At 46.8% G+C, this 234,123-nt stretch overlaps 10 protein-coding genes and 1 long non-coding RNA gene across 21 annotated transcripts; 4 read left to right on the forward strand and 7 right to left on the reverse strand.

The window, feature by feature from the left end:
- Window positions 1–23,776: 23,776 nt before the first annotated feature.
- Window positions 23,777–26,426, reverse strand: LOC148685685 (uncharacterized). Its single transcript, XR_015950250.1, has 2 exons — window positions 26,281–26,426; window positions 23,777–25,392 (listed from the first exon to the last, which is right to left on the reverse strand). It is a non-coding gene; the product is annotated as an uncharacterized LOC148685685 (long non-coding RNA).
- Window positions 26,427–26,572: 146 nt separating this feature from the next.
- Window positions 26,573–29,982, forward strand: NKX2-3 (NK2 homeobox 3). The gene is made up of 2 exons (XM_035132975.3): window positions 26,573–27,071; window positions 28,798–29,982. Exons 1-2 carry the CDS (start codon window positions 26,741–26,743, stop codon window positions 29,412–29,414), a joined length of 948 nt encoding a protein of 315 aa, XP_034988866.1. The 5' UTR covers window positions 26,573–26,740; the 3' UTR covers window positions 29,415–29,982.
- Window positions 29,983–35,035: 5,053 nt separating this feature from the next.
- Window positions 35,036–39,097, reverse strand: SLC25A28 (solute carrier family 25 member 28). The gene is made up of 4 exons (XM_035132976.3): window positions 38,690–39,097; window positions 37,729–37,957; window positions 36,557–36,613; window positions 35,036–35,989 (listed from the first exon to the last, which is right to left on the reverse strand). Exons 1-4 carry the CDS (start codon window positions 39,095–39,097, stop codon window positions 35,472–35,474), a joined length of 1,212 nt encoding a protein of 403 aa, XP_034988867.3. The 3' UTR covers window positions 35,036–35,471.
- Window positions 39,098–39,371: 274 nt separating this feature from the next.
- Window positions 39,372–51,730, forward strand: ENTPD7 (ectonucleoside triphosphate diphosphohydrolase 7). Of its 2 annotated transcripts, none has more exons than XM_035132979.3 (13): window positions 39,372–39,872; window positions 40,151–40,252; window positions 41,493–41,672; window positions 45,893–46,098; window positions 46,226–46,376; window positions 47,750–47,853; window positions 48,116–48,172; window positions 48,543–48,691; window positions 48,778–48,944; window positions 49,234–49,558; window positions 49,640–49,725; window positions 49,880–50,041; window positions 50,738–51,730. In XM_035132979.3, the coding sequence occupies exons 2-13, from the start codon at window positions 40,245–40,247 to the stop codon at window positions 50,949–50,951; spliced, it is 1,809 nt and encodes a 602-aa protein (XP_034988870.1). In that variant the 5' UTR covers window positions 39,372–39,872; window positions 40,151–40,244; the 3' UTR covers window positions 50,952–51,730. The 2 variants fall into 2 exon arrangements, with proteins under 2 accessions (XP_034988870.1, XP_034988871.1); XM_035132980.3 differs by having other exon boundaries at window positions 39,808–39,986.
- A 537-nt stretch (window positions 51,731–52,267) lies between these two features.
- On the reverse strand, window positions 52,268–55,122 carry LOC118093581 (V-type proton ATPase subunit e 2). Its single transcript, XM_035132982.3, has 4 exons — window positions 54,942–55,122; window positions 54,078–54,125; window positions 53,265–53,386; window positions 52,268–52,796 (listed from the first exon to the last, which is right to left on the reverse strand). The coding sequence occupies exons 1-3, from the start codon at window positions 55,043–55,045 to the stop codon at window positions 53,293–53,295; spliced, it is 246 nt and encodes an 81-aa protein (XP_034988873.3). The 5' UTR covers window positions 55,046–55,122; the 3' UTR covers window positions 52,268–52,796; window positions 53,265–53,292.
- Window positions 55,123–57,328: 2,206 nt separating this feature from the next.
- COX15 (cytochrome c oxidase assembly factor COX15) lies at window positions 57,329–63,695 on the reverse strand. 2 transcript variants are annotated; one of them, XM_035133844.3, is made up of 9 exons: window positions 63,610–63,695; window positions 62,239–62,426; window positions 61,324–61,446; window positions 60,919–61,105; window positions 60,655–60,822; window positions 59,562–59,643; window positions 59,119–59,273; window positions 58,564–58,677; window positions 57,329–58,015 (listed from the first exon to the last, which is right to left on the reverse strand). In XM_035133844.3, the coding sequence occupies exons 1-9, from the start codon at window positions 63,679–63,681 to the stop codon at window positions 57,884–57,886; spliced, it is 1,221 nt and encodes a 406-aa protein (XP_034989735.1). In that variant the 5' UTR covers window positions 63,682–63,695; the 3' UTR covers window positions 57,329–57,883. The 2 variants fall into 2 exon arrangements, with proteins under 2 accessions (XP_034989735.1, XP_034989737.1); XM_035133846.3 differs by lacking the exon at window positions 58,564–58,677.
- Window positions 63,696–63,730: 35 nt separating this feature from the next.
- CUTC (cutC copper transporter) lies at window positions 63,731–74,282 on the forward strand. 5 transcript variants are annotated; one of them, XM_035133849.3, is made up of 9 exons: window positions 63,731–63,787; window positions 65,906–65,977; window positions 66,850–66,909; window positions 69,637–69,846; window positions 71,232–71,267; window positions 71,594–71,727; window positions 72,493–72,520; window positions 73,429–73,534; window positions 73,871–74,282. In XM_035133849.3, exons 2-9 carry the CDS (start codon window positions 65,908–65,910, stop codon window positions 73,980–73,982), a joined length of 756 nt encoding a protein of 251 aa, XP_034989740.1. In that variant the 5' UTR covers window positions 63,731–63,787; window positions 65,906–65,907; the 3' UTR covers window positions 73,983–74,282. The 5 variants fall into 5 exon arrangements, with proteins under 5 accessions (XP_034989740.1, XP_060130656.1, XP_034989739.1 ...); XM_060274673.2 differs by lacking the exon at window positions 63,731–63,787 and adding an exon at window positions 63,857–64,292; XM_035133848.3 differs by lacking the exon at window positions 63,731–63,787 and adding an exon at window positions 63,857–63,975.
- Window positions 74,283–76,627: 2,345 nt separating this feature from the next.
- ABCC2 (ATP binding cassette subfamily C member 2) lies at window positions 76,628–113,097 on the forward strand. 2 transcript variants are annotated; one of them, XM_035133842.3, is made up of 32 exons: window positions 76,628–76,815; window positions 81,612–81,785; window positions 82,434–82,580; window positions 84,125–84,259; window positions 84,562–84,684; window positions 85,007–85,062; window positions 86,511–86,745; window positions 88,763–88,938; window positions 89,758–89,935; window positions 90,460–90,714; window positions 91,264–91,329; window positions 91,755–91,892; window positions 91,978–92,124; window positions 92,677–92,761; window positions 92,916–92,982; window positions 93,260–93,386; window positions 93,512–93,688; window positions 94,662–94,829; window positions 95,969–96,155; window positions 96,728–96,854; window positions 97,717–97,840; window positions 98,527–98,746; window positions 99,784–99,938; window positions 102,573–102,728; window positions 106,054–106,253; window positions 106,958–107,084; window positions 107,912–108,013; window positions 108,131–108,274; window positions 108,629–108,787; window positions 109,996–110,162; window positions 110,309–110,503; window positions 112,170–113,097. In XM_035133842.3, the coding sequence occupies exons 1-32, from the start codon at window positions 76,774–76,776 to the stop codon at window positions 112,297–112,299; spliced, it is 4,689 nt and encodes a 1,562-aa protein (XP_034989733.3). In that variant the 5' UTR covers window positions 76,628–76,773; the 3' UTR covers window positions 112,300–113,097. The 2 variants fall into 2 exon arrangements, with proteins under 2 accessions (XP_034989733.3, XP_034989734.3); XM_035133843.3 differs by lacking the exons at window positions 76,628–76,815; window positions 81,612–81,785; window positions 82,434–82,580; ... (1 more) ...; window positions 84,562–84,684; window positions 85,007–85,062 and adding an exon at window positions 85,407–85,549.
- A 373-nt stretch (window positions 113,098–113,470) lies between these two features.
- DNMBP (dynamin binding protein) lies at window positions 113,471–167,284 on the reverse strand. 4 transcript variants are annotated; one of them, XM_088670705.1, is made up of 18 exons: window positions 167,157–167,252; window positions 151,290–151,443; window positions 148,028–148,150; window positions 145,757–147,625; window positions 140,689–140,955; window positions 125,075–125,268; window positions 123,512–123,611; window positions 121,445–121,592; window positions 120,978–120,995; window positions 119,721–119,920; window positions 118,806–118,936; window positions 118,618–118,722; window positions 118,262–118,390; window positions 117,214–117,546; window positions 116,221–116,403; window positions 115,889–116,087; window positions 114,961–115,391; window positions 113,471–114,611 (listed from the first exon to the last, which is right to left on the reverse strand). In XM_088670705.1, the coding sequence occupies exons 2-18, from the start codon at window positions 151,432–151,434 to the stop codon at window positions 114,426–114,428; spliced, it is 4,761 nt and encodes a 1,586-aa protein (XP_088526831.1). In that variant the 5' UTR covers window positions 151,435–151,443; window positions 167,157–167,252; the 3' UTR covers window positions 113,471–114,425. The 4 variants fall into 4 exon arrangements, with proteins under 4 accessions (XP_088526831.1, XP_034989728.3, XP_034989730.3 ...); XM_035133837.3 differs by lacking the exon at window positions 140,689–140,955 and having other exon boundaries at window positions 167,157–167,284; XM_035133839.3 differs by lacking the exons at window positions 140,689–140,955; window positions 151,290–151,443; window positions 167,157–167,252 and adding an exon at window positions 149,381–149,500.
- A 5,301-nt stretch (window positions 167,285–172,585) lies between these two features.
- On the reverse strand, window positions 172,586–186,797 carry CPN1 (carboxypeptidase N subunit 1). Its single transcript, XM_035133932.3, has 9 exons — window positions 186,316–186,797; window positions 183,271–183,467; window positions 180,110–180,265; window positions 178,953–179,135; window positions 178,588–178,699; window positions 177,396–177,535; window positions 176,396–176,498; window positions 175,242–175,360; window positions 172,586–172,839 (listed from the first exon to the last, which is right to left on the reverse strand). The coding sequence occupies exons 1-9, from the start codon at window positions 186,557–186,559 to the stop codon at window positions 172,708–172,710; spliced, it is 1,386 nt and encodes a 461-aa protein (XP_034989823.1). The 5' UTR covers window positions 186,560–186,797; the 3' UTR covers window positions 172,586–172,707.
- Window positions 186,798–189,392: 2,595 nt separating this feature from the next.
- ENTPD1 (ectonucleoside triphosphate diphosphohydrolase 1) lies at window positions 189,393–227,458 on the reverse strand. The gene is made up of 10 exons (XM_035133513.3): window positions 227,381–227,458; window positions 199,213–199,337; window positions 197,565–197,682; window positions 197,272–197,422; window positions 195,594–195,753; window positions 194,546–194,782; window positions 193,290–193,550; window positions 191,732–191,839; window positions 190,948–191,085; window positions 189,393–190,584 (listed from the first exon to the last, which is right to left on the reverse strand). The coding sequence occupies exons 1-10, from the start codon at window positions 227,394–227,396 to the stop codon at window positions 190,378–190,380; spliced, it is 1,521 nt and encodes a 506-aa protein (XP_034989404.3). The 5' UTR covers window positions 227,397–227,458; the 3' UTR covers window positions 189,393–190,377.
- Between the last annotated feature and the right edge of the window lie 6,665 nt (window positions 227,459–234,123).

Here is a 234,123-nt window from a genome sequence, read left to right on the forward strand (position 1 = left end):
CTGAAGAGCACATTCTGGAAGATGCTTGACTGGTTAGCTACAAACTGAGCCGCTGCTTCCAAGAACACCTTCCCTTCAGGGACCATGCATACCGTAGGTGCTTCTGAAGCTCTTCCCCTGCCAACCATTATACCCTACGCAGGCTGTTTTTATGAGATTGCAAAGAGGAAACATGATCGTTCCACCATGCAGAGCTGTTAGAGCTGCAATCCATGTGCAACCCTTGTAGGGAGAAGTATATGGGAACATAACGAACATAGTAATTGGAGATAATTCAAAGCATGCTTTAAGATCTATTGTTATTTTCCATAATAATAGGCTTGCTGAGAGTAGAAGGGGCTATCTCATTGCATGTAAAGCACAGCATATTTCTGTTAATTCTTGGATTGCCACCATTTGTCACAACTGTGTTTGGAAGAACCACTTTGAAACTAGCCCTCTCCAGATGTCCTTTTCTAAACATGTAAAGGAGTCAGTGGGAACGTTTGGAGTTAGTCCCACCTCTTTGATGATGGTGGTGATGATGATGATGATGACGCACATGCGAGCAAAGCTCCACAGTCAATGCAATATAGGCTTGATCAGAACAGGGCCACTTCATTATGTGTAGGGTTTTCTCCATTGAGACAGAAACCCTGACCAGTTACACATTCTCATGTTAGAAACCCTACATGTGTAGACAATATCCAGCTTCAGGCTAAGTCAACCGCACACCTTTCATTCTTATGTTTTTATAATTTTATTAATTGTTTTTTGAGTTATTGTAAGTATTCCTGGGTGATTCCAATGCATTAGGAAATAAAGAGGTATCCTAAGTAAGTAGCTAGAAAATTGAGAAGCTTGCTTCAAAACACATCCTCAGTTCTCTGATGGAGAAGCATCAGAAAAGCAAAATATTATTACCTTTTTTTCTGAATGTGAATCTTTCAGAGAACTGGAGGTAGGACCAGGGAGTCATCTTTTCCCATAGCTGCCAAGTTATCCCTTTTTTAAAGGGATTTTCCCTTATGCTGAATAGGCTTCCTCGCGAGAAAAGGGAAAACTTGGCAGCTATGTCTTTTCCTGAAACATGGATGATTTATCTAGCAAAAGTCCTGCCTTAGGAAGAAACTGATCTAGCCCAAGTGAATTAGTTCTGTGTCTATCCTGCCCTTCACCTAAGGAGTTTGAGGCAGCAAAGTCACCAATGAGCGCTTAATCGGTGAGTAGGGAATTAAACCTGGACCTTCCCAATCATTTATTTGACATCCTGATCACTACACTAGTTTAGATGTCCTCTGTTTCCTTCTCAGTCTGTGATTTGATTTTTTTTTATGGACTAAATCAAGGATTCATGATAAATAAGGATCTTCTACAGACTCTAACACAATGTTGGTCGTTACCCACATTCTGTGTAACAAATCGACCACCTTGTAGCTATAAATCCTCAGGCAAGCGTGACAATATAATCTTCATTAACAACAGAGAGATGGGCAATGAAATTGCCTCTTAGATGTACAAGCATGAAATTCCAGAGGAGAACAAGATAAAGAAACAAGTGTCAATGTAATTATGAAGACCACCTCCAACTAATGGCTGTGAAGGGCACATTAGCAGTACACAATGAGGAAGTAATACGGTGCCAAGGGGTTTTCTCTAGCTCTAGTCATTTGGTACATTAAATGTATGTCTCTATAGTGGCCAGAGTAACAGAAAGATGCCAAGAAGCAGAAAATCCCAAACACAATGAGAATTTGAACTGAATACACTATCAGGGCTGGCGTTTGTTTGGTTTGCTTGTTTACTCTTCACAGTGAAGCAGTATACCTGGTGAAAAGTTCTACAATTCATTAGAAGCAGCAGAAGAAAAACACCCTCTGATGTGAGTTTCATATTTTCCAAAGTCAAAGTATTCGAAGCAAGTTGTTTTTGTTTAAAACAGCATGACTGAATTTGTTTAAAACCAGCCAAATGGGAATGTTAAAGGCTGCCCACACAATATACCTTTAAAGTACATTCAAAACACATTCTTTCCCCCCAAAGAACCCTGATCACTACAGTTTACCTCTCATGGAGTTACAATTCCTAGCAGCCCTTTAAATAACTACAGTGACCAGAGTTTTTTGAGGAATGTGCTTAAATGTGCTTTAAAAGTATAGTATGTACCCATCCAGAGTATGGCCTGACTTTGCACATTGTTAAGACCCTCACTGCTGCTGATGTCATGAATAAGTGGTAATTCCTTCAAGCCGGGTGTAAATGATATATTTTCACTAATCCTAAAATATCGGACAAACTGAGACAAACGTTGCCTTCAGCACACCTTTCTCCAAAAGATGGTGCCAGCAAGGAGGGAGAGAGCATCTGAACATCTCTGCCAGGATTCCTGCAAAACAAAATTAAAAAATCCTTCCAGTAGCACCTTAGAGACCAACTAAGTTTGTCATAGGTATGAGTTTTCGTGTGCATGCACACTTCTTCAGATTGCTGCAGCTATTGATGGCAGGAAAAAGCCGCTGAACGAAGCAGGGCTACCAAGAGGCAATGCTCTGGCCCAGAAATGAAACACTGGATTCCCTCCTGGAGAATTGGCCAGAGGCCAGAGGTGTGCAGCTAGAGGCAAAAAATGAGCATAGTAAACACCTCTCACTGTTACAGTAGGCTATGCAAAAGTCAGAGGTGTGTGTGTATGTATGTGTGTACACACACACACACACACACACACACACACACACCTCCATCCATTGTTCAGGCAAGGATTGCCACTCTGTCCAAGGACATTCCAGTCAGGCAAAAGCACTCAAGGAGGCTGCAGAGCAGGAGTGCAGCCTGGGGAGAGAGTGTGGCTTTGAGAGAGTCCTGAGGGCCAGACATCAGATCTAAGGTTCCACAGCCCCCTGTTCACAGCAGCTTATTTTACAGCTTCCTATTCACCTTGGCTCAAGCCTCTTTTGACTTTGGCAGAGCAAGCCCAGGCTCTTAATGCAGGGCCTGCATCTCCATCGGCTGAGTGACTCAGTCTCATTCCTAGAGCTTCACTCAGCACTCCTCAGCCTCCTTGAAGGAAACACCCAAGTCTTCCCTTTGTCTGATGAGACCGAGATGCTGCATTTGGCCAATTGCTAGCGGAGATTGACAAGAGAATGTCAGCAAGCCCAACTTCTCATTCAGCCACAGGAGAGAGGCCCCCAGGCTATCATCCCAGACAAGCAGAGTCATGCCCGGCTCCTACCACAAAGTGGGAACGCTCTGCTCACTGGCATATATATATACCATGCTTCAGAGGAATATCCCTGCCTACCATTCAGGGGAGAAGACAAACCCTTTCCATTGGCAACCTAGATCATTCAGAGGGGGGAAGCTCTGCAAGGGGGAAGCAGTTGAAAATAGCAGCTCTCCCGGTCAGAACGTCACTATTCAAACTCTCCCATGTTAACTGCATGAAGGGACAGAGGAGAAAGCAGAGCGAACCCCCCAAACTGCTATGAATCTGAACTCTGAGACAACTGATTTCAACTTGGGGAATGGAATAACAGAGGCTGCACACCTCAGAAGTTAAAATTTCATCCTCGATAGCAAAGCTATGGAACAATTTGTGAAGAAGAAGTGGTTGTTGAGAGGTGATCTAGTGGGCATTGGAAAGGACAAACATGAGGTATGTTTCATTCAGATCAGACCTATAAACCCCTGGGGAACATGGAAACAAACAGAAAACAAGGCCTACAGTATTTTAAAAACAAACTGTATTTTTAAAACCAGAATGAATGTGAAAACAGCTTTGTACAAACTGTGAATTCTTGCACTGATTCAAGGGAGGAAAGTTGGTAGATAGCCATTGACTGAACAAGATGCAGATGACTAGCTTGTTTAGGAAGCGTCTGCAAAGCAAGAACATTGTAGCATGGGATTAAATTAAATGCTCAGGTGCCTGACAGATGGGTCCTACGCTAGTGGCAGGGATCATACACACAGGTAGGGATATAAGAAGCCGCTGTTTTCTGTTCTGTCTCAATTCATCACATGAAGCACTGTTTCTATTCCACTGCAGTTCATCTTCCATCACAAATGACATTATTCATTTCCCTGTCCACAGCGGTGAAATTTCATAACCTATGTAAATTACATAACTTATTTAATTTACATTCTTCCACCCCATTCATTTCAATGCAAAGAAAACACAATGCAAATAGAGGGGCATAATAAACCGTATACCGGTATATAATTTGCAGACTGAAAGCAATAGCAGCAGCTAGTCATGATCATATTTCCTGGATTGATTTCCATTCCACACATGGGACAAAGAAGTGAACACCAGCAATTTCCACTATTGTTTTCATCAGCATTCTCTGACATCCCTAATCACAGATGCATGCAAGTGTCGGAGATGCAACTAAAACAAAATAAAAAAATCCTTCCATTAGCACCTTAGAGACCAACTAAGTTTGTCATAGGTATGAGCTTTCGTGTGCATGCACATTTCTTCAGATACACTGAAACAGAAGTCACCAGACCCTTATGTATAGTCAGAGGGTGGGGAGGGGTATTACTCAGCCAATATCAGCCAATATCAGCCAATCACCCATTCCCACCACCCTTCTGAGTAACTGGCAGGTGCAAGGAAATTCAAAATGAGCCAGAAGGCAGGTTAGGGAATAGCAGAGGTAAGGAGCCTCTCCATATGCTGTTGGAATACAATCCCCATCACCCCTAATCACTGGCCATGTCAGCTGGAGCTGGTGGGAGCTGGAGTTCAACCTCAACAGGTGGACCACAAATTTCCCATCCCTGACTGAACTCAGTTGGATTGTGACATAAACATGCACATAACTGGGCTATTAGGCAGATAAATATTTAGTAGAATGAAACTGAATTCAGTGAGTGAATCACAGAAGGTTGGCCTCTAAAGAAAAGGTCTGTAAATCTGAGATTGCCAAATCAGACTCTAGGTCCAGGAACTGACAGTTCTGTTAGTCTCTGTGAAGATATATAGTGAAGTAAAACAAAGGGCATGCCCATAAAATATTCATTCTTAAACTGACAGGGCTGTATGGAGGGAGGAAATCATTCTGACTGCCATTCACCAGAGTCTTGAGTATTAAAGTTATATGTTTAATCTACATAAAATGTTGTGTTTGAATGCATTGTATTTAAAATGTTGTAATGGAAGTTTACCTTAGGCCAGGCATGGCCAAACTTGGCCCTCCAGATGTTTTGGGACTTTAATTCCCATCATCCCTGACCACTGGAGGGCCAAGTTTGGCCATGCCTGCCTTTGGCAAAAAGGTTCCACTCTGGCAAACGCGTCAGAGAAAGCATTTTCCCATTAGAGTGAGATAAGCTACCTGGTCACTCATCTCCAGAAACAGGAGCTGCAGTGCGCTCACAGCAGGAAGCTGAAGCTTGAGAAACTGTGCATGTGGTTGCTTGGAGATGGCAGGTAGAAGCAGCGGGTTGCAGAGATGTTCTGCAATGATGAACAGGCTTAGGATTTCCCTCTGGGACCATAAAGAGGGAAATTTACTGAACCTCATAAAGGACAACCTCATTGCTTGCTTGCAGTGGATTGCTTTGTTATTTTGTAACATTTATCTTATTGTAAATAGTATTTAAGACTGTTTTGCAGTAAAGCTTGGAAGCACATTCTTGCAGTGGAGAGAATTCCAGATCAGGGATACCACTGAACTCTAACATTGAGCAGCTACCGTGAGTGCTCATCATTCCAGACACCCAGCAGAATTTCATTCTACTCACCTGCCAGATCCCAGTGGCTGGAGAAAGAAAAGAACCGAGCTGGTTCTGCTCATTGTACCTGAACAGGGGTGAGGAACTTCAATCCTGGGGCCCAGATGTGACCCTCCACACCTTTCTATATGGCTCTTGAGACTCAAACTCCACCTAAGACACATCACCTCTATCCAGGCAATATCCCTCACCAGCCCTACTTTTTGCCTGACTAAAATGTCCCCTTGAACTCTGATGATGCCTCTTGGTTGCCTTGAGCCAGGGTAGAGAGGGGTGTGTGAAGAAACTGCCCTACTTTACAAAGGTAAAATTTGCATTAGTTACTTTGCTCATTTTTGCCACACATGGGCCCTGGAATGCTGCCCCAATGAGCATGTGGCCCTCAGTTTGAAAAAGGGTCCTCACCCCAGTGCTGGAGCTACAACTTGTCTTTTCTCTTAGACACCCTAAGAGAACTTTCCATCTTAACTGGCAGACACCTCAACTTTCTCAAAGGTTCTCAAACAGCAACAAATGCAGCTTGCAGTAGAATTGCAGAGGAAAAAAAGAAACACACGAAGAAGAAACATCAGAGCAGAAAAGCAAAGGGTGGGCAGTATTAATTTGCAACAGAAGGAATTTTTGCATTATATGAATTGTTGTGAGCTGTTCATGGAAGCCACCTGGAGGCTTTGTTAGAAAAGCAGGGCGATATTTGGTTTTACTTAATCATCTTGAAGCAAGAATGGGAAATACAGCTCATGGCCCATCTCCTGGGACAGCTGCATCTCCACCACCATGTGTCATGCCCACCATGCAGTCTATTATTCTGTGAAAAGGGATGGAGTAGCGCTGCAATCTGTCCTGGGATTGTACAATGGTATTTAGCTGTTGTAGCTGAGACTGGCCCTCAATTCTACCAGCACCAACTCCTGGAGTGCTTTTGCAGGGGAAAAGATCAAATTTAAGGGGAAATGGCTTTGTGGTCTCAGATAAAGTCTGTATGAATGCATGGCCATTTCATAATTACAGCATGTTGTGGGAAACCCATTTAATGTACAGCTGCGCTATAAGGTGCACAGGGTGATAAAGGAAATGAGGACCCTGTTTCCTCTGTTTGGGCTGATGGATTGGACTCCCTGCCTGCAGGGCTGACTCAGCCAAAGTAAAGGCAGGGGAGGATAAGGGTATGGCAGCGCACTGTTCCATTGGGAGCAAAATTCATCTTGCAGTTTCCTTGACAGATGAACTCTGTCCACGATACCAGGACTCAAAGACCGGCGCTCCCTGTTCCAATGGGATTCAACAGAAGACCACTGCACCAGGGAGGGACTGTCATTGACAGCCATTAAACAATAGAGAGCATTGGTTATTTATTTTCTAAATAAATCAGCACACCCTGGAAAGAGGCAATTTAGAGCAAGCCCTTCCCGAATCCTGGCTGCCCCTTCAGCTGCCATCAGGCTCCAGAGAAACAGCAGCAAACTCTCACGCAAACAGCCTATTAAAAGGGCCTGCCAGAGGCACCTTGACCTGCAGACTCGCTCTGGTCCTCAGCTCCCCAGCAGCCCTCCCCTCACTTGATGTATTTCCCTTGCCATTTTTAGAGCTGCATTATGTTCGCTGCAGGAAACAGCCTCTTCCTTCTTATAAACACAGGCCTGGGTAACTGACCAGCAGCCCTGCCACTCCGCAGCCACTCTCCGCCCATCCATCACATCTTGCTGTCACCCTGGCAACATTTCTCTCGGATCGGTCCAGCTCCAGAGATGGGGGGGGAGGGGGGAAGCAGCCCGATTCCAGCCTGCTGACTAATTCCTTGGAAACTCCTAGATAATACAATGAGAAATTCTTTCCAATGGCTTCTAGAATGTCCCTGGAAGGTCACCCAAAGGTTGGTGCAAGGACACGGTGGCTGATTTCCATTCTGTCAGCAGGATTTGGGCAAAGTGCATTCGTGGGTGAAACCATGTTTGTTTCCTTTGGTACAGGGGTGCAATGCTATGTTCCCAATTAGCTAATTTTTGAGGACCCCCTGTTTTTCAAAAGCCAAGCCACAGACCTCCTGGACTTTTGAAAATGTTGATAACTTTATGGGAGTTACCTCTGCAAAGCAATGTTTTGAACAAAATGTGGGGTGGCCCCTAATAAGCAACGGATTTTAGGTATACAGTACTAATACGCCGGCTCCCTCGGCCAATAATGCGAGATGAGCGCGCAACCCCAGAGTCGGTCACGACTGGACCTAATGGTCAGGGGTCCCTTTACCTTTTTACTAAAAAAACAGACTAGGGCTGAGCAATACCAGGTTTTCAACACTGTGGTGTATCAGCAGCTAAACATGGTATTCTGGTATATCACGATGCCTGGTGCCTGAAATTGGAGATCAGGTGTGGGGATGAGGGAAGGAGCAGCCGCAGAGATCGGGTGGGTGCAGGGAGAAGAGGAAGTGGAATGACCTCCATCGCATGGATTGAGTGGGAGGGGAGGGGAGGGGAGGGGCAGCCAGTGAAGGTGTAGATCCACAGTGGCTGCTGCTGCTTTCCTGTGGACTGAGAAAAGCTGCTCCACCTCCATGCCAGGGGAAGGTAGTGCCATGGTGCCTTAAAGTGAGGGTGATCAGCTGCCCTGTTCTCCATCATCATGAGGGGAAGGCAGCGCCTCGCAATCGGCTGCCCCGTTTTCCCTCAGTGTGGGGGGAGGCAGCTCAGATCAGCAGCGTTATCAGTTGAGATAATACCGCGATATCAGCGGTGCCTTGAAATTGGCTGCCCTGCTCTCTCTCGAACGAGGAGCAAATATATTGCTGCATATTGCCTGGTCAAAATCGTTATCATTGTGTGATTTCAAAACCGATTTTGGCCAATATATTGAAAAATTGCACAGCGCTAAAACAGACCATACAATTTGTGATATTACCATGCAGAAATGACAAAAACTAGTTGGGGGGAGGCAAGGGATGGGGCCTCAGACTCCCTGGGTGCATTCTGCAGACCCCCAGAGGTCTCCGGACCCCTAATTGGGAACCACTGGTGTACACAACCAAATAGCCAGTGACTTTCACACAAGGATTTGTCCTTGTAGTGCAGGTTTCTGACTTGTGAAAAATACAAGATTTTAAATTGCCATGGCATAAACTGGGGGCGGGGGGCGGGGAGACTACTGACTAGTTACAGAAGCACCTTGAGCTCATGGAGAGGTGAGACGTACCAATGTTAGGAATTTGAGCTCAAGGAGAAACAAAGTGGGGATGCAGAGGAAAAATTGAGAGAAATAAAGCAGAATGGGATGAGAAGTTAATGGCATAAATAAGAGCAAAGCCACTTTAAAAAGAGAAAGCCCATAACTCTGTACCATGTTTTGTTCCAAGAAGTTGGTTGTGAGCAAAGATGCTTTTTGCTGATATTCTAGGGCAGTGATAGACAATGTGGGGTCCCACAGATGTTCCTAGATTACAACTCTTGTCAGCCCCATCCAGCATGGCCAATGGGCAGGGTAACGGGAGTTCTAGTTCACAGAAGCAGGAGGGTACCATGTTGACTACATCTGTCCAAGGGCCACTGGTCAAAGTGTCTACTACAGGCATCCCCAAACTTCGGCCCTCCAGATGTTTTGGACTACAATTCCCATCATCCCTGACCACTGGTCCTCTTAGCTAGGGATCATGGGAGTTGTAGGCCAAAACATCTGGAGGGCCGCAGTTTGGGGATGCCTGGTCTACTATATGGGAGTTTGCTCTTGTAACCAACACATTTAAAGTGACATGGAAAGCTACTGATGTCTTCTACACACCACTGAAAACTACTTTGTACGGCAGGAAAGCATAAATATTATATGCAGTTATTCAGAAGATGATGAAAACAGAGAACAGTGAGCTGCAAGTTTCTCAGAAACACGTATTTCCTCTTACCTTTGTCCTTTATATTGTCTGCAGGGATCCTTCACATCCACAATGTATCCGAAAACGATTCCCAGGAAGTGGCACGTAATGTTGGTCTGTTTATACTGCAAATTAAATTTAGCTACCTTCTCGTTCTGCATGACAAACAATTCATCGGGCTTTCGAGCTTCACAGCCTGAGAGCCAAACCATGACTAGGATCTCCCACTCTTAAAAAAAAGATATTAATAGTAGCTTCTCTCTGCACTGTTTTCTCAGTGTTCAAAACACAGCCGTTACTCCAAATCATGCTCGTACATGACTTGAGCGGGTGGATGTACAAGGGTTGCCTCCTTGTTTCTGGTAGGGCTCCTGTGCATTTTACAGCTGCATGGCATTCTACAGGTGAAACCTTCCCCATCATGCTCCCTAGTGAGGATGGCTGGACATGTTGACCTTTCTCGTGCTGGCTGGGGCTGATGGGAGTTGTAGTCCAATGCCATCTGGAGGGCACCAGGTTGGTGAAGGCTGCTGTAGAGCCCTTCAGTTGTATAAACTTAAATTTCCAGTATGCAACGGAATCCCTTTCAGAAAATAGTGATGATCGAGGGGTGGCCTCCTTGTTGTTTTTGCTGCAAGATACTAGCCCAGATATCCCCCTGGAAATAAATAAATATGTCACTGAGCTACAGCCGTTTCCCAATCATAGGGACCACCTTCTTTCACTATTCTGAATGTGGCAACACTCTTGGTAGTCACCTGAGGTCCTTCTCTGGATCTCCTGCACCTTGACAATTTAGGCAAGTGGGTACACAGGACAGGGACTTTTCCAGCCATTGCCTCTGGCCTTTTAACTTACTCAGGTCTGGCCTTCCAGCATTATGTCAAAACATTTTTGTTGTTGTTTAAGAGATTTATTTTTTTGTCTGCTGCATTATTTATTGCTTAGCATTCTTTTTTTCCTCTTTCCTGCTGTTGATTTTGTTTTTATGTTGATTTTTGTGTTCCATTGTCTCATTGTTTTTACATCTGGTTTTGTGTATGTGATTGTGTGAGGCTGTTTAGATAAATCAATAATGGGCCAAAACAGCCACTTACAAGCCTGTTTTGCCTGTAGACTTTTCATATGCCCCTCTTAAGCGTCTGGAGTCAATCATAGACTGTGTAGCATCTCTTCATCATCTCTGTGTTGCTGCTGCTTCAACGGCCCTTCCCTTCACACTTACCTGTGCTATTTTCAGCTGGGATTCAACCACATACCATCAAATCCAGGTTGCACAATTAAAGCCGATTGGGGGTCTTGCACAACAAACATGCTTCACCAAAAGATAGGATGTCTTGTAATAAGGAAAGTGATGGGAAAATGCACTGGGAAACGCTTTGAAGCAACATCATTTTAACTCCTTGCAAACAAATCAGAGTGAATCCTCTTTAAATAGCCAACATCATCTACCCTTCCTGCAAACAAATCAAGATGGATGCTCAATAGACAGGACGTCTGGAAGCGCCAGCTAGAGAAATCAGGACTATAGTTGCCTCGTGAGAAAGAATGATGGACAGAAGGACCATGGAGGCAGAAAAAAAACTCTCCAGCTGACTCCAACTTCTTCAAGAGAAGAGAAAGGCGGAGTCTCTGAAGCAGAACCTGGCAGAAAGTGAGAACCCACCAACTACTGTACACGCAGCAAACTAAGCTGTGCATGTTATTGAACAATAAAACACTCACCAGGTCATTTACATTTTTATTGGTTGAAATTCCCGTCCTTTCCCTACCACTCTGACACATGCAAACCATGTTCTTCCAGTGGTTTCAGCAAACTGGTGCCAAAATCAGCCTCGTTCAGTTTACCCCTTCCATGCAAATTGCAGGGTTCCCCTTACTCCCCATAGGGCTGCTGCTGTGTACCTATTAGCCCACCCACCACCACCACCACTGGGTTCCTGTACAACTGAATGAACAGCATAAATTCTGTGAATGCTGCTTTGCCAGGCAAGAGAGATGCAGCAATGGGAAAAGCTGACTCAGCTTGCCTGCTATGCAGCCGTTGAAAGCACAGAGCCCTTACATTGGCTGCTGTCACTCAACTCACATCAACCATTTCTCATAGGCCTCCTAACTTCAACCACTCGATCGAGGCTGGTGAATGTTGAGTGAGCAACAGGCAGCTGGGTCCTCGTGTATTGTAGTGTGCTTTATGGGAACTGAGCCTCAGACACTGGAGAGCTGTGATCTAACAAGCTGCTCAGATGTGATTTACGAGCAGCCCTATTTCAGAAGAGGAATAGTCTTAACGGGCTTTTAACAGTCTGTAACTGGGAGGCTGCATGGAGCTTGCATATACAACTGGCATGAAATATTCCATATAAAATCAGCCAGCAGCGGCTCCCTGGTGAAGGCATTTCCTACCCTGCTTTGGCTCAATGACAACGTGACCTTTTCGCACTCCTATAATTGGATTTTGAGGACAGCTTTTACACATCAGCTCTGCCCACCGTCACTAATGTTATTGCAACCACCCTTAAAAGCTCCCTGCCCTAAGCCCTATTCAAAATTTTCTAAAAAACAAACCCTTAAAAATAAGGACATTCCCAGCCACCACAAATAAATCGGATTCAATCTGACATGCATTTTCCCCTACAAGCTTCTTATTGCATTTTGCACAGTCCAATGTGAGCAAAGAATCAGTCAAACGAGGAACTGAGAGGGTTGATGAAACATATCTACCACTTCATCCTTTGGGAGACTCTTCCTTAAACAAATTCTCTCACCACCCCCCTCACCCCAACTTTGCTTTCTTTCTCCTTTCTTTTTCTGTTTCTCTGGGATGTGGTTTGAGGGTGGGTGGGATGCAGTTTTATCCTCTTCTGGAAATGATATTAGATGCATGCTTATTTTTTATTTATTTATTGCATTTATATTTCACCTTTTCCTCCAAGGATCTCAAGGGGGCCTTCATTGTTGTTCTTCTCCCTCCCCATTTAATCACCACAACCACCCTGTGAGATCGGTTAGGGCTGAAAGGCTAAAAGGGGATTCTATATTTATACTTGTTTTCACTCAGGCCTTGAGTTTGCCTGTCTTAGTCCACACCTTGCACCCTGCCAATCAAAGTCTTGAACTTTTTGTGAATCTGGGCTTATGTTCTCTCCAAGCTCAGCATGGAAGATGCATCAGGGGCCACAGCAAAGATAACTCAGCAGAAGCTGCAGTTGTGCCATGTGGATTTTAAAAGATAGCACGGCAGTGCCAATTGGTTCTGGTACCGAGGAATTTGCTAGCCAGTTGCCTGCTCTGTAGAAAGTGATATTTCCTTCTCCATCAATGAACTGATATGCTTGGAGACACCCAGGTTTGCCTTTCCTGGCCTTGTTGTTCCTGGGCTTTTTCACTAATGACCAAAGTAGGTGAGCCAGAACTACCAGAAGGAAGAATTAGAAGTGACGTAAAGCTGAGCCAAATGTTGAACTGAAGGGAGAATATTAACCCCATTTTCCAACCTGTAAACCTCATAAGCCATTTCTGTGGTGGCTCCCAGCTTGTGAAATGCTCTCCTCGGGGAGTCTTGCCTGGTTAATAATAATAATAATAATAATAATAATAATAATAATAATAAATATATTCTTTATACCCCACCCATCTGGCTGGGTTTTCCCAGCCACTCTTGGTGGCTTCCAACAGAAAAATGAAATAAAATAATCTATTAAACATTAACAGTCTCCCTAAACAGGGCTGCCTTCATGTGTCTTCTAAAAATCTTGTAGCTGTTTTTCTCTTTGACATCTGATGGGAGGGCGTTCCACAGGGTGGGCGCCACCACCGAGAAGGCCCTCTGCCTGGTTCCCTGCAACTTGGCTTCTTGCAATGAGGAAACCGCCAGAAGGCCCTCGGTACTGGACCTCAGTGTCCAGGCAGAACGATGGGGGTGGAGACACTCCTTCAGGTATACTGAACCTTCATTACATATCTTTGTACGCCAGACAGAAACATTCCTCTTCTCCCAGGTCTTTGGCTAGTCAAACCATATATGACTTATTAAAGTGTGGTGTGGGGTATTGTTTTGGTTTGTTACTATGCTATGTATGTGTTTTTATATTGCAAACTGCCCTGTGATCCTTGGTTGAAGGGTGGTATAGGAATTTAATAAATAATGATAATAATTCGCATGACCAGTAGCATTAGTTTAGGAACAAAATGGATAAGGATTACTAGCATGTAAATTTGGTCTGATTTTTTTTAATTACCAGGAGCCAACATAAATCAAATAAAGCTACTAGTAGCCATCTTAATTTCTGCTGGCTGAGCACCAACTGAGCCAGAGTGAGGGATTTACACTGCTGTATCTACAACTCAGTCGGGGTGAGAGACTTCTACCAGCATAGCCCCAGCTGAGCCCTGGCTCAGCGGGGGTGGGGTGGGGTGGGGAAACAAGACGACCAAATCCAAACTGCCACCCCGAAAGATCTTGGGTTTGGACTGTGCTGTTATTATCCTCAATACTGAACAGATACACCTTTGTATGCAAATGAAATCAGTTATTTATTTATTTTCCAATTGCTGAATGAGCTAAAGAAAGAGTCACAGTAATGAATCAGAGAATGGGCTTCTTCTCCCAACACAGAAGCAGCTTCTTGGACTGTAACTCCAGAGAAAGCAAGATCCTCCAAAATGCAAGGAGAGATCATCTCGGGGGTGGGGGTGGGGGCTAGACAGGCTTGGGCATGTGCAACTGCTGCTTATCCGTTAAAAGGCTGGGCCTTACGAAAGAGCTCATCTCACTTAACTCAGACTGCAGCGGCCTTAAATGTTTGGTGGTTACCCTGAATAATTCTGCAGTTTGTGATCTCCATCCAGATCCAGGCAAGAGAAGGACCACTTGGCGTCATCTCTCAGGAAGGGATTTCCCATGTCATTGACTGTCCTTCCCCAATGATGTGTTAGGAAATGTCCAAATTTGAATGCTGTCAATGAATTTCAGAAGACTTGAGAGTGATTTTTCCAGAAATGATATCCTTCCAATTAGAATAAAGAACTGGTGAAGCATTTGGGCCTCAGTGTTCATTGTGTGACCTTTCATGAGAAACTTGTGGGCTGCTTTAGGAGATCAAGGTACCATGTTACAAACAGACACATAAACACAATGTAGGGGCTGAAGAGCAGCAGAAAACCTCAGGCTTATACAGGTTTTTCTTTCTTTAGCGCTAAAATTCAATTGTCCTGGGTCCAGCAGTCATAACCCCAAAGCAATGGGACAGTGGGAATAGCCTTGCCACGTTGCCACGCACATGTAAGTTGTTTTAAATGTTTTTAACACTGTGTTTTAATAGTTGTAATCTGCCATGGGACCTAAGGATGAAGGGCAAGCAGATCATGATGATGATGATGAGTTAATGAGTTTACATATTTTCCCTATCTTGTTAGTATTCCTTAGAATTGCTAAAGAAAATAGTTTGATCCACTGACTTTTGTTGCTGCTGTTGCTGTTTAGATGAGTGTATCAGCAGAAATGATACAACAAGTAATGTTTGGCTCCTTTAAAAAGGTCAGTTCTTTTCATTAAAACAAAATTAATGCAGAAAGTTATGACATAAGAGTATGTGTGTGCATGTGTGTGCGTGTGTGTGTGTGTGTGTGTGTGTGTGTGTGTGTTGCTCCTTATCTGTAATAACACAAAAATGAATAAATAGATTATTGTGACATGTGACTATAGTTCAAACTGCATAAACTATTGCAATAAGTGGACTCATTTAGGAAATCAATTTTCTAATTTGGCATTGGGGAAATGAGATTTCTCTGCAAAAGAAAGCAGTTGAACAAAACTGAGTTGACTTGGAAATGGTTCTTAATCTTCTTACTGGTGCCAGGATCTGGATAGCATGAAACTGAGGGAGTGGGCTTAGTAGAATATGGAACATAGTAATATTGCCTAAATTAATATAGTACAGAAGAATGAGTGATGACAAGCAACTGAATAAGTTTGTGGGAAGGCAGATTTTATCTGTGATGTTTTGGAATAAAAAGTTTCCGGACCATCTTCAATCTTGTCACTCCTTTATTTTAATCACAAACATAGATAACTTCTGCATTACAGACACGTATGATTCCTTTTTTAAATAACAATGCAGAATGTTATGGTGCAGACTGTGTGTGAATTCTTCATTATCTGAAATAACGCAAAAACTAGATAACGCAGATGATCATGACATGCGACTACTCTTCAAACTAAACTACCGGTACTGCAATAAGTGGGCTGGTTTCTAGCTCTGTGTTGGGAGAAATCAGATTTCACTGCAAAAGGTACCAGTTGGGGAAACTATGTTTTCATTCATCTTCTGCAATAACTAGGACAGAGTGAGGCAGCAGGTGATGTGAAGTAGGACTTAGTGGCAGGAAGGTGTTGGGGGAATCAGCTGGTGTGTGCCCTGCATCTGCTCTGTCTCAAAGAATTCTGGGCATTGTAGTTTGTTAAAGGCTGCTGGGATTGTAACTCTGTGACGGATAAACTACAGTGCCCAGAATTCTTTGAAGGTGGGGAATGTGTTTTAAAGGCATATGTTTTTATTTATTACAGTTGCATCCCACCTTTCTGTTCCAAAGATCTCAAGGTGGTTCTCCTCCTCCCCATTTCATCCTCACAAACACCCTGTGAGGTAGATTAGCCAAAGGATGGTGATTGGTCCAAAGTCACCCAGTGAGCTTCATGGCTGAACCCTGCTCTCTCAGGTCCTAATCCAGCGCTCTAACCATTATGCCACACTGGCTGACCCCCTCGAGATCCTGCGGTCGGACCACATGACCAGTGTTCTTTGCGGAGGGGGTTTCCAGAGCGGCTGGACTGCCTGGCAGCGAAGATGCCCACCCGAGGGCCTCCCTGGGCTTCGCAGCTGCTGCTGTTGCCCCCCGTGGGCGCGTCCGCCCGGACACTCCGTCCACATTCCCTCGTGAGGTTCCCACATAAATCAGCGCGGGCGGAGCGCCGGGAAGGGCACTTTCTCATCGGGCGCTGCTGACAGGCAACGACAAACAGACCGGCCTGAGAATAACCACGGCCCGGGCCGAGTTTACACAAGGGCAGGCGCTGTGTAAATATGGAGCCGGGATGGGCGGGAGGGAGCGAGAGCCAGCGCCGCCGCCCGCTCCAGGCGAGGTCCTAGGCTTAGACCCACTGGATGGGAGGGGCACGAGAAGGGAGGGGACGCTCCAATTTATCTCCTAGGGGGCCAGGGAGAGACAATTCCCCGACGGCTGTGGCCACGGAAGTGCAATGTATTAAAATCCAATGGGGCTCACTTGCTTCACGCCGTGGGGACACGATCCAACCCAAAGCAAAGGGCTTCAATCCGGCCTGGTCCATGGTCAGGGGTGGTGAGAGTTGTGACTCTCCAGACGTTGCTGGACTCCAAGGCTGCCAAGCCACTCCTGCGCTTTAAGGGTGCGACTGCGATCCTGTGCACGTTTACCTTCGTAGGAGTAAGCCCCTCTGAACTGAAGGAGGGCATTCCACAGCTCACAGAATCATAGCATCATAGAACTGCAGAGTTGGAAGGGACCCCCAGGGTCATCTAGTCCAACCCTCTGCAATGCAGGAATCTTAACTAAAAGCATCTAAGTCTACTACAGGCATAGACAAACTCGGCCCTCCAGATGTTTTGGGACTACAATTCCCATCATCCCTGACCACTGCTCCTGTTAGATAGGGATCATGAGGGTTGTAGTTCCAAACATCTGGAGGGCTGAGTTTGCCTATGCCTGTCGTAGACTCCTTCTTTGGAGGTTTTTGAGCACAGGTTGGATGGTCATCTGCCATGGATACTTTTAGTTAAGATTCCTGCATTGCAGAGGGTTGGGCTAGATGACCCTGGGGGTCCCTTCCAACTCTGCAGTTCTATGATGCTATGATTCTATGAGCTGTGGAATGCCCTCAGGCGGCAACAGGTGGAAGAGTGTCTTGTTGGTGGTGGCCCCTGCCCTCTGGAGCGCGACGTTCATCAAACACTCCTCTCTGATTCTACAGCCCTCTGCTACTGTTGATATACGTTGTTGTTGTTGATTAGTCTGATTATTCTCCCTTGGTATAACAGGGTCCTTGTTTTGAAACCTTGTCTCATCTAACGATTATGTTTATGGTATATACAGTTTTAGTCGCTACTTTCCACGCAGCCACATACCTGTGGTTTATTTAATATTGGTTTTGTTTCATGTCTGCTGTTGCTGTTATCGTTAGCTTTATTATTATGATTATTATTATGAAAAATGTAATGGTTTAAATGTTTCAATGGGCTTTTATTTCTGCCTTCGTAAACTGCCTCTAGATTTATTTGTAATGGTAAGCGGTATATAAAATATAAATAAATAAATTGACTGTCTACAATCTACTTTTGAGTAAACGCTCGTCGGTTCCCGCTTTCAGGGGAAAAGGCTTTTACCGGTAAGTATCTGCTTAATTTCCCCACTGAAATCAATGGAAATTCAAAACTCTTCCCTTTGGCCAATGTCTTGCCAACCCGCTGAGTGAATTTTATTGGGGAACAGTTAAGCCAATATCAAACCGGGACCTGTGTTTCAATCTGCGTCGCCTGCCTTAACTGCTCCAGGGATGCCCGCCAACGGGCCTCACGTGGATGTCTTTTAAATGCGAGGAGAGAGCAGACTAAGCCAAACGAAATTCGCCAAGGGAAGTGCTGCCCTATTCGCTTTTTAAAAACTAACCAAATGAACCAGCTCTGCTCTGGGTTCCAAGGTGAACAATGCCAGCTGGGAAATCGAGAAGCTAAAGCCCATTAGGCAACCGCTGTCCCGAAAATACAGATACCTGTAATTTAAAAATGGTTCTCTTTTGCCTTCTAGCTTGCGTGAACAACATTCACACGTGTACGCACACAGTCCAAGAGCGAAGGAGGAGAAAGAGATTGGTGTCCCTTTCCCATACAAATCTAGTTGCTTCCAAACCACCAAATCTTCCTGTACCTATTTGCTTGCATGGGAAATCACATTTTGTTGTGGGATACAATCACTGCAACGTTTTAGCATTCCTGCTTAGATATCTGAAACAAACACCTAGTGAGGAATTGTTCCTCCCCAGATAACGAGTTTAGGGTCGGGTTATAAAAAGTCAAAGGGTCCTGATAAAGCAGCGACCCGATCTAATCGGTGTTAAGCATGGTGAAGTCTCATTGTTTTCAATGGGCAATCCTTAAACTGTCGCTTTTGAATCAGTAGGACAAGAAAGCGCTTAATTTTCTCTCTTCTGGATCGCGCGGGTTGTATGCCTTAGTTTATAAATTACTTCCGCCTTTCCAAACAATGTGCTGAAGGAGTAAAATAAAAAAATTCCTTCAGTAGCACCTTAAAGACCAACTAAGTTTTTATTTTGGTATGAGCTTTCGTGTGCATGCACACTTCTTCAGATACCTTTCGTGTGCATGCACACTTCTTCAGATGCTGAAGGAGGTTTGCAATGAATGGCAGTGGCGCAAATACTAACCAATAAAATATTAAAAATAAAGCAATACCTAATAAGATTCGTGGACCGGATTTGGAATGGAGAAACAGGTGAAAGATGGTGCAATCTCTGAGGGTGCGCGTGGCTGCATTAGATATGTGGGGCTGCGGGCGCAGAGGTCCCGGGATTGTTGGTGGGCGGGGGGCGCTCAGTCTTCCAAAGGGCGCACATTTCAGAATTCAGATGACTACACAGGGCTAACCATAGCTGCCAACTTATCCCTTTTTTAACGGATTTTCCCTTATGCTGAATAGGCTTCCTCGCGAGAAAAGGGAAAACTTGGCAGCTATGGCTAAGTCACCTGAACAACTTTTCCCGACCCTGCGTTACTCAGAGTTTGCGCGCCTTAGACAGCAATCCCATGCATACTGACCCAGGGCGAGACTCGAGTCAACACCTAACACCGTGGGACTTTCTTTCGAGAAAGCATAACATAGGATTGCAGGCACAGAATTAATTTCCCCGCCCTTCCAATTAGGAGGGAAGTTCGAATTCTCGCTGAATATTTTTGTGAACGGGTAGCAGTTATTGTTAATTAAGTGCAACGGTAGTCCGGCAAATTAACCCACTGAGAAGATTTTGATGAACTAAAAAGATGCCTCAGATTAATCGGTCAATGTCGTGTTTGTTTTAATATATTATTACCCTAAAACTGCAGGAGGCAAGCGCTGTTTTAAAAGAGGCGCTGCCTCCTGCGTGTCTATGAATAAAGGGGTGCCTCTTCTTAGGAGAGGTCTGCTCAACACACGTTGGCACATCAAACAGAAATATAACATATATGTATATATTTATATACAGTAATGGAAACTTAAGAGCAGTCGAAAAAACGCCGTCCGTTTCAAGGGAGCTTTCAGAACTTGCTGTCTGCTGGAGAGAAATCGGGGCGACCCTCTGTGCAGCCCTCCAAGATCGGCTGTTCTCCCCAGATTGTTAGACGGGGAGGGTCAAAAGAATTCTGGCTTTTCTAAGGCCACCTAGTGAGATGCCTTGTCTCGCGTTCCTGGCTTCCAGGTTTACGGACCAGCGGAAGCTTCCCAAAGCTGATCAAAGGCGCCGAGCTCGCTAAAATGGGGGGACTTCAGATGTTGTTTGTTTATTTGTTTGTTTGTTTCGGGGCCATTAGCAGCCGGACGTGTCGGCTTTGCCGGGTCTTCTCCACGGCCTGCGGGGCTGATGGAGCCATTAGAGGCCACGAGGGTGGGGGATCCCTTCTGCGGCGACAGGGCTTCCTGCTCCGTCCGCGGCTCCAGCCAACATCCCCCTCGCTTGGGCGGACTCCGGCTCCATCCATTACCTTAATCCCTTGTCTAAACAGTGCGCAGCGCGGCTGGGACAACGAGGCAGCGCTCAAACCAGGAGCGGGCAGCGAAAAAAAGCTAATGGGCTCGAGACAATAACCATTAAGAGCAGCGCCCTCCGTGTCTACCCCCCCCCAAAAAAAACCAACCCACACCCAGCGCAAGGAGGCCAGCAAAGAGGGAGGCTTTGAGACAAGAAAAGGGGAGCGTGGCTTCTCTCACACCCCTCTCCGTCCAGCCTCAAGAGTTTGGCAAAATGATAGGGTTTTTGTTTTGTTTTTAAGAAAAGAAATTTAAAAAGAAGTGCGGTTTAAAGGTTGAGATCCGAGGTGGGAGAAAGTCGGCGAAGCGCATAGATGAGATCCAACAACAAACTCTCCAAGTCCTGGCGAAGAAAACAGAGAGGAGCCTCGTGGCGCAGTTTGGTGCCACTCAAACCAGTGAGAGTCAAGCAGCTGTACTGTATTTGAAAAGATGCAACCGATGTGCGCAAGAAGGTCAGAGATATCCGGTGGGATTCGGTTTCTTTTTATTTAAAAATAAAATATAATTACAGTATTAGAATCTCATATATATGTTTTCCTGCAACTCAAAATGCGAACGTTAATGTCATCTGACTCTGCAAAGATGTTCAAAATTTCGAAACAGCATTAAATTTCTAATGCTAGCGTCCTAAGCGGGCCTACAAGGGAGTCGATGTTATGAGTCCAAAATGCAAACCTAGGTTTCCATCGGGACTTCCTTCAAGTATGATCTGGGTCAGGGCGCAAAACAGTTCAAGTCAGTGCAAATAATAACAGCAACGTTTACACAGCACTTTTAAAGCGCGACCCTACGCATGTTTGCTACATGTAAGTGATTGCGCTTTATCATTGAAGTACGCTTCCGTGGCTCTTACTCCCTAGCTCTTTAACATGCAAACATGTATCTGTGTCTCCAGCTTCTATCCCGCTTCCAGCTCACTCATGCACAACTGCCTCTAATAATAATAATAATAATAATAATAATAATAATAATAATAATAATAATAATACCCCACCCATCTGGTTGGGTTTCCCCAGCCACTCTTGTACTTACTGACAGCTCGATATTATTGTCCCCATTTTGCAGATGCGAGACTGATGCTGGGAGAGGACAGCTTGCAAAAAAACCACCTAGTTAGTTACTAACATATCGTAGGTGAGAGATGTGCACCAGGGACTTCAGGCGCGCGTGATCAGAGCTCTGCATTCTTTCAATATCTGGTTTGTGTGAGAGAGTTTTTGCACAAAGCCCGAGGTGCTCGCCTTGTTTCCCGCTCATTTATCCCTTCAAAACATTTATCCAGGCCTGCACAAAACAGCAGGAGGAGCCCAGCGCAGGGGCTAGCGCGCAAAGAACACCGTCTGAAGGGCCAGGATAGCTCCCCGGGCCTGTGGAAAGAGAAACTTTGCCGGGAAGAAGAAGAAGCTCTTCTCAAAGTTGAAGGGAGTGGTTACAGCCGAGCCTTGGTTTGGAAAGAGCCTGGAGGTGCCGAGTAGAAGGCTAAGCGGAGGAGAAGGAAAGGGGGCGCCGGGGGCGCAACGAGCCTTGGAGAGAAAGGGCTGGACGCAGCCGAGCAAACTGCAGCCCAAACCACCAAAGCAGGGTGCTGTCCTTTCTGCGGCCTGGGCTTACTCTCTGCAGTCCTCGACTGAAACCATCCAAGTTTCCACGAATCCCCCGCCCCCCTCTCCAGATTCTCCTAGGCGAGGAAGACGCATTATTAATTTTACGAGTACTTTCAAAATATCTCCTCTGCACGTCTCCTCGCTGCGGTCGAAGGCGCAGTTACAAAGGACGTTTGCCGGACCAGATAGATGTTTTGTTGTTGCCGTCATTGCTCTTCAAAGGCAATGAAGGATTTCTGCTTCAGGCTGCCCGTAGGCAAGCCCCAAGGGGCCCGGCAGGAGAACGCGGCCTGCCCCGCGCGAGTCTCTGCCTAGTCGCCTTGGAGCGCGCAAATCCTCCTGCCCAGACGCCGGCCTTTCCCACTGCGTTATGCTGGCCTGGCCCGGCGGAGCTGAACAATCCAGCTGTTCCAGCAACAGTTCAAGAAACCTTTTCCCCAACTGTGGGGTGGCAGTCAGAGACAACAAGCCCACCATAACGGGGTCCTGCGTTCGGTTGGGAAAGACCCACTGCCCAGACCTTGTTTCCCCATCCCATGGCGGGCTGCTTGGCTTCTACGCCTTACTCCACCCTGTCCCCAGACCCCGGCAAATGAGGACCAGGCAGCTCTGAGCAAGAGGGCCTCCCTCATCAAGCAGGAGAAAGGCTGCCGGGAATAGAACCAGTGGGATTTGGGCTGGAGTAGGTTAGTCTTGGCCAAGGACGGAATCAGGAGGGGCCAAACCGCGAGGCTTTGAGCGGGGATAAAGTGCACATTTTAGGTCTCCCCAGGAGATGCTATCTGGATGGATGTACTCCAGTGAAAGAGAAACAACAAAGAAACTCGCGGCACCGGATTAAAGGCTAACACATTTATTGAAGTCTAAATCTCCTTGGGCCAGAACCCACTTCCTTAGATGCACAAAGTGGTTTCCTAAGTAGATAAGTATATATAGGCTGAACGCAGAGAAAGGCGCGAGGGGGTGTGTGTGTGGTTGTCGCGGGGAGTTGAGCTTAGATTTTTGGAAAGGGAGACCAGAAGATCAAGCACGAGGCAGTGGTAAGTGGGTCACGGTCCTATCCAGAATACAGATGACTGCCGCGTGCCAACCCTTATTAACTCGGGCAACGCTCTTCGAGGGCCAAACAACATTAGCCGTGCCCGCCGGGGGTCCTTGCTCTGCGCTGCCTTCTAACGCGCTGCCTTCTGTCGTCTGCCAACAATGCCCCGCTGCTATTGGCTTGAGCCAGATGGGTCAGTCCCCGCGCAAGAGAACGAACGGACACAATCCAAATACTAAAGGGTAACATCCTCAAACCGGGGAGAGCGTTTAAATCCCCACGAAAATGTTGTGGAAAACCTCAAGGATCTCCACATACTGACGACAACGCTTCAAATGTTGATCCCGGCATAAAGATGGAATAATCGAATTTAATTAGCTAATTTGACGCTGTGGACCATCTCGTAAGTGGTCACTTGGCTTCAGAAATTAATTAGATGCTCTGAATGAGGTGTCAATTGATAGAGTAAAATCATTTTACACCATCATCACCAGGCACAATCAAGCTGGTTGGATAGTGTATTAATTTCACCAAGGCCTGATGCCCAGAGACAGCTAACATTCTCCGGCCCGCGGGCCCATTGACGGCCAGGCCCCCCTCCTAAGGCCACATGCCAACGATGTATTCGCTGTGCTTGCTTTGACACATCTGCTGTTTTGCATTGTCAAGTCTTTTGTTGTGTGCCTGTAGGTTAATAATAATAAAAACCACAAGCATTTATTTATTTTTGTATCCACAGTACACACACACACCGCTATCGGCTTAGGCGACCTGCTTCATGGGCGTCTCTGTGATGAAGACCCAAGTCCCATAAAGTTTTTGGCCACAATGAAAGTATTCCCGTATTTAAGGTCCACGGGGTACTTTTGCTTTTGCTGCAACCAGTTGAAAGGGCTTTGTAACTTGTCACGTGAAATAGGCTGTTTTCTCACTCAATGTGCTGCTGTAGATTTACAGCCGATCCTAGGCCTGTTTACTGAAAAGGAAATCGCGCTGTTGTTCAGCTGAACTTGGTATTCCTCGAGCTGCCGCCCAAGCAGCGAATCTAAATTGTCAGGAAATATCTGGCTCGAGAGTTGATCCCGTTGGCTTTCACAATAATGCGTTGCGGATAAAAGGTAGGTGCAGATTGCTGTGCCGGTGTCTCCTGGTTAGTTCGTCTACTCAGAAGTAAACGCCATTGAGTTCAGTTAGGAGACACTCCCCCGTCGAGTATGTACAAAATTGCAGTCCGAGGACACGTAAATGCTAAAGTTTTTCCTTTTCCGATAGTAATATCTACAAGTTTTGCAATAAACGTTTATAATGAAGAAATAACAGAAATATGCAACCTTGCAGTAAACTAATTTAACCTTAAACTAATCGCACTGCAAGCTTTTCCTTATTTATTTGCATCAGTTCTATTTAGAGGAATTGTTTAGTCAACGTTCCATTTTTATTTTTTTGCCTTGAAAAATCTGTTCCACACATTCATCTCTAATTCTTTCAGTCCCTAAACGAACGAGGATCTTCGGCGTTTCTTGGGCTCCAGCAGAACACACAAATGGAAGCCTCCTTGCCTCATAACAAAATTTCTGACAGGCTGGCAAAAACCGAGGCAGTCGCAAACCTCGTACAATAGAAAGAGTGTCTTCTTTTTATATTGTACAGACACCAAATACCGGTATAAATGCTACATCGATGGTTGCATTGACTAAGCGACCACCGCCTGAAAACAAGAGGGCACATTAAAATCCGTTGGTTTCAACGGGAACATTAACTCTCTCGGATTGAAACCTCTTAGCTTATCCGAGCAGAGGCCACCCTCGAGGGGAAACCCCTTGCCCAAGAGCCCCCTAATAAAAGATAAAAGCCTTCTTTAATCTGTTCTTGCGTGGTAGGGGAATTTCCACCGGATTACCGCACTACTTACAGTGCTCTGCAGTCCCCCCCCCCCAAAAAAAAATCAGGAGCAGGGACTTGCTGGCTTCTTATGTTTGTTTGTGGGGGGAGAACAGAGCTTGGGAACAATTAACACACACCCCTTACCGGGCTCTCCGGCAGAGCCTCCCTACGCTGCCTTTGCCACCCCTGTTACTATTCCCCAGAGAGGACGGAGGGGCCGGCGCTTAGGGACAGTGAAGGAGCTTCGCACGAATTTCAGAAACGGTCGTTGACACTAATCACGAAACCCTTTCGATCGCTTTTATTTTATTTTAAGAGTGCTCCCCGGAAGAGCCAAAGTGGTCTACCTTCTTTTGGGTTCCGTGAAAGACAGACAGAAGCGCTCGCCGGAGCCCAAGAAAAACGCACCCATTTTCCTCGCGAGTGTCCCCGGGGAGTCACTATAAGAAGAAATAAAGAAAATTAAGATGTAGGAGGAAAAAACGAAACTCAAGAGCCCTTTTATCTAACCACAGGCACATAATAGGAGCAAGAAATAATAATAATAATAATAATAATAATAATAATAATAATAATAATAATAATATCCCAGTACGTAAGATCACGAGCTTAGCTTTGAGGTGCCGCTTTCGCAGGCTGTTTTATATCTATGAGTTATATAAGCCACCTAAGCTGGTGGCCATAACAACACATTGCAATAATACTCGCCTCTGGATATTACTGCTTCCTATTACTAGCCTACTATTATTTCTACCTATTACTACTATTACTGCTACCTATTACTACTACCGTACTACTACTACTACCGGTACAATCATGCATATCTTGTCCTACGACCACATTGGTACTGGCAAGCAGCTGCGTCCTAGGGTTTGTCTTGTCAAAGGTATGCGAAATACCTGCATCTCATCGCAGGCAGGTGACCGCCGGAAGAGATTGGCGCTCACTCCACAGGCCAATTGCCAAGCGGATGTTGAATGTTAAATTGGACAGACTGCCTTGGCCCTGTCCCTATATTTATTGCGCCCCGCGACAGGACAGCTCACTCCAAGCACCCTGCGCGCGCACACACAAGCACCTTCCCGCGTTTCCTTGGTCCCATTTGTCCCAAGAAAGGCGAGTTTCCTCTTGGGCCCTTTCCCCAGGGAGTTCCTTTTCTTTCAGTTCCTCCGAAGTTTATAAAAGAAAAACCCGCGAGTGGTAAGTCCCTAAGGGACGAGATGGAGTTAGATCCGGAACCACAGGAAGGGAAGACAGTGTCAGCGCTGTTGTCCAGGGAAAGGCGGGAGGGGGGTTGCCTAGCCATGGGGGGGGGGGTTGTGGGCTACCTCGGTTCGGACTCCTCCGTGGCGCGGATTTTTCTCCGCCTCCTCGCGCCCCGGCGGCTGTGCGCCAACCTGTGTGACCCGACGGCGTGGGCGCCTCACGTAGCCTCCCTGTCCAGGCCAGCCTGCAGATTTCTCTTTCCGGCAGGGTCTCTCTCTCTCTGACTGTGTGTGTGTGTCACTCAGGGGGCCGGCTCAAGGCTCCCCCGCCTTCCAATGGGGGCGCAGCCCGCGCCCCAGCCCGGCCCCTCCTTGCCGTGACGCCGCGCCCGCCCTGGCCGCAGAGGCGGCTCCGAGTCCAGAGGCTGCAGCTGGTCGGCGCTGAGGCTGCGACTGCAAAGGCAGAGCGGCAGCCTTCCCTTCGCATGGACGCCCCTTAGCCGGGCTTGGCTGGCAGGGCGCGGCGCTCCTGCACCCAAGCCGGCTCGCTTCCCTCTTTCCCACGCACCCGTCCCCCCTCCCAATGATGCTCCCCAGCCCCGCCACCTCCACCCCCTTCTCGGTCAAGGATATTCTGAAACTGGAGCAGCAGAATCTCGGGGGCTCCCTCGAGCCGCCCTTCCCCGTCGCCGCCGCTGCCTCCTGCCTGCTGGGGTGCCGCAGCTTCTCCGACGGGGAGGACGACGAGGACGACGACGAGAAGCTGCGCTTCCTCAGCTCCATGGCGGCGACGGGGAAGAGCGCCGCGGATGGGGGGCTTTCCCCAGGGAGCTACGTGCAGGCGGTGCTGCGGGGCACCTGCGAGTCCAAGGCGCTGGCGCGAGAGGGAGAAACGGCGCTGGATTCCGGAGCCGGTGAGTACCAGCGAGAGCGGGACCAGGACCCCAAGAGGGAGGTTTTATTGGGGAATCGTAGGGCCAGGCCAGCGCCGAAGTCCTTTCACATTGCCAGGATAACTAATTCCGAAAGTTTTCCCTTCTGGATAGCAGCGTGGTTGCGCGTCTGTGGCTTGGAATCACCGTTTCTCCAGCCAAATGGTGGGAAGTGGGTGAAATGCTGAAAGTGCTGAAAGTGGGACACGCGACATCCGCGTCTCCAGGAGCACGTCGGCACGGTTCAGCGCTGCTCAGAAGTGCTTGGGCACCTCCAAATCCAAGTCGCTTAGCGAAGTGGAACTTTGAAGGCTTACTTCCGAGTAAACGTGCTTAGGCTGCTGTCCGCTCTACGCGTCTCTGAGCGTAAGCCTCCCTGAACACAACGGGACGCCGTTGGGTAAAATGCACCGGATTGGGTGGTCACACTGCAGCCCTGTTCGACTCGGATGTAAAAGTTCAGTTAGTCCCGCTTCCCCAATGGAGGTTTGCCTCGGAGTGCATCCTAATGACCCTTACTTGTGGACCTGGCTTACAAGGAAGCATCTTCGGTTCAGCTGGAGACTTAGGCAGAAAGGGGGCGACTCGTTTGGCCACGCCGAGCCATCCACATCCCAAAACAGAGGCAAGGAAACGCTCTGAGGCCCAGCCTCGCAGCCTTGGTGGTCTGGCAACAAGGAGAGCCGCCTTGGTGGAATGATGGTGCCGCTGGCTCCAAGCCCCCTCGAGGAAAGCACCCGGGGTGAGATGGAGTGGAGTGGGTCGAGGGATGGTCAAAGCGCGAGAGGATCTAGTTTGGGGATCCTTCGGGCCAAGGTTTTGTTCGAGGCGCTGCAAGCAAAGCTCTTGCTTGCGCGGTGTCAGTCAGTAACGGGCCTGGCCTGGCCTCCCTCCCTCCCTGGAAGGGAGGAGATCGTGTTCGCACTGCGGGATCTTGGGGAGCATAAAGACTGCCGTCTGCTTCCTAAATGGGCATAAATCCATTTCCCAAGTCCTTGCTTCTTCGGGCTGCCTTAAGCAGTCCTGGTGGCACAGAGGGGGAAAATACACACTTCGCTCCCTCAAGTTTTTCTCGAGTTGGCTGATCTGCAGAATGCCAGGCGGCGCTTGCTCCTTCATTTTCAAGGCCGGGAAGCAGCGGCCATATTCCGTTGCGGAAGGCTCAACTTTCTATGTAATAATATTAATACTATTACTAATAATAATACTTTGCAAACCGTGTTTCTAATGTGCTCCGCCTATAGAATTACAGGCGCGCTTTTCTGCTGCAGGCTTATTTTGCAGGAGAAGAGTTTTGGGGTTGTTGTTGCAGCTGTGTCTTTATGCCCTTTAAGGCTGCGGTGATATGCACCCTTAACCTGGGCGTAAGGCCCATTGAACAGAGCGGGACTTACTTCTGGGTTAACCTGCCTAGGAGTGCCCTGTAAGAAACCGACGGAATTATGTTGTGACCTGGCATTCGGTGCATTAAAAAAGAAAACGAAAACAGATGTCGGCCCTTCCTGGTGCCTGCGCAACGTGTTCTCTCCTCTCCCTTTAAATAATCTATTCATCTGGCTTGAGAAACGAGTTACGAGTAAATGAGGTTTCTGCAAGGTGATAATGGGGGCTGTCAATGTGTTGTACTGGTTCCTTGTATCGCGAGCGAGCGCAGCCCGCAGTCCCCCGGTTCTTGACTCGAGTATCTCTCTGTTGTTTCCTTCTGCAGGGAAGGAGCCCACGGAGGAGTCGTCGGAGCGACCCAAGGCGCGCGGCCGGAGGAAGCCTCGGGTGCTCTTCTCGCAAGCGCAGGTTTTCGAGCTGGAGCGGCGCTTCCAGCAGCAGCGCTACCTGTCGGCCCCCGAGCGCGAGTTGCTGGCCAGCAGCCTCAAGCTCACGTCCACGCAGGTGAAGATCTGGTTCCAGAACCGACGCTACAAGTGCAAGCGGCAGCGGCAGGACAAGGCCCTGGACTTGGGAGGCCCGACGGCGGGGATGCCTCCGCCGTCGCAGCAGCCTCCGCCTCCACCGCGTAGGGTGGCCGTGCCCGTGCTGGTGAGGGACGGCAAGCCCTGCCTGGGCGGCTCGCAGGCCTACAGCGCGCCCTACAACGCCGCCGCCGCCTATCCTTATAATGGCTTCCCCAACTACGCCTACGGCGGTTCCCCCGCGGCTACTTACGGGGCCGGCTACGGCTGCAGCTACCCGGCGGCCAACAGCGGGGGCCCGTCGGTGCAGCCGCCTGCGGGGCCCTACATGAACATGGGCGGCTTCGCGGGCGGCGCGCAGGCCCTGCACCAGGGTCCCGCGGGGCCTTCCTGTAGTCAGGGCATCCGAGCTTGGTAGCCCCGGCAGACGAAGAGATCGAGCAGCGAGCGCGGTTCAGAGCCACGAGCCCAGTCCCCGGTCGCTGGCTGGGGCCCGGCGAGGCAGGCGGGCAGCCGGAGAAGCGGCGCTTCCTCCCGAAGAGGAGACCCGACCACGCAAGAAGGTGCTCCGCGCGCCGCTAGCACAGGTCGCGGCTCCATCCTCCATCCTCAGCACCTTGCCAGCCGACAGCCAGCCGGTGCTAAACGGCCTCGATCGCCACGCCTGCACGCGGCGGCACTGGCTCTGCTGGACACTCTTCCCCCTTGGACTCTCTTCCCTCACTCCCGGCGGAGCTGCCCGCAGCCAAAGCTCTCCTAGGGAACGGGCTGGAGACTCCGCGCCAAGGCCGAGCAGGAACGGGAACGGGTGGAAGCCATGCTCTGCCAGAATGCAGCTTCGCTTGTACAAAGCCAAAGCCGGGGTGGAAGCCGCCGCGAGCCACCCTCCTTTTGTTGTTGTTGTTGTTATTGTATCTTAAAAGTGTATCGATGTAGCCACCGCTGCAAGGAAGTTAAAGGATCCAATAAACCAGGTGCAATATCCATCGCAGGCTTCGCGCTGGCGGGGCGGGAGAGACCGTCGAGCGAGCGAGCGCGAGTGCGAGGTCTGGGTTCCTCCTCTGGCATAAGTGTCCCTTTCAGGTAGAGTTCCTCTCCTGTTGCGCAGGTTTTAAACTAACCACGCTGCGCACCTAAAATGCGCAAGTGTTGCAGGAAAAGTCGAAGCCACAGAACCGCTTTGCCATCATAAACGGCTGTCTCTGAAGCTTCTCCTTCCTTCCTCCTCTCTTCCTGAGACGGCACCCGTTTTCCCCTGAGTCCACCTTAAATCCATGCATCTTCTAACTGTGGGACAGTTATTCATCCTAACCCACCAGCCGAGGTAGATTCATGCCGCCTCCAGCAACCTGGAGGCACGAAAAGTGTGTGTGTGTGGGGGGGGTTTGTAATCCGGAGTAACTTAATCGGGAGTCAGTTCCTCCGGAGGGTCGGCAAGCCCAAAGGAAACCCGCCCTGTCAGGACCCTGAGCTGCTTCAAGAAGCTCGAAGGCCACGAGGGCTGCGGAGCGTGCGGCTCTCCAGACGCGGCTGGACTACAACTCCCATCAACTTCGAGCACGATGGGAGTTGGAGTCCTACAACCTCTGTAGGCCGCAGGCTCCCGGTTCTTGAAGGGAGAAGGTAGGCCCGTTAGCCCGTCGATGGGCGTTGGAAGGGCCGCCCAATGTCGTGCTGAGGCGGGGGCGACTCCCCTCCTCCGCCTCCCTGTGGCGCCAGGCCTCATGCGCCTCCGTGGCCTCGGCTCCCCTATCATTTGGATGCCGCTATGGAGGTGCCGCGAGACGGCGAGCTGCGCGGCCGGGTACCTGCCCGCGGCCGGAGGTTCCTCCTTCCCTCCGGCCTTTAATAGGTGGCCAGCCGGCCGCTGTAATCCCCTTGTCCCGGGCGAGAAGAGGGTGCCAAGGGGCTGAATGGGGCAGCGCGCGGCGCGGAGAGGCCTATTGTGGCGGCCGGGCCGGCTCTGAAAGGAAGCGCCTGGAAGGGGCCGAGAAGCGGCGCTTATTGGATTGGGGGACAAAAGGCGGGCCGAGGGGGGCCACGGACAAAGGGCGAGATTGACGGCCCGCGCTGCCTCCCCCGCTGCGCCCGGGAGGGCGGGGGAACTGCGGTTTTGTTCCCCTTTTTTATACCGGGGGGCGAGCGGGGGATTAGGAGGCGCAGTTCAATGTCGGATCCGCCCCCGCCCTGAGTCTGCGGCGGGAAGGGGTGCCGTAGGGTCGAGGAAGGTGGGGAAGTGGGGCTCTTGGGAAGTGGCAGAAGCAGAGAGTGTACAGTATATCCCCCCCCCCGCCCCCGTAAAGGAAAAGAGCTGCTGTGTGACTCAGGCTGCCTGACGCGAAGAAATGTGCCTGGGTTACTTAGTAGTTGGGGGGGGGAAGTACTCTGCACATGCTTGAAAGATGCCTCGCCATAAATTGTGCTTTGGCCCCGCCCCACCGGGATGCCCTCGAGTTATCTTTACCTCACTTGCTGCGAGAATAGATGGGGTAGCCTTCGCCAAAGGCACCGCCGAGGAAATCCCCTCTCTGTCTGCCTGTGCTGGGAAACCAGCGATAACACGGCACGTCGGAAGTGTGTGTCCGCCCATTCCTTGCTTCAAAGCAGGGTTGTCTTTTCCCACGTGAACAGGGGTGCCACATTGAATAAAGTATTTGGGGAGGGGGGAGTAAGCCCCACCCGCATAAGCGATCACATGATGTGGTGCACGCACACATTTGAATAGTAATACCCATCCATTGGGGGAGAGAGCCTCTTCAAATATTTTATGGGGGGCGAAGACCCCCCTCGGCCCCTAGGAGTTGGCTTCTATGCACATGAATGGCCGCGAAGAGATTTATACTGCTTAGAAAGGCTGGACGCAACTGCTGAGCAAAGGGGAGCTGATTCGAACCTGCGCGAGCTGTGGCGGCTTGCCCCTCAAGAGACCCTGCGGATTGTAGCCCGGGGACTGTGAGAGGAGCCCCGTCCCCGAATAAACGGCAGCCGCCGGAGGTGAGCCCTTGGCGTGTTAAAATAGTCTGGAACAAGAGCCTAGCGCCGAAGGTGTCAGGTTAGACAGGGGAGGCGGCTCCATTAAGGGTCAATGGGGCGCTGCCTCCACACTTGTAACCGGTCCAGAGCGTAGCACTGCCTGATGAGAACAAAACTACAGTACAGGGTTTTTTGGGGGGGCTTCGGTTCTGTCTACTGTCGGCTTCCTGCTTTCTTCCTTGCCTGTTGCAGATGGGCACCACCAGCCGCCCGCCACTGAATTAGACAGAATGAAAAAAGTAGTAAGTTTGGTGAACAAGGAATAAACCACCAGGGGGCGCATCCAAATAGACCTCCCGGATACTGTACCAGCAGTTTGCTTAATGCTGCCCACAATATTAACTGAAGGAATGAAGGGGCTGGGGTGTGTGTGTGTGTCATATAATCACAGAGTTGGAAGGGATCCTGAGGTAAAAAGTCCAATGGGTAAAAAGAGATTGCATTTGCTGCCCACCAGGGGAAAAACTTTTAGGGATCTATTTATCACTCAGTTGGTGGTGAGTTACTGTAGGAGTCGCTTTGCTTCCTTTCTTTAGGTCTTGGCGATCCTGAGGAAGTTGGGGTGATGGGAAAAGAGGCAGTTGCCACTCCCATAAGCCTGAATCACAGTCTGAGTGTGCTGTGAGGCAGTTGGCAAATGACACACATCCCTATGCCCAGACTTTAAACCTCTGTGATACAATTGATCAGTGCATCTGGCTATTAACCAGAAGTTGGTGGTTCCAGCCAACCCAGGAACAGCTGTGGGTGAGATTCTTGCATTGCAGGGGGTTCGACTAGATGACACTCGGGATCCCTTCCAACTCTACTCTATGATTCTATGCTTCTACCCCCTAAAACGTTGTTGGACAGGACTCTTCTGTCTTTTGCAGCAGCCTGTCAGTAATTAAGCAGGTAAAGTCCTTCCCACCATTTACCTTAGTCCCTGGAAAAGGGGGAGGGGGAGACTCCCATTGCCAGCCAAATTTCTGCCCAGGGGTGCCAACCTGAATAAAATACTATCGATCACATGACACAATGCGCACACACACCATTTGAATGGCAATGCCCATTAACTGGGGGCGGGGGAGAGTTGGCTCCTGTTTCTGCCTGTTAAGTCACTGCTGCAGGAAGAGGGATTGATAACTTTTAGAAATTATGTACAAATTCCAAGCCACATCCATAGTTTTCCTGAAAGAATTAGCAAAAGCCACACACCAGGAATTCCACTAGTGTGCAGGTACTCTGTGTTTTTCCTGTTGCCCCGCTACCCAGATCTAAGCCATGGCTTGACTTAGCATTATGTCCATACTGAGGTTCATGGTTTGTCTTGCTCCTGACAATGCACAAGCTGCAACTAGGGGTTGATCTTGGCTTACCAATTGTGGTTTGCTTGCAGAAGACAAGCCAGAAGACCAGGCTTGGATAGAACAGTAAGTCAAACCATGGTTTAGTTTCAGGGGTGTGGCAGCAGGATTTCCCACCTGTACCTGCATGTTATGCATTCTTGTTTATTCATGGTTCGGATTACATGTGAACTGGGCCACAGAGAAAATTTTCTCAAAATTAATGTTTACACCACCTCAAAGATTGAGGGGAAATGCCAGTCAGGGAGCACCAGGCTCTCCTCTGCATTGCTGCAACAGGTGAGCCGCCTTGTCAACTTTTCTTTCCCAGGAAGAATTTCCTGTCGAAGTCTACCCTTCCAAGACAGGTCAAGTCAGCAAGAAGCACAGCTAGCAAAACCATGTATGAACAGGCATTTTGAACATAAGATCTATTTGCCCTTTTGGTTCAAATTCAAAGCTCTAAAACATCAGTTCTCTCTCCATCCCTCACATAATCCTAATGCAACAGAAAGTATGCATTTGGAAATCTAAAATTTGGCTACATCCATCATAAGCCAGTGAGGACAGATGTATTGTTTTGAGGTTTCACTTTCCTTGCTGCAAAAGGCACACATAGGAAGCAGACAGGCTGTTCAGTAAGACACTGGCTCAGTCAGAGGTTTATATTCGCCTCATTTGTGTATTCTTCCTCTTCCTAAATTACACATTCCAAATCTTGGGATCAAGAGTAGGAGGAAAGATGGCCACACTCTCCCCCCCCCCCAAGAAGCAAGATGAAGCCCATTGACAGTCACCTTGTTGGCCATTCCAAGTAAAAAGTTACCTGGAACATAAGTGCCATACTTTTGGAGTTTCTGCAACATGGACCTTTCCGTGGACAAGACTCAAAGGAGGGGCCAACATCATAGGACAAGGCAAGCAGAGAATGAATGCAGATGGATAAATGGTGTTCCCCAATATCACCCGTCTGCCTGTTCTCAAACTACAGCCTGGCTCTACTCTTTCATATTACTACTCTATCTGGTGTGACAGAGGATAATAGGAACAAGAACTATTTTTTTTACATATGTGCACACATGCACCTGTGTATTTTCCATCATAGTATATATATTACTGGAGCACACTGCAAGCCAGTTGAACAAACACCTGACTGAGGCAGACACTGCATCTTTTCCCCTGCTACTAATAAGAATGTGTGTTTGAGCTATGCTGGTAGGTAAGAATACCGCTGAAATATATATGGGAGGAACAAGAATCACCTAAAGCTGTCAGTTGCCTGGTGCTGGTATCCTGTAAGAACATAAATGCTCTCCAAATACTGTTTAATGTCAATTGAAAGCTGGTTCTTCATGGATCAATATTAGTCATACAAGATGCGGCATTATATGATACTAATCTCACTTCTACTCTCCCACCTACCACAACAAGAGGAAACAATTTAGACCAGGCATCCCCAAACTTCGCCCCTCCAGATGTTTTGGACTACAATTCCCATCATCCCTGACCACTGGTCCTCTTAGCTAGGGATCATGGGAGATGTAGGCCAAAACATCTGGAGGGCCGCAGTTTGGGGATACCTGATTTAGACCGTCCTGCTATAAGTTGATCCAACTTACCTGTAACAAAGCCCTATAGAGCTGCTAAAAAGAGAGCAAGAGATAAGAGCAAACAAGGGCTGTGACGATAAAGCAGACTTTATTGGAGGTGCCAAGGGCCACAACAATCAAAGCCTTCCCAGAGAGCATGAGGTTTATGTGTGTGCTACTAGACAACAGCTCAGCTAACACTTCCCCTGCCTCCATCACCACGCAGTCGTAACAGCAACCCAGTCAGGGTATGCAGGTCACCACCCCAAGTTCCAATGTGCTCACGGTAGCTCATGGTAGTCTCCACCTCTTTTAAGGGAATACAACTTTTGGGGCAAGGGAGATGCATGTTAGGTGACAGGCTAGAAAAGGGCAGGCCAAGCTGCTGCTCATTGTGTACTATCCATTTGGGAGAAGGATGATGGGCTGTGCAAAATGCAGCAGCAGGCAAGAGGCGGCATTGTTATTCCAAAGGCTTGCTTGTCATCTGAGTCCGGCACCAGCCAATCCAGCGGGTGGAGTCACATTTCACTTCCCGGCCAATCGCTCCTCCTTTCGCTTGGTAAGGAAGTATTTGAAGAACTCATACACAGACCAGGCAATGGCTGTGGAGGGCATCTGGTAAATGACACGTGCCTGTACCCCTCGAAAATAGGCAGTCAGCCCACCCACGCGGTACACCGTCCTGAATGCATGAGCCATGCCTGTAATGTGCCCACTGATGTTGGTATTCAGTGCCAGGGCCTCCTGGGTATTCAGCAGTGTCTTGCAAACGTCCAACGGGGTGGTGGCAGCAGCAGCAATGGCCCCTGCACAAGCCCCTGCCACCATATGGGAACTAGGGTTGTACTGTCTGTGAGGATTGAGGTGTTCCTGCAAAGATTCATATGCCATGAAGTGGATGGCCTGGAAGGGGATGTTCATAGTCAGCTGAGTGGTGTAGCTTCGGTAGAAAGCTCCTGCCCCTTCATTGCACCATACAGCACGTACACAGTCTGTTGCTCGCTGGTATGGAGAGTTGTACATCTGCATTCTCTGTTTTACCACTGATCACAAGATGACAGTAGCAGCCCAGCCATGGAGACGAGAGAAGGGCAGGGAAGAGCAAAGAAAAAATAAGTTAAGTGCAGTGATCTGAACAGTGTGCATACTATGTAAACACTTTTAATAGATTCAGGAGCCGCTGCGTCCCTCAAACTTGCCTCAGTGTGATCTATCTACCCACCCAGCAAATCCTGCAGAACTCCACAACTCATGAAAAAACAGTAATGCCCCAATTCTGGAATTGTGAGACATCAAGTAAAAAACGGGGTTTACTGAAATGAGATCTGATTTTGCCTACACAATGTAGGGAACACAAATATGAAAGACAAGTTGCAATATTGTTTTTATGTCATTTATCAACACCAAGAGCAAGGGCAGACACACAAATACCTTCTTTGCTTCAGCCAAAGTCTTGTCCACCACCCACCCACTACATCCAAAGACCCTTGTCGCAGGTAAGGCTCCATGTCTGAACTGTATCACAAGCAACATGAAAGCACCCCCTGGTGACAAGAATGGAGCAGCACAAGCCGCATGAAAGTTGCAGGACTGCTGGGAAGCAACATTACCTTCTGCTGGGTTCATGGCTGCATCATGAAGCAATGTTGCCACACAGCCTGCTGCGCCTGCAAAACAAGGACTATTACATGTGAAAAGTGGGAAGAAGACCTGCCATTGTCCTATGGAGCTCTCAGAATGTGCACCGGAGGAGTGTATGTGAGCAAATAGGAACGCCCCCCCCTCCCCAAGAGAGAATGAAAGTTCACTGAGAAGTTAGCATTAGTTTTCAGAAAGGGAACATCAGAAATATTCAAGGCTCCAGTGCAGGCAATATTTATCATATTAATCTCAACCCACATTGGAAGGAATGGGGTGGGGGATGGGGAATCAGAAGACTTAAGACTGCAATCCTAACTCCACTTACCTGGGAGTAAGTCCCACTGAACTAAATAGGACTTACTTCTGAGTAAACATGGTTAGGATTGCACTGTAAGTTATCTATCATCTTTAATTCCTAGAGCAATGAAGAGCCAAGATCGTCTTGCAGCTATTTAGGATCCTGCCACCGTCCTGCTAACACATCCAACAAGCTTCAGAGTCAGACGAGTTAGTTCCAAAATTCTAGGATCTCCAGCTAATTAGGTCTTCCTATTATCTGTCCAGACTATCAAAGATGAAGGAGCCTCAGAAGCATGCTAGTGTGAAAAAGTATATGTAAGCAGACCAGACTCTACAACACGTTACGACAAGCTTGGGGTTCTCCCCACTCAAAAATGAGGATGCTAAAAGGACAAATGTAAGAGCAGATACAAACATGGACATATCTGGGACAGCTGCTTCAAAGAAAGAGCATTATATAAAGTCAAAATGAAATACAAACAGCAACACACCCATTTCTCTATAATATTTCAAACTATCTTCACAATAAAAAAAGTTTCTGTCTGCTCAGATGGAAACTGCAGCTGTCAGTCCCATCTTGTTCCCACAATCCCTTCTCATTCACAAATTCCTTTCAAAAGTCAATGGCAAATCCTACATTCCTAATTATCAGAGTTAGATAATGCTTGGAGTGAAGCAGAACACAACATTAGGGAAGAATGTCAATAGTAAACAGGATTCAAAAGTTAAATATAAGAGCAGTAAGAAAGAACCAGGCATCCAGTTCTTCATTTCACTAACAGTCCTAGCTGGGAACATAGGAACCCTCAGGGTGGGGCAAGGAGGCAAGAAGGGACAATACCGTTGGCCACGTGACTATTGCCCCCAGCATGGATAATGTCGGTAAGTGTCTTTTTCAACTTTTCATAGCAGGCGAAATACAAGGCATGAGCAGGGCCTGCCCCTGTGGCTGTGATGTTCAATCCACGCATGGGTCGCCAGATCCCTTCAGTCCGCACGATCCGCCACAGGGCCTCCAGCACATTCCGGTAGCGAGCAGCAGGTTCCGGTTGCAGGCTCTGCATCCTTGTCTGCCAGCGCAGGGAGGGGAGCAGGTTAGATATGCCAAGAGACTTAGCCTAGTAAGTGCTCCACTCCACACCCAGCTCTCCCAACCCAAGACACTCCTTCCTTTCAGAGACATTCAGCTGCATTTGGTGGCTGCATACAAATGGGTGCTCACAGGCGACCTTTGCAGGTGTCTGCAGATCACCAGGGGGCCTTCCTGCCTGCCAGGCTCTACCATGTGTAACCCCCCCCCACACACACCTTATCCCTTCCTCCCAGACCCATGACTGAGACCAAATATTTCCGGAACCAGGTCGGTCGCTTTGGCAGCAAAAGTGAAGGCCTGAAACGTGATCAAGGAAACCGACCTTGCTTCTTGTCAACTACTGGTGGCAACACATAACTCTCCTGTCAAGTGATCGTTCGTTGGCACTTCTGCCATTAGCCAGCAAAAGAGCCAAGAACGTGTTTGATCCATCCCTCCCCAAAGTCGTTAGCTCCATCACATTCATCGGGGGTACACCTCCTTCGCCTTTCTGTCAACTGTTCCCCCCCTTTTTGCTAAATTCGGATCGAGTCGGACCGTCCGGTGATGCGGATTAAAGTGCAACACTAATGAAGATCGTGTACCGGTTAACCGCTCTCAGGTCCTGCCCAGTGACTCCCGCGTCTCGTCTCAGATCCCCGCCCCTCGATTCCCGCCAGCACCCGCCCTGCTCCCGGAGGCGCGAGAGCAGCTCGGCGCCCGTTCTCACCTTGACACAGTCCACTGGGTACATGAGGCTGTGCTCCAGCACCCCCGCCACAGCCCCTGCGAGCATGTGGGTGGAGGCGGCGGAGCCCCGCGGGAGGGCCTCGTACTCCGGCTCCGGGCCGGCCTCCGTGTCCGTTCCAGTCCCACCCTCCCCGCCACCCCCCGAGGGCCACGCCCAACCCGACCCTCCACCGTCGCCCCCGCCCAGCAGCAGGAGGAGCTGGCGGCCCGGCTCTGCCCCACCGCGCTGCCCGGGCCCAGCCGCGCGGCCCGCCCCGAGCTCCATGGCACCGCCGAGTCCGTTGCGGGCTGCACACTCGGTCCTGCGGCTCCCGCTCTGTCCGCCCCGCCCATGGACGTCACTCATTGGCCGCTGACGGTTTTCGCGCCGCCCCGAGCCAATGTCCATTGGTAGCCTGCGATTCACGCTCGCTTCCATTGGCTAAAGTCGGTCCTATCTCCCGCCTATCCAGGGAGGATATTGGGCAATACCTCTTTGACCTTTCGTTCGTTCCTCACCCGATTGGCTACTTTTTCGCTTTATTCGCTATACGTGGGGAAAAGGAGAAAAGCATTGGCTATGATGCCTGCCGCTCAAAGTGACAGGCTTGTAATAAGGCTGCGCAGTTTTCTATGGTGCGTGGGGTTTGTTTGTGGATGTTGGTTGGCTTGCTTTCAGTGATGACGTTGCCGTGGGAAGAATATGCCTATACAGTACACTGATGGACCAAACATGCAGTGTTAGGGTTGACAGGCAGCTGCGAATGGGCAACAGGGCGCTTGCGCGTCCCGGCGAAGACGAGGCCCACGGAGGAAAAAAAAGAAGTGTACGTTGAAAACCCACCCTTGGGCCTACGAATTGGGCAATATACGCATGACGTAACAAAAACCCGCCCGAATGACCCTCGCCGGGTTGGCCCAGAACTTGTGACGTGTTGGAAATTACAGAAAGACACTTGAGGAGAGTATCGGGTCCCGTCCTGGAAACCACGGCGTGCCCTTCGATAAGCGCAGTTGGTTGGCTGCCCGCCGCGAGAGGCGGAGCCCAGGCTGACTCGGTTCCGTTGCGTCAACCTTACACGGGCTCTGCCATTGGCTGCTGCTGCTGCCGCCGAGCCTGGTCGCCCTGGGGACGTGGCTGGAGCAAAGGGCCGACGAAGTCGTGGTGCCGGACGACGAGCGCGGTAAGAAGGAAGCGGCAAGTCGGCTCCCCGGGAAAGCGGGGGAAAGGAGCGCTGCCTGTGTGGAAAGGGAACCGCGGCGCTGCCGGGGCGGAGGAGCCTCCTCTGCGGCGAGAGGCGCGTTTCTCTTTCTTTTCTCTCTGAAACTGCTCTCAGCATGGGATGAAATGCGGACCATTAATTAACGGACCGATTTTGTGGCCCTTTCAGAGGGTGGAGGCGGGGAGGTCGTCGGCGCTGGTCGCTGGTTTAACCACTCCGTCTCTTCCTTTCTTTTTCAGGGTCCAGTGCCATCCGGCAGCTTGGAGCGGCCGAAAGAAATGCTACTTCTTCCCGGGACCCGCACTGGAAGCTGACGGACTGCGGGGCGAGCACATGGCCAGGTGAGGCGATGGGATCGCGGGCCCCCCTCCGGATTACCCGCGCCGTCTCCTTTTCGTCGTTGCCAGCTTCCTCCTTGTCGTACCCCGTGGGCGTGGGTCGCTTCCCGGCTGCTAGGCAGGGCGGCGGCGACCTTGATGCCGCTGGGAGAGCAGGTGCGCTGTGGGAGCCTTGGGGACTGGAGTTTGAGACCCCAGACCCACAAGCGCAGGGGAAGACCAAAAAAGAAACGGAAGGATCACACAAAGATCTCTTGATTTGAAAACCAGATATAGCCCAGAACTGATCTAGGTTCGAGATTGTTTGTTGATCGGCATGGCTTTGGGACGGGGCTTTTGCATTTAGAACTGCTTTGCTGCAGGGATTCTTCCTGAGAGCTTTGGCGTTGCCTTTTGTTTTGTGCTCATGGCGCGATCTTTTCTTGCCGCTCAGAGATTGGGATATGCACAGCGTTATCTACCCTTCTTTTCTGCTACCCTGCCCCTGGTGACCCTAGTTACAATGACGCTGTTAGCCTCTTCCCTTGCTCCCTCTGTGAGGCTCGTATGTCTTAAAAACCTCTGCTGTTACAGCCAACCTGGCTAGCAGCCACTTAAGTTCAAAGATCACAGCTTGGTGCTAATCGGTGCAGGGTAGAAGGGCAGCCTGAGTGTTTCCACGTGGTCTCCGCAGAGTACCTGTGATTGTTTCCCAGCACTTTAACCCCATTATTATTCAAGTCCCAAATGAATGGTTGGGAAAGGGGAAGTGGGAACGGCCCACGTGCAAGTTAGGAAAGATTGAAAATGTACAATGCAGGTCATGTGTGTCCTTCCACAAAGCTGTGTTAATGATTATGGCTGCAATTCTGGGGAGTAAGCCCAATGAATATAGTAGGATGTACTTCTGAATGAACATGCATAGGCTTGCATTGTTGGTGATTAATTGCAAGCTATTGCTAGCTGACTCAACTGGCTTGTTTAGATGCAAGGTTGCCAATGCCGTTAAAATGTCTTTTTAAGACTGCAGTACTCGGTACTCACATGGGTCTCGTCTGCACCTTGTTACATTCCCAGCTGCTTTGGAAGAAGGACCCTCCTGTTCCAAACTTCCAGCTGTAGGCTGTGCTGGTTTAGCTGTGTACGTTGGAAGCTTCAGCACTTGGATTTCTAAGATCATTTTGTTGGCTAGTACCTGTGGCTGACTGATGAGGCTTTGCTAGACGTTTAACAACTGTTTAATCTGATTTTCCCCCTCTTCCAGGATCAGTTTTTCCTGCCTGTGTCCAGCATCTTGGCACTTCACAGTGCCTTCAGTGAGCCTTTGTCTCCGTCAGCGGCTGGGCCTGCTGGGCCTCTTACTTGCAGCCAGTATTTTGCTACTTGTGGGAATCACAAATCTATGGCGCTGGAAAACTAGTTCTCGGGACTGGCAGTCTGAAAGGTGGGTGAATGGGATGGCACTGGCATGAAGCATGCTGAGATAAGGCAAAAAGGTGCTTTCAAAGCAGACAGTTGATTTCCATGGCTTGCATTTCCAAGTTAACTAAACTTTAGCAAAGTATTCTAAATTAATTGCTTCTGAAATGGCTTGTTCATATGGGGGGAAAGGCCACTTTGTACCCTACAAAACGCATGGAGAGATTAGTTAAGAATACGGCACAGTACTGCTCTGAGACAGCTAGGGCAGCCAACAGACTTCTGAAAAACACTATGTTCTAAAGTAAGGTACAGCAGCACAAAATACCTTTTTTGCACATCTTTGTGAGATAAAGCCAGATATAATTATTTTTTCCTGCTCTAAAATAGAGGAGAGCTGCAGGAAATGAAATGGGTTTAAGGAAGCAATTGTCCAGCAAGACAAATTAGTTTATGCATGAAATGAAACCAACCCTAAAGGAAAGTGCTACGCTATTTGGCATATATTAGGTGTCTTCAGGGTCAGAAAGTACTGTGTGCCCTTTAATCAAAGCTAAGATTATTCTGGACTTTGGGGTGTCCTCTAGATGTTGTTGGACTCTCAAATCCCATCATGCCTAGCCAACATGACCAATAGCTGGGGATGAGGGGAACTGAAGTTCATCAACATATGGAGAGCCAAGGGTAGCTACCCCTGCTCTAGATGTTGTTGGACTACAAGGCTCATTGTTCCTGACCTGATGGTCACTGTTACTAACAGGAGCTGGGAGTCCCAACACCCCCCCGGGGGGGGGACACAGGTTCCTCACCCCTGCTATACATGCTACACATAATGTAGAATCTGGTTTCCTGGGGAAACTATGGGGAAGGGGAGAGTTAGTGGCACCAAACAAAGTGGCAGTTTCTATGGCACACAAAGTCCTTCTATCCCCCTCCTTTCCCCTGTGTTCTTCTACAAACCTGGTCTTGGATTACAAAATTGGGCATATAGTTATGCATTTTTTGTGTAACACAAATATAGCAGTAGAAAAGGAGATGCTTGATGGAAAAAACCTGCAGAGGAAATGGCAGAACATATTTCACAGTTCCCATCCAACAGCAAAATGGGAGTGATGGGAAGAAGCCACGTGGACTGAGTTCAGCTGGCATTTTCTCACCAACAAAAGCTGAAGCTCTTTTAAGCTGGAGGGGGAGGAGGAAGACGCTGCGCTAGTCCTGCTGGGCAGTGCTTTCACAGGGCTGCTGTTGGCTCTCTTCATTTAGTGAAATGTTGGGAATGAAGGACTGTCAGCATGTCAACATAAGAACCCAAGGTTTAACTGCTGGGAAGTCCCAAATTTTGAAGGGGTTTTGCCCTTAAATGTTTCCCAACTCACGCATATATAATGCTCTTCAGTACATTTGCGCAGGGACTGGCAATTCTGCTGCCAGTTGGTGTTCTGCAGTTGGAAAGTGTGAGGTATTGCTTGAACTGGTTTGCCCACCCTCTTTTACACAGTCCCTGTTTGGGTATTTAGGCTTCACATGTAAGCAAACGTGTGAGGAGAAGCTGGAGATGTGCTTCAAGTCCCACCCCTCTTCACAGCATCATCTATACAAAGTTCAGAGCTCTCTCTCTCTCTCTCTCTCTCTCTCTCTCTCTCTCTCTCTCTCTGTATGAAGTCCTGATTTAGCAGACTTCTAAATCGCACAAGGAAGTGCCATGAGGAGAAGAGGCTTCCCACTTCAGACACCTCACTTTTCCCCTATACCCACTCCTCTTAAGAGGAGTAAAATTTCAGAATGACTAGATGTGTGACTTGAAGTATTAATGCCAGTCTACTGTTCCTAAAGAAATGAAGTTGTCAATAAATATAACACCAGAGAGATAGGAAAGCATAAAAAGACAACAAGCAACTCATAAAGAAAACAAAAGGTAAAAAAACAAAAACAAAACTTCTTAACATTACTAACTGGTTCTTCATTGGTGTTAACTATGCTGGGCAGATTACTCAGAATTAAAAATTACTAAACTAGGAAGTAATTATTTACATTTATGTCCATAAGATGAAAAAGAACAGTTCTTTAAGTCAAGGATGAAAGCTGATGATTTTCCATAGGCAATACTGCCTGTCCCCCAAATGCATCTTAAGAAATAAGGGGGTAGTTTTAAGATTCTAAGTTAGGATCCCCCAATCTGAACCAGATTTCTCATGGTCTGCTGGAAAATGACAGTACTTCCTCTGAAGCCAGAATTTTATTTGATATGCTAAAGAGGGTCTCTCCAGCTGCGGTTCTTTATAAGATTAACAAGTCTAGACTTGTTGATGTTATCACTTTTAAAATGGGCCATTAAGATAAAGGTAGGGTAAATGTTTTGGCAAAAGCCAGCTATTTGCATTTGATAACCACCTTAAACAAGTCATTTTCAGACCAAAGGAGAGAGTTGTAATTACCGTACTTTTAAATTCACATTTCCTCTAAACTATACATTCACATTGTATACATTTTAATTTCTGCTGCAGCTTTTGTTTGCATAATATCCAGTAACATCCAGCATTTATTTGCATAACATCCTGCAGTAATTTTATTTATTAATTATGGAATGTATATCCTGCTTTTCTTTCATCATGGAACTCAAGGTGGCATATATAGGATTCCCAGGTAAGCCTATCCTGGCAATAATAATAATAATAATAATACCCTGCCCATCTGGCTGGGTTGCCCCAGCCATTTATCAGATGCACACCAGCTTACCTTCAACAGGTTCATTGCTGGACCTGGGACCAAAGCTTGTGCCTCTTCCATCAAGAGCGGAGCTGATCCTACAAGATGCATTTAGCTGCATGGCTTTTATTTTTTCAATATGATGTGGACTGGGCAGAATTTTCTTGTTGGGACAGACTACCAATTATTGTTCCTGCCAACCTAGCAGTTTGGAAGCACGTCAAAGTGCAAGTAGATAAATAGGTACCACTCCGGTGGGAAGGTAAATGGCGTTTCCGTGCGCTGCTCTGGTTTTGCCAGAAGCGGCTTAGTCATGCTGGCCACATGACCTGGAAAAACTGTCTGCGGACAAACGTCGGCTCTCTTGGCCAGTAAAGCGAGATGAGCGCCGCAACCCCAGAGTTGTCCACGACTGGACTTAACGGTCAGGGGTCCCTTTACCTTTACTTTACCAATTACTGTACTCAAATAATGTGACATTCAATGGCTCCTTTAGAACTCAGACTCCGATAAACGTCTTCTCCCACCTGACACAATTTAGAGGGCCTGGCACTGCCTCATCCATGGTAGTCCTACCTCATGGCAGACCTTGGGCCTTTTTGCTTCTCCTCTTCCTTCACCCTTCCTTCCTTCCTTGAATGCTGATTAACAGATGCAAACAAAGACTGATATAGTGGCTTATGCCTCAACTTTTGTGACCTGACCTTCTGTCTCTGATAGGTCTGGCTTCTCCTCCCTCTTGGATAAGATGCAATTGTATTTGTGCATCCCTTGGCTCCTGTGTCCATGGGGAAATCCAACTGGAATACTTGGGGTGGTGCATGGCATTTGTGGGAGCTGCTGCTGTAGCTGAGTGCCCGGGGAATCTATGCCCTCTTCTGCAAAAGTCAGGATGTTGGAACATGTGGCCTTATGGGAGTTGGCTGTGGGATGGCCTTCAAACCCTTGTTTTGTTCCACCACTGCTGCTGGGTGGGGGAAGCAGCAGAGGCTGTGCTGACTGAGGCAGAATTTCCTTCAGCGCAAGAAAGGGGAGCAGGATCAATAAGAACTGTGGTGGCATGAATTCTCTGCCTAATGGATCTGCAAAACCCACTAATTTGGTTAGCTTTCTTCTTAATGGCTGGACATGCTGTGGTCTCTCAATCCTGTTCTCTGATTGCACGGACGAAATGGCATAAAGCGGGTAGGTTGGGATGTCTGCTTCAGCTCTCTAGTTCCTGAGGAGCTGAAGCCAGTGCCTAGGGGAATTCCAATAACTTTCATCTGGTTTCTAGAAGGGTGAACGAGAGCCTCCGCAGAGACTAGATGCACGTGCTGGGTCAGCATCGCTTGAAGCATTTATGGAGAAGTGATATAGGCATTTTGTGTTCCTGTAATTCCTATTATTGCTGTTGTGCAATAATAGACAGCCTCTGAAAGAGCAGAGCGGGCGTTCTATGGAATGCTGGATCTGCCTTTTTATTTTCTTTTGGGTGGTGTGAAGACTGTTTGGTCTGTTCTGTCTCTTAACTCCAAATCCTCTTCATTCCCCTTGCAGGTACTTGGAACGGTTTCATGCCTTGGAGGCAACGGACACAAATAACCCATCTCTGAATTACGGGTTGGTTATTGATTGCGGGAGCAGCGGTTCCCGGGTCTTTGTATACTTTTGGCCACCACACAATGGGAATCCGCACGACCTGCTGGACATCCGGCAGATGCGAGACCGTAACGGCCAGCCTGTTGTCAAGAAGATCAAGCCAGGTTTGGATATTTCCAAATCCTTTTTTTGTGTGGTGGCTGTGGACCCACAAGCTCCAAGCACCTGGAGGTGGGCAGAGTTGTTCTCTAGAGATGGCAGCTGAGGGAATATTGCCTTTTCATTGTACAGGGATCTCTACTCTGGCAGCCACTCCAGACAAAGCTAGTGACTACATCAGGCCGCTGCTCAGCTTTGCTGCTGCCTATGTGCCCAGTACCAAGCACAAGGAGACTCCCCTTTACATTTTGTGTACTGCAGGAATGAGGATGCTGCCTGACTGGTGAGTGAGCTATATTTTTCCAAGACCTGAGCAGAGTAGGTTTGGGACTGGGGAGCAGGAAGTGCCGGGCCTCTTGGAGCTACAGGTGGACTTGCATCCTGAAGTGAAAAGGGACAGGGTGTGGGGTGTATCGTCACTGTAGCAGTCAAATACAACATTTCCTGTTTCCTAGAGTGGACACGCAGGGGAATATTGCTCCAGACAGGGAGGACTTCCTGTCATACCTGCTCTGGAGCATCCTCCCCCTGTGTGCGACCAGGTAGATGGGTGTGACCCTAGCAGACCCTATAAAAGGGCCAGTCACACAGCCATCTTCCTCTTTTGCTGCTCTTTTGGCTCTTTTGTGACTCCTCTGCTGGCTCTTAGCCAGCAGCACATGGCTCATCCTTACAGAGGATGGAAGCCACAAGGTAGAAAGTCTGAGGCCTAGCTCAGACTTCTTTTCTCTGTAACTGTAACTACAAGATAAAGCCTGTCTTCAGGACAATACTGTGAGCTGAATGTAAGCAAACTTTATCATTACTTTTAAAAGAAGACTGTGATGTCATTATTGTTTCCCATTAGAGACAACTAATGGGAAAATTTACCAGGAACAATCCAATCTGGACAAGCCAGACTGGATTGCTCAATTCAAATGATTCTAACAAATCCATGAACCAGCTTCCAGCAATGTGCAAGGGAATGTGCTCTACTACTACTACTACTACTAAATTTATTATTTCTACCTGGTTTCCCCAGCCACTCTGGGTGGCTTTCAACAGAACATTAAAAACAGAATCAAACTTCAAACATTAAAAACTTCCCTAAACAGGGCTGCCTTCAGATGTCTTCTAAAAGTCGGATATATTTCATTGACATCTGATGGGAGGGCGTTCCACAGGGCGGGCGCCACTACCGAGAAGGCCCTCTGCCTGGTTCCCTGTAACCTCACTTCTCGCAGTGAGGGAACCACCAGAAGGCCCTCAGCACTGGACCTCAGTGTCCGGGCAGAACGATGGGGGTGGAGACTAGCTCACTAATGTGAGTGAGGAAAGAATATTTAATCAATATATCCTGTCCTACTATCCACAACATTCCCACACAAGGTTCCCTAACTTGATAGTGAGCAATGGGTCACCTCCACCCCAAGTGGAGCTAAAAATTAAGTCCTGCTTATGAAGTTATGAGTGTTTGCAAATTCGTGGCTGGAAAGAGACCAAGAGAGAAGGGTGACTTGCACAGGGGGACAAAAGGACGGGTTTTTGAAATGAGGTGGAGTCTGCTGTTTAGACACCTTGGCCATTCAGTAAAGGAGCAGTGGAGAGGGGGGCTAGTTATATGTCAGTACAAAGAAATGGGAGCTGCTCAGTTTGTCTGCTTGGGAACCTTCGCAGGCAGCAGACGGCCATCCTGGAGGACCTGGTGAGGGATGTGCCCTTGGAATTTGATTTCCTCTTCTCTGAATCACAGGCAGAAGTGATTTCTGGGAAGCAAGAAGGTAGGTGTTGGGCCAGAAAGGCTCGCTCACTCCATCTTAGGGAGTTTGGCAAAGGGTGAAGGGAGAGAGGGGGGAAAGTAGGTAGTGAGGCTTCGCTAGCTGTTACACCAGCTTAACTTGCTGCTGGCGGTGCCTGTCCCTTGGGGGTTCCCTCCCCTCAAACTTCATAGGGTGCTACACATGCACCACACAAAGCCCTGCACCTTCAAGGAACCCAACACTGCTCTTGATTCTCTTTCTTCCCCCACCTCTAATTTCCCAGGAGTCTATGCTTGGATAGGCATCAACTTTGTATTGGGAAGATTTGACCACGAAGAAGGTGAGACTGAGGGAAAGGGACAGTGGAGTTGAATGGGTAGGTAGAAGTTTTCTCTTTTGGCTCAGTTTCCTCTTGAGGGAGGGAATCTCCAGCACACTTTGCTCGATTCCCAGCAGGAATGGAGATTTGGCTTTCCCACATGACCTGAACTAAGGCCCCTTCCCATTCTGCAGTTTAGCAGGAGTGAAGGTGAGCAAGAGAAACTAGAGCTTATCTCCACTTCTTCCCTAACCTCTGCTCCTCCTCACCTCCCCCAAACCCTAGACATTTCTAGTGTTCAGCCTAAGAGGTATGGGGATGTGCTATCTTCCATCTCCATTTTCCATTGCTTTGGCAACTCTTTCTTTTTCTCTCCCTCGTGGGATTGTAGAGGAAGACGCAGTGATTTCTGTGACCCTGGCTGGCCAGGAAGAAACCCTGGTGCGAAAGAGGACCGTTGGGATCCTCGACATGGGAGGTGCCTCTCTGCAAATCGCCTATGAGGTGCCGACTTCCACGTCCTTCTCTTCCCCGCAGGAGGTGTGTAGCTTGAGAAGGAAAAATGTGCCGTGGTCCAGGTTGGGCACTGTTTCTTACTCACCCCCCCTCCCCTCTGCTACCGACAGGAGGAAGCTGCCAAGAGCCTGCTTGCTGATTTCAACCTTGGCTGTGACATGCAACACACGAAGCACGTGTACCGAGTCTACGTCAGCACCTTCCTGGGCTTTGGGGGCAACTATGCCCGGCAGCGCTATGAAGAGCTGGTGCTGAATCAGACCACCACCCGCAACAGGTGATGTCCTCATGCTGCCAGGTTTCAAAAGGTCTGGCTAAAGGCAGCTCTGGATTCCACTGCCCCCAGAAGTTCAAGGAGTGGCAGCCTGGGAGAGGGCATTCTCTGTGTGTGTTGATTTGTAGGAGGCAGGCTCCCTGAGTGATGAGATCAATGGGAGAAGTTTTTGATGGTCCGCATGCAGACCTCTAGCCTGTTAAGGGGTGGGCACAGAAGAACTCACTGATCATAACTTGCCGCTGGGGATGCCTGTGTTTTCCCAACCCTGAAACTTAGGCTCTCGTTGCAGGTTGCAGGGTGAGCAGCTCGGCGCAAATGCTGGGGTACCTGTCTTGGACCCCTGCCTGCCTGTGGGACTGGAGGATGTTGTGGAGCATGGCGGCCAGACCCTGCACATCAGGGGCCAGGGGGACTGGCAGTCGTGTGCGAAGCAAGTGCGCCTCCTGCTGGCGGGAGACAACAGAACCACGGTCTCTCTGCGCAACACCTATCAGGCACCGATTGACTTTGTTAACAGTGAATTCTATGGGTTCTCTGAATTCTACTACTGCACCGAAGATGTGCTGCGCCTGGGAGGACTGTACCACATGCCCACGTTCGCACGCGCTGCCCAGGTGACTCCAAAATATGTGATCACTTTGCCAGGATAGGGGGTGTTGATTCTGTGCCCACTCATGCCTTTTGCCTCCTTCCAGGATTACTGCAGCCTGAGCTGGTCCTTATTGACCCAGAGGTTCCGAGACCACCTGTACTCAGCACATGCAGACCTGCACCGTGTCAAGTAAGAATCCAGTCTTCCCTTTCACAGAGAATGTGCTTGGTCCTTAACATGGACGGTGAAGGGATGGGGGGTAAGATTGCCCCCCAGCAGTCTTCTCAACTGATGAGCCTCAGCCCAGCATATTTGTGATGGAGTCTCTATGCTCTGCTTGCAGGTACCAGTGCTTCAAATCAGCATGGATGCACCAAGTCCTGCACGAAGGCTTTCATTTTCCCAAGGATTATTCTGGTCTGCGCACAGCCCAGTTGGTGTATGATCGTGAGGTACAATGGACACTGGGAGCTATTCTCTATAAAACTCGCTTCCTGCCACTCAGGTAATCTAAATCGCTGCTCACTGCATGTTTTCTCATCTTAAGAGTGGTAGAGTTCTTTTGGTTACTTCGGAATCATTCTTTCAAACAAGGTCTTCAGTAAAGAACTGGACCATGGCGCTTGACTAGGAGTAAAATGGCAGTTTTCTAGCCCTAATTAGAGTGTTCAGTCATCTTAACTTGTGAACTTGGGAGTAAGCCTCACAGAGTTCAAGATGAGGAGGGATTACTCAATAAGCATGCATGGGATTGAGCTTGAAACATGGAGGAGTTCAGTACTCTGTGTTTAAAGTCTGAAGTTGCATTTTTTAAACTTGAGAAACCGAGTGATCTGCCAGCAGTGCTTTTCTGAAAAAAACAGAAAAGGAGAAAGCAGAGACCTGGTATGTTTTTAAGAGGTACCTAAAGGAGAGACATCAAATGCACCCTCGATGAAGCACAGAGCCTGCATGAAAAGGAAGTTGATCCTTTATCAGTAGGCAACATGGTGTCTTAAGCAGTTAAAAAGCTAAACCTATGTTTTTGACACCTCTCATTCATTTACAAATGGTCTGTAGGGCATAGGCCTGAGAAAAGCCAGGTATTTGGGAATCATACTTACTGCAGTATCTGGAATGCTTGTCTGCTAGTTGCAAGAGAGACTCAAGCTTAGCGCAGCTCCACATTTCAACTTCAGACTGATTTTTCTTTGTTTTTCAGGGATCTCCGCCAGGAGAGCGTCCATCAACCTCGCAGCCCTTGGCTCCGTCTCTCCTTTGTTTATAACCACTATCTTTTCTTTGTGTGCATCCTTGTGGTGATGCTTGCAATTGGACTCTACCTCTTCCGTCTGCGCCGCATCCACCAGAAACAGCTGGACCTGCTGTGGCTAGCAGAAGTGGTGCCGCTGCCAGCACAGGAGGCAGCCTCCTGACAAAAGAACTACCTCTCAGTGAACTCTCTCCATGTCTGCCCTATTGGCAGTGGCTTTTAATGGGCCAGAAGCTGTGATTCTCTTGCGGCCTAGTCCGGAATTCTGCAGGACTCCAGCCCAACCCCAGGGCCTAAACAATGTCTGCTCAGACTTGCCCCCTAACCCAAGCCGCTCAACCCTAATGGACTCTAGATTTTCCTCCGTGGCTGGAATCGCCAGCCACTGTGGGAGAATCACGCTGCGGGTGCCGTGAGGCAAGGGAAGCTGATCTCTGCTACCTTTGACAGTGGGCAAAAGGCAGCATAGCTGAAAGTGACCAAAGAAACTCGATTTACTCAGGAAGGGAGGGAGAAGGACCTTGTGTGGCCAAGAACTGGACAGCTCTCCTGCAAAAGGAAAGAAAGTGGTTCTTTCTGGTGCTTTACTATGAGCACAGCCCCCCCTTCTGTTGATGTCTGTGATAGGACCAAAAAAGGAGTCGTGCAAACAGGATTCCTTGAGGGTAAGAAATAACCTTTAAAAAATCCCAAGGCAGATAATTTGCTGCCTTCCTTCACACTCCTCCCCACAAATACATTTTGCACACACTCCTTTCAAATCCCACATTTACCCATCATTCAGTGTGTCTCAGTGCTGTTGTCCCAGCACTGGGGCTTCCAGCAGTTCCAAGTTCCAACTAGCCTATAAACTCAATCAACTATGGGCTAAGTTACATTATGAATTTGTTTTCATACTTGAACTCCAGTTACTGTAGCAATAAATTATGCTGAACTGTTTAAGCAGAGTTTCTTGATGCTAGTTGTGCTGGAAGTTGGTTGGTTGGTGTAGATCAGGCATCCCCAAACTTCGGCCCCCCCAGATGTTTTGGACTACAATCCCCATCATCCCTGACCACTGGTCCTGTCAGCTAGGGATCATGGGAGTTGTAGGCCAAAACATCTGGAGGGCTGCAGTTTGGGGATGCCTGGTGTAGATCACTAATAGCTGTAAAAAGCATAATTACTCACCTGTGCTCAAGAATGAGAACCAATCTACAACTGTAGGCCTAAGGAAAAGAACTTGCTTTATTGCTGTATGGTCCTGAACACGATAGGGTTACTATCATAAATCCTAGCCTGGAAATTTGCAGTGGCTTGGTTGCTTACACCACCTGGATAGTTTACTAAAGTGCTCCTTGTCAGGAAACACAGACCCAATTTTGATTTCAGCCCAGTACCAATTAGATGCTATGGATGGAGGCTGGAGTATTACCCTGGCTGACTTTCAAGCACTTCTGGGCCCCATATCAGATCTCTTTAACAGAAGACAAAGAAAGATCACATACTAAAAAAATTTATTTTCACGATACCAGTTTACACTCAATAAATACAAATACAAATACACAACATTATAAATAATAGTGGAAGGGGGAATTCTAGGCAAATGCATCCTAGTGCAGCAGCCTCACTGCTAATCAACAAAGATAGGGAGAGAACCGATCTATTGGGCGAGCGTCAGCAGGTTAAAGTAAGGAAGGTGTCTTGTCACTTGCCCAAGAAGGTGTTCCAGAGCTCCATCAGCAATTATTCAATCTTAGCGTTCATTACAGGACTTTCAAAATGCAAATATTTTCCCTAACTGCCAAGAGAGGGATATTTAGTTACAACATCAAACCCAAGAGCAGATGCCACCAAGATGCATCAATTAAAACAGGTGGGAGATGGTTAAACAAGTGAAATGGTCCCTTCATATGTTTGGGTCTTGGCTCTACTGTTGTGGGGAAATTTAGAGTGCAAACAAAAGATCCGTTGAGCTAGTACTGGAAAGGACAAGGGGTGGAGCTGTTAGCTAGCATCAGAAGGAAGCCTAGGAAAAAGAGAAAAAGATTTCTTAGCATTGCCCTTACCCCAGCAGGAAAGAAAATATCTGGGAACAATCAACCTGTTGCCCTTTCAGTGAGATTTACAGGCAATGAGAAAGCGACCTGTCCTATAGAACCACACAGTGGCAACACTACTAGAGACAGATTACAGGTACCTTTCTGGTTCTATTGGTTAAGCCAGGGATGGGACCTATGATTCTCATGTTGTGGCTGGACTATGATCCCTGATTGGCTATATTGGCTTGAGCTAATAGGAGTCAGAATCCAATAACATAAGTCCCCCATCCCTGGGCTATGCCATTGACAGGTGAGTCGGGCAAGGAACCAAGGATGGGAATACTTGTAAACTGGAAGCAAGTAGATTCCTTTTTCTTACAAGCTATTAATGAGTTGCATCTAATGTATTTGTGTGTTATTAAGGTAGGTTAGGTAGTGCTGGATAGAGCAAGTACCTGTTGAATTGGTTGATAGTGGTCCAATTCACTCCCACAGGAAGCGCACATACCAGATGGTCTCATTCTTTAGCTGGGGTCCAAACAGCGGGTTGGCCTGGGCCAGGAGTGCTATAAGCCAGCTGCAAGGGAAAGATAGGAAGAAGACACATAAACTGGATCACAACTCCTTTTGCACTAGTGCTGAAATACAAAAAGACATATTTTGCAAGTAACTGCTAGGTCATTTTTGCAAGTAACAGTAATTCTTATAAAGAGGAAAGTATCACTGTAGAAGGGATATACAATCTATGGAGCAAAGTCTTCTAGTTCTTTAAATGTACTACAAGGAGATAAGATCTGCCCTGGTGCATTATGCCTGAGAGTGCCTAGCATAGCATAACAGCTGAGCCAGACAGGATGTTAGGGCAGCTAGAACAGTCTAGTGCTTTGGTGTATGATCAGAGATGGTCTAAGGCTTGTTATGGGATGCAAAATCCACTCCTTGTTCATATATGGGGTCCTGGGAGCATCCTGTATGAATGATGCTAGAACATATTGGAAGAGACAGTATACCATGAGCCAAGATTACCCAAAAGCTTATTTTATGAAAGAGAGGCAGGCTGTTTATGCACCTATGTGTAGAATAAGGAACTGGCAACCGTGAAGCAACTTGAGTATCTCCGAGGTGGTGCAGCTTCTATTTGGGATTCCTTCCTAGATTTCCAATATTCAGGAAGCAGCCACTTAGATAAAGTTATGAGGGTGGTTGGTTCCCTGCTGGGTACAACCCAGCCCTACACCCACAACCCATCTCCCCTACGCAATACTCACAAGAGATAGCAGGAAATGGCTGTGGTCACCAACATGGTAATAATCACTCTGTGAAGTGAAAAAAAAGGAAAAAAAAGATTGAGCAAAGCTGCAATCCTAACCCTTCTTACCTGGGAGTAAATCCCACTGAATATATTAGGAATTACTTCCGAGTAGACATGGATAGGATTGTGCTGTTACTGAAACAGTCAAGGGGGTCACACACAAGAAAGGATTCCCAGATGAGGCAATACACATGCAGGTGAAAGTTGAGGTGGTACAGTGGGCTGTGCCACTCCTCAATGCTCTTCCTCCCTGCTCCCACACCCCGACTCCTATATACCATAAAAAAATCCTATATACCATGTTCATCAGAGAAAAATATCCTAGCCCAACCCTTTGGCTGCTATACTAGTTTGCTATTTGCAGGGTCGTTGGTGTTCCCCCAACGCGAGGGAGCATTCATAAATGTGATTCCCCCCACTTGGCAGTCTGAAGCGATGCGGAGTCCCATTCTACAGCATCCGTGGGATCAGGCCTCCTTCAAGGCCAAAGGCGGCTGCGGAGAAGGAAAGCCTGCGAGTGTCGCACTTGCGGGGGAAGCGGGTGCTGGTCCCTGCTAAAGGCTTTGTGTGTGTGAGTGTCATGTCATCTCCCAATATATCAATATATCTATATAGTGATCTTTTTGGACATATATGTCATTCTCACGTATCTATCTATCTAGATTAGATATATTCTCAAAGCCTTTAGCAGGGACCACCACCACCCTCCCCTCGCCATTATAGATCATTATGTATATAATAATATATTTGGCGATGGCGATGACAGAGAGACCTGGCGATGGATCGGACGGGCGGAGGCTGCGCGGGCGGGGAGCCTCACCCGCGGTTGGGCCCCTTGGGCACGAGCCACGGCCCGGCGATTCCCACGAGCCCCCAGAAGACGGAGAAGAGGATGATCGGCAGCGCGAAGCTATGCGCCGTCATAGCGAGGCAGGTTGGGAGCGACCGACGAGATGAAGGACAAGAGGCCGCCGCTGCCGCCCCGAGACCGCAAGAAGAGTGAGGCTCCGCCTCCCCCGCCTGTCGCTTCCTTTGCTTCTGGCCCCGTCCGCAACCAATCAGAACTCCGTGCGCCTTCCCGGTGATTTTCCCCCTTCGCCACCCAGTCTTTTGGAGCCTCGGTTCCCGAATGGAGTTGCCTGTGTCGTACCGCCCCCTGCTGCCTCGGAGGGTGTATTGCGAGGAGCGGAGAAGGCAGGTCGAATCCTGCTAAAGCCGGCGGGGTTGAGGTAGTTGCTCTTTCTAATGAGCCATGATCACCAGATTTACAAGCTTCTACTTCCTCGCACCCGCCCCGTTCTACAGAAAGGTTATAGAATTTGTAGAACCAGATAAGAATAAAAATGTGCAGACACCAATCTCCACCTTTATTTTGTGAGAAAACTTACCCCTCCAACCTTTCAGGGTTTCCACCCATTTTAGACCATTTCTATACCAGTTAAAATATACAAAAATACCTCTAAGTGCTGTACAGAAAACAAGCCGATCAGAAAATTTTACGAATATGATGTTATGTATAAAAATGTTGCATTACTGCAACGTTACTGTTGTAAACAAAGCCTGCCCTTATTCCTTTATGGGGTACACAAGAGCCCATATAGAGAGTCCTTTGTAGCTTCTCCATCGGTAGGAGAAAATAACAGGCCAACCAGAAAATATTGAGAAGCAAAGCAGCTACCGGTAGTAAGCCTGATCTTTATTGAACTGTTGCAACAGGGTGCTGCCCTCACAGGCAGGAGAAAGGAGGACCCAGAAAGGTGTGCCTGCCCTTATATAGACATTTTAAATAGCCCACACTGGAGTCCAAGACCACCCCCAGAAACCTCAAACTGTACCTAGATCACAGAAGGGGTGTAGCTCAAGACCACCCCCCAGATACATCATACCTACCGTACACCACAGAAATTTGCATGTTGTTGTTTTTCCTGTCTGCCAGGTTATCTGATAATGCCTAATCTGATTGCCTTTTCTTGTAGTCTGGCCATTCCTTTGAGATGGTAATCACTTAATTCCTGAGACAAAGGGAAGGTTCCCTCACCCCCTCCCTCCTTGCAGAGAAACATTTGGTCAGTTTGGGAGTCAAAATGGTTTAAGGACTGTGCTGCTCCAGACACACGGCCCATACCTTTATGTACATGTTTGCTTGGAACATTCATTATATATATATATATATTATATATTACATTACTAATACATAGAAACCAGTATCAGTTCCTTCTCCTTCTGACACCCAACCCCTCTCAGTATCCTGGCTCTCACTAAGCACATTCATTGGTTTCTAGCTAATGGATGAAGCAGTGGGTGACATTAAGGAAAATAGATCTAGCCAATTTAATACTTGGGTGAAATACCTGTGTCTCCGCTCTTGGTTTGGTTTAAAGCCGTTTATGCTGGTCTTCACTGCTGGTGAAGTGAATGCTACCCCACTGAAAACAAGTCAGGTACCCAATATTGGCAAGTATTGTATAAAAGAAAAAGGTAGCAGCAAAGACAGTAAGTAGTTCATAATCTTTCAAAGTCACATTTCAGAGCAAAAAATGTCCCTCCCTGCATCTGCAAACACTTTAAAGGATACTCTGCTGCCAATCTGTCATAATTATACCAATACTGAAGCAGGCTGGGCTGGGGCTGATTCCATGTTAGGCTTCTTTTGCTGAGAGGCAGTGGTAGGGAACTGCAGTACAACTCTGAATTGTAGGGTACATGATAGGGCTTTTTAGGGAAATGAAGCAAAGTGAGAGAGAATGTGAAGTTGAGTGTAGCAGCAGTCCCCAGGAAAGAATTAAGGGCTTCTGCAATGAGTGAAAAGCCATCTACCCATTGTAGCAGGTCAACCCACTGAGAATGAAAGTGATAAATGTGGAATACAAGTTTCTCAGGGGGGTGGTCTACCCAGGTCTTGGAAATCATCCGATCCACCAGAATTGTTAGATATGTTCTCTGCTACTAGTTATGTTTATTTACCCATTTGCAGCATTTACTCTCCCCCTACCATCCCCAGAAAAAAAACACCTTTGTGGATATTGATGTTAATGAAATGTATTCCAAATCAACCCACATATGTGCCTGCTTGAAAGCTGCCACAGGCATCTGATTAGCCACTGAGAACAAGATGAGGGACTCAATGGGGCCTTTGGTTTGCCGCAGCAGTTTCTTATGAAGGTACATTGCATAGGGACATTGTAAGAACAGTCAATTTAAAAAGACTTATTGAGATACTTTTTTTATTAAATAAGGAAAGAACTGTGGGTCTTCTGCATGGTTAAATTACAGGGCACATTTCAATACTGTAATGCAAAAAAATTGCACTCAAAATTTACACTCAAACCCCATTTTGCTAAAGAAAATCCAGAAACTATGCCACCCATCACCCTTATGATAAAGTTTTGAAATGCCTTCATTTGCTGTTCATCCAAATTTCTAGGTCCACTCACCCCATAATCCATTGTCTATATCCAGCCTACACAGAATGTAGCTCATGGCTGTAGCCTCATACAGACAGCTCAGCAGGAAGCGAGACACACCTCAAACGACCATAATTCTTGCCAGAGCTTGCCTTGTCAACATCACACCTTATGTAAAGGATGGTGATTCATGTTCACCAAGTTTTGCAACAAAGCACTTCAACTCATGACGTCAAGGTGCTACTCAGCCTTGCCTTCTGTTCGAATTAAGGCTTTCAGGAAGAGGAGCATACAACACGTGGGGCAAAGGCAGCAACCGTAAACCTTCAGCACTAGCAAAGAGGCTGGATAAGTAGGGTTATTTTGGGATCCGCTTCAGTTCATGCATCAGCCACAACGCCACACTGAGCAATACCAGGGAACCTGATTGATGAGTGGCTGCTAAAGGAGTTGGGACATACAGGAGAAGTGTGCTGATGCCCAGGGTAACCTGCAGAGGAGCAAGAATAAAATGAAGTTTCAGATGCGAGCAAAGTTTGCTTATCAATGAAATGTAGAGGTATGTGCAAATACATCTGCATTGTATTCTTACTGCACAGAATTATACACAAGGAGCTTCATAAGCAATTGGTACGGGGATTTTTATATGTTCTGTCTCTCTTCCGCTGTAAATAACCTGCTACAGGATGAGGTAGTTGTCATAGTGCTTCATGATACAACGCTAATGAAACTGCACTGAAGTTCCCTCTTTGTCTTCTCAGTTTAAACCCAGAAGGCAGAGAAGGAGCAGAGGTGGGCAGTGACCATAGCACTGTGCAATAATTCCACAGAAGAGCAGCTCTATTTCCCCCTTTCGTTCTTCAAAGCCCAAAAATAAATAAAAATTGGTCCACACCCATTTCAGTTTTAAATGCCTGAGACCAGCAACCAATATAGCATTATCAGTGCTATATTTTCAGAAGGCAGGTACCTACTATTCCATCAGAGGACACTACTAAGTGGCAATTAAAAGGGTGTTTTAAAGGGCATAGTTAATACCTGGAGGTATGCCACAGCCAGTAAGGAGGCAACTGCCATCCTTGTCCTCCGTGGGAGAGGAAGCTTCCTGGAAAACAGGTACAGACCTGTAATGGCTGCGACAGAGGAAACTCCCTAAAGGGAAAAGAGTAAATATTCAGTGAGGGAACCAGAGAAGCTTCGTAATGACAACAAAGGGCTTAGAAGCGGAGTTGGAAGGGATCTTAAAAGGTCATCTAGTCCAAAGACAATGCCGGAACCTCACTACTACAGCATCCCTGACCATCCAGCCTCTGAAAAAGAGTCCATCACTTCTGGGGCAGTCTGCTCCTCTTTCAAACAACCCATGTCATCATGATGTTCTCCCTAATGTTGTAACTTGCACCCTTTAATTAGAGACAGTGAAGATGGAAACCAGTACTTTAGGCATGCAAACAAGTGCTCTACTCTGAGTTAAGGGGCCTGCCTTCCCACACTCCCAGTTTACACTGCCACCTGGAATGAAAACAAACCCAAGAACAGCAAACCAATTAAAAAAGAGGTGTTATCTAAGAGCATAAAGAGGAAGAAACATACCAGAATCCTGTGATCAAACTGCACGGTTGTGGGATTCTCAAATATGTTCTTCAACTTTGGGGAAAAGGCAAGGAGATCATCAGGGATCCAGCGTTCCCCCATCTTGGGAAATGAATTGTATACAAGACCAGCATCCAGGCCTGCCACAAATGCCCCTAGAGTTCCAGAGAAGAGAGTCTGTCACACCTGGAAGTATGAATGTAATAGAACAAGCCACCTAAAAACCATCATGGTGAGAGTTTTAGCTCCTTCCCGCAAGGCCACAAAACAGTTCCCAGTGATGTTGTCTGACCAGCATGAAGAGGAAGCATTTCAGTAACTTGGAATTGAAAAAGTCTGGACCCTCCCAATGGGAAATGAAGCAAGACACACACGTCCCTGACCATGCTGCCTATTGCTTCTCAAAAGAAAGAGATTGGTGCAAAAGTGACAGGGACTTTTACCTGAGAGGGCAGTGAGAAATATCAGGCCTGATGTTCCATGAGCAAACCTTCTTAGGCGCAGGAGTTGACGGGTTTCTGGTAACTGTCAAAACAGGAGGTGGATCACAAGAATATGCAATGGCCTTTTTATATATTCTAAAGGGAGTATGTGCAAAGGAAACTAGTGTTCCACAGGCACAGCATATACACACATTTCCAATAAGACTCCTGACCGAAGAGGAACTTATTTATTTCACTCTCAATGGCTAAGGCAGCAAGGACTTCTGCTCTTCTCACTCAACTGTTATGCCGCACGGCCCTTAATGGACACGGCTTACATCCAATTATATCTATGACTCCAAATCTACCAAATTTTATAGGAATCACCAGGTGTTCTTGGAAGCAGCCAGATAGCGTCTGCATGCTTGATTTAATCCTACTGTCAAGTCACCATACCCAAGACCAGATCCACAGGCCCCAGAAACATCTACTGCCTGGATGTGTAGGGCAAAAGTGCATGGCAATACCTTCTGTGGCAGGGATGCAGCATCGCTAGAACTGGGGAAGTTGTGGCAGACTGGACTGTAAGAAACGGAATAGCTCATCCCAGGCTGAATTATTCTCAGTCTGCATTTCTCCTGCTATGCTTTCTTAAATAACTACGGTACCCTCTTAAGAGGAAGGGTGCAGTGTTGTGTGGGGTCTCCTTTCTTCCCTTTTCGTGTGATGCTCCAAAGCAGTGGCTGTGATCAGCCTAAAGGGATTTGAAACCCTGCCTGAAGGGTTGCCTGAGAATCAGCAACAGGCGCTAGTTTTGCATGTGCTGCAAGAATGTGTGCCTCACACTGCGAGTTCATTGGCTCCCTCTATGCATGGGAGTAGAGTTCTTGATTGGTAAGCTTAGGTGGTGTTTCCAGGAACATAATCTCTTTGACATTTCCCAAGATTTGTAATTTTCCTCTTCCCTCCCATGCTGAGCACATATAGGATACAGTGGCAGTTTGGTCTGCACAGTGGCAGTGTGCCTCCCTCCACAGGAGCAATTGGTGTACAGGCTTTCTTGGCCCAACTGGGACTCAATACATGCCCCTGGTCTGCCCCACTTTTCGCTCACCTTGTGCTGTGGCAGCAGTAGTGAGAGTCCAGTCCACAGGCTGTAGCAGTAAAGAACAAGTGCAGAGCCCAGATGTGCGGCTAGACGGTACTGACTGACCCGTGGGATATCATGAGAGTCTGGCTTTTCCTCTAATCCACTTTTTACCATATACCAGCCCAATAGGCCCTGCCAAAACAAAGAAAATGTTCTATCTCAGTTATCTTGGGCAGAGTAATTTAATGATTCATTTAACAATACCAAGGTCCCAGTGGTCTTTCCCACCTGGAAGCAGACAAGTCCACAGAGGGCAACGACACGACCCTTCAGGGACCGGCTGAGGTAACCCTTCCTCCAGAAGTAAGCTGCTGGAAGGATGTAAGCCAGTCCAACAAGCCGTCCCCACATTCGGTGTGAATACTCCATGTACCAGATGAATTTGAACTCTGTCAGCGTCATGTTGTGGTTCAGGCTGTTAGATTCAGAGAGAAAGTTTATAAAACAACAACAAACCCTGCAGTAAGGTGTAGTTGCCCATTCCCCTCTTTCCATGACAAGTTCCATCAAGAAGTAGCGTTCAAGATGCTCTTTTTTCTCACTTCCCCTTTTGCTGGGATAGTAGAATAGGCTTCCCCCGCCACCACCAATTTAAATTTAGTCTCTAGGAACTTTAGCTCAACCCATGCCTACATTTTAAATTCTGGGAATTGCTGGTAGTTTTGGAATTCTGCTTCCCACTCCTGCTGTGTCCGAGGAGGCTTCATCTCTCGCACAAGATGCCAGTCAACCATTGAAAGACCAGACTCTGTCAGCCTGAGAAGGAAATAACAACAAGGACATACCACTCAGGGAAAATGATATCAATGTGGGCTATAATGGTGTGTGCATGTGTATCCATCTATCTAGAAAAGCAGAATGAAGCCACAATGGGAAAATTCAGACACTGGGGGCAATGCAGATGCAAAGTCTGACTACATATAAACATACCGGTGATCAATTAGATGCAAATATATATGTAATCACACCTTTTAAATTCTGAAATAGTTTAAATTAACTACCATACTTCAAAAGGTTGTTATGACAGTAAGTACAAAACGTATTTACAGTAGTATCTTGGGTTACAGATGCTTCAGGTTACAGATTCCCCTAACCCAGAAATAGTACCTCAGGTTAGGAACTTTGCTTTAAGAGGAGAACAGAAATCACACGCTGGTGGTGCAGTGGCAGTGGGAGGCCCCATTAGCTAAAGTGGTGTCTCAGGTTAAGAACAGTTTCAGGTTAGGAATGGACCTCCAGAACGAATTAAGTTCTTAACCCGAGGTACCACTGTATTTGTTACCCTTTAATCCCACCTTTCTTTTAAGGTCCGCATTGTTTATCCACCATGCATTTATAAAATAAGGGTAGACACAGGCATTCAAAGGGCAGAGAGATACCAGAAGTTAGTTTAGGCCCACACACTGGCATGACCAAGAGGAAGCAATGCCCCTAAGAAGAAGATCTCTGCTGGTTGCAGAAAGATACAATCTATGACAGTTGGAGAACCATAGTGTCAAGGGTAAATAAAATATAGTGAAAGGTTGAAGAGGTGGTAATTTTCCTTACCTAGTGACACCACCCAACACCACAGCTCCGGCCACAGTACCACTGCATATTAGAAGCCAGCGCCCTACAGCCCGGTTGGTCACAGCACTGGGGACAGGTGGTACCACCACTCTGGGATGGGAAGCAACTTCTGACACTACGCTGTGTTGTGACCATCTCTGTGGGAGCTGCCACCACCGTTGACATTGCTGAGGACAGAGAAGGTAGTGAGGCTATTTAGTTAGTGTCACCCCACTAAACATACATTTGCAATTCATGACATGGAAGGGGAGCATTACACAAGATGAATGAACTCTTTACTGTAAAGAGTTCACACCTGTGTAAACTACATCAGAAAGGCTGTATTCAGTGCCAGACATTATTCTAAAATACAAGGACAAGGATAAAGGACCAGATCATCAATGGTGCAAGCACAAAAAAACTGAACAACAGGAATGTCAACAGCTATTCACTGAGAAAACTCAGGAAAACTTATTTTTATTTTCAGTATGTTCTTAAGTGTCCTGCTTGTGGAATTTGCAGTAGCATTTGGCTGGCCACCATTAGCAAAAAGAGGTTGAACGCGATGGACTCTAAGTGTGATCCAGTAGGGTTTTCATATGTTATTTAAACGCTGAAAGCATATGGAGGGGAAAGTGTTCATGTTTTTACAGGGCCTGTTACCATATAATAAAATGTGATGTTATATTCATAATTGTTATTTTATTTGTTTAAAACATGTATACACTACTACTCTTCATCTAGGTGGGACCAGAGAAGTTCATGGTATAGAACCTTTTTTTAAAAAATCCTATACTAAAATACTTTAAACTATGAAAAAGTACACCTATTGTTAAAATTATATATAAAGGGAGAGAGAGAAAGCCTGCAACTTACACATTTAACTGGTGCACATTTAGCTATATGCACTTGGCAATTAAAAAAATATTTAAAAAGAGAACAAACGTCCAGGGTAAAAGACTTTGGCAATCCCACCTGCCATTGAACCTAAAGTGTTTTGACTATACAGTATGTACATTCTGATTTAGGCATGATAGGTTGAGGGCTTACTGTAGAGATATACAAGCGAAATATTTTGGCAGTCCTAGAGAAACAAGTCTTCAATCTGCCCCCTTTCACGTGTCTGGTTGTGACAGGTGCAGACAAGAGTCTGTAGTTTTCTTGAAATGAGGTTGCATTGATTAGCACCTCCCAGAGAGCAAAGGCTACATAAGGGCGGAAACTCTTGGCATTTCCCCCAGCAGCGTGTCTCAGCGAGCGTGATAGCAGGTACTCAGCCTGCTCGCAAGGCTAAGAAACTCTCGGCCGATAAAGAGGCATCTTTGACCCGGTCCCCGTTGCTATGGTAACCAAGCGCCGCCCCTGGAGTACCTGGCCGGGGGATCCCGCTCCTCGAGGGGCCAGCAGCAGCCGAGCCCCTCCTAGTGCCGCCCGCAAGAGCATCGCTCCTCAAGCTCAAGCAACCCGGAAGCAGCTCACTCTTGACACGGAAAGGAACCCGAGCTATTTCCGCGACCGCGCACTCGGTGACCGCGACGCCACGTGACAGGTAGGACGGCGCCTCCTCTTGCGTGCGCGCCGCCGCCGAGGCCCCAGGGGTGGGCGGGGCTTCCTCCTCAGCTCAGGGGTGGTTTGGCGCAGAACTGCCGACATCCGCCGCGCCTCCGGAGCGGCCCCGAGGCGGACGCGGAATGAGGAGATGGGACCGGAAGCAGGGCCTGGCAGAAGGGTGTGAGGGTGAGTGGGCGGAGGGACGGCCGGAAGGAAGGAAACGCGAGGGATCCCGAGGAATCCCGAGGGCGGGGGCGGGGCCGGAAATCCGGGCAGTTTCAAGGCCTCCCTTTCCCTCTCCACAGATGCAAGAGGAGCCAGAAATTTTAATGCGGTTGTTCTGTGCACACGTCAAGGCCGCTATGTGCATTCAGCAAAATCAAGTGGGAATTTTTTTACTAGGTTTTAGACTGCGGAGGAAGGAATTGGCATTTTTACAGATCAGGCCTTTATGTGTTTAAGACGTAAAACCCCATTGAGCCCAAACGGGTCCTTATTCTCAGGTGAGCGTCTGCAAGGTTGTAGCTGTAGGCCTGAGGACTGCAATTTTGCCTGCACTCAGTGGGGCTTTTTTATTTATTTAATTTCTATATTTTTTGGGGGGGGGAGTTGAAGCGCTTTACAAGCTATATTGAAGCATCAAATAAAGCAATCCTGAATAAAACCACGGCATAAAGTCAAATACAATGTGTACATTCAAAGCGACATAGTTAATAGGAAATGAAAACATTACCTTAAAATATTTCAAAACAAAACATTACAAAGGAGGCCAACTACAGAATGCACATTTAACACACTATGTTACTGGCCAAAGTTCCATCTGTTGGATTTTCTAGAGTAAGTTCTGCATTTGCCTAAGGGAAAGACTGCAGGTTACAGACTGGCCTTGCTGTCAGCTGTTCCCATGCATCTCAACTTCATCTTCCTGCTGGAGAACCTGAATCCTCTGAAATATCTAGAGAAAGGTGGAAGGGAAGTCATCCCTACTCAATTTAGTATTCTGAAAGGAGGAAAAATCTGGATCACCAGCATAGACTTTTTATAAGGAATGTAGAATGCTGCTTTAAAGTGAGTCAGACCATAGAGCCATCTAGTTCAGTATTGTTTGCACTGACTTGACAGCACTTTTCAAGGGTTTCAAACGGAATAACCTAACCCTACTTGGACTTACTGGGAATTGAACCTGCGGCCTTCTGAATACAAGGCTGATGCACTACCATTGAGCTGTGACCCATCCTCGAATTCTCCAAATTGGAGCCTCCCCTTCAAACCCTTATTCCACTTTAGATTTGTGCTATCTGCAGAAATTAGGTTCAAGAGTCTCTTTTGATGATGCAGTTACATTACAGACCACCACCTGAATAAACTTGCCAGTGTATTAATTTCTCCTATGCCCCTTTATATCTCCCCCTGTAAGTAGTGAAACTGATGAAGAGATGGGATAGTGGAGGTTTATAATTCTCTCCATTCACTCCTAGAACTGATGTCTTTTTGGTGCCAGATAAATATTTTTAATTGCACAGGCCTTTTAAAATATTTTATAATTTTCAGGTTTTTAGTCTGCTGATTTTTTGTTAATTATTTGTTATTCTATGTTTGTTTATTTAATTTTGTATACTACTCTGGGAAAAGTAACTTATTTGGTAATAAATAAACATAAACACATAGACAGACAGATCTGTTCAGACAATGCAACACAGAGAACAAGATCCAGGGAGAGCAAGAATGCAAGGGGATCAGGAGTTACAGCAAAAGTAGCCGTCAACTTCCCATGTGTCTTTTTTTGTACCTGTTTTGAGCTGATACAGATCACGCTTGATTTCTTCTTTAAATTCACATGGTGATACAAGTTTTCTGTTCTTACTGTGTGTACCCTTTAAAGCAGCTGCTGACAGGTTAAGGCTATGTAAAGTGACAGGTGATGGGGAATCTATGAAGCTTCCATTTCTGAGAGCTGGATGTGCTTGGGTGAGCAAGATGGAAGATGCCAGTTGAAAAACAGAACAAGTGCTGGAGCTTGAGGTGGAAGGAATCGCCTCTCTCAATCACTGTCTGTCCCTTTTCTCTGAGACAGAGCCTGATTGCCCCATAACCTCTGGTTGTGTTTCTCTTCTAGGAATGGCCAATGGCTTTCTCATGGAAGTATGTGTTGATTCTGTGGAGTCTGCTGTGAATGCAGAGAGAGGAGGTAATCCCATAAAAAAGATGGAAGATAAAAATACTTAAGGATCATTGAGGGGTCTTTCTAGACCAGGACACCTTTGGATACACATGCTATATGTATTGAAAAGAGAGGCACACTTATTCCCCAAACAGTGTGAAACCATTTTATGAACCCTTTTAGGCTTGAAAGGCAGGACATTAAATGTTATAAACTGGTCAATAAGTAAAGACTTCCAAAGTTCTGATCTAGGTTAGTGACACAAAGATTCAGAATATGCATTTATATATCATTTTAATTGCCTGCAGCCCAATTACTCCAGCCTTTGAGAGTAGGACATACTGCAAATTTAAATGAATAAATGTCAACTTGCCTTGTCTTTAGCTGCTTTAACTAGTTAAGTTGTACTGCTCTGTTTTGCTGCAGTGCATTATAAAACATGGGCTGAGATACTCAAATCACCTATTAATTGATTTTCTTAGTTACTGCCTGAGTAGGGGTTGAAGTCTATGTGGATAAGCTAAATATAGGTAACCGATCTCACTCTTCATAAACAGTGGCTTGAAAATTTCCAGCACTCCTACCCAGGTACCTACAAACAAACAGCCCCCCCCAATACATTAACACACCCAACATAGATACATTAAAACCAAGGGGAGGAGGCAGGGAATAAATTAAAAAACATCCCACCCACTTCTAAATGGCCGCAGATAGTTAAAGGCCAAAGGCCTGCTTATAGAGGAAGGTTTTTGCCTAGCAGCTAAAGACATATAATGATGGATCTGGGCAAACATCCCTCGTTGGATTATAGCAAGGACCACGTGATTCCTTCATAATGCAGATCTGTTAAAATCTTGCAAACCACATATTCAGAGATTTAATGTGTGGCCCTGTTGCAGGTGCTGGCCGCCTTGAACTGTGTGCCAACCTCATGGAAGGAGGAACAACACCTACTATAGGTGAGTTGGGACATACAAGCCAAGATCCAATCCACCATTTCTCTGCAAAAGAAAAATGCAGAGAAAAATTCCAAAGCATCCCGATTATAATTGGGAATAAATATTTAAAAGAATGGCAAAAAGACCTGACGAATTTCATCTGGCAGGGGAGAAAGGCGAGGATGAAATCGGAGATATTAACAAACCCAAGAGAAATTGGAGGATTCGCACTACCGGACTTGACAAAATATTACGAGGCAGCGTGCTGGTCCTGGATAAAAGATTGGTTGTTGTTAGAAAAATCTGATATTTTGGAGCTAGAGGGCATAAACAAAATCTTTGGGTGGCATGGGTATTTGTTATATGATAAAGGAAAGAAAAACAAAGAATTTCAAAACCACATTATAAGAAGGGCCCTGTGGGAGGTGTGGAATAGAACAAGAGAAAAAATTATAGACAGAACCCCCTGGTGGGCCTCACCAGTGGAAGCCAATGCCACACTAAGATGTTATAAGAGAGAGGTCTGGCCCACTTACAGAGAGATCACTGAGAAAGTAAATGGAGAAATTAAGCTCAAAGGATACGAAGAGCTTAAGGCAAAAGGAATATCATGGCTCGAATACTTCCAGTTGAAAGCAACGTTTGATAAAGATATTAGAACTAGGGGATTCAGAGAAACAAAGACGAGATTTGAGAAAGAAATCCTTAAGAGCAAAGAAAAAACCCTCTCGAAAATGTATAGACTGTTAAACGAACAGGAAGGGGAGCAGGGAGTAAAAAACAAATATATTGTAAAATGGGAACAAGACCTAGGATACCCTATAGAATATGAAAGGTGGAAAGAATTTTGGGAAAAGCAAATTAACTTCACAGCTTGTTATACATTGAAAGAGAATTTTATGAAAATACACTATAGGTGGTACATGACCCCTGCAAAAATAGGAAAAATAAATAAAAACAACAACAACAAATGTTGGAAATGCCAGCAGGCCATTGGAACGATGTTCCACATGTGGTGGTCATGCCCAAAAATTAAATCATTTTGGGAGATGATTCACCGGGAAACCCAAAAATTAATTAAAATCGCATATGGGAAAAAAGCGGAAGCATATCTATTAGGTATCCTAAATAGTGATATACCCCGAGATAAGGTAGACATATATCTTTATGCAACAACAGCGGCAAGGACGCTTATTGCAAAAACCTGGAAGGAACCAAGAACACCAACAAGAAGTGAATGGGTCGACAAACTCTGCGAATATCTAGAACTAGCAAAGCTAACAGATTTGATACGTAATAAGTCTAGAGACAAGATCAGAAAACAGTGGGAGTGCCTCAATGATTATCTAAGGAATATGGGAGTGGGGAACGGGACATGGTTGTGCTTAGAATAACTATACAGGATTGCTCAAAAGAATTGTAGAGTGTTCACTTTCTTTTATTCTTTACAGTACTTGTGATAAGACGATAATGATTTTGGTTATGGGATCGGGATCAAGTACGAAGGTTAATGAGACCAGGAGTGGTAATTAGAGGACAGGATAAGAAATATTGAAGGGTAAACTCCTGTGTATAGCGCGGTGGAAGTGTTAGAGGACGAAATGTATTCAGTTGAGAGATGACTGTTGAATCAGTCCGAATCGTCTTTCTTTTGTCTTTTTTTCTTTTACTCCTGGTTCTTTTTTTTTCTCTCTCTCTCTCTCTCTCTCTCTTACGATTTTAGATTTTTTTCCTTTTTCCCCCCCTTCGTCTCTTTTCTTTTCTTAATTTGTTTTCCCCTTTCTTTCTTTTTTCCTCTCTCTCTTTTTGTCTTTTTGTTTTTTCTTGTATTCTCCCTTCCTGAGATATTTCTTTAAATTTCCTTTTTTAAAACCAAAAAATATTTCAGGTTAGGTCTTTGGTGCTGTCTAGCTTGCCCATTATTATTTTTCTCTTCCTATCGAGCTCTTCTCACAATTGTCCTATCGGACTTTTAAACTTTGACAAGAAATTTGAATATAATATTAGCAATATAGCTCTATAGGTAGGAATGTAATGTGTGTAGGTATGGTATGTTAGTGTAAGTAATTGATTTTTCGTTTTTGTCTTGTATGATGAATGGTATGAATGTATGTGTATGTATTATTTTTTGTTTTATTCATGTGCAATAAAAAATTAAAAATTAAAAAAAAAAAGATGTAGCAGTACTGAGCAGCCAAGCAATGTGGAGAAATGTTTGGACCTCTGCCCTCTAGGCCTGGAACAGAAAGAAAATACCTGTTGTTCTGCTTGCTCTTTTTGTGTTCTTCTGTGTCATCGGCACCTCCTGGTCTTGTTGCAAGACAGGCTGTTATTGAATCACCCTATTTCACCTTCCCTTCTTCAGCAGCCCCTTCTCCAAAATTCTGCAAAAAGGTTTGACATCTGCCCCGTTCTCTTCTCCCATGCTTCTCTTAGACCCAGTGCTGATGGTCTAGCTCTGGGATGGGGAACCTGTGGCTCTCCAGATGTTGGACTCCAACTCGCCTCAGCCTGAACGGTCAGTGGTCAGTTGATTGGAGTTGTAGTTCACCAACATCTGGAGGGCATCTTGTTGGCTACTCCAGACATAGGCAGAACTGACCTAGATGGCTCAGTGGTCTCCCTTTGTATAAGGCATCTTGCTATGTTTCTAAGTTGCTCCATACCATGTTCTAGGTTTCACTTCTCCATCTCATAAAAAAATCCAGTACATAACTGACACCATGTCCTAAACCTGTTTGTCTGCAGGCCTTTTGCAAGTGGTGAAGCAGTGTATAAGGGTGCCTGTATTTGTGATGATCCGTCCCCGTGGGGGGGATTTCCTCTATTCTGACCGAGAAGTGGAGGTGATGAAGGCAGACATCCGACTTGCCAAGCAACATGGGGCTGATGGGTTGGTGTTTGGAGCCTTGACTGAGGACGGACGTGTGGATACAGAGCTCTGCACAGCACTGCTGGGTGAGCAGGTTTTACTTTCCATAGGGCTTATTTGGTGCTTGAGTAGTGATTGTCATACAGTGCAACCAGCTGATAATTCCATGGTTCAAATTAAGAAATATTTCCTACAGGCAAGAGGCAAGATCCATGAGATACTAGAGCCTGCCTCACTATATTGAGCTATTCATTCATTTACAGTATAAGAGAACATCTAATCCACCCTTCATCATGTGATCCCAGGCTGGGTTACAGTAGAATAAAAACAATGCAGCACAATTTATAAAGAAATATATAAATGGAGCTTATTGGGGGGGAAATGGCCATGGTGCTACAGTCTCTGCAGTTGCAGAAGTGATGGAACTTCTGACTCCCCACTCCCAAAAAAGAGGCTGGGGGAATATTGAAGTTTCACCTGATGCCAAAATGACAACAGAGCTTTAACACCAGTTGTGCTCCTAGGGTAGTCTACACCAAGCTGGTATCCTCCAGATGTTTGGGGCTATAACTCCCATTAGCCCCAGCTAATTTGACAAAGGCTGCTCTAGAGGGAGGACATTCCATAGGTCATTCCATAAATGAATGAATTATTCCGATAAAGCAGGAGCCAAATGCTGTAATGGTTGGGATGAGTAACCTTTGTTTGTAAGAAGGGGCACTGTGCAGCTCTGATGGAGAGTGTGTTAGCTAGCCATAAATTCTGCACAGAAGGAAGAATTATCCAGAAGAATAGGAAACTTTATTGAAAGAATGATAACTATGGTTTTTCTGGACCCTCAAAAATGCAAAGAAAATGATTACCAGCTATTTTCTCCATTTAACTGAAACTGACAGTATATATTCTGAAGAAGAATTAGTCTTGCTAGGGGAAGCCTGCCCTCTCCCTACATGTCCCCCAAAATTGGCTCTCGCTAGGGGAAGCCTTTCCTCTTCCTGCATGTCTCTCCCCCCCCCCAAAAAAAACCAGCACACAGGAGGAGGAAAGGTGGAGAAGGTTCTGTCAGGCAAGCTGAAATACAGCAGCTAAACTATTTTAACCAGAAGCCAATATCAATTCACTCCATGGTTGATTATTCCACAGGCTACCTAGGGAGACGAGTGGATACATCTTTAGTCTACTCCAGGATTACTTTTAAAAATAAGTGCATAAGCCCAACATGTGTGAGGGGTTTGATACACAAAATGTGAAATGCCATACAAAGAGCTAGCTAGTGGGCAGTCTCAGTGGAAATGAGAAAGGATGATGAATCCATATTGCAGAAATGGTGTCAGATGACTACAGCCACCTTGATTGAACCATCTGGAGAAGTTTCCTTTCCTTTCCAGGGCCAGTAGAAGAAGCATTGCCTTCACAAAGACAACCCCTAAGCAAAGGTATACTAACCATCTGGGATCTGTTCTTTTTGCAGCTGCTTCCCGCCCTCTGCCAGTCACCTTCCACAGAGGTGAGTTTCTGCTTGCTGGTTTCCCACAGGCATCTGGTTGGCCACTGTGAGAGCATGATGCTGAACTGGATAGGCCATTGGACAGATCTAGCAGACTCTTCTTACAGATCTTGGAGTGGGGAATGAAAGCCGGACTGCCTACTTGCAGGATGTAGGTTCAGGCACAATGGCCTTACCTTGGTGGGGTGGGGGGACTATGAGAATGTACTCTGGGAATTGCACACATTAGGACTGCCTACCAGGGATTTGGGACTAGGCTAAAGCCTGGAACATGCCTTCTAGAAGATTTGACAGTAAGGACTGACATGCTCCATTTTTCTCAACAGCTTTTGACATGGTCTATGACCCTGCGGCAGCCTTGGAAACGCTAATATCAATGGGCTTTGAACGGGTCCTGACTAGTGGCTGTGACAGCTCTGTTCTAGAGGGGCTGCCCTTGATAAAACGACTGACAGAACAGGTGAGGTGTCATCTCTACCAAATTTGTAACTCTACTGATACACTTTTCTTGCCTACTTAGAGTGGGCTATCCAAGGAACTGGACAGTGTGTGGTGGGGGCAGAGAAGTGCCAGCTAGCAGTCTTTCATGGTCTTCAGATGGGTGAGGGTTTTTCAACGATTAAGGGTGAAAACTGGCCTCCCCATTGAATATATAGAAACTGTGCCTTGCACCTTCTGATACAATAGCTTCTTTCATTGCATTAATCCCCATAGGCTACTGCAACAAATTAGCTCCCTTCTTCTCTGTTAAGTACACAATATGTGCATGGCACACCCATATCTCACACCTGTCCAGCAGAATGCACAACAGACAAAAAATTCAACGAAGGAGTCACTCAGTTATTTTAAAGTTGCTTCCAGTCTCTAACAGTGGGGTGAAGTTGAAGCAGTCCTGCTGATACTGATATGACAGCATATAGTTTCTGAAGTTCAGCCATCCCAGGATGGAGGTGAAACTTGGTAGATCCTCAGTTGTTTGACTTTGCAGAGGTGAAATATACACAATGATGAAGTGTGGAGGCATACTTCCCTAGAGGAGCATGTAAGAAACTCAACATGACAGTATTACTTGGAACAAACCATTTGAAAAGCAGCATAAAAAATGAAATTAAATATTGCAAATAAAGACATTCTACATCTTCCTTAACATAATATTTGTGCTACCCATTTGGTGTGTTTTCTCCTATAAGCAAGACCACTAAATCTCTTTTCTCTTCCTTTTCAGGCTAAGGGCAGGATTGTTGTAGTGCCAGGTAAGACTCTGCAGTGAGTACCACTTTTTGGCATAGATCAGAACTCTAGCACCAACCAAGCATGTTGTTAGGCAGCCCCACTTGCCCAAGTGGCAAGAAGTCCAGGAACAGAGCTTTAGGGTGTAATTCCCTTTGGATGAGAGTGCACAAAAGACTTAATCTTTATAATATTTATTTGCAAATATAAAAACAGACAGAGTGTAGTAGAAATAGATGAACTTCTATAACAGGTGGCACAACTGCTGAAACTGTATTAGGTAAAGGAATAGTGTGGACACCCATGCACAACCCCCACCTGCTTAACTTGCTGCTGTAGACTCTTTGCCTCTGTCAATCCAAATTCAAGTTGCTTCTAGCTATCTGTCCCCTCCTCAAACTCTTATAGGTATGGCATTATGAAGGCAAAGATTTCCAGGCATCAAGGAGCATTAACTAATGTTCCCTTGTCATGTTCCTGAGTGATCACTAACTGTCAGGCAAAACAAAAGCAGTGGGCCATTTGTGCTAATCAGCAGCTAAACTGATAAGATCAGGGCCGGCTCTAGGTAGAGTCCCGGTGGTGCGGGGTGCCAGGTGAGGCGCTGCGCGGCAAAGCCGCGTGGAAACCATACTGCACCCTGCGAGGGCGGGGGCGCTGGAACGATCTCCGCCCCTCAGCGCCAGGGTGCCCGACCTGCTTGAGACTGCCCTAGATAAGATAATACCTGATGGGCATCTGCTCCCTTCCAGAGGCATAATATTTAGGAGGTCTCCCTGCTTCAGAGCTGTGACTGCAGCCTGCATTGACCCTAAAGATTAGCCCCTGCTTCAGAGCAAAGGGATTTCCCCCATCAGTGGCCCAGAATGTAGCTCTCTCTATTCCTGCTTAACTTCATGTTTGTGACTGAGTTACGGGTTCTCTCCACCAGGGGGAGGCATAACCGAGAGAAACCTACAGAGAATCTTAGAAGGCTCTGGCGCCTCTGAGTTTCACTGCTCAGCGCGCTCAGTCAAAGACTCAGGAATGAAGTTCAGGTAACTGAGCAAGTTTCTATCCTGATTTACTGAGGGGCCCAAGCCTTGCTTCCATCTCCTGATGCAGCTTCACCGTTTGGGGTAGTAACTTGACTAAGAACATCTGGGGCACTGGAAGCTGACTGGTGCATTTAGCTGGGAGCAAGGCATTGTTGCATTAGGGATGGACTTGTGTCTGTAGTTCATAGTTGCAGATGCAATGGGTTAAGGTAGCACCCAAATGGCAGCATGACAGCAGATTATGGCTCAGTGGGCAGGACTTAGGATGGTTCTTTCCCCGGCTCTTCCAGGTCCAGGTTCCAGACAGTAACCAAAGACTTGTTGGTATTCTTTTAGAAACCCTTACACTACCATGGGGGCCTCCCTCTCCACACCTGAATATTCCATCAAGGTGGCCGATGTGGCTAAAGTGAGGACCCTGAATGCAATTGCAAAGAATATCCTGTAGAACAAGCTACTGTGGGCCAGGAAGACCCAGAGCCCTGTGACCTGCACAATCTATAGACATAGACATTTCAACAGCATCCTTGCCAGCGCTTAAAGGACATGGGTCAATCAAATGAAGAAGCCTCTGCTTGTTTTTCTCCTATTCCCACTTGCTCCACAGCGTCTTTTCCTCAGATGTCGTAATGCCATTTTGTCTGTGGGGAGCAAATGATGGGGAGGGGCTTAATTAAAGGGGCACTCGCCATCGGGCAACACTCTCCCTGTTAAGGTCTCTTCTCAAATAAACCCTGAAGCCACTCCATGTCACTGTGGCTCTTCTTCCTGTAGAGGCCATGGCAAGACTTTGGACTGCTCCCAAAGGGAATGGGCCGGGGTGGGGGGAAGAGCACATTGGGTGTTGCAGGCTTCCTTCATCCCACCTCAGCTTGATTGGAGTGGAAGACTACTTCTTTGAAGTACATAGAGGAAAGTGGTAAAGCAATATTGCAATTGCAGGAGGAGGGATCTCTGAGAACAGGGGGTAAGAGAGCGACCACAAGGTGACCAAGCACTGCTATTCCGTATACCTGACAGCAAAATTTCATTGTTGTGAGGTTCTGGATCCTGTCCTACAGAAGTCATTAGAGTGGGTGAAGTTTCTATGTACAGTAAATGATTAATATTAAAAAATTATATACCACTATTCCTAAAAATGCCAGAGTGGTTTGCAACAATTATGCATAAAACCATACAACGGAAACCATATCGAAAAGTCAGAAATGAGTTAACTTTTACGGAAAGATTTATTCTTGATTTCCTGCATGAACCTGTTAATCCTTATTAGCAGAACATTCCACAGTGCTGGACTGATAATGCTAAAGGCTTGGATGCTTATTGTCAGATCTCCACCAATTTGGGGAATGACCAACGACGCTCCTGCAAATGATCTTAGTGACTGAGCTGGGATATAAGGGTTCAAGCGGAACGAGGCCAAGGGAAGCCCCACAGAGAGCACATTGCAGTAATCCAACCTCACGTTTATCAACACATGGACTACAGTGGCCAGGCTGCAAGGTTGCCCTAAGGGCATCATTTTCTTGCCCTTACGGCATTTGCCTCCATTTGCATAGCATCATGACAAGCAGGGCAGCTCCTCAGGTAAGTCAACCTTCCAGAATAATCAGTATCTTGAGGAGGAGCAGAAGGTTCAGAGAAGTTCAGAAAACATTTGAGGTTTTATCTGACTCTGGTAAGGGGAGTTTAGAGATTCAGAGATTGTGTAAGAGATAGTCATGTGGTCTCTGCTGCTAAAGGCCATTGTGGATCTCACACAATGACTCACAAGTAAAGCTAAGCCAAAGCATGACTTGGCACAAATACTCTGGCATACAGAAGAGGAGATTGTGGTTGCTCCTCTGGGCCTGCCGCTTCAAGGTAAGCCTGGGCCCATGTCTGAAGCAAGACAAACCATGAGCTTAGGCTTACTTTGCAACAGCGGGACTAGAGAAGGAGCAAAGCAGATGTGAATTCTGAGAACCTGTATGTCTGCACTGATCTATGAAATTCAACTCTGCCCCCCTCCACCTTTACAAATAAAAGTACCCTGAGAAAGGGGAACACCATTGCAACAGCCTACCATTAACACCAATTTGTAGGAAAGGAATTATTTCACCCTGTGGTAGAACCACACATTGGCCCTTCCCTGTGTCTCGGCATAGGGCAGAATTGAGAGTTAGAAAGTTGTCCATTGTGGAAAGGTGGTCTTCACTTCCCATTTCCTAAGGCTGTGTTGTGTGCTCCTGAATTTTAACAGACTGCTGCCATACAGATAGGGACGTTGTTTATAAGATGAGATTTGATTAACTACCTAATAATTAACCACAAGGGATTTAATTTGCTTGTTCTATGGACATTGGACCCTTTCGTCAGGACTATGAATCACAATCGGTTCTGGGTTTATTCATTGTATAAAGAATGAGACAGCAGAATCTTTATTGGCTTTTTCAGTTTGTTTCAGGAGCACTTTGGGCAAAGGGGGGGGGACACAATGTCAGTACTACTACTGGTAGCTAGTTCACCGTTTTTGTCTTTCATCCTGAGTAGTATTTTCATAGTTACCGCCCCCCCAACCTGGTTTGCTCACTCTCAGACCACTTTTGTGATTCAGTACTCCCCAGTTGAGATCTATAGATCCCCCAGTGCAGTACTAATCTGATGGGACACTAGAACACTCTGTGATGCTTGACTGGCTGTGTAGGATTACACAATGGGGATACCTAGCTGCTGGAATTGGGAAGACACTGCTACATACTTTCAGAAACCCCTTGCCCACAGAAATCATGATGCAGAAGAACAATGGAGCAGAATCAGACCGAGACTATCCTGGAAATCCGCTGAGGTGGAGAGCAGCACAGGAAATTCCTTGGTGTGGAAAACGGGTGCTTGTCTTCCCACCCATTTCTTCCAAGGCAGTATTCAGCTTTATCACCACTGGGGAGTGGGTCTTAGACTAGTGGTGAGTCAACTTGAGGGACCTCATCCAAGACAGCACATATTGCTGCCCACCAGAAACCATGCCGCCACCTCTCCTGCAGTGTCTCTGGCAGTACCCAGGCAGCTCCTCTGCCTATGCCATCCAAGGTTCATGAATTGATCCATGGGGTTGACTGCACACCAGGAGTTAACGATTAATGATCTGTTGTTGAGAGGCCGTGCCCAACGCCCCTCGGTTGAACCTGTGATACTTTTGTCCTGCTCAGCCTCTCGAGCTGATAGATTGGTCGGACAAAGGCAGGAGGAAGAAGTGCCTTGCCATGGCAGCAACCTTGGAGCAGTTCTGTGGCTCCGTTTTCTGGGTGAGTGGTGGTTTCTCCCTGAGTGGATGGTAGCTCAGCTTCTGGCAGGGATGTCACACTGTAAATGTAAAGGCCAGAGTGCAGTGGCATGTCCTGAATTGCGGGAGGATGGCTAAACGCCTCTGTTAGGGCTGTTTACTTTGAGAGTTGGGACAGTGGTGGTGTGTTAGTTCTGTGTGCATGCTTAGCAAAAGCAAAGCCTGCAGTCTTAACGTAGTTAGACAGGGTTTTTACAGTGAACAAATACATCATCTTTGTGTGGCTTACTGCTCCAGTGGGTGCACTGAGCATTGAAAGATGGGAGAGAGCTGGACAGTCCTCGTGGCTTTTGAGGAGACCCTTCCCAGCCAGAGGGCCTCCTCGGCAGCGGCACCTTCCCCTGTGGAGTGCTCTCCCGTCAGATGTCAGGGAGATAAAGAATTACACAACTTTTAGCAGGGAGAAACAGGCATTTAGAGGCTTTTTAGCAGGTTCTCCCCATGTTACACAATTTCACTTATACATGTGGGGGCCTGGAACATAACCCCTATGCAAGTGGGGGACGACGACACGCCTGTATAATAGTGTCTTAGAAGGCAGGAAGGCTCCAAAGCATTAGTGGAGATGTTAACACTCCCAAGTATGATACAACCATGGCTGTTTCACTGGTAACTCTGACTCAAATGATTCACTGTAGAGAAAATAGGAGGTTCTTTAATCTCACACAGAGACAGAAGATGGGGGGACAGTTAGGTGATCTACATTATTGGACATGCCACATAGTATAGCAGAATGCAACTGGGGGATCAATTGCTTCATTCCATATGTAAAAAAAACACCTTTCCTGTTCATGAAATCTATCACAGGAGTTTTGAATGTGGGCCTCTTCCTCCACTTCTCCCTCAACTGAAATTAAGTCTGAAAGAATCATGATCTTGTAGCCAATAGTACTGGTTGTGCTATGTTGTGTGTGTGGTGCCCACAACAAATGCTAGAGTTGACAAATACTGTATGTCCATTTTAGGCAAAGGGCCCATAGGCTAAGTCTCTCCTTGATGTGTTGCCTTCCAAGAAAACATTTCACTTGGTTCAGGTCCTCTCCTGCTTCATTCTGAAGTGGTATGCTCCATAGCTGCCAAGTTATCCCTTTTTTTAAGGGATTTTCCATTATGCTAAATAGGCTTCCTCGCGAGAAAAGGGAAAACTTGGCAGCTATGGTATGCTCCCAGGGCTTATGGTATTTGATAATTATGACTATGTAGGTTAGTTGTTGACTTGAGTCTCCAGTCCTTTGCATGATCTTGATCATTCCACATCCCTGTAAAGTAAATTTAAATTGTCGTGCCACCCTGTCAGCCACGGGTACTGGTTTTCTAGTGAATTGCCCAGATCTGTTTCCTTGTCATTGATGGAGAAGTCCTGGGCATCAGGAGATTTAAATTGCTAAACTAGAGCTCATGAGTGAAGCTGACTAAGCTGGTTGTGCAGCTGCCTTTGTTTGAGAGTTGTCTCATCTACTGCTTGTAGGGATCTCAGGGCATTCCACCAGAAACAGAAATGGGAGCAGAAATTGCCACAATTTTGTTCACCCAAGATCAGGAATAGTAACCATGCAAATACAAATGGTATCAGCTGTTGTTTATTTAAGTCCATGAATATTACAGGCATAATTATGTTTTGCGTTGTTTTCCTTTCATTAAAATGCATTGAAATCGGATACATAATTCATTCTGTTAGTTTCGGCTATAAAAGTAAAAGTAAAGGGACCCCTGACCATTAGTTCCAGTCGTGACCGACTCTGGGGTTGTGCGCTCATCTCGCATTATTGGCCGAGGGAGCCGGCGTATAGCTTCCAGGTCATGTGGCCAGCATGACAAAGCCACTTCTGGCAAACCAGAGCAGCACATGGAAACGGCGTTTACCTTCCCGCTGTAGCGGTTCCTATTTATCTACTTGCATTTTGACGTGCTTTCGAACTGCTAGGTTGGCAGGAGCTGGGACCAAGCAATGGGAGCTCACCCCGTCACAGGGATTCGAACCGCCGACCTTCTGATCAGCAAGCCCTAGGCTCAGTGGTTTAACCACAGCGCCACCTGTGTCCCAGTTTCGGCTATAGCAGATAGCAAAACAATAACTTAGGTTATAACTGAACTGTAGCAGAATGGAAACAGTGCTGATTGCAACAAAGGCAGGACAGGGTGGAAATCGCTGTCTCTTTACGTCCTTAGCTACTACCGTAGTGGTCCTCTTGGCAAGCAGAGTACAACACTAACTTTTCCCTTGCAGTGAAGGATGTTGGAATTTCCCCTGATTCTGTTCATGCCAAGAGTGTTTCATATGTAGGTAACAGGCAGGACTCTCCTGGTGCCTCCAATAAAATGAGATTTTGTGTTTCTGAAATGGTGACATCTCCAGCAATTACTTCAAACTGTCAGGGCAAACATCAAAAGCCCATTGGTACCTGCTTGAAACCTGGAAGAACCACTGCCAGTCAAAGTAGACAATACTGGACTAGATGAGTCACATGACATAATACACGACTGATAACGGCGTCAGATTATTCCACTGATGTAGTTTCATTAGCAATTGGGTGTCTGCAGTGCAGCTGAAACTGAGGAGTTGTGAGGGTGACATAGGAAGAGGATACATATTCTGTATACTCCATACTCCAGCTCATGGTTTTGCCCCTAGTAGCAGGAATTGCTACTGTACAAGGAATTTATTTCCATAGATTTCAGTGGGAGGTTTTAATTTAAAACAAAAAAAACAGGCATCTCCCAGCAATGACAACAACCATCCTGCCCATATTGTCAAAGCAGAGCACCCAATTACAGCGCATCATTACTTGTATATAGATCCCATGTTGGCAAATTACAACTCAAGAGTGTACAACATGGGGTTTGATCAGCTCCAGGGGAGCGCAGTCCACTGTTACGTCCAATGGTAGGCAAGAGCGCTGGATTTTGGTGCCGTACAGGGTGCCACTGAAATTTGAGACACCAAGGTCCACCACTGCCCTGTGTGTGTGTGTTCTGCTCCAGAATGGTGCTTGTGTGTCACATAAAGGGAATCAATCCCCTTCCTAGAGGGAGGCCCTGGGGGCTGGCAGCAGTGGGGTCATTACTGGCTTTGCCTCCAGTGGGGCACTGTCACATCATTTTGCATGTTGTATATCATGGGGATGTGTTGTGGGGCTCTCTCCACTGTAGGTTCGTTAGCTGTTTCCCCCATTTAACAATTAACTCAAAAGTTCTTTACAAATACAAACCCTAAAGAGTCATGCAAAAATACAAAATAATTATATTTGCTCCATTAAAACTGCTCAACCAAGCTGCATGCTGCAGTTTCCTTAAAGGGAACGTGGGCTGCAGTCATTGTGCTGTAAGAAACAGATTTTTCTACAGCTGTTTTGAACCCAGTGTAGTAAAAACAAAATCCAGTTTTGTTCTGCAGAAATAATGGTAAATGTTGAATTAGGGGGAAGAAAGGATATCCAAATCACTTTGAGAGTCAAACACAGTATCAGCAATGTTAGCTCACACAATATGTACATCATAAACCCCCACCCATATAGATATCCCACCAGGGTATCTCTAATTGATAACTGCTCTTATTAGATAGCATGCGCAACAAAGGTTCAACGCAATTAAATGCTGGTAGTAAACATCAGTGCTGTGTTATGATGAATACAAACATTGACTTTCGCCCACTTGAAAATGTCATTGGATTCTAACCCAAAGCATCACTAACTGGCTCGATTGCAGGTGAGTCATACTGAATAGATTAGCATAAGGATGAATAGGGGTGGTTGTGAATCAATGGAACAAGAACACCCTTAGAAGAACAGCAGTGGAGATTGGAGGTGGAAATCAGTTATCCTGGGGTTGTGTTATGATGCATTGGGCAAATGCAGTGAATTTTTAGAAGATGTTATAGCATTGTAATGGGTTCACGGCAGGTGCTGTGGAATTGGAATTGTGCCAATTGCTGTCAATGTTTACATGGTAATTGTCTGTGTAGATCCACAGTGGAACTTGGGACAGAGATGGGGAACCAGTGTCCCCACCACCACAGTGTTGCTGGATTGCAGCTCCCATCATCCTCGACCATTGGTCATGTTGCTTAGGGTGGATGAGAGTTGGACTCCATCAACATCTTGAGTACCACAGGCTCTCCATCCCTGGTGCAATGCATAGTGGTGTGGGGCATGGATACATGTGAAACTATGTCAGGTAGTACATGTGGTCTAAAGATCTTAGCAAGCGTTGGCATATGCCTTATTTTATTGGGTTTTTTTATTAAAGATTTTCTTGATTTACAGAAACATGTGCAATCTCTCTCATAACATTTTTACAAATCAGGTTCATTTGTTGAGGCATTGGGAAGAAAAGGGGAAAAGAGGTGGATGGGGGAAAGATGGGTGGGGTGACGGTGTTTCTATTTTACTTAATATATGTGGGGTTTTTTTTGTCAGCGTCGCTTGTGCAGGTTCTCTGCTGTTCGCTTGTGTTCCTTTGGTGGCGAGAGATGTTGGGGTTGGCCTAGGGTATGGTTGTTCATTTGGGGTTGGCTGTGGTGGTCTTTGTTTCATGTGTGAGTGGGGTGGGTGGGCGTTTTGGATCAGGTTAGCCATATTGAGTTGTATGCTGTTGGTGGATTTTTGTCATTGTCTTGTTGGGCTGTGTATGTGATAAAGGGGAGCCAAACCAGGGTGAAGCCGTCTTCTTCTATTTGTCCCCGTGTCAGTTCCAGCTTATGGGTTATTTTTTCTAGTAAGGCTGTTTCCCATATTCTTTTCTTGTTTCTGATGCCTCCAGAACTCCTCTTTCCTGGATCGGAATGATGCCGACCTGCCCCTCTGCTTTGAACAGACTGTTCTGGTCTGGATCCCCCTGGGCTTCCTCTGGCTCTTTGGCCCAATGCAGCTTCTCCATTTCTGCACATCCAGGATGAAGAAATCATCTGTCACAAGACTTTACCTTATTAAACAGGTGGGAGAGAATGGTGTGCCCCAGAGTTAGTAGCAGGGTGGAAGCAAAGGGCATGCAGCTCAGAGGGCAAAGCAGAAGTGGATGGTGGTGATGTGAGAAACCCTGAAAAGGTTTAAGTGAAGTAGGGATCTGTGCTAACTGGGAAATGTGTGTGGAAAGAGCAGGGAAAACCAGAGGGTGAGATGAATTTACCATAAGTGTCCTTTGGCCAGAAGCCTTTGAACTGTGTCTTGCTTATGTAATGCCGTCACGATGGTGGTGTTTAGTATATACAGAACTCTTTAGGAATCAAGTAGTGTATTTACTGTTGATGTAGTTTGTGTTGTGATTGTTATAAAAAGGAATACTCAATCAAAACTAACAAACATATACCATATATTTATATTATAAATAACACAGGGATTTTTATATGTGTTTTGAACCCGCTTTGAGTGCATTCCTTGCAGGAAAAGGGGCATATCAGCACACTTGATTTTTACTTGACGGAGGGTGTGATGCACAGCAGTGCTCCTGGGCCACTTGTGCTGTGGAATGTTGCTTTGCCCTGCATATGTAGCTTCTCCACGATGGGTTTAGAAGCTCCTTGCAACCTTATTCTCCTAGAACGTTGCAGGTAGCAATCTGTCACTTCTGCTCTTCCTTTGCCAGGTGCTGACTGCGCTGCTCTTACTGATGGCACTTGCTGAAGCGGTTTTCACTGTTGCCGAAGACCTAGGAAACCTCCCGCACCCAACCCCTGTCAGCCGAAACCCAATTGTCCAGTACTTGAATCCGGCACTCTACTTCATTAGTTGGGTGAGAGCTCTCCTTCATCAAACCATGTCCTGTGCTGGAATTAAAGTGTCCTTTGTAAAGAACAAGTTTTTTTCACCACAGAGTTGCAAACTCCCGGTTCAGCCCTGCTGTTTCCATTGGGCTGTGTGCTAATAATACAAGTCCTGAGACCCAGAACAGTACTTTGAAGGGGGGGGTTACATTAGAGAAAAAACAAGGAAGAAAATAGTCAAATGCTTTTCCCCCCCCCAAAATGCCAGTGCTCTGATGTTCTCTGACCTTTAAAGCAGCTGCCTGAAACGGCTTCTTCTCTTTTTAAGGGAGATTTAGGATAATAATGAATTTATTTATTTATTAACCCAAACCTTATACCACAACATAAAAAGCAGACACTAGAAGATAATAAAAAGTGATCCCACACTAATTCCCCATCATCAAACTCCCATATTTCCCAAGTACACCATGAAAAGAACAAACTAACAAGAAACATTAAGCAGCACGTGAGGAGAAAACAACAACAACAATGGCTGCCCATTGGCCCAAGTCCGCTGGGTGGTTTAAAATGCAATAAAATCAATGGGACAATCTTAGTACTGTACAAATATTCAATGAACAATGAAAATTTGGCCATCACCCTCATATTACTCTCAAAGTGCTTCTCCACGAGAGTAGATCCCTTTCGCATTGTCCCTTCAATGGCAACCTGCTACCCCAAGGTGCCTCAAGTCACATCTTATTTTCCCTGAAGATGGGTACTTTTATATTTTTTCCTGTGGGGCAAGTAGCAGATTTGAGATGAGGCAGCATTTTTCAGGAAAATACTACAGGGAGAAAAAGGGTTAAAAACAGCAACCAGAACTGACAACCCAATCAGATTCACACCTGCCCAATACCCTCTTCCACTGGTATAAAAGGTGTACACACACACACACACACACATTCATATTTATTCATATTGATTTTTAATTGTATTTTTACTGCTGCTTCTATTTATATTTTATTTTACTGTAATTTGACTTCTATCATCCAAAGCCGTATCTTAAGAATTAAAACAAGGAATAAAAATACAGTTGAAAATCATACAGTATCTAGCACAGCACATCACAATTGCTACAACAGGCAGAAAAACCATTAAGTGGTTCTGCCAAGACCCTCAGCAGTTTTCAAGTGCACTGCAGAGGTGGGTGGGGTGGGAACCACTGATTTAGTTTGTCACGTTTAATTACACCCTGGCTAGCTGATCTGAGCTAGGAAGTGGAGGTAGATTTTTTTTATAGCATTATACAAATTTAGAATTATGAAGGCAAAGGCCATTCTCTTATTTCATAATTAATACGTCAGTCTATTTCCGGATCTCATTTTGGAAGCTCGACTAGAAGTCACAAGCCATCGTTTGAGTTTGTCTCAAGTGAGCATGTTCAGCGAGCTAATAATGTGGATCTCAGGTTCATTATCAAGTTTGATGTCCAGCCTGGTGCCACGAGTTTACATCACACCTCCCTCCATTTCCAAACCCTGAAACCAACCCAGTCTTGCAAACTCTTGGCTCTTTTTCGCTACTGCAGTTGCTCGTTCTGCTGATCCATGACAGCCGCCGCTTCACCATCCGCAGAGACTCGGGATCTCTCTTCATCTTCCTCTTCCTTTCTGTGCTCTGTGGTCTATTTCAGCTCCAGACTCTCATCCGGCAAGCAATACAGGTCAGAAACACAAGATGCCTATGAAAAACTAGGCAACCCAGGATGGCAAAGGTTGAGGCGGCCCCAGCAAAGCCACCTCTGGGGTCATTCAGCTCTGTAAGCCTGTCTGCTGTGGTTCACCCACCCTATTTCACAGGACAGTCCTGAGGCAGGGGGGAGTGGGAAGAAGGGCCAAAATGAAGCTGCAGGAAGGAGTGTCTTGGTGCACAGATTTTAGCCCTAACTGCTTGGGAAGAAGTGGGTCCAGCTCCACAATTTGGTTACTTCCACTAGTATCTCCCATTTGCTTTCTTCTCTTGCAGGGCTCCATCACTGATGTGCCACGTTTTAGCTTCTTCTTGGTCTCCTATGGGCTTCAACTTATTTTGTTCTTCATCTCTATTGTTTCCGACGTTGCCCCCGAAATGAAGGAAGCTGCAAAGAAAGTGAGTGTCTTCAGCTGCTTGCTCTAGACTTGTAAGGATTACCTTTGGGACAGGAACAGCCATTGGTATTCTGCATGGTATCCTCACTTCGTATAGGTTCTCAGAGTGGGCTTGATGGGATAAACACATCAGCTCACCAGGAAGCTGGGTTTCATGGGCCACACCTGGCTGCCTGATGCACTGTTTGGTGGGAGTGGTCTCAAAAGGAAAATTTGCCATATATGTCTTGAAGGCTACGTTTCAAAAGGTGACAGCCAAGTTAGTCACTATTGTTCCCTCCCTGAATTTTTCATCTAGACATTCTGCCTCCCGTGTTTTTCAGAACCCAGAAATTGTGGCCTCTTTCCTGAGCTTCCTCACTTTCCAGTGGTACAGCAGGTATGTAAATCTGAGTGGAAAAGATAAGTGCATTACATCTAGGAGAATAAAGGTTAGGGTCAACTAATCTGTCCCATCAGAGCAAGGATTTCTGCTTATGAAACAGAACTTCTCCCTGCTCTCCTCCCATTGTGCATGTGGGAGATTTGCAGTCAAACCTAACAGTGCTAGTTAGTATATGAAGGGGTTAAGACCACAGAGTTCTAATCATTAGTGTAGGCTCAGTGAGGTCACACCCCCTCTTCTTCTGAGAGGGAGGAAGTAAAGCTTATTTCTTGTTTCTCTCTCCCTCTCTCTTTCTCTCTCTCTCTCTCCTCTCTTCCCCCCCCCCCCCCGCTGCAAGCGATGGAGGTGGATGTGCCTCAACTTAGCTCCCATCCTCAGACATGTGTCTGAGGCTGCTTTGACGTATTTCAACTAAGTATTTTACCTGCATTATTTTACTGCTGTTGCATAAAGAAAAATGCATGACTGAGACCTCAGTTAAGTAAGTAAATCATTATTAAACTTACTTCAGCGTGTGGTTTGTTTCATTGCATGACGGTAGTGTGGGTCAGCTGCTTCATGCAGCTGAATGGAAATGAAAAAAAACTTTAATGGCTGCTTCCTATGCTTCATTAATCTGCCTGACAATGAGACAATACTCTGCTAACTGGGGCTCTCTATGTGCTTGCCCCGTGTTTTAAAAACAGACACCAGCCATTTCTTCTTTTGTTGTTATCCCACACAGGTGGATCTCTAAAGGATTAGATACAATTAATTTCCTCTTACCAATTCCCATCTAGGGCAGGCATCCCCAAACTGCGGCCCTCAAGATGTTTTGGCCTACAACTCCCATGATTCCTAGCTAACAGGATCAGTGGTCCGGAAAGATGGGAATTGTAGTCCAAAACATCTGGAGGGCTGAAGTTTGGGGATGCCTGCTCTAGGGGAACCCTGAGAACAGATTTAGGGGGGCACCAGAGGAGGAGAGGGGGAGAATGTTCTGTTGTGCAAGGAGAAATACTTGCGCTGATGGAATGTCCACTTAGCACTATGTTGGATTCCCCCATATAGGTCTTTAACCGAGTGTGAAGCAACTGGAAAGTGGGGGGGGGTAGAGGATGGGAGAGCTAAGGGTAGCAAGAGCAAAGGGCTCTGGATCTGAAATATTTGCATGGGGAGAAATGCCATACTGCAATGTAGTGTTTTAAACCAGGCTTCTATTTCAGTCTTTATTTTTCCTCTGCTGTGTCTAACTAGAGGGTCTAGCCTTTTGGAATTCTTGATTCTGTTCAACAAGTCCCAGCTGATGGGGAGCTGGCAGCTTCTCACTTCCCCCGAAGCCCCAACCCTTGGATACTGTGCTCATTTCACTATTGTGCCTGAGCATGGTCAAAGCAATGAGTTAGCGGGGTGAAGAGCAGCAAGGGTTTTGAGCACCTGAGTAAATCTGCTGTACCTTTCAGGATGGTGCTCAAGGGCTATCGCAAGCCACTAGAAATTGATGACCTCTGGGACTTGAAGGATGAACATAAGCCGGGGAAACTTTTAGGCTCGCTTGAGGAGCACATGACAGCTGGAATAAAAAAGGCTCAGCGGAAACTAGAGATCCGGCAACGGAAGAGGAAACGTCATTCAGCAGCTACTGACCAGCACATGAATGGCTTGAGCAAAGCCCAGAGTCAGGATGCATTGGTTTTGGTAACTACTGCTGCTGGGAGAGAGAGCGGGGGCTTACATTTCAGATCCAAATGCTGGGCTGAATGGGAGGAAATCTTACACACAGGATCCCCTAGCCCATTGCAGCTTAGAGGTCCGGTGGCAGTATCACTGTGGTTTACAAGTGTCTGGGGGGGGGACTCCATTTTGCACAATGTAGGAATCGGACATTTAGTGTTGTGGTCCCTATCCTTTGAAACTGTGGCAAAACCACATGGAAAATAAAACAAAGGACACAGAGATTCAACCAGCAAATCTCTGGGAGGGAAAGTGCGTTACGTGCAATGGGACAAAGAGCCATTAAAGGCAGAGCGTCCAAAATCGCCTCACCGTCACCTTCTTTTAAAGCCTGACTCACCATCTGTTGCACTGCCGTTTGTGGTATCTCAGGATGAGAACCCACAGAATAGGAAGGTGGCATTATTTCTAAACCAGACTCAGGCAACAGGGAGCCGGCAGAAGGCAGGGGCGCAGAAGGAGCTGAAACTGCTTTTAAAGCAAAGTCTCCCCCCAAACCCGGAGGCTGAGAAGGGGGCAAAATCCTTGGGGATGCTGAAGAAGCATCTTGGAGCTGTAACAGTGGATTTGCAACTCTAGCTACTGCTGCTCTGCATAACTTCCACGTGTGCAGGATTTGAACAGAGGGTCGGTCAGATTTACTCAAAACCAAACCCACTTTGTCCCATTTTTCTAGATCTAGAGTACCCTCCTCAGGGAAAAAGGGTGCAACATGAGATATCTCCTGTAATAATTGGTCAATCAGTGGGGACATCACCTGATTGTGACCATGAGGGCTTAACAAAAAGAGCAAATCTCTTTTATGTTTATTCTGCAAACTACTTAAATCCCCCCCCCATTTTTACCTGTTTTCTGTGCGCACAGGTTGCTCAAGGTTCCGAGCAGTAAAAATCTTTCAGTCTGAAATCCCTCTATTGCAGCTAGAGTCAAACAGCACCTAGGGGAGCTTGTTGGCCCAAAATTCAGAAGAGCGATCATTTACCTGATCCTCTTTTCATGGAGCCTCAGAGAGGGCACCAAACGTGGCAAAACCACATGGAAAATAAAACAAAGGACACAGAGATTCAACCAGCAAATCTCTGGGAGGGAAAGTGCGTGCCCTTCCTCCTCGCCAGATCTTTTTATTACAATATCAAAAGGTTACACAGATTCAAATCATCCAATAGAATTCATCCTGATTTCTAAAACCCCTCCCAGGTTTCCTCCCACCTTGAATCTGATACCTTGGGAAGGTCTGAGACTAACACCTAGATGCTAAAAAGACAAAGGGACTACATCTAAAGACAGGAAAGGGGCCCAGGAATTCCTGCAGGGATTAACACTAAAGTGGTAGAAAAACAGGTTTCACAGCTTTCCAAAGGCAGGCAGGAAAGGCGATTTGCAATTGACCTTTTGTCTCAAACAAACACTAAATGTTTATGGCAGCTAGAAGACCAACAGGCACAGATGCCTGGTCTTTTGAACCTAGCCTGAAAACATGACTCTGAGGCTGAAAGCAATGGAGTAGTAACAATCCAGAAATCTATATCAGAGACCCAGCATTTCATAACTCAGGCCATGGTAGTCTGTCCAAGGGAGCCACGAAGCTCAGGACATCCTTCCGCAGCACACCTAGTTAAAAAATACATGATTCCCTTCCATAGATCCCTAGCAAGTTACCCCTACAGAAACCTGCTCCCCTTGAAAATTGGACAGGTGCTATCTCTATTGTCTTTTTGGCATCTATGGAAGACTATCTTCTTTCGAGGAGCCTTCTAAATTAATAACTTTCCCAGTCTGCATCTGTATTGGAATTCTTTTTTAGAGGTTCAAAATATGTTCGTAATTTATAACTTCTTGTTTGCCACCCTGGGATACAAATTTATCAAATTAATAAATCTTAATAAATAAATAAGATGGCTCGCTTTATATGGCAGTTGCCCACCCTGAGAGTTGGGGGCTGCTTTATGCCTGCCAAGCCTAAACCCTACTCTGAATTTAGGAAGAGAAAAAGGAAAAAGGCAAGAAGGAAGCAGACAAGAAAGACTCTCGTGGTGACTATGCGAAGAGCTGGCTGATGGCTTCTATATTCCGAACCTTTGCTGGGAACATTATGAAATCAGTGGCACTCAAGGTAGTGCAAGACCTCCTGGTGTTTGTGAGCCCTCAGATACTGAAGTGAGTCCTCCTAGCTCCACTTTTTTATTCTGAGTTTTCCTGGTGCCCTGGATGGTGGGCGATGGGGTTTAAATAAGCTTCTGGTTCAGGAAGATCTTGTCACTGGCTGGAAATCCATATATACGGTCTGGACCATCCACACGCTGATGAACTCCTTAAAACATTCTCACAGTTTTAAAGGCACAAACTATGTGCCAGAAGATTCCAGGCATAACTAAAACAATTTCCTTGTGCTTCTGCTTTAAGATGGTGCATTAAGATGGCTTTTATAGATGAGGAACATTCTGAGAGAAAGCCAGGGTTTGGATCTGAGAAATGATTTTCCCAGTTCCAGGTGTTTTTTTTACTGTGGTCCCATTTTAGCTGTCTCATATTAGTTGTCCATTGTAGGGGATAAGTAGCAGAGCTTGCTCCAGGGAAGAACACAGTTTGCTCTCTGCATTGAGGAATAGTGATGAGTTAGCTGAGAGATATCCCTAAGGCTGCTATCACATATATACTTAGCTGGGAATGGGCATAAGTCCCACTGAGCACAATGGGACTTTTATCTGAGTGGACATGTGTACTAAAATTGTCCACTGGAGATATGGAGGTGTTCAAGAGAGAGCCACAAAGGTTGCATGTGGCCTGTAGGCTGTCCACATGTGACATATGGCTGCACTGCATGAGCCTGGTTGAGGAGGAGCCTGTAGCCTGTGTGTGTGGAAGAACAAGAGGCTGATGCGTAGGGCTTGTGGGAGGCGGGCGTGTTATTTGGGTGTGGTTTGTGCAAGTTTGAGTGGAATTCAGGGAGATGCTCGTCATTATTTTCTCTTGCAGGCTGATGATCTCCTTTGTGTCAGACCCAAATGCCTATCTTTGGCATGGCTACCTCTATGCAGTGCTGCTGTTTCTGACTGCACTAGTGCAATCCATCTGCCTACAGCAGTATTTCCAACTCTGCTTTCAACTGGGCATGCTCGTACGCACTGCTCTTATGGCTGCCATCTACAAGAAGGTCAGTTGGGTCCTTCGCCTTTTGTGGGGGCTGCTTTCCTTAGTGCTGACCAATCAACTTTGACTGCTTTCCCCTGGATCTTGGGATGGAGGGGTCCTTTGACATTCACACTTCTTCTATTTTTATTTTTATTTTTGCAGTGCAGTTATCCAGCCAAGGAATGCATACAGAAATGCATACACTGGGATGAAGTGTGCACATACATAAGTGAAAATAGCACACACAGATGCATTATATTTGGGGAAACTGCTTTGCAAAGATGTGTACATTAGGCAAGCTTGCATGCAAATGGGTATGTTAGGAGATATTCATCATACTAAAATGCTGGTGGATTTTCATGGATTTTATTTTTAAAATTGCAAACTGATGTAGAGGACTAAAGTTAAGATTGGATAAGTGAGAAACTGAGAGAGGCAGTCGCTGACAGATTTGCTCATCCTTAGTGCTGTGTGCCCTGGTCCCTAATGGCTATGGCGTTAGCTAGTACCCCTAGTTTTTACAGCCGCTGTTATATCTGCTTTCAGGCCCTTACTATTTCCAATGCCACACGGAAGGAATCCACAGTGGGTGAAACAGTGAATCTGATGTCCGCGGATGCCCAGCGCTTCATGGACTTCACAAACTTGATGCACCAGCTGTGGTCGGCTCCCCTGCAGATTGTGCTGTCTATAGTGTTTCTGTGGCTGGAGCTCGGCCCCTCTGTGCTTGCTGGGATTGCTGTCATGGTCCTGCTTATCCCCATCAATGCTGTGCTGGTCACGAAGGCCAGAGCCATACAGGTGAGGGAAGGAGTGTCCTGGGCAGGTGGGTGTGAAAGGGCTGTGAGGTCAGTTCTGCTATAGAGGACAAATTCTTGGGCCAAGCGTGTGCTCCAAATGCTAACCTTGAATTTTGAATGTAACTGCCCTGTGTCATTTTTTGCACTGGGCTTCAGTGAGTAGATTTTATCCTATTAAAAGCAGCCTATTAAAAATAGTCAGTCTGGTTCATTTATTCAAAATCCTGAAGTCTGACCACCCCAGTTTAATGTAGATGTTTCAAAGCTTAGGACAAGACTGAGCATTGTAATCTGTAGAAAACACAACTTGAAAAAAGAGACAATGCGCGTTTGTGTGTGTGTGTATATATATATATAAGTCCTATAGGGCACAGCATCAATCCCTCAGCTTCACTTACAGAGATCTGTTGGACAATTAAGGGCAAAGCTATGGCCATGTGGTGCTTCTAACTGTCAGAGACAAAGCACAAATAACTTGTCCCTGGGCAACGTATTATGTGGGGCTGGAACAATGATCAACTCCCTCTTTGCAACTTACTTCTTTGTGCAGGTGAAGAACATGAAGTACAAGGATGAGCGCATGAAAATAATGCATGAAATTCTCAGCGGCATCAAGGTGAGTAGCAGAGACCAGATTGCTCCAACACAGTGATGAGTTGGCTGTACTGATGGAAACATCAATGGATTTATTTTATTTTATTTTTTTGGTCGTACCTTGCATTGCTTGCAGCACAATCCTAGCCATGTCTACTGATAATTAAGTCCATTGGAATTCAGCTAGGCTTACCACTCGGTAAGTGGGGTTTGAATTGCAGATAAAGCAGAGGGTAACTGGGAGTGTTGCCTCTGATCTCTGCCAGATGCCTTCCCAAAGCAGGCATGCAAGGTCAGTGCCTGCTTAGCCTTTGCCTGCAATGTGTGCGTCAGGAAGGGGCTAGTGCTGGAAATGAGACATGGTAGGATGGAGCCCTGCTTCCACTTTCACTGGATGGAGAGCTCTGTTGGACTGAGCCCCATATCTGAGCAGAAGAATCCTTTCAGATCCTGAAGCTGTTTGCCTGGGAGCCGTCATTTGAGAAACGAGTCGGAGGTATCCGGGCACAGGAGCTGAAGCGGCTGCTGCGCTTTGCCTACCTGCAATCCATCTCCATCTTCCTCTTCGCCTGTGCTCCTTTCATAGTAAGACAGCACACTATTTTTGTTCCTTTTGCTCATTCCTTGCAGTGTAGAAGATGCCCCTCACCCTGTGACTCTCCTTCCTTAGGTCTCTGTGGTAACATTTGCTGTGTATGTGATGGTTGATGAAAACAATGTCTTGGATGCACAGAAAGCCTTCACTTCTATCTCTCTATTCAACGTCCTGCGCTTCCCTCTGGGCTTCCTGCCATTGACCTTGTCCTCCCTGGTGCAGGTGAGTAGGCTGGTGAGGGACCTATATCCTGTAACTGAGGTGGGAGGGGGAGCCTGATCCTGGGGCAGCCAAGGTTTTGGTGCTCACACCCTGTTTGCAGAGAGAGATGGTTGTGTCCTGGGTTGTGCAAATGGCACTGGGGCTCCCTTAGCTTTGGGTTGCATATCATAGACTCCTGATCAATCTGTATGGCAAACGTCTCTCTCAAGAAGCCACGCAGCACCAGAAAGTACCAAGCTACTCCAGTTTTGAGAGGGTCTTTGGCAAACTGCCCCAAGGCAGGCTTACCTGGCGAGGGAGGCAGCCGTGACTGGCAACACCCTGATCACCGCTGGGTGCTGCAGTTTTAATTTCCCATAATGCCTCAGAATAACCTTATGTCAGAGGCATTGAGGGAAATTGAAAGAGAAGCTCCCAAACCTAATCAGTTGGTGTTGATCATAGCTCTAAAAATGTTTAAAGTGGACACAGTCATCAGAATTGGGATTCTGCAGGTGTGCTGGTACCCCAGTCGCTGCCTGGCATGCCTGACTTTGCCTCTACACCTTACAGGTCAATGTATCTACTGAACGGCTAGAGCGCTACCTGGGCAGTGAAGACCTGAACACTTCGGCCATATGTCATGAACCGAGCCCTGGTAATTGAAGGTTAGGGTTTGGAAGTCATAGCAGGCAGAGTTCTGAAGCAAATGTAGAAGGCTGGTAAAAATGCACAAGAAGGCAGGTGTGACTTGTGTTCTGTGTTCCTACGCTGTCCTTGATGACAATGCTATCTTTTCTTTCTCCTCTAAGGCTGTGCTGTGACTTTCTCTGAGGCCTCCTTTGCCTGGGAACAAAATTCAGATGCCACCATTAGAGAGTAAGTCACCACACACCAGACCAATTTTGTATGCTTGTGGGGAGGGGATTTAGGGATATGTCTGTGATCCTTTGTGTTAAAGTTGTAAGTAGGGGGGGGGGTCCTTTCTTACCCCCTTGCCTATTGGATAAGGCAGGGAAAGGTAAACCAGGCCTTGAACGATAATGAGAATGTTCTGGTAGAGTTTCTCTCAATAGGGATGGTTCCTTCCTGGCCCCAAAGACTGATGTCCACTTCCATATACATGCTTCTTCCATGTGCTGCTTTTCTCCTGCAGCATAAACTTGAAAATTCCCAATGGGCACCTGTTGGCCATTGTAGGACCTGTGGGATCAGGCAAATCCTCGCTGGTGTCAGCCATATTGGGAGAGATGGAGAACATCAAAGGACATATCAATGTTCAGGTGAGAGGAGGTGGCTGCTCTGGTAAGAAGCCGCAGAGAAGCTGGAGGCTAATCTGCAATTCACTGATTTTCCCAAGTACTATTGACTAGATAAATGTCTCCTCCTCTTCCTCTTGCTTCTTCAGGGCTCCATAGCCTATGTGTCTCAGCAAGCATGGATCCAGAATGCCACACTGAAGGACAACATCATTTTTGGGTCACCCTTCGATGAGGTCCGATACCAACAGGTCATAGATGCCTGTGCTCTTCTCCCAGACCTGCAGCTGCTGCCAGGAGGAGACCTTACTGAAATTGGAGAGAAGGTGCCAACCTTGGGCTTAATGGCAGAACGGGCAGGTGGTAATCTGGGGCAATGAGATGGAGCAAGTAGAACAGGGAGGGAGATGACTCTATGATATTAAATGCAGGAACAAGGGATGCTGTGGGTGATGGTCTAGCCTTGCAAAGAAATCTACAAAAGTTCCTAGCCAAATAGTAATGGTTACTAGTGCTCTCGTGGCCACATGTAGCTGTGTTTGTTTTTTATGGCCCATTGAGAAGAAAACAAAACACACCCAACTGTTCTGAATTACAAAAAAAAACTTTCCATGGAGATTCTTAAGAGGTCCAATGGATAGCTCAGTTGGTTGGAGTGTGGTGCTGATAATGACATGTTTGCAGGTCTGATCCCCATATGAGATAGCTGCATATTTCTGCATTGAGTGGGATTGGACTAGTTCAGGCATCCCCAAACTTCGGCCCTCCAGATGTTTTGGACTACAATTCCCATCTTCCCCGACCACTGCTCCTGTTAGCTAGGGATCATGGGAGTTGTAGGCCAAAACATCTGGAGGGCCGCAGTTTGTGGATGCCTGGACTAGATGATCCTCAGGGTCCCTTCCAACTCTGAAATTCCACTTTTCTGTGACTGTCATTGAGAGTTAACACCGATCATATTTGGTTATCTTTGGACATCGTGGGAAGATCAAGTGTTAATGTAGGCAGCTGGGCAGGAGAATTGTTATTGGGAGAGTGCATAAGGGTGGGAGAAGTCCTGAAAGGGCATTTGATTGGATGGATGATTACAGGAAAATGGTGAATTGTTATAGAGTATTATAGTATTCACTGTCATGTGGTGTGAGTTTCAGCAGGACCATCTTCATCAGTCAAGGCTGACCAAGCCAAATGCATTGGAGGGGGCTGCTTCTGACTCAAGTAATCAGAGCTCAAGCTGTTGCCATGCACTGAACCATAGAGAAAGCTCAGAGATCCTAGCTTGGCTGCTTTCTTCTGCAGGGCATTAACCTAAGTGGAGGCCAGAAGCAGCGTGTCAGCCTGGCCAGAGCTGTATACAACAACGCAGACATTTACTTGCTGGATGACCCCCTCTCGGCTGTGGATTCCCATGTAGGACGACACATTTTTGACCAAGTGCTGGGGCCACAGGGGCTGCTGCAGCATAAGGTGAGCTCTTGCCTGCCCTGCAGACCCTGTTTTGTGAAGAGCAGATGGAGAAATGTTTTGTTTGTTAGTGCTACAAGATTGAAACTCCACCTTTCTTCCAAAGCAAACAAAAAAGCGAACAAAAATCTAGCCAGTGTAGGAGACTAGCGTTACTGATCCAGGTAACTGAAAGTTGGCTCCAAAAGAAGTCACTGGCTCCAAATGGTCTGTGACTGTTTTCTATAGATGGAAGCTTGCTCTGTCCCCTGGTTAAGAGTGTAGAGCTCAACCCACTTTGGGACTGAGTCCATTTTACTTGAATCAGTAAATTAAATCAGCTGCTTCAGCTGGATTTGGTGTTTGCTTCTGTTTTGTGATGCCGCCTTTCAATGTGTTCTTAGAAAACTGAGGCAGCTGGCAGAAGGCTAAGTTAAAACAAGCAAACAACAATGCTAAATAAAGAGGATTAGAAATTCAACATGATATTAAGATGCATGAAAGCCGAATGCCGGGACCTAACCTAGCTCCAAGAGTGGGTCCAGTTCAGGTAGAGGTGTTCAAGGATCAGAAGGGAAACAAATGTGGCCACAGATGGAGTGGAGGTCAAGCATTGGATCGAAGGCAATAGATGCGATCGTAGGTAGTCATGCAGATGAAGTTCATGTAGATGAAGATCCAAAGGCCAGAGACGTGTGTAGAGTCAGAACCTGGCAGAAAGGCAGCAACAGGGGGTTGATTGGGGTCAGGAGCAGATGGGAGGTAGCAGACTGTCATCACAGTCCAAGGAAAAGGAGCTGGCGGAGATCTCCTCAATAAGCTGTTCAACCTGGTGGCTTAGGTTGGTTGCAAGGTTTTTTTTTAGAGACTGGCATGTTCCAGTTGGCTTGGAGAGTCAACTGAGAGTCTTCAAGCTGGAAGCTCAGCTGCTTCTCTTCAAGCTGGAGCTGCGTCCTAGAAATTGTAGCTGCTGGGAGGCGGTTTCAGGAGGGTTAGTTTAAGTTAGCAAAGTGGGCTTTTTGTAAAGGAGAGACAGGTGAGTCCACGGTGTGCCTGTAGAAGCCTTCCTGATATAATGTCATAGGTCCAGGGTACGGAGTGGCTAGGTGTGCCATCTTCTTGATACTACCTCTTTAATTGTGATATGCTGGTTTGTGCCACAGACCCGGATCCTGGTGACTCATAGCCTAAGTTTCCTGGCCCAAGTGGATGACATTGTGGTGCTGGTGGCTGGAGCTGTTTCTGAACAGGGTTCTTACAGCACCTTACTGGCTAATGGTAAAGCATTTGCTCAGCTGCTCAACACATATGGAAACCAACAGGAAAGCAGGCCTGAAGAGGAAGCCACAGGTAAGAAAGCATTACATTAAACGGCAGGGGTGGGGGAACCTTATCAGGATTGGCCTTTTAAGCCAAAGTTGACAGGTGAGCTGGGCTCCTCACCTGTCGCCTGACTTCACAATAAAGCAAGGTGCTGCTGAAACAGAGGAAAACATATTTGATTTAGTAGTGTGATCAGGGAGGCGGTTTGCATTGAAACGTCTACCACAACGAAGGTTTCCCCCCCGCTAACAGGGGTTTCAGTGTAAACCCTTTCCTGATTAGGAAGGGAGTTGAACTGAATCCTGTGGCCCAGGGGTTCCCCGCCCCTTGTATACAGGGTCGAGGGACACTGATCAAAGTGGCCATCCAGTATGCATCTTGTTCTGGAGTGAGTCACAGTAAGGTGGTGCCATAAATATGATTTGTAACCTCCATGTATCAAAACTCCATTTTGAACAGCAACAAGACAACTCTCCCTCATGAAGTTGGAGGTGGGGCAGGATCCACCTAAGATAGTGATAAAGTGACCTTCAGATTCATCCTTCCCGAACTTGCCTCCTTCGTGAGTTTCATGCCATGCTCTTGACTTTTTTTTTTAGTGGGGATGGATGAGGACCTAGAACTGGATGGGGACACTGAACCTGGAGCTGAGGAGGTACCAACTGATGTGGTGACCATGTCCCAGAAGAGTGAGGCCAGTGCCCACCAAAAGGACTTCATCCGCAGGTCAGGCCTCCTATGAACTCACAGCCACTTTATTTGCTGATTTGCCTTCCTATTTTCCCAATCTCTTCCTTCCTTCCTTTCTAACATCTCCCTTTCCTTTCTTCCATTTGGAATTTAAGGCTATTGAGCAAGGCCTTGGGGTTGAGGTAGGTGGGGACCAAAGGAGCCATCTCAAAACCAGAAGTCCTAGGGAAGTGTTGATTCCTTCCTAGGGTCTTGTCTATGACCCTAGCATCTTTCCTCACATGGCTAAAAAACTTGCTCAATACCGCCACATCCAGTCACTTCATCTTTCGCACACTTGCCCAATCAACATCCTTATAGGGCTTGCAGGGCCTGGGATCAGAACGGTTTTGTTTCTCAGTGTAGCTCAAGAACGGGAAGCCTGTGGCCCTCCAGATGTTGTCACTCCCATTCAGGAGGTATAGTGTAACAACATCTGGGGGGCAGGTTCTCTAGCCTTGGCATAGCTGAGTTTCATCCTGCAGCTGCCTTGATTCCAAAGTTTTTCTCATTGGACATTTCAGCTTCATTCCAGAATCCTTGTTGAAAAACCAAATTGGGTGATACAGGGCAAAACGATGACCTGGGATGTTGGGTCATCCCAATGTGCTCTTAGATTGATAAAGGGTTGCAGCACCAGGCAACAGGTTTCATGTGTTGTGTATTTTTAGATTGTCACTCTGAGGGCAGGAACTGTCTTAGAATTGATTTTTGTAAACTGTTCTGAGACCCTTTTTGGCTAAAAGGCAAGGTATAAATACTTTAGAAAAACAAAATGGCAGGGAGGGCAGCACTGTGCCCAGAGCATGTGGGAAAGGACTATAGAATCTCTGTCCCTCATCATTGTTCTGTGAATTAGCCTTAGTAACAGCAGTCACAAGTCGCTCACGATGTCACAGCGAATGAAGTTGAAGGAGAAGAAGCCAATGACTGAGATAAAAGGACAGAGGCTGATTGACAAGGAGGCCATGGAAACCGGCAAGGTGAGAGGGGGAGGGGTCGAAATGTTCTCCTGCCTCATAATTAGGACAAATGAGGGTCTCAAAGAGATGGAAGGGAGGAGGGCTGTGGAGACCCTCTCCCAGAGCTAGATGGGGAACAGAGAATGGCCACCTTGCAGGAGGTTAGTTGAAGAACTCCTCATTCCATTACCCCCAAGGAAGAGGTGTAGTAATGCTCTATTATTAAATTAATAATAATAATAATAATAATAATAATAATAATAATAATAATATATTATTTATACCCCGCCCATCTGGCCGGGTTCCCCCAGCCACTCATTAAATTAATTAATTAATTAATTTAATTTGTACACCACCCTTCGTCTGAAGATCCCAGGGCAGTTCAAACAGAAAAATAGAAAATGAGGATACAATAGTGCCCTCTATTTTGTGTTTCTTTAAAAAAATTCCCCTGTTAACCTGCTGCTCAATTTTAAGAGCCTTTGCAGTGTCCATTAATGCGCCCTTCCCCTCCAAGGAACAGTTCAGTCTTTCTGTCCTTATATACTGACTACTGGACTGTTCCTGCTTATTTTCTTGTTAACTGAGTCATATGCCAAAAGCATATGCTGGAACGTAAGAGGTTTTCAAGGGCTGCTATTTCAGAGTGCGTGCAATGATCAGCCACCACAGCACACTGTGTCTGATAACAACCCTCTGCCTTGTAGGTGAAGTTCAGCATGTATCTCCAATACCTCCGTGCTGTTGGTTGGTGCCTGTCAACAATGGTCCTGCTTGCCTACGTAGGGCAAGCTGTAGCCATGATTGGCTCCAACCTGTGGCTTAGTGAGTGGACAAATGATGCTTCAAAGTACGCAAACCAGACCTACCCAACTTCTCAACGTGACCTGCGTATTGGAATCTATGGGGCACTGGGTGCTGGCCAGTGTAAGTCTATGAAAAACAGAACCACTCGAGAAATGTAGAGTGCCCAGGATCTGCCCTGTGCCCTTGGGTGGAGACCCAAGGACTGGAAGAGAGCAGTGTCTCTGGGAGTTTGATCACACCCAGTGTAGGCAGCATGTAAAATATACATACCATCTCCCCCAAAATGTGGATTACAGTGGTACCTTGGTTCTTGAGCAGCTTAGTTGGCGAACAAATTGGCTCCCAAACGCCGAAAACCCGGAAGTAAGTGCTTTGGTTTTTGAACGTTTTTCAGAAGCTGAACATCTGACGCGGCTTCCACTTGAGTGCAGGAAGCTCCTGCAGCCAATCAGAAGCCACGCCTTGGTTTTCGAACCTTCTGGGAGTTGAATGGACTTCCGGAATGGATTAAGTTCAAGAACCAGGGTACCACTGTATCATTTTTGAAGTCTTTAATTAATGTGCATGCAGCTTAGGGCTTTTGGGAGGGGGGAGGTATTGTATATTATTAGATCTCTTGAAGCATCTTACTCGGCCCCAGTATATATGCTTAGAGTGTGATTCAGGACACAATAATAATTAATAATAATAATAGTAATAATTTATTATTTATATGCTGCCCACTTGACTAGGTTGCCCCACTCACTCTCAACAGCTTCCAACAAATTGACAAACAAATTAGCAACACTTGAGAGGGTTTCTATACCCAGTAGTGTGTTACTAAGGGTGAGCATCAAGGCATTTTGGCATTTTGCAGAGGGCACCACTAGAGGTCTATAGAGGTGATATCATCAGGGCACAACACCAAGGCAGATGGAACTGGACCATATTTCACCTAGATCAGAGATGGATAACCTGTGGTCTTCCAGATGTCATGGAACTCCATCTCCCACTAGCCCTATCCAACATAACCAATGATTCTAGAACGATGGAAGTTGTTGTCAGGAAAAGCATCTGGAGGGGCCACAGGTTCCTATCCCTGCCCTCTAGTACCAAATGGCCTAAGGCTATTGATGCCAGTATCTCCCCATGCATACTAATGGATGTATTTGTTCTAGCTCTCTTCCTGCTGACTTCAGCCCTTCTTGCTGCCCATGGTGCTGTCCGGGCCTCCCGGGTCCTACATGAGCGGCTGCTGTCCAACATCCTGCGTGTGCCCATGAGCTTCTTTGACACAACACCAACAGGCCGCATCGTGAACAGGTTTGCCAAGGTATGAGCTCACGCTCCGTGATAATATAATAATTTATTATTCATACCCCGCCCATCTGGCTGGGTTTCCCCAGCCACTCTGGGCGGCTTCCAACAGAAATATTAAAATACAATAATTTGTTAAACATTAAAAGCTTCCCTAAACAGGGCTGCCTTCAGATGTCCTCTAAAAGTCTGGTAGTTGTTTATCTCTTTGACATCTGGTGGGAGGGCGTTCCACAGGGTGGGCGCCACTACAGAGAAGGCCCTTTGCCTGGTTCCCTGTAGCTTTGCTTTTCGCAGTGAGGGAACCGCCAGAAGGCCCTCGGCGCTGGACCTCAGTGTCCGGGCAGAACGATGGGGGTGGAGACGCTTCTTCAGGTATACTAGACCGAGGCCATTTAGGGCTTTAAAGGTCAGCACCAACACTTTGAATTGTGCTCGGAAACGTACTGGGAGCCAATGTAGGTCTTTCAAGACCGGTGTTATGTGGTCTCGGCAGCTGCTCCCGGTCTAGCTGCCGCATTCTGGATTAATTATAGTTTCCGGGTCACCTTCAAAGCTCTGAGGCTTGCAGAGACTCAAAAGTAAATATTGCTGAAGTTTTTAACTGGGCCAGGAGGAATTGGCAAGTGCTTCAAGCTATAACTTGCTGAGTGTGTGCTGGGAATGGGGGGCACATATGCTGATGATAGAGGAAGTGCTGCTTTGAGATTCTTGTGGGACCCTATTGGGCTTAGATTCCAGCCTTCCTTGCACAACTGCACACGCACTCACTGCAGATGTATAACCGTTTGGAGGTGTTCCTGGACTCTCAGCTCCCATCAGCCCCAGGCAACACAGTCAGTGGTGAGGGATGATGGGAGCTGGAGTCCAGCAACATATGGAGGGCAACAGATTGGCGCACCACCCTTGGTTTGGACCATCCCTTCAAGGTCCAGCAGCAGAAGTAGTTTCCAGACACTTTTGCCAGTTGTCCTTGTTATAGCAGCATTGCACCCTGAGCATTGCAGTCCTGGTTTAAGCTAATCAAAAAGTTTGGGGTTGGGGGGGGGGATTCAAGCTGAAATCATATAAACATGAAGAAGTTAACAGGCAGAGAAAAGATGGGTGCCTTTCATGGCTAGGTTTCCCGGGGCTATAAATTGTGTAACTTTGGTCTGTTTCCCATCACCATGTTTTAATCAGTGGGACCAAGATAATGGGAAAATAATCTCTTTCTCTCTCCCCACCCCCTGTAGATTTTTCCATTATCAATTTAGATTGTAAGTTCCTTGCAAGAACCTTTCTGGAGACTTACTTATTTAAAAAGTTCCTTGCAAGAATCTTTCTGGAGACTTACTTATTTTAAAAAACTATTTATATTGATATAAATAACAAAAATACTTTAAAAGCATAATATTGAATCTTTACAGATAAAAACATTAGCAGGATTATTGTAATAACCTGCAGTTTTATAAGAGTATATACTTACAGTAGATAATTAAATTTGCAAGTTAAATGAATTTAGATATGCAGAAGATATTAAAAAATAAATTTAAGGAACCGCAGAAAGAGGGGCAAAGAAGTCAAATTTTGAAATGTTAAATTGATTGGAGAACTAGTGAAATGTATAAATTTGAAAACTATAAATAAAAACTAAAAAAGAAACAGAAAAAAGAGCATAATTTATTAGAAGAATTCAGACCCAATCCAGCTGCAATTTATATCCTCCACTACTTCCACTCCTGTGTACCTTGCTCCACTTGGGGAGTTTCCTACAGCTAGCCCTCCCTTGAGCAGAGAACGTGATTCACCAATCAGTCCTGAGTGTCTAACGGTGCACACAGAGGTCTCCCTGGATCAGGCCTAAATTATCTTATACAGTGGTGCCTCACGCAATGAAAAACTCGCAAGACGAAAGCGTTTTGTGATCTTTTTGTTGACTTGCAAGACGAATTTTTCTATGGCCATGCTTCGCAAGACTTTTTTTTTTGCTTTGATTTGTTTACATTGGAAAACCGCAAGACGAAATTTTCGCAATACAAAATAACTTGCGGAACGAATTAATTTCGTCTTGCGAGACACCACTGTATATTGAGATGTAGGAAATGCTTGCAGAAAGCTTATATTGCAAAGTGTTGTACCAATGAAACTTTCAAACAACAAAACCAGTTTGTAGGTTAGGGAGAATAATGAGAAAAATGTTTAAAGTTAAGGAGAGAGAATTCAAATGAGAAAACCTGAGTAAGTTCGTAATAGAAGAAAAGGGCACTGGTTGAATGAAGTTTAGAAGAATTTTGGCATTTCAGCGCCCCCCCCCCCAAATCTCAGAATTTGTAAACCACTCTACATTCAGGGAACACCCAAGCAGTTTATAGAAGTGAAATATAAAACATAATACAGATAATAAAAGACTATTAACACATAAAAAGTGTGTGTGAGCATTGCATAAAGTAATTGTGTGAAATAATGTAACAATTATAAAAAAATAAAAAATAAAATAAAAAAATGGCAGAAATAAAGTTAAGTGAGATAGACCTAAAAGCGAAACCTTTGTTTCCAGCTCCGTTTTGAACCACTCTCGTTTGTAAGTGGCCACTCATGAATCTAGGTTGTACAGCATGATAACAACTCTCGGTTCTTTTGTCAACTCCCTCCTCTCTGCCCCCTGCAGGACATTTTCACTGTGGATGAGAGCATTCCTATGTCATTCCGCTCCTGGATTAACTGCTTGTTGGGGATTTTCAGCACTCTGTTTATAATCTGCCTGGCCACACCTTATTTTGCAATTGTCATTCTGCCTCTGGGAATCATATACTACTTTCTTCAGGTGAGTTGGGGCCCAGCCTCTTTGGAAGCGGACATTCCTTTTATTGCCAAGTTGCATCCATTCAGAACTGTTGCTTGAGCCCTGGGGCTTCAGCTCCAATACCTACCTGCTTTGTCCACTGAAGTTAATGGACATTACTAACTTGGGTTCATTAATTTCAGTGGGTCTGCTCTGAGAAAGACTTAGTCAAACCCTTAGTTACCGTGTTTCCCCTTTTTTAATACGTAGTCAGAAAGTAAGCCATGGCAGGGTTTTTAACCATTTGAGAGCTATTAGACATACCCCGAAAATAAGCCATACTTCCGCACCAGCTAGCAGGACCCAGCATGCCGGCCGCGACAGGAGGAGGAAGCCTGCCGGGTCGGGTCAGTGCCCGGAAGCGGCGGTGGCTGCTGCAGTGCCGATAAAGCGTGCAGCAGTGCCGCACAGAGCACCAGCCAGCAGGACCCAGCTCCTGCAATGCTGGCCGCGGCAGGAGGAGGAAGCCTGCGGGGTCGGGTCGGTGCCCGGAAGCGGTGGCGGCTGCAGCGCTGACAAAGCGTGAAGCAGCGCTGCACGGAGCACCAAGGGCACGAGCGGCAGGAGGAAAGAGAGTGAGGCTCGTTGCTTACGCACTTTAAGAGAAGCAGCCAGAACCGATCTCCACATTCTGAGCCTCCCTTTTGCACGTGCGGGCATGTTAAAGCCCCGATCAGTTCACTCCCCACTTCTTCCTCGCCATCCCTCCCTTTCACACGTTGCCTCGACCCCGCAGCCCCCCTCCCTGGCCATCGTCCCCTAAGTGCAGCGCTGCTTCGTGCTTTGTCAGCGCTGCAGCCGCACTCTCTCTGTGTGTGCGCGCGTCTCTTTCTTTCTCTCCCTGTGCGTCCGTCTCTCTCTGTGTGTGTGTGTGTGTGTGCGCACGCGTCTCTTTCTCTCTCTCTCCCCCATGCGTCTCTCTCTCTCTCGGTGTGTGTGTGTGTGTGTGCGCGCGCGCGCGTCTCTTTCTCTCTCTCTCCCCCATGCGTCTCTCTCTCTCTCGGTGTGTCGGTGTGTGTGCACGCGTGCGCGTCTCTTTCTCTCTCTCTCCCCCATGCGTCTCTCTCTCTCTCGGTGTGTCGGTGTGTGTGTGTGTGTGTGTGTGTGTGCGCGCGTCTCTTTCTCTCTCTCTCCCCCATGCGTCTCTCTCTCTCTCGGTGTGTCGGTGTGTGTGCGCGCGCCTCTTTCTCTCTCTCTCCCCCATGCGTCTCTCTCTCTCTCGGTGTGTCGGTGTGTGCGTGCGCGCGCGCGCGCGCCTCTCTCTCTCGGGGTGTGTGTGTGTGCGTCTCTGTGTGTTTGCGCGCGCGTCTCCCCCCCCACAGAGAAAAGGTTCCACTTCGGCTCGTCATTCAGCCGCCCCGGCCTCCTCACTGAGGGCCGAAGCTGCTCCCCTCCCCCTCCTCCCCTTTCATCCCTCCCTTCCCTCAGTTGGTCCGTCAGTCGGGGTTGTGCGCGCGTGCCAGGGGCATGGCCCAAGCCTCATCCCCCTCATGCTTCCCTCACAAGCGTCTTGGAGTGGGACGGGTCACAGCCTCCCTCACAAAGTCCCCCCCCCTGTGTGCACATCTGTCTCCGAGGCAGGTGGCCATCCAGCCTCTGCTTAAAAGCCTCCAAGGAAGGAGAGCCCTTGACTCAGGATGGGTAGGAGGGGAAAGGGAAAAAATAGAAGAGGCAGAAAATGGAAAAGACCATAACAGAGTGGCAGAGCACCCTGTGCTCTGTATGCAGAAGGATCCCAGGTTTAACCCCCAGGTACCCCCAAGTTTGAAATCCTGGAGAGCTGCTGCCAGCCTGGTTGACAGTAAAACCTGGAGAGCTCAGTTGGCTAGAGTGTGGTGTTTATAATGTGCGCGGAAGAGAGCGCCGAGTGTCCTGAGCCAGTGGGACCCAGTTGTACCAGCACTTTAAAAAAAAAAGACACCCCCTGAAAATAAGCCACCGTGTGTTTTTTTGAGGGAAAAATGTTATAAGACGGTGTCTTAAAAAAGGGGAAACACGGTATGTGATGACTAGGGAAATGCAGAGAATCAAAATCCTTGATACCAGTGCAGAACTATATTGCTGTCCGGAATGTCAGCGCCTGGAAGGAGCAATGCTCCTTGCCAGCTGAAAAAAGAGAGTGACCAAAATTACCAAGTGGAGAATAGAACACACCTTTCAGCTTGCAGCAGTGCTAAGCCTTGGCCATCTCGTCAAACTGCAAACTGTTTGAATCCCACTAGTAGAACCCTATGCAAAGACTTCCACTAGTGCAATGGGACTTTTGCCTCTCCTCCGCCCAAAACTGGCTCTGTTGGGATCAGGAGAACCCCCAAAATAGCACGCAGAGGAGGAGAGGGGGACATTTTGTCTGGCAAGCTGAAATGCTTGCACTGATGGAACAATTTCCATAACTGCTATGTTGACTTCCTCCCTGCATTAGGTATTTTTGAATGATGTAAAACTGCCAATGTAATACCGTCAGATAGTTTTCATTTTCCGAACGGGCTTCTTTACATTTAATGTGCTTACAAACAGGCGCTGTAAGTCACTGCAGACACCAGCCCTCTGAAATCCATGTTCTTAAAGCACACCAGAAACAATGACTCCATCAAACCTTTCTAAAGCTCTCCTGGCATGGGCTTACTAGTTAACAATAGATTATGGCTAACACCATTGAAAAACTGATGCTTGGGTATAATAAAGCAAAACTTGAGTCCCAGAACCGATTTAGCATTTCCTCTCAGAAGGCAGACTCTCCAAACACATCTGAAGCTGTAGAATGGCATAGTCCTATTCTCTCAGTGGCAAAATATTAAGTAACAACTGCAACATACCTGCTAACATTTATCCAATGAAAATAGGGACATCCTGTTCAATAATAATCTTAATAATAATCTATTATTATTATTATTATTATTATTATTATTATTATTATTATTTCATTCATTCCCCACCCATCTGACTGGGTTGCCCCATATGTTGCTTCCAACATTTTTAAAAACATAAAAAATAAACATAAAGAACTTCCGTATTCAGATGTCTTCTAAAAGTTGTATAGTTACTTATCTCCTTGGCTCGGGTGGGTTGCATACCATACCCTCCAACATTTCTCTGATGAAAATAGGGACGTCCTAAGGAAAAGCAGGACATTCTGGAATCAAACCAGAAACTGGGATGGCTTCTGTAAATACGGGACTGTCCCTGGAAAATTGGGACACTTGGAGGGTCTGCTGCAAGCAATGGTTTTAGGAGTGAGGGATAATGGTAAGGCTAGGAGGTCTCTGTTTTGCTTGTGGCTTTCACTTGTGCATTTCTCTGCTCCTAGCGGTTCTATGTGGCCACCTCCCGCCAGCTGCGGCGTTTGGACTCGGTCACCCGGTCTCCCGTCTATTCCCACTTCAGTGAAACAGTGTCGGGCCTCTCTGTCATCCGGGCCTACGGGCACCAGGAACGTTTCCTGAAACACAATGAGGAGCTTGTGGACATCAACCAGAAGTCTGTATACTCTTGGATCGTTTCCAACAGGTGAGGCTGTGATGCAGAAAGTTTTGGCCTATTCTCTAAATCAGGGAGTTGGGAACTTCAGGCTATGGGGTCGGGTCAAATCCAGTCCTCTGTGCCTTACACCTCCGCCCAGGCCACACCCCTCCCTCGCTCCATTTCAGACCCTGAATATTTTTGCCAGGCTGGAATGTGTCCTTGAACTCTGGCCATGCCTTCGGTTCTCTGGATGGAGGATGGGTGTTGGGGTGTAGGAGTGTGTGTAGAAACTAGCCTGCCATACAAAGGTAAATTTTACACCCATAGTTCTGGCCACCTTTGCCTCTGCCCCTGCGCACCAGTAGCACATGGCCCTTGCAACTTTGCCCAGAGGGGAATGTGGCCCCCAAGCTGAAAAGGTGCCCCCAGTCCTCAAAAAGCAAAGTACTGTACAGTTTTCTGTTGGCCTGGTGAAGCCTCTCTAGGTGTGCAGTTTATCCAGGTTACTTCAAAGTGACATGCCTTTCTTTCTCACATGACCCTAAGTGGGCTTGTACAGGCTGAGCATTTGGGAGATCAGGAGGGTGTGCTTAGGCATCACTGCCAGAAGCCAATTGTTAAAATCTGACTCTGAAGTGAAAGCAGGAGCACCTCCTCTACCCAATGGCAGTGGCTGGATTTGAGATGCTGCAGGTTGCAGCACTGATGGAGCCCTCACCTTTCCCTTCCGCATTTGTTCCCCCTTACAGGTGGCTGGCTGTGCGCCTAGAATTTGTGGGGAACCTGGTGGTTTTCTTTGCAGCGCTACTGGCAGTCTTCTCTAAGGATACTTTGGACAGTGGCATTGTGGGACTCTCTGTCTCTTCAGCTCTCAATGTAAGTGACTGAGGCTACAAGCGGCCAGAGTAATGGCTATACTGGGACTTTGTAAGGCGCATTGATATGCAAGCTAGGGATCTAGTGCCTAATTTGGGGGGTTTCCTTGCAATTTATTTTTTACCTGTTTTCATAAACCATCAGGTGTGGAAAATAAAGTGAATTAGAGATGGAGTTAGGGAGAACCTATTGTCATGAAGCCCAAAGCTAGGTGCCAGGTTAAGTTCAAGGTGCTGGTATAGACAGATTAGGATCAGGATACCTAAAATACAATCTCACCCCTTATGTACCCCATCAGTGATCACTGCACTTTGCAGGTGAGAGCCTCCTGCAGATGCCATCTTATCGGGTCTATTCCACACAGTATAGGGACCCAGTCTTTCTTGTTATGACAACTATGCTTTGGAATTTTCTCCTGTTAAATATTTGACGGGCACCATCTCTGTTGCCTATCTCTTTCAACGAAGTCTTTCAATAGAGACCTTTCCCAGTCTGCATCTGTATTGGAATTTGTTTTTAGATGTTTTAATTATCACTTGTGTGTTTGCTGCCCTGGATCCCTTCAGTAGGAAGGGCAGGATATTAATTTAATTAATAAATAGTAGTAATGATGATGATGATGCCAAGCCTTCCTATTGGGAGTGTGAGAGGAGGCCACTCTGCCTTTAAAAAGGGATTCTCATAAGAAGACATGCCCCTGTGCCTTTCTTCCTTGTGTCTGTAGATGTGGCCAAATGGGATGCAACAGGCTCTCTTAAGTATGGGGCAGGGAAGGGGAAGGGCTGGACGACCAGGGCTGTTTTAGTGATACTTCCACTGCCATGCAGATCACCCAAACATTGAACTGGCTGGTGCGGATGACTTCGGAGCTGGAGACCAACATTGTGGCTGTGGAGAGAGTGCATGAATACACACATGTGGAAAATGAGGTATGGGGAGCTGTGGTGATGTGGGATGGGGGGTTGCAAGATTGCTGTGCTGTGGGAGAGGGAAAGGTCCCAATGATTCAAACATATCTTGTGTGATGCCCATTCTTTCTCCTGCAGGCACCATGGGTAACAGCCCAGAGACCACCTTCTGGCTGGCCCAACAATGGAGAGATAAGATTTATAGACTATCAAGTGCGGTATCGGCCTGGGCTGGAGCTGGTTCTCAATGGGATCAAGTGTGAGATCCAGAGCAGAGAGAAGGTGAGGCACGGGGGGGGGGGGGAGGTAAACAGGTGGTTGAGGCTGCTGAGAAGGGGAGTAGCACACACTGGGAGAAAAAAGGAGTCACATGTGGGGAAAAGCTCTTGTTTACAACATAGCAGATACTGTCCTTTATTTGCTGAGCCTGCATCCCATGGACCTGAAAACCTCTAGGTTGCTCAGCTTCCAAGAATAATTCTCTTAGCTCAAAGTTCAGAACCAACACAGACCTGTCCGACAGGAACTGGAGCAGAGATGCAACATCCTGTCTAGTTGGAGGAATGAACCAGGAAAGGATAACTGAGAAATAAAAGCGGTTTGGTTTATCTAACCCTTGAGATGCTCTTGCTTCAGGTTGGTGTCGTGGGCCGAACCGGGGCTGGGAAATCCTCGCTCACTAACTGCCTCTTTCGCATCCTGGAGGCAGCTGGAGGCAAAATCCTGATTGACGGGCTCGACATAGCAACACTTGGACTTCATGACCTGCGCCGGAACATCACCATCATCCCACAGGTGAGACATCCAGTAAACCTGGCTTGAAGAAGCAGGAGCCAGGCTTTGGCTGCTTGGAGGGAGGGAGTGGAGTACCAATACCAAGTTCTGTGTGGGGTGTCCTCCCTTATTGCATTGATGCTGCTGATTCCTGTGGAGGAGGGCTTCCCATGCTGTTCCACCCCACTCTAGCTGAGAGGGGTGGAGAATATCACATGGATGACACCAGGTGGCCAGTTTTTGCCCACATGGTTTGAAATTAAACTATTCAGGGGCATGCATGCTGTGCATGGTGCTTAAAAACCCTCAGTAATCTTTTACTGGGACGCGGGTGGCGCTGTGGGTTAAACCACTGAGCCTAGGCCTTGCCGATCAGAAGGTGGGCGGTTCGAATCCCCGCGATGGGGTGAACTGCCATTGCTCTGTCCCAGCTCCTGCCACCTTAGCAGTTCGAAAGCACGTCAAAGTGCAAGTAGATAAATAGGTATCGCTACAGCGGGGAAGGTAAACGGCGTTTCCGTGTGCTGCTCTGGTTCGCCAGAAGTGGCTTTGTCATGCTGGCCACATGACCTGGAAGCTGTACACCGGCTCCCTCGGCCAATAACATGAGATGAGCGCCACAACCCCAGAGTCGGTCACGACTGGACCTAATGGTCAGGGGTCCCTTTACCTTTAATCTTTTACAGCCCCCTAAGAAGCAAATGATAATTAGGGCTTCAAAGTGCCATGCACTGCAAACCACTTTTTGACCCAGCCTGTTTTTACTTGCCCCCTCAACTGAGGTCATATATGACATCAGGTGCACATGGTTTGGACAAAACGGTCTAGCAGTATGCAAGGGGAAGCCTTATTAGACCTGTGTCCTCCACTGCTATATTGATGAGATGGCAAATACCATCTCCTACTTTGTAACACAGTGGAATAAGTGGGCATGAATAGAAGGGGGTAATTTGTAGGGCCCATCATGAATGTTCTACACCCCCAAAGCATATATGGCTGCAGACCAAGACTATACCTAGTGGAAGACCATCCATGCCGGCTTAAACTGTAGCTTTTGGATCCCAGAGATGGTATGCTGAAGAACCCTGCCTACTTCACCCTATCTATGCCGTAGCTCACTGTTCAGCACTTGGGTGTGGCTGAAAGGAAGACCACCACTTTGGTTCAGCCTAGCCATGCTGCTGCTTCCAGTCGCGCCTGCCTTAAGCCTCTTGTGCCTGCACCTACAGGATCCTGTTCTTTTTTCGGGGAGCTTGCGCATGAACCTGGACCCATTTGACCAGCACTCGGATGAAGAAGTCTGGCACGCTCTGGAGCTGGCACACTTGAAGTCTTATGTACACAGCCTGCCTGAAGGACTATCCCATCTAGTGAGCGAAGCAGGAGACAACCTGAGGTATGGGAAGGGTGATATGGGCTACTGTGCGGTGCTCCCATCCTAAGAGTTGAGAGACTGTTGGGAGAGCATGATGATACTTACACTAGCCCCTTGCAGGCAGCTGCATCCATTTAGCTATTGATGGGCGGATCTTGTTTCCACAGCGTGGGGCAAAGGCAACTTGTCTGTCTGGCACGGGCTCTCCTCCGTAAATCCAAAATCCTGATTCTGGATGAGGCCACAGCAGCTGTGGATATGGAGACTGACTACCTGATCCAAGAGACAATCCGGAGCGAGTTTGCAGACTGCACGGTGCTCACCATTGCCCATCGGTTGCACACCATTATGGATAGCCACAGGTACAGTTTGTGGGGTTGTGGGCATGTTATGTGAAATCTGGTGTGATTTGGAGTGGCGTTCTCTCATTATCCACAGCTGTAATGGTTCAGGGTTTCATGGTCTCACGAAAAAGCAGCAAAGGTCCCCTCGGCCAACAGTGGATGAGGCGCCTACAGCACTTGTTTCCCAAACTTGGGTCTCTAGTTGTTTTTGGACTACAATTCCCATCATTCCTAGCTACCAGGACCCCCAGTGGTCAGGGATGATGGGAGTTGTAGTCCGAAAACAGCTGGAGACCCAAGTTTGAGAAACACTGACCTATAGCAACAGTGGAATTGCATGGAGTAAACTGTCATTCAGTAATCATCCCACTAAAACTTCCACTGGATGCTCCTAGAACTGACATTTGGAAATCTAAATCCAGATAGTTTGTGGGCTGTACTAAATACAGTATCCTTACATATGTTGACACACAATCCTGAAGGAAGCCAATATTTGAAGTCCATGAGTGAAAAGCTTTTAAGCAGAATGGTTAGTGAGCATAGGAAGAGCCTGCTGGATGAGGCCAAAGGCCCACCCAGTCCAGCATCCTGTTCTCACAGTGGCCAACCAGGTGCCTGTTGGCCCACAACCCACAAGCATGATCTCAGCCCAACAGCACTCTCTCCAACCGTGGTTTCCAGCAACTTGTATTCGGAGGCCTACTGCATACAAATGGTTTTCTTTGATAGTCAAACAAGAGAAATAACTGAGCATGCAGCGCAGTGAGATATAACTTTAGAAAAGAAGCCTGTTGTTTTCATAAGCCTGCATTAAACAAATGCTTGAAAAGCACAGTAAATGCTGTGCAGGTCAATTTTTTCCTGGGAAAGCAAATCCCTTCTCAGGTTGGCTTTTAGCTGCAAGCACATAAACAACAAGAAGAACAATGGATTTCTATAAACCTTTTAACGACATTTGGCATCCAAGACTGGGCTGTAAGTTGCTACAAAGCAAATCTGGAAGGAAAGCGATGACCTCATTAAATCTGCTTTACAGTAACCAATACTTCCAAAGGAGAATATAACAAAACAGAGAAGCCTTTGGAGCTGCAATGGCTCCATCAGCCCAACCTTTTGGGACAATGGCTGAGCCTGTGCTTCCCACTCAACTCAGAAATAAAATAACTCTGCAAAACAAAAGTTCATGTGATAGGATGATGACCTTTCAGGGTGAGCAATCGGATACAGAAATCCCTGTATAAAATATTGGATGCACTATTAGCTCAGTGACTCCCATATTTTTGAAAGTGAAGTGGTGAATCATTAAGGGATGGAATACGTTCAACCCCACCACGCAAGCCAGGTTGACCATCAATGCCAATAATTATTTACCCAGATCAGTCTGCTGTGTACTATTGAAGGGATTCTTATCCTTCCCTCCACCCTCTGGCCACTTTCCCTTTCCCATTCCAGAAACTCCCTCCTCTGGAGCCACCCTTTTGCAGTTTCCACTTCTTTTCCTCAGGAATGTAGATGGCGGGGTCAGTTTTAGAATTGCTGGTGTCAACTTTTCTTTTGCTGCGGGGGCCATACAGATTGACACCACTTAGTTTCTGACTGCTATCCTGGAAGGTGCTAGAAGCTGTGCGCAACTAGATATGGGTGCTTGTGCTCAATCTTGGATGTCTCTCTCTCTCCACTCCAGGGTGATGGTGCTTCAGGCAGGAAGGATTGTGGAGTTTGACAGCCCTGATCATCTGCTTAAACAGCAAAGCATCTTTGCAGGAATGGCCAAGGATGCTGGAATTGTAGGAAGCCACGACACTGCCATGTAGAGGACAAGGGCAGCAAGACCAAGGCCAGCTTCATGCCTCCCTGTGGTAGCTTTTCCTGGACTTTTGGCCCCCTTTGACTGGGTGCCAACACTGTCTGTACCGGCAGTGATATTATGCCTGAAGCACAGATTGTATCGTAATACAGTTTCTGGGCACGCTACACTCAACCGGCTTGTATCTTCACGGACAGCTACCTGATATTTTCTTGGCCCTGAACTGAAGCACTGCCTACAAGCCAACCATGGTTCTGCAGAAGGGGTGCCCTTTTACCATCGCCCTCCAAGATAGAAAAGATCAACTGAAGCTCTACCACTCCTCCTCTGTTTCAAGACACAGCGCAGAAGTTCCCATACAATTCACGGTGATATGAAGTAGGCAAAAACAAGCTGGTGGTGTTTTTAGTCTTAACTGGTTCCGTTTATCACCCCCTGCCCCCAAACACGCACCACCTTCCAGATTCATGTTTCTTTGGGGATACCGGCAGCTTCAGTTTCCTCCTCCTTGCATGGGGTTTCACACCTTCATCTGGAGGTGGGGTGGAGAGGATTTAGGTGACAAATTAGAACTTCACAACACTTAGTACACGGAGATGTGCTGGAAAGGTGGTGACTAATAATTTTTTTGGGAATCCTGTCCCAAACAGTCCAGTCTCTGTAGCCTTCTTTTAAATTTGCTGTCACAAGGTGTTTCAAATGTGGGGTGCACTGGGTTTTTTAAAAAAGTTTTCTGTCTACTGACCCAAGTTCCCGAGGCATCTTACGCTGTATTTAAAATACAATAAAACGGACAATAATTACTGAAGCGGGGCAAATGTTTCTTGCATGTTCCTGGCCCTAGACTTCCCCCAAATGCACCAGGCACTGGGGAAGCAAAGTATGAAAATACAAGTTTGCTTTTCTTGCTATTGGGTGTTCCCACCCTTCCCAATATTCCAGAAGGATTTTCCTTGACACAAAGGAAAGTTAGGCATAAGTGGCTCTTACTCTTATAGGTCAATCTCCCATTTTGCCAGTACTGTTGCCATTCATCCCTGGACCATCATAATATTTAATTGTTCCTGACAATCTTGCTGTTTGTGTCCTCGAGTTGAGGCAAGCTGCTTGCTGTCACAAGGAGAAGGGGTAACGCAAAAGGGGGGGGGAAACGGACTGTGCATGAATCATTCAAGACATGTCAGAAAAAGTTTTTATTTACAAAACAGCAGCTCAGGAGGCACAATGCAGCTGTTATTCTCTGCTCTTTTATCTTGGAGCAGAAATAACCCCCCCTAAAAACTCTGACTTGGGGCCAGGTGGTCTACACACACACACACACACACACACACACACACACAGCATCCAAGGTGTGCCACCAGATCCCACCTGAAGCTGTGTGAAGGAGCCCTTATGCACTTTGCAACAGCCAATGCCAAATAACACTGAGAGAAAGAAAGCACTCTCGTTTTCAGTAGCTAATCTCCAGCACCTTTGCATACAACATTGCAGTCTGTAGGAAAACAAAATTGCAACCTGTCTTTGTATTAGATCCACTACTGAACAAGAGACCAGCGGATCTTCAGTCTTGCAACTGTTTCATGCCGTGATAGCTAAATGGAACATCTAAGTTCAGAGACAGCGCAGACTTTTGCATACCAATTGCTGGGGGACAAATGGGCAGATGAGGGGGCCATTGCCTACGGGCTCCTAGAAGCATGAGGCTGGTTACTGGGAAGCAGGTAAGATGGATCCTTAGACTGATCTGGCAGGGCACCCCCATCACCCAGCCCCCTGGGTTACCATTTGCCAGATGCCTCACAGTTGCCTAATTGGGAGCTAGTCTGAAACTTGTTAGTCAAAGGAGACGAAACACCTACTTCAAGGGGGAATAAACTCCACACGGCAATGCTCGAGGGTAGGGGCACAGCCCCTCAGGACCAGGCACAGAGAGGTTCAGTCTCATTAGGGTAAAACAGCAGAACCCCATGGAAGCACTTCATTCAACTTCACGGGAAACCTGGTTTGGCTCCCCAAAAATGTATCCAATTGAAACCAACTGGGAAGGGGATGGAGAGCACAAGGCCTCCCTCTTCAGCCTGGTTCCAACCGCGATTAAGGCAGCAGTTTCTGGCAACTCCAGACACACATCCTTCACGTGTACTCAGTCTTCCGAATGTAACTGGATGGCACATAGCCCCTCTTCCCGTGTGCCTCTGCCAACCACCACTCCTGGTTCCCCGTGATGTCTTCAAACTGCAGAATCCTTAGTCTCTGATTGGCAGTGACACTCAGTTCATTTGAGTTCCGTCCCGTAAAAGTGTAAACAGCATAGTAGACCTCAAAGTAGAAAGAACGGGGAGGAGGTCAGTGGAAAAGTAGGAAGAAACATGCGGTACCATTCAAAGCCCCACAGAATAAGTCCCAGGTCGTCCCCCTCCCCCCTTTTTTTTACACTGTAAGCTCCTGCTTTGGGAATTTTGTTGTCAAATTGAAAAGCAGGCTAAAAATATCTTAGCCCATACAATATGAATATATAAAGTCCCAAGAATTAGCTGTACTGAATTAGATGGAACAGAACTCACTCTGGGCTTCCAATATGCTCATTTTCAGAGGAAGCCTTGGTTGTGCTAGCTAGCCAGTCAAATTAGAAATGGCCCATTAACAGAAACAGAAATAAGCCTCTCACCTGGTTCCCCTTAGATTCGCTGGTCCTCGGCCTCAAGTTGCCATTCTCCAGCGAAGGAGTCGCCCTGGCCTTGGGCCGGGCCGGAAGGCCATTGCGTGGGTCGGGGTTACTGTATCGGCGGGATGCCGGAATGGCGCGGGGTGGCTGAGCAGAGTCTACGGGACCCGTCTTAGGTTGGTCAGCAGCATCCACCTCTGAAAGGGCCTGCAAGGAGCTCATTAAATCCCCTTGGAAGCCAGAGTCCTGCAGAGGTTTCTGAGGGCTGTTTGCAGATGCGTTGCTCACTATGCTGCTTGGCGTGCTGCTGCCACGAGATGAGGAGCCGCTGTGCTCGGATTCACTTGAGGAATGGCTGCCCACAGAAACATTTGAGTGGCTGCATCGTGGGTTGTATGGCTTCAGGAAGGAGCTGTACACAAAGCCCTTGGTCACTGTAGAGGGAAGGTTGGAAATCAGAAGCACAGGCAGGCCATGGCCGGTGCCTTCCAACACCAGATTTCTGTATGATTGTGGACACTGGACCAACACTGATAACCACCAACCTGAACTGGGGAGGTGGAGAGTGTGCACTGCTGCTGCGTGCGCATAAAAAGGAGAATATTTGTGGCATTTTTAAAGCCAGGTGAAAGGAAAAGAACTGGGGCCTGTAGGGACTCAGCAGCCTGCTTAGCAGTAAATATAGCTCCCGAGGCCACTAGGGAGAGTGATAAGCAGCTGGACAGAGATTTGTCATTAAAAGAGGAATTTGAAGCTCTACCAGAGCGACTTTGATATCTGGAAAGAACAGGATTTAGAAATAAGCACACCTAGTGCCAGATGGGTGGGAGTGCGGAACCCGCACAAATTAAAGAATAGATACAGAACAAGCTCCTCTGGACAGGAGGTGGTCCCACAGTTTGCCTGGAGCCCAAGAGAGGCTTCCACTCACCTCCATTGTCAATGAGCCAGCGGTTCTGACTGCCCATGGGGTCCTTCTTCTTAAGGACCCCCACCAGATCACCCTCCAGCAATGAAATGTCCAACTCTTGAGCGGCGTTGACATTGCGCTCAGCCTGGAAGAGCTTGTCAGGGGGGTACCGAGACAGCAAGGCGGCGCGGAGGTCGTCCGACTGCAGCATGTAGCTGGGCTGCAAGGGAAGCGACAGCACCAAACAGTGATGGGGACGGCAATGCAGTGACACACAGTGCTCTTTGCCTGGCCCTGGTTCCTCACTGGACAGTGCCCCCCCCACGCCCATTGTTGCCCCCACAGTTGCTCACCATTCCCAGAAGCGGCTGCCTCCGTGCTGACTGGCGCTCCAGGCTTTTCCTCTCAAAGGGCTTTTTGGCAGCGGGGGTGCTCTCGGGGAAGAAAGTGAAGACCTGCAGCTGCTGGAGGACGCGGCTATGCTCTTCCTGGAAGATGGCAACCAGATTCCCCTCTTTGCCAACCACCTGCAGCAGCTAGGAGAGAGAGCAGCAGGGCCGTCAGAACAGTGGAAACGGGGAGCCCGGTTAGGCACAAGAGACAGGCCACTATGAAGCCATGCTCCGGGCAGGGAAGACCCAGAGACAGCTCTAGAAACCCAGGATCTGGTGCCTTCTTTTCCTTATTAATAGAGCCCATTATCAACATCAAGATAGTCATCCCAAGGAGCCTTCCATTTCAGAGGGCCTATAAGGGAAGGGCTATAGCTCAGGGGTGGAGCACATGCTTTGGATGCAAAGGGTCACAGGTTCAATCCTTGACATCTCCAGGTAGGGCCGAGAAGGGCTCCAGCCTAAAACCCTTGAGAGCCACTGCCCGTCAACGTAGATAATACTAAGTTAGATGGACCGATGGGTCTGACTCAGTATAAAAGGCAGCTTCCTGTGCTCAACAAAGCCTTCCTATTGCCATTTTTCCTAGTGGCATTTACAGTCTCGGGCAAAGAATAAACTCATGGGAATTCAGAGATTGTATAAAGCACAATAGTCACTTACAACCATCGGACTAGCGGAGGTGATTTGAGGATAGAAGGTCCAAAGGCACCAGAGAGAGAAAACAACAGCCAATATGAAATCCCAGCACAGAAGGCAACTTTTAAATAGCACTGTGCTGACCTAGAGTGTGCCTTTTCCTCCTCCACCCCAACTGGAGGGCATTTGTTGAAAATACAGAGCAAATTCAACAGGGCAAATCAGGCAGCCCTATATGCTCTTTCCTTCTGACCCTCGTTAGTCTCCAATCAGGATGGGCAGACTGCATGGTCCTAGCCTCTCTTGCACACTTACGGAAAGCAGAGGCTGGAGCTCCTGTAACGCCAGGTGCACAAAGTCACAGTGGGCCTCTGCATAGCCACGCAGGCAGCTGGTGAAGAGCTCCTTGGCGCAGCACTGGAATTTGGGCAACTCATCCAGCAGCTGCGTATTCAAGGCCTCGTAATTGTTGCGTGCCGACTGCAGCTCCTCCAAGGTCCGCTTGTCCTTCAGCCTTTCGGCCCGCTCCGTACACGTGTGGAAGTCCAGGAGCTTGTCGAAACGTTTCTGCACAAGTTTGTGAGGCCCAGCAAACATGTTCAGCAGCTGATTCAGAGGGGAGAACACCAGCCGCTCTGTGCGCTCCTTCTGCAAGGGGCACAAGGACATCAAAATAGCATGCTCTTTTCCCCACACGTCTCTTTAGCAAATCATTATTTCGTTACAGTTTCAGTACAAGCTGTACTGGGGGAAAGCAGTACAGGGAAGCAAGGATTTTTTTTCAATCTTGCTGGAGAAAATTCCTTGGGAGGAGGAAGATGACAATACAGTGGTACCTCTACTTACAAACGAATGTTTCTACTTATGAACGGAGCTCCGTCTGCCATCTTGGATGCTGTTTAGATAGGATTTTTTCGACTTACGAATTTTTAGATAGGGTTGCTTCGACTTACGATTTTTTCTCCCAATGCATTCCTATGGGATTCAACTTACAATTTTTTTCAACTTACAAATGTGCGTTCGGAACACATTAAATTCGCAAGTAGAGGTACCACTGTACACATTTGTTTGTAGTGTCAACAAAGGCAGAAGGGCACCTGCTGTGCCCAGTACCACTCCATACATATTTCAGGAGAAAGCCCATTTTGCAATATTTCTTCCATCCCAGCTCCTTGACACAAGCTCTCCTCCACCTTCCAGTGGCTTCCTCCCCACCTCCCGCTATGCCTTTTCCCTCATACTGAAATATTTTTCTAGCCTCTTCCAAAATTCTTTTCCTTCTGTTTCTGCAGTCAGGTGAATCTGTGCCCAAAAGGAGAGGAGGAAACACCTGACCCAGGAAGGAAGCAAAGACCTCACTCACAAAATCAGAGAAGAGCTGGTCGCTGATAAGACGGTGGACCTTCTGGAACTGTTCCAACTCAGCACTGCCTTTCTCCATGCACAGGTCCCACATACTCAGCGCTGCTGTCACTTTAACACAGGCGGACTCCTGAGGGCAGAGAGACACAGATGTCAGCGGGGCTGGAGCAGTTTGTAACCCCTGCAAGTCTAGCCACAACCAGAGGCAAGACTATGATGCAGAAACCTCTGCCCAAAGCTGTCCAAGGCAGGACCCTCAAGTTTGCTAGTCACTCCATCCCCTCAGCCCCTCTGGCCACCTGAGTCCCCAATTCTTCACAAGGTCCTGTCCCATCCCCTACAAATATATTTATTCACCCGGACATGCTGAAGGTAAAGAGAAAGGTCCCGGATGAAAGATTTGATCAGCCGCTCCTGCATTCGGAAATTCTTCTCTGTCTCCTCAAAAGCCTCATCCTTGAGCTGTAACAGGAAGAGGAGATTTGATAGGTACCGTGGAGCTTGTGATGGATCCCCATAGACATGTGGCCAATCTCAGCATTTACCTGGGGTGCAAAACCTGTGAGGTGCTTGAGGTGGCTGCTGACGCGATTGGATTTCTTGATGATGGAATGGAAGTTGAGCTTGGAGATCTTCTCAATGAGGCTGTCATCATCAGTCTTCCGGTACTTCAGCACTGAAAGAGAGCAGTGGAAGGAAGAGTCAAGCACCCAAGAGTCGTGGGATAACAGGGTGTGGTGGGGGACAACAAAGGCCACCTGGTCTAATCCCCTGAGAGTACAGAAGATCCATTAAGGACTGTGCCATCCCTCTCAGCCCAGAAACAATCCTCGGTCAGTTCACTCCTAGCTTAAAAGTACACCACCACTTCCAAACACCAGAGGTAAGTGGCTCATTTGCTTTTCGACATTTGTCTCTTTGTAACCAATAACTGGATAATGCATCCTGCCAACTAAGCATGACTGGGTTAAACCAAATGGACTTCTGGTATTACTCCCAGCAGCCACTAGAAGGCGCTTCGCCTTTCTCAATCTCCCCCGTCCCCCCGCCAGCCTGCTGTACACACAGTCTTCATAGACTATGGGTAGACAAACTAAGGCCCAGGGGCCAGATCTGGCCCAATCGCCTTCTAAATCTGGCCCGTGGACGGTCTGGGAATTAGCGTGTTTTTACATGAGTAGAATGTGTCCTTTTATTTAAAATGCATCTCTGGGTTATTTGTGGGGCATAGGAATTCGTTCATTTTGCCCCACCTCCAAAATATAGTCCGGCCCCCCACAAGGTCTGAGGGACAGTGGAACGGCCCCCTGCTGAAAAAGTTTGCTGACCCCTGGACAGTACCAATTCTTCCACACAGGGATGCTCGTCTGCTTTCCATCTTCCCCACATGGCTTACTCGCTTGTCTCAAGTGGGTGCTTGTTCCGCTCCTCCCCTTTCCCCACGTCACCCCACAGCTCACCCAGGTCCTTTCGCCTTTTGGACTCGTTGATGTTGCAGTTGATCTCCTTGACGGCAAGGACAGCCGCTGCCAGGGGAGCACGGTCAGGATGAGACTCGGGTGTGGCGCCCAGGAGCTCCATCAGCAGCAGTGGGTAGCGCATCACACGCTGAACAGGCTTGATCAGGAAGGAGCCCAGGTCAATGTAGTTGGTGCAGCCCCTGAGAAAAGGGGTGGGGAAGTTAGCACAGAGGACCCCGTATGTTGCCACCCACACTCTCACCCGACAAATACTGCACCCCAGGAAAATCAACCCCCACCTTCCAACTGCTCTTTGGCTTATGTGTGTGCACATGTGAGATGCTTTGTTTAAAAATGCTTTTACTAAATCACCTATGCTACCTTGAAAAGATATTTACCACATATTCCGGTGTATAAGACGATTGGGCGTATAAGACGACCCCCAACTTTTCCAGTTAAAATATAGAGTTTGGGATATACTTGCCGTATAAGAAATACGACCCGGCGTATAAGACGACCCCCGACTTTTGAGAAGATTTTCCTGGGTTAAAAAGTAGTCTTATACACAGGAATATACAGTATATTTTGAAAGGCAGCCTACACATTTATTAAACAAATACACTGGGACAAATACTGAGGCTGGACACATCCCACCAGTCTTCCTCCCCCAAATCAGACAACATAAAACCAGCTCATCTCATTCAACCCAAACAGTCACTTCTTCATCCTCTTCTAGCTAAACTCACAATACCTGGATGGTTGGCTAGTTGTTGCATAAAAGCCAGCCAGCCTAGTAACATTCCTGCCCCACGTCTCACTCAGCTCTTCCCCATCCTGAGCAGGCCAAGATGGTCACAGCAGTCTTAACTCCTTACAATCTCTTACAGCCCTCTCTTCCCACTCCTGTAGGAAGAACAAACCCCATTCCCAGACATGCTACTTGCTCCTGCCCCCGATAGAGATATGCACAAATACCCAAACCCTTGTATGCTGGTCTATGACCGTAATAAAGATTTGATTGATTGACCCAAACCCTTACTCGTACTGTACATATTTTGTGGGTCCAGAATTGGCATCCACAGTCACTTACGGACTCACTGTTAAAACTGTGTTTATGGAAGACAATCTTACTCGGCTACCAGTGATTGCCAAAGAAGACGATTTTGTGGGTAGGTGTGGACAGCAAAGAGAAATCAAGCACAGAACATAACTGGGAAAAGCAAGAAATAGACTGATGGTATATAAATGGTCACTTACCATTCAGTGTACAGACTCCTGACAGGAAAAAAATAAGATAAGAAAAAGCATTAGAACGGTTGCTGCCATCTCCACCTTCTAAGCAACAGCCTTAGATGCACTCAAGCTAGGAAACTCCTAACCTGGGGGGGAATGGGAAGCTGAGGATGTTGCTGGACTACAACTCCCACCATCCCTGACCATGGACCATGCTGGGAATTGGGAGACCGAAAACATCTGGAGGGCCACAGCTTCCACACTTCTGCCCTATTTTGGCTGAGGGTCATGTCTGGAGGAAATGTTCAGTGGTTGGGCAGCATCTGAAATTCTGTTCCCAGCACAAACCAGTGGAGTCCAGTGACAAACAAGCAGGTTCTTCTGCCCTAACTGGGAAGGAAAGGGGATCAGGGCCAAATTACCCCTCTGTGTCAAGAGCACAGCACTTGGGTGGGATTGAGAGAAAAGAGCCCGGGCAGCTGCCCTCTCACCTGAGGCTCTCCAGGGACTCTAGGAGATGCTTCTGGACCCGCTCATCCTTCTCGTAGGCCTCCAGAAGGGCGATGGCCTCGTCGTGGTTCTGGCAGTAGACTTTGTACACATCCTCCAGCTCAGCCCGAAATGCCAGGAATGTTGGCCCTTCAGGGGAGAAAAGGCACATGTCACTCAGCAGCTCTCTTCCTGATGGAAATGTATCTTAATGGCCAGCCAGTAACAATATTCCCTTCCCACACTGCAGCAAAATCAGAAGGATGGGGGAGCAGACAGGGTGTCACCCAACACTTACACATGGGCGGCCAACAACACATCTCTCTGCCTTTTTACATACCCATTGCTATACTGATATTGAGAGATACTCCTATGTATAAGGCCCTCAAGGGCTTGGGATCAGGACACCCCAAAGATCTGCCTCCTCTGATATCTACCTGCCCAAACCTTAGTGGACCTGTTTCACGTTGCCCAGGCAGGTAAAGTGAGGTGAGTAGCACCTTAGTTACAATTTATTCAACACCAGATGAAGATCTTATTCCCCAGGTTTTTAAAAACTGAGGTTTTAAAATTGGAATTTTTATCCCACTTACTGCATATTTGGGTTTTATGTCACTTCCTGCTGGAAATTGTTACACTGCAGTTGCGCCGTGATCTTTAATACGGTATTACATCATTTTATCTTTGTGAGCTGCTCAGAGAACTGTGTTATTGGGTCATCAATAAAAATAAACAAATGCAAATGCATGTGGCTCTTGAGTATGAAGGTGGGTTTTGCTTACACCCACCAGCAAATTGCTTCCCCCTCTTCCATCCTGGACACCATGAAACGAGAAACCAAGAACAGGCTGAAGGCTAGGCAACTGTTATTATTTAGAGCCCCTAAAGCAGGAAGGAATGATTGCCTCATGTCCTATTGACTGGTGACCCATTAAAAAACCTTTCCCTATACGTAGCTTGATTCACTTGCTCAAGCCATATGGAGTTACTTTTGCTTGCAAGCAGAGAAGATGGTGCAACGGCTGCCTTGGGCTGTACTGTGCAGAGTCAGGCATGCTTAACCTCTTATTTTAATGGACTTTGATATGCCAGTCTCCATATAGACAGGGGTGGTGCTAGCCCCTAGGACACCTGGGGCGGCATCACCCCCAGGGGTGGGGTCGTGACATCACAACCCCGCCCCCAGCGAGCAGGGCGTAGCAGCAGACTGGACATATAGAGGACAGGCCAGCGAGCCGGGGCGTCACAGTGCCTCTCTGGCCCGCCCCCTCGCCTCTCTGCCCAGGGCTCAGCATGGCAGAAAACAACAAAAAAGGATGAGCCGACAGAGCGAGAACTCACTCGGTGCGCGGCGGCAGTGGCTCAGCTGACTTGCTTGCTCGCTCCCTCGCTTGGCCTGCCGACGCCTGCTTTCTTTCTTCTTTTTTTAAAAAAGCCTTTTTCTCGGCGCTGGGCAGGGGCAGAGCAAGGGAGGGGCGGGACAGCGAGGAGGGGCATCACATCACAAGCGTGATGCCTCGCTGGCCCGCCCCTGCCACCCAGGGCCCAGCGCTGCCGCCGAGAAAAACGCTAAAAAAAAAAAGCAAGCAAGCAGGCGCCGGCAGGCCGAGGGAGCGAGCAAGCAAGTCAGCCGCCGCCACTGCGCTAGTTCTCGGCCTGCCGGCTTTGGAGTTGTGATCGCGGGGGCGGGGCCCGGTGTGTCCCCCCCCCTCCAGGGGTGTGTGCCCCTGCCCCCTCTTGCTCCGCCCCTGCATATAGATCAGGCTGTAGGCAGGCAAAGGAACAGTGACTCTATCCCAGCCCTACTGAAGCCAGGAGACCACAAAAGAAGAGGCCTGGTCATAGATTAAGGAAACAAAAGGAAGTCAGATTATAGATTATAATCTATAGAGGCCTGATTATAGATTATAGATTAAGGAAACAAAGCGAAGTCAGGCCCAGGCATTGGGCTTGTTGGAATAGACCACTTGAACTTTTCCCTTTGTCTATGACCACTTTAACCAGCATCCTTTGCTCCACTCTTATTCCTAGGGTCAGAGATGCCCCAATGTTTTGGGTGAAGCACCTACCCACAGCATCTGCAGCTTTCAGGGTGCTCAGCAACTGCTTAGAGAAGGCAATGACGCCGTGGATGTTCCCAAACAGCCCCTCGCAGTCTACCTGTGGCACCTAGGAAGCAAGGCAGTGTGTTGAAGCAAAAGGAAATTGTTTTCACAGAGGACTCTTATTTACAGATAGGCTGCTCCCAAGGACACACCCTGCTCACACAAATGAGCTAGTCCTTGGCAGCTTTCCTTCTCTCTGAAGACACAAAACATTGTTGGAGAACACCAGAGTTCTCCAGGTCTTGATGCCCAGTGACATCCCAGTATATACACAAACTGGCACCAGCACTGCCAGCATGAGCACCCACAGGCTTGAAAGCAGCCCTTCCAGTTCCTAAGCATCACCTACATGGGGAACCTGTGGCTCTCCAGACTCCAACTCCCATCAGTCCCAGCCAGCAGGGCCAATGGTCAGGGATGACAGGAGCATCTGAAGAGCCACAGGTTTTATTTCGACTTAATATTTCTGTTTCGCCTTTTGCAAAAAAACAAACGCTGAGCTCAAAGTGGCTCACAAGAATCACAATAGCAAAACAATAAACAATAAATAAAAAACAATAAACCTTACAATCGCTGTACTATCAAACAAAGTAACATAAAATAAAACAAACAACAAATTCATCAACATGGTTAAAACAAACCAATGAAGTTATAGTACCATATTCCAGCGTATAAGACGACTGGGCGTATAAGACGACCCCCAACTTTTCCAGTTAAAATATAGAGTTTGGGATATACTCGCCGTATAAGAAATACGACCCGGCGTATAAGACGACCCCCAACTTTTGAGAAGATTTTCCTGAGTTAAAAAGTAGTCTTATACACAGGAATATACAGTAATTCAACTTGGTGAGAAGCCAAGTTGCAAGGAACCAGGCAGAGGGCCTTCTCGGTAGTGGCACCCGCCCTGTGGAACGCCTTCCCATCAGATGTCAAAGAGAAAAACAGCTACCATATTTTTAGAAGACATCTGAAGGCAGCCCTGTTTAGGGAGGCTTTTAATGTTTAATAAAGTATTGTATTTTATTTTTCTGTTGGAAGCCACCCAGAGTGGCTGGGGAAACCCAGCCAGATGGGCGGGGTATAAATAATAAATTATTGTTATCATCATCATCATCATCATCATCAGAAAATATAAAAAACACCATTCATCAAAATGATTAATACAATTCAATAAGGGCATAGACTCTCTATCCCAGACCTAAACAGTTGTTCTGTGCACCCATCACACCTTCCGGGGAACGTTATCCATCAGCACCTCCATTTCGCACAATATTCTGTTATCTCATTTTTATCCTCCAAGGAGTCGAGGGTGCATATAGCACCCCCTTTCCTCCTCACAACAACCCTTTGAGGTAGGTTAGGCTGAGAGACAGTATGCTTAGAATTAAAGGCAGATATCTCTGGTTAAGCACAACCCTCCATATCCAATGGCTCCAAATATTGCTAAGTCACACCCCATCCCTGGCAAAAAAAAAAAGCCAACTGAAAGCCCCCCATTGGCTGCCACAAACTGGCCACTCCCACCTGTGCCTCCTGCAGCGGCACCAGGACCATCTGCACAGACATCTCAAGGTCCCGGATGTAATCCTGCTCTGTCTGCAGCAGCTCTTCAATGACCTTTGCCCTCTTCTCCAACATCCTTTGCTCTGGGTTAGGAGTGGTGGCTGCAGTGGCCGCAGACTCCAGTGATGCCGGCTGGGAGGAGAGCAGAGTCATTTCTGAAAGAGAAGCAGATGTGATCAGGACAGAGCATCCGAGCCAACAGCTCCTTATAAAGCAGCAGTGGCTAGCTGGAAGTCCATGGGCCAAATCCAGCCTACAGATGACTATCAGCCGTCTTCCTCGTGGATGAAAGAGCCTTTTAGTTCTGGACAGCCTCCTCACTCCTGGCTTCAGGGTAGGAGGAAAGTGCCAGAAAGACACGAGCAATAAAACCCACATGTTTCCGGCAAGTCTCCCACCTTCTGAGGACAGGGTATTCAGCCAGTGATGACTAGCTGGCAGTGGCACGTAATTGAGAGGGGAAATGGAAATAACTTTCCTCCTTGCCTTTGTGCTACTTACGGGTTTATTGCAGTTATAGTCTACCTCTTTCTCCAAGGAGCTCAAGGTGGTGTAGGTGGTCCTCTTCCTCATTTAATAACACAACAACCCTGTGGTGTAGGTTAGACAGAGGTAGCGACTGGCCCAAAGTCACCCAGTGTTTCATGGCAGGGCGGCGATTCAAACCCTGGTCTCTCAAGGTCCTGGTCTGACACTCTAACCACTACACCACACTGGCTACCCTCTAGGTTGGACAAAGCGGTAATCAAGTTGAATGAACACGGCTGCATGGCCACACATCCCACAAGTCAGGGCTACGATATCTGTGGAAGGTACAAGTCCTCCAAAAGGGGCATGTGATGATGGAGCCAGTCAGAAGAGAGGCTGCCTAACCAACACTTTTTTTAAACACATGCTTTTATGTCCTACATATTTCTCCCTGGGTTAATTAATACAGGTGAAACTCGGAAAATTAGAATATCGTCAAAAAGTGCATTTATTTCAGTAACGCAACTTAAAAGGTAAAACCAATACCGTATATGAGATAGATGCATGACATGCAAAGCAACCTATATCAAGCCTTTATTTGTTGTCATTGTAATTATTTGTCGTTAGGCGGGTCAATTATAAATGGAATGTAATTAATGAAATGTACTAGTGATGTTTATTTTTGTATTATTGTAACTATTTGTTTTATTACTGTGGAATTTCCAAAACAAAGCATTTGTATAAATTAAAATTAAAATAAAAAATAATAAGTTGCATTACTGAAATAAATGCACTTTTCGACGATATTCTAATTTTCTGAGTTTCACCTGCATTACTTAAGATTGTGCAATAATTGTGGGCTGCTCAGTTAAAAAATAAAAATAAATCCAATGCACTGCAGCCACTGCAAGGCAAGTAGAATATCTGAGGGAGGGGTTGTGGTTCAGTGGCAGACCACAGACTTCACAGGCAGTTTCAATCTGCAGCATTTCCAAGTAGGGCCGAGAGAAAATCCTGTCTGACTGTCTGAAGCCCTACAAAGCTGTTGCCAGAATGATGGGCCAATGGACTGACCTGGTATATGCCAGCTTATTTTGTTCCCAACATTTGAGGTAATTTGAAAAATGTTTTTAAAACAATACTTGCCCCCCCTCGTACAACTTTTCGGTCACCCCAGGCTACACTGGTTGTAAACAAACTACCGGTAATTAGATAAGAGCAATAGGCAGGAGTCTGCAATGTATGTCATACAAAAACGGTGTGAGAAAAAGATCAGAACTCCTCACAACCCAATCCTTTTATTCAGAAGTGAGGTACACAAAGTTCAACAGGCATTACTCTCAAGGAAGCATACAGGTTTGAACCCTCAGGCTCAAAAAGAAGGATTAAGGTTGCAATCTTATACACACTTAGCTTGCAATATACAGCATATGCCTCAATGAACACAGTGGGGCTTACTTTTGAGTACACATGTATAGGATTGCACTGTAAGAGTATAAGCTTTTATTCTGAAGCATACAAAGTTCAATTTAAGCCTTTCTACTTAAGCATTGCGTTGGCATAGGAAGACTGGAAAAAGAAAATACACTAAGGAGCTTATTCATTTCCTCACATCACTCTAGAATGATACAATACGCCAGTTAAAAATTGAATTAGTACATGGCATCTCTCAGACGCAGCTGACCTATGGAACTGTCTACCACCAGAAGGCATAATCACCAACAGTATGAGTTTGTAAAGGATCCAAGCAAGCTAACAAAAATTTCAAAACAGTGAGAGCTATTAGAGCAAATGCTCACCACATCTTCACAGGCAGAGTTGTTCACCTGTCACTTTAACCTATAGGGCTTACTGCTCACGATTTATTTAGGGAAAGAATGTTCCTGGTTCTTTCACATGCCCATGGACTGGAATCAGGTACTTCAAGGCTGCTGTTCTATACACACTCAACCTGTAAGTCCCACGGAACTCCAGGGGGCTTACTTCTGAACGGACAGGCAGAGCATCCTACTGCAATAGCACAAGAGGAAGACATGCAAAGCTCCTTGAAGCAACTGGGTCATTATCAACCGCTGCTGGGGGACAGGAAATGGAGCTGGATGGGTCATCGGTTTGATCCAGTAAAACTAAAATTGTGTTTACTACTGCAAGACTCAACACACCACTGTTGTCTAGGAGACTTGAGAGAATGGGCAACGTGGGCAACGCGAGATCCTATCATATATATATATATATATATTGCAACCATCTGCTAAGCCAGAATACATCCCCAGTCCTCAAATCACTTTGCGTGCCTTGCCTTTTTTTTTAAACAAAGGCACACACGTCCACTGGAAGGGGAGGGGGAGCTACTAGCCATTGTTAGAACCACGCGATGGGGAAGGGTTAAGAAAAGCGCAAGTTAAGAAGGAACTGGAGCAAACCTTTCATTCCACAATAGCAATGAAGTCCGTAGTAGCAGTAGTACAACAACAACAACAACAACAAGGGCTCTGTATACAAGAGCACTGCCGGGTGAACTTTCGACAGCTAGAGCCCCCTTTGGCAGGGACACAAAGCGTTCGGGAAGGCGACAGGCGTCGATCAGGAAACAACAGGGGGGAGTTATGCAGAAAATCGTGCAAGAGGCAGCAATGCGCGGCTCAAGCTCTCGTCCTCCCGGCCTGCCGCCGGCTGCGGACTCGCGGCAAACTCGAGAGGCAGCATTCCATGCCGCGTCCGCGGGGCTAAGGCTGGGACTTCTCTCCCCGCGGCGGCAGGAGAGAGGGGAGAAGAGGGGGCGTGGCTCTGGGTAAGAGTAGTCCAGGCAGGTGCTGGAGAAAGAGGATCGGTTCCGATCCAGCACCGCGCAGGATAAGAGCAGCAGCTGGGGAGGGATCGAGAGGGGGACCCCCAACCGTAACCAATCTCCGACCCCTGCCCGCCAGTCCCTCGCCAAATTCCTCACCAAGCCGATCTCAGAAGTCATCCCCGGGCCCACCTGCTGCTGCTGCTCCAGATGGGGGCCCATCACGTACGCAATCGGCAGGGTAGACAGACGAAGCTTGACCCCAGTCAGCCCAGCCCAGGACTCCCAGCACTTCGGGTATTAGCATCTCAATGGTCTTAAGGGAAGGAGCGGCCACCCGGGGCCGAGCAGAGCCAAAGCCCGGCACTGGGAATCCGGAGTGGAGGAGGACCCTCCCTCCTTTTTGCAAAGGCGCCTCCCCAGTCTGGCTGCCCGCTCCGGATTGCGCTCGTAAAGTCCCCCGGGCTGGTTCTTGGCGCAAAGTCTGGTGCGGTCAGAAGGCCAACCTGCTACGGTAGGCAGCTGAGCTGTTGCGCCGAGGGAAAAGCGAGGGCGCGGGAGACAAGGGACCAGGTGCTAGGCAAGTCCTTGCACAGCTCTGCACCCCTGGGAGCGCAAGGCAAAGCTAAAAAAAAGAGAGCGGCAGGAGGAGGAGGCCGGAAAATTGGCGGCAGCAGCAGCAAAACAGCGCTGCGTCTTCGTGACCCACTGCCGACTTTGCCCTTCCATGCAATCACTACCAAATCTGGGGCACAACGAGGGCGTGGCTGCTTGCCCGGGAGGCGGCAATAGCAGCCCTCTTCCCAGGGCGAATCGAATCGGAACTGGGAAGAGGCGACTAAAACAGGTGCCCATCCAGTCTGGAGCAGCTCGTGGAAGTTTGGGCAGGGCAGAGCCGGCTCCTGGTTTTCTAGCTCACCTGCTGTTGTCTTGACTCCGGCCAGCCCCCTGGCTCAGCTTCACAGGCTGATTCCTGGGGCCCAGCAACCCCCAGGGCCTGGCATTTCCCAGGCATTTGCTCTTTTTTTAAAGGGAAAACATCCAGCAGATTCTTCCTCTCCCCGCAGCATTCCTTTGTGACCCATCAGCTCCAACCACCGCGTACAGAGAGAGAGAGACACTTGTGCAATGTTTGGTTAAGCAAACAAGCAATTCACAATACAGAAGTAAGCAGGGATGCCAACAGAAAGCATGCATTTCTCTCTGTGGCTGCTGGAGAAAACTTTATCAAGCAGAACAAGCTTTCCCTCTTCCCTTCCAATTAACCCCTTCCATTATATATTTTGAACCCCTCCACCTGTAGAACAAACCTATCCATTCTTAAGGAAATCAGCCCTGAGTGCTCACTGGAAGGACAGATCCTGAAGCTGAGGCTCCAATACTTTGGCCACCTCATGAGAATGAAAATACCCTGATGTTGGGAAAGATGGAGGGCACTAGGAGAAGGGGCCAACAGAGGATGAGATGGTTGGACAGTGTTCTCTAAGCCACCAACATGAGTCTGACCAAACTCTGGGAGGCAGTGGAAGACAGGAGTGCCTGGTGTGCCATAGGGGTCCATGGGGTCAAGAAGAGTCGGACACGGCTAAACGACTAAATGACACCACCACCTGCAAAACAAGCACTTCTCAACAGCGATATATCTCCCTCCCTAAAATCAAAGAGATTACGTACTTTTGTTTGTTCATATGAGATGAAGATGTTCCATTGCCTCTGCTTTTAAACTGGTCTTTTAAAAAACACACATGCATTTATTCTCAACAGTTTACAGGAGGTAAACAAATAAAGCCAACCCCAATGGGCACATAATCAGCTGGCACAATGAACAGGGTTGATGTCCCCCACCCGCATTTGGGTGCCAGATCTCACGATTCTGTTAGCATGAGCTGAATTTTGATGAGCTGAGCCCATCTCTGTGTCTCAGCTACTGGCTGGGCTGTTGTTCCCCCTGGGCTGGAAGCTGATCAGCATGCATTTTAAGTCCCACTCCCACTGCCTGTGTGACAAACACTGTTCTTGGCAGAGGAACACACATGCATGCCCTTTCAACCACAAGCCTGCTGTGCATAGTGAGGCAGCCCAAAATGCTAATGCGTCATTCCACAATAGTATGACAAAGGGCTGGAAGAAGGCCATCCCAAAAGGGCAGAATTCACAAGGCACTGAGGCATCACAGTGCTACAGTGTGCTTTACACAGGCGCATTGTTCATCAATGGACTGTTCCTCACTTGCTCAGCAACTTGCTTACCTGCACCAAACCTTGCATCTCCCACCACTCCTGGGCCTGTTTCCATAGCTTCAAAATAAGGGGCCGAGATACCTTTCAAACAAACGATTCTCAAGGTTGCTTACAACAGGTTGCAATAATACACATGCGCTCCCAAGCTCACACAACCCAGCAGCCCTTGGGCTGGTGGATGGGACCAGAGCAGGCTGCTTTTTGGTTCTGTAGCCCCAGGATCTGTAGTCATGGTATCTGGGCTCTTCCCCTGGGAGGCACTAAATTCCATCCAGAGCGAAGGTTACAGCCCACCATCATGCTTCTCTGGTACAGGTACTATCTGCATGATAAGATCAGTGCTAGCTCTTGAGCCAACAGCTGAAACTGTTGTATCTGGGAGCTCATAGGAGGAGTGGCACAGATAGGCAAAAGAATTCTGTGCCCCACAAGGTCCTCGAAAAGATTTTCAGTAGCTGTGGAGGAGAAGCCACAATCCTCTCCTCAAAAGGGCCCAGGGACATTGACATAAAATAATAGAATTGTAGAGTTGGAAAGGATCTTGAAGACCATTCTAGTCCAACTGCCTGCAATGCAGGAATATGCAGCTGTTCCATATGGGGATCGAACCTGCAATCTTGGCATTATCAGCACAACACTCTAACCAGATGAGCTGTTCAGGGTTAGTGGCTGGCTCAGGGAGCCCAAACCCCAGGTATTTTGCAGCAGGCTGCATCTCTCCTGTCCCCACTCCCCTCAAAAACTTACAGAGTGGTTGGGGTGTGTAGCAGAGGACAGTACTGATGAGACTCCAGCCACCCACTTCCTTAATTTCACTGTACTGTACATATAAATTTGCACAAATCTGTGTTGTGTGCCTATGCCTTACTTTAAGTGCCTAGCAATAACCTGGGTGCACGTGTGTCAGTGCTACACATAGAACTGCAGGGTTTCTCCTTCCAAGCCCCAAGATATTTCACATTTTCAAGAGGGAGAACATGCCTCCAAGTTGCCTTTCATCTGACTGGCTCTGGTGCCTTTGATGGCTGTATGACAGGGTGCTTCTGAGCTATCACTATTTTTGGACGGGATTCAATCACATACTGCACAACAAACCCGCTTCTTGCGATAAGCAAAGTGACAGCAGCATGAGCTGGAAAGCATGGACAACATTTGCTTGATACAACATCATCTAACCTCCCTGCAAACAAATCAGAATGGAGAGCCAACATCGTCTAGTCTCCTTGCAAACAAATCAGGATGCATGCTTAATAAACAGGTGCAGATTTGCTCATCATTGCACGATATATTGCCTTGATGGCACAGGTGTCTTGCCAGAAAACAAGGCAGTAGAAAACAAAGCAGATCCCTTTTACTGGAAGAACCTAGGAAAGATTTCACTGGCTAAACAAAAAGCTGGTGGAGTCTCCTGACCCAGACAAGAACATGCTGTCTTCTTTTGCTGGGTGTGTGTGTGTGCAAACAGGGTTCCTCAGAGGCCCAAGCAGGAGCAGCCCCCTGTTGTTGCTGCCTCTGCCACTGACTGACTGCCCTGCCCACCCTCTTCTCACTCACCTCCCTCCTTTTTTCAAGCACCCAATAGCAGGTGCATTGTTTGCGAAATCCAGGCCAAGAAGGTGTGGCCCTGCTGGAATGTGCAACAAGGCTGTGCGGTGCGTAAGTACCCAGAAACAGTGCGGCAGCCTGTCACAGTAACCGCTGCTGCCTCTGCAGAAAGAAATTCCCAGGGCATCTGGCCAGCGCATGGAAACCATGACCCAGAGGACAGAGGACATTCCATTGGTGTGACACACAAGCTGCCGCCATTTCCAAATGAAAGCAAGTTTCTGTTTCAGACTTGGCTGCTTTGTTGCCTTGCAGCAGTGGAGCAAAAGAGAAGAGAAAGCAAAAAACGAAAAACAGCCTCAGGAGAGACTGACTACAGTGGGAGGCATCTAGAAGAACTAGACAATTGATAAATAGCTGAAGCGGGCACCCTGGTCTGTGACTCAAGAGCCTCCTGCCTCAGATACTGGGGTAATAAATTCATGAGAGCACATGTGGGACCTGGAACAAAACAAGGCACTCCAAAATGCTCCAGGGTTCCAAACAGCCAGGCACATCCCTTTCCAGGATATTCTGTTCTGTCACCCACTCCCTCTTCTTCCTTGCAACAGTCAGACAGTCCTCACCATCCACATTCAGGAAGGAAGTTCACCTGGCCTCAAACACCCTGCCTCAGCCAGCATGGTAAACCACTGGGGATTATGGGAAGTTCAGCCACACCTGGAAGGCCTCAGGTCAGGTTCACTCCAAATCCCCTGGCTCCTCCTCCCAGCAGCTTCATGTAGATGTTCAAAGCCAAGAGGGACACAAAGACTGGACTTCTCAAAATAAGTACCGCTGGGCAGAGCAGCAGTCACTCAACATTATCAGCTGGAACCTGCCTGATAAGTAGAAACAGAACCACAGCAAAGTATGCCTCCAGTTCCCAATCTTGTCAGGCAGCCCATGAGCCAGATAATAAAAAACAACCCCAAAGTCCAATGTAAGTGGTATCTGAAAGCAGCTGAGAGATGGAGAGAAATCAACAGGCTTACATCCCCCCTGTCTATTTCTAAGCCTAGGTGATCCACCAAAATGACCAAGGAGATTTCAGGACCAAAGTTGGGCTTTGCTGTTTATTACATTTGTATCTTGCCCTTCCTCCCCAAGGAGCTCTGAGTAGCAAACATTAGTAACCTTGAAATCAGTAACTGCATTTTATTAGTTTTAAATGTTTTTCAGATATTCAAAATGTTTTGGGTGTTTTTAACTGTTTTGCAATGTTTGAAATGCATTAGGGAGGGGATTCCACAAAAGGGGAATGACCACCAAAAGGCCCTGCATGGGTCAACTGGGCAGTATCTAGAAGCCATCAGAGATGGGAAACCTCTTGCTCTTCCCTGTCTGGGCTACACCCCCCCAGGTGCACATCTGTCAGGGTGTATGTAGGGACCAGTAGGGCTTATACTGGTCGTGTGAAGGGTAGTGTGTAGGGACACAACCAAAGGTGGGTGGGGCACCTGTTTTTCTTTCTCCCTCTCTCTGCCACTCCTTTTCCCCATTACCTATGCTTCTTGCCACTTACATGAAATTAAGCTGGGGGTCACAGGTTGCCCACCCCTGCCCACCAGTTTCATTCAAAAACTCACAGAGCCAAATGACACAACACAATCACCTTATCCAAGAATGGCAACTCTGAAACTCACTGGGAATTATTCATGCCATGGAGAGTTGAATCATTAAAAAAACCACAAGGAAAAGGTCCCAGATGGCATAACTGGTAGATTGTTGATATGCCTCATGGTGTATCATGACAACAAGGTTTGATATTGCCCCTATGTTTTTCAACATCTGGGTGAATCACCCCAACTTATTCATAGGCTATGTCCACATTCTCAGCTGGCCTCAACTGACATTAATCTAAACACTGAGAACTAACTTAAGCCCTGAGCACTTCCTGCACAATTATGTTTATGAGTTTGGTTGCCTTGATTACTGTGAGCATGTCTATCACCAGACAGCCAGGGAACATGTGGACCTCCAGATGTTATTAGACTCTCATCAGACCCAATAGACAGAATAATAGTTGTTGTCGAACAGCATCTGGAGGGCCACAGGTTCAATATCTCTGAACCTAATGGATAGTCAGGGACTTTCAACAAAAGAATGTTCCTTGTTGGCTGGAACGCTCTCTCCTCAGCATTTGGAAAGGGAGACCCTTCAGAGTGAGAGAAGCAATGTCCGAGTATGGGAAAAAGAAAGTCAGTTAAAGCTGGAGTTGAGCTGGATGGAGACTACTGTGAAAGCTGCAGGGGTCCACACGTTTGTTCTTGGAGCTTGATGCAGCCTGTTTTGAGGAACCTGCTTCTCTGTTTACAAAACCTGTGCTTGTATATTAGTATATAAAGAGATTACAGGCAGCATAAGCCTCCAAAGGAAACTAAACCCTGTAACCCTGCCTCTGGATATCTGATTGTTTCAGGAAGTGGGAGAACTTAGCATTATACTTAAGCATTATATTCATTAACCTCTTTGGGCCTTTTGTAGCCAGGCTGGACTACTGAAGTGTTACAGAAAAATATAAACAGTGCAGAGCCAGATGGACAGACGGCTAAGGAAGGATTAAATTTTAGTTGAGAAAAGATTAAAACTGCCAACTTCCACTGGCTAGTCTAGCAAGGACCGATAAGGGCTGCACCAATTTGCTCACGGGGAGAACCAATCACCATTTCTGCATTTTTCCTCCAGCAATGGATGACTAAGAAGTGCCTAAACACTATGCAAACATCGGAAGGGGGAGAACTGTACCTCAGGCTGCAGATATCAATTTGCTTGCTTAAAGAAAATCAAGATAACTCTGGTGGTTCTGGAACTTGCTGGGTGGCATGGCAGGGAAAAGCTAAAGGGAAGGCCAGCTAGAAATGCAGTGCTCCTCACAATGGGATCTGCCTAGCATGAAACACAGAGGGCTGTATCCAGAGCAGAACCAGCACTGGTGTAGCAGCAGCAGCTACATTTCCTCTCCTCCCCCAATGTGCCCCCCAAATCTTCTCCAGTGCCCCATAACCTTCCAGAGCTTAGTTGGGGGGGGGCGTGCTGCAGGGGAGATGAGAGATGGGGAAAGTTCAGTTCCGCTAGTGCAGCCCTTACACTCTGTGCATCCTAAGGTAAAGGTAAAGGGACCCCTGACCATTAGGTCCCGTCGTGGACAACTCTGGGGTTGCGGCGCTCATCTCACTTTATTGGCCGAGGGAGCCAGCGTTTGTCCGCAGACAGCTTCCGGGTCATGTGGCCAGCATGACAAAGCCACTTCTGGTGAACCAGAGCAGTGCACGGAAACGCCGTTTACCTTCCCGCCAGAGCGGTACCTATTTATCTACTTGCACTTTGACGTGCTTTCGAACTGCTAGGTTGGCAGGAGCAGGGACCGAGCAACGGGAGCTCACCCCGTCGCGGGGATTCAAACCGCTGACCTTCTGATTGGCAAGCCCCAGGCTCTGTGGTTTAACCCACAGTGCCACCCGTGTCCCCTGTGCATCCTACCATGGTTTTAATACCTCAAGCATGCAGCATATGTAATGAGCCCTCAACAAAATGCATGACATGGCAAATCTTGGCAACGAGGCTGTCCTCTGCCTTTTTGTAGCCTGAAGCAAAGACTGAGGTCATCATGCAGCCTGAAGCTAGTTTTCTGACTATAACTGATAGTCAAAGAAGACAGAGATGGAGAAGAGGGGCTGCTGACAGGCAAGACCACCAACTCTCTTTTGAAGAACTTCTTTCTAAGCAAGGCAGGATACGATCCCTTTCCTCCTGCCTTTTTTTTAAAGGTATGCACAAATGTAACTTAAAACAAACAAACAAACAAACTTGGCATGATTTTTCTCCCACTGAGCCAGGCTGGCATTCCTCCTGCATTCATAAAGCAATTGACAGGCATACATATCAGCAACTCAAACACTGATTCAGTCATTGGCTTTGTACCAAGTGAGGGATGCATCTATTTCTTCTCTATGTCTGCATAGCACATATTTGTTCACAAGTCTGTCCCATTTCCATGTCAATCTGTGATTATTATTATTTTATCACACAAAAATGTGCATTATTTCTGGATGTATTTCCCTCACAAAATAGGTATTTTAGTACACATTCCACCTTAAAATGTTCGCCTCACTATGTATTTTATCCAAAATCAGAGGGCTGCATCATTGAATTTGGAGAAAATTAATAAAACAGAAGAATAATTGTATTATCTGCCTATGGAAGTGCAAGTCAGAATTTGTTTGTTTCAAAATTCAGAAGAAATGACCCCCTGAAACCTCCTTACTTGCACCTCTTCCTCCTATGTTTCCAGTGAGGCTATTTGCCTTTATTTTTGCTAAAGCATCTTACGTACTGTATATTTATGCAATTAAAACTACATTTCCCTCCTACTGGTAACTCTCACCACCCTCCCCATTTTTTAAGAGCTGAAAAGCTGCTCCAGGAAGGGAATTACAAGAAGGTGGGTTTGTGAGGTCATAAGTTCCAGCTAATTAGCAAAATGCCCACCCAGCTCTTGCAGCAACTGAGCTTAATCCTGGAGAGAAGATTGTACAAGACTGAACAAAATGTGTTGAGTAGGCTTCACATACCAGTCCCACTGTCCAAATGATGTGCATTTGAGTGTACTCTTGGGGTTCTCACAACCAAGCACCGTCATCTATGGCAGTGGTCCTCAACCTTGGGCCTCCAGATGTTTTTGGCCTACAACTCCCATGATCCCTAGCTAGCAGGATCAGTGGTCAGGGATGATGGGAATTGTAGTCTCAAAACATCTGGAGGCCCAAGGTTGAGGACCACTGATCTATGGCACCTAAACTATGATCCCTGCAGCCTGATTAGGCCTTTGTAACATGACCAGCTCTCCTTAATTGCTCAGATCAGCAGGAAAAGGTGCATTATACAAATGCAACTTAATCAGCAAGACAGACTTGCCATGTAAATACCGGTAGCCACTTATGGTATGTCACTTATTCACTGTGTTTCTCTCAGTGAGCACACATAACATGTGGAAGCTAAATAGGTACCAGGAAGCTTTAGTCAGCTATGGCTCCCCAAAGTATATCCAAGCCACGTGTTTACATACAGCATTAATCAAGCCTGGATATCAGACATTCAGCATATTTGTTCAGTGGGAGGGTTGAATGGATAGGGGGGAAAGAGATATTTGACAAGTGTGGGAAACCTTTGACCCTCCAGATGTCGCTGAACTGAAGTTCTCATCATCCCTGGTCATTGGCCATGCTAGTTGGACCTGATGAGAGTTGTAGTTCAGCAACATCTGGAGGGCCAAAAGTTCCTTATGCTTGGCTTAGGGACTTAGTTTTCCAGCATCCTTATTTGCACAGCTCTAATTAGTGCATTAGGGACATGGGTGGTGCTGTGGATTAAACCACAGAGCCTAGGACTTGCAGATCAGAAGGTCGGCGGTTCGAATCCCCGCGACGGGGTGAGCTCCCGTTGCTCGGTCCCTGCTCCTGCCAACCTAGCATTTCGAAAGCATGTCAAAGTGCAAGTAGATAAATAGGTACCACTACAGCAGGAAGGTAAACGGTGTTTCCATGTGCTGCTCTGGTTCGCCAGAAGCGGCTTTGTCATTCTGGCCACATGACCTGGAAGCTGTATGCCAGCTCCCTCGGCCAATAATGCGAGATGAGTGCCGCAACCCCAGAGTCAGTCACAACTGGACCTAATGGTCAGGGGTCCCTTTACCTTTAATTAGTGTATTGCATACTCTCTTGTAAGTGTGTCTGTTTTCTGACCTTTTGTTCACCCTTGAAGAATGTCAGGAGCCAAAGTTCATGTGGTTAAGTGCATATGACAGTGTCTGCAGCATATCAAACAAATCCCACAAATTATTGCATCCACCAACCATACACAGAATCTCCACGCTGTTTACTGTGGGTTCCTTATCTGCTGAGCTCACCACCAGCCAGCAGCCCCCTCTTCCCTGCTAGGGCCACCGGCTTTACTCCCTAGAGATTCTCCAAGATAGCAAGGTCTGTGCTTATTCTGCCAAGTACAGAAGTTGGTTTGGCCACCAAATTAAACACCCTGATTATTTCCATCATCCTTTAAAGTAAGGGTTTTTTTTTTCTAAAGGCATTTTCTAGACATTAAGACTGCTAAAATAAACTTTCATGTGCCTGAACAGAGGGAAGGAGCATCAAGTAAAACTTTAAGTAGTAAGTGATTGGGACGTCTGTGTCCTTCATATGTAGTAGTAGTAGTAGTTTGTTGTCTCAAAGTTTTTTACAAAATAGTTCTAACAAACACATCCCACCCGTGAGAAGAGGCCACAGACATCTAAAGTTCTGCAAAGGCAAGGTTGAAGGTCCCGATAAAAATAAACTTTTTTATCCGTAGCTATTTAGCACTCCCCAGTGACTAGCTGAAGCATTATAAATGATCCCCAATAAACAAAGTTGCTTAATATGTATACAGTTGCATGCAAAATTCAGTTTTTTAAAACTGGAATTTCAGCTGAATTTGGGATATCTTAGCTCAGATTTTTTGTTATTAGTACAGTAAGGTAAAGGTAAAGGGACCCCTGACCATTAGGTCCAGTCGTGACCGACTCTGGGGTTGCACGCTCATCTTGCATTATTGGCAGAGGGAGCCAGTGTACAGCTTCCAGGTCATGTGGCCAGCATGACAAAGCTGCTTCTGGCAAACCAGAGCAGCACATGGAAACGCCGTTTACCTTCCCACTGTAGCGGTTCCTATTTATCTACTTGCATTTTGACGTGCTTTCGAACTGCTAGGTTGGCAGGAGCTGGGACCAAGCAACGGGAGCTCACCCTGTCACAGGGATTCGAACCGCCGACCTTCTGATCAGCAAGCCCTAGGCTCAGTGGTTTAACCACAGCACAGATTATCAATTGCCTGATGACAGCTAACTCTGCTTTCCCTTTTCTAGCCCAGGGTCCAGCTGATGACAAGGCTGCAGGAATACTGAGCAGCAGAGGCTCCCACTAACAGCTCAGAAGTCAACAAGCCTGCCCCACCAGTTTTCCACGGTGCCAAGTTTTGTCTTCCTACTCTAAAGGCCAAAAAGAGTCTGCTGGGGAGGGCGATGGATGTGCAAACCCAGAGGGAAAGAGCCTCCCTTTTGCTAAAGTTAAGCAATCTTCACACTGATGGTGCTATAACAGCAACAACATTCATTTGCAACACTCCATATACACCCCGCATTTCAGCATAATTGCTGAAGAACACAACTGGGTGGTTCCTGATGCTTTTGAACACAGGAAAAAACAATAACCTTGCTTGACCTGAGGCGACTTCCACAGAAGCTGTAAGATGCTGCTGGCTTGAGATGTGGAGTAGAACCCAACAAGAAATGTGTCCCACTGCAATTCAGCCACCTTTCATAAGGAATACAAACTAACCACGCCAAAATGCAGTTCAGGGGTAGAGTATCTCTTGTGCCTGGAGAAAGTCCCAGGCTCAATCCACAACATCTTCAGCTAAGACTGGGAGAGACCCATGTCTGAAATCTTACAGCTGGTCAGTAGAGAATACTGAGCTGAATGGACCAATGGTCCGATTCAGCAGAAAGCAGCTTTCTATGTTCCTGAAATGGCTAGCTCAAATATGCAGGAGTTACTGCAAAGCCTGTAAGCCACTCCTATTAGGGCAAGTGCAAACATGGCAACACGGCACTGAGAAACCAAGGGACACTAAAGCAAGACTTCTTGCAGCAAGAGTGTCCCACTCGGACATATTCTGCACTTTTCTGGAATTGCACGTGAGTGTCACTCCACAAAATACCAGGAAAGTGCACAGCCTGTCCCTTGGTTTCTTAGTGCTGTATGGCCATGTTTGCACTTGCCCTAGTAGAAGTAGCTTAGAAGCTCTGCAGTAACTCTTGTACCACATAACAGCATAACAGAGATGCAAAGGCTGGTTTCAAAGAGCTGCCTAGGATCTAACCCTGTGCTTGAAACCTGAGCATCTAGGAAGCCAGGCTCACACCTGGGCAGGGAGCATAGCAGGGAGCCCCTGGCAGGGCAACAGCACATTGCAAACCTAACTAAACGGCACAAACATTCCTGGCATAAGGGACTTGAACTGGCAAATGCCCAGCCCAAGAGGGGGAAAACAAGGCACAGCCACAAAGGAGAGCCTAAGGAGAAGGCTGTCAATTAGCACGCACAGAGAAAACAACAATTAAGCTTCATAATATTCCAGATGATTGACATAACAGGTGTTTTCTTTTCAAATGCTGCTGTAGGGAAGGGCTGTAGCTCAATGACAGAACACCTGCGGAAGATCTCAGGTTCAATCCTCAACATCTCCAGGTAGGGATGGGCAAGATCCCTCCCTGCAACCTTGGAGAGCCGCTGCTGGTCAGTGTGGACAATACTGCACTAGATGGACCAATGGCCTGATACCATACAAGGCAGCCTGTTGTGATCCAAAGCCCTGCTGTTCATATGGGGCTGGCTGGCGTGGAAATCCAAGCACAGGTAGCTTCATCACCACCGCACCTTTCCCCCTGTCCAACCTACCTTGCTTTTCTTTGACGTAGTGCCTCAAGGCACTGGGAGCCGTGCGCCGGTACAAGCTATTCCGCTGCCAGGCTTCACCCTCCCAGTCCAGGCTCCAGTCTGACCGCCCTGCGCGTGTCCTTGGACATCCACCTCTCCACACCTGCAGTCCCGGCACTCCAGACTGGCCAGCCACAGTTTCTGCTGCCCCAGAGTCCTCGTCCACCGCATTACGTGGCTTGGCCATTTCACAGGCAGGCGCCAACCCCCCACTGCTGCGCTCACATCCTAACGGCCAGGACACTTGGTCTTTTTGACCGGCAGAGATGTTTCTGCAATCCACAGTGATGTTCTCAAATGTCCTCCCTGAATTCTGGGCATCGTAAAGGAGGTCTCCACGCAGCACATACTGGCCCTCCTCCTCCTCATGGCATTTCCCATCTGTTCCGCTGTACTCCACGTACCTGTCACCTGCCTTCTTAAAGTCTGCATCCAAGCGTTGCTCAGCTGTGCACCAACCATCTCCCTTCCCATAGTCATCGTCGCTGCCACTTTCTCTCCAGTGGTTCGCACCCCACCTGTGCACGTTCCTCGAGGCTTTGATGCCAGCATCCACGTAAAAGCCATCTTGATACCAGCTATAGGGCTTCCTGCAAGCTGCTCGGGTGGCTTTCTCACTATCTGTGTAGTAGCCAGCTTCCTCCAGGTGACCATTGCCTACTGCCTTGTGCTCCTCGTACACCTTGTTCCTGGTTCTCCTCCTTCGGTCAGTATATTGTCCGCCTTCCTCCCCACAGTCCCTGCAGACTCTGGCCATTTCGCGGTCTCTGTACCAGATCTCCCCCTTCCTGAAGTGACCACAGGCTCTGCCCACTGACCTGGTGGTGCCGTACAGTTCCCTGCTCCTGCGCTTGTTGTCCCAGTCACAATCACCGTTCTGGCCACTTCCTCTGGCACCATCTCCTTTCCTGGTGGAGGACTTGTAGTCCTCATATTCCCAGCTGGGGAACCAGAGGCTCTTTGCCTCTGGGAAGGTGCACATGTTCCTCTTGGCGTGCCCCCCCCTTCCCCAGGGTTCAGTTTCTTTGCGCTCTCCCCGCACCTCACCCTGGGACTCTGCTGACTAAACACCAGCGACAGAGAAGCAGCATAACCTTCGTACCCAATAGGCAGCAAGTCCAGACAGCCTCACCCACCTGCTGGCAAGTAATGAATAACCAGAGTCCCACAGATGAGAGCTGTGGATTGGACAAGTTCCCTGCCCAAACCGGCTTCTCTGCTTTCCAGTGCCCTCCCTCCCTCCCTCTCTGGGCTCCTTAACACAGGGAAACAGAAAGCCTGTGGCTTAAGTGGCCACACCCCAGGAGTACTTCCCTGGGGCAAAGGAAAAGGGGGATATGCAGGTACTGGGGAACTATAGGCTGGACCCACCCGGGCTACTTGTGATCTGCTTGTGGGAGAAAGAAACCCACCCTTGGTTTTTAAAGGCAGTGCTCTGTGTTTACTGCTTTGTTTTCTGTATGGTTTATTTTTATGGACACCACTTAGAAATGCTAAGGATTAAATGGTGCATGAATACCCTAAATAAATAAAATATACAAATATATAAATATACAAATATAGGTAAAGGGGCCCCTGACCATCAGGTCCAGTCGTGTCCGACTCTGGGGTTGCGGCGCTCATCTCGCTCTATAGGCCGAGGGAGCCAGCGTTTGTCCGCAGACAGCTTCCGGGTCATGTCGCCAGCATGACAAAGCTGCTTCTGGCGAATCAGAGCAGCGCACGGAAACGCCATTTACCTTCCCGCTGGAGCGGTCCCTATTTATCTACTTGCACTTTGATGTGCTTTCGAACTGTTAGGTGGGCAGGAGCTGGGACCGAGCAATGGGAGCTCACCCCGCTGCGGGGATTCGAACCGCCAACCTTCTGATCAGCAAGCCCTACACTCTGTGGTTTAACCCATGGCGCCACCTGGGTCCCTTATTTATATACAAATATATAAATATACAAATATACATACACACACAAACACACACACAGAGAGAGAGAGAGACAGTGGTGCCTCGACTTACGAATTTAATCCATTCCGAAGGCACCTTCATAGGTAGAAAAATTTGTAAGTCGAAAAGCACCATTGGAAATGCAATTTCCCATAGGAACGCATTGGAAACGGAAAAATTCTAAAAATTTGCAAGTAAAAAAAACCCTATCTAAAACCGCCGTGGTTTCCATTCGACGCTTGAGGTTACAGACTCTGCTAACCCAGAAACAGTACCTCGGGTTAAGAACTTTGCTTCAGGATGAGAACAGAAATTTTGCTCCGGCGGCATAGCAGCATCAGGAGGCCCCATTAGCTAAAGTGGTGCTTCAGGTTAAGAACAGTTTCAGGTTAAGAATGGACTTCCGGAACGAATTAAGTTCTTAACCAGAGGTACCGCTGTATATACAGCCACCCTGGGTCGCTCATGAATGCACAAAAACGCACACATTTAAAGCTGTTCTGATTCCACACGTACATCACAAGACTGTATTGTTTGATCCATGAGAGCCCGGAGAAACCAATGATTTAAGAGCCCCAGGCCCTAATAGGGTTCACATTTCAGGTCAAAAGTATTTTCCCCTAGTCAAGCCACTATTTCACAGATTCAGTGCCGGTAACTTGAGAAATATACTCCAAGCACCTAGGAATTTGCATGAGAAATATTTAGCTCAAGGGACAAAAAAACTATTCCATGGCATCAAAAGCAGACTTCAGCAGCTTGTGCAGGAACCTGGTAGCCTCAGCAACCAATAGTTTTCATTCCAAAAGAATGCAGAGGAAAAACCTGAAACCATGTTGGCAGTTTTTGCTAATTAGATAAAAGGAGGGAGAGAGAGAGAGAGATATCTGGGAGGGATTTCAGGGGTCATGAAACACAATTACCAGCCACTCCCCTTGGATCCCTGCCCATATTTTACCAAGACTACTATGATATCCTCAGCACATTTTTTCACATATACTGTAACTCAATCCTGTTTTTCCAGTTCTCTCTGACCCCTCCCCACAAAACGAGAATAAAAGCAATGCCGTCAGCAGTACCAGAGTGAGGACAAGAAAATGCACAGGACTCCCATTTCAGCATGCTGCTTCTTCCTAGAGAAGCATCCTTGAGACAAGAGAAGCATCCTGTTTTGATTTTAAAAATTCCTTCAGTAGCACCTTAAAGACCAACTAAGTTTATATTTTGGTATGAGCTTTCGTGTGCATGCACACCTCTTCAGATACCTGCACACGAAAGCTCATACCAAAATATAAACTTAGTTGGTCTTTAAGGTGCTACTGAAGGAATTTTTTTATTTTGCTTCGACTCAGACCAACACGGCTACCTACCTGTTTTTATTTTGGTGGCCCCGTTTTGTAAACCGCCAATGGCGCTGGCATGTTTCCACAACGTGCCTTTCACCTCACAACAGCTGACACAGGCATAGCTGCCAAGTTCTCCCCTTTTTTAAGGGAAATTCCCTTATGATGAATAGGCTTCCTCACGAGAAAAGGGAAAACTTGACAGCTATGGACACAGGCTGTGTCTGTCAGCGAGGCAGTTTACTCATTCAAGTGGAGTAACGCTTGTGGAAAGGAGGCGCCTGCAGGACTACAGGCCCTGAGAAAAGGCAGAAAAGGCGGCAGAGGTGCCCTGAAGGTGGGTGGCCAAGTAATGGAGGGAAGCAAAAGACAAAACTGGTATTTTGGAGAATGAGTGCATTGTAGTGGTTAGAGTGTCAGACTAGGAACTGGGAGACCAGGGTTCTAGTCCCTACTTGACCATGAAGTTTACTGGGTGACACTGATCCAGTCACAATCTCTCAGCCTAACCTACCTTGTAGAATTGGTGCAAGCATAAAATGGAGGGGGAGGACTACGTATGCCACTTTGAGCTCCTTGGAGGAAAAGTGGGGTATAAATGTAATAATAATCATTTAAAAAACCAGAATGACAGAGGGAACAGTATAAAATAAAAACACTCAAGAAATATACCGTATATTCCGGCGTATAAGACGACTGGGCATATAAGACAACCCCCAACTTTTCCAGTTAAAATATACAGTAGTTTGGGATATACTGGCCGTGTAAAAAATACGACCCAGAGTATAAGACGACCCCCGTCTTTTGAGAAGATTTTCCTAGGTTAAAAAGTAGTCTTATACGCAGGAATATATATATATGTGTATTTATTTTCTTTTTTTGTTGTCTACGGTAGCTCAAGCAAGGAGAAAGACCATTCTTACTGCCTCTGCAGCGGTCAAAAGGAACTGTGTGAGAAGTGGGAAGCCACAGATCCTTGATCATGTGCACTGAGTTTAGGAGCCAACTGCCTGTCAAAATGCTAGTCCAGTGGCAGAAAGTTCCAAAGCAATGTCTGTGCAGGTGCAGAACCCAAGTACAGGACTGCCCAGAAACCACGAAGAGGAAAACAGGAAAACCTGGGGGACAATAATCAAGCAATTGTGGGAGGCTTAGAGCAGGGGTAGGCAACCTAAGGCCTGGGGGCCGGATGCGGCCCCATTGCCTTCTCAATCCGGCCCATGGACGGTCCGGGAATCAGCATGTTTTTACATGAGTAGAATGTGTCATTTTATTTAAAATGCATCTCTGGGTTATTTGTGGGGCATAGGAATTCATTCATTCCCCCTCCCCCCCAAAAAAAATATAGTCCGGCCCACCACATGGTCTGAGGGATGGTGGACCGACCCACAGCTGAAAAAGGTTGCTGACCCCTGGCTTAGAGGAAACATCAGCCAGGAACCTGGGCAAGAAATCTATCCTCTCTCTCCAACAAGAAAGAAACAGCAAAATGGAAGCTCCTGACTCCACCCAGCTACCAGTAAGTCCAGTGCCACCTAGTGGCTAAACTATACAATGACACTATCCACATGCAAGCAAATTTGCCTAATCCTTTATTCACTCAAGAATTTGAGAAAGGGTTTCTTTTAAGTGCATCTTCCCCAAAGCCCAAGTGGTAATGTCCTCACACACTGGATTACTGGTAGCGAATTGCATAGGATTCTACATGTCAGAACTGATATATATACAGAACTGTTCTGAACTTACCTTTCAGCTCTTGCAGTTCCAAGTGCAGGCTGGACATTTTGCAGTCACAAAAGTCCAGGTTTTCCAACGTCTCCGCTCGCCCAGGCCCACCCTGTTGCTGCTCCAGCATTGTACTGAGCTCTGCACGGGTCTTGCTGTAAACATCCAGTTCTCGCTCCAGTTCCTGGATGCGATTCACCAGGAAGAGGCATGGAGACGCACCTCTAGGCTCGTCGCTGCTGCCTTGTCTCTCTTTGCTCCCTGGCTGCAGCTTGGCAGGAGCTGGGCTCCTCCTCTGGCTGCTGGGAGGTGGAAGCGGCGCTGGCCTGGATGGCCTCACAGAGGTTGGCAGAGCCTGAGAGGGAGGTGTAGTTTTGGGGCTGTGGCCTGCAGGCGAATGAGGTGAGGCAGAGACTGGGGTGCTAGGCCGGGGAGGCGGTGGCCGTAGCACCTTCCTCCTTGGTGGAGTGTGCTCCACTGAACCGCGTACGATGTCCTTCTCTGAGCTGAAATCCAGGATGGAAAAGTGCCGGGAGGTGCTATCGTGCTGGGGGGTCCCGCAGCTGCCATGGCTAATGGGGCCTGCCAGGCTCTGCTCAAACTGAGCCAGCTGCTCTGTCAGTTTGGAATCGAGGTCTCCACAGCTCTCCCCATGGAGCACCCCTTGGGGACGCTCGACCCGAGCACCACGACAGACAGGCCAAGTGTCCAGGCCCTCGTGGGTCCCACTGAAGCTGGAAGAGCGGGATTTGGGCTTCCGCCGCTGGATGTCCACGTAAGCAGCCAAGTCCTCGCAGCGAATGTTCTTGTGGGAAGGGCTGTGAGCCTCTCTGCCCCACTCCAAGGGCTTGCAAGCCTCTGGGTGGCTCCATGAGGTCCTTGAGCTCTGGTTGGACTCTGCGTTACTCACCTGACCACAGAGTTGACCCTTTGGCTGGAGAGCAGGCTGAGGTATGAAGGAAACTCCATTTACGGCTTGGATAGGGTCCACAGAGGGACAGCTTGACCTAACTGACGGAAAAGATTCCAGGCAGCCTTCATTTGGGCGGCTGAGCATTTCATTCCCTTTGAGCTCAGAGTCCAACTGGTCTTCATGACGTAAAGCAAGGTAGCCAGGCTTCTCCTCAGTGCAGGCCGGGCTCTGTCCAGGCTCCTCCCACATGGCAGGAGGACCTGCTTTGGGTGTGCTGGTCACCTCAGGGTCCATGTCCTTTGGCAGACACCCAGATTCCCATTTCTCCCTAGCTGGGGGGCTGCTCTCCTCCAACCTCACAAATCTGTGAGGAAAGATGCCACGTCTCCCTCGAAGCTCCCCCTCCAGCCAACCATCTTCCAGGACGTCCAGAATCCGAATCCTGTCTCCCACCTCAAAGTTCAGCTCTGCAGACTCCAGGGCTTGGAACTGATAGAGAGCGATCCCATAAGGCCCCAGAAACTCCTCGCCATCACTCCATGCTTTCTCCTCAGGCTGACGGTATGTTCCTTTCACACCATTAACACTGTGGATTTCTGAGGTCGTGGGCTCCTCTGGACCAACCTTGGCTTTTAGCGGACCCAAAAGCTCTACGAACCCCTCAGGGAAGATACCTTGGCGACCCCCAAGCTCTCCTTCAAACCATCCAGGCTCGGGGACCCCCACAATAGTAATCATATCCCCTTCCCGGAAGTCTAGCTCCTCTTCCAGCTGGGCTGAGAGGCTCATCAGCGCTCGGGCCTGGCCCAGGGCATAGGGTGGCATCTCTAGGGTGGTGCCGTAAGGCGATCGAGGACCGAAGGCCGAGAGGCAGAGTTCTCGCACGCATGATGAGGGGAAGAAGCCTCTGGCTCCCAAACAGCTTCGGCCTTGGGGCCAAGGAGAAGACGCAGAACCATCTAGAATCACAAGGTCTCCTGCAGGGATAAAGCATATGAAGTCAGGGGATTTCTAAGGTGTCACCTACAACAACCCCTTGCTTAGAACCCGCCAGGGTTCTAACACTAGGAGATATAAGTAACCCCAAAGCAATCAAGGGCTCACAGCAATCTAGACAGCCCTTGCCAACAATGGGCATCGCAGGGCTAGGAAAGGTGGGCCATGGGCAACTATTCTGGGCACTTTCTTTCTGTTCTAGGTGCTCAGAGCTCAACCCCAGGCATGGCAAGTCCAGCAGAGCATGAGGTTGCCAGCAGTAAAAGCCCTTGGATCGTTGTGGCTGGAGTTCTGGGGAAGAAGACACTAGGAAGGGGTCTCTTGGAGAGAAGGACCAGGCTGAACAGGCCCCTCTTTGACTACCCAAGGGATTCCACCAGTACCTCTCTGCAAGGTGAGGCTGCCAGGCTCCTGGGAAGTAAAATTGCTGGTGCAAACAAACAGCTTTTCTCCTTGTTTCAAAGCAGGAACTTCCATGGGTTCCACAAAGCTGCTGGGAAACTGTCCTAGAATGAGAGAGAGAGCACACTGTCAATAGCAGGGAAATGTTCCCATGGACACAGATTACACAAGTGCCTCTGCACCAATACATCCCACTGTTCTCTAGGACATCCAAGCATCTCTTTCCAGGGACTCAGCTAGATTGGTAAAGAAAATGTGTTTTATATGCACTGTATATGCAATATAACACCGTGACACCAGATGGCACTGTGGAGTCTGGTCTTTCCCAACAGGATTTCCAGTATGAGTTTACAATGTGTTTAACTGAATCGCTTCTTTGATGTGTCTAGATCCAGCCCAGGTGTCTGTAATTCTCACTGAATCACCCTTCGTTAGGCCAACCAAAACGTCACAAAATAGCACGTAAGCTTTCAAGCAGGAATCTTCAAAAGGGGTGAAGAACTTTTTCCCTTTCCATCTAGCCAAATGAAGAGTTCTGAAGAAAACTGTAAGATTTAATTTGAACCTTTCTGTATGGCCTTGTTTGATATGTTTTGTTCTTTCTTGGAAAATGTATCTTTTATAAAAGACCCATCCATCATGGTGTGTTTTCTTTTAATGAATCCACCCTATTCCTGTGACTGTAATTTGTTTTAACTGTTTTTAATACTGAATTTTAAGCTGTAACTCACTCTGGGACTTGATGGTGATGGACTGGTATTAATTATTATTATTATTATTAGTTGGGAGCCTATCTTGGTAAGCCAGGAGGCAGATCCAGATGTCAGAATCCATTCAATACAAAGGCCACATCCTAGCACCTAGACAGACCTGCAGGATCCTCCTCTCTCCAATGAATAAGCCTTATTTTAGGTAAAGGTAAAGGGACCCCTGAGGTGCTCATCTCACATTATTGGCCGAGGGAGCCGGCGTACAGCTTTCAGGTCATGTGGCCAGCATGACAAAGCCGGTTCTGGCGAACCAGAGCAGCGCACGGAAACACCGTTTACCTTCCCGCCGGAGCGGTTCCTATTTATCTACTCGCAGTTTGACCTGCTTTCGAACTGCTAGTTTGGCAGGAGCTGGGACCGAGGAATGGGAGCTCACCCCGTCACGGGGATTCGAACCACCGACCTTCTGATCAGCAAGCCCTAGGCTCTGTGGTTTAACTCACAGCGCCACCCGTGTCCCACTAAAGCCTTATTTTACTCCAGTATAAACTTCAGCATTGAGAACAAAGTTGAAATGATTCATTTTATTTTAATGCATTGAAAAGATTACTCCACAGCATGTACCTGGAACTTGAAAGGATTTTGAGTTGAGGTGATGAAAATCCCTCTATGCTGACATGTTACCTCCAGCTAAGAAGGCCTTGTCAAACTTCCATGTTTTGCAATGGAAGGAGGCAAGACAGGACTGCTACTACAGATCCGGCTTTAAGCTTTGCCCTGTGGTGCATGCAGGACCAGAGTCCTGAGGGAGAAGGAAAGGAAAGCTTGAGAATAGCACCCTCTCCTGGCCACGAAGCATTCTCTCTCTGGTACGTCTCATTTACACTAGCAGTTGCTGGACGGCTATGCAGCTTGCTTCAGGCTCAGTCTAAGAATTTACAAAAGGAGAAGTGAAATCCTCAAGCTCCGGTGACCTGCATCCTGCTGCCTTGACAAGACAGCAGCCACTTTGATCATGCCACAGTAATGTGGACAAGCTTAGAGCAGTGGGAATGATCCATTATGAGAGGGCGAGAGAGCAGGGACTGGCACGCATCTTCTTCTTTCCCCAGGGCTGAGGGCAAGAGACTTCTCCCCAAGTGGCCAATTGCTAATGACAAAAACTGGCACAGCCAGGGGAGATGTACACTTGGGGAGTGTACATCTCCCCTGGCTGTAGAGTGTTGTTGTTGTTGTTGTTGTTGTTGTTTAGTCGTTTAGTCGTGTCCGACTCTTCGTGACCCCATGGACCATAGCACGCCAGGCACTCCTGTCTTGCACTGCCTCCCGCAGTTTGGTCAAACTCATGTTCGTAGCTTCGAGAACACTGTCCAACCATCTTGTCCTCTGTCGTCCCCTTCTCCTAGTGCCCTCAATCTTTCCCAACATCAGGGTCTTTTCCAAGGATTCTTCTCTTCTCATGAGGTGGCCAAAGTATTGGAGCCTCAGCTTCACGATCTGTCCTTCCAGGGAGCACTCAGGGCTGATTTCCTTAAGAATGGATAGGTTTGATCTTCTTGCAGTCCATGGGACTCTCAAGAGTCTCCTCCAGCACCATAATTCAAAAGCATCAATTCTTCGGCGATCAGCCTTCTTTATGGTCCAGCTCTCACTTCCATACATCACTACTGGGAAACCATAGCTTTAACTATACGGACCTTTGTCGGCAAGGTGATGCCTCTGCTTTTTAAGATGCTGTCTAGGTTTGTCATTGCTTTTCTCCCAAGAAGCAGGCGTCTTTTAATTTCATGACTGCTGTCACCATCTGCAGTGATCATCTGCTGTAGAGTGTAGAGACACCAAACGAGCCTTTTCAAGGCACAGATCAAAAGGTGGCTCTCAAGGGAAGACCCAGCACCGCAACCAGGACACCAACTGGCTTGCTGGTTTCAGTGCTTTGCCATCTGCTACATTGTTCAGGGCCCTGTTGTCATGCTAATCTCACAATATGAGATCCCTGAGTATGTTGAGACATGCATCTTTTATTAGACTGGCTGGCTCGTTGAAGGAAACTGAGGAAAGGGAGCAAAGCAAGCTTTTGAACATAGATGATAGGTTCCAGCTGAAGGTTTTGAAGACCTTATGACCGCATATGGAGGCCACATCAGACCACTTCATGTGGCGGCTGCAAGTATAGCATCTTCCATTTGTGTGTAGTTCACCAAGTTCATAATTGAGCCCATTTCCTTCATGGCACTGCAAATGCATATCACAGGGAACTCTTATTCTAATGCGTTAGTAACTGCAAAATTGGCCCTCAACTCCTTAACTGTGTTCTTTATCCCTCATCTTCTGGAGAGACTGCTGGGGCCACCAAGGAGATATCGGAGGCCTGTTTCTGGTACTTGGCTGGTACCGGTATATCCAAAGCTCCCAATTAGAGGGGGGGCATTTACTTAGCTTTAATCCCCACACACTCTGAGTTTTGCTTCATGCTGGCTTGCTTCTAATCCAACCATTCCTATGAGCCCAGCGCAGGCCTTTTGATTCCTACCTGTGACTCCTTCCTTCTTCCCAAGGAGCCAGAATTCGTCTATGACTGCCAACACTTCTATGACATCCCCCACAAACAGTGGCAACTCTTCGGAGACACTGGGGCAGAAGTCAAAGACAGCCCGTACCACAGAGCCTGCCTCCATCTTTGGGATCTGCAACGAAAGGATACAGAGTCAAGGCCTAGGAAACAGTTGTGTCGTGTCACAGACTGCAAGGGGAATTTTACATAGGAGCAGAGATTCAGGAGCATTAAGCAACTCCAGAAGTAGCATGGAGGTTTGCATCAGTCTGGATACAATGGGAATGGGGAATGTATGACACTCCATATTTTGTTGGGCTACACCTCCCAATGTCCCTGACCACAGTGACCAGGGCTAACGGGCGCTGGGAGTCTAACAACATCTGGAGGGACACATGCTTCCCATTCCTCAGATACAAGATCACATTTGTGTAGTAGTGTAATCATTTGCACCCCAAACCCGTGTGGCCACCCTGTATCTCAAGTTCAGCACAAGGGAGCTCCATATGCTCTATCTTCTCAGCCAGCTCCGTTCAACAGGACTGAATGGAGCCACCACCAGACTGCTATCCTTTCCAACAAATATCTGTGGCCAGTGCTTGGTGGTGACCCTCATTCTCTACAAACACTTCACAGTAAGACATTAGACTTTGTCTGAACAGCAGTCCATTCTGACTCCTGTTTTTTTTTACCTGATTCTTTCCTACCCTTCTTTTCTGCTTACATCAGCTGGTAGAGTATGAGACTCCTAATCACAGGGTCATGGGTTGAGCAAAAGGTTCCTGCACTGCATTGCAGGGGGTTGGACTAGACCAGGCATAGGCAAACCGGCCCTCCAGATGTTTTGGGACTACAATTCCCATCGTCCCTGATCACTTGTCCTGTTAAATAGGGATGATGGGAGTTGTAGTCCCAAAACATCTGGAGGGCCGAGTTTGCCTATGCCTGGACTAGATGAACCTTGTGGTCCCTTCTATGATTCTATGATCTATTATCCTTTTCAACATTTCTTGTATGTTGACCTTCAACCCCTCCCCACTCATTTTCTCCATGCTTTGCCTTCAAAGATTAGTTCTTGATGAGTTTAGCTCAGGGATAGTCAACCTTGGCAAGCAGTGGGGGTGGGGAACCATAGGTCAATGGAAGACCACTTGTTTTGTATGTAGAAGGTCTCATCCTGGCACCTCCAGGATACAGTGATACAGTACCTGATGGTGGGAAAGGGCCTATGCCTGTGAGCTTGGAGAGGCACTGCCAGTCAGAGCAGACAACACTGGACTAGATAAGACAACTAGCCTGACCTGGTATAAGGTAGCTGACTACGTCCCTATGATTATCTGGTAAAGGTTCTTGATACTGAATCTGACCCAGCTTCCACCAAGCCCTGGGATCCCACAATGCCTCCTGCAAAGATTCACCTACTGTCCAACCTGCCTCAATAATTCACAGGAAGCAGTTAACCTCCTTGGTAAAATGCCATCCAGCTCAGAGGGCTGTTCTCCATCAACTGCATTACAGGAAGGGCCATTTGTCATTGTCAATGCATTTACATTTCCCACAAATAAATCTGTGCTCAAAGCAGTTCACACAAAAAATTCAAAGTCTAGCTGTAGTAATATCCTAAGTACAAAATACGACATATACTGGTAATATCACAGCAACATAACACTAAGAAAGTAATAACCAACAATTAGCTCAGTTGGTTAGAGCATGGTGATGATAACACCAAGGCCGCAGGTTTGATCCCTGTAAGGGACTGCTGCATATTCCTTCATTACTGGACTAGATGATCCTCAGGGTCCCTTCCAGCTCTACAATTCTATGATATACAAATAATTAGCAGTTCATTTACCATATATAAACATTTAAGTAAGCATACTGATATAAGGGAATAAAGGCAGATTTTTGCCTATATCAATACAAATAGGTCAAGTTCAAGTATCTATTTGGACTTCATTGCTGGGTAAGTGTTTCTCCCCAGCCCCAAACAATTTTGTACTTGTAAATGGGGAAAAAGGCACTTTATTTTGTTTTTACCGATGTGAGGGGAGAAAGAAGCACAACACTGGAACTAGAAAGCCACTCTGGAAACATAGTCCAGACTGTGTATTAGATCCAGGCAGCACTATCAAGGACTTTATTTTTATCTCTCTTCTTTTTTAAAGGAAAGGGAGGATTGCACAGGTAAGTCCAAAGTATCAGCTGGGATAAATATCATAAAAGGAAGAAAGATGAGTGACCCTCGTTCATAGATGGTGTGCAAACAGATCGGATCCTGTGATAGGAAAGAGAGAATCAGGCAAGCGACCTCAGTCCCACCGCTGAACAGGCTCCTCCGAAAGAAAGATGCACTGTTTGGGCTGGCATTTTCCAAATGACCAGACCACCAGAAAGTTTGTTGTGAAAAAGCAATGGAAGTGGTGGGCAGTGAGGGGAGGGGGTAGCCATTCTGGACCATTCCCCCAAGCTCCAGAATCAGGCTGTGTGAAAAAAACCAGGAACGCAGGGTCAGGAGAAGGAGGAATTCCTGTAAGGAAGGGACAACAAGATGGAACGGAAGCTTAGCATTTCCCTGACGCACAGAAACTGGGCTCTGAGCTGCAAGCAAGCTATGTGCAAATGGTGACAGGCACAATCTATAAGAAACCCAGAAAGCAAATCCCTATACTGCCACTTCAAAAAAAAAGGGGGGGGGGTCCTCCCGACCCTAGTAGGGTGGTCAACATTTTTACGGCTTCCTGCTCCTGCACCTGCAACAGCAGCTCAATCAGATGCTAGCAGGTGGTAAGGCTGATCGCAACACTATGAAAAGGTTTGCTTGCTGTTTCTGCACATCAAACTGCTGTTAAAAGCACAGGAGGGCAGATTGCTCTTTCAGGACAGGTGGCGACCCTATGCTCAGCACCTTTAGAAAAGGGAAACTCAGCTCTATTCCAGGGCACTTAATGGGGAAGGGGTAAGCCCTATATGCCAGGGATACAGATTGCCCGAGCCCCATATATTGTGATAGCTGATACACTGACATAGCTTTGATTCCTGCATTGGAGCAGGTTAGACTAGATAACTTTGGGGTCCCTTCCTGCACTATATTTCTACGATTCTACTCCACATTGCTACCAACATCAGAAATCAACAGACACAGAAAACATGAAAAAATTCCTTCAGTAGCACCTTAAAGACCAACTAAGTTTTTATTTTGGTATGAGCTTTCGTGTGCATGCACACTTCTTCAGATACACTGAAATAGGAGTGTGCATGCACACGAAAGCTCATACCAAAATAAAAACTTAGTTGGTCTTTAAGGTGCTACTGAAGGAATTTTTTTATTTTACTTCAACTCAGACCAACACGGCTACCTACCTGTAAACAGAAAACATGGTTACACATTAAATGGCACACTTGCCTTTTCTCAGGCAATCAAGAGTACCATATTCGCTCACCACCACCACCACCCACAAAAAACCCCAATTACCCCCCTGTGATAAACATGCACCTCAGAGCAATGTCCAGGGCACTAGGTGCTTAGATTTGAAGAGGAACAATGCATAAAGCATACAGGATGGCTGAGCGAAAGAGCTAGAGGGAGCAAATGTGTTTTGCTGATGGCATTGGTTTTTTATTATTATCAGGCACTAGCAGCTTCACTCATGGCAACAATGTGAAGCTGGCATTTCTCAGAAATGCTGCCTTGGCAATTCCCAATGTTTAAGCCTCAGGCAAACCCAGAAACATACCATAGGTTACACTTCAAATGATACTCCCAGGCTGCAGTATATGTACACTGAGTTCTTCCCCGGACCTCTGTGGAGCACATTAGATCAACACTTCCCACCCCACCGACCCGTAGATTTGCTACCGGTATCTATCCTAGAGCATCAATAGCGACTGGGACCATTTCCCTGCATGTCTCCCGTGTCTCAAAACCACAGAAAAAAGGAGAAGTGCTCACTTGCAAAACGGGGTGATGAAGTTTCAGATTCTGATGCAAAATACTGTCTATTAAAGCAAGTCAAGGAAGCAGCGCAAGTTAAATGTGATACTATACCTCTACCATTTCAGTACAGATGAATTCTGCAAAATAGCAATGATTATCCTTCAATATCACTGATCTGAGCTCAAAGTCAATAAAATGATGCTGTTGCTCTGTAGAAGGAAAAGGAGCAAACTAACAAATTTCTGCAAGGTGCATGTTCTTATAGCTCCCACATCCCTCCATGAAGTCTGTGTTTTCCAGTTGTCAAGAAAAAAACTGTATAGATCAAGTTCTCAAGTATCATGCCTGTGAAGCTGTGTACACACTTCAGTTTACTCTGCATCCAGTGGTTTGGAACATACAACATTAGCTGCAATACACACCTGTCCTGTATCTAGCCTGACATTTCTTATGAAATACTGAGTTTTTATGTTTAGCGCAAGCCAGCTTTGATGTGAATTAAGGAAAAGAAGGATCTATCTGTGTTTTAAGATGGCAATGTGTACACAGTTGAAATCTCTCAAATTAATGTCCTGAAGTTCTTTGAAACAATTTAAAATGCCCATCAGGGTTCCATTCAGTCATTCTATTTCACTAATCCTTGATCACGAGTGTCTAGAAATCACCACCACAAACACAAAACATTTCCATGAAGTAGCATGCTAAACCTTAATTATTCACTATACGGCAGGAACAAAAGACATTCTTTGCCCATTTGTCTTAATTCAAGAATCTGTCACATGCTAAGAAATCTCAGCCCACTTTGCATTGAGGTGTGATTAAGCACAAGCTAAACTTTGTGTCTGTCTTGCCTAGAAAATTGCACAGGCCATTTTTTATTTTGCAATAACATGCTACAATGTAGAGAAACCAATGTTTAAATAGTGTTAAAACGCAGGACACAAATTAATACAATCTGTCACAAATACAGCCCAACATCACAAGGTGCAATCCAGGACAGAACAGGAGTCCCTGGCAGATCTGGACAAACACCCACAAAAGCATCTGGCAGACTTTAAAACAGGATAGGATACAAGATCTGGAATTTGAGACGGGAGAAAAAGAAAGGAGAAAGGAACCACCATATAGATATAGACTGAAATTGTGATATGGGCAGGCAGCCCTGTTTAGGGAAGCTTTTAATGTTTAATAGATTATTGCATTTTAATGTTCTGTTGGAAGCCACTCAGAGTGGCTGGGGAAACTCAGCCAGTTGGGCGGAGTATAAATAATAAATCATCGTTGTTGTTGTTGTTGTTGTTGTTAGAAATATGCAGAGAAAGATAGAGTTATTTATATTTATATATAAATGGAAGAGCTGCAGCTCAGTGGTAGAGAACATATTTAGCATGCAAAAGTCCCAAATTCAGTTCCTGACATCTTCAAGTTGAGCTAGGAAAGATTCCTGCCTGGAACCATGGACAATCACTGTCTCTCAGTGCAGACAATACTTAGCTAGATGGACCAATAGTTGGCTCTCAGCATAAGAAGCTTCCCTTTCCAAGGAGGAAAGGTCTCCTCCACTACTGTAAACTGAGAGGAATAGCATCCCCTTCCTCAGAACAGAATTTGTTGTGACTGTCAAGAAAAGTGAGGAATACAATTGGGGCTTGAGACAATGGGGGTGCTTTGGCATGCCTTGTGGAAAGCATTTCATAAATGAAACAAAGAAATTAATGATAACAACAACTGGATTTGGGAGCAGTTCCAAGCCTGCCATGAAGCATAGGTTATGCTGATTCCCCTGCACTCAAGGGCTTCTGATCCATAACAGCAATAGCTACTGTCTTCCAAGTACCACTAGAGACTCAGGTACAACCTCATCCATAATACACCCAGATAAAGAAAATGCAGCTTCTGGTTTCACATTTTCACAGCAGCTGATGCAGCAGGATGAACTGAGGAAGGAGCCCTGGTGATGCTCCTGATTAAAAAAAAGTTCAGTCAGCTGGACAAGGCATGTGGGTGTTAATGAGTAAAGAATGTCCTAAATGGAGGAGGAGGAGGAGGAGGAGGAGGACTGCTGAGATAATGCCAGGACATTCCTTCAGTTACTATACGCCATGGGGAAGGAACATGTTAAAGGGCAGCAAACGGCAACAACACCACTCTACATTCCCTACCACACTCTCATGTGTAAGGTCTGCAAAATAATGAAGAGTGTTGCCACAAACCATCCCTAGTTCTGACAGTGAGGCTGAGGAGAATAAGCAGGCAGAAACCTGGGATTCTTTTCCTCTTGCAAGATTATTTCGATGCACTGTGGAAAGATCTCCTCCGCTTCTGGCGGGCTGACTCAAAAGGGCTTGCCTTATTCCACGACCGGGATGAGAGCGGAGTGTTGTCTTCTCAGGAACATCTGTCTGCCAAGCCTTGCTCTAAACGTATGCCTGGAGGGAGGGAACAACCTTCCAGCTCCATCCGGGCTGCATCATTAGACAGCCCTGCCTTCTGTCCCAAACAGCAAGCTGTTCCCAGATTCCGTGCTTTGAGCCTCCTCCCCTTGGCCAGCCAGATCCGTAACAGCCCTGCACACACTGCAGCAGGAGGCAACGATCCAAGGGAAAGCGTTTTCACCCACCCACAGGCCCAGGGTCACGCATGAGTCACACGCCTTGCTGGCTTTCCAGCACCACTCCCCTCTTACCTCTGGGAGATCTGCAACTGAACAGAGATGATTAAAGGGAAATGGATCTACAGTACCGGTAGAAATCCATCGAACACAGCAGTACAGGGAGGCCTGTTTCAAGTCGGCTAGAAGCCTCTCCTCTCCTAGCAGGCCTCCATGTGGCAAGACTCTCCTGCTTCCAGTCCCCTCAGTGTCCAACATGGTGTAGATACCTCTCTTGTTCTTTAACCGCTTCTGGAGGAGGAATCCCAGCCACATGCTGCAGCATGCACAGAAAGGAAGACAGCCCAGTATATATCGCCCGTACGGGAAAGCCAAGCCCATGGCCTGAGCAGCCAAGTTAAACAAAAGCTGTATCAAAGAGCCAGCTACAACCAGGGCTGAACATGAGGTTGTTCAAACTGCATTTGGAACCACAAGTTGGGATTCTAGCACATGTCAACTGGATAGCCATGATTGGAAATATATTGCTGGACTCAGGGCTATTTTTTCTAGAAAAAGACATGCCAGAACTCACCATGGACGGCTCCCTTATTCTCCTATAATGGAAATGGTGCCTACCTGAGAGGCACCAGAACTGAGTTTTGGTGAGTTCCTGCTGGGAAAAAAACCCTTGGGTTGAGGCATCATCAAGAAGTATCTGAAGCTGTATTGAAGAAGAAGAAGAAGAAGAAGAAGAAGAAGAAGAAGAAGAAGAAGAAGAAGAAGAAGAAGAAGAAGAAGAAGAGTTTGGATTTGATATCCCGCTTTATCACTACCCAAAGGAGTCTCAAAGCGGCTAACATTCTCCTTTCCCTTCCTCCCCCACAACAAACACTCTGTGAGGTGAGTGGGGCTGAGAGACTTCAGAGAAGTTTGACTAGCCCAAGGTCACCCAGCAAGCTGCATGTGGAGGAGCGGAGACACGAACCCGGTTCCCCAGATTACGAGTCTACTGTCTTAACCACTACACCACACTGGCTCTCGCCTGCTTGTTAGTTCCCCCCCCCCAAAAGGGAGATTACAGAATAGGCAGCAGTTAAGAGAGATTATCAAAGTGATGTTATTTTTTTTAAAGGAAGGTTTTGATCACCTCTTGTAGGGGACATAGGATCTCTCTTTACCTCAACTAACCACCTTTGTAAACCAACCCCATCTGTCACTGAAAGACAAGGGCCTGAATCTGGAGCAAAAGCGAACGCCTGCAGTTCTCCAAGTATCCTGTCAACATCCGAGAACAAAACAAGCTGAAAGTGATCCAAGCAGCAACAACAAGAGGTTGTCAAGGAGACCTCTGACTTGGACACTCTCACAACTGTGGCTTCCAAGCTGGACCAGAGAGGAAACAGCTTCACAAATGTGTCACACAGCAGCATGTAGATTTCTCTCCTCCTGGGTGGGCCATATTTGGGGGCATCTGCTGCTCTCTCATCGGCAAAAACAGCGACAACACTCCTGGGTCAACACTCCAGGATTGATACCGGTAGATAGAAAGGAATTGCTTGCCACATTAACCAACATAGCATGAGTCAAATGGACTGAATAAGTCCAGCTAATTTCAGCATGATGTTTCAGCCACCTGTGCTCTAACCATGAACCCAAATTCTTGAAGATCTCAACTCCCCATGTATTTGAAGGAAAGGAGCCCCTGCACCAATGGCCAAAGTCTGTATAAGGCACCTCCTTATAGATTTCAGGTGCCACCCAGATGTTGCTCCCACCCTCCCTGACCATTGCCTTCATAAACTGGGACTGATGGGGGTTGTAGTCCTACAAGTTACCTATCCCAACCAATCAGCAACCTTTCAGCAAGGCCAGTGGGCTGGATTATGGTACCTTGATGCCAAATATATTCTCTTCATTCCTGATCAGATCCTGATATTTGAGGAAGTGCAGCACAACACACAGACTGTCTGGCAACACCAACAGAGAGCCCTTATGCCCTGCTACTCATTCCCACCTCAAGCAGTCTGATGTTTAGAAATGCTTTTTTATAGGGCTACATTTCCTGATCCATCTTGGCTCTTACAACTTACTCTTGTTTTTATTTTGCTTTTATTTGTCCAGTCATCTTTTTTTAAACCTAGTTTATACCGCACTGCCAGGAAGGAACAATGATACACTCGCCATATGGCTGAGCCCACCCCACTGACCTAGATAGGAAGGCCACAGAGACACAGGCCAGAGAAATAGCAAAGGGAGATGCCTCTTCCACAGCAGGGAGTCCTAAGCAGTGACAGAGTCTCATGTGGGATGAGGACATTTTCCCACCCTGGGAAATAATGGCTCAATTTCCCCCTCAATACATAGACCGTAATAATAGACTTGGAACTTTTAGGAGGGAATGCTCCTTTGCAGCTACTACCAGGTAGTGCTAGGATAATCTCCCACCAGGCTCTGTGTCACAAAATTAATAACAAATGTGCTTCTAAGTCAGACCTAAGATCTTGTATCACTTAAAAGCCAAAACCATAAAACCAAGGGTTTCACAAATACAATGAAGCCTATGTTCCCCATTCCACTGATATTCCGCTCCATACAACTGGACCTAATTTTCTCAGAGGGGCTGATGACTCAACTGTACAGCAATGCTGCTAGAAACTGGAGGATGCCGAGGGAGAGCTGCAGATTTGATGCAAGCAGGAAAGATGGTGCAAGGAAGTCCCGGTCATCTTTATTCATTTACAGAGAACATTCAAAAGGTACCATCCACCCTGGGCAGTATATTTAAGAAAGCCAAATCACGCATCTTCAAAGCCTACCTCATGTGGTAGCTTCACTACATCCTTCTAGCACTGATGAGGGACCATATCCCAAGCCTTTAAATTTGGGCTCTCTCTGAGTGTCCCTCTGAGTATGCAACAGCTTGTTTGGCTAGTTCGTGGCATACATATATTTTGGCTCTGTTCCTGAGATGCACTGAGAATCTATTCTCTTCAACTTTTGAGTACAAAGCCTGCCACTTAGTTTCTATCTGCGTGGGCACCGATGTCTCAGTGGTGAAGCCGAGTGTTCCATCACAGGTACAAGCTACCACTGCATACAATCCTGAAGCAGACCAAGAGTGAAATGCTGAACTGTACTTTGTGCCCAGGACAGGGCATTCAGAAAAAGATAACCACTTTCACATAGGCAAGACTCAACGAGAAACGTCAACTCAGGCAAAAAAGATGGGTCGCCAGAATCACATCAATGAATGAAACTAAGCATTATGGAGCAGTATATATTTTTACTTCTGTTGATAACTGACTCTTGGTGGCTCTTGCAGCTTGCCTAGAGGCAGCACATGTTCCTAGATACAAATTATATATTCCCTTCCCACCTGCAATCACTTGGATTTTAAAAGCCACACCACAAACAGGTGACATCAGCACATACAACCACAGGAAGCTACTGAGGATAAGCAGGGGAAGGATTTAGCAGACTCAAGGAAGAACAAGCTTTGTCATCCATGCTCCTCGTCCTACATAGTTCTAAAACAATCTCATCTCCTGTGCTGTCATGAGAACGTGAGTTCACTCTGGTGAGAGAGCTCAATGGTATAGCTTTCACCCATACTAAAAACAACTGACCATAAATCTACAGATAGAGCTACGGTACCTACACCTGACTTAGGAACACAGACCTGTCTGCAGCTTTTGGGTGACAAAATTCAGCGCCAATTTGTGTGCTGGCTCTTCTCAAAGTCCTGATTGGACAATGGCTACAAAAATCTATTGAAGCTATTGAAGCTATTGAAACCAACTGGACAGTGCAATCCTAGGCACGCTTACTCAGAAGTAAGTCCCACTACACTCAGTGGATCTTACACCCCAGATCACAGCCTTCATTTCAAGAGCTTGTTTACTTGTGGCGAGAAAACATCTCTACATATTGTCATGTATTGAAAGTCTCTTAGAAAGAAAATCAAAGAGAGAGGTGGGGCATGTCATAAACAAACAGTGCAATGCAATGTGATTATTTTGAACACCTATTTAATAACATGTAGGTACCCTCAACCTGTGACGGGGTGAGCTCCCGTTGCTTGGTCCCAGCTCCTGCCAACCTAGCAGTTCGAAAGCACGTCAAAATGCAAGTAGATAAATAGGAACTGCTACAGCGGGAAGGTAAACGGCGTTTCCATGTGCTGCTCTGGTTTGCCAGAAGCGGCTTTGTCATGCTGGCCACATGACCTGGAAGCTGTACGCCGGCTCCCTCGGCCAATCATGCAAGATGAGCGCACAACCCCAGAGTCGGTCACGACTGGACCTAATGGTCAGAGGTACCCTTACCTTACCCTCAACAATACTGTCAAATACTTCAAAGGGTTAACTTAAGAGAAAGGGGAGGGAAATGGGGATGGGGGAGAAGAGAAAGGATAAGAAAGGAACACAATAACAACCTGTTTACCTGGAAGAAAATCAGTGGCCTAACTGGCTTCCAAGTCAGTATACTTAGGGTTTAGGAACACAGCACATCCATAAGCCAGCTGGTTCCGCACTGTCAGCTATGACTAGCAATAATTCTCCAATGTATGAATCAGATATAATGGGAGTCAAATCAAAAACTTTACCTATGTAGCACATGAGCAGTTCCTTTATGCCAATAAGTAAGTAGTTTTGCAGTCGAAATCAGAAAGCCACGGAGAGACACAGTAGGCAAGACTCTTGAGAGCACCGGGCCAGTACAATTCACCCAAATGACTTGTGCATACTAGAGAAAACATTCATGGAAGTTGCAGATGACAACACCAGGGGAAATGGAAAACACTTTGTGTGTTGAGTTCAGACATGAGAGACTTAACACAAAGACAAAATGTGCTTTAGTGCAGTGCAACAACTTTTACAGCATGTGACCCCCCCCCAAAAAAAAGGAGAGCAGGGAGAAGAAACTTGTGAGAGACAAATCAGTGGGATCATGAACTTAGCCAGGGTGCTCAGTTCAATCTGGGATTTCTTTTTCATGCACTGCGTTGGGAGAGCTATGGGTTAGCAATATTGTAAATAACAAATAAAGTCCCTCCCTTCTACACAAACAAAAGCAAGATGGCTGTGGTAAATAAGCAGACCCTTGCAAATCCTTAAAAGAGAAAAGGGCCCTAATGAAGGAGTTCGGGCAATAGCTGGGATGAAGGACACTGTGCGACATTTGTCCAGATAAAACAAGAAACGTTGCAAGAAGGTGCCTATTTAACAAGGGACAAAGTTGGGAACTGACAGCGTAATCCTATGGCTATCTACTCAGAAGTAAGTCCCACTGAAGTCAGTAGGGATTCCTCCTGGGTAAGTGCCTATAGCACTGCAGCTGAAGATGGAATGGGGGCTCTACAAACCTTTTAATGACATAAATGTTTTTATTTGCACATACATACCCTTAAGAATGGCACTGCTGCAAACATTCAGAGCGATGATCTCTAATCACCGTAAGGACAGGAATAAGCAATGTTGCTTATTTGGTGCTGAAAGCCTAATGCTTACTTTAGGGCATCTTGGCAAAAGTGCTGCCGCGAAGATTTAGGAAATAGCTGTACTGCTGTTCTCAGCACTGGTGTGGCCCACCCTGTAGGCTTGACAGCTGCTCCTCGCAGCAGGTCCATATGGCAGAAATGCCCCCAAGCTCTTATGAAACAGCTTGAGCCAAGTAAGGCCAGCGCCAGCTAAAGCTGCACGCAAACGCAGAGGAGAGCGCTTTAACGTGGGCGCCGGTGACACCGTTCTTTCCACAGCGAGAGGAAACTTGTTCTGAGGAACGTGCTCAGCACAGCTTTGTGGTGAGGCCTACATCTCTTTGCGACCCTATTCCTTCCAGACTACTGCAGGCTCCCTAATTCCGAAACTCGGGTTTAAGAAACCCAGAGTTCTCTCTTCCAGCATCCTATACTCTGCTATGAAACTTTTCTAGTTAGATTAAAATATTAGGCCATTGAATAAGCAACGGCTGAGCTACAGCTCCTTCCCTCAGCTTTTTGCCAAGGAAAGGATACGCACAGGGAATATGAATAGAGACTAAAAGCAGCATTGCAAGGAATGGAAAACTGAAGTCACTCAGGCTCTGTTCACAGGTTGTAAAATTCCTACCGGTACATGCAAGTAGCATGCGATGATTCCACACACAAGTGCAGGTCTGGCTTCAGATTTTTTGGGTGGCATGGGCAGGCTGTTCAAGGTGGGCACCCCCAGTGCCAACTGCAGCCCCCATGCCACACTGTCTCCCTCACATACTTGTGAACGAACCTCGGTGCTGCCACCAGCTTCTCCCCCTGTGGTTGTAAGTGAGGGGGCTGACCCCAGTGCGGGTGCCAAGCTATTTTGTGCTCTAGGTAAGGCTAACTACTTGCAGCAGCAGCAGCAGCACTACCCAAAAAAATTGCTAACTTCAGTTTTCAAAAACAGATGTCTTTCTTGTACAAATGATAAATATCTTCAAAATATAAAACTACAATATTATCAGAAATTTATAAGCTATAACAAAAATGAATCTGTATAAAACTGTGTTCCACAAAGGTCAGTGCTGCACCCCTTTGAGAGCTGTGCCCGAGGCAGCTGCCTAGTTTACCTAATGATAGTACCGGCCCTGGCTTATTTTCATTCATTCATTCATATTAGATTTATATACTGCCCTTCATCACAAGATCTCAAGGCGGTTCACAGAATAAAATGCAGAATAAAAATAAGTAAATAAGTAAAAGGAAACAGCAAAACAATACCCCCCCTTCTCACAGACACATTTAAAAAGCCATAGAACGTTAATCAGCCAAAGGCCAGGTTGAAAGCATCTAAAGATGTATAATAAAGGTGACAGGCAAGCCACTGCAGAAAAGGCCCCGTTCTCGTGTTGCCACCCTCCATACCTCTCAGAAGATGAATGCAGAGTCCAGGGCAGTTTATATGGGGAGAGGCTCTGTAATGAGCAGCTGCCACCATCAGGTAACCCCATAAGTAAGTGTGGGGGAGTTAGTGAGACACCCACAACTGGTGGCCTTTATGCAGGCTAGCCAGGGTGCCAGCCCCAGTAGGACCTCCCAGGGCACCTGAGCACTGGCAGCTGCCACAGTATGATGCCAGGGCTGCACATGCAGATTGTCATCTACACACAGCAATTCCCACACAAGTGGGATCACATCTGCACTTGAGGACCACATAATTGACATGCAGGAATTTGGTAATGTGTGAAGCAGGTTCCAGGGTAGAAATATATGTATCTAAGTTGCACTGTTCCACGCTATTCCCAAGATGCAATTAGGTGACACTTAAATACTGATTTTAAAGTCCTGTATATTCCTGCATATGAGACTAATTTTTAACTCAGGAAAATCTTCTCAAAAGTCGGGGGTCGTCTTATACGCCGGGTCGTATTTCTTATACGGCGAGTATATCCCAAACTCTATACAGTGGTACCTCGGTTTACGGACGTAATCTGTTTCGGAAGTCCGTTCTTAAACCGAAACCATTATTTCCCTAATGAGGCCTCCTGCCACCGGGGCCCTTCCACCATTCAGATTCCGTTCTTAGGCTGAGGTAAAGTTCACAAACCGGGACACTACTTCCGGTTTTGCGGAGTTCGTAAACTGAATAGTTCACAAACAGGGCTGTTCTTAAACCAAGGTACCACTTTACTGCTATTTCTTATCTGTTATTACGTTGTGATTGTGCATACTTCTTTGTTTATCTGCCCTGAATCTTTGGGATGGGGTAAGAGAAACATTTCAGCAAATAAGAACATTCTTTTCCTGCCCGACACAACAGTGCAGCCTTCCTCTGGATTCTTCTCACTCCTAAGAACCTCCCTGGAACAGGTAGGCGGGTCTCTTGAGCCCTCCATATTCCAGGCTTTTAACATAATGGGATGTACATTGAGACCACCATGGAGTTCAGAGTTGAATCCATGTTTTCCAGGTCACAGTCCAGCACTCATGGTTTGCACATCGCAGGGTAACAAATTCTACTGAACACCTATCATGTTCTAATTACCGTATATTCCGGCGTATAAGACGACTGGGCATATAAGATGACCCCCAACTTTTCCAGTTAAAATACAGTGGTACCTTGGTTTATGAACTTAATAATAATAATAATAATAATTTATTATTTATACCCTGCCCATCTGGCTGGGTTTCCCCAGCCACTCTGGGCGGCTTCCAACAGAAAAATAAAATACACTGTTCTGGAAGTCTGTTCTTAAACCGAAACCATTCTTAAACCAAGGTGCACTTTCCCTAATGAGGCCTCCCGCCACCGGTGCCCTTCCACCATTCGGATTCCATTCTTAGATTGAGGTAAAGTTCACAAACTGGGATACTGCTTCCGGTTTTGCGGAGTTCGTAAACTGAATAGTTTGCAAACAGGGCTGTTCTTAAACCAAGGTACATATAACAAACAAAAAGCCATACACACAAACTCTTTGACCTTGTTTGGCCGAATTTAGCTGTTACCCGATAGCCTATAGTAGATCTCCAATAAACAAGAAAGCCCTTTCTGTTTCTAATATTTGAGCATCTCTCTACATAACCTGTTTCTAGATTCTAACCACAGGATCACACACAGACACATATACACACACACTTCCAAAAACCCCAAAAGATTTCTGATGCAACTTTTCCTCCTGTAAGAAAAGGCCACCCCATGAGCATCAACTGTCATACTGGAATCCGCCCTACGGGACACGTCAGTCATGGGTCGTCTGTACTTGTGTGAAGGAGGGTCGGAATGAGTAGCCAGAGTCAGACCCGCTAACTAACGATGCTGTCCCCAGAATTCCTAAATCAAACGAGCTATAGGGTGTTGTCACCTGGGGGCGGGGAGCAAACTAGTGTTCCTAGGAGTACGGACCATCTCCAGTAGCCAAAAGGAAGATCGCCTGGGTGCGATCCAGACCAGGACCGAGGAGGACTACCAGGGGGTAAGACCCCTGGACCCAGGGGAACTGTGGGAAACCATGGTGATGTTCTGGGCGCGCGTGCTGCCTTAAGGAAGCCTCCTCCGACTCGGAAGCTCAGCCTGGCGTCCCTAAGCCAACGGGGCGGGATGGGTGGGGAGCTGGCCAGGATAGCAACCCGCGATCTCCCGCAGCGGATGGGGAGACCAGTTGCCCACGCAGCTCGCCAGGGCTGCGCAGAAGCCGCGGACGGAGTAGCCGGGGCCCCGTCGCAGAAGTTTCCACACGAGCCCCGGGGGCAGCGCTTTCTCGAGCGGACGGAAACGAAGTGGAAGCCCCGACGGCGCGGAGGGAAGGGGGCGCCCAAGCCGGGCCCTTCCCGTTGTCGCGATCTCTTCCTCTCGGCCCCTACCTGTTGCGCGGTCCCTCCAGCCGTCGCAGCCCCGGCAGATCGCCCTCTCGCCTCGGCCCCCAGGAGCCGCCGCGGCCCGGAGCTCAGCTCCGCCCCGTCCCCAGTCGCCGCCCTCCGCAGCCGGCTGTGCTCTGAGCGCCCCCTTCCAGCAATCGGGTGCAGCTGGGGCCGGAATCCCGCTTTGGAGCCAGCGAGGCAGCCGTTTCCCACGGGCAGGGGGCACTGGAACAGGCAGAGGCGTGTCCATTGCTGGAGATCTGGAAGCCAGGGACGGGCTGGAGCCAGCCAGGGGCGCGGGGGCACTCTGCACATGCTCAGGTCATAGCTGCCAAGTTATCCCTTTTTTTAAAGGGATTTTCCCTTATGCTGAATAGGCTTCCTCGCGAGAAAAGGGAAAACTTGGCAGCTATGGCTCAGGTGCATGTGCCCCCCTCCTCTCCCTGCGCTGTGTTTTTGCCTTGCACTGAAAACTAATCCCAGGGCTAATAAGTCTTGGAAGGGATCTCTGTGTTTTCCCTCTTTCTTTAGCATCCGCCTTCGCCATACTGCTGGGATGTATCTTCACCATCTTTTTCGAGTCCCAAATGAATTGGGAAGAAAATGTATAATTGCCGTTTAAACCAAGAACTCCGCAGCAGAAATTCGAAATTTTGCAGTGAAGACGCTGCACGTTCTCCAAGCGCTGAAGAAATCACTTCTTCAACAAGCCAGTTAAACAAGTATACAAGTTTGCTTTATGCAGCAGCTGTGGCTGGGATCTAAGACATGCCCCGTGGGTTTTTTGACTATTTTCTTTTAACAAGAGGCTCCCTCCCTTCCCCCACCGATGCCATTTCTCCTCAGCTGCTTTTTAAAGCCCGCTTTCTTTCGGAAGTGGTTTGCTACGCTGCATGGAAGGCTGCTGCTGCTTCAGAGAGAACAACCAGAAAGGAGCCTGGAAGAGGCAGAATAGGGAAGTGTCATAGCTCAGTTGTAGCACATCTGTCTTCTATGCAGAAGTGCCCCAGGTTCAGTTCCAGGCATCTCCAGGTAGTTTGCAAAGTTCAGATGCATCACATTATTTATTTATTTCATTGAGGCCAGAATTCATATTCTGCCTTTCTCAGCAAATGCCAACTCAAGGCATTTATGTATTGCCTGGGAGGATTCCGTTAAACCGGTAGTGTTCCTGAACTGCAGATTTGTGCCCGGTACCATGTTCAATCTACACACACAAAATGCAGAGTCTTGGCATTCAAAACTGGGTTGCCCATGGAGCCAAATTCATTACAGAACAGAACCCTGATTGTAATCTATGTAACCGTCTGAAATGTGAGAAATGTACCAGTGTGGTGTAGTGGTTAAGAGCGGTGGACTCGTAATCTCGTGAACCGGGTTCGCGTCTCCGCTCCTCCACATGCAGCTGCTGGGTGACCTTGAGCTAGTCACACTTCTTTGAAGTCTCTCAGCCTCACTCACCTAACAGAGTGTTTTTGTTGTGGGGGAGGAAGGGAAAGGAGAATGTTAGCCGCTTTGAGACTCCTTTGGGTAGTGATAAAGCGGGATATCAAATCCAAACTCCTCTTCTTCTTTCCTTTCCTTTGCTGGGCTTAAGGATCCCTATTTTCCTACCCTGTGATTTAGGAGGGTAGTGGCCAAGTTGCCATTTATGGAGAAATTAAAAAAGAAAGAAGGGTGGAACAGCCTAACGTAGCAGAAGCCTATGCATGATTCAGAAGTAAGTTTCACTGTGATAATCATAGAATCACAGAGTTGGAAGAGACCACAAGGGCCATCCAGTCCAACCCCCTGCCAAGCAGGAAACACCATCAAAGCATTCTTGACATATGCCTGTCAAGCCCCTGCTTAAAGACCTCCAAAGAAGGAGACTCCACCACACTCCTTGGTAGCAAATCCCACTGTCGAACAGCTCTTACTGTCAGGAAGTTCTTCCTAATGTTTAGGTGGAATCTTCTTTCTTGTAGTTTGAATCCATTGCTCCATGTCCGCTTCTCTGGAGCAGCAGAAAACAATCTTTCTTCCTCCTCTATATGACATCCTTTTATATATTTGAACTTGGCTATCATGCTTAAAGACCTCCAAAGAAGGAGACTCCACCACACTCCTTGGCAGCAAATTCCACTGCCGAATAGCTCTTACTGTCAGGAAGTTCTTGCTAATGTTTAGGTGGATAACACCACACCGAAGCAGGTGGAAGGGGAAACAGATGACACTAGAAGCAAAACTGGCTCAGGGACAACACTCCGTATATTGGCTCTCTAATGTCACTTCTAGATTATCTGTTCCTTGAGCAATGCCTTCCAGTGCCCTTTCCCGTCACTTTCCTTATTGCAAACTGTGTGATCTCAGGGGGGAAGTGGGTTTGCTGCACTATCCCTAAAGGGTAGTTGCGGAGACACCCACATCCATCACGGCCACTGCTGCTCTTGGTTTCCCCCTTTCCTCCCACTGCCTTGGATGGTGGATGCATTAGACACAATAGGCTTCAAAGGCCTGTCCAATGCAATTTATTCCATTGAATACTTGTTTTTATAAGGTAATGCCCCCAGCTAAAGGTCTTTTTATTACACTTTTCACTCCCCAGTAGGTCAAGGATGGGGTGCCTGTGGCCTGTCAGATGTTGCTGCACTGCAACCACCACCACCCCTTACTATAGACTGTGCTGGCTGGGGTTGATGGGAAGCCAGACACCTCTGGAGGGCCAAAGGTCCCCCACCCCTGCACTCATGACTCAGCTCTTCCACCCCTGCAGTAGGTCACTTTGCATAGTGTGAACACTCATGACTCAGCTCTTCCGGATGAGTCATATAATTGAGTTGATTATATGGGAAAGAGTAGATGGCAGTATATGGGGCTCCCCCAGCCCTCTGAGGCAGATTTTGGGGGTGCATGGGGGGCTATAGGAAGGGGAGAGGGAGAAGCCCCCTTGCACAAACAGGCACCTGCTTGCACTATGTTGGATCTCACTCATAGCTTATTGTGGGAACAAACCATGTTGTTTCTTTTAGTAAGGACAGACCCAGCTCATCAGGTATAAAGTTATGTACAGTGTGTGCCTGTTGTAAATGTTTATGCATGTTGTTTTTATTTCTTTGAAACCATTTGAAGGATAAGTGGGGAACAAAGCAAGGCAAAGGACCGTGACACAAGAATGCTTTGCATCAGCAATCTCTGTGTTTCCAAGCGGGTTGACCTCCAAAGCCTCTGCATTATATATTGCAATGTTTAACACTATTCGCAGAGAAGGCGGGACATCTATGCAAATTAGGGGCAGGCAACAATCGCACAAAGACCTCTTGGGAAACAAAGAGGACATTGCTTCTGCTAAAAGAAGGAATCCGCACCTTTGACAAGTGTGGTTTTTAAAGACTTTTTCTCAAAGAAAACTGAGCTCCAAAGATGGTTGTTGGGAGGTTCTAAAAGTTGAAAGTAATTTGTAAAAGACGAGCCTCTCTTTCATACACCTCTAATGATAGTTTCACTGTGACTGGTTTTACATGCTGCGTTTTCCAAACGAGTTCTCATCTGCAGTAAATTAATAAGGTAGGAGGACTCCCTATCTCTTTCCAAGATAATAAATCTGGAAATTCTGAATCCCGAAAGGTTTTTGAGTTGGGTTATCAAATAAATTTGTGGCTGATCAAGAAAGCCAGTGTGATGCAGTGGATAGCCAAGGTCCCTTTATATGACTTTGGGCAAATCAGCCTCAGTTCCACGCCTGCAAAATGCTACTAATAAGGGCCTGCATTTTAACACTGTTGCAAGGCTAGCAAGCATTATACTGTACAGATTACAAAGCCCACTATGCTTACCATTACCGATATAAGGCACTTACCAGTAAAAGTGGTATATAAATTAGTGCACTGTATAATGGCTTATAAATGATCATAGCAGTTAACACTAGTGAATACTTGATGCATGAAATTGCTTGGATCGGGGTCTCCCATCCAAAAGGCTTCACAACGTCCTCATATGAGCCAATATAGTTGCACCTATGGTTCAAAATATCAGAGGGAGGGGCACAAGGTTGTTATTTTTGCTTTTGCTTTTTGTTTTTAAATAGAAGGAAACGCAACATACTGGAAACGTTTGAAAAATTAATTCACATATCCAGGGACCTTAAAAGCATCCCATAAAAGCCTTCCATACCCATGATCAAAATATTCAGTGGCCAGTAGAGGGCAACATAGTCTTTCTCATTCTGATGCAATTGAAGAGCACAAGTAGTCTGAGGTTGTGCAAATGCTATACCTATAAAGCACATTTGAAGCAGATTCTTTCCTTCAAAGGATTCTGGGCACTGTAGATTACTTCTCACAGAGTTACAATTCCCAGGAAACCTTTAAGAAACTACAGTGCACAGACCTTTATACAGGACTTTCATTGCACTCTGTGTTTGATTATGGCCATTGCATTTACCATTTTTACATATCTGAAAACTGATGCTGCTGTTTAAGCTTTAAAATAATACTTGTTGGGAAAAATAAATAAATTTGTCCACATTACACTGTATGTGTATCTTGATGTTGTCATAGTCTTCTTAAGTATATTTTATATTTTAGCTAGCAACTTGTAAAATTATGAAGGCTGGAAAAAATGAATTGTAACTTGAACCAGCACAGAATTAGTCAGGGCCGTCTTAAGCATACCTGGCGCCCTAGCGCGACGGATCCCTGCGCCGCCCCCGCCCGCCCCGTTTCCCAGGGGGCACTGCCCGTCCCGTTGCGACGCCCCTGTGTGCGGCGGAGGTGGCCCCAGGCCCACGCGCCTCCGGAGAGCAGCCTGAAGCCACTGAACAGCTGAGAGGTGCGCCTGGGGCGGCCTCTGCCGTGCCTCTCAGCGGGCACAGCGGTGCCCCGCGCCACCAGACCCGGGCCTAGAGACGGCCCTGGAATTAGTTCCTCTTTGGGGGGGGAAGGGGTGAACTTGAACGGTAACTAATTCCTTTTAGGAGGGGGTGAAATGGAATGAATTTCTTGCTAAAATGAACTTTCCAAGCTCTGATCTGAACTAGTAGGTAGTCTTGAAGGAATATTTTGGTGTTATGTTTTCTGGCTCCTCCCTTCAATCACTACTCCCTCCTGACCTTTTCCCACCATGACAAGTGTGTAGGTATTTCTGTCCCCTGTGCATGCACACCTTATGCACATCATAGACCAGAAGGCTCCAATGCCTGCCCACCCCTTTCTAGAAGAGTTTTTCTTTTCTTTTCTTTTCTATAGTGCAGTTAAATACTAGCCATTTAATAAACAAAAGGGGACGACAGAGGACGAGATGGTTGGACAGTGTTCTCGAAGCTACGAACATGAGTCTGACCAAACTGCGGGAGGCAGTGCAAGACAGGAGTGCCTGGCGTGCTCTGGTCCATGGGGTCACGAAGAGTCGGACATGACTAAACGACTAAACAACAACAACAATAAACAAAAAGGTTTAGGCTCATTTCATGTTTATGGGTATCACAAGAGATGGATCTTGGAAAGTTCATCTGTCAGCCTTGTTGACATCTCATGTTCGATATCTCCACCAGCTTTCATCCGGCCAAGGTCTGCCTTCACCGCGGCGTCTCCCATTGGGCAGCTCGTGGCACAACCTTCTTATGCAGGGCTTTACCGTTGGGGAGCCTGTCAGAAGCCTTTTGTACACGAGGGCTGTCCACAGTGCTCTGTCTAAGTTGGAAATGCACCTGGAAGAGAGAAGACCACTGGAATCCATGCCGCCATTCAATGCAAAGCCACCTCTTGTACCATGTTACTCCTGCACTGGCTCAATCAAGTCAGCTCAAATCCAAAACAGGTGTAAAATTAATCATCCCAAGATAGTATACGTCCGTTTAAAGAGGAGCAACTCAGCAATGACACCAGCCATGTCAGAGGTGCTGATACTAGGGTGGCCCTGTGTCATATTGGCTGTCCTCTAATTGGGCTGTGCAAGTAGTGCCACGGACTGGGTTCTGAGCTGAGGGGGAGCCATCTCAAAGCCCAGTCAATGAGGCTTTGGGCTTTGGGAAGGATGTCTGACAGAGTTCTGGAGTCCTTTTCTAATCAGCGCTTTCCCAGCTTTGGGAAGGAGATGGGAGGGCTCTAGCACCCTGCCAGAGCCTCACACCTTCCTCCCAAAGCAGGGAAGTTCCTCATTTGCCTTTGGGAAGGCAGCACAAGGGCTGGAGGGGGGGGTGCTCCAAGTTTTGGCCTCACACAGAGCACCATAGTATTCAAATCCACCACTACACAGTCCATGATTCAGTGATGGCCTCAAATACACTAAATGCTATGTTTCAAATGCTTGAAGCATAAGAACATTGCTTGCCGCAGGCCAGTAACAAAGCTCAGTAAGTTTAAGGGGGAAAGTGTTTATTTTACTCTTTGATGAGACATGGAGGTCTACTCTTGGCTAACGATCCAAAAAGTCAGCAATAGGTTTCCATCTCTCCTTCCACCAGCAGGTGGCTCAGCCGAGCTCTGATTCACAGCACTGCCTTCCCCACTCTACTCCCCGCCCCCAATATGCTACACCCCCTTCCAGAGTGAGGGTTTCCCTGGCAGTGGAGCCTCTCAGTAAATCATCAGAAATGCATTAAGAGCATTCCAGAAAATCTGGCTGTCTCCTCTCCTGAAATGGGGTGGGGCTGAATTGGGGAAGATCAGAAGCTCACAGAGAAGACGGGCAGATCCACAGAGTCTCAGGAGGGCTGCAGGCTGTTTGAGTGGCAGAATGCAGCCTTAAGGCCCAGGAGGTTGGCAAGCTGTGGAAGGCAGCTTGGTGACTGAGTAGGCTTTCCTGAAGGGGGTGTTAGGCTGACTTTCCTTCTCATTTCACTGAGATCAGTCTGGGCTTCCTAGTCCTGAAAGCCCAGTCCTGTGCCAACCCCAAGTTACAAGGGGATGGTAAACAGGGACAGTTAACGCAGAGAAATGACCATTCTAGCACCTCAGGACAAAAAGCATGCACAGCCCCCACACTCCAGCACTGCCAAAAAATGGAAACTTGCCAAACTTCCTTCTTTTGTATGGAATATGGTTGCTGAGTTAAAACACAACTGTGTTACACAAGGTCCCGAGGACAAATAAATAGCAAAGCAAAAGGTCAGGGGTGAAGAACATATCTAGAGATTCTCCAACTTTCCATTGCAGACTGGCAGAAGGCCTTCATTCTCCCTAACTACACCCCCTGCTTCAAATACAGTTTTTCCAAAGCAGCTTAATAGAATTTAGAGAGGTTATTTGCTACTTTTAGTTCTGCAGAACGACAGAATTAGAGCTGAGGTTAAGAGCACTGCGTAACTAAAAAAAAGCATCCACAGCCTTTAATCGGGGTGGGCCAAGAAAAGATGCAATAACTATTTTATATCTTTGGACAGACCTTATTTAGCACTCTACCAGTTCCAGATTTGGGGCTGGGTATTCGTAAATGGCAACAAGAGTGCTCTGAGCAGTGCTGGGCTATTAGCCAGTTTAATTTCCTACAATGCCTGAAGGTAACACTATGTGGGGAGAAATGTGGGAAAATTTAAATGGTGGCTAATATCAGCCACCTGGCTACTTGGAACTCTGGGACAGAATTAATATCTTTTTAAAGGTGATGTAAGGCAGGTGTCAGTGCTGGAGAACTGGGGCCTTGGCAGCTGCCTAAGGATGTCAGGTGCTGACATGGCCCCAGGTAGCACAGCTTGAGGAGTAGGAGCTGCATGGTTTTCTCAGCCCCTTAAGGCTCTAGTGGGGCACCTGGAGCACAAAGAGATGCACCTTACATGAGTGGCCTGCTTTAAACTATCCATCCTGTATTTCTTTGCACCCAATGAGCAGGTCATAGACAGGGCCGAGTAGGGCAATAGTTAAGGGAAATGCTGCGAGGTCTTCTCCTTACCAGTCTGGAAGAGAAGGTGAACTTCTGAAGCTGGGCTGGGCTAATGCTTTCCCATACTCTCAATGTTTCCACATTTTTATTAACCCTAATTCCATGACCCAACTCTCATAGGGGTGCAGGGGAGGTTTCTTCCCACTATCTCCCAGACGGCCCTACTCTAATTCACGTGCTGAAGGCCCAGTTGGAAGAACCTGGCACCTTTAACCTTTCCCCAACACTCACCACCGAGGGTGCAGCTGGGCCCACCGTCACAGTCACTGTGTGTGGCTGGTATCCATCTGCTGATGCAGTGACTGCGTAAGTACCAGGCAGCAGCAGCCGGAAATAGTCACCATGTTCTCCTACCAGAGAGAAAGAGGGGCTGAGAAGATACAGGGAGCAGAGCCAGAGAACACCACTTGGGCTTGCCTTGCCTGGCCTCATCCCCAAAATTAGGGGGTCTTAGAAGGGGGAACCCTGGCCAGAATGAGGGTTCAGCTGGTCCTGATTACTCCCCTAACAAACTGCTCAATTATGTACCGGTATCTGCCCAGTGACACTCACTATGAACACAGCTCAAGCTTGCAATGTGCTCTCTGCCAGGCCAGAGAACAAGTTTGTTTGTTTGTTTGTTTCACAATATTTCCACTAATCACTGATAGTTCCCTGCAGAAAATTCAGGGAAGAGCAGGGGTTAGCACCCCAAAATTTTAATGGGGGGGAGAAAAGGCTTATTGAGCTGAATGGCCCACTGCTACAGCAGCAGATTTACTGCATCGTGTGTGTGTGTGTGTGTGTGTGTGTGTGTGTGTGTGTGTGTGTGTGTTGGACTAGATGAACTCTTTGACTACTAAGATATTGAAACTGGCTGCCTACGAGACCATAAAGCTATAGGTATAACCAATGCTGTTTTTTTCTGGGGGGACGCAGGGGTATGCATACCCCTAAACATTTTGTGAATCTTTGTACTGTATTTATTTTCCCCAATTTGAACTATAAAAGGGTGATTTTCTTGAGTCAAAATGAGAGTACCCCTAAACATTTTTTAAGAAAAAAAGCACTGGGCATAAATCACGGCCTTTTCTATTTTGTTTGCTTGTTTTTATATGAGAAGCTTATACCCTTTATAGCCCCTATAGCACATGACCACAAGGAATAGACATCTTTGCAACAGACTCTCAGAACCCCTTTTAGTCTTCCAGAATGACTCACTGCGAATGCCGTTAACGTACTGCAGAAAGCAGAAGAGAGTCATTTTCAAAGCAAAAGTATGCCTGGCAGTTATATGAAGGTTTTTCTTTCACATTATAAATGTGGGAAATACAAATACAGTACAGTAATGCCATTTAATTACCACCTATGATAATAGTCTGGCCTGTGTCAAGCTGGGTACCAACCTGAAGTGACATCATGGGCAATTCCTTTGACGGAGATGACAGCACCTGCGAGCCTGTTGTTGTTGTTGTCATCAGACACCAGACCTTTGATGCCCTGGTGAACCTGCAAAACACAAATACCAAACTAATAAGTGGATACCCTTAGAACTGGGGAAAGGGAATCCACACTGCCTAGATCCAGAATGCAGTGGTTCGGCTTTCCTAGCTCTGTGAACCTCCCTGAGACCTCCGGGTATAGGGTGGTATATAAAGTCGAAGAACAAGAACAAGAACAAGAACAAGAACAAGAGGAGGAGGAGGAGGAGGAGGAGGAGGAGGAGGAGGAGGAGGAAGAAGAAGAAGAAGAAGAAGAAGAAGAAGAAGAAGAAGAAGAAGAAGAAGAAGAAGAAGAAGAAGAAGAAGAAGAAGAACTCCCAAGAACAGATCTTGACTCACACGTCAAAAGTGATGCATTCTAGCTCAGTGATAAAGCACATGTTCCAAATGCAAAAGATCCCAAAAGTCCTTGGTATCTCCAGATAAGGTTGCCAAAAGCCCTGCCTGTAACTTTCAGTACTGAATTGGATGGACAAGTGCTCTGACTTGGTCATGGTCTGGTATAAGCAGTACTTTTTCTGGGGGGATGCAGGGGGGTGCATACCCCTAAACATTTTGTGCATCTAAGTTTGGCCTCATTGAGGGGCAGTGTTTCAATATGAGTAAGAAAATTAAAGTACGCCTAAACATTTTTTTAAAAAAAGGGAAAAAAGCACTGAGCATAAGGCAGCTGCCATGGAGCATTGGAGGTGAGTCTGGGGAACTAAGACAGGAAGTGCTGACGAGAAATTTAGCTAATGAGCAAAATAAAAACTGACAAATTGCCAGATCAGCGTCTGCACCTGAGGATTGGAAAGTAGTCAATGTAACACCATATTTATTTATTTTTTAAAAAGGACCCAGGGGGAAATGAGACAACTCTGTAGGGGGATTGGGCAGGATGACACCCTGGCAGCTTTATTACCTCCTCTATGTAGGTGATAAGTGCTTCAGCATTTTTCCGCCACTCAAACACCAAACTGCCCTCTGGCGGAAATTTTTCGCAACTCAGTTCAAGGGTAATCTCAAAGCAGTTGGTGTGCAGATAGTTGAAATCTTGCATCCCTGCAAGGCAAAGAGATGAGGATATTGGATTTGTTCCACAATGGGGCTGAATGCAGTCCTCCAGTCCTCTCAATCTGACCCTTGGAACTCTCCCCAAGCCACACCCCTTCCTGGCTCTGCTTTTGCCTGGTTGGAGAACATGCCCTTGTCCTCTGATGATGCCTCTTGCTTACCTGGATGGAAGACGGAGAGGGGCTTGTGAGTTTGTGTGGAAACCAGCCTGCTGTACAAAGGTAACATTTATATCTAGTGCTTTCACACCCACTACTGGCATGCATGTGGCCCTGGGAAGAAGCAAGTTCCCCCTCCCCTGTTTGATAAAATCACCTCAGCCCCTTGCTGGATTGTGGGGGTCAGGTAAAGAGACGTGTGTAAGTTCTGGTGTGCCTGAGCTTTGCAGGGCTGGAATATTTCCCATGTTACAAAGGTAAATTTCACATCCGTTTCTGTGCTCACTTTGACTCTGGGCCCTGTGCGCCACTGAAATGTGGCCTCCAGAAGGGTGCCCATGAAGGAATGTGCCCCTTAGGGTGGAAAAGGTTCCCCACCCCCCCACATTTCAGGAACAGATGGAAAAACAATCATATTACAAAACAGGCATCTTTAGGCACAGGCGCCATTGCTCTTTATCTCCTCTTCCAATGTACAGTGCTGGTACCTCGACTTATGAATAACTCTACTTACGAATGTTTCTACTTACGAATGGAGCTCTGTCCGCCATCTTGGATGCAGTTTAGATAGGATTTTTTCGACTTACGAATTTTTAGATAGGGTTGCTTCAACTTAACGATATTTTTTCTCCCAATGCATTTCTATGGGATTCGACTTACAAATTTTTCGAGTTACGAATGTGCGTTCGGAACGAATTAAATTTGTAAGTAGAGGTACCACTGTACAGAATTTCCTGGTGGGGCCCCATGTATCGTTTCTTCCCTCCAGAATGACCTAGCTGAGTCTCTCCCTCTCCCTTTCCTCTTCTCCCAGTCTCTCCATTCCCTGTTCCTCCTACATGGGCTATTTTGAATGCTCCTGCCTTACCCCCTTGGCCTTACCCTTGCTGAGCGAATACCAGGAGGCTCCATTGGTGATGCCATCAGGAAAGAGATCTCCACAATTTGTGCCTTGGTGCATCGTTCCATGGGCATATGAATAGCTTTTGGCCAGCTGTAAAGAAAGTGCCAAGCTAGTCATAGATTCCTACCCACTCAGTTTCATACGCATTGCAGGGCACAGGCAGAATCCAGATTCAAATTCATTACTTTGCGAACAATAAAAAGACACACATAGCTCTCAGACTTTGCAACATCAGTTCCCTGTGCTTCCCATTAAGAAGACCTACACTCCAGCACTGCTCAGAGCAAACAAAATCCAGCACCCAGGGAAAGTGCCCATGGCTATTATCTTTGCTACCACTCACCTTCTGGAAGAGGCTGTCATCGGGAGTGGGGCTGTTTTGTGCTTGCCAGACACTCCGGCTTCTCTGCTCTTGGGATTTATCATATGGGTAGTTGGCAACGACGGCACCACCATGGAGATTGGCCGAGAGAATGAAATTGTAGCTTTTCATCCATTGAATCACAGCCAAAGTCTCTGGTTCCACCTGTGAAGGGGGACAAGCAGGGAAGACCAGGCCAGAACCACATCCTTATTTCCAGCATTTACAGTTCGGTACAAACATGGGGCAGAGTCCTGCTAGGACCTTACTCCTTCAAAATGTAGAGGTAGACTTCCATGACTGAGTGCTCTGCCGTGTCAAGTCACCTGGTGTTGGAAAGCTATCATATCAAGGAGAAAGGTTCTTGCATGGCCTGCCCCTTAATGTGTTCATGACCCACATAAAACACCCTCAGTGGTCTTCCCCTCCAGCGCCCTCCCCCCAATGCTTACTATATGGTGATAGCAGATGTATTGCATCCTGTGGAAATAAAAATGGTGGCAACTTTGGCCTCACTGGCCTGGCATTCCTGTCTGGCATACAGCTGGAGTGAGCCCTCCTAGGGATTTGGCATTTGCCCTAGTATGCCATAGGCTTGTGCCAGGCTGGAATGTGCCACTTTTATATGTGCTGAGGAGAGGGGTTTTTTTTTTGAAGACGATCTTCAAATATGTGATTACCCTATCTGCATTGTGAAGTGGTACAGTCCTGGAAGCACATGCTTTTCCTGAATGGGTAGATTGGCTCCTAGTGAAAGACCAAGAGAATGGCAAGGGGTATAAGCTTTACTTCTGCATCACTGCAAGAAATCAACCTTGTGGACTTCACAGCCCTCACTGGTCCGATTGGTGGGTGGGATGAAACCCAAGCATCCCATGTGTCCGGCTGCAGCCATGGGTCAGTGGCACTGAAACAGAACACCCAGTGTGCTGGATATTGGGAGTAAACTGGGAGATGGATATTGGATGTGCTTAACAACACTGGAACTAATGTGGGAGTTGAGGTGAGAGAAGAAGAGGGTCATAGAGAGGGGAACCTGAACTGCCACAGCCCTGGAGGGGTGTCCAGAAGTGAGTGTTGTTTTTGTGAAGCACACCCAGGCAGACAAGGCATTGAGTGAGTCTACAGTAATGTGTTACCTGGCTCCTCCAGTTGTCCGGCAAGGGTATGTGGTGGTTGGGTCCACCCTGTTTCTCATTGTAGTACATGACAGTATTGAGGTCAGGAAAGTTTCGGTTAAGGTCGACTCCATTGGCATTGTTTCTCCCAACGAGGTATCCTAAGGGACTTTGGCTCTAGAGAAGAATGGATGGTTCACACGTGAGTCCTGGGCGTGGCTAAGTGCACACCAAACCCCACCTGGCCACTTTTGCTGGTGTATGCGTCAATGAGAATTTCAGGAAACACAAGGATATGCAAAAAATCTCTGGGCTTCTGAGTGTTAATCCCAGCTGACAGGCATCTTCCGACCCTGTTTAACATTATCAGCAGCCACCCTAGTTTAAATTAGATTAGAGTTTGTTTTATTTGCTGCTTTCCAACAGACTGCTGCACTCAAAATAGCTCAGAATCCACAGAATCCCCCGCCTCCCCTCCCAGCAGCAAATCCTCATATTTTTATGGTCAGAAATTCTTGCATCTATTTGTCCCCTAGACAACGGAATGGGGAAGCCCAATAAAGGAAAAAGTAATGAGAAGAGCAGCATGACCAATCTGGGTCTCCAGTGAGATTAAATACTTTACTCGGCAGTGCTCCAGGCCCTATTCAGTACAGTTTCTGTTCTGGCATTTAAAGGCTAGGAATTACTGACAGTACCAGAGATGAAACCAATGCATTCAAGTCATGGAGCTCTGGGAATATATATCATAGCTGCCAAGTTATCCCTTTTTTACAGGGATTTTCCCTTATGCTGAATAGGCTTCCTCGCGAGAAAAGCGAAAACTTGGCAGCTATGATATATATTGACACCGCATGAGTTTCATCAGAAATCCAGTGAGAGTGGAAATAAATCAACACAATAGCTAGACCAATAACTCTGGGGCTTGAAAGATGAAATAAGTCCAGTATCATTAAATGGGCTTTCTAAGCATCTCAGCCTGCTTTGGTTGCCCATCACCAGAATGCAGTGGAAGGGCACATAACTTATCTAGAAGCTACCGTATGACTAAATCAAATCCCTAAGAAAAAAAACTCCCAGTGCTACTAGCTTGGCTATTACTGTTGTTATAAGAATTTTGAGGTCATATATATATATATATAATAATTGTTCATAAAACATGTACATGAATGTACAGTACAGGCACATGTCTGAAGCAGCACAGGAAGACAGGCCTTTCTGACACCATTTTGACTCTCTCAGACCTGGCGTTCCTCTGCAAGGAAGAAGTGGGGTGGGGGGAACCTTCTCATTGTCTCAGGAATTAAAGTGATAATCCCTGGCATCCTGATACCTGAGTGCCAGACAAAAGGGTGTGATTAACTTGGCTGGGAAACAGGGAAATGTAAATATCTCTCTTTTTTGTTGATTAGGTTTTGGGGGCAGGGGGCAGGGTCCAGGATGCTCAGATTACTGCCACCAGACCTCCCCTTTCATGATGTACCTATGATGAATCTAGGGAGGGGGGGGGTCTTGGGCTACACCCCTTCTGTGACATATGGATGATGCTTCTGGGGGGTGGGCTGAAACCAATTTCAAATTTCTTTTTAAGGACAGGACACCTTTGTTTGGGGCCCTTCCTTGTTCTCCTGTGTGAGAGGAAGGACCCTGTTGCAACAGCGAAAATAAAAGTGCCTTGCTTCGTACGTCCTGGTTTGGTCTCTGTTATTTGGTGGGCAGGAGACGCTTAAATTTGTCTGCTTGCCTGGATCCTTGGGCACTCCCTGGGTCAGGATCCATTTCTCTGGGTTCATAGGAACCAGCTTAAATTTTACTACACTGTGCTACAAAGGTTCAATGTGCAGGCTGACCCCTTAGGCCAGTGTTTCTCAACCAGTGTGCCTCCAGATGTTTTGGGACTACAACTCCCATCATTCCTGACCACTGGTCTTGCTAGCTAGGGATGATGGGAGTTGTAGTCCCAAAACATCTGGAGGCACACTGGTTGGGAAACACTGCCTTAGGCAAAAGCATTGCTTTTGTTGTTGTTTAGTCGTTTAGTTGTGTCCGACTCTTCGTAACCCCATGGACCAGCTGGAATTAAGATTGCCGGGAGAAATATCAACAACCTCAGATATGCAGATGACACAACCTTGATGGCAGAAAGTGAGGAGGAATTAAAGAACCTTTTAATGAGGGTGAAAGAGGAGAGCGCAAAATATGGTCTGAAGCTCAACATCAAAAAAACCAAGATCATGGCCACTGGTCCCATCACCTCCTGGCAAATAGAAGGGGAAGAAATGGAGGCAGTGAGAGATTTTACTTTCTTGGGTTCCATGATCACTGCAGATGGTGACAGCAGTCACGAAATTAAAAGATGCCTGCTTCTTGGGAGAAAAGCAATGACAACCCTAGACAGTATCTTAAAAAGCAGAGACATCACCTTGCCAACAAACTCCGTATAGTTAAAGTTTTGGTTTCCCCAGTAGTGATGTTAAAAAAAATGTTGGGGCACAGACTCATGACACTAATTTGCCTCTGGGCAAATTAAGAGGGAGGGTGACTGGGGTCTCACCAGCACTGTGTTCTGCAAGGTGCCTAGTAAAGCAGGAGTGGCTGACCTGTGCCCCTCCAGATGTTGTTGGACTCCAGTTCCCATCTGCCCCAGTCAGTCTTTCCAATGGTCATGGGTGATGGGAGTTGTAGTCCAACAACATCTGGAGGGTAATAGCTTAGCCACCCCTGCTGTAAATAAAGTAAATACCCACATACACAGAAGATTTTAGAAGGAGGAAAAGATCCAGCAAAAGACTAGGAGCTCAGAACCCCTAACAAAACCCATACACTCATTCATTAAAAAGGAACATTAAAAAGAGGGATTAAAATGTACATATATTAATTCATATCTATAGATGCAACTTCATAGAAACTGTCAGGGGACCTTTTAAACATGAGTTTGATCCAGACTAAGTAAGTTGAACTTAGTCCCCATTGAAATAAATGCAACTTAAGTCATGATTATCTTAACCCATTGATTTCATTTGGATCCAAGCTCAATGACGGGTATGAGCTACTAGTGGAGCCTGATAGACTTGTCCTCCATGACCCCACCTCCTGCATGTTTACCCCTCTGCTATTCCTCCCTTTGCCTCCTCAGACATCACCATGGCTACTGAGATAAGGAAGGGATGCTTGCCTGGTACCTGGGCAGCTGCCACCTCGTATCCATCTGGGTTCATGGTGGGCAAGAGGTGAATGCGCGTCTCATGGATGAGCTGCGTGACGCGCTGGTTGCCATGCCGATACTGTTCACACAGGAACTCTGCGAGCTGGAGCAGCAGCTCCCGGCCCAGCACTTCATTCCCGTGCATGTTCGCCACATACTTGAACTCTGGCTCCACTGGGAAAGTGAGAGATTTGCTGAGATTAGAACAGAGTGGCTGGAATAATACCCAGGGTTGGTTGGTGCTCTGAAAACGTAGACACTTGGAAGAAGGCGGGGGCACATGTTCCCCATCGACATCCCACGGGGATTAAACTCTAGCTGTGCCCTTTTGTGCTACTGTGAAGAGTCTCTCTGTCGGGGTCATACACCATTTACTGCAGGCTTCCCCAACCAGTTCCAGCTAGCACAGCTGATGAGCGTTGGGGTCCAATACATCTGGTTGGGAAAGGCTGATCTAGATCAGTGTTTCCCAACCAGTGTGCCTCCAGATGTTTTGGGACTACAACTCCCATCATCCCTAGCTAGCAAGACCAGTGGTCAGGAATGATGGGAGTTGTAGTCCCAAAACATCTGGAGGCACACTGGTTGGGAAACACTGATCTAGATCACAGAGTCACAAACAACTGCTGATGCCTTAGGCCACTTCATTTAATTGGTCCCCCTAGCTTGATGCTTGGACTGGCAGTGGCACTGACCGGGGAGATTCCCAACCCCACCTTGATATTCTGGCATGCAAAGCCATTGACAATGACAAAGTTCTGTCACTGAGCTGTAGCTCTTCTCCACCTTGCAGAATCCCGCAAAGAATTGTGGAGTCAGGGTGGCATAACCCCTGGGAATGTGTGCCCCAAGAGAGTTGCAAGAAGCAATGGCCTGTCTGGAAGTGGTGTAAATTTTGGGGTTGGGGAGAAGCATTTTATTTGATTCAGGGCTGATGAGAGGGTCCATTCAAATCAACAAGGTCAGGTTCTCTCTATGCCCTTATTTTGTACAGCCACTTCCCAGTTCCTTCATCTCCTCTCACTGGTATGTCACATTCCAAACTTCAAAAGCCTTGAGGGGTTTTAGACTGAACTGCAAAATCAAATCAATCCTTCATCTTGGCCTGGTGTCAAATTCTTTTCTCTAAAACCACTCTTCCCCCCCCCATAAAGCGGCCCCTTTAACTCCATATGCAAGACAAGCAGCCTTCAGAGGACAGGAGGCTGCAAAAGGACCCTTCTGCTCAATCCCACAGTCAGAGATGGCACTATGGGGTGAAGAAGACAGTTAAATTGCACATTGGAGAAATGGAAGGGTGGCGTGCTTGCAACAACTTTCCCAGTCCCAAATGAAACAAAACAAGGTCAAAGGGAATCCTAACGTATCCAGACACCTCTTGAGCAATCTGGCATCTGCAACCAGCCCTTTCCCTTTCTTATCCCCTCTTCCTCAGCTCCTCCTCCCTCTCTTGTGTCCCTGCAGGCATTCTTATGGTACCTCCTGCTGGGTGTTTATTATGGGGTTGGTGCTATAATAATCCCGTTGCCCATTTGCAATATCTCAACAACCCGCTTGCAAATTAGGCACCCATCTAGAAGCACCCCTAGCCAACATTGTATACTGCTGGGCTTGGAGAGAGAAAACACAGCCTCACATTCAGCCTGAAGTTCACTGGCTTTTAGCATAATTTGCCTTGCAGGGCTGTTGTGCAGATAAAATGCTGGGCTGAATGGTGAGGGGAGGGGGGGATACAGGCTGACCATTTGATACTAATGACCTTCCCACAATAAACACTTGCCTGGAAGCACCCAAAAAGTCTTGAACAATTAGAATCAGTTCATGTCAGTTGAAATGCCTGAGTAAATAAAACTGCTTTTGCCTGTCACTGAAATGATACGGTAGCAACATTATAGCAGATACTGTAGAACTCTTTGGGGAGGGCATTCAACAACCAGGGCATCATTGCCAGATAAAAGTCCCCCCCCCCTTTCTTGTTGATGATCATCTCACCTCTGATGGAAGAGGTACTTGACAACTCTTGCCTCATAGGTTTGACTCTGGTGCCTGTTGTCACTTACAGTATCTGTGTGTCCTCAGCATCTACCTATTTCAGTGCCCTACCCATTCCTTGCTTCTTCCAGAGGTATTAAAGGTAAAGGGACCCCTGACTGTTAGGTCCAGTTGCGAACGACTCTGGGGTTGCAGTGCTCATCTCACTTTACTGGCCGAGGGAACCGGCGTACAGCTTCCGGGTCATGTGGCCAGTGTGACTAAGCTGCTTCTGGCGAACCAGCGCTGGAGCGGTACCTATTTATCTACTTTCACTGTGTAGTTTCGAACTGCTAGGTTGGCAGGAGCAGGGACCGAGCAACGGGAGCTTACCCCGTTGTGGGGATTCTGCCAACCTTCTGATCGGCAAGCCCTAGGCTCTGTGGTCTAACCCACAGCTCCACCCGCGTCCTCGTTCCAGAGGTATTAGGCTCCACCAAAGCCATATCTGCCATAGCAGTATGAAAAGCTAGGGAGCCCCAAACGGAGGTTTCCCTCACCAGCCAAGGTTAACCATAAACCTCAAACCAGTTCCTTCAGCTCTTCTTCCTAGAATCAGAGTTGCGCAGCGGGTAGTGATCTGGTGGACTTGAACCCCAGGCAGCTGGATTTAAATTTTACCTCAGCCACAGACCTCGGACTGCTCTTTGGACACATCCTTCTCCCTCGATTCCTCAAGTGTAAAATGAACAAATGAGGACAAGTTTTAGAAATCCCTCCACAAACGAAAAGAAATACATGCCAAGTCGCCATGGCGAGTCTCTGTCAGCTGACACACGGCGGCATCCTGCACAGCTCCTCCTCCCCACAGCCTCAGCTTGCCCTAGCTAGGAGTGCTGTGGGGCTGGGCTTTGCTGGCCACAGGGGTTCCTGGTTAGAAGCCAGGGCAGCACTGAATCTCGCTGCTCCGGAACTTGGCATGGGATGGAAGCACACAAAGAAGCAACTGCTCAGCCGCAGGAAAGGGTTACAACCCCAGGAAAACACTTACTGGGCTCATGGATGCCAGGATAGTCGCTGAACTCCAGCACATAGAGGTGGCGGCCCTGGACGCTGCGCCCAATGCTGTAAAGCCTGGTAATGTATGGGCAGGCGCCCTTCACATCAAACAGGGCTTGCACCAGCTCCTCATAGCGGTGATGGAAGAAGTTCACTGAGGCAGCCACCCTTGCCAGGAGAAGGGCCCTTCCAAGGAGCCAGAGCCACTGAGACATCCTCCTGCCGGTGGGCGGCATGCAGCTCTTTGCGCCGAGATGTGAGCACAGCCTAGGCTCCCTGCCTACCAGGAGCTAAAGTGCAAACTCAAACCAGCTCTCTCCAGTTTCACAGCCAAGTGCCAGCCCACTGCACCTGCAGTAGTAAGAGTGGGAGGGCTATCTCAGTGAATGCCCCTCACAGCTCAGGAGGAATTTACAACTCGGAGCTCTTGACTTGCGCGCGCGCTCTCTGTCTGTCTGTCTGTTTCTTCCCCCCCCCCCCCCGCCGCCGCCGCCCAAAGAGTTCCTGGAGCCAGAATCATTCCAAGCTTCTGTAGTTTGGAAAGTTGTGCTGATTCCTGTTCATTTATTAACTCGAGGGTAAACAGGGGCCTAAAACTGCCTGACTCTCATTGCAGGCCAGGAGGAACCTGATCAAAACGCTCACAAACAAGGGGCGCATTCAGGAGCTGAGGCATCTTCTGCCGAGGGCTCCAGTTGTGCCAGGACTTGGCCATTTTTCAGCTCCAGACCTGAGACTTGGGACTATAAAGAAAAGCACCTCTGAGCACAGAGCGTGCCTCCCTGTCTCTACTGAGGAACTGTCACACCACTTTTTCAGGATTAAGGCGCAGGGCTTCCAAAGCACAGCCAGCATGGGCCATGGCATCTTTGTTTTTAGAAATTAAGCCCTGGTATGGCAGGCGGATTGAAATGCCACAGCTCCATCATGGACTAAAACAAGAAGCAGCAAACTAACAGTGTGTCAAATAAGGTGCCTTGCAGACTGAATGTGGCCTAGGGCAGAGGACAGGACAATCTGTCTCCCTTGAAGTGGAGATTTACGGTACTCTTAGCCTTTTCTTCTGTCCTGCAAAACAGTGGGTACAGATTTTTCCTCCAGGTTTGCTCCTGAAACCTTTCTCACGAATTAGTATAGCCCCAAGGCAGCAAAGGTTTAGGATCAGAGCTTTTCTTCTCCTAGATGGGCTGCCTCACTGTTCCATCTACTGCATGTGCAGTAACCACCTTCTCAAACATTGGACCCACTATTGGTCTCATCCACTAAACCTTCCAGGGCCTGTCTTCACATGCAGGGGGACTTCCTAACTCACTGAGGGTTTGAGACCCATCAGCTACCCTCACCTAGTTTAGCCAGCCAGTTTAAAACAACTTTATTACCACTTTTAAACAATGTTGTTCATCATTATTAATTTGGTTCCCTTAGCTATCTCAGCTGGAAGAAAGATCGCTTTGGCTCCCTCCTCCTATCATTCTCCAGATATGGACCGGGATGGGGGGGATGAGTGGAAAGGCTGTCTTCCCAGGTCATGGATCAATGGATGAGATTGTTTTCTGGGAGTAATCAATAGTTCTCTTTCACATTTGAGTAAAGCTCAGTCAGTCTGCCAGTCAATACCTTATCTGCTGAAACCAAAGGTCACTGCAAAAAGGAAAACTTGACACAGAAAAATAGAATTCAGGTGAAATTCAGCACAAGGAATACGATGCATAATAGACATTTACTATATTTAAAAAAACAACAATTTAGCATCATCTTTGATAAGATAGCTCAATACCAAACGATCACCCTGACGGAGTACAACAACAGATAATATACTTGTCTCTGATTTACTCAGTGTCAGGGACCTTAAGTTCTCTTCAGGTAATGAAACAGAGGACTCAAACCCAGAAGGGGACTGGCACATAGCACATGCCCCAGAAGTGCTGCTGCTTGATGAGCCTACAGGGCCAGCCACACCCAGCCGCAAAACTGGACAGAGATTGTAGCACTGCGATCCTCAGACCTTGCATTTATTTGGTGCTCAGATGGGATAAAACAAATCAAGTGTACTGCTGCCTTTCTGGAAGTCTGCTTGTTCATCTGCAGTCAGTTGTTGCCTTTCTACTGAGCTTCTAAATCATAAAGGGGGGAAATAGTCTGCTTTTTTTAAGGCTGCATCCAAACAGCTAATCAGGGCTCACCAACTTGCTTGTCCTGTTCCTAGAAAGTATGGGTCCAAATGGCTTTCTGCCTGGCCCATGTTTTCTAGGCACAGGTCCCAGAGGTTTTCTGTTTGCCTCACTGCTTTCCCTGGGAAAACCCACTTTTTAACACTGAATCAGAGCAAACATTTATCAGCAGAAAACCCAATTGGCGTTTGCACTGATTTAGTGGTAAAGATCAGGTTTTCCTGGGGGAATGTATTAGGAGAAGCAGAAGTCTGGATGAGCCCTCAGCCTGTAATTGTGGGAATCAATCTTACCACCTTTTTGTGCATTAGCACTAGGATGTTGAATTCCCAGTCCTTTGCACCGATTCATGACATTACTGGCCAACGGGAAAGGAAAAAGATAACCGCCACACCGCTTTTCTTCTCCTTGCTGAGAAACTATAAATACAATAAAGCCTTGCCACCTATGGCAGGTATGGTCAAGTCCTGCTCCGCCTGTGAGGTCATTCCTTTTTCTCTGAAGGTCAATTGGTTTCTCTTCTAATAGCACCAGGTTTTCCTGGGGGAATGTATTAGGAGAAGCAGAAGTCTGGATGAGCCCTCAGCCTGTAATTGTGGGAATCAATCTTACCACCTTTTTGTGCATTAGCACTAGGATGTTGAATTCCCAGTCCTTTGCACCGATTCATGACATTACTGGCCAACGGGAAAGGAAAAAGATAACCGCCACACCGCTTTTCTTCTCCTTGCTGAGAAACTATAAATACAATAAAGCCTTGCCACCTATGGCAGGTATGGTCAAGTCCTGCTCCGCCTGTGAGGTCATTCCTTTTTCTCTGAAGGTCAATTGGTTTCTCTTCTAATAGCACCATCCCATCCCACCTCCTTTGGAAAATGACAAGAAAATTACACTGGCATTAATCAAAACATCTTTAATATTTTAATACAAATACAAAGCTGTACACATGTGTGCAAAGTGAATAGCTGGTTTCATTTGGACCAGGATGCCAAGGCTGGGGTTTAACTGTTCCCAAAGACCTATACTGTTGACATAGGAGGATGCTTTAGGAGGAGTGTGCTACGTCAGGCCTCAATGTTCAGAATCCACACAGTCCATAGGGAGCGGCTGCCTGCAGATCACCTTGACTAATCCATTCAATTAGCAGGCAAGTCAACCAGCCAGCACAAGGGCTATTGCCCAGGTAGAGCAGCCATGGCACTTGGGGGAAGAGTTCCTCTCTCACCGACTAATTTCTGTGAAATATGCATTTTTGCTCTGAGGCCTTCTCTGGATAGGGTGCATTTCCGCTGCTTTCTCCTGGCTGACGATTAGCCACGTAGGTAGCCTGTTTTGTCAAAAGTCTCGAAGAGGGGATCTTCCCTGGGAAATGACATGGCAAGTGCTAGCTGATTCGCCATGAACGTAACAGGTGCCTCCGGGATGTTTTTTGTTTATTTTTTATGAATGACTGTTGACATTTCCAATGGAGCAAAAGAGGATGTGGAACCCTGAGAGCAGCTGGTCCTTCCAGGCTAGAATCTGTCCCTGCACTGTCCAGCCGGCCACTTTTTTATTTGGTGCCCCCCTCCCCCACATGTTTCATTTCTAGGGCTGAGGCAATGCACAGAGGGGTGGACCTGAGAGAAGCAGGTGTTCTTAATACAGCATGTGAGCCCCACACCAATCAGCTCCCCTCCCCCCACCAAGGATCAGGATGGGAGGCGGATCTCCAGGATGGGGGAAGATGACAGAAGGAAAGCACGCTGCTCTCTTGGCATCTGTCGGTGGCTAGAGAAAGTGGCGCAGCAGAAGGCCCTTGTACAAAGTCAGCCATTTCAGCAGAACACTCGGCTCTAGCGGTCCTTGCTGTGTTTTTGCTGTGGGCTAGGCCAACCCCAGTTCTAAATTACTTCCTTTTTCAGGCACTTTGGTTTGCGATAGCTCACGTAGCCTATGACGAGCAGGCACACCACCATAATGGAGCAGATGGCCATGAGGGTAATATAGCTAGACTGAGACAGCGGGTGTGTATAGGGTTGCTCCGCAGGGATCATGTTGGTGAGGTTCAGCATGTAGCCCAGAGTCCACCCGGCGTCGCTGCTGCCAATCTGAAATAGATACGAAAAGAAGAGGGAAGGGTCACTCGCAGCAGAAGCACAGAGGAACCCCTAAGGGAAGTGAGGAATGGGGGCATTGACACATTTATTATGGTTAATTAAATCTGTACACCACCCCTCATCCAAAGATCCCACCACGGAAAAGGCCTGTTCTTGTGTTGCCACCTTCCAGGCCTCTTGCAGGAAGGGTCTCAGATGATGCTTGATGAGTCTGGTTTGGTTCATTTGGGGAGAGGCGGTCCTTGAGGTATTGCGGGCCTGTATGCAGCTCCCTCTCCACCAATGAGGAAGGGGTGCTTCCCAGCCCTCCCACTCACCACCCCATGCCATTCCTGTCTCTGCATGCCAAGATACCTTCCCCAGGAAGTGGATGCCCTGCCATTTCTCCATGGTGAAGTTGTATCTCCGGCTGAGCAGCGAGAAAATGTAAGTCGCTGAGAAGCAGTATTCACTCAGGTACTTCTCCTTTACTGCAGGAAATTCAGCCTTCACCTGGACAGAGAGAAAGGAAGACAGTTTATTTCCAGGCATCTTCCTCTTCCAGATTTATACAACCGTAACTGAAGTGTGTTGTCAACCATGACATGAAGTTCCCTTTCATGTGTCAACAGAAAGAAAGATAAAAAGATAGATGTGATTTTGCTTTAATATTTGTATTCCGCTTAAAGGGGTTCACAATAATAGCATCAAAATTTAACAAACATTGCTATCACTCTCTCGGTATGTGTATATTCTTTGGTGATCACTGGTAGCCGAGTAAGATTGTCTTCCATGAACACGTATATATACTGGCAAAAATAGCTCTTAAATCCAGCAGATCTTGTGTTAGGACAAGTGAGGCTGTGGGGCTTCTCTTCTACAGCCAATTTGATTTTGGATTTGGTGCATCAAGCAGCGCTAATGCCAGTACCAGCTGGTGTGCTGGGGAAGAGCTGCACTCCCAACTACCCTAGTGGTGCAAATTGCCTAGACAGGACTGGGACAGGGCAAGGGCAGATCTGCCCAGGAAGGCTACAGCAATGCTAGTGTTGGGTGCGTGGCTCCACACCACCAAACAAACCACGAATGATGCCAGTTGGAAGCCACACCTCCTCAGAGTCAGGACTCATATTCCTCCCAGTTTGGAAAAATGACATACCTGATTCCAGGATTTGGAGCAGAAGTTCTTTATTTCTTCTGTTACTTGGTCCATAGGCTTTTTCGTCACATTTAGAAAGTTCATTACGTAGTAGAATGCAGAAAACGCCTGAAGAACAAAAGAAATGAACTTGTTTGCAAAAAATGCAAATGAAATGGAGCCCAGGGTTCTCCCTCCATCGGTCCTCACTAGTCTGGGGGGAGAGTTGGCTATGGGTTGTAGATAATGAACTCCTACTTCATCTATTCCGGGGCAAAGGATAGAAGGCTACAACTCCCTCGGCTCTCCATACAGACAGAACACCACGTGGCCTAGCAAACAAAGTCAATTGGGCTGCCTCCAGTGCATCTCTCTCACCAAAAATGAAGACATCTTTATTTTGAAAGACCTTTTATGCCTAACATCTAGGCTTATTGCTGCCATTTTATCTTCTACCCTGGATGATTTTAGGTGGTGGCGGTGTGTTAAATGCTCTTTGTTGTTTGCTTGTTGGCTGTACATGTACTTTTATGAGTAGGTGTATGGTTTCATGATTATGCTGTGTACATTACTTTGGGGTATGTTTAGCAGAAGAGATAGCTAATCTCTAGCTCACTAACTAATCAGTTGTTGTTATTATCAGCAGTTCCTTGCTGTCTCCACCATAAATGGCCCAATATTTTCCTGAGGGAAGGCAGGAAGCTGCTTTATACTATTGACTCATCTGGCTCAATATTGTCTACTCTGACTGGCAGTGGCTCTGCCTTTCACATCTTTGGGTGCAGGCTCCTTTTACCTGGAGATGCCAGGAATTGAACCTGGGACAGCCCCTCTTCCCGCTGTGAGTTCCCATCCCATCCAAGCAGCGCCGTCTTAAGCGCCCCTGTCGCCATGGTGCGCCGGATCTCTCCGGCGCCCTTCCGCCCCATTTCACAGCGCGGTGGGCGGGTGGGCACGGCGCTGCTGCGCGGCCGGGCAGGCACAGCGCGATCTCTCCGGCGCCCTCCTGCCCCGTTTCCCAGCACGGTGGGCAGGTGGGCGCCGCACGCAGCTGCGCAGCGGACCGGCGGACCAGCCGGCCAGCGGGCCGGCGCCATGGTGCCCTGCGCCACCGGGGGTCTACGAAGAGCTGGCCCTGCATCCAAGAGCAGTAGACCCCATAGACACTCCCCATGCTTCATGCCCAGCAGGCCTTCTCTCCTGCTGCGCATGTAGCTGTTCTATGCCACTAAGTCATTTGTTGCTTGAACTGGGCGCTAATGAAATCCTAAGAAACATTCATGTTCTTGTATGGTTAAGTGTAGCTCAGCTGGACTTTGCCACCTAGTGGCAGACAGAGGAAGATAACAAACTGGTGCACCTAGCAGAGAAACCAAGCAAGATGTCAGGGGAAGAGTGAAAGAATCCGTCTTTCCTTTGCCTCCATCTAATTCCTGGTCACATATGGCTCCCAGGCTACTGTTTAAATACAAGCCTATACTAATGGGAAAGGCAAATTGCACTCCAAAAGTCCTTCCTCCAGGGTAAAGCCACCAGTTTCTGCCCTGGTGGAGAGAGGCAGGTGCTTATATGGACTCACCCCAAAATCCCCAGATACTGGAGGCAAGAAAACATCATTAAATGAGCAGCTGGAGTAAGGACAGTGGACAACATTGAAGATTTTCTCAATGCTTGTCAGGCACTTTTCATAATCTCCAGCGCCCTCAATTTGGAGTTGTGAGGAGCAGGGTAGGGTGATGCTTGGAGCTGTGCAGGGGCTTTTGCACAGGTTAGAAATATTAAGAGTCCTCTCATATCCTTGGTGGAAACATGGGTCTCTGATTCTGCTACTCGATGAGTCCTGCAGTGAAAAGAAGAAAAAGGGTGGATGGGCAGTTACACACACCGACAACTAGTTATGACACAAGACAACGCAAAACCTGGATATAGGCAGGAGTAGGCTCACAGCAAGTAATATCCATATTGTTACTATATTTGCTTTTTGCTTTTTTTTTTACTTTATTACCAAGTTAACAAAACAAAAACACCAACAGATGGACAGACGGAAGCATGTCAGGAAAAATATTGAAAAACATGCATGTAGGTCAGCCATTGGGAACCTCTGGACTAGGAGCTAATTTCGGCCAGCAGGGATCCTAATTTCACCTGCAAGGCTATTTTTCCCCAAACCACACTCATCTGCCCCACATTTGTGATGTCTGGCATGGGCAGGTAAACTTGTGGCTGCCAAGGAGCAATCAGGAGCTTACATGGCATTCCTGATTATCCCTTGGAAACTGAAGCTCTCTAACAGCACTGAGTGGAGCTGACTGCAAACTCTTTTGAAGCTGTCTGTTGGCAGATGCCATTTGGATTCAACCTAGAGGTGGACATTTGTAGAGAAGCTCTTCAGACAATTTTTCTAGCCTGCAGAGGAAGAATGTCCATTTGCAGGTAGACAGGCAAAGTGGGACGGAGCATCTGCAGCAATCAGCTGATTGGTGCTGAGAACAAGGCACTTTAAACTTGTCACCTCAATTCAGAATGATGCCAAAGTGGCCCAAGAGTATGGGGGAGGTGGGATCTGCCCAGCGGCTGGACAAGGTTCCCCACTCCAATGTAGGTTGTTAAGTGAAGAAGTCATAGGTGCAGTGGGACAAGTCTGCTTAGGTAGACAGTGCAAGTCAGTCTGCTGTTCCTCCCAATGTTCCTGTACAGCTTTGACCTTGCCACCACCCTGCTTCACCTGCTCCTGGTTTAGTATGATTGCAACAAGAATAATCTTCAGATTGATGAAAGCTGGACACAACAGGCTTTTCAGCTGGGCACGCAGTTTAAGAGTCCCCCCAAACTTACTGCGATATCTTGGAGCAGCTTGAGCCGGAGTGCTTGGTCCTTCCCGTAACACAGAAAGCTGTGTGTATACACAGTGTACTGTTTGCCGTAGAGATAGAAGTTTGCTGTATCTGCTGGCGACTCCAGCGTCTCCTGGTCTGGTACGAAGGTGATCTGTGTAGAAGCTCCCCCAAGGTCCAGCGCCCCTATGGTTCCAGTTTTGAAGAAGATGCGGGGCAGGAATTTTGGCCAGATAGACTGCAAAAAGAGCACACCAGATGGGAGGAAGCTGCATGAGCTTGTCAAGGGACAGAAGATCCAGCTTGTGGGAAACGTGGCACAGGATGCAATCCAGGAAAATGGAAGCATGGAGTCAGGCCAATCAGATGGTTAGAGGTGTGCTAGCACAGGGAAGAAGTGGGTTAGGAAGGAATAGACATGTTGGGAGAAACCAAGGATCATTCAAGTATGATATACAGTATGGGAAGGCCAACAATAGTTTGTTTATATTGCAGGGGGCGGGGCGGGTTGGAGACTTCTTAACTCAGCATGCTAGTAAAATGTATTTTAGCAAAGAGTCTTGTGGCACCTTAAAAATTGAAGCCCATTTCTTCAGGCTTCTCGTCCACAAAAGCACATGTCACAGTCAATCTGTGCATCTTTAAAAAGTGGCACAAGAAGATGCTTTGTCATATTTGCAGCAATGCATTATATTTCCATTCTTAACAATTGTTTTGGAGGTTTGGATGCCACTAGAGTCTTTTCTTTTTCTTGTTCTTTTTGTTTACAAGAGCCATGATCCTTTAGGGGCAATCTTTTGAGGGATATGTGCTGCTTGGTGGGCAGGTACCAGAGTCAAAAGGGGTGGACTTTCCCTTTCCTTCTCTCTCTGCCGCTTCCATCCTCCCCACTCCTCTGCCACCAACATGAAATGAGGTTGTAGGGCACATGCAGCCCTTGGCCACAAGTTTTGCCGTCCCTGCTGTAAGGAGTCATCACTATTAAAAATGGAAATACACCATGGCCAAGCTTCAGGGAGCAGTGTTTCCTTTCTGACATGGCACGTTACCTCTTTGAAGTTGCCCAGCAGGTAATTAATGGTGATCCAGCCATAGGCACCTTCTTCCTCACCAGCGAGGATCCTGGCACCCTGGAAACGGAAGGGGTATGAGCGCAGGGTCTCCTCTACTGCAGAGAGGACACTTTTAGCAGTGTTCTCGTTCTCCAGTCTGCATGTAGGAAAGAGGGAGAGGAGTTACGTTATGCTGTCTTATTATATTGTATTTTTATCATTCAGCACTGCCCTGGAACCTGTTTGGGTAAAGAGCAGTTCAACAATTTTTTTAAAAATTAATCTGCCAGCGTTCCCTGCTACTTCAGGCCAGATGTCTGATAGTTCCATTTCCTTCTTTGGCTTTTTAAAAGTGCATGTTGGGAAGTGGCCAAGAAATGATATAAGATGTGCGTGTTTGTGACAATGGATAAAGCAGATGCTTGGATATGACATGCAAATTATGAAGAATGACCTGAGAGGTTTGCAAGGTGCAGATTTTACTTATATCTGGCTTATCTAACATTGTTCAAGGGCAGGCACCTCCAGCCCTTTTCTGGCTCCTTCCATACTCCTTCCATGTGATTTTAAAAACAGGAGCAGACAAAAATGTATCACGGAATCATAGACTTGTAGAGTTGGAAGGGACCCAACAGTCATCCAGTTGAAGCCCCTGTAAGGTGACCCGGAAACTACAATTAATCCAGAATGCGGCAACTAGACTGGTGACTGGGAGCTGCCGCCGAGACCACATAACTCTTGAAAGACCTACATTGGCTCCCAGTACATTTCCGAGCACAATTCAAAGTGTTGGTGCTGACAGAGGGCCTTCTTGGTAGTGGCGCCCATCCCGTGGAACACTCTCCCATCAGATGTCAAAGAGAAAAATAGCTACCAGACTTTTAGAAGACATCTGAAGGCAGTCCTGTTTAGGGAAGCTTTTAATGTTTAATAGATTATTGTATTTTCATGTTCTGTTGGAAGCCGCCTAGAGTGGCTGGGGAAACTCAGCCAGGTGGGTGGGATATAAATAATAAATTATTATTATTATTATTATATAATCACATTTAATCATAATCAGAAGCATCCTTCATTCTATTGCACACATAGCTTCTTGACCAAGAGCACCTGATACACCAGGAGGAAGTCTCGCCTTCATAATCTTCGTAACTATTGCAGCGTTAGCACTGTGGATCGGGCACAGAATAGCTGTGTGAGTGAATGATGGCCATTATGGAGATCCCGATTTAGCCAAAGCTTATGGCAACACCTCTGGGCATCACAATGTAGAATAGTAAGTGAAGGAAATGGAGAGATGGTGCTCCTTCCTGCGCTTGCTTTTATAAGCTGGGGGTCCAAGCACACAGAGCAAATTAGGCAAGGGGGAAGCAAACCACTTTGCATCAGTGTGTCCAGGCAGAGATACACGTTCCGGTTTGAACTGTCATCTATATGGACCAAGCTGAGCAAACAACAAGGGACTGAAGGCAGCAATGACATGCTTGTGAAATGCAGACACTGCGCAGTGCCAGTATGTAACTAAATCTTCCCAGGGGTGAGAGGAAGAAAAGACAAACTGGGCCAAGTTTGAGTATCCCTGTCAACTCCAAAGAAGCCTTTGAAAACTGTCATTTGCGATCTCACCCCTAGTGAACATGATATTTCAAAGAGTGCAGATTGTATCCTTCTTTGTTACCTCAGCAGCCGCATGCCAGCTGTTGCCCCCAAGTAAACTGGCGTCTCTGGGTGTTTCTCTTTGGGTATTATCTCCTTTGCCTTATCCATGCAGTGCCTTAGGGGGACACCAACTTCTCCCACACGGTCAGCATATCCTGAGATTCCTGGACCTGGGAGAGAAAACGCAGAACTTTTGTGAGCCAGTTTTAGCCTGGAGTTAGTGTGGAGTGTGCTGTGTTCTGTTCTGTTCTGTCCTCTTCACTCCACTATCATTTCATCATCCTATTAGCCCCAACTTCCCCACTTTCTTACCATCCACTTCACAGACATGCACCTGCTGCACAACTCCTGTGTCATTCTCCTTCTCTGCCGGCCATTCATATACATACAAGTTAGTGTGAGAAGAACCAGCGTCCAGCACAATCCCATACTGCAGAAGAAACAAAACCACAATTTTGCTCAGTAAAACTCAGCATATTGGGAAGATGTGATGGAGACGCATTTCTGTTTATGCACTTAATTGCAATTTGTTTCTACTACCGTAGCTACCATAAAAGCCAGGTGTTTGTGTGTGTGTGTGTGTGTGTGTGTGTGTGTGTTTTAAGCAAACATACCCCTCTCATTTCCTATCTTTTTGCAATCAATGTTGTATTTGCAAATAAATTAGATTCAAATCATTGCATCCTTTAGATTTGCAAATATGGCCTATCTGGGACCTTTTATAAACTCTTGAGTGATCTGCTCACATGATTGTGGTTTCAGACACAAGTCCATGTGTGCTGAATGTAAGATACTCAGGGCTACAATGAGAAGCCATGGTAGGTTTTTAAAGACACACCTGTCTCTGGACCTAGAGACATTGAGAAGGATAATTTTACGTGCAGGAATTACTAACAGTTCCACTGATGGTTTTTTGTATTGTGACCAATAGGAAGGTATTTGACTTGACATGGGAATAGGGCAGGATAAATTCTGCAGCAGAGATGTTTGGTAGAAAAGATGAATCAACCAGACCATAAAAGCACAGCAGGGAGGGGGCACGAAGAGTCGTGGTATCTTGTAGCTCAAGAGCTCGAGCCAGTGCTTACAAAACCTTAGAAATCTGGAGCAAAAGTGTTTCGTTATTTCTGGATGAAATTTGAAGGCACTCTTTACTCTTCTATTCTGAAAAATACATATATCTTTTCGCAGATCACACATAAGAAGAATGGACCAGGTATCCTTCTTGCAAATGCAGGTTATACAGGTGAAACTCGGAAAATCAGAATATCGTCAAAAAGTGCATTTATTTCAATAACGCAACTTAAAAGGTGAAACCAATATATGAGATAGATGCACGACATCCAAAGCAAGATATGTCAAGCCTTTATTTGTTGTAATAGTAATTATTTGTCACTAGGCGGGTCAATTTGGAATGTAATTAATGAAATGTAATAGCGATGTTTATATTTTTTTTAATTTTGGTATTATTGTAACTATTTGTTTTATTACTGTGGAATTTCCAAAGGAAAGCATATGTAAAAATAAAAATAAAAAAATAAGTTGCATTACTGAAATAAATGCACTTTTCAATGATATTCTAATTTTCCGAGTTTCACCTGTATTATTCAAAGTTGCTTCCTGGTAACCCACCCTCCTCTTTGCCCAGCCAATCAGGACACAGGTGAAGGAGCCTACTTTGTGGGCAATGATGAACCTTCTGGGATTGCCCCGTAGCTGTAGAATGGATAGCATAAGAGAATCCTAGCGCATCCTTGCTCCCTCCCTCAAAATGTTGCCACTACCGGTAAACTGATGGAGAAAGGAAGGGATTATTTCTCTTCCAACCTGCACGGGGAGTGGTAGATGCATCCAACATGCTTCATTTTTCACATTAGCCCTTCCCACACTGCACTAGTGCAGGGAATCACTGGCCTAAGCCAATCACGGTGCTTCCACAGGAGGCTCTTCTGTGACTTACCTTTCTGTTCTTGGTGGCAGAACTGTTCTGCGTGACAGCCACAGTGATTAAAGCAATTATAGCCACTATTAAAAGAAATCCCATGGCAGCATATTTTGGATGGAAACGCTTGCACAGCTTGGCACCTGCAATCGCAGCAAAGTGAAGACGGCATTACAAACCACACAGCATAAGAACGCCTCTGTTGGATCAGGACAAAGGCCCATCAAGTTCAGCCACCTGTTTCCCTACAGTGGCACCAGATGCCTGCAGCAAGCCAACAAGCAAGCGGCATATGAGCACCGCAGTCCGTTCCCATTCATTGATCCCCATTGCAACTGGGGATCTATTAATCTAATCCCATTTTACAGCATGCCTAAGTTGGTGGCCACCACCACCTCTTGCGAGAGAGGATTCTGAAACCTAACTAGGCAATTTAAGAAGAAGCACTTTCTTTTGTCTTTCCTGAATCCCCCACCATTCAGCTGCACTCTGGGTTCCAGTATTATTGAGAGCTGGAGAAAAACTTATCTCTACCCTCGTTTCCCACACCCTTTTTATGCATCCCTTTTGGTGGTCCTCCTTGCTCACCATTTTCTTCTAAACTAAAGAACCCCACTCATTGTAATATTTCTTCATAAGGAAATTGTTCCATCCCCTTGATAATTTTAGCCACAATTTCCTGCACTTTTCCCACCCTTTGGCCAGCTATGCCACAAGGCTGATTGTCACTGCCTGATCTGATGCAGCTACAGAAAAGGAAGCAATCCCACTCCTCTTTGATGCTGGAACACAGCACGGCAAAGCTTGCCAGGAATCAGCTGCCACTCACCCCACTGCTAGTCCAGATGCTAGATCTCTGCCCAGCTGCACAAGCCTCTCTGGCTCTGCTTTTATTTTTGGTCTCTGCGTTTCTGCAGAAGCTATTCCTGGAGTTCTAAAATTCCACAACAAATCAGTTCTGGGCTCTCCACGGGCTCCAGTCTGATTATACTGCTGCCAACAATTTGAAATGGATGCAAATTCCGCCAGAATGACTTTCAGGGACTGAAGCACATTCAGTGAATGCAGCACTGTCATGGGTTTTTGAAAATCCAAAATAAGTTAAATGGTTATGCTTTATTAACTTAACACTTTATTTGTTAATAAGTATACTTCACACTTATTATAATCTTCCTTTAAGCACAAGCCTAAAGATGGGAAGAGTGATTCTCCTTTCCTCCTATAGAAGTTAGAGCTTTAATGCAATAGAACAGGAGTAGACAATGCGGCACCCTCCACGTTTTGGACTACAACTCCCATAATCCTCAACCAGCGTGACCAATGTGTGCTGTAGTCCATAACATCTGAATGGCACAATATGGCTACCCCTGCAGTAGAACAACTGGTGTGTGGTATATTTAATAAGTATCATTTATTTTAACCCAATTGCAAAATACTGACTGTTAGAGCATGCTGTTGCAACCTTAGATACCAAGCATATTGTTTTGCTAGCTGGCAAAGAGGAAATAAAAGTTGAAAATAGAAACCATCAACAAAAGAGGAAGGTGGTCTTAGTTGGCTTTTAAAAGCTTTGGTTATGAGTTTGCTGTCTGAATATAGTGGGCTTATCCACGCTTCCTCTTCTCCTGCTGCTTCCCCTGGGAAAACTACTCTTTAGTGCTCTTTTGGAGCAGATCTATTGAACATGGAGGCTGTTGTAAACAAAATCTGCCCTTATTCCCTTATGGGGTACACAAGAGCCCTTACTGAGTCCTTTGTAGGTTCTCCATTGGTAGGAGAAAATAACAGAGGCCAACCAGAAAATATTGAGAAGCAAAGCAGCTAGTAAGCTTGATCTTTATTGAACTGCTGCAACAGGGTGCTCCCTCTCACGCAGGAGAAAAGAGGAGGATGACCCCAAACCAAAGCGTGCCTGCCCTTACATAGACATTTAAATTGTCCACCCTGGAGTCCAAGACCACCACTCCATACATCATACATACATCACAGAAAGGGTGTAGCCCAAGACCACCACCCCAGATACATCATACCTACATCACAGAAAAGGCGGTCTACAACAGAAATTTGAATGTTGTTGTTTTTCCTGTCTGCAAGGTTATCTGATAATGCCTTATCTGATTGCCTTTCCTGGTAGTTTGGTCATTTCTTTGAGATGCTAATTACTCAATTCCTGAGACAATGGGAAGGTTCCTTCACCCCTTCCCTCCTTGCAGAGAAACATTTGGTCAGTTTGGGAGTCAAAATGGTTTCAGGACTGTCTTCCTGTACTGTTTTCATTCATTGGTTTATATATTTATGTACATGTTTGCCTTGTACATTTATGAACATTTATTATATATCAAAGACCTTAAAAATCTTATAACAAGGCAAAGAGAAAGGAAGAGAGGTGAGATACCTTCCTGAAGATGAATAACCATGGAAGGATCTCCCTCCTCATAGGAGTGCCTGCTTCTTGCTTATACTTGGGCTATGCATGCATTTTTGTAAATGAAGCAAATACTGTACACCATTTCCCTCAGTGCTCTTTCATCCAAAGGAAACTCATAGTGCAAATCTACATCTGTCTGCACAGAACAAAGTTCCACTGAGTTCAATGGAGCTGACTGCAGGTGTATATAGCAGCCTTCTGCAACCAACTGGCCTCCAGATACTTGGGACTGGAGGGCATCTGGAGACCAGCAGGTTGAAGAAGGCTGTGATATAGGATTGCAAGCAGATCCCGGTTAGTGCTGCACCTGGAATGGCTCGCTATGCAAAGCAATAGCGAGAGTACAACATTATATAGGCTACAGAAGCAGAAGTCCGTTGAGAAAAAAGATCAAAAATAACATGCATACGTTACCAGGCTGAGAGGGGAAATACTGAAATAAATTCTCATTGCAGGTAGGTAGCCGTGTTGGTCTGAGTCGAAGCAAAATAAAAAAATTCCTTCAGTAGCACCTTAAAGACCAACTAAGTTTATATTTTGGTATGAGCTTTCGTGTGCATGCACACTTCTTCAGATACACACCATTCTCATTGGTTATCCTAAAGGTATCAGAGCCACCTCTGTTGGTTTGGAGAACCTGGGTTTTATATTAGCCACAGCTTAGACCCAGCAATATTACAAAGTCAAGACTCAGCATGTGTTAAGTAATAAAAGAAGAGAGAGCCTCTGGGTATGGTTGAAGGGCCTCTTTGCTGCACTGAAAGAGAGTTGGACTTGAGGACCTCTGAGGTGCCTTTATAACCACTAACTAACCCACCACATGGGGGATGCGGTGGGTGGTGCTGTGGGTTAAGCCACAGGGCCTAGGGCTTGCCGATCAGAAGGTCGGTGGTTCGAATCCCTGCGACAGGGTGAGCTCCCGTTGTTCGGTCCCAGCTCCTGCCAACCTAGCAATTTGAAAGCATGTCAAAGTGCAAGTAGATACCGTGTTTCTCATATTATAAGACATGTCTTATATTTATTTTTTCCTCAAAAAAACACACTATGGCTTATTTTCAAGGGATGTCTTATTTTTTTCTTCCTTCTCCTGCTGCGGCCGGCATTGCTGCTGCACCTATCACTATGTCTTATTTTTGGGGTATGGCTTATATTCCTTGAATGCTTAAAAATCCTGCTATGGCTTATTTTATGCGTATGTCTTAAAATATGAGAAACAGGGTAAATAGGTACCGCTCCGGCGGGAAGGTAAACGGCGTTTCCATGTGCTGCTCTGGTTCGCCAGAAGCGGCTTAGTCATGCTGGCCACATAACTTGGAAGCTGTACGCCGGCTCCCTCGGCAAATAAAGCGAAATGAGCGTTGCAACCCCAGAGTCGGTCACGACTGGACCTAATGGTCAGAGGTCCCTTTACCTTTAACCCACCACATGTCCGACACAAAGGGCAGGACTTCCAGGTCAGCTCAAGCTAAGCATCTCTCATTTTGGAAATCAAGGGTCACAGTGCAGCATTTTGCCAAGTGGGCATCATTTGAGGCCCCTAGCCGAGGTGATTTGTAGCAACAAATAAGGCAACTAATCTTACACCCTTCGAAGGAGAGTACAATGCTTCCCAGTGTCCTCCTTCCCACCCACCCCTTTGACACACACACACACACACACACCCCACTGAGAACAGGGGTGGAATCTAATCTTGTTCTTGGAGCTGCGTGCTGCTGGCCGGGGATGGCAATTAGCATGGTAACAATGCCTCGAAAGGCTGGGAAACTGGATTATTAAATCAGAGGAGGACTCCAGAGCAAGGGGAAATCCCAGGGTGGCGGAGAGCCACCTCCTTGGCTGTCCAACAGAATAGGCAGAAACTGGGCATTGGGCCTGTGGGGTGGAGAAGGAGGAGGAAGTGGTTTAAGTGCTGCAGTTGCATATCAACACTCCCTGTCTAGCTGCGTCCAGCTGGGTTGAATCAGAGATTCACCAAATTAACTGAACAGAGAGTCAGGACCCTTCCAAATGTGTGTGGGGTTTGTGTATTCTGAAACACGTCACTGGTGCAATTATAGTGCATTAGTGGAGGGTTTATACTGGCCCATCCACACATCCTTCTGCTATATTAGTTTTTCTGCTATGCTTCCCTAGTATTACAATATTATTGCTGTCTGGAGGGGCTTGCTCTATAACACGACAAAAGTGGGATAATAAATCCCTGGAACATTTGTAGTATAAAAAATTACAGGAACATACAGGACACACAACATTAGAAATAAAGTGGTAGGTCCACCGTGAAAGTAATTTGGCAAGCAGCCTTCCGCTTTTGTTCAAATTAAGTTAGTGCTTACATTTGCTCTGATGATTCGAAGATAAGCACCTGGATGAATATGAAAATATAACAGAAGCACAACAATCCCTTTTAAGATCATATTCACATTTCAACACAGTTTCATTTAACAAGCAGTAACATTAACAGAACCGAAGGCAGACTTACAGCTCATTTTGTTCCTTTTACAAACAGTATCAGCAGAGAGATCTCATTACAATCGCACCAAATACGAACGTGCAGTTATCTCACAAAGAAACGCAGCAAGCAGGGAACCTCTAGCTATCATTCCATAAAAGGAAATAAGGCCTCCTGCCTACATGCTTTCCATCTGCATAGAAAATTAAGCTATACCAATCTGTAAAGGCGGCACTGGGTTTTAAGTGTTCTGTAATCGGTATTATTTCATCAGTAGTTTTTCAGCTGAAAAACTGTATTGAAGCCATTGTTCCTGAGATAAAGCATTTGCATGTGTGTTTTCTCATTTACATTCTCTTCTGAACCCCACTTTGTAATATGCAAGTACTTGGAGCTATGCTCTCAATGCAGAGCTTAAGAAAACTGCATAAGATGTTCCTCGTAGGATCAGGCCCACCTAGTCCTGCGCTCCGTTCTCACAGTGGTCAGCCAGGTGCCTATGGGAAGCCAGCAAGCGGGACCTGAGTGCTCTCCTAACCCGGGCCGTCTTAAGGTCATCGGGCGCCCTGGTGCAGGGATCCCTTGGGCGCCCCCCCCACTCTAAAAAAAAGAGGAAAACTCTTACCTGGCGTGCCGGGCGGTGGGAGCCTCACGGCGGCCCCTGCACCTCACAGCAGGGCCACGCTGTGCCGGAGGCTGCCTGACTGTCCGATGCCGCCGGATTGAGTGGGGGAGGGGGCGCCGCTGCTCCGTGCAGCCTTCCTCCCATCTCCCTGTGGAGCGGGGTGCCTGGGCAGGCCGGGCCACGCCGGGTTCCTTCCCGCCAACAGGGTGCTGCATTTCATTGGTAGAGGTGCTGCCATGTGGCGTCACCTCTACCAATGAAACACAGCGCCGGGGTGAGGGATGACCCTGGCGCTGCAGAGCGGAACAGGGTCCTAGTGCCCCTGTTCCACTCGCTTCCCTCCCTGCTCTCGCGGCGCGGCTGGTGGAGGGAAAAGGGAGGCCGCCGCGAAGCTCCCCCACTTGCTGGGGCGCCCCTCAGCGCCCCCTGATCGCCCAGGCGCCGTGGTGCATTGCGCCACTAGAGTCAATGGGCGAGCCAGGCCTGCTCCTAACTTGTGATTACCAGCAACTGATGTTCAAAGGCATATTGCCCCTGACAGTAGAGCTTATGTGTTCTTACATCTGTTGGAAGCCACCCAGAGTAGCTGGGGAAACCCAGTCAGGTGGGCAGGGTACAATTGTTGTTGTTGTTGTTGTTGTTGTTGTTGTTGTTGTTGTTGTTGTTCATACATCACCTCCTTCTCTGCTTCTGATGCTAAGGCACAAGCTTGTGCTCTGGGCTCCACAGAAACCATTGACCTTCATTTTCCTCTTCCCTTCAGGTGGGAAACAGATTGTAGCCTGAAATTCTCAGGAGTAAAATGAATGAAACATCAGCTTCTCCTCCTGACAGAAAACCTTGAGAAACTGAAGGATTTTGAACATTTGGAGACAAGTGCAGGTGACAAAAAGCTGAGGTTGGTGTTAAACAGAACACCCTTGCTCATCCTTCTTGCCTCGTGCATGCCATACATTTACAGCACACAACTTCCTGCAAAGGCTCCTTGGGCGCTGTAATTTACTTAAGTTCCCAGGGTGCTTTGAGGGAAGTTTTGAGCTTGAAATGTATGGTGCGTAAGCAGAATATGACGGCCAGGCTACAATTCCAAGCTGTGAGGTTGCACCCGTTTCTATAGTGAAGGAATAGCTAAGATACGACCCCACACACAGACATACCGCATCCCAGTCCCCTTTCCCACAGAGGATCACACCGCCCGGAAGTGAGCACACAGGGGCTTTGTGCTCAGCGTGGAATCCCAGCTTTTCTGTTTGTGTTGGCAGCAAATCGATGGTTTATTTCTGGCAAAATGTCGTCGGGGAAGGTTACAGACAGGAATTCCCTGAGACCCAGCCAGCTCGGCCTGACAATCCCCCCATTCACCACATCAGCACCAAGCGCATTCCTTCCATCTGGAGACGGTCCCACAGACTCGGTCCTTACTCTAACAGTGCAGACAGCAGCTCCCAGCTGCATCCCCCCACTCCTGCTGACACAAAGCCGGAGCAATGGCAGCAGCCAGCAGCCCTGGCAGCAGTGATAACATCAGGGCAGGACTTTGGGGCAGAGACACAGCAGAATCAGCAAAAGGGCCCCCACATGCAACAGGCTTCCCACATTTTCAGGAAAGGATAGTAATATCCAAATGCCATCTTAAGAACCCCCTCCTAGAAAGATCATTTATTTACATAACTGCACCACTGCCAGGGATCTCCCAACTTTCATAACATGGGCTAAATCAATGACATTCTCCATCCCCTTGGTTTCGTTGCGAGTGACCCATTCAGGAAAATGAAATGGTTAGCCTCAGTGTTCCTTAGATGGTGTTGACAGCCAGATGCATTTGACATATGTCTTGTGGCTGGCATGTCACATGGGAAAAGATAACAGAGCACAACTGACTTTGATAATGGAGGTGGCAGAACCCTTGTCAACTTTGAAGCCTGCAGAATCCCACCGATACTTCTGTGTCTACTGCTTTGATATGGAAACTGTTTAGCAATGGAATTCACTGATGCAAGATGTGGTGATAGCATCTTTTTTTAAAAAAAAGGATTAGACAAATTTACAGAGCATAAAGTAAATAGCGTTTTGCAGAGGGCCAACAGCAACTGGGGAAGGGCAATTTTCAGCAGGAACCAACACGGGACACTGATCCCTGCCCCAGTTTGCCCCTCACCCTTGGTTCCTTTTGCTTCAAAATAAAAGAGACCAGCATAAGAACACTTAAAAGCAGCAGCAGCATGAATAGCTTAACATGTCCTTTGGCTTGAATTGCACTCAAGGGCAAACACAGGCAAAGCATATTCACAGTGATCTACTTGGGCTATGTATGGCATAGATTTTTGCATAGTGTTTATTTTCTTATGTTATAACGATTTCCCATATTTTCCCATGAATAAGACAAGGTTTATTTATTATAAAGAACTGTTAAAAATTGGGGGTCATTCTATACACGGATAGTGCATGGGGGGGCGTGTGATTGGTGATAGCCGCAAGCAGGAGATTTTGAGTGGCGTTTGGGCAGGTGATTTTTTGCTGTGGCGATTGGCTGCTGTTGCAGCAAATGCAATTGGCGGTTGCTGGGGGTTAGCGGGCAAATCGGTGGCTTCGTCGGGTTGTGTGAATGGCAGGGGTGGTCAGGTGGGTGACCAATTGTCGGCATCCCCCCCCAAGAAAGCTTAAGAACTCTGGCCAATCTTCCCCCATTTCCTTAATTTAGAGTCCCCCAAAATAGGGGTGATCTTATACATGGGGGCATGTTATACATGGAAAAAGATGGTAATTTCTGACTTATTTATACCGGGGTTTTTCCTGTGTGTAGATCCACTCTTGCAGAGGCCAATCACCAGTACAAAGCTTTGAGAGGATGTGAGCAACTTTGTCTGTAGTGCAATTAAGGCTTGTTGTGGGCTACTGTGCGTTTGTATGGTTCTATAGGTTTGACAGCAAAAAACTGAGGAGGCCTTTTTGACAATCTGAAATAGTTGTGCTGGATAGCATTGTATAGATGCAATGCTGGTGAAAAAGCTAAGATTTAATTGCTACCTATACTATCATGGAACAGGCTTTCAAATGGACTCTCAAGTACTGGTAGTGTTTGGTCAGTTTTGCCCTGCAGTCATTGTTACAACAGTTTCATTTCTAGCAGATTCCTGGAGAACCAGGGAGTTACCCTGAACCAATAGGAGAGAGCTTTCAGGGGCAACCATGTCAACCACCTGAGTCACTTGGGTATTCCAAGAGGAGAGTTGCCAACTCCTCAAAAATGCTGCCAAAGCGGTCTGGAAACCTATCGGATCAAGCAAATTCTAAAGGCAAAGCCTCCTAAGCAGTTCTACAAACTCTTGCAGAGCCTCCACAACCTGACAATCATTTATCTCACTCTCAAGTTAATTCATTTCCATGTTCTTATGTTTTGAAGCAAGGGTTCAGAGCCAGCAGTTCTGCATTGTTACTTGTCTCTCTTGGGCATGGAAAGCCTGTGCAAATGGTCCTAAATAAGAACCTGGAAGAGGAAAAGGAATAATGTGTACATAAAATAATTTCCATAAATGGAAGCTCTTCCCCTACTTCCCTTCTTAATATTAGGATCCCTCAAGAATCTCTTCTTGAGATAAGAAGAGTCTTAGTGGAACAGACCAAAGACCCAACTAGTCCAGCAAATGCCATTCATGATTTCTCTCAGTTTCTCATTTTTCCAATCTTAAGTTCAGTTTTCCACATTTTCACATCAGTTTGCAATTTTCTAAAAAATCACAACAATTCATCAGTTTTTCTTGGTGTGAAAATTTCTCCTGTACACATTTTATGTATAATTTTGTCAAATATACACATAATATCCTTCCTCTCTGGTCCCTTGGCAAAAGCTCTAGTCACCTTGGTTACCACTTGCCTAGAGTACTGCTACCTGCTCTTCTCTGGTTCCTAACTCCACTTTTCTCCTTGCAGTCTGCTTTGTTAAAACCACTGCTTTTAAAAAACATAATAAATGGTAAAAAAACACCTCTGGATAGCCTCTGTGATAATGTGTTTGAAGTGAATAGCACAACTCCTATAAATGCACTGCACTGCGCTGCACTGCAATAAAATGGTCACTCGGCAGCCATGGCAAGTTATGGCTACTGAGACACAATGCCTTTCAATGCACTTGTCAATTCCACCAAAATCGCTCTATACAAGGGATACCTCCCCCCCCCCTGCACAGGTGCACCAATGGAAAAAGGTAAATGCAAAAAGCTACTGGTTTTTTTAAAAAAGAAGTCCAAGGAGTGTTTTTGCCTACTATCACAAACCTTCCTAATGTGGCTCAAGAAACAGCAAGCAAAAACACGATTTGTCCTCATCATGACAAATTATTCAGATGATCAATTTTCCATGGGCGTGGTATAATCCAGGCAATCTCTCAGGCAGCCTGTCCATCAAAAAATAGATTTCCAGTTTAAGAATTTGGGCTTTAATGGCTTGTAACGGGAAGAACCCAGCCCAGCAGCCCCAAGTCAAGCTCCAAACCCTCAGGCTGAAATGAAACCAGCAGCACCCCAATCTGCCTTTCTTCTCTGTGTACTTTGCTCTTTAAAGCCTAGATTGGTCTCCAAGAGGTCAGCTTCCATAGTGGGACTTCCTAGAAACTTAAGAGGTCAGTGGATGTTGTTCAGCATGAATATCCTGCTCTGTGCTCCGTATTGCTCATATTTCCATTCCAAACAATCATGAACAAAAAGTTCTGAAGTATTTTTAAACAAGAAGTTGTAGGGAGTGGGGATCCAAAGACAAGAGCCTATTGTAGAGGACCAGATGAAAGTCCTTATACAAGTGTGGAAGGAAGCCCCACATCACAGCAGTTCAAGTGCGGGGTGGGGGAGCAGATCTTGAGAAAAGGTTACCAAATGAAGTGGATTTTCCTTTTTTGTGAATGAGCTCTTACACAGAGACCCATTTGTTGTCCAGAAGTAACAGGTGCAGTGATGGTGTTTTGAAAAGAGACCAGAAGTCCTAGAGTTTGGAGAAGTCATATTGACAAATGGCTTGTTTGTCAGATTTATACCCAACCATTCCTTCAAGGAGCTTTGGACAAGATGGGATTTCTTCCTCGTCTACACCCAGTTATGTAAGATTATTGAGAGACACAGTATCAATGGTACTTGTTTTTGCTACATAATCCACACACAATCTAAAACTATTGCCTTTTTTTTTCTCCCTGAAAAGTTCTTCTTGGGAAACTAGTCTCATTCTGAAAATAAAAGCTCACTGCCGATTGATTCTGCGTTACCATGGTTAATATTTCAGCTCGAGAATATACAAACTTTCCTGGCCGTAACACCATTTGTTCTGATTAATTTCATTTCAAACAGTGCCTCTTCTTTGGAAACTCACATTGTGGCAAGGCCATAAATCTGTGTCTCCTGCAATCTTGGTTACATAGTAGGATCCTTTCACAGACACACCCCCTCTCACTATTTTATTGCAAATCCATATTCTGTGAAAGTTTCCACAGTGAAATAAGACACAGAATTATGATAGGTTTTTTTTCAGTGTGCTGTTCCTTCTTCTTTGAGTATCCCTAACATTCAAACAAACTGCCCCACAAATTAAGGAATGAGGCGTTTCAAAGATCTGCTGCTGCCAGTAACTCTTCCTGCTCTGATTATGATAAGAAGGTCACAGAAAGTGAACTTTTGGAGTAAGGGAGGTTTGGGAAGGTTGTTGTTGGTTGTTGTTGTTGTTTTAAATAACTTATTATGCGACTTCACTGCACTAGACTGATAAGGTAAGATTCCAGTCTCAGCCAGGATTTCAGGCTAATTCATGTGGGCAGACTTCCAATTTTCAGAAGGAGGGAACAATGGCAGTGCCTGCACTCATCACATTTCTAGAACTGGCTTTCCAACCCCAAAATAATAATAATGGCCAGTGCAGTATTTCAGTTCCAATAAGAAACAGAGCTAAGTGCTTTAAGACAGTGTTTCTCAACCTTTTTTGGGCCACGGCACACTTGTTCCGTGAAAAAAATCACGAGGCACACCACCATTAAAAAAGTTAAAAAAATTAACTCTGTGCCGCCCTATATTGACTATAATTATGACTGTAAGAAACATTTGCCAATTGCTGTGTTGGTTGCAATCTCCTGTAATAAGGCTTCACAAGCCGTCCGGCGGGCTAGTGTCGTATATTGGCGGCCGCCAGGCTCGTTTGCACTGAGCTTTGGGAAAGAGGAGGAGAAATATTGCTTTCTGGTGGGTCAGCGTTGATTATTGGCGGCCGCCAGGCACGTGACAATGCAAATCGCCCTTCTCGTCGCCGCACGTCGCGGCACACCAACCAGCGTCTCGCGGCACACTAGTGTGCCGCGGAACAGTGGTTGAGAAACGCTGCTTTAAGACAGTGGTAGGCATAAAGTAGATGAAGATCTACGGCAGCTCAATAGGGCAAGTGGAGCAGTGAAACCGCATCCTGCCACCAGCCAGTCCCCACCTGCCTGCCCTCTTATAACCTCTCCAGGGAGTGACACTGCCTGTTGGCTTCCTATTCCTCATTCTCATTGTTGTAGAACACATCTACAGCACAGCTAGAACCAATTGGCTCTGCCAATTGCACCTGCCATTGGCTCCGACTCTACCTACTGTTGACTTCCTGCCTTCTGCCCTACCAATCTCAATGGGCACTAGCCACCGCTGGTCCTATTGGTCTTTCCGTATGTCATTAGCACTTGGTTCCATTTGGTAAATCGTGGGGTTCAATTAAAAAGCAAACTGGATCTGAGAAGCCAGAAATCTGCCCAACTTTGCTTTAAGGCAGACTTCCCCCACCCTGGTGTACCATTTGGGTGTTCTGAACTACAAGTCCCTGTCATCCTTGACCATTGGCCAAGGCCAGCTGGTGCTGATGGGAACTGTGGTTCAAAACATCTGGAATGCACCAGCTTGAGGAAGGTTTAAGCTAGGGCTAGCCAATGTGGTGAACTCCAGATTTTGGGCTACAACACTCACCAGACTCAGCCAGCACAGTCCATGATTTAGGGTGATGGGAATAGCAACATTTGGAGGGCACCTCAGTGATTACCCTTGGTTTAAGCCAAGTAAATATGCAACAGATTTTGTCACTAATAAGAGTATTCTTATTGCTGCTGATCACTATGTGTTATGGGGCTTACTCCCAGTGTACATAGGGTTATATCCCTAAGGCAGGGATGGGGAAACAGTTCAGTTCAGTTTTATTACAGCAAAAGCCAGCAATACGAAGTACCCCATAATTCCAAACAAAAAATCAGCAATAACATGACCAGAAGCAGAACAGTTACACAAAAGGAATTTGCAATGTATTATTCAACAGAAGAGATTTACGTTTCTTAATAGCTAAAGTGCAGAATTTGGCCACATCATATGATACTGGACTTGAGGAATCTTCCAGAAGGAATTTTCGTAAGATTTCGGAGGAGAATTCCAAATAATATTGTAAGGGTATAAATTTTGATAAAAGGGGTAAAATAAGTCGAGCTCGTTCTTCACTATAAAATTCACAGATTAAAAGGATGTGAGTGACAGATTCTACCTTATTGGACATGCAAGGGCAAAGGCGCTCATGAATTGGTGCCCGCATAAATTTGCCATACAGCACAGCTGAGGGCATTGCCTCAAAATGGGCTCTAGAAAAGGCCCATCTATAAGAATATTCTTATTGCTGCTGATCACTATGTGTTACGGGGCTTACTCCCAGCAAAGTGTACATAGGGTTATATCCCTAAGGCAGGGGTGATCCTCCATAAGGTGTTGGACTCCAAGGCCCATCAGCACCAGCCTACATGGTCAATGATCAGGGGTGATGGGGGTGTAGTTGAACAACAACATCTGGGGGACACCAGGTTCCACATCCCTGTGCTAATCACTCTCTCACCCACACGGATGTCATTCTGATTCCCCTCTCCACAGATGTCGCACATGTGGTATCTGAGGAAACTGACCAAAAGTAACCATAGGAACGAGAGTCCCGACTTAACACTTTCCACATGGGGTGGGGAACGTTTGTTCAAAATATTATGTTGGAAACTGTTGTTAGTTGACCTTTCTGTCCTCCGCAAACTCTTCTGGACATTTTTTCCTAAATCCATCCATTTCCCTCGGCAGTAAATTCCATCCTTGTTCACAACAAGGTGGCGGGGAGAGGAAGGTGCACAGTTGTATTTTTTGGAAACATGATGCTGTTTTGTTTTGCCCCAGTTCTTACTCATTTCTTATCTTCCATGTGAAGGGGGCCTTGTCAATAGGACAAGGGTGAGAGGCGAAGAAATGGAAAGTTGCCAGGGTAGCACTACAAAGGGGGGAAGTTGGAAATCTTAAGCCAGGATTCTAAAGGCACACAGGAGTCAAAGTTCTGCACACGTAACAGAGTTTCTGAGCACCAAACTACACATTGCTTTAAAAGCTTTACAGCAGAGGCAGTCAACGTGGTGCCCTCCAGATGCTGCTGGACTACAATGCCCATCACCCCTGACAATTGGCCATGCTGATTGGAGGGGGCTAAACCAGTTTGGGGCACATGGAGAAGACGACAAACTTCTCTCCCCTTACACTGGTGGGGCTCTCTCAGACCAAGGCTTGGACTTCCTTCTGGGCAACATTATGAGGGCTTCATGCCAGTGGTGTTTCGTTTAGAGCAGGGTTTCTCAAACTTGGGTCTCCAGCTGTTTTGGGACTACAACTTCCACCATCCCTATCTAGCAGGATCCGAGGTCAGGGATGATGGAAACTGTAGTCCAAGCACAGCTGGGGACGCAAGTTTGGGAAACCCTGCTCTAAACAAAAAGCAACGTTACTCCTTCTCATTGATCCATCATCCTTCTTGAGGTGAGGCAACCAGAACTGAACACAGCATTCCAAGTTGGATTGCACCTGTATCAAAGTGTGTGAAACTAAGTAAGAGGCTTAGGGCAGCAGTCAGGGAGAGAAACGTAGTGACACAGAGGGATGGCACAGGAGCAGCTACCAGAAAGTGTTTCAGCACAGAAAGTAAAGAAAGAGAGGAGGAGGGTCAGACACAAATTAGGAGTTAAAGAAAGCTTGTTTAAATAAAGTTCTTTGTTTTTCAGTTGTTATGTACTGACAATCTGGAACGTGAGGTCTTTTTTGGCGTAGAGGCGTCGTTGCAACATCTCGTCCCTCAGGCCACCGACGAGGCGGTCACGAAGCATGTTCTCCAACTCTGAGAAGTTGCATAGCCGGGCGGCTTGGCGGAGGGAGGTCACAAACCCAGTTATGGTTTCCCCCGGGGCTTGCCGCTTTGCGTAGAAGGCATTTCGGCAAGCTACCACCGAGGGCTGTGGTGAGAAGTGCTCCTTCAGCCGTTCCATTATTGTTTTGTAAGAGACGGTAGCGACATCTCTAGGTGCAAGGAGAGCCCGGGCGATTTCAAACGTCTCCTCTCCACAGACGCTTGCTGCAGCCGAACGAAACTACTCACAGATTGACAAGGAGGGTCTGGCAATCGTGAAGGGCGTAAAAAAATTCCATGATTTCTTGTACGGGCGGCCCTTTACCATAGTGACTGACCACAAGCCGTTGCTTGGCCTGTTTGCCCCCGAGAAGCAGACCCCCCAAGTGTTGTCTCCACGTGTCCTCAGGTGGTCAATTTTCCTTGCCGGCTACCAGTATGCACTAATCCACCGCCCTGGGAAGGCGATGGGCCACGCAGACACCCTCAGCAGGCTACCACTACCAGAAACAGGCCCCGACCCAGCGCCTGCGCAAGAGGTTATGACCCTGGAGCTGCTTCCCGACCGACCCATTCAGGCACAAGAAGTTGCGCACCATTCCACAAAAGATAGGGTCATCTCCCGGGTCCTGGACTGGGTGTGGCGAGGATGGCCCAGCAGCAGCCCCGGGCCAGAATTCGCTGGCTACACAAACCGCAAACATGAACTGTCGGCCCACAAGGGGTGCCTGTTATGGGGAAGCAGGGTTGTTGTTCCCCAGCCCCTCCGCAAAAGGGTCCTCACAGCCCTACACGAGACACACCCAGGGGTAGTGAGGATGAAGGCCCTTGCCAGGAGTTATGTGTGGTGGCCGGGGATTGACAGAGAGATAGAGGCCTGGGTACAACACTGCCAGACCTGCCAAGAATCCCGCCCGGATCCCCCAAGGGCCCCAGTCCAGCCCTGGGAGTCCGCCCGACATCCATGGTCACGCTTGCACGTGGACTTCGCTGGCCCCTTCCAGGGAAAAACATTCTTCATAGTGGTGGATTCCTACACCAAATGGCTGGAGGTCGCACTGGTACCGTCCACTTCTACGGCGGCAGCCATCCGGGTACTACGTAAGCTTTTTGCAACCCACGGGCTCCCTGACACCCTCGTCTCGGACAATGGAACCGCATTCACGTCAGAGGAGTTCCAGACCTTCACAGCGCAGAACGCCATCCGCCACATCCGCTCAGCACCATTCCACCCTGCCACCAATGGCCAAGCGGAGCGCATGGTGCGGACCACCAAGGACAGCCTCCGCCGCATGACACAAGGGGACTGGGAATACCGCCTTGCCGCATTTCTTCTAGCACAGCACAGCACCCCAAGCACAACGACGGGCCGGAGCCCAGCTGAACTACTAATGGGCCGGCGCCTTGCAACTAGACTGGACCGACTTCACCCCGACAGAGCTCAGGATGAGGTAGTGGTGGGGAAAGGCAGGAACCCCCAGACATTTGTGGCCCAGGACGCAGTGTACGCAAAGAATTTTGGGGCAGGCCCAGCATGGGTACCCGCCACAGTCACCAAGGTGACCAGTCCCGTGTCGTACGAGGTACTAACGGAAGGGGGGCAATGTTGGCGCCGCCACTGCGACCAGCTACGGCGACGATTCCCAGGAGGAACCCGGGAGGAGAGCGGGACAGAGGGGTCCCAAGGGGACAGCAGGGCAGTGAGGCCTGTAGAGCGAGAGGGGTGGGCAGGGGAAGCAGAAGCAGTAGGCACAGAGGGGCGCCCCGAGGCTGGAAGGACACCGGAACCAGAGCCACAACCTAGTGGTTCAGTGGCGCCAGACCAGACAGCCCCGGCACAGCCAGCAGCCTCGGAACACGAGCCAGAACCAGAACCCCTGACCAAGGAACACCCCAGGCCACAACGCACACAGAGGCGGCCAGCAGACCTTGGGGACTACGAATGCAACTTCCCGGGCAGGACTGGAACTTAGAGGGGAGGGGTGTTATGTACTGAGCTGAATCCTAGAACAATAGGATTCAGAATCAGTGGGAGCTACCCAATCCAACTCCAGGTGGAAGTGAATCCGCAACCTGATTGGCCTGCTGGAGCAGCCAATCAGGCGGCTGGCAGAAGTGAATCTGCTACCTGATTGGCCTGTAGGAGCAGCCAATCAGGCTGCAGGCAGAAGTCAATCCACAATATAATTGGCCCACAGGTGTAGCCCTGAAGTAGCCAATCACGCAAGGCCCATTGTGTAAATAATGTATATAAGCAGATGGTTTTGGGAAAAGAGCCATTCTTCTTCTCCTCTTCTCCTTGATGACTATGACAGTAGCATGCTCCCTCTGGTACAGCAAGATAACAGAGATGACACAGTGCAAAAAGTTGTTTCTCCATTTATCTAGGACACCCGATTCACCTTTTCCTGGGCCTCATGCAGGCCACCTAACAAACTGATCTTTGATCAAGGGATGGCAAACTTTTAAAAAATGAAAAGCAAACACTGCTTCTTTCTGTGAAGAAAGCAGAAAGGTTTTGGTTTTTTTCCTGTTGACCTTTCTCCAAGAAGCACCTCTAGTTCTTCTTAAAAGCTCAGGAATGTGATTACCCAAAACAGAAATTCTGTACACACATTTGGACCAAGCATACTTACCTTATTAGGGGCATCAAAGAGATTAAGATGCTGCTGCCTACATAGCAGCTTTATGTAACTGTGTTCATGTCTGGTGAGGAAATGGGACTTAGTATAATCGGCTACAGCTGTTGGGACAGGAGTAGAAACGGCTGGAAATAATCAGCGTGTCTGCACTGCATGGGTGATCTGAGTTCATTGCCTCCACTCGCTCACTCATTCATACATCCTCCTCCAATTGTCTCCTTAGAGGATGATTTCCAACAATACCGTAACTGCTGGATCTTATAGGAAGGCAGGAGATAAATCAGTTAATTTGCTTAATTTGTCATTCTCATGGTTAGCTCAAGTTTGGAGGGATGGGGGCCAACACAATTTATTTGAAAAGTGTCAGGTACTGGTGAAATCTGTTTCAGATAAAATGACAGTGTTAGTAGCACCACATTGGGAAAATGGCAGAACTTCAGCATTAAAACTTTTCTTTACATCATTTTACAAAGGGTTATATTTTGCAAGAGGTAACGTGAACTAGGTGATTTGTACGGAGGAATTTTTGTTTTATTCTGTGGTGGTAGGCTTTACTGCTACCACCACAAAGGAAAATCCTTTGTTGGCATCCTTCTGTCTCAGGAGACAATGGATGACTGCCCCTTGGTGCGTGTGTGTTTGGGAGGTCAAGCTGTTGGATGCTGAGACCGATACGGGAGAGACATGTTTTGTTGCAGCTGGGGCAGATGAAGGCGTCCAGGTGGGCTGTTGCAGATGCACCATACTAGAGTGCCAATCAAGTACAATCAAGAACAAAGGACTAAACTGGCTTAAATCCAAATCACATTATTGGTTTGTGGTATATAAGCAGTTTTAAATACTGACCAAAGTGTTCCTAGCAGATGCTAAACTTCCATAGCTTTTGTTTGCTGTGCATTTTTCATATTTGGTTCTAAATGTCCCAAATAACAATACTCACACTGTGTCCCTTTTTTTCAAATTAAGAGCTACCCATCAAACTGTCAGCAAGCTTGTCTCACTCTGCAGGCTGTTTCCAAAGTTTAAATGGGGCAAGCTCTGTGGCACCACTGAGCACCAACTTCCACTTCTGCCAAGTGTGCATACTAGAATATAGACAGTATACAGCTCTGCAATGGTGTCTTATTTCATTTATTAATTTATAGCCTACTCTTCCCACACTTAGGGAGGCTGAGAGCAATGCAGTGTGACTGCATTACAGTAACAACTTGGTGTGAATGGATGTGTTGTAAAAATGAAGGGGCAGTCTCTGCAGGATTTTATTACAATCCTGCTGGAAGGGGGCAGAGGAGGGACAAGCTATTTGTTGGAAATAGGGTCTTCCTGCACCACTTGTCAGTCTGTGGCTTTAGGAATGGGTCTTCATAGATAACTTCTATGTCCAAGGTAGCACTGATTCTAAGAACTTGTGGTATTTTCCTTTAGGGGTGCCAAGCATACAAATGTTTTTAGCTATGGGAGCAAACTTCAGTACTCCTAAAATCTGCAAGTACTCCTTCACAATTCAAATTATAGCACCGCTTAGAGGTGGGGTTTCAGAAGTTAACGAACTTCAAAACACCATTGCAAAATATCCCTAGCAAAGGTCACATGCTGGCTGAGTTTCAGCTCAACCACTGGAGAGCAGCAGCAGAAGCTCCTTAGAAACTGAAAGGTGGTCATTAGACACCGTAAGAAGAACAAAGCCTGTACGGGTTATTGCAACAATAGCTGAGTTATGCAGACATTTAAGCTGGCAGTTCTTGCAGCATTAAGTTAAAGGTTACTTTAAATATAAACAAAAACAAGGAAGGAGTTAACACTGCAAGCATTTTAATAGTTTCATGTAGGATGAGGCCCACTCCTTAGCAGTACAAAATCATTTGTAATAATAATAAAAATAATAATGTGTGGTTAAAAAGAGCCAAGATATTTCTCTGTTCAGCCCCCAGGCGGTTTTTGAATGTTAGTTCTCAGGAAAGTCATGGTATTGTTTTCATTTAAAAGGTTCTTTTTAGGACAAGAACAAAGAGCTCTGAGATGGATTGCTCCCATAAGGAGCATAATTTAGTGTATTTACCCACAGAGGATAGACTGTTCCGGTCTATGATAATGTCTGAAAGCAATTCTATTTGCAATATCATTGACTTGTTTGGTTTTGCTCACAATTATTCTTAGGGCATATGGTTCATTGTGTTAAGCACACCACATGCTAACGTTGGCAGGTACAACTCCTAGGCTCTCAAAATTGTTAGCTGTGAGGAACCTGCTTCTGATAATCACCTTGGTGAGGCTGGCAGCTAAACTGAAGCCCAGAAAGATGGGAGGGTGTGATAAACACAACAAAAAAGCAAAGACTTGTTCCCAAATGTTCCAACACTTCAGGTCCTTTCAGAGGAAGTATTTTTCAGGAAAGGGGGTTCAGTTAAACTTCACAGGCTTGCCCTACCACACACCAGCTGTGACCCTCAAAGGACACGAATTTAACAAGTACAGTGGTACCTCAGGTTATAAACGCTTCAGGTTATAAACGCTTCAGGTTACAGACTCCACTAACCCAGAAATAGTACCTCGGGTTAAGAACTTTGCTTCAGAATGAGAACAGAAATTGTGCTCCGGCGGCGCGACAGCAGCAGGAGGCCCCATTAGCTAAAGCGGTGCTTCAGGTTAAAACAGTTTCAGGTTAAGAACGGACCTCTGGAACGAATTAAGTTCTTAACCAGAGGTACCACTGTATGAGCGTAGATCCTATGTGTGTGCCAACATAGGCTTTTCAGTGCCCAAGAAGGGCCCTTTCTCATCCTCACCAAACACACAGCTGGTCTGGTGCGTGGCCGGCTTGGGTGAAGGTGACTGAGGGGCATGACCCTGCTCCCCCTCTCAGGCTACACCCACAATAGGCAATATAAACTCTATCAGTGCCAGTGCCAGATTTACGTATAAGCTAAACAAGCTACTGTATAGCTTAGGGCCCTACTCTCTTGCCCCCCCAGAAAAAATTGTAAAGGGGAAAAAACTGGGTGTACATTTCCAAAATATAAGATAAAAAACAAATTATATAAAACCTACATACAGCAACAGTGTTTTGTGTTGTGTAGGCTCCTATGATGTAAGTAATGGGCACCGCCTGCTAGCCTGCTCCCTAGAATATCACATATAAAGGGCCCCATTACCTTCAATAGCTTAGGGCCTCATCAAACCTAAATCCGGCCCTGGATACCACTTTAACAGCCATGACTTCTCCCCATAGGATCCTGGGAACTGCAGTTTGTTAAGGGGATGGAGAATTGTTAGGAGACCCCTCTTCCCTTTACGGAGCTACAATTCTCAAGAGCGGTTTAACAATCACTCCTCCTTCCCAGGGCTTGGGAACTCTAGGAAATGCCGCTCTGCGGCAGGGATACCGTAGGAGTCTCTTAGCAACTCACAACCACAGTTTCCAGGGTTCTTTGGGGAAAGCTAAAATGTGGTACAACAGCTTTAAATGTATGGCATGGATGTGGCCTCCATGTAAGTGGGATGTTCATTTCAACACTCCTTGGGCAAAACAGCAATGGTGCTCCAAACCACTGTGCCACAGAGGAACAGCTGGATTCAGGTTGGGCATTGATGCTGCTGTCTGTGTTGCAGGCCTTGCTGCTGCCCCTCAAGGAGAGCTGCTGGACTGCCTGCAGAGCCACAAGGCTGCGTACACACCATACACTTAAGGCACATGACTTTCCCCAAAGAATCCTGGGAACTTTGGTTTGTTAAGGATGCTCGATATTGTAGCTCAGTGAGGGTAAACTACAGTTCCCAGGTTTCTTTGGGTTGAAGTCAAGTACTTTAAATGTATGATGTGTATTTGCAACCGCAGGAACTTACAATGACCAGCAATGGTCAGCAGATGCAACAGATAGTTCCTATGCCTAGATTCTCAGTAAGGGGTGAGTAAGTACTGCTTTCTATTTTGTGTGTGTCACCAACTCAGGCCCCCTGTCTCTGGTGCCCCAAAGTCCTCCTTCGGTATTAGATAATTTTGGGCCGTCTTTAGCATATGCACAGCTGGGGTGCGAAGATCTGCCCAGCATCCCCAAATTTAGTTTAGCCACCACCAAATTAACTTTTATTGAGCTTTTTTTGGAAGGGGGAAAGCAAAAGTTGTTGAGCTTTTTTTTAAAGGGGGGGGGAGCAAACTCAAAGTTTTTGTTTCCTGACTCGTCGGGAATATTTGACACTATGGCAGGCATCCCCAAACTGTGGCCCTCCAGATGTTTTGGCCTACAACTCCCATGATCCCTAGCTAATAGGACTAGTAGTCAGGGATGATGGGAATTGTAGTCCAAAACATCTGGAGGGCCGAAGTTTGGGGATGCCTGCACTATGGAGTAACAGAGCAACAAAGGAGGGGGGCGGGGACTTTCGCTCCATTGCTTTTCACTGCCACCGATCAAGGGGGACTGATATACAGTAGGTATACATTTGGCACCCCACAGAATTCAGCTCCTGGGTGCCCTGCACCCCTTGCACCCCGGGTAAAGATAGCCCTATGGTCACCCGTTGCATGTATGGAGCTGAGACGCCTGTTGAGTATTTGCATCTTGAGTCCTCCTGAGACTCCTGAGGGTTCTGAGAAGACAAGGGTTAGCAATATGCCTTTCCTTACTTGGTTTTAGCCCTGGCTGTTTGCACAAAGTTTTGTGCAGCATGCCGTTTCATCACAGGCCCCATCATCAAAATCCCCACATGTGTGTTCTAAATTCTTTAGACATGAGGACAGGGTGATATAACCCCATGTCATGCAAGATGCGTATGCTCCTTGGATGAGGTTTATAGACTGCCGGTGGTGTGCTGTAATGGACTGCAGAGAGTGAATCAGAAGCCCATCCTCCAGGGAATGGAGGAAGAGGAGGCACACCTTCAAAGATTTGAGCATCAACAGAGATCTCTTTCTCTGCAGTTTCTCGCACTGCCTCTGGACATATGCTTTCCAAACAGCTCACTTTCAGATAGTTAAGGTTACAGAGTCGCTTTGCACCCAGCTATTTCTAAGCATTGGTCACATGTTGGTGGCAGATTCTCTGAGAATGCTAAAGACCAACCAATATCATGTGTTTAAAATCTTGCCTGGCAGTCAAAGGAGTTCAGGATTTCCATGCAGGTGTGAGAGAGAAATAGCACAGGGGGGGAAACACTGCCCCATCCTTCCTTCTCCAGCCTGCTTAGTTTCTGTTCTACCTACAGAGAAAGGAACACGCAATGGAGTAGCAGAGGATGGGGCAGAATGATCCTGAACTACCGGTATACAGAAGCTTACCGTCTCTGACATTGGAGGAAGGACATAGTCATCAGGGTTTGCTGTCGGTTGCCTTATTCCCCATGAATTTGTCTAATCATCTTTTAATGCTAAGCAAGTTGGTGGCCATTCCTCCTCTTGTGGGAGTGAGCGCCATAGTTACGCAATGTGCTGTGCGATGTGAAAATGCACGCTGCTGGCCTCATAGCGTGGCCTATAAAACTTAGCAAGCTAGTAACTTTTGTGGGTTTATTTACCATACTGTTTTGTAGTGTAATAGGACACAATGCCGGCTCTTTTAAGAACCCTGCCAACATTTCCATTACATTTCAATGTTGTTATGAAATGTTCCTGAAGTATACTAAGAAGCATTAGAAAGTTCTTGTCAGTTCCTTCCTCATAAAAGACAAATGGATGCTAAATATTTCCAGCTGCGCTTCACATTGCAGAAATTGAAAATAATGTGAATTATATCTTTTTGCATACTTCTGAAGGGGTTTTGGAAAATGGTGGTGTGTTTCTTCCACTCATGATATTTTGTGGTCTTATCATTCTGAAAAGCTGGGGGGGGAGGGATATACAGGTTGGGTTTTTTTTTTTAAGCATTTGAATTTAGCTCAGCGTCTCCTCTCCTTCTCATCTCTCTGCCTTCTGCTTGAAAACGAGACATTCGACACCCTGTCATTTGGATAATGATCACGAATAACAGCCTCTGTTGTTTATTCCAACATGGAAAAGAATTTTTTTTATATAAGAGAAGCATCATCACGACTTTATCAGCCTCTTCCAACCTCCAATCTGTTTGGGTTCTTGCAAAGGACTTGACGAGAACAAGATAACAATTTTGTGGGTTGTCTAACCTGGGAAGCAGACTATGCAGTAAACACTTGCATGATGACTATGTAACATCTAGTCAGACACAAGCAATTAGGGAAATGGTTTGCCAAACACTTAGCATATTGGAGTTCTGCTGTGTTCAGTGCTATGGGAAGTTTCTTGCTCTCTAGAAATGCATCTTTCATATCCATGTGGAAAAAGAAGGCAGTTTTGACCTTCTTTGACCACATACTACGAGACACTCTCTGCTTGGTGTCTGGAATAAGTACTATATTTTCCTGTGTATAAGACTACTTTTTAACCCAGGAAAATCTTCTCAAAAGTTGGGGGTCGTCTTATACGCTGGCTCGTCTTATTTATACGGCGAGTATATCCCAAACACTATATTTTAACTGGGAAAGTTGGGGGTCGTCTTATACGCCCAGTCGTCTTATACGCCAGAAATACGGTACTTTCCCCAAAGATGCATCTTGTGGAGACCACCCAGGAACACACAATTTGCATCTCCTACAGGCACACTATGACTCCTGCAAGCTCCTGTTGAAGACACCACTCCAACAGGATCTAGCCCTCTTTGCTTTCTTCCTGGAAGCAACGATCAGTTGAGGCAGATACATCTCCTGCCCTTCTATGATGCTCTGCAGTGGTGACCAAGAACAGCTGCATGCAATTGTAACAACTTGATGGTGAGTTTTCCTTTTTCCTATCTCCAGACCTGACAGGGTTCAAACTCAAGTGGGACCTGAATGCAGGGTCTGAAAGCTCAGTAACAAGACTTGTTATTAACATAGTAGTACTGGAAATTTTATCTGACAAGACTTTCATCTGTCTGTTCATCATCACCATTAAGAACTGACCAAAGGAAAGAGATAGGAGATTTACAAGCCAGACTTTCAGGAAGTCTCTAGAATACCAACATGGTAAAACAGATAACTTGACAAGACCTGACAGATCCCTGTTGTAGACAAGAGGTTCTAAGGTTTGCTTGTTCTGTGTTCTAAGCAACCAAGGAAGTGAAGCCTCCCTTAAGCCCACCATCATTTCACCTAACTGCACTGAAATCTTCAGGCAGAGGCTAGCCAAGTATTTGTTGGCGATGCTCTAGAGCTGCACGTTCTGCATCCACCAAGTTGAACTACATAGCCTACAAGATCCCCTCCAGCTCTGTGATTCTGTGCTCAGACTTATCTTGCTTTAGGTCCTGGGTCTTTTCCTCACTGATTTGTCAGGAGCCTGGTTGGGCATCTTTCACTGGGCAGTTGGTATTGCATGACCATTATGGTGAAGAAAGGTCACAGTCACAACATACATTTAAAGCACATTTATTCAACGTTAAGGGCTTTCCCCAAATAATCCTAGGAACTCTAGTTTACTCCTCACAGAGCTACGATTCCCAGCACCCTGGGCAGAGGAGGAATGGTGGAGACCATCTCCCCATCCTGACCCTTTCAGGGAGGTCACAGATGAGGAGAAAAGTTGGGAAATCATGGGAGACCCAGAGCAACACCTGACTGACAGGCTGTCATTAGAAAGCATTCCAGACCCTCCATCTTCCAGAACCTGGTGAGCCTTAAAAGTAGGAGAGCAAAAAGCTTGAAGACAGAGGTCACGTAGAGGAGGTGATGATGATCATGATGATGAATGAGGAAACGGGAGAGACGGGGTGGGGATTCACTTGAGACAATGCCATTATCCAAGAGGCTGGGTTCTATAGCCTCTCTCTGTAAAGACTGGAATAAAAAAGGACTGTAAGAAACTTTTCCTTGTCTTTATACTTTCCTGGGCAATCAGCCGGGAGCCACTGACAGCATCCTGACACACCCTTAACAAACTACAGTTTCTGGGATTCTTTGGAGAAGCACTGTGCTTTAAATCTCAGATTTGAACCATACATTAAAGGGAACCATGGTTTGCACTAAGTACATCAACACTACATGGATTTTCCAGCTGCTCAGAGCCTCAGTCTCTAGATGCAATGGGCATAACTAGTAGGGTTGCTGTCAAGGGTTGGCATTGCCAGGCATCTGCAAAGGGGCCCACCCCCACCCCATCAGGGGGCCAGATGATCCAGGAACAGGCAGATAAAGCTGATGTGATTTCATCAACAGAACCTCACACCCATCTCAAACTGCTTTGTCAGTCATACACCAGTTATCCTCTAGTTACCACATCACACAGAGGTAATCACTCAAAGGGTGATTTCATAGAAGTTAAGACTCTTCCCCAGAACCTACAGGAAGAGGTTAGCAAAGTATGTTCCTCAAATACATGAGCACTCTTTTTCTGAATACTTCAAACCAACTTCTGACCATTACAAATACCTGTTGAGCAACATACTGGGAAGAGGAGATTGACTTTCTCATTTTCTTATCTAAGGTGATTGCTATGGAGAGAAAGGAGTGGGAGGGAGAAGCAGCAGCAGCATCACTCCAGGCAAATTGGATTTCCTTTCTGCCACACTAATCAGTCACGGGGGATGAGGGTTTAAAGAGGGCAACCCCATCAGCATGAAGTAAAGCTTCCCCTCGTGGGTCCTCCGTTTCCTGTCCCAAGGGGAAGTGGAAGCCCACGAGCCAGGAGACCACAAAAAAGGAGAAGAGGCTTTCCTGTGTCTGCTGCAGAAAACCGAATGGCACAACTTTCTGGGCAACAAAGAAAAAACATATCAAGTGTGGGAAAGGTAACTGAACATTTTGTAACAGCCCAACTTGAGTTGCCAGCAGAAGAAACCCCGAACACAGTCAAGACTCAAGAATCAGCCTTCTGTCAGGGGAAAAAGATTACTGCTACGGTAGCAACAATGCAACTTATAGACAACTTTCACATTCCATTTACTTTGGTAGATGATACTACCGGTACCCTCTATATTCCTATGAAGAGTGTCATTGTGTACATTTGTTACTACCAGCGGACCCATTTCTGCTTTCACAGCTTTCCAGCTCCTCCACAACTCACACCTGTCCCTTGATGCAGCCACTGCTTTCCACCAGCACTTTTTGCTAAACAAACAAAAGCCACTTTGCTCTGACAGCAGTGAAGCCAGAAAAGCCTGAGCTGCTTTGCATCCTCTTATCACATGACTGCAGCAGCAGGTGTTGTGGATTGGATCTCCCATCGGTCTCAGCCAGCCTGGCCAATGGTCAGGAATGATGGGAGATGTGGTGAACACCTGGAGGGCACCACGTTGGTGACCCCTGCTGTGCACATTCACATAGGTACAAAACTGCTGTACACCAGATCAAAATTTGGTGGTCTAGCCCGGTGGTGACAGCAGGTCTCCAGGGTCCCAGGCAAAGAGGCTTTTCCCATGACAAAGGGTCTGGAAACCAAGCCGTATGAGAAATAGTTGAGGTCATTGGGCATGTTTAGCCTGGAGAAGAGAAGAACGAGTGATGATATGATAGCCATCTTCAGATATCTGAATGGTGGAGCAAGCTTCTTTTCAGGACGATAGGACCTGAACCAATGGATTCAATTTACGAGAAAGGAGATTCCAACTCAATATTAGGAATAATTTTGTGGTTGTAAAAGCTGTTTGATAGTGGAACAGGCTACCTTGGAAGGTTGTGGACACTTCACTGGAGCTTTTTAAACAGAGTTTGGATAGCCATCTGTCAAATATTCCTTAGCCATGATTCCTGCATTGCAAAGGGTTGGACTAGATTATCGTTGGGGAATCCCTTCCAACTTTACAATTCTATGATCCTACCCTATGCTCTCTGGCTCTATAACCAGAAAAGGCAAAGAACAGAACCCAGGACCTTTCGCATGCAAAGCATCTGTTTCACCACTAAGCTACAATCCTTCCCTCTTGGGTGCAGCGATGACACAGAGAGTGGCAACACTAGACACATAAAAGCACATTGGAGCTTCTCTCCCAGAATCTGTGCCACACATTATTTTGATTAATGCAATATGGAGTGCCAAAGATAATACAAAGTAGCAGGTGTGCTGAATATGGAACAGTTGGATTGCTTGTGTAAAAACACTCCAAGGCACCGCTGTGTCCTCCCCACACCCTCTTACCAGGTTATGGTTATACATACAAGTAGAATCTACTCCATCTCCTTCATTCTAATCAACGAAAACAACAACCCTGCATGGGAGACCCTGCTCCATGTAATCACCTTACATGACATGTCCCAATTACCACAGTTCATTTCATTGGTTCCTGACCTCCGGAGGCAAGGTCGCCCTCTCTCTGCTACAAAAACAACTACACACACACACACTTTCATCTCTAGCTTCCCACACAGCGCAAACTAGGAGCAGAAAAACCCATGCCACTTTTACAGACTGGAAGGAATGCAGAAAACCTGCATGTTTCAGGGACTGAACTAAATCTCCTTAACGGTGAACTCATCACCTCGGGAAGGAACACACACACACACACACAAAAGGGACAGGGTTCCTCAGGGAGCTTGTGCAGCCTGAGCCTCCCCTGCTTTCTGGGAGACACATTTGGAAGGAAGACGTTTCCACCAGCTCCCTCTTGAATGGCAAATCCGAATGACTATACCCTCCCCATGAATATTCATGAATTCCTCAAACTTTTTGTCTGAGAGTGTCGAGGCTGACATCACAGCCCGGCAGAGCTGCCAGCAAAAATCCTTCCTCCCCCCCACCCCCCGCGCCGCCTTTCAGTTTCTTCCTTTGGGGGAGAGTAGGGGGTGGGGGAGGGAAAGGAGGGGGGATGCCTGGCTTTCTTCCTTCCTTTCTTTTCTCCCCCTGTTCCAATTCAGAGCGACTTATTTTGGTTCCTTACCCTTTGGCTCGTCCATCACTGCCTCCTGCGCCCACTTCCCGCTCCCCTCTCTCTCTCTCCTCAGCTTCGGCTGGCTCTGCGAGGGGCACATTCAGCGGGGCTATTTAACGGTCCAGCACTGTGGGTGGGAGGGGTTAGCTTAACTCCGCATGACTCAGAAGGAACCTAGAAGCAGGTCAGTGTTGTGCTGTGCACTCACACACAGTTAAGGCACACACACACACACACACAATAGATATCGCAGGGTTGCAGCCTGCTCTTGTCCCCCAGGGCCTCAAGTGCCACATACACACCCCTTTTTGTTGGCAGCTGAGGTCTCTTTTATCCAACTACAAGCACGCTTTTGCCTCCCCAACTTGGAGAGTTGCAACCAGAGGCAGATGCATATCTACTGTATCTCCCCGTGGCCGGTCCTTTCCCGCCGGGAGAACAGTGACTTTGCTGTGTACAAAACAATGACTTGCCTGCCTCTGAAGTTGCCTAGCACTCAAGAGACGGTACAGGAGTGGGAGACGTGTTCATGACCTGGACTCCTGGACTCCCCCAATCCTGCTAGCTTCCAGGCCATGGGTGCAGCCAAGGGGGTCAGGGGGGCAAGGGGGCAGCTCCTCCCATCAAGTAAATCATTAAAAATACTTAACAAACTGAGGTTCTGCTTCCCCCCCCAACATGAAGCCTGTCCACCCCCCTAACATAAATCCTGGCTATGTCCATCTTCCAGGCTTATAAATATTGCCGTCGATTTATTACCGTTATTTATCCCCCACCTTTCAGGATACAACCCCCCCCCAAGGCGACTTAAAAAGTAACAAATAGCAAGGTAATAAGTAGCAAGTTACGTAACGAGGTTGCTTAACAAGTAACATTTGCAAATAACAAAGCGCACGAACAATATTAAAGTATTAATGTAGCGTGTGCAAATATTAATTAGACTAAGCCTATGCTCAGTGATATTGGCCTTTCACCCAGAACACCACCTCCATCCTGGTTTATATCAAGTGAAGGTTTATTCACCATAATTCTTTTAAAAAAAAATAAAACGAAAACAAAACCCTTATCTTCATTTGATTAAATTGTTTGAGATAAAAATTGCCTATAGTGCAGGAATGCACTATAGAAATGAAATATAGGATCAGATGCAGAGCGGTGTACTACAAAGAGTCTCATGGCATCCGAAAGACTTGTCATACTTGTAATGGCATAAAGTTGCAGCCCACTTCATCAAACACATTCATTTCTATCCTGAGCTGTAGGTATGTCTATGCATTGGGTGTGTGCAAAAGACAGTGAGATCAGAAGGAAAGGAAATGCCAAAAGGTACAGCTGCCAATAATTACGTTATCAACAGTTGTTGATGACAACACAGACATCCTGGCATTGGTAAGCTAATCAACATATGTAGCATGGTGTTTTGTTTTGTTTTGTTTTAAAATCCTTTGTCCTGATTTGTTCCACAAGTGATAGCATTGAACTTCTCGTTGTTGTTGTTGTTTAGTCGTTTAGTCGTGTCCGACTCTTCGTGACCCCATGGACCATAGCACGCCAGGCACTCCTGTCTTGCACTGCCTCCTGCAGTTTGGTCAAACTCATGTTCGTAGCTTCGAGAACACTGTCCAACCATCTTGTCCTCTGTCGTCCCCTTCTCCTTGTGCCCTCAATCTTTCCCAACATCAGGGTCTTTTCCAAGGATTCTTCTCTTCTCATGAGGTGGCCAAAGTATTGGAGCCTCAGCTTCACGATCTGTCCTTCCAGGGAGCACTCAGGGCTGATTTCCTTAAGAATGGATAGGTTTGATCTTCTTGCAGTCCATGGGACTCTCAAGAGTCTCCTCCAGCACCATAATTCAAAAGCATCAATTCTTCGGCGATCAGCCTTCTTTATGGTCCAGCTCTCACTTCTTGAACTTCTCAGTGGATTGTAATTCAGTACAGTAGTTTCACATTGCAGTCTCCCTTTGAAGTTCCTTTGTTGCCCAATGAACACTTTAAGTTCAGCTACAATGTGTCCCGGGAGGTTCAAATGTACACCCACTAATTTTTGCATACCCTATATATTGGTAGCATGAAATTTCCGATGTCAGAGTTTTAAAAAATGTATTTGCTTCAGAGTGTGCGTCCTAAAACTGTGTTTCGAGTCAAGTTTGCATGTGCTTTGATGTGGTTCCATCCCCACCAGCCTTCCACCCACCCACCTACCCCAACTCCTATTGGCGAAGCTTTCATCCCTCCAACTCTGCCCCACTAGAAACCATCTTTCTGTGGCTGCCATCTGCAGCCATGGGATTTAATCCCAGGTAAGAGAAGAAAAGTGTCTAAGACAGTGAACACACAACAGAAGTAAAGTTTAAACTCATTCTTAGCAATTATAGCCCCTCTTTTGACCTACAGACAACTTACCCACTACCACCTTTTAAAAAGCCAGCAATCTATTTTTCTCCTTCAGTGAGCAGTGGCTGGTGCTGTTGATGTGCTCTTGTGCAGAATGGGGTGTTGTTATTTGCAAGAGAGGCATGGAGGGAGCTGCTTGGAAGCCCCACAGAATCCAATAGGACATACGTCTGAGCAAACATGGTTTAAAAGGCAGTCTTAGTTCTGAATCAACAGAATCAGGACAAGATGGCAGGCAGTGGGGGTGGATGGGAAGTGGGGTGCTCCTTTGTGATACCCCATCTGATATTTCGCATGTATGTCTACCCCAATAAACATTTTAACTGTGTAATACCTCTTGGAATTCACCACACATTGTAAAATAAGTTAGAGTGAAACCGGCTTGAGGAGGAAACTGCATCAAAGTACAGTATTTTATATGCTGGTCTACAACCGTAATAAAGATTTATTGTTGTTATTGTTGCTGCAGTATTTTAGGAAAATAAACTATGAGATGCTTGGAGATCTAGTATACAATGTGTACATGCATTTAGCATTCCATGAATGAGCCTCATGCTCATGATCTATTCTCCTCCTCTGGTATGACTGTAAGGCAATTCAGGAGTTTTGCTACTATTTTCAGCTAGCTATGGCTTGTCATAGGTAAACCCAGATAAACTGTGGTTAGTTTTAACTATGGCTTAAATAAATAATCCAATGTCAATGGCTTCCCTAAACCATTGTTAAGATTAACCATAGTTATGAGCCTTGCACATAACAAACCACATCTACAGTTAGCTGAAAATGGAAGGAAAAACTTACGATTTTTTCTTATGCCTGCGCCGGAAGAGAGGAGAGCATGCAAGCCTAAGGTTCATGCACATAATGCTACGCTAAAATATGTGTGATTCAGGCAGTCGTTTTCTTACTCTTTGCCTCAGTTTCACTTCTTTAAAAACTTACATAGTCCTGAATGGCTGGATATCACCATCTTTAGTTTAAATTCTCTTCTTACAAAGAACAATGCCCTGTCCTATTCAATTGACATTCTAGCCTCAGGAAACAGTGGTTTATTCCACTGTAGGTTCAGAGCACACAAAAGTGTGTGGTGGTGGGGATATGCTATTTCCCACATGAGAGAGTAGAGATGTGATGAGTCAGCTCCACTTCAGGTCGCATGGGTGACATTCATTTGTGGACATGTGGTAAGCAGAAAATGAACACTGCTCGGCTTGCTAAGCCTTTTCCACAGGTTATGCAGTCAATTGTTTATTTGCTCACAGAGTTTTAAAACCACAAGCTGTCTGCTTCTGCTTGCAAGAAGCTGGCTAATTAGGGCTTTTCTGCATGGTTAGGTTTTTATCTGTTAAAACTGTGTCTGCTTTTATTTGTACTGCACAGTTCACACACCTGATATTGGGTACTGCTAGGCTTACTCAGGAGTCTTTGCTGAGGTATATTGTAAAAACCATTTTTGGCAATCCCAAATACACAATGTTTTTCCATGTGAGCTACAGAAGCAGCTCTTTTGTGCTAATTCTCATCATCATCATCATCATCATCTAGAGAAGAGAAGTGTCAGTTTCCATCCCAGTACAAGGAGATACTCATTTGAGAGCTGAAGCACAAGTGGCTACACATCTTTGGACTGGCAAGCAACTGCCAGGAGTTCTGATCCCTACAGTTGCGTGGCATCACGAGGAAACAATGTTGTCCTGTAGTTCCTCAAAAACTATTTTAGTTAGAAGAGGAAAATGAGGAAGTATAATTAAAGTATATTTTCCTAACATTGGGAAAGCTCCTCAAAGTCGCATTCCTGTTTTAAATTTTGTTCTCTTACAATTAGATTTAGGAAATACGGCTGGAGTCTAAAGAATGGGGAAGAGCAGGGACATGGTACCAGCAGACAAATGCAAAGTTTGTGGGCCAGGTCATTCCCAGTTCACTAATAAAAAAGCAGTCATGCAGTATGAGGCCAAACTAAAAAAAAAAGGTAAAAGGGCCCCTGACCATCAGGTCCAGTCATGACCGACTTTGGGGTTGCGCGCTCATCTCGCATTATTGGCCGAGGGAGCTGGCGTATCGCTTCCAGGTCATGTGGCCAGCATGACAAAGCCGCTTCTGACAAACCAGAGCAGCACATGGAAACGCCGTTTACCTTCCCACTGTAGCGTTTCCTATTTATCTACTTGCATTTTTGCATTTTGACATACTTTTGAACTGCTACCCTGTTTCTCCTAAAATAAGACATACCCATAAAATAAGCCATAGCAGGATTTCTAAGCATTTGCGCAATATAAGCCATACCACGAAAATAAAACATAGTGATAGGCGCAGTTCTGGAGGGCCCCAAGGAAGAGGCAAGGCTGGACGCGTAATAAAAAATAAGACATCCCCTGAAAATAAGCCACTGTGGGGGTTTTTTTAGGAAAAATAAATATAAGACGGTGTCTTATTTTCGGAGAAACACGTAGGTTGGCAGGAGCTGGGACCAAGCAACGGGAGCTCACCCCGTCACAGGGATTCGAACCGCCAACCTTCTGATCAGCAAGCCCTAGGCTCAGTGGTTTAACCCACTGGGTCCCCCATGAGGCCAAACTACAGATTGTCAACTTCTCTTCTGGTTTTATTTCTGGATTTTTTTCTATTAGTTTTTCTCCTATCGAGAATCCTAGATATTTTAGTCTGGTTATAATTTAAATGTTTGGTCCTTTGCTGGATTTTTGCTACAAATCTAGTGTTTGCTTCAGGATCCAGGATCCCTTACCATATAAATTGGAATCCCATCTTTCTCACAGTTAAATGAAAGCTTTTCTCTTTAGGCAGTCACATATTTTACAGAAAGTACAGGAAATACAGTTTTTCAAAAACTTGCCTCACAACTTGTAGTCTCTTGAGACTAATCCAATCAAGATTGGCTAGATAGGTAACAGACAGCAATTCTATGCAGCTACCTAAGTGTAAGTCTCATTGAACTTAATGGTATTTATTACTGAGTAGGTATGTAAATGATTGCAGCCTTCACGGACTAAGCACAAAATATTTCCCCCTTACCACAAACCCCATATGCTGAATCATCACATCTGGGTTTTTCCTGCTAGTATCCCCCCAGACGAGTGGCAACATCAATTCATGTTTTTTTAAACAGTTCTCTGGTTTCTAATTGACTTTACTGCACTATCGCTCTTGTTCCAGCTGGCTGTACAAGGACGGTTTAAAGTTGAACTTGCACAGGGACTTGCCATATGCCCCGTTGAGGCATTATTGCCATGCCTTTCCCAACTTCCTTATGCTAAAAGGCATGCCTTAAATAAAAGAAGCAGAGCACACTACTTTCTAGGGAGAAATATTTTTCTCTAAACAGTGCCACAGGCAATGTATTAGAACATAAAGGGACTTTTCATGGCGTCTCAGTTTGTAATGTATTTTAAAAGCCCCAGATACACCAGTGATCTGTGCCAGCGAGACCTGAGCTTGGCGTTGTAAATATGAGCCTGTATATAACTCAGGTAGTGTGGAATCCATTAGGGTCGCCTCTAGACTGCCAATATTTTGCAGGGGTGATTTAATAGCATACTAGATATTTAGATTTACACAATTAAAGTGGAGTACTGTAAAGTGCTCCAGCACAACAAATTCACTTAAAAAAAAACAAAACCAAAACTGAACTTTGCGGTTCAGAAAGTGCCTGGGAAATGCACTCAAAAAGTGTGGGATAAACAGCTGCTTAACAGGAAGATGCATAGCCACTGTGCAAGCAAGTTAGGATGAATGCTGAATAAACATATTGTCTGGAGTAGACCTATGAAACCCTGATCTCTAGACCCACCATTCTAATGTGGCTTCTTCTCTCTGGGGTCATTTTACAAGTGGAGGAGGGTTTTGTTTTGTTTTTGGTCTGAACATTAGAGGAGGAAAGAGATTACCCTCCTAGAACATTCCTACATGAAAACCTCAACACTGGGCCTATAGATACTTAGGTGAATGTGCTATGGCCAGATTGCTTCTTCAAAAAAATGCTTTTGACTTGTTTAGGGGTGTTTGTCAAAGGGAGAAAACAGTAAACACTTTGCAAAACTTTGAAAAAACTGATCACCATCCACTTTGAATTCTAATAACTACACAGACAACTGTAGAGGGTGTTTTAGAATAATAAAGAAAGAAGAGGAAATTGGGTGCGGGGTCAATATATGCTCAGTGTCTGGGTAAATAATTAGATGTGGAAGCAAGAAGTGAAAGTCTGACAAATTGCCTGCCAGGCTTCTTTTGCTGGGGCAGCATAAAGTTATCGCAAAGCTTCCTGTTTCCAGCTAGTGACAATCTTACAATTGCCGAAGGCTAAATAAAGTCAACAAAGCTCCAACATCGTAATTGGCA

This window comes from Zootoca vivipara, chromosome 5 (assembly GCF_965207765.1).
Source record: "Zootoca vivipara chromosome 5, rZooViv2.hap1.1, whole genome shotgun sequence".
NCBI lineage: Eukaryota > Metazoa > Chordata > Lepidosauria > Squamata > Lacertidae > Zootoca > Zootoca vivipara.

Excerpts from the sequence above, each read along its gene's own strand:
- NKX2-3 (XM_035132975.3), top strand. The coding sequence starts at position 26,741 with ATGATGCTCCCCAGCCCCGCCACCTCCACCCCCTTCTCGGTCAAGGAT. Across the intron at positions 27,072-28,797 it reads GGCGCTGGATTCCGGAGCCG|GGAAGGAGCCCACGGAGGAG; the intron begins GTGAGTACCAGC and ends TTCCTTCTGCAG.
- SLC25A28 (XM_035132976.3), bottom strand. The coding sequence starts at position 39,097 with ATGGACATTGGCTCGGGGCGGCGCGAAAACCGTCAGCGGCCAATGAGT. Across the intron at positions 36,614-37,728 it reads CAATAGTCACGTGGCCAACG|GCGCAGCAGGCTGTGTGGCA; the intron begins GTATTGTCCCTT and ends CTTGTTTTGCAG. Across the intron at positions 35,990-36,556 it reads AGCCATGAACCCAGCAGAAG|TGGTAAAACAGAGAATGCAG; the intron begins GTAATGTTGCTT and ends TCTTGTGATCAG.
- ENTPD7 (XM_035132979.3), top strand. Across the intron at positions 46,099-46,225 it reads TGTCAAGAAGATCAAGCCAG|GGATCTCTACTCTGGCAGCC; the intron begins GTTTGGATATTT and ends TTCATTGTACAG. Across the intron at positions 49,726-49,879 it reads GCAGACCTGCACCGTGTCAA|GTACCAGTGCTTCAAATCAG; the intron begins GTAAGAATCCAG and ends CTCTGCTTGCAG.
- LOC118093581 (XM_035132982.3), bottom strand. The coding sequence starts at position 55,045 with ATGACGGCGCATAGCTTCGCGCTGCCGATCATCCTCTTCTCCGTCTTC. Across the intron at positions 54,126-54,941 it reads CCCAAGGGGCCCAACCGCGG|AGTGATTATTACCATGTTGG; the intron begins GTGAGGCTCCCC and ends TTCACTTCACAG. Across the intron at positions 53,387-54,077 it reads GCCATTTCCTGCTATCTCTT|CTGGCTTATAGCACTCCTGG; the intron begins GTGAGTATTGCG and ends TTTCCCTTGCAG.
- COX15 (XM_035133844.3), bottom strand. The coding sequence starts at position 63,681 with ATGCTCTTGCGGGCGGCACTAGGAGGGGCTCGGCTGCTGCTGGCCCCT. Across the intron at positions 60,823-60,918 it reads GTGGACTTGTCTGCTTCCAG|GGCCTATTGGGCTGGTATAT; the intron begins GTGGGAAAGACC and ends TTGTTTTGGCAG. Across the intron at positions 58,016-58,563 it reads TGGCTGTGGCATACCTCCAG|GTTACCCTGGGCATCAGCAC; the intron begins GTATTAACTATG and ends GCTCCTCTGCAG.
- CUTC (XM_060274673.2), top strand. The coding sequence starts at position 64,241 with ATGTGTTTAAGACGTAAAACCCCATTGAGCCCAAACGGGTCCTTATTC. Across the intron at positions 65,978-66,849 it reads TGTGAATGCAGAGAGAGGAG|GTGCTGGCCGCCTTGAACTG; the intron begins GTAATCCCATAA and ends GCCCTGTTGCAG. Across the intron at positions 66,910-69,636 it reads AGGAACAACACCTACTATAG|GCCTTTTGCAAGTGGTGAAG; the intron begins GTGAGTTGGGAC and ends GTTTGTCTGCAG.
- ABCC2 (XM_035133842.3), top strand. The coding sequence starts at position 76,774 with ATGGCAGCAACCTTGGAGCAGTTCTGTGGCTCCGTTTTCTGG. Across the intron at positions 91,893-91,977 it reads TCGCCTGTGCTCCTTTCATA|GTCTCTGTGGTAACATTTGC; the intron begins GTAAGACAGCAC and ends CTCCTTCCTTAG. Across the intron at positions 96,855-97,716 it reads CAAAAGGACTTCATCCGCAG|CCTTAGTAACAGCAGTCACA; the intron begins GTCAGGCCTCCT and ends TCTGTGAATTAG.
- DNMBP (XM_088670705.1), bottom strand. The coding sequence starts at position 151,434 with ATGGAGGCAGGCTCTGTGGTACGGGCTGTCTTTGACTTCTGCCCCAGT. Across the intron at positions 140,956-145,756 it reads GGAACTGCAAGAGCTGAAAG|GATGTGAGCGCAGCAGTGGG; the intron begins GTAAGTTCAGAA and ends CCTGGCCGTTAG. Across the intron at positions 121,593-123,511 it reads GAAAGCTGCAGATGCTGTGG|GGCCAACATTCCTGGCATTT; the intron begins GTAGGTGCTTCA and ends TCTCCCCTGAAG.
- CPN1 (XM_035133932.3), bottom strand. The coding sequence starts at position 186,559 with ATGCCGCCCACCGGCAGGAGGATGTCTCAGTGGCTCTGGCTCCTTGGA. Across the intron at positions 179,136-180,109 it reads CGGACAACTGGAGGAGCCAG|GTGGAACCAGAGACTTTGGC; the intron begins GTAACACATTAC and ends CCCCCTTCACAG. Across the intron at positions 177,536-178,587 it reads CTGGTATTCGCTCAGCAAGG|GGATGCAAGATTTCAACTAT; the intron begins GTAAGGCCAAGG and ends TTTGCCTTGCAG.
- ENTPD1 (XM_035133513.3), bottom strand. Across the intron at positions 197,683-199,212 it reads CTGCCACCAAGAACAGAAAG|TATGGGATTGTGCTGGACGC; the intron begins GTAAGTCACAGA and ends TTTCTTCTGCAG. Across the intron at positions 194,783-195,593 it reads TGCTGGGCAACTTCAAAGAG|TCTATCTGGCCAAAATTCCT; the intron begins GTAACGTGCCAT and ends CTCTTTTTGCAG.